The sequence below is a fragment of the Perognathus longimembris genome, chromosome 8, assembly GCF_023159225.1.
Source record: "Perognathus longimembris pacificus isolate PPM17 chromosome 8, ASM2315922v1, whole genome shotgun sequence".
In the NCBI taxonomy this organism is placed as follows: domain Eukaryota; kingdom Metazoa; phylum Chordata; class Mammalia; order Rodentia; family Heteromyidae; genus Perognathus; species Perognathus longimembris.
The window spans coordinates 57652396-57940753 of NC_063168.1; the positions used below are offsets into that span (position 1 = coordinate 57652396).

A 288358-nucleotide genomic window follows, 5' to 3' on the forward strand; every position below is an offset into this window, starting at 1 on the left:
TACTGAGTTGCTTAGCCTCATACCCAATGGTGCAAGCATGATCTGCAGCTCCGAGGCAGTCCTGTACTGGCAAGCTCTAAGGTAGGCAGGCTTGGTTGTCCTGTCATAGAGGAACATCCTCAGCCTGAGCAGCCTCCAGCATATCAATGTGCCAGCACAGAAGGAGAACTGAACTGGAGATCTAAGTGGAAGCCACAGCACTGAAGGAGCTGTGGTACCTTAGGTAAGTCACATCAAAGCTTGGGTCCTGACTGGGAATATGGCCTAGTGGCAAGAGTGCTTGCCTTGTATACATGAAGCCCTGGGTTCAATTCCCCAGCACCACATATACAGAAAATGGCCAGAAGTGGTGCTGTGGCTCAAGTGGCAGAGTACTAGCCTTGAGCAAAAATAAGCCAGGGACAGTGCTCAGGCCCTGAGTCCAAGGCCCAGGACTGGCCAAAAAAAAAAAAAAAAAAAAAAAGAAGAAGAGGCCTCCACCCAAAAAGCCTTATAAAAACAGAAACCTTAATTAGTCTTATACGGGCTGGGAATATGGTCTAGTGGCAAGAGTGCTTGCCTTCAAAGCTTGGGTCCTCTGTTGCCCCATGTGGTAAATGAGTGGGCTTGTCTGGGCTAGGTGGTCACTATGACCCCCTCCAGTTCTGATCATCTCTAGCTCAATCAGGAGGAGACCATGAAGGCCAACCGAAATTCTGAAGGGAATGTCCACCATCTTAGTTAGATTTCACTTGGGAGCTTTCTCTGACACTACTGTGTCATTTCAGCAATATCTTCTTCATCAGTATCATTATTTGAGTGTATTGGTGTTGTTTTCCTTGAGGTCCCCTCAATGTGAGTTAGAGGTAGTGTTTATCATCCCACCTCATGCTATCAGATCAATGGGCCTATAAATGTAAACATGTGGAATATACTCTAATGAATTCCTGCTACCCAGTCCGTTTGCACACCTGCACAGGGCTGGCATGAGCATGCTAAATTGAGTTCGGGGGGGGGGGGATTTCATTGAAAATCCAATAAAGAATCAACCAGTATCTTGGCCGTCATCACTCATAGGCACCGTGAGAAGTCGAGGTTGATTATATTTCAAGTTGATTTATACTTACTACCAGGTGGTGTGGTCCCTCTGGCTAAACCATCCATTAATGTCCTATCTCCACAGCTTCCCAGGAGTGCAAGGAGGAGTCAGCTGAGTCTGAACTGATCATCATTTGCTTTCATCTCGTGTCCAGTGGCTGATTCTTTCTCCTCCTTAGAGGACTGGAACTCTGTCTGCCCTCATTGAGGAGGATGCCTGTGACCCAAGGCCAGCCTTTGGCTGAGAGAAATTACTATTCTTACTATTCTTCAGGACCATGCACTAGCCATCTCTCTCTCTCTCTCTCTCTCTCTCTCTCTCTCTCTCTCTCTCTCTCTGTGTGTGTGTGTGTGTGCCAGTACATGAGTATAAACTCAGGGCCTGGGCACTGTTCCTTAGCATTTTTTTTTTTGCTCAAGCCTGAAGCTCTACCACTTCTACTTCTGGCCTCCTGAGTATCTAAGGTTGTAGGCATGAACTACCAGCATCCAGCAAGCCATCACTTTTGGAGATGGGAAAGTTTTTTCTTTTGTAGCCATCTGTTTTTGGTGGTAGTAATAATTACTATGGGTTTATTACGTTTGGTTGTCCTTCCATGAGTCCATATCCTTGTCATCTGCAGAGATGGTTCTCAACATATCCTTAACAATATGACTCTAGAGCTGGTGTTCTGTCCCCATGCCACATTTCCTTGGCTGTCTAACTTAAATGACCTCTCATATGCCACATGTCATCACACCCAGAATAATGGTCTATGTTCCACAGTCTACAGAGAGAATGCCCTAGCTATAAATTATTGGAGGTGAGGCTAAGTTTCAATTGTCTGGGGATGGGGTTAAGGTGTAGTTAATGAGCTTTCAAGAAAATAGAATGGAAGTGCATTGGCAGGATCCAGCTGAAAAGCACTGATTTTGTCATCAGAGGCTACTGTGGTCTTCTGCTGACTATCTCCAGATGATTGGATTTGGCACACCAAGAAATTTAAAATGCCTGTGTCTCTGAGACCTTCTTGCTTATGGCAAGTGTTAATCTGTTTAGTTGACCTGTGAACCATTAGCTTCATTTCAGATAAGGGCAGGAGTTTTATGTGAACCTCCTACAAGAATAAAAATACCCATGCTAAATGGTACAGTTAGTCAGTGGATGCTTGGAATGCCTGGTGTGTTTGAACTAGTACCATCTGTGTGTGACATTTCCACCAACTCAGAACCCAGGTTCAAAACCACATCAAAGGCCATTGTCCCAAATCCAGCCATTTTCCTCAGAGGTTACCACATCAGAGCTGTTGTACTTATCTGAATTATTATTACTACTACTATTATGATTATTATCTTTGAGACAGAGTCTTGCTTTGCATCCCAGGGTAGCTTTCAACTTGTGATTCTCCTGCCTCTACCACCCAAGTCACTAGGATTATGGCATGTACCACTGTGCCAGACTCACTCTTCCGTTTAATTTACAAACAATTCTACCAAATGTGGCTATTTATTCTCCAAGTCCATAGCAGATTAAAGGAAGCAGCTGAACAAGGGAACGAGACTGTCCACTGGCAACAGAGCTAAGGAGATCTGACAGCCTGACAGATGGGCCCTGCACCGAAGAATGGATCACTGTCGAAGTATTTTCGTGGAGGTAGAAAAGGATTTTACTTCGAAAAATACTCTTCATTTATTCTAAACGATGTGATGTTAAATGGTTTGACATAAAGTGCCAGATACATGAGGAATTGCTGATTTTATAAATGATGTAGTTATAGGTATTTTTTTTAAGTTGTTGTCATCTCTGAGACAGGCTCTCAACATGTAGCTCAAGTAGATTTCAAACTTACTATGCTTTTGCCTCAGCCTTCTGAGTTCTACATTAGAAGAGTCAGCCACCACACTTAGCTATTTGCAGTTTTTACGCAATTTTTATCCATTCATTTATTAGTGTCTTTATGTTCCTCCATTGTATTTGTTTTAATAAAATAGTCCTTGACTTAGTAGTCCATGACTAACAGACTTATAGGAAGGTGAGATCCCCTCTGACACTTCCATGACAACGTGCTGGTTATGTTTGGTGCAGATGGATCAATTTCCAAGTTAAGGAAGCCTGAGAGAGCCCCATCTGGCTTTCCAGGGTCGGCACTGCTCTCCAATGCCTGCCATGTGCGGCTTTCCCTCTTCAAGACTGTGCACCACTGGGGTAACTCAAAGGTCATCTGTGCTTTGCTGACATCCACTAATTACCTGCAAAGGTGAGCACCAGAGATCCATCTCCCCTTCCTCATCTCCCTTCTCTCCTCTGCTCTCCCTCATCTCCACTCCCTTATCTCCCCTCCTTCATCTCCCCTCTTTCATGTCCCTTCCCTTTTCTCTCCTTCCTATCTTCTGTCACTCCTGGAAGAGGCAAAGAGGTCTGGGACAGAATAGACTGGATAAGGGTGAAAGGCAGGGGCAGAGAGGAAAAGAGACATCAGCAGTTAAGAAAAGCCAAAAGCTTCCTATGATCATGCAATAGTAGGAAGTGCACAATCAAAGGGACAAAATGTCAGTCCTGGGGTGTTGAGGCAGGACAGGGCATTCAGAAGGTCAGGCTGTTCACAAGTCCATCCCAAGCAGACCAATCACTTCTTAATGGGCAAACTCTATGGAGGGAAAAATAACCATTATAAAAGAAAATGGCAAGCTGGGTGCCAGTGGCTCATGCCTGTAATCCTAGCTACTCAGGAGGCTGAGATCTGAGGATCACAGTTTGAAGCCAACCAGGGAAGGAAAATCTATGAGAATTTTATCTGCAATTAACCCCCAGAAGACCGGAAGTAGTGCTGTGGCTCAAAGTGGTAGAGCACTAGCCTTGAGTGAAAAAGCTTAGGGACAGTGCAGCAGGCCCTGAGTTCAAGCCCCACAATTGACCAAAAAAAAAAAAAAAAGCCCAAACCAATCAACCAAACAAGACAATAGGAGAGGGGATTAAATCCTCTATTATTTTTAATCCATTTTTCTTCTTTGCTTATTTCATGTTTACAAAAATACATATTCAGTCACCCAAAAGGAACTTCCAGATTTCAGATGGTGCTCTGAGCATGGCAAGTCAATAGCTAACTGTAAATAGCACTGCTTTGCCTGCTGTCACCATGCTGGGTTGGAGAAATGACTTTAGCCTCCAGGATTTTCAATCTGATGTTTCTCCCAATGAAATATATATATTTATAATAGGGAAAAGGAGGGAGTGAGCAGCATGAGCTGCATATAGGTAGAAGTGAGCCAGCTTGGCCTGATTCCACAGAGAAGTGGGCTGTGCATCCTGCTCGCAGGAGATCTCTGCCCTCGGGTCCTGGGTTAGCATATCTGCTTCAGTGTCCTGAGGTTAGAGATCTTCAACACCCAACAGGAATAAAAGTTAATAAAAGTTAGGAGTGGCTGGGAAGGAATATTCCAGCAGTATGAAATTAGACTTCAGTTTGTTCATTTGTAAAAGAGCACTGACAGCCCCAACATCACAGGGTCATTATGGAGATTAAATAATGTTAGTGCACTGCAGGCACCAGGAAATGAGGCTCTCCTGTGGTTGTTAATGATTACTATTATTTATTTTTACTTTTTGTCTTTGAGAGTGACCTCTCTTCTGGAACATTCAAGGATATGTATATATATTTCTTCTTCTTCCTCCATATCCCTTCCCTGAACATATTGTACCACTTTCTTGAAGATGGATTGAACTGGCCTGATACTCCTGGTGAGAAGGCATGGCAAGATGTGCAGTCTGGAACACAGTTACTCCCTGTGGACTTCTGCTCTATCCTGATGGGATACTGGTTATCCCCTAGAGTTGATGAACCCTAGAGTAGTGAGGCTACTCGGGAAGTGAGCATGCATCTATCTTATCCATTGGTCCATCAATCCAGCCATGCAAATGCTTATCCATCCATTGAAAATCAAACTCCTATAGTGGGTCAAATGCCATGCTAGGCACTGGTTTACTGAGCTCACTGTCCAAGGCAACCGATGATTGACAGGTAGTCTCCCATGGGGACACACAAAGCACCGCATGAACACAGAGGACAATCATTTAAGCTATCACGGGAGAATCAGAGTGGCTTCTTGGAAGATGCACTAAGCCATCTGAAGAGAGAAGGGAAGGGGGGCATGGTTCAAGTTGTAGACTGCCTGCTTAACAAGCATGAGACTTTGAGTTTAAACCTCAGTACTACAAAATAGATAAGTAAAAATAAGTGCAAGGAAACAGAACTCTTGCCTAGCAAGCATGAGGCCCTGAGTTCAACTTCCTGTATTGCTAAAGATTAAAATTCAATAGTAGAAAAATAAAGAGGCAAAGATGTCCTAGGCCAAGAGTGCTACCTATGGTAAAAGAGATCCTGAAGCCAATAGTACACTGGTGGTTGGAATACAAATGGCTCAGAGCAGCTGGGATTAACATTCTCATAAGAAAGAGCAATGTGGGTTCAGATGCTTGGGCAGCCAAGCCCTAACCCCTACAGGCCCTAACCTCAGGGACTGTACATCATCCAAGAACTCTGAGTCTGGCCAGGAGAAGCTAGTGCCTTTCCTCAGTACCTGCAGAGCCAGCAGGGGTGAGGTGAAGCAAATCCTGCCTTGCCCTGCAGGGACTTCTGGTCAAATGACTTAATTTTTCTGAATCTCTCAGCATCACCAGCAAAATGGTGACAAGGCTGACCGCATGTGGCTCTTGCAAAGCGTAGTTAAGATAACATAGGGAAAATGATGACATTTGACTTGGACATTTAGCAACTGAGCTCTGCTGGTTCCTTGAGAGGAAGGCTACACACACACACACACACACACACACACACACACACACACATGGTTGTGGCATGTGCAAAGGCTGATGCAAACACTAGATGGCACACTGTCCCTGTCCAAAGCCTTCAGAACATTGGATGTCAGCTTCAATGTCTGCAGGCAGCTTGGGAAATGCTGGCTAATTTAATTCCCTAATTTAGCCCCCAAAAGGCCAGCTTCAGCACCATAGTGAGTCTCTCTCCTTGCCTCGACTCCTTTTTTTTCCTCTCAGTTTCTTAGTGGATATACTGTACTTTGCACCCTGTGTTTGTTTCTGGGGGGAAAAAGCATTTATTTAAGCACACCTTTTGAATGCATTTTCTTGAGGAACACAGCAGTACCCATTCATTCATTCTCCTGTCTCTCCTAGAGTCTAGTTGGTTAGTAGATGAATATTTACTAATTTAAGGAAGGGAAGATTTTAAAGTGAATTCAAGTGAATCCTTTCGTTTGAAAAGCCAGTCTCTGTTTAGGTTGCAAACTCCAAATAGCAATATATAAGATTTGTTTAAGGAACCCATGATGTCACTTGAAAGAATCCCTCTGATGTTGAATGAGTCAGGTGTCAATTCCATGCCAGGCACCGAGTTCTGGCCAAGGGAGCAGTGCAAAGCCTTTACCTGTACCTCACTCTACCTGTTGACATTCTTGGGCATCACTGTAGATCCTTGGGTATCACAATTCCTCCTAGGGGGATTCTCAAGTTAGGTCAGGTTCTAGAGCCTTCTGCTTTCATGTTGCAAGTCAAAGTGGATGTTCTGGTCTAGTAGAAGGTAGATGGTTCTGTGCCAGGCCTACTTTAGGGTAAAGACTCATTACTGTGCCCTTGCCCCCTCACTTACCTATGGGGACCCAGGTGTTCATCAGTGGCATGGCCCACAACAGCATGTCCTGCAGACATGTGATGAACTGGAGGACCCCAGGAGACCCCTCTCCCCTCAGTTGTTCACTTGGCATTACACACAACTGGAATAGTGGGCCTGGATTAGACCTCACCATAGGCCTGGCTTGCGCACCCACATGGCTTCTTCTGTGTGGTTGTTGGTTCTCTGAATCGCTTGGATGGATGACAGAACTTTCTTGGACTCTGGTTTCTGGGTAGTGAGGAGTGTGCCCTGTCCTAGGTTTCATGCTAAGAGGACCACATTATTGTCAGGAGGCAGGTGTTCCTCTTCCTTCTCCACTCACCCTGCCACCACCCACTGCTGGAGCTGAGGAGCTCCTGGTGTGGCTGAGTGCTGGGACCTCATGCTAACTCCTACTGTATTGCAGACTAAAGACCAGGAAGGCAGCTTGTAGCCTGGCCTGGAAATGGCCCTTGAGATTATGGCTTGGGCCTATTCACGGAAGCAAGTCGTTGGTCCATGACCTATATGCATATGCTTCATAAAGAATTCATGTGACATGAGGCATCCATGAGGACTCAGGCTGTGTCTCCTTTGACATCACTGAGGTGCCTGTGGCCTTAGGAAAGCTACCTAGCCCCAGAGTTTTGGATTAACATCTGGGATGTTAACTCTTGCCACACAGGATGGGGGCAAAGAGGCTGTAAATGAGGTGTGTGGAAGACCTTTGAGAGTTGTAAGTGGGGTTCAGCCTTGGGAGTTAACTGTTCTGCTGGACAGGCCAAGTATAATGCTGGTTTCTTTGTAGTAACTGAGACACACAAATGGGGGGTGGCTAAAAAGTGGGTGTAGAAGCAGATGGCTTGTGAGACGTGTGAGACCTTGATAAAGAAAGTGAAGCAAGTGTGTGCGAACAAAGATAGCACAGGAGGAAGGAGCTGAGTCGGCACTGAATATTCATGAGTCACACTAAATATACATGAGGTGCAAGAAGCCCCAAGTATTCAGGATGCATCAGCCATACAGGAGATCCAGGAGGCACTCAATATTTAATAAGTCATTCTATGGCAATGCCATGGTGATTCCATCCCAGCCCCTAGAAATACAGATCAACACTCCTGGCCTTCAGTCTGGTGAGCTTATCTGTTGACACATTTGCCTGTCTTATGTCTTCAATGGAGCACATGGGTGTTTGGGCCCCCAACACTTTCCATCATTTGAGCTCCTTGACAAACCCCAGCCCAGGGCTTGGTGCCAACTACACACCAGCAGCAGGGCTAATGTGGCAGAGCCAGTGGCATCGTAGGACCTAGGACTTGGAGTTGGTCCTTCTATCTCTCTCATAATATGGTGTGTCCTCCATGCTGTCTCTTTCCTCTTGCTTCTGTGTTTTGAGTGAATTCTATTAGCCATGCCAATCTGAGCCATTTACCTAGGTCCATGAGCCCTTCTGTAGGGCAACTGGGACAGCTTGCTGGGAGTGGACTTGGGGGGATACCATTCCATCAAGACCATTTTCCCCAGGACCCTTGGAGTCGAATGGAGTCATGCAGGAACAGGAGAATTATGTACTGGCTTTGGAGTGGCTCCTGAGCTGTGGTTGTTGTGTTTGTGGGAGCTGAAGGGGGAGCACCATCATGCTGTTCCTCTAGTGAGGCCCCCTCAGCCCTACTCCTTGCTGCCCTGTGTCAAAGCCCAGCTTTGAGAGAGAAGACCGAGTGGTTCCTCAAACCACATGCCATGGTTTGATAGGGGCACAGCAGCTTCCTCCCATACTTCCAAAGACACAGGGGAGGTGAGCTCAGCAGCCACCAGCAAGCTCTTGTACATTTCCTCACAGCCTGATCCACATTCTAAGAGCACGCTCACCTTCCTGCGGCCCTGCAAAGTCATCTGTGAGGAATGAGTGCTCCTTCTAGCTAAGACACTTCGTGTCTTAGGCGCCATAATAGCAAAGACATTTGTTGTATAGTGCCAAGTATAGATGAGACCTTCCCCTTCCTCTTTCCCTCCCTCTCTCTTCCCCTCCTTCCTTTTCTTCTCCCTCCACTCCCTAACAGCCTCCCCTCCCGTTCCATTTCTTCCCTCCTGTCTCCTTCCCTCCCTTTCCCTTCCTCTTGGCTTCCTTTCCTCTTAGCTTCTATTTTTTTCTTCTCATTTCCTCTCCTTTTATCATATAGCTTTTGGCTTTTAAAATATAGGCATACAGGCACTGGGAAAGTTTCTACCATACAGAGATGAGAATCTTGTTTCTGTTATTTTCAAAAAATTTTATTATTGTTATTATAAAGGTGATGTGCAGAGGGGTTACATTTACACAAGACAGGTAATGAGTACATTTCTTTTTGAACAATGTCACTCCTTCCCTCACTCTCTCCCGGTTTTTCCCTCCCATCTCCACCTACAGGTTGTATAGTTCATTTTCCACATAGTGTCTAGTGAGTACCACTGCTGCATTTGTTCACCCTTTGTCCCCCCGCCCCATTTCTGTACAGTTTCTATTTTTAAGGAGATAGCAGCCTTGTGGGGAAATATACCAGCAAACCAGCCCAGCCCTGAGTACGGAACACAGGTGAGGTCCACAGATCTGCCTGGAGAGCCTTGGAAGACATCCGGGAGGACATGGTACTTGGTTTGAAAACTGAAAGCAGAGGTAGGGAAGAAAGGATGCTTGAGATGGAAGGCAGCACGGGGAAGTGCCAGAGCCTTCCACAGCAGCATTCATCAGGAGAGTGAGCGTGGTTGTAACAGGATCCAGAATGTGGGGAAGAAATCACTCTGGTAGCTTAGCAGAGGAAATGTTGGCAGGGAGAGAAGTGGAGAAAAGTTGGAGTAATATAAATGACTTGTTATAGGAAGTGGCACGTTCTCATAACTCACTCTGGAACCTTCTCTCAGGTGTTTCTTAGAACTTGAAGGGTCCTCACAGGTACCTTTACAGCCAAGGCCACTTTCAGTGCACTACCCTTCCCAGAACACCCTCAAAGACTCAGAGAAAACCCAGGCTGAGAGCTTGATGGGAAAGGGGCAGCCTGAGGACATGTGGGCACAAAGATGGCCTCCTTGACCCCAGCTGTCCTACCCTGGTGATTCATAATCAGGAATAGCCTGTGGGAGCAAGGAGAAGAAGGAGGAAGAGATCTACCAGCTGATTTCAAAGGTGCTCTTCAGCTCTAGCTGCCTCTCACACAGCTGGAAAGACAGTCTTGTTCCATCCACTTTGAAAGAAGAAATAAGAAAACACCACAACAGACTTAACCAAATAAGCCAACAGAACATTCAGTAAAGACTAGATGCTTTTACCCAGACTCATCAGAGGCAAGCCTAGGCCCTCTGGACAGGTATTTGCTATTGTGGCATCTTAATGCACATGGGGGCTGGGGGAAGGGCAACCTGGATGTTTCTTGTAGAAGAAATCATTGTGTTGGTAGGCATTAAAATGATGCCCAGTCAGGAAAGAGATATCATACAGGAAACTGAATGGAAAGGCTTTGAAACTACAACAGGGCCTTGGAGCTGGGACAGTTATAGGGAGAGAACTAGTCAATGTGATAGTAGAAATAAGAGGATCGCTCCTCTTCCTGCTGAGATAGACCCAGGAAGACCCCTCCAGTCCCCTCACCCTCAGTGAATCCACACCTTATTGGGGCGGGGGCACTGCTATGGCCCACTGAATGGCAGAGAAGTCAATGTGGTACATACCATAGAACTTGCTGGAACTTACTGGAATCTTTTCTCCCTTCCCTCTGGCACCAAAGGAAGCCATTCATAGGAAGATGTCTGAGCAGGGCTCACTAATGAAATGGCCCACTGTAAAAAGTGCAATTTCCTCACAGAAAATATTGAAAAGACATATATTCAGGGGCTGAGATTTAATAAAATTAATCATTTTTACTGCTTCATCGAAGACATTCTTAGATGAAATTGACTTTTTTCTTCTTTTTTTTTTTGCTGCAGGCATATGACAGTAAGGGACACGGTGGCTCATCACTGGGTCTGGTGCCACTGTCTTGGTTTCTGTTAAGGCACCCACACAACTTCATTCACTGTGGCCTTTGTACCATCAGCATGAATGTCAACACAGCAAGCAAGGTTAAAAGCATCTAAGATAATTTTGTGCCCACGGTCCCCTGGAAAGTATCTTGAAAACCCTAGGAGTTCACTTACTACCCTAAGAGGACTACTGAGTTAAATATGATGTGTCCAAACTCCTACACTAGGAAGTAATAGAATAAGAATTCAGACATTGCCCTGCTAGCCACATATTTTGGGATATATATATATATGTATATGTATATATATATATATATCTGTCACAGTCACCAATACAATGCATACTACTTCCTTATCTGAGTTCTTGGTAAGTTGAGAGTCCAAATGCCATTTTTGTTTCTGGTAGAGATCCCGTTGGGAGGTGTAGCATTAGGTCTGCTAACCAGCTGAGTTTATGAGCTTGATGTTAAGTCTAGTCAGCCATGCGCAGAGCACTGGTCTGCCAAGTGGCTGGAGGTGGGTAGGAGGGGCACTTCCCCAGAGAGACCTAGCAGAACTGGGGCCTGCTATTGCTGCTTACCCCAGCAGGTAACCAGTGCTGAGCATGGCTAGTTATTTCCAAGTCAGGTTTTTCCGATTTTTTTTTTCAGCAAACACTGTTGAAAATTCAGTCTTAGAACCAGAATTTCTGATGCTTCAGGCCCTCTCTTTCCATATTGGAAATGCTTTCCCTCTACTTTACCCAAGATCCCCATTGTACCCTGCCAAAATAGTCTCTGTAGACAATTTCCTATCATTTCTTAGATATCTTCTGCATCCTTTATCTTCCCTTTGCAACATCCTCCGCCATCAGTGAAAAGTAATCACATGCTTGTTTAGACAGCTCAAGCACACTGACTCCTGTAAATACTCCATCCTTACCAAAAGACAGTGGGAAGTCCGGGGGAGAACTGCAGGTCTCCAAAGGGCCACATTGGGAGCGGGACCTCACAGCTCTAGGCTCATCAGGTCTTGGAAAAGACCAATCTCTGGGAAACTTAGTCCCCACCAGTCCTGCTCATATGTCATGGGAATTAGAATGATCATCTAGTATCTGCCTCCTAAGAAAGAACACATGTGGTACCTGGAGAAGTAAACAAATCATTTGATGGCTAAGCAGCCGTACAGCATCAGGAGTGGGATAAGTCAGATCTGTCACAGAACAATCTTTTCTAGTGATTCAATATTTGTGTTGCCAGATGTGCCCTGGCCTTGTCCCCTGGATGGCTCTTCGAAAGCAGCAGCAAGCTCTGCTTTCTAAGACTTCACAGAAGCTGTCAGCTCTCAGTTACTATCATCCATCTGTCTGTGTGTGTCCTGACATCACCTCTTAGCAATGGCACTCTCAAAATGGGCCACATTATCACAGTTTGCAGATCATTTCATGTTTATTGCATCTATTTTTTGCTTGTTTGGTACTAAAAATTGAATTCAAGGTCTTAACACTTGCTAGGCAAGTACTCTACTACTTGTGTCATACCCCTAGTCCTTTTGCTTTTAGTTTGTCTTTCAGATAGGATCCCCCATCAACATTTTCCATGTTAGTTTCAAACCATGATTCTCCTATCCTCACCTCCCAAGAGGCTGGAGTCATAGTCATGTACTATCACACCCTTAGCCTCGAACCATAACTCTCCTATCTCTGTCTCCTGAGTAACTGGAATTACAGGCTTGCACCATACATGCTTGCTTTACTGGTTGGATTTTCGAGTGGTTACTTCTCAGTGGCTGTCTCCTGGTCATCCCCCACAGCACAATTTATTCCTGCAGAGATTTTCTTTCAGACAGTTAATCCTAATCCCAGTAGGCCTGATCAAAGAGCTTCTCACAACTGTCCTTCCCTTAAAATGCCACACTTGATTTCTCTTAATTTATACTGCCTGTCTTGACTATATAATCCATGGAGCTCATATAAATATCCTTTAAACCAAAACACCAGATTGTCTGCAGGGGTTTTAAGTACAGTCATTCCTTTGAATTTAAGAGTTTGGCATTTTGAAATTGAAACCCACTCGCTATAAACACTTTCTTTTAAAATATAGGCAAGCAGACAATTAAAGGTTGCTAATAGGCATTTAACAGCTAATCTTTAGAAGAAACAATACCTTAGTAATAAACCCTAGGTATATATCTTCTAGTCTGAATTCCCCACTTAACCTTTCATATTCGAGCAGTTTCCTTTGGGGAATATCTGTTTGTTCCTTCTGGCTGGCTTGGTATCTGAATTGTTTGTAAGCGTTTTCACTATAAAAGCCCCTTCATTAAACAAGTTGCCTTTTGATGGAGTCTGTGTGCTTAAAAACGCAAAAACAAAAACTAGAGGCTCCTAACTTAATTCTTGACTTGGTTTACAAGAGTTTGCTCAAAAGGGTTGGGGTATTTACATATTATGAGACTCCAGAATCTCTCTTTCTGTCTCTGTCTCTGTCTCTGTCTCTGTTCTCTCTCTGTGTGTGTGTGTGTGCGTGTGTATGTGTGTGTGTGTTACTAGCAGTGTTCTAAATCAGAATCACTTAAGGGGGTTTTAAATACAGCTTCCTGGTTCCCACCCATCGTCTTCTTCATTTGGACACATTTTACTTTCATAGCATGTCACATTTCTCAGATTTACTGATGATTTGGTGTTGGATTTGTTTTGGGATGACTGGTGCCTTGGATTTGCCAATGAGGTAACTTAAGTCACAAAAAGCTTCTTCTTTGCTCTATGCAAAGAATCATGTTTCAAAACTTACCAGACAACTTTTCTTGGTCAATTCTTGCTTCTTCCACCACCCTCCAGGATAGGCCTCAGTAACAGGTGTTGAGGGCATGCCAGCCATCTCTAAGGCCTCCATCAGATGGGCCCTGGTAATCGTCACCTCTTAGACAATTGACAAGCCACATCATTTCTTTGTTTGAATTTTTATTTTTTATTGTTATTATAAAAGTGATGTACAGAGAGGTTATAGTTACATAAATCAGGTAATGACTACATTTCTTTTTGGGCATTGTCACCCCTTCCTTTGATCTCTTCCAGTTTTTTCCTCCCCCCCACCCCGCCCCCTACAAGTTGTATAGCTTATTTTCAACATGGTGTCTAGTGAGTACCACTGCTGCATTTGTTCACCCCCAAATCAGTTTTATATTCCTCATCCTTCCTGCCAGTCTGCTCTCTCAGGCCCGCACCCAGTTTCCCACCCATGGAAATAGATATGCAAAGGCTACGTCTGACCAGGGCCACACGTATGTCTCAGGGAGAAGAGAGTGAAGTAATGAGCATTTGGTGCTTGCGAACATATATTAATTTTCGGGTCTTCATCTGTTTTGGTAGACAAATCACAAACATTTCAGTGAATAACTGCGTCTGTTATGCAAATTGGTTTCTGTCTGCTGGTCTGTTGAGAATAATCTTCCATAATTACAACAGTTATTTACTTATGGGCAAATCAGCTTTCTTACCGCCTTCTGCGTTTGCCAGAGGCCTCCACCTGCTGCTGTTGCCCCAGTGTCTGGGTGAGATGGTGAGCTCTGACTTGATGAGTCTGTGGTCTGAGCTGAGGGGCCCGGGAACAAGGGGGCATACAGTAACTTCAGTCAATGAGTGGGAATTAGATAACCCAGTGAGTGCTTCTCCACACAAAGGTATCTAGGACTTAGTCCTGAAGGGTTTTATAGTTAGTTGAGGAAGCAAGTCACGTGGAACAAATGGAAGATAATTAAGTCCTCCAAGGTGTAGTTCTTCTTAAAAATGTTGCTGGGAATATTCAGCCTGGAAGATTTAAGTGTGGCCTAAAGGATTCGGAAATGCCTTCTTGTAGAGGAGCTTGTCATGGCTTTATGAAGATGGGACACATTCCTAGAGAGCTTCAGATGGAAAGGCCTAGAACAGAAGCCAGAGGAAGGAGTTAGCATCACAAAGCCTGTCTGGGTATTGAATAGCAGCCTCTGTCCCCACAGTAGAGAGGGAGGTAGAGAAAACAGAGGCAAGGAGATTGCTTAAGAAGGCCAGGAAGGCTGAGAGACAACATTGGAAATGGCTTCAGAATCAGAAGACAGTGGAATCTGTAGAAATCTGGGTGAGTACCGTGCCCCCCCGCCCTTAGCTGTTGTGGGTCCTGTACTGTGTCTGCAGATTCAACAAGTTGGGGACTTAAAATCTTAAAAAGTTTTCACCTGTACTGAACATGGATAGACTATTTTTCTGGTCATTATTCCAAAAACAGTGTAGCCTAACAAGTATTTATATCACAGCACCTATTTATATCAAATTAGGTATTCTAAGTCATCTAGCAATGACAAAGTATATAGGAGGGAATGTGTAGGTTCTGTGCAAAATGATGCAATTTTATGCAAGGGACTTAATCATCCTTTGCTATCTGTGTGTGTGTGGGGGGGGGGGGGTCCTGGAACAATCCCCATGGATACTGAAAGATGGCTGTAATTGACACCTGACTCTAGGCTCTTGATCTATGTGTTGAGAGGATGAACCAGGTTAGAGATGTGGGTTGGGGGGAACATGACCATGTGTTATTTTCTGCCTCATTTTCTTCTTCCCTTCACAACATATAGTTTTCACATTGAAATTGGACCCTCTAAAAATATGACCCCATAGGGCAGGACAGATTTTGTTCTCTTTATTTTACAGATGAGGAAAACAAGACCAAGGAACAGTATGTCACCAGCCAATTTTTTGAGTTATAGGGGGCTCTCAGGAGGTGGTCTGTCATGTCATTTAGTCATTGTAATAATACTTGTGTAGAAAAGTAGACATAGGAGATTAATGCCTTGCTTTCGGTACTGTTCTTAGAGTCTGGTTACAATATGACTTTGTCTCCGAATGCCTTCTGTTCCAACACGAAATAATTCAGAGGTATTTCTCAGGTAAGGCTATGGGGAAACTACTAGATTATCAGCTGACCAGTCTTCTTCATTCTCTTGGCCACCACTTCAGTGGAAATGACCAGAAGTTTGAAAGCCTGAGGAACCCAAGGAATATTATATCACACAAAGAGGCTACTAAGAGATCAACTACAATTTGAATGGAATGCCAGTCCTTTCTGGGTCTGTGGAGGAAGTGGAGGGCAAGAAGAAAATAGGTAAATAACAGGAAGTAAAGCTATACTGTTTTCTCTGCATGGTAGACTTGTAATGTCAATAACATCGTGACCCAATCATACTTAAGCCTCATGCAGTGTTATGCAAGTAGAGACTTGTCAATTGTTCATACATACATTTATTGAGTATTTATTGAGCAGTGATTTGCAGGCCAAGGCATGCAAATCTGAGGACTCAGAGATGAGCTGACATAGTCCTTGCTCTCCATGATTCACAGTCTAGTCAAGGAAAGCCAGGAATTTCTGGAGCTAAAGTCAGTGAATTTCTCTGGCAAGGTTTGCAAATCTAAGAAGGGTTCATTGTCAAGAGTCGGGAAGCCTTCTCAGAGGAGGTGACGTTCACTCACTGTGAAAGTCACACGGGTTTCTGGCAATTACACATTTCTTTCTGAGGATATTTGCACTTGCTAGTTCTTCAGGAACAAATGTTCTTGCTCCTTTTGGCTGTCTACTCCTGTTCTTGGTCAGGGCTTGGTTTATATAGAGAATGCTTTCTCAAAGGGTCATCTCCTGATCCTCCTCCCCCAAATCCAAGTGATGATTGCTCTGTTATTTATACCTCATTTCTTTATATAAATATATATCTATTTATATATATGTGAAATTTCTTTTCTTTCTTTTATTATTATTATTTTTTTGCCAGTCCTGGAACTTGAACTCAGGGCTTGAGCACTGTCCCTGGTTTCTTTTTGCTCAAGGCTAGCACTCTGCCACTTGAGCCACAGTGCCACTTCTAGCTTTTTCTATATATGTGGTGCTGAGGAATCGAACCCATGGCTTCATGTATACAAGGCAAGCATTTTTTGCCACTAGGCCGTATTCCCAGCCCTCTTTCTTTCTTTCATTTCTTTTGGTGCCAGTCTGGGGCTTAAACTTATTTTGCTCAAGGGTGGTATCCTACCACTTGAGCCACAACTCTACTACCGGATTCTTTTGGCTTTTATGGCTTTTTTTTTGTTTTTGTTTTGTTTGGTTTTGTCTTCTTTTTTTAGTGGAGGTAAGAGTCTCAGAGACTTTCCTGTCCAGTCTGGTTTTGAACAGAGATCCAAAGATCTCAACCACTTGAGTAGCTAGGATTATATATGTGACCCACCAGCATCCAGCTTCTACATGAATTTTTAAATAACCGTTTACTTTCTCTACTAGTTTATAAACTCATCAAAGTAGGCTTTACTCTGTGTCTGACACACAGAGAGCACTGAATTCATACTGGTGGGATGCATGAGTAAAATTACACAAACAAGCAAAGTTAGAAACTCTCTGAATCTCAGTGTCTTCAAGTGGGATTTATGTATCTACTTCTTTATTTACTGATCCCTCAGACCTTTTATATGGTGAAAGGGACTTTGCAGGCATGATTAAGCAAAGGAGTTAGAGGTGGGAAAAGTCTTTGAGAGGTTTATCTGAGAGGATCAGATGTAGGTCACAAGTTTCCTCATTAGAGAATGGCAGATGATCAGAGGGACAAATGTACGATGAGCAAAGCTGACACTTGAAGGTGTTCGACAGTAAACTTTGAAAGTGAAGGAAGGAGCCTTCGATGAAGGGGCATTAAGTTGGGACAAGCAGGAAATGGATCTTCCTCTGAAGTCTTCCAAAGGACCCATCCTTAATGGCACCTTGATTTAGCTCCATAAAACTCATTTTGAATATTTAGCCTGCAGAACTGCGGGAGAAAACAGTTGTATTATCTTAAGCCTCTAAATGCGTTTTGTTACAGCAGCAATATGAAAGTAATACATGTTGGGAACAAATACGGTAACATGTGGGAAGACTTTGGAAAAGCACAAAGCCAGCAATCATGATTAGTTTATGCCGGCTCATCTCTTGTGTATTCTTTTTCTGCACAGTAAGTTCCAGATCCCTAATGAGGAGAGATGCTTGAAATAATAGCCTTACGCCCCAAGGAAGGATACTTTTTTCATGGTTTATAATTGCCATAGAGCTTGAAAATCTTCCAGGTCTTCTAGTTCTTAATTATGTTCTCATGCATATGCATCAATTACCCACATACTTGTACCTGGCTTGTTATTAAAAAGATAATTTATATATTATATAATGTCATGGTATATATATATATAATATATCCCTCTGAAGATATCCTATGAGATATCTCACCTCCATTGCAATTATCTGCTCAAGTTGAAACCTACTTGCCAATCTCCCCTGTACAATGGAGTTAAACCTCCACTTTTATCCGCTTCAGTCCTAGTGCCTATTTGTTCAACCTGGCAATTTTCTCCTTGTAACTCCCAGTGATTGCAGATTGGGTTTTCTGGGCTTCTACCTGCAATCCAGGAAAGAATCAGGAACTGTCTAGCCCAGGAGGTGATATAGAAATGGCAGTGTTGGGGAAAGAAAGAGTGTCCACACTTTTACTAGCTATTTTTCCATGTTAGATGTGGTTTTTGTCAAGTTTGTGCCCACTTAATTCTAGCAGTGTCTCAGAGAGTGGCAGAATACCAGCAAATCAATGACTCTGCCTATGAAAGCACATGAATTTCCCAAACACCCCTTCTGGTGACTCAATTCCCACATGGCTCCATTTACCAGCCTGGAACTTCCATTCCTCTCTGATCTCTGCCCCTCTCCTGCCAAGAGGGAAAATGAAGGTAGATCTTCATGGGCTCTTCCCTCACACGGACTCATGTCAACTGAAAGGTTTGTCCTCCGCTTTCCTACTGCTAGTTTGGACTTTAAAAGAAAATTTCCTTTGTGGGAGAAGAAATTGTTTCTTTGGAAACTGCACTTAACACACGAGCTGCATTGTTAGATACCTCTCTGTGGTAAGGTTCCTTATCAGCACAGTGGAATTTGTAACGCAAATGTGATGGTATCAGTGAGAGACTCCATGAATTCATTCGTAAAATGCTTGTCACTGCTCACTAAAAATATTTCTTCTTTCCCCAACCTCTCACTCCCATTTTCACACTTGAGAGGACGTATACACTCCCCGGTATGTTTCCTGTAAAGGAAGACATTGCAACTTCCACCAGCCAGGGAGTTAGCATCATTTGGTCTGGAGAGAAGCCTACAGTCCATATTTTTAGCAAGCCGTCTGGGTGCCATTGATGCCAACGGTTATCAGGTTGAATTCTTATGAGATTCTTCTATAAGGTGAGCTTGGACCACAGCATTTCAGAACATGAATTAATTTCATATTGCTGCTGTAACAAAATGTATTGGAGGGCTTAAGAGAATACAACTGTTTTCTCCTGAAGTTCTGTAGGCTGGGAGTTCAAAATGGATTTGATGGTGTGAAATCAAGGCAGTGGTGTCAAACCAGTGTGTACACACAATGGTTACATAGGTGATACCCAGTACACCTTGGCTTTGTTGAATGAGTACCTCTGTGTACTTTCAGCATTCCCTGGTTGAAGACTATGTATAAAATATACCAGTACAGTCACCTGCCCATCATCTGAGCATCTTCCTAAGGGACATCTAATGTTCCCATTCCCCATCCAACAGAACCATATCTCTGTGAGTCCAGTCCAAATGCCACTTTCTGGAAGAAACTTTCTCCAGTTTGAGCCAGCATGCTCATTTCTCCAACCAGCTTCACTTAATCATCATCCCCCCTTTCTTCTTTCTCTTTTTCTTTCTTCCCCCTCTCTTTCGTTCATTGGTCATGGGGCATATACTCAGGGCCTATGCACTCTCCCCAGGTCTTTTGCTCAAAACTAATGTGCTACCAATTTTGAGCCACAGTACCACTTCCAGTTTTCTGGTGATTAATTGGAGATAAGAGACTTCTTGCCTGGACTGACTTTGAACCTGGATCGTTAGATCCAGCCTCTAGAGTAACTATGATTACAGACATGAGCCACTAGCACCCGGCTTACTTAATTTCTTACGTACATACATTCACTCTTTCAGCAACTTGGCAGCTCTTGATGGTCTTCCTCTCATTTGACTCATATATGCTTTCTTCTCCCATTTCAGCTACAAACATTCCAGTCCCAGCTCTGTCATCTTGCTTGTATTTCCTTCACTAGATTCCATTTTTTTTTGATCTTTCAAAGACCATTCTTTTCAGAAAATTGCTTTCATCTTTGCATAGCTAAAGAGGGCCTTTGAACCTAGGAGTGTGCAAGCATCATCTCCTGTGACCTCTCCTCATCACACTGTCCTTTAAAGCCCTTCTAGGCCCAGCTTCCCTGTGCTGGTGGGGTTAAACCCAGAGTCTTTAACATGACCGCCAAAGCCCTGCTGGGTCTGCTCTTCCCCTTATATCTCTAGTCATAGTTCAATGAAAGTACCTTTCCTGGCCACTGGACCTTTACATAAGTTTCATTGTCCTAGCCAACTTTGTTTTCCACATTGTGTAAAAATCTCATTTCTTTAGCAAAATCTCCCTTGGGCCCTCAAGTCTCCATCACATTTCTTTGTTACATGGTCTCCAAGCTTTGTATTTCTCTCATTGACCTTTTCTTACTGTGTATGTATGTACATATATATATATATATATATACATTAATATGTGACATATATTATTATATATTATATATAATCAGCTATACAGGTACTTGACTAGTGTTAGTTTCCAGGAGAGCAAGGACTTGTCTGCTTTTGCTCACTCTGTGTGTCATTCACCTTATCCGGGAAGACTTGACATGCACCAGGTAGGTGCACATATATGGGGAAGGAATGAAGGAATGAAAGCATGGAGAGGGGTGTGTGGTGTTTACTTGGAGTTGAGGCCTGTGAACCCATCCAGAAAGCCCTTGGAGTCATTAAGCCTTGGGAATTGAAGTTAGGCAGTTGATCTCTAGTTCATGTGTCAGAATGGAATTTTACTTTTGTGTGTGGAAACTAATATATAACTTAACTTAGACTGATGGACCACTCTGATTAGTTGTGATAGGAAAATCTTCATTAAGTTGAAGTCCTTGGAATTCTGTGAGAAAGTAGGTTTGGCTGATTAAATGTCTCATAGAACAGAAGTAGGAAGACAAATGGTTTTCAGTGAACAAGAAAGTGGTGGCTGTGTGAAGGTAAAAGAAGTATGTGTGTGCGGGCTGGGAATATGACCTAGTGGCAAGAGTGCTTGCCTCATATACATGAAGCCCTGGGTTCGATTCCTCAGCACCACATATATAGAAAAGGCCAGAAGAGGTGCTGTGGTTCAAGTGGCAGAGTGCTAGCTTTGAGCAAAAAGAAGCCAGGGATAGTGGTCAGGCTGGCAAAAGAAAAAAGAAAAAGTGTGTGTGTGTGTGTGTGTGTGTGTGTGTGTGTGTGTGTGTGTTGGGGTGGTGCACAGGTGGGATGAAATCCAGGAGGCTCTGGATAGAGATCACATACCTCCCACCCAACCAGAGATATGGCTGTGGTAGGCAATAAAGGGGATATAAAGGACATATTTAGAGCAAGGGTGCTTGAAGGTAGAGAAAAATGTGGGAGGACAAGGCAGTATGCGTATTGAAGGCCAGCAGTGCACAGATACTGCAGGAAATATGTCTTGTAAGATTCTGATCATGGAAGTAGGGGTGCCTGTCCTGGACCTCCAGAGCCTCTTCTCAGACATTTGTCTAAATCTTAGAGTGAAGAGATTGTCCAACGCAGTCCTAACGTCTCAGTCAATTACCTGGTCTAGGGGAGGTTCCTGTGCCCAGGTGGGTAAACTGAGTCCCTTTCTTGAAACTCAGACTTGGAATATTGAGGGAGAGTTAATTTGTCAGAACTCAAGCCCAAGCCAGAGTCATAGGAGCTGAAATCATAGGAGTAGAAACCAGGAGTGAGAAGGTCTGCAGAGAGGAGACACACCACCAGTGGGAGGCCAAGAAGCAGAATAGCTGCTAGCTGCTTGGGCCCTGTGCTTTCCAGTCCCTTACATTCTGCTTCTGGGAGACCTGGCTGAGTCAAGTAACAGTGCGTTCTCTATTTTTTCAATAGCTTAAGTGGGTCTCTCTCTGTGTCTTTTATAGTCAAAAGAAATTCAAAAGGCAATCAGTGATTGAACAGGCAACAAGGAAAGTAGTTTCAACCTAAATTTGGGATATATTTGGAAGGGCAACTTTGCTAGAGGAAAGAGCCAAGAACATAGTCTTAGAAGAGATGAAGTAGAGGCTGGGCACAATGACTCATATTGGTTAATTCTGGCTACTTGGGTGGTAGAAATAGGAGAATGTAACCCAGACCCCCACCCTAAAATCAATGAACAAGTGGGGTGCAGTGGTTCAAATCTGCAATCCCAGGTATATAATAGGCATAGGTAGGAAGATAGTGGTCCAAAGCCAATGGAAGAAACAGAAACTATGAGCCCTTATCTAAGGCACACAAAAAAAGAGGCACTGGTTGCTTGGCTCAAGTGGTAGAATGCTTGCTCAAGTGTGAGGCCCTGCTCAAAAACCTGATATATATATATATATATATATATATATATATATATGAAAAAGATGAAAAAATAAGGAGAGAAGAAATGAGATGAGATATCTACTCACCTGTAATTAAGCTCTTGTAGTTATGTGTACCTTGGCATCTTAGTCACCTGCGAGGGAGGGAGCTGCTCCAGGCTGGTTACCTTCAGTGAAGCTGGTGCTGTGCCAGCCTTCCCAAGACTGACGTGCAGAATCTTCTCTGTCACCTTGGGAGACGGTGGAAGAAGTGATCAGCAGGGAACCGGCTGGCCCAGCATTGCCCTCATCCCAAGAAGAGCAACCTGGTCAAACAAAAGCCTCATAGATTTCTCCTCTACTCTACTCGTCTAGATTGCTTTTAAAGAAGTCAGTCCCTTACCAAGGCCCTTGTGAAATCACACTGGCTATGGTTCTCTGGATAGAGTCCCAGCCGCCAGCCATGTGCCCTCAGAGGTTCAAGAGCACAGCCTCAGCACTCTCTTCACCTACCTGCATGTTGTCAGCTGGTCAGTGAATATTTCCTGAGCATCTCTGGGTTGCTCATTTCTGTAGCAGGTGTTCTCTGTCTTTGGCTTACTTGTGTGAAGCAAACAGCTAATGGACTACTCCACGTGCTGTTCTGTTGGAAGGGTTCTTTTGAATGCTTTGGTGGGCATTGCCAGGGTAACCAGACCAGGAGTCTAGTAATTAATTAATGATGCCGTAACCATACCCAACCCTCCCTAAACAGAAGAGGAAACTGGCTGGAATAATTTTGATGGAGTATGGGTCAAAGAGAAACACATTTGAAGGGGTTATATACTATTTTATAGCTACTAGAAAGAAACAGGAAAAATATGTGTATGTGACTGTGTGTGAGGGGGAGTTCTGGATGAAAACAGTTCAATCTCATAACCAAGCAGAGGCTAGCAGCTCGTTGGATTGTTCTTGGGAGAGAATGAAAGCACTGCATTAAAAGTCTATCAAGGGCAAAGCTCCAGCTCATGGAAATGCTAATGAGGACTCCTGAGAAGATCCATGTAGAAAATTTGTGAAAGAAGATGCATGCATATTTGTTTTATATAATTGTTGATATGTGTGTGGAAGTTTATGTAATAACTGCCCTGGGGTGTTGTGAGATACCTCTGCTATCCATGTCATCAATTGTTCTTCTTTGCTTAAGCTAGTTTAAAGGTTTTAGGCCCCTCCCCTTCCCATCCTTGCCCTTCCCTTCACTTATTTCCTCTTCCAGTCCCTTCTCTTCATCCTTTCCCTTTCCTTCCTTCCCTTCCTTCCCTTTTCTTTCCCTTCTCCTTCCCTTCTCTTTTAATTTTGTTTCCTTTTTCTTTGGACAATGGAGCTGTGGTTTCATAAATCAAGAGCCAGAATTGGTTCCATCTTGGCTTCTGTTTATACAGCTCTTTCTTTGCTGATTCTAATGATTCTCTATGTAATCCTGGAAGATGATTTATTCCTGCCCTCCTGTCTCACTCTAGCTAAGAAACAAACCAATAAAATGGGATCTTTCTAGGATTTGTAAGGATGCCTGAGGCACAAATCTCTCAAACATCAACAAGAACTATAAGAAACATGATAGCTTGAGAGTATGTATGACTGCTGCTGGACTTGACTTTGAGGGATAACATTTTTTGAGTCCCTGGTGCCGGACATTTGACATTTATTATTTCCTAGAACTAAACTCCATTCTGAAGATGAGGAAACTGAATCAGAGAGGTTGTGTACTCCCCAAAGAATTGAGGGTTCCAAGCTACTGAAGATGAACTTGGCTAATGAAGTGGAAACAATATAAAAAGAATCGCGGGAGCTCATGGAAAAGCAGGGTTAAGCTTCTAGAGGTGATCCTGGCACCACACTGAAGAGCTTCTGTGATTAGCAGAGTGAAATCCTGGGCTCTAGCTGTAAGGGCGGCTGGGCAGGAAGTAGCTAACTTTCTCCCCCTTGATTGGAGGCTGCGTTACCTCTCAGCAAGGGGAGAATTTCAGGGATAGAAAGTGGTTCAGATGTAAGAAAATTCACATGCCCTCCAGAGTTGTAAACATGGACTTGTCCAGAGGGGTTAGCTAGTGGTTGTTCTCTTCATATTTCCTCTCATAGGGTTATTTATGTACAAGGAGACACTCATTTAAAAGGAGTCAAGTATTTTCATCACACGTACCATGCCATTAAGTAGTGGGGACTTAAGAGTATAAAAAGCCCGTTTTTAACTTCTGAGGTGATAGCTCAGTTCTCACAACCTGAACAACAGTGTGAGCTGGCTTACGATGACCTCTGTGCTACCGGCTTTGTATGCAATGTCTTCTTGTCTACAACCCAGTGAAGATGAGTCCCCAGTGCCACTTTTGGTCCAGATGGTGAATGGCTGCCTGTCTCCAAGTCACAGTCAATAAGTAGCAAATGCGAGGTAGAAGCCTGAGGTCCATCTTGTAACAACTGTCATTCCAAACTGGGGAAATGAGGACCCAGTAGCTTGAGAAACCTAAAACTGATAGTGGGGCTGGCACTGGATGCCAGTCTCTGACTTGGTCCCCTATGAAGTCCTCCACTGACCCCTCACTTAGTGTGGTCCTATCACCTGCCTTGACCAATGCTTGCTGGCTCTTCTTGCTTTTGTTGTTTTATATGCCATTTATTTGATCCTAGGGTTCTTTAACTTGTCTCTTTTAGCTCCTTTTTGAGCCACACTGATCACTTCAGCTGATTCTGAATAGAATGGTGTCATGAAGGCCAGAACACTCAGAGACACTCCCCCCCCCCCAATCGTGGGCAGGCTAGAGAGAATCAGGGCCTCAGCCAGCTGACCTCAAAATTCTGACTCTCCATGATATGCCCATCATTGGGGGGTGTGTGTGGTGCTCTGCATTTTAACTCCGTTCTGAGAGGCTTTTGGGTCTTATATCCGCAGACCAGTGCACTGAATGCTGGCTAGTTTTTTCCCTGAAGGACAAAGAGAGTTTTCCAGTGGTAATTAGAGGAAGGACTGCTCAATGAGCACTGTTAATGTCATTCTAGTGGGACTGTCAAGAGGGTCATGGGGGATGACTTCCAGCTGAAAATGTTTAGCAGGAAAGACAGTATTCTGAGAGAGGTTTTGAGTGGCTATGAGATGGGAGATGGGAAAAGAGATGGAGTGGAAGACAGACACATACACGCACACAGAACATGAGTAACCATGAGGAGAGAGAGAATAACTATGAGTCAGTGAGTAGAATTGGTCTTTTATTCTTGTTCTCTCCTAGCTTGCTCCACTGGCCCATGATCTGCTAGACTAATCTAGCTTTAGAGTTTATATCGGTCCTAATGTGCACATAGTTCACATCTAAGTTTAAACATTATTATTATTGTATTAGTATCAATGTCCATTTCCATCAGTTCTTATAGAAGAGATCCCATGCCTGTCTCTAACACACACACACACACACACACACACACACACACACACACACAGAGTCTCACCCCCACAGTATGTCCCTCACACACACTGTGTCTCTTACACATACACACACAACACACACCAGTAAAAAGTTCAGAGCCATTTGTTACACCCTGGAGACTGCTTTGTCTTTGAGAGCCCAGAAAGAAAAACCCATCAACCGTCAAGGATTTTAATTATTTATTTTTAATTACACAAGCAACGCATGAAAATGCTCTGGTAGTAAAAAAAACTCGCACAATACATACCAAATGAAAGTGTCCCCAGGTGAGGAATTTTAAATAGCTCTGGTCCTCACTCATCAACCCCCAGCTCTGCCATGAACCTGTTCTGGGGAAAGGAGTGAAAATGTGAGAGGTTATGGAATCACAGAGCACTCAGATAATGGGGGGAATTGGGTTTGCTTGGGAGCCTTTACAAGAGCATATTCTTTCTGTTTGAAAGTTGTTGACTATGTCAGAAATGTGCTCAAAGAACTTGCTGTGTTCTCCTAAAAGCGTGAGGGAGAGGAGCATGGCTCAGCCCCTTTCTGGAGCCTTACGCCTCTCTCTACACCATGCCACCTTCAGTCATGAAGGCAGGTATTCGCCATTCTGATGGTATCTGGCCATTGCAAGTGGGAGGATTTTTGTCAAACTCATCTCTCCCTCAACAACCTTCTAATAGTGAGTATTTCCCCTGATGACTCAATGAGCCCCTGTATATATTTGCTTTAGAGCCAAATGGAGATGGATAAAGAGTTTTAGAAAAGGAGTCAGAAATGCATTGCATGAAAGATCGAGATGGAAAGGATTGTCGAGACCATCGATTTAGTTTTCCACTTTACAGATGAAGACATCACACTCCAGAGAAGTTTAGTCTCATGCCACAAATCACACAGGCAGAAAAGGGAAAACACCCAGCCCAGTTACATTTTCCATTATACCACAGCTGGGATCTAAGTTGCCACTGTGAGATGCATAAAGGACCTAGGCAGGAGGCTAGTTAACTTATCACTTCTGTCTATATGAAGGCAGCACTGCTAAGAGAATCAGATGAAATAATGGATGTCAGATATCATGCAAATTTCCAGGAAATTTTCAAGTGTAAAAAAATGTTAAAATTGGAAAATCAAGTATTCCTAGTTATCTGTAGCAATGCTTCTTGAAGCATGATCATCACCCAACTGAATCAAACAAAATTCTGAGGAATCTCGCCCAAGGGACTTTTTTTCCACCTTGATAACTCATCAGAATAGGAGCCCCTTTCCTCAGCAGTGTTGGTAACATCTTACTTCCCTCTGTCTTGTTTTACCTGTGTGGGTTGTTTGTCTGATCAAATTTCAGAGACAGTGGGCATTTTCCCCACTGACTTCACTTATAGGCATTGAATTGACCAGTGGTTCTCAAACCTGAGTACCTGGATACAGTACTCATAACATTTCAGCAGGCAGAGGTGAGATGGAGGCCTTTGACTTCCAACAACAGAGTTAATTCCTATGTGCATCTAGGTCTGAGATTTAGTGTTTTGGACCATGCTGACAACAGAGATGAGGTCTGATTCCCAATGTAAGATCTACTCAACTTTGCATACAGAAAAAAAAGGAAGAGCTTTATTTTGAAGTGATATTCTGAATACCTTGCCTTGCGTGTCATTTCAAAATAGGGGGCCTGGTAAAAAATGAACACGTCCATAGGAGACTGAATGTATCAGAAGCATTTACTAATGAGTCAGAGCAATCATACATATATATATATATATATATATATCTCCATTCATTTTTACCTATAAAATACTTTATTTCTTGTGAGAAACTGGCACATTCTCTTGTAGAGGTGGCTGCGTTTTTGATAGGCACATTAAAAACAAGACTTTTACTCCTTTCTGATTATAAATGTATCAACAAGCTCAGGAATTTGGGATGAAAAGGTAAAAATGTTTTGTCAGCATCAGTGAATTGTGATCAAAATGAGTGATGTTTTTAATGAGAAATACTTGATGCACACTTACCAGACAAGCATGAAAGGAGAAACAGAAACGGGACCTCAGGAAACATAGAAATCCCCTCCCCTCAACCATCTTTATTATTAACCCTTTCTGGGGCCTTGTGTGTGCCATAAAAGAAGACCAGAACAAGCTTTCAGGCAGAGCCGGGTTGCTGCAGTAGAAATCAGCAGGACGTCTCCCTGGCATGCCATAAAGCAGCTCCCCCTGTTCTTATGTAATACGTCTTTGCAGCTTAAACCTTTAATTAACCAGAGATGTCATCAAGAAAAGTTTGCCAGGGAAGAGGATGCCTGGTTTAATTAAAAAGATCTTTAATAGTTATTAAGGAAATCAATTTGGAATTCAGGCCTGAGAGCGGTGATGGGAGAAGAAATCGCTCAGAGGAAGTTTCCCATCTCTGTAGCTAAATGGATTTTAACCCTGTGATCTGTACTGCCTTCGTTGTCCCCGGGGGCAGTGGTCCAAGGTATGGAGATGGATGCTTGTCACTCATCCCTTTTTGAAATTCTTTTTTTCAATCCCAGATCCAAGAGGCAGTTCTGTCTTATGCAATAAAAGCCTAACCTTTCTGGAATGCAGTTATCCGGCCAATCAAAAGAAATAGGAAACCTTTATAAATTGAAAATCTCCTACCTCATAAGTATAAGCGATTTCTTTTACCCAAAGAGATGCATTATTTCTCCCTGAGGATTTGGGCTGGGACTGTACATCAAGCTTCTTTCTATTACTGCTCAGACCAGTCCTTTTTTTCTTTTTCTTTTTTCTTCTTTTTTTGATCAAGCCAGAAAAAGGGATTTGGCTCTCCAGAGCACAACAGAAATATTATTTTCACTTGTCTCATGAAAATGATGACACAAAAGGTGAGATAGCCAGAGGATGAGCAAAATAAATTGTCTGCATGGAGAACACTGAAGAAGAGAAAAAGTCTTTTTATTTTTATTTATTTTTAAAACAGCAGTTTGCCAACAGGGGGATGACATTAATATCATTCTCTGATGCAGCCCAGTTGAGTTCAAATGCTAAAAGCACTTTTCAAATAATCTATGTTTAATTAATATTTGTGCTGCACTTAGGGAGGGAGATGGAAGGCAGGTGCAGAAGATGGCTCTAGCAATGCCTTTGCTGCTCTAATGTAGCCATTTCTCAGGTGGACTGAAGGGCTCAACTAAGGAGTCGTGAAAAAAACACACAAGATTGAAGAACTAGGCCTTTTGACACTTGAGTCTTTTTGTTCTGATTACCAGCTTATACTTTCTAGGATAACTGGGGAGAGGCATTCTATTTGTTTGTATTTCTCATAGTAAATTGCTCAGTGTCTGAGCTCACAATGTCTTTGTCGATTGTTTGGCCAATTAACTAGAAACTTCTGGGTTTAGTAGTTCCTCAAACTCCTATCTTGAGAAGTATCTCAGCTACCTATGAAGCCTGGGAAGAAGTCACTTTGGAAAGTGGTATGCATGTGGTAGGTGTGCATGGTAGGCATAGCATAAACATGGTATAACCCAAGTTTTACCATGAGCATGTGCATGCGTGTGTGTGTGTGTGTGCGTGCGTGTGTGTGTGTGTGTGTGTGTGTGTGTGTGTGTGTAAGTTCTTGGTCTTGAATTCAAGAAAGCCTGGAAATTGTCCTTTAGTGTTTTTGTTCAAGGCAGTGCTCTACCCATTGTCCTTTAGTATTTTCATTCAAGGTTAGTGCTTTACCACTTGACCCCATAGCTCTGCTGGTGGCAGCAGCACAGCTACTGCTTTGGCGGCCTCCTCCTCCTCCTCCTCCTCCTCTCCCTCCTCCTCCTCTCCCTCCTCCTCCTCTCCCTTCTCCTCCTTCTGGATTAACTGGAGATAAGCATCTCACAGACTTTCTTGCCTGGGCTAGCTTTGAACCTGGGTCTTCAGCTATCAGCCTTCTGAGTAGCTAGAATTACAGGTATGAACCACTGGTACCTGGCTTGATCATGTTATCTTGCTGTAGGCAGGCCATACAGTTTCTGAAAATACAAAATGAGGAGCATTGAACTAGGAAAATGGACCAAACTTTGTTTGCCTTAGGTGCGCATATCTGTCCTCAAGATAGGAGATGCTTTATTAGACCACTGTTGGTTGCATACTATTTGCAACCTGGTTAGAACCAGATTGAAGACCTGTTTAGTTTAGCCCACCTAATTTTTGTTTGGCAGAGGGAATGATGATTGAATTAGTTAACAATCCGGGAGTTTTCACATGATCATCTGCATTCCTACTTCTGTGGAGAATTTGGAAAGTTCTGGCAGCACTCCACCTCTGTTGGCCATGATCATTGAAGCTGGTTCCTTGCTAGTGCTCCTCAGACTACTTCCTACCTGCTGCTCCCTACTGTGGCCTCGACATGATGCCTGAAGATCACGTATGTTGTTGATGAGCCTACACTTTCTGCATCTCATTCATGCATGCTAGTTTTTGGCCCTTTTACGCATGTGGGCCCAAAGAGGTGGTTGGAAGGATGATTAGCGATGGAGGTCAGGAACTTCTTGCCCTCTGAAGGAACCTACTTTTGTGGGATATTTGAGTTGCTATATGGATAGAACATTTTTCTGGTGACTGGATAGGATCAGAACATCACTGACTGAGGGATGGGGCACAGTTACTCCCTTTCATAAAGCTAGCTTAATTTGTTCATATTGCTTCTTTGGATAAATGTCTTGCATATATGGTTTACTCAGAACAGTAAATAACAGTACTGTTTGAACATTTAGGGTATTTCAAACCTCAGCGCACACATAATAAACGGTAAAGACTCATATTTTTATTCATCTGAGAGAAGCAATCTTCCTTCTAAAAATTTAATCCTCCTGTTAGTGGCCATCTAATATACTGTTGAAAATAGGAAGTTCTTGGAAGTGAAGGGGATATTTTTATTAATTATGATAGAAACATCAGCAGTAACCAGGATTGTCTAAAGAAAGCTAAGGCAAGGAATTACCTTGCTCAGTCTGCAATATTCACTAGTGAGTGAATATAAAATGTGTCATTGGCTTCTAGAAGTTGTCTTGGTTTGTGGTTGTCCACTGTTGGGGCATGCTTGGTGTCTATGTTAAGTTTCTGGGAAGATTGGAGATTCTGTTTCCTTGTAGGCCTGCTTTGATCTTTTGCTCATACGGTCATGACGGAGCTACAAGGAAGGACTGTCTTTAGCTGTTAGAGGGGCTGCAGGGGGATGTTGGGCTTAGATGTCTGACATGTGGGACCTTGGGTGCAATATCTGTCATCAGGTATCTCCATTTTTCTGTTTGTGTTCTCCTCTTTCAGTGCCCCACCCCCTCCAGATACTTCAGGTTAAAGAATTTTCTTTGACTTTTTGCTAAGCTAATTGGGTCACTATAATTAGAACTTTGCATTTTTTATGGGAAGTTGGGGGGGGGGTAGGAGGGAGGGAGGGACCCAAGTCTCAGATCACCATCCGTGAAGATGAAACCAATTTCAACAACCAGCAAAGGCCTATCATCCTTGCAGTAGTAAGTTTTTACACTTGACATTTGGATGAGAAACAAAGTTTGGGAGCATTTCAAAATAATGTAAAAGCAGGCTTTTGAAATGCAAAGATGAAAATCCCTTTCAAGGAAGCAAATTATACCATGGTACACAAGAAAAAAAAGGTGGTGAGAAGCACTGAGGATAGGAGGAGGGTGGAAGGAGCTGTTTAATGGATAAAGATACAGAAAGGTGACTTTCACATCCTTTATGCCTTAGATAAAGCCACCTCTCTACTCAACAAAGATGAGAGGAAAAGTGGCCTGGCTTTATTCTTTTGACAAAGGTGCACCCATATGGCAGACAGAGGAGCTATGGGTTTGGTAATCGCAGATCCTGATTTGCTACTTAGCCTCAATGATTCTATCGCTCACTGTGTAAAGAAGTCCTTGCAGGAGATCTGGGACATGTGGCTTTGACAGGATCTACAGTGGCAAGAAAAGAGAGAGGATCATGGGGGACAGGGGAGCTCATATATTATTTATAGTCAAAGAACCTGAACAGAGCCCACTGCAGGGGATGCCCAAAGACAGACAGCTTTGAATTATCACTGCTGCTCTTTTTTTTTTTGGCTGTTGGGAAACCCTGCCGGGGCTGGGCCAGTGTTGTGTGCATCTCATCTCACTGTGCTGCCATCTGCCTGGCCACCTTTCCAGGTGGCCCAACACCTCCACAGAAAACTGCCTGGGCTCTGGAGGCTGGCGCCAAGGGCATCTCACAGGTGGTGACAGGTCTGATGGTGGGCAGATGGTAGGATACACATGTAGCCGTGCACATATGTGTGAACACACACATGCACATATGCGTGTGCACACACACAGACATGGCAGAGAGGAGGGACTTGGGGAATCTGATGGAAAAGGAACAAAGGCTGCAGCCTCTGCAGTGAGCTGAGTGAGAGTGACAGGGGGACAGCTAAAGGAAATGCAAAGCGAAGTGTGAAAACCCACAGCACAGGCGGCCGCCAGAGAGCATATGCATGGGACTTCACAGCTTCCTCCTCTTCCCAGCTTACATTTGCTCCATATGCTGCTTTACACAGCTTTCCGGGGCCATAATGGGTTTTATTCCATAGTTTTTATACTAACAGGAATGACTCACATCTGCTCCAGTACCCAATTTGCTCTCTAATATCCTCGGCTGTGAGGAGAGAACAGCTTACACACAATTTGCCAATGACAGGGGTGGTGTAGAGTCCTCATCCAGGGACAAGGAAGGGGAGTCCCCTCCCCAACATGTAAGATGTGGGAGGGTCTCCCTGAGAATATGATGTTGCCTCTGGGAAAACAGATCCAGAGAAATAAGGAACTTGCTCAAGAAAATCAAGGAGGGAGAGAGAGAGAGAGAGAGAGAGAGAGAGAGAGAGAGAGAGAGAGAGAGAGAGAGAGAGAGAGAGAGAGAGAGATCCATTTTCAGGTTCCAGGAGGGTTCTAATTCAGGACACCTATATTTTTCTCATTCCTGCCATGTTAAAAATCTTTTACTAGGTGCTTTTCCTTCCCCTATTGGCTGCGATGAGGAAAAAAAGTAACTTGGATTAACGGTCACAGATAGCTAATCGCCCACCGGGATCTACAGTGTGCTATGTTGTTTAAGCTGGTTATTGATGATTTTGAAATACCTTCTGAGCGTGGTGACCTCTGTATTCCAGGAGAGGCCCAGAGGGCTGGGCCCTGCACAGAGACTCACCTGGCTTCCAGATGGCTAAAAACTCACCTGAAATCTATTTCAATCCTAGTGACACTTACTGCTTTGACAACCCAGACTAATATGCCCTTTGGCTGGATCAGGTAATGACACTTAACAAAATTGGATTCCCTTAACGGCTTTCATAGACCCAGGGAACTCTTCCCCACCTGAATGGAGGACCAAATCATGATTCAAGCAAGCACCTTGGAAGGAAATGTATGCTCTCCCAGGCACTGTGGGCTTCACATGGAGCTGCTTTACCCCCCCGGGCCTCAGTTTCCCCATATGGTAAATCGAATGAGGAACCTCGGCAGCAGCAGGCAGTGTGGGGCTGCACCATCTCAAAAGCTTGGCGGTGGTGTTGTGTAACTGTCTGCCATCTGTTACTCAGAAGCAGCATCACAAAGCGCTGAGCAACGGACTCCGGTGCTGCAGCTCCTGCCTGGAGCTGACAGCAGCTCTGTGGCCTGCCTAGGGTCCCCTGCAGAGCCTGCTGCAGAACACTTGGTAGGCCCAGGCCTGCAGTTACAGGAGGAGTCTCTGGGAAGAGATCCAGGGAACTCAGCAGGCTGCAGCCGTGGACACTCTTGCGGCTACCCACCTCACCCCTTGACAGTTATCTCCCTGGGCCTTTGTGTGGCCGTTGTGGTAGCTGGGTAGCCTACCCAACCTTACAGTGGGTAGTGTTCTAATAAAGGCAAGAGTACCACCTTTCCCAGGGTTCTGTGTGGTGGTCTACAAGCCATTCTGAATCCCCAACTGGGTTGGCAAGCTTTTCCTGGCTGCTTGATTTCCATAGATGTTCTTGACCAAAATCTTCCCAGCTACTGTCTGTTCAAGGACTCCTCAGGGCTATGCGACAGGATTGCCCTGTGGCTAAAAAACAAAAACAAGGCAGCAAGTACTGGTGGGCTTTGTTTGGTTTCTCTGTTTCTGAGTACATGTGGTAGGGGCTCCATCTTACTGGAGGAGGAATTCTGAAGCTCTGACTTACACCTTTCTACCTGCAGGCAGGTGTGGGCTCTTCCTTTATACTGAGCTCTGTAAACAAAGAGGGTGGTGTCGGTGGCTGGAGTAGTCCATGCATCATTCTCAGGTCCTCCAATGAAAAATTACAGGGCTGTTACTGCTCCTGTTCCCCCAGGAAGAGCAAGGGTTTTTTTTTGTTTGTTTTTTTTTTTTTTGCCAGTCCTGGGCCTTGGACTCAGGGCCTGAGCACTGTCCCTGGCTTCTTCCTGCTCAAGGCTAGCACTCTGCCACTTGAGCTTCTGGCCGTTTTCTGTATATGTGGTGCTGGGGAATCGAACCTAGGGCCTCGTGTATCCGAGGCAGGCACTCTTGCCACTAGGCTATATGCCCAGCCCAAGAGCAAGGTTTTTGTTTCTTCTGAGTTTGTAACTAAGACTGGGACCTTGTAACATTTCAGTGTTCACAGCTGTTATGGTCCTATCCATGTTACAGATGAGGACCTTCAAGGGCTTACCTATGATTTGCACTTTGAGTTTGGCTGAACTGGTTAGTTACCTAGTGATAAGGTCTCTCTCTCTCTCTCTCTCTTTTTTTTTTGTTGCCAGTCCTGGGCCTTGAACTCAAGGCCTGAGCACTGTCTCTGGCTTCTTTTTGGTCATGGCTAGCACTCTGCCACTTGAGCCACAGCGCCACTTCTGGCCATTTTCTATATATGTGGTGCTGAGAAATCGAACCCAGGGTTTCATGTATATAAGGTAAGCACTCTTGCCACTAGGCCATATTCTCACCTATAGGGTGTCTTTATTCAGGTCTACTGAGGCCTATCTGGGGATGGCATTTCACAATTTTCTATCTCTAGCTCCAAGGGCTTAAAATCTGCAAGTAGGAAGAGGACACACTTCCCAAAGTAGTTGGGAAAGGGGCATCTGAAAGATAATCTACCGGACATGCCTCCCCCCTGCCAAGTAACCCTAGTTGTTCAATTCAACTTTGAATCCCCTTTCTGGTAGGCACAAATCCCTGATGCTTATAAGCACAAGAAAAACCCTTCAGGGAGATAATTGTGCCTTAATTTTTAAAAGGACATCTTTAAAGTTAAATTTAGACTAGCTCAGCGTTCCATTAAGCAGAAAAAAAAAAGTTGTTAGGCACCTGCACCACAGCCTAGAAATACCCCTGGGGAGTAGGCTGAACTTGACCTTGGACCGGAGTGGCCAGACAAGTAAACCTAGCTGTTCTGCTAGCCCTGCCAGGCCAGCAAAGGCTCCAGGAGGGCTGACCCCGGTGTGAGCGCCACGTGCAGCCCCCTGCAAGGAGCGGGAACTCCTCCCAGACAGTGCCCCGCCTGGCTGAAGCAGAGCCTTCGGCCCCAGCTCGCAACTGGAGTGGTGGGCTTCCTGGCGTGCGGTTCCCGCCCAGCTCCAACCCAGAGCGGCCCGGGAGCTGCGCCCCAGGCTGGGGGCGAGCGGCCCCGTTACGGCACAGGGCGCCTGGGTGGGTGGGCGGGCGTTGGTAGCGCCCGGTGGCCGATCGCTCCTGCCCGGTTTCCCTGGAGTCAGTCTGTCTGTCGGTCCCGCCCTCCCCCGTGCTCCCTCCCCTTCGTGCTCCTCTGGGGGTGCCAGGCTCTGCCTCCGATCGCGATCGCGCCCTCTCCTCGGCTCACCGCTCCAGTCAGGTTGCCTCTCGGTGGCGGCGGCGGCGGCGGCGGCGGCGTGGGGAGCATCTCAGCGGCCACCGCGGTCTTCTGGCTGGAGAGGGCTCCGTGCTTGGCTGCCCCTTGGGCGCCTCTTTCCCGCCGCATTTCGGGCGCCCCGAGCTTCCGACCCCCGGCTCGCTCGCTTCTCCACGAAGCGGGCGGGGGCGCCTGGCCGGAGGATCCGGCTACCCTGGACGCACTCCCGATTCCGGGACTAGCGCTCCTCCCGGGAAGGTGCTGCGGGCGACTCCTGCCCCGCCAGCCCTGACCACCGGGGGGTGCCCCAGGGACGCCGCTCCGCCCGGAGGCGGCAAAGGGGGGGACCATGAGGCGCCTGACTCGCCGCCTGGTGCTGCCGATCTTCGGGGTGTTCTGGATCACCGTGCTGCTGTTCTTTTGGGTCACCAAGAGGAAGTTGGAGGTGCCGCTGGGACCTGAAGTGCAGACCCCCAAGGTACGCGGCCGGGCGGGGCGCTGGGCGCGGGGCGCGGGGCAGTGGCTTAGTGGGAGGGACGGAAAGAGGGCGGGAGCGCATCCCGCATGCCGGGGTGCGTGTGGGCTCCCGGGAAGACAGGAAAAGAGGGGGTGGGGTGGGGTCTGGGTGCTGCGATCGAGCAGGTGCCCCGCTCCGGCTGCAGCCACCTCGAGGTGCTTCTGGAATGTCACCGGCCGCGGCGTCTCCGCACCCGCGGGGCGTGGGAGCGGCAGTGGGGTGTGGGCGGTGGGCACCAGCGCTCGCGGGCGGAGCGCGGCTCCCAACTTCAGCGCCGCGCCGGGGTCCCGCAGCCGAGGGGCGCTGCGCACCAGCCTCCCGGGACTTAGCGGACGGGCTGGGGTGGGGGGCGGGTGTCGGGGGCAATCCGCGAGCGGTCTGTGCTGACGTCCTCCCCGCAGCTGCCAGCCAGAGCCCGGGAGGCTGCAGGGCGCCCGCCTGCCACGCTAGCGCGTGCGGTGCTCTCGGGTCTCCATCCTCAGGGGGCCAGGCAGATGCCTCCTCGCCCCCCTACCATCCTGGCCTGTTGCCACTGGCTTTATAAGCTGTTCCCCAACCCCTGCGCTGCATAGGAAGTTGAGTGTGCCCCAACACACCACCGAGGAGCCTGACGCCTTGGTATTGGTGGGGAGTTGGGGAAATGGCAATCGAAGTGGCTTTTCCAACTCCTGCCCTGGCAGTGCATCCAAACAGATCAGGAAGCTTCTCATTCACGTTCACTCTTCAGATTCGGAGCCCCTGTTCCCCTCCACACACCTGGCTACCGGACTCGGAGGGACACCTCCGGGGGATTCGCAGGCAGACGGGCAATATTATGAAGTAGATCCAGAGCAGTCTTGTAGGGAAAGGCTGAAAGCCTCGGAGGAGCATGAAGCAGAGTGGTTGGAAAGGGGAGACAGAAATATGAGTGTGTGTCTGGGATTGGGGGGGGGGGAGGAGCGTGGTGTGTCTCCTTAGTACAGACAAGAGGGCCTACTGTGTGTCAGGTGCATAGTGGGTGTTTTTTTCATAGGCACTAGTGTGACTAGGGTGGTGATTATCCCTAAAGCAGGTTGAAAGTTTATAAGTAGTCTTAGGTCCACTCTGCTAGTTTGAACACCTATGCAGGTTTTCTCACCCTTATCAGGTTGCCTTCATGGATTCTCTTTGTCACTCGTGCTTTGGAATCTTGCTATGGCTCAGCTGATCTTTTTTTTTTTTTTTTTTTTTTGGCCAGTCCTGGGCCTTGGACTCAGGGCCTGAGCACTGTCCCTGGCTTCTTCCCGCTCAAGGCTAGCACTCTGCCACCTGAGCCACAGCGCCGCTTCTGGCCGTTTTCTGCATATGTGGTGCTGGGGAATCGAACCTAGGGCCTCGTGTATCCGAGGCAGGCACTCTTGCCACTAGGCTATATCCCCAGCCCGGCTCAGCTGATCTTAACAAGGTTTATTGGGCCTGTGTGTGTGTGTGTGTGTGTGTGTGTGTGTGTGTGTGTGCCAAGCACTGTGCTGGGTAATCAGTGCTAGCTGTTCCATGGGTGTGAAGATTGGCTCATCAGCAGTCAGGTAGAAAGACTTAGCAGAGCTGAGTTCTGCATGGCCAGGTTCACCAGTCCGAGGTCGGCCAGATAGTGGTGAACTGCAGATCCAGAGGATCCACAGTGCACAAGGTAGTTGTGAGAGTTTGGTGTGATTCCAGAACAAGACTTTCAGAGCCAGAGGGATGGGGCGGGGGGGATGAGGGTAGAGATAGTGTGGCGTTGGTGGAGGGGCTGAACAGAGAATCTAGGAGGCCAGATTGGTGACTTCAAATGGCATTTATAGCCCTGGGCCCTTATAGCCCTGGGCCCCACCCTGACCATGGATCTGAAGAGTTTTTTTTTTTTTTTCTTTCTCTCCATTTCCCTAGGTGTTTCTGCTTCTTGTGATGCAGTTAATGATGCCTGCAGGGATATGAACTTTCTTGTTTTGCATTGAACCTCATTAGCTTAAGCTTACTTATTCTTAGTTTACCCCAGGGATTTGGGACAAGGGCTCTGTTTCCTTCTGTGTGTACTTTGTCCTGCCTCCTTTCCCATCTCCTTTCATCCTGGCTTGTGCTCAACACACATTGATTGACGGCAAGTAATTGCTAGGTTTTGTGCTAGATTTGGGGGTGCTGTGGCCCCGTGTCTTGGCTGTGGTGTGTGTGTGTGTGTGTGTGTGTGTGTGTGTGTGTAAGTGTAGGAGGTTCTTGTAAGTTCCTGGCTGAGCCAGAATTATAAACAAATATGTGATCTCATATTAGGAGTCTATAACAGAGCTGTGTAGCCGCAGAAGACCTTTTACTCTTTGTCTTAACATCTTATACCCTCCCATTTGTATATTTTTATATAATCATGAATTCTAAAGAAGTTTGAAATCTTGACATCTCTTTTATTATTAGCTGGCCTTCTTTTGCTTTGTGTTTTTTTTTTTTTTTTTTTTTTTTTTTGCCAGTCCTGGGGCTTGGACTCAGGGCCTGAGCACTGTCCCTGGCTTCTTCTTGCTCAAGGCTAGCACTCTGCCACTTGAGCCACAGCGCCCCTTCTGGCCATTTTGTGTATATGTGGTGCTGGGGAATCGAACCCAGGGCCTCATGTATACGAGGCAAGCACTCTTGCCACTAGGCCATATCCCCAGCCCCTGTTTTTTGTTTTTTTTTTACCTGTATACATAGCCTTTATGTAAACATGCATGTATTGTGTGTATTCATGGATGTATTCTGCATCTGGAAGGTGCATTCCCACATGTACCTCAGTGTGTGTATGTGTGTGTGTGTGTGTGTGTATGTGTGTGTGTACCTGAGGAGAAAGAGACAAAGAGAGATCTCTTCATAACTCCAGTACAGTTTTATTTTCCATGACTTGTGTGAACAGGTTCTCTGACATATCCAAAGAAACACAGCTTTTACCGAGGTGACTGCATGTCAGAATCATCTGGGGAGCTTGATTAATATAAAGATTTGGGGGATGTTGTAGATTACAGTTGGTTCTGCCGGTTTGGGAGAAGGCCCTAAAATTAGTGTTTTTCAAGTGCTCTGTGTGATTCTGAAGCAGCCTGTTGCTGCATATCACTTGGGTGCTAAGCAAAGAATGCCAAGTCTGCTGGTGGTTTGTGGTTTGGTTGGCTCCATGTAAACATGGCCAAATGAATGTTTTCTTTTTTTCATTTTCAAATCTTTAAAATTAAAATATGTTAACTATACAAATGGGTTTCATTATATTTCCATCTTGCCTTACATGCATATAATATACTTTGGTCATATTCTCCCTCTATTACTCTTATCTCCTCCTCCTTCCTCTCATAATTTTAATGGGTTTCATTATGCTATTTTCATGCATCCAGATGATATACTGCAATCAGATTCATCACCCCATCACTCTTGCCTTTTACTCATTCCCTTCCTAGTAGGTCTCCTTACAAAGTCCCCCATTTACATTTATGTTATTTTTTTTAGGTCTAGATTCTATGACAGAAAAATGAATTATTTGTTTTTTTGAGTCTGTCTCATTTTGCTTAACATGATGATCTCCAGTTCCATCCGTTCTCCTGCAGATGACATTCTTGAGTGTGCTGTGGACCTAAGTTTGCACTCCTGTTAAGTACCAATCACTAGCGTGTGGTTAGGGTTTTACAAATTCAGACTCCACTTCACATATATTAGCTCACGCAGTCTTCACAACAGTCACATGAGGGAGACGCTACTTATGTATAGATGAGACAGAATAATTAAAACATTTGGTCCAAGATAACAAGGCTTTTCAAATGGTAGTGTCAGGACAAGAATGAAATGAGATCTTTCTGGGAACCCCCCACCCCATGGTAGTCTGGGTTGCTAAACTCCAACTGCCTAGGCCCTTTTGTGGTGGTGCAGCATGGGCTCCCCAGTGGATTTCTGGGGCTTCCTCACCTTTGTGCTCACCAAGCTCCAAAGGGGTGGGCATAATTGTGAAGGCAAGGAGACAGGCTTTGTGTCAGAAGGAACTCCTGCTCTGTCCTGGGAGGCCTTCACTGGGGCCAGGGGAGGATCCTCTGGCAGGATGTAGCACTGTGGTGGAGAAGCCTAGTGGCGAAGTGGCCACACGTTCAATGGTTACAGCAGCATTGTTTGAGAAATTCATTTGCCAATAAGAGATTGTTTCCATAACAAGTGGGCACTCAGATGGGACACTTGCTGATGGTAGGGAAAAGTGGGGCTTCCAGTGAGTTCAGTATGCTAGGTTTTCCTAGGAAGTGGCCTTGCAGCGTCACAGGGAAAGCCCTGGATATGCTGAAGTCTCCATGAAGTGTTCCTCCTGTTGAGGGTTTAAACCTCATGTGGTAGTGAAACTGGGTGATGTCTTTCTAGTTTATCATAAAGGGTCTTGCTGACACACCTGTATAACAAAAGAGATTATCAAGAGAAAGGCGAAACCAATTCTTTTGATTATAGTTTTACATGACCGGAGAGCCATCAGATTGAACACTGAAAGATCCAGAATGAACTATCTGTTTATATGCTAAGATTTGGTTGAGGATGGCCAGCTGTGTAGTAGTCTCATGGACATAAGGGTGTGATCTAAGGCTGATAAACAGAGTGGAAAAACTGGCTGGGCCTGCTAAGGTATTTATTTTAGCCTCTCTCTGTGCTGCATTTGTTTTCCTTCCTGATATAGAATAGGATCTTTTCTGGGAATGAAGGTCATATGATCTCCTATGAGATAAGGTAGGTCAGAGAATTACTTCAGGGTCAGCTGTAAGACACATTAGAGCACAGGGTAAGAGGTGGGGATGATGATTTGAGTAATGGCTTAGGGCTTTATGATTTGTTTTAGGGTAAAAGGAATTCTAGTTTCTGAAACCTACCATAGGAAAGAGAAATTCTAGCTTCTATGCCTTAGTGGGAAAAATGACAGGGCAGGAAAAGTTCGTACACAGACTTTGCTTCTGAGGTTTTTATTTGTTGTTATTATTTTAAAAAGTGTTAATCCTAGGGTTTAAATTCAAGTCATGGATGCTGTCCCTGAGATCTTTTTTTTTTTTTTTTTTGGTCAAGGCTCCTCTACCACTTGAGTCACTCTACTTCTGGCTTTTTAGTGGTCAATTGGAGATAAGAGTCTCATGGACTTTGCTGCCCTCACTGACTATAAACCATGATCCTTCTATCTCAGCTTCCTGAGTGGCTAGGATTATAGGCCTGATCCACTGGTGGCTGTCCTAGATATCAGAATGGTAGAAAGGGTCAGTTTATTTCCAACAACAAGAGAGGAAGACTTTCTTCAAGTCTCATTCATTCATTCATTCATTCAATCCAAATGTCCATGTGTGAGTACAAAGTTATCTTGATCAGTTCATCCCTTCTAACCCCGTGCACCCCACATTTTACCTGTAAGATCTTCTGAGAAGCTGGGAATGACGTGGCATTTGGGCTGCCCAATATTTAGGTTCTGTGAAGCAAACCATGTCCACAGGGGTCTAATACAGGGCTGTTCCTAGGCGCTCAGGCCTCACCTTGCTAGAAAAAGTCTCCATTTGCCTAGTGATGATGTTTCCACAGTGGGCCCAGTGTAACCTATGCCCCATCTGTCACAATTTCAGCCAAGTGGACAAGGCCCGGGCGTACTGCTGCCCTACTGGTTTAAGAAAATTAATTGGATTTTTTCCCCCTTAGTTTCAAGAAGGGCTGGTTCTATTAATAGAACAAGTAAAGATTTCTTTAAACTTGACTTTTTAATGTGAATTCGATTTTAATACTGGTTTCCCATCCCCAAATTATTCAGCAGGGCTCAAACTTCTAATTGAAATCATGTAACAAGTTTGAAGTTTTAATTCAAACTGTATTTTAGTGATTAAATACCCTATCACTTAGAAGGGTCTGAAAAAGGGTTTTTTTTCCCCTTTCTTTTCTCTCCTGTCATTTGTTTGCCATTTAGAAAATTATACAATAACTGACAGAATTTCTTTCTAAAGCGGCAAATTTGTCTCTTATTTCTAAGAATCTAAATTTAGTCCAAGGCTTAGGGCTTAGTAAAAGCAAAAGAGTTTTAGGCCCGAGGGTAATTTTTGAGGAAGGTATTAGAAATGTAAAGGCTTCCAGTAAAGTGCCTGGGGCCCATGTGCATAGATGCATTCTGTACTAGAAATAAAGCAAATGCTATTAGAAAATAGCTTGTCTTTCTGTACACTTGCATAAAACCAATGCCTTAAGTCTATGACACTGTTATTTTGTTTCCCATTTAGCAGATAATTTCTCCCATTTAAAAAGTTATGGATTTTAGAGAGAGAGATCTTATGAATCCAGCCTTGCTCGGTACAGTGCATGCATATTGGCCTCTGTCCAGGAGATGTTGACTCTGGCATCACCAGAAGCAGCTCATTACCAGATGTGTGTTTGTCCTATCATTTGCCCTGTGCAGAGAACTGAGCTGCTTTCCCTTCTCAAGGTGGATCCCTAGGGCAGGCCTCACAGGTGTTTTTGCCTCATAGCCTAGAACACTGCTGCTCCTGCAGCCAATAGGTTAGAACCTTAGGTATTTAGGAAATAGCAATTTTCATTTTCAGGCTGGTGGGATATTGCCCTGGGTCTTTTTTTGGTCCATGTTGGGTTATCCCAAGGCCCAGGGGCTCCTGTAGCATCCACTCATCTCATCCTCCATGCTGAATCTCTACCCATATCCCTGGGGATATATTCACTTTCTTTACCTACTCTTTCTCCCCGCATCTGGATCCTGTTTTGGTGACCAAGGTATCTCTGTTCTAGGGGAATCTCTTTGACTCTGTAGAGAGCCCCTGCTCTCACTAACTCTTGTTTTATAGCATGGGCTGGCACTTGTAAAAACCAAGACTAGGAATCTCTGTTTCACTTATTACAGTCCACAGAGTAACTGTCAGGGCTGTCAGTCTGTAGTGCGTAAGAGTGCTATTCTTCACTCATCAAAAGTCATTTATAAGTGGAGCAGGGACAGCATTGGCTGATGTCAGAAGCCTGGAAATTCTACATAGCCTCATTTAAACGCCATATGGTTGTCTGCTTTGCCACACTTCTCCATCCTGGATTTCGAAGAGTTCTGTCCCTTATCGGGGTCCTAGAAACCAATTTTGAAGAAATGTGTTGCTTGTGCCTTTGTTTGATTTCTAGTGTTTACAGTTTTGTCATTCTTTCAAAGTATCTCAAAATCCCCAATGTACTTTTGGGAGACAATCTGAATTAGAAAGCAGGGACAGATCTCGGGCTCTGCTTTTAGTGGGAGAATGTGAACCCTACCATGGCTTTTGTACATCTCACCCCAGGGACCTAGAATTGACAGCCTCGCCATCTGCTTGGGGAGGTGAGCCTGGATGTGCCTATGTCCTCCGCAGCTGGCTGCTGGCTCTCTCCAGCCTAAGTTATCCCATGCTGGGTGCTAAGCTTCCTCTCACTATGGCCCTCCGGCATTTTCTGCTCACCAGAGCCAAGAGGCTGACGCTGACCTTCCCTGTAGCTCTCTTAACATTGAAATCAAGTATGGCTTTCCTCTTTGGTTTATCTCATAGACCTGGTGGCTGGGGGCATCTCTTTCTTCCCTTGGCAGTGCCAGCAGTAACTCAAGCCTCTTCTTCTTGACTGTGAAATGGGAGTGGCACACTATAGCACTGAAGCTACTGTCCTTCCGCCTTTAGTCTGAGCCAGTTCAGGTTAGTGGTGAATAACTCTGAAGGGAGAGGACTTAGGACTATAAATAATTATACCACAGATACTTTGTTACTTATCTTTTAATTATTTTACTAGAATTGCTAGATTAACCAAAAAGTAAATCAGTCTGAGTCCTCAGATGTTGAGCTGATTAAGAAAGAATCCCTTTGGGATACTGAAGAATCCTCTCTCTCTCTCTCTCTCTCTCTCTCTCTCTCTCTCTCTCTCTCTCTCACACACACACACACACACACACACACACACACACAGGACATACCCTGGGGAGGTTTGCAGAAGCTCCTGAAATTTGCTGGCTTTGGTATTTCAGAATACATGGCCTGAAATGACCTTCTGGGGCAGCATCTTTGCATTTGGCAGCCATCGCCACCATCACAGGACCTAATGAGTGCTCAGAAGCTGCTGGGGACAGAGGAGATGGCAGTGGTGTGAGGAATATCGGTGCCACCCAGAGCATCCTTCTCCTCCTACCTTTCTATCTGCCCCTTCTCTTCTCACATGGGCACATTCTTCCTTTTTTAATTCTTCCTTATATCTTCTGCAAAGGGAGTGAGCCTATAGATCCCAGAGTTCCAGGTACTGGGCTGTGTGGCTCAGGAAAAAGACTGGGGACATAGTGGTGGTTCCCTGTTTCTTAGTAAGTTCTAAGGTCAGGAACAGCCAGCCACTTTGGTTACTGGAGATGGGGACTGCACGGGACACAAAGAGAGTTGTGTCTGCAGTAAGATGCTGCTTTGGGCCACTCTGAGTCATTCAGCTTTTTATCAGCATGACTCCTTATCACTGGAAATAAACAGGCATCTGATCCTCTGTCTCCTGGACAATGCTGATTTCAAGTACAAAACCTCTTCTGCATACCATTTCAGGAAGACTCGATTAGACACTTAAAAAATAATTAAATTCTCCTCATGTCACCTGGGTTAACTGTATGTAGTACAGAGATCTTTCAGGAAAACATAGAAGGGCACAACCTGCCCACATGTTTAAAGGCCTGGATGAAGAGAGCTGCCACCCTAGCTGCATTCTTCCAAAGAACCCTGCTATTCACACCCATTCTGTGTCTCATTTCAGGCTGGGAGAGAGCCAGAAACATGTATAGAGCTGGTGGGATTCCACCCATCCTGCCAGCCTCTCTCCAAAGAGGTTTATCTCATTTCTGTTCTCACAGAGCCTTGGACATGAGGGTTTTTCCCCCTCCTGATTGTTTGGCCTGAAGGTTTGTGTCACTTTTCCTACTCCTCTGAGAACACTCTAGACAGTCATGCACACCCCCTCCCTCCCTAGACTGGTCCAATCAATATTTATATGCCCATCACTTGCAGCTGCAACACGCAGGCATAATGGATGCCAAATCCCTTGATGACCATTGAAAAATTAGCGGGTGCCTGTATTTCAGGACCATTGTTTTCCAGAATCTCGGGGAGATCAGATCACATGGTGCACAGATTAATTAAGCTACCCAGATAATTGGCTATTAATAGATGGGCAATTGATGACTGCCAGCTGGGTGCCGAATTGACTAATGTCCTATGGTGGGCAGGTGGTCTTCATCAGCAGAGAAACTGGCTGAAAGACATGACTAATTAAAAGGACGAATCAGGAAAAGGCAGATAAGAGGTAGCTTTTTTCCCTTTCCCTTTCCTGTGATGCTTTACAGTTCACAATGCATTTCTATTCATAGATGCTTCATTTGATTCTTACTGTACCTCTGTGAGGGGGATGTTACAATTCTTCTCATCTTCTCAAGTGTAAGGAATCAGAGGTTTTAGGAGAGGACTTTGGTAAGCTCCTCTAGCCAGCCTATAGGCTGAAGCTCACTCGTTTGACTATAAAACATGTTCATTTTATTATGGCCACACTCAACTTCTTATTAGAATTTTTTCCCCCTGGAGCAAATGAAATAGATACTGTATGTGTGTGTTATATGAATATCTGCACATGGACAAAATGCTAGTGTTCTTGCGGAGAGATAATGCTCTACCTTTGAGAGAACGCCAGCATTGCTTTTCTATCCATAGAATGGAACTGAGGAAAGGATAAAGGGAAATGCAGAGCTGGTCTCTAGAGAGGTATGGAGTGCCAAAAAGACTTTGGGTTTTCTTCTAAAAGAGGCCAAATTCAACATACCCCTGGTTTCCTCTGGTATGGGAAGATGCTGGGGATGAAAATGCAATCCTTGTGTGAGAGGTGGAGAGTGGGCTGTCACACTGTGTACTCCTCCGCCTCCGATCCTGTTATGTTGGGAGCCTGTACACCCCAGCTACCTCCATCCCAGCCTGTGAGGTTGACCATAGGAAATGAGGTTCTGCTATCTATCATTCATAAAGGTGCTTCCATTCAGAACTCAACCGAGCTGTGGAATGAACACAGGAACTATGAGTTTGATTCCTTTTCTGATAATTGTCGTCCCTAAACAATCAGAAGCATTTCCTTTCTAAGAGGAAAAGGGTCATTTGTAATAATCTATGCCCCCCATTTGAAATTCAAGGGGGTGCAAGGGGAATGACTCCAGGAAAATGGCTTAGAGAGGCACCCAGCATCCCTTTAGCTCTTACCTGCTTGGCTGTAGAAGGCCCTTCTTGTGCCTGCTTTGAGGATTAGCCTGGTAGGCTGACTACATTAAACTGCTGTACTGTTTGTTGTGTCTGTTATAGCTGAATATGCAATTATACCTGTAATCTTGAAATGTCACTCCTGGACAAAAAACCCATAGAAATGCATAATCGATCACTTATGTGCATGCAAGTGTATACCCCTCAAATTGGAGCTGCCAAACTGTTAGGGGCAAGATAATATATATTTTAATTTTTTAATGTTTTATTATTGTTCTAAAGGTGATATACAGACAGGTTACAGTTACAGAAGTCAGGTAATGATTATTTTACTTTTTAGACAATATCACCCCTTCCCTTGCTCTCTCCCAGTTTTTCCCTCTAGGCCCCACCCACAAATTGTGTAGTTCATTTTCAACATAGTGTCTAGTGAATACCACTGCTACATTTGCTCACCCTTTTCCCCTGCATTTCTGTGTCTCTCTTACCTTCCCAAAGACAGATACATGAACAAATAGACAAAAAGAAAATATAAACAGTGCAAAAACCTCTTATTTCAATTTCCTGGAATTGATTTCAGTAAATATCATTTTATATGATCAGAGGAGAATATGTATTTTTACTTTTTTAAGGTTTGGTGGTTTGTATTGCAGCTATGCAACTACTCAATTCTATAGCTGCTGTGTGAAAGACAATATGTAAATGAGGGAGTATGACTGTGTTCAGTAATACTTTATTGAATTTCAAACTGAAATTTGAACTAACTTCTTTTTGCATTTTGTGAGATATTATTCTTCTATTTGTATTACCATCAAATATTTAGAAATGCAAAACCTATTCTTTGCATGTGGGATGCACTAAGTCAGATGGCAGGCCACATTCAGCCTGCAGACTTCGCTGTTTCCAAAGTCTTGGTCCTTTTTTATAGACAAGAAGATATTTAACAATTAGTTGTGCTACTGGTATGTTACTGACATGGTACTTCCAATCAAAACTCATGTTGAGGATTCAGTCTTTTATTTCTGGGTCAAAAATGAAGTATCGAGGAGTGAGATGGGACACTGGACAGGCATTCAGGACCCTAGAAATTGAGTAGGACATTGGCTGACATGAGTGCCCCATACTGTAACTGATCTGAAATCTATGCCTCTTATACGTAAAAGGTAGAGGCTTAACTGCAGAGAATGCAACCACATGGTATAAACTTCAGAATTGTAGAAAAAACAGATTTATCATTTTTGCATCTAGGGTGAAATGATAGAGAAGCAATACTGAGCCCCTAACAATCAATCACTAGGTCCTTTCTGCGTTAGTCATCTATTCTTCATGACAGTCCTGTGCGGAAGGCATCCAATCTTTGTCTTTCAAAAGAGCACCAAGGCTTCAGAATATTCGGTGACTTTCTCAAGGTCTGGCTGCTCACAAGCAAGCAGAGGAGGTAGATTCTAAACCAGATCTGACTGGCCTCAGAGCTCCCCTCTTCTTTACATTTTACCCTCTTTTCTGCATCACCTTGCTCACCCCAAGCTTCCTTCTTTCTCTCTACAGTCACACCAAATCTGGTCTCTTGAAAGTGAAGACTTGAGTGGTTTTTTTTTTTTTTTTCCCCTAGCAACCAACCTCTAGAGCCTACATTTGTTCTGCTTCCCAGAATTATATACATGTTGTTTGGATCAGAAACTGCTGAGTGGAATAGTTTTGTATCAGAACCCATCTCTTCCAGGATGAGTCATTTATAGCCATATTCAAGGGGAAAAAAAACACTTCACAATGTTTTTAGAGAGAAATATGTGTTTATTGCTATCTGGCATGTCCTTATGAACATGCCTCTGTTGTAGAAGGCTGGGAATGTTTCTGCTCCTAGACTTCAACGTTCAAAAAGGAAGTCTCTAAAGTATCATATTCCTCGGAGCGTTAAGGTGTTTCAAAAATGCCCGAAGACTGATTACAAACAGGAAAGTAAGGAATTAGTCAACAGATGCTCAAAATACAAAGGCCATAATGGATGACTAAAACCTCCCCAACATCACCCCTTAGAGACGAATCTTCCTGAATCTAGCTTAATAACACCAATTATTTGGTTGTTTGTGCTGAGGAGTTGAAAGCTATCATGTGCTGGTAAAATACTCAGCATGGAGCAGTAATTATAGATCAGCTGATAATAGAGAATGCATTGGTTTGCCTGCTAATTAGATTATTAACACTCAAAACAAATACCTGCTATTAACCATAAAGGCTGCATTTATGATATTGTCTACTTTTTAAACTTGTTCCTTTTAATAAGTGTGCTGTTTTCTTTCTGTGCCATGACTCCTCATTTCCCTATCGTATGGAATCTGATTATTTATTAAGCTGCCATTAAATTGTTTTCATTCATAGAAGGAAGTCAAGAGAGCTGGAATATGTTGAGTGTGGTATATTGGCCCTTGATGGAATGTAGTATGTCTTCTTTAGAGAGGAATTGGTTTACTCTGGGGCCAATTCAGCCTTTGCCAAGGGCTTGGAGTCTTTTTGAAGAGTGAGTGATCATTGGAGTTTGCCTATAAAACCCATGTTCTGTGAAACTACTAAAAAATGACCTAGTTTCTTTTTCTGGTAACATTTGAGGTTGGGCCCTTGTTATCTGGACATAGGGAGGAAGGAGTCAGCATTTGGGCCTGACAGATGCCTTCATTCCCCCACCTATTCTACCAAATAGGGCATCTTCCTACAAGTAGGTTGACTTCAGGTCCCCAGCAGTACAAGATGCCAACTGCTTCCATCCCATGGTAGCTTTGAGTACTGGAGGTAGGGTAATCGGAAGGGGCTCTTGGGAGTGCTAGAGGATTTCTGACCCTGCCTTCCATATATGGTACAAGTAACTGTCAGACATCCTGCATAAAATGTGACAAATGGAATTTATGGGTGGCTTTATTATATACTTGTAATCTATACAGGAGGAGAAGGTTCCCAGTAGAGAAAAGAGTATAACTGCCTTCTAGAAGTGCTAAGGAATTTTTCAGTGTTAAGTCATTCATTCTTTAAAACACTCCATCAAGTGGGCAGACTGAAATTTAGTGGCAGGATAGTCATAGCAGTTGCTTAAGGCTGATTCTTTCAGGATCCAATAGAGCCTGAGTTATATCCATGGTTAACTTTTCTCCTTTGAATATTATCTCTAGAGAATGTGTTAGTTGTCCTTAGTTTACTGAAAAGTGACTTGACATTCCAAAAGGTCCAGTAACTTTCCTCCTTTACATACCTTGTAAGTGGTGGAGTTGTCATATGATGCTGGAGCCCAGGTTGGGGTGCCATTGGGGCATTTGGCAAATAAAGATGAGTGAGCTCCTTGACAATGTGGGGAGATGGAGTAGGAAAATCTACTTTCAAGAGGCCAAAGGGTTACATGTGTCCATTCATCCAGCAAATCTTTGCTGTGTGTGAAGCCCAGTGTTGGCTGGGTCTGAAGATGCTGAGCAGTGTTCTGCTATTCTTGCCCAGGGCAAATTCCTAGGAAGTGTAGAGCTTTTTACTGGGCCCTGGCCAGGTTTGTCTCTAGAACTCTGTCTCCCTCTTGCACATAACCTGTACCACTCTATTGCTAGAAAGAGGGACCTGAGTCCTAGAGACAGCTATGTAATGGTAGAAGCGATACACAGGTCAGATAAAAGTCTTTTCTTTCTTTTGAGTCACAGTGGAATCTGAGGCTTAGGGGATGGAGAGAATCTTCTCTGTGGCTTCATGGGGATAAAAGTTGGAGACAATTGCTTTTGAATTTACTTGGAGTTGTTCTGCAAGGTTGGCTTTCTTTCCCCAATCACGTCACTTTTCTGTTAGCTCGCAAAACTGTGGTTGAAGTTTAATCTCATTCTTAAAGCTGTTTCACGAAAATAGGAACCTGTTATTCCACAGGGCCACTTATTAGGAGAAGAAGGATTTAGGACGGTCTTTTATAGTCATTTTAGAGATTTTTGAAGAAGCATTTACCAGGATCCACTTGTCCCCAAAGTGGCTGCTGTTTCAGAAACATAGAGTTAGTGCAAGGATAAAAGGAAGAGAAACCAGAGTCCGGAGGGGAAATAGGAAAGTGAGCAACCCACTTTCATTTAATCAATTAAGGATACCATTATAGGTTCTATACTGTTTTGGATACTCTAAAACAGGGATCAGTCTATGGACCAAATTTAGCCCTATTTTTTTTTCCAAAAGTGGCTCATTGGCTCAGGGGTATTGGTGTCACATGTAAATCTGTTAGAAATGCAGAATCTCAGGCCACTGAAGACCCACTGATTCAAAATCTCCTTTTAACATGATTCCTCAGTGGACCTGTGTGCAGTGAAATTTTGATAAGCCCTCTATTAAGTGACAAGCTTATCTGTAAGAAGAGAATGCTATTTCACAAAATGAGGCCTTGAAATAGTGGCCAGTTTTTAATTTTTTCTTTGCATTAAATGGACTCTAAGCTCCTGTTCTCCCTTTGGTGTAGAGATTCCTTTTTCTCCTTACAGCCTCACAAGGATTCAGAGCTTTCTCCATGCTAGGAAATATAGAAAGAAGCTTTCATTTCCCAAGCATCATAGTCATAGCTGTAACATCATTGACCAGGTCCCTTAGCAGTCTGCTGTTCTTGGGTTGCTCCTAGTGATGCTAGGCATCTCCTGGTTTAGAGGCTGACTAAGGGATACCACCAGCCACTTTCCTTAGGCCCTGCTACCCCCAGGGCCACCTACCACTCTCTGGACTGGCTAACTCCCCCTCTCTTTCCACTCTAAGAAATTCCCTCTTTCATTCTCAAAGGCCATCAACTGCATTTTCCCTCTCTCTCTGGGCCCTAGTTTCTTTCTGTAAACACAGGCTATCCCAAAAATGATAGTTGGGGGACTTCCTGGCATCTCTGCTGTCTGCTTTGGAATATCACTTCTCTGGGAGCCAGGGCATTTGGGCTTATCTGCTGAGGTTGGGGGTCCAGGCAGGGCAGGGAGGAGTGGTGGACGGGGTACAGTGAGAACAAATACAGACAGATATCCCCCTTGTACTACCGCTCATCTGCCATGTTGGATGCAGTTTAAGAGTTGTGTGACCAATGCAGTCTGGGACAGAACCTCCTTTAGGAGTTCTTCCTGCAGGTAGGAGGTCAGTTCTGTAGAATCTGGAGAGTGGGAGATTGTGTGGGTACAGGCAGGGCCCAGGGAGGTCCTCTGGAGGTGGAGGGACTCAGCCAGTATAACCAGAGATGGCGGAAACCAGGAATGAGCCAGATTGTGCCAGTGTGGAAATAAAGACATTTGCTTATGTTTGTTCTATAATGAGAGTGGGAAAGTAAACAGATTTCCTCAGTTGGAAGCATTATTCTCCACTCACTGGGTGGAAGGATTTTTAACTGCTCAGACTATGCCAGTTACTTTTAAAAGAGTAATTCAGTGAAATTTGCACTTGCCATTCCCTTTGTTCTTAACCTCCTGGCCTACAAGGGAATCACTGTGAAAGTTTTGTATTTCTCAACAAAGTTGACTGGCTTTTCTGGATTATCTGTTTTCATCTTTCATTCATGTACCTGTTCTTAGAGAAATGTCCTGTGGGAAGTTATCTTGCTTGTCTTCATTCCCTGTAGATGAGACCTTGGCAGAGCCATGGACAGAGGATCTTAGCACAGTCTGTTCTGGGAGGGAGTATGGGAGTTGAAAATGTCTGCATATGTGCACATTAGTTGGAGGAAATGAGATATGTGAACATCTTAGCTGGTATTTTTAGGGCCTGGAAAATTCCTTCTTCTCATGTACATCAGGTAGCCTGAGGGCTGGAGGATGTGCTGGTGTTACATGGTATGTGTGGGTAGATCCCATGGTGGCCCCTCTCCAAATTGTTGTCTTGGGAGGTGGGACGGGCAAAGGATTTGATGTAGCAGACATGGAAATCTACTCATAGGGTTCAAAGGCGTATAAAGAGTAGGATGCACTTTTTTGTTTTAAATGAAGACATCCGAGTGGGTGACTTCTATACGTACATCTGCACTATTTATACTCTCCTTGAGTGTTTCCTTCATTCTCTTCTGGGTAAGCTATGTATCACTCTGTCCATATATGCTTCTGCACTGTTCTCTGTGCACTGTGTGATCACTATGTAAGAATTTATAAATATTTACAGGTCTGTTTTGATTATCTTTTAAAAAAAAGTGAGAATCTGATCATGTATCATGTCATGTTTCTTTACGTTATTCTTTTCATTTAACTATACATATAAAAATCTTGTTAGTGCCAGGTACTGGTAGCTCATGCCTGTAATCCTAGCTACTCAGAAGGCTGAGATCTGGTGAAATTGTAGTTCAAAGACACCCCAGGCAAGATGATCCGTGAGACTCTTATCTCCAATTAACCACCAGAAAACCAGAAGTGGCACTGTGGCTCAAGTGGTAGATCACTAGCACTCTTGAGCTGAAGAGCTCAGGGACAGCACCCAGGCCCAGAGTTCAAGCCCCACACAACTGACAAAAAAAAAAAAAGCTTGTTAGTGAGCATGCTATTTTTAATAACAAAATAATATTCCACAGTATGGAAGTGACTTACTTTTATCCAATCACTTCATTTTTGTGGATATCTACTTTAGAGTTTATTTCTTATCACTACAGACAGTGCTACAAGAAATATCAGTGTACACACGTACTTATCTATTAGTGCTTTTACTTCTAGTTAGATTTTGAGATAGGTAGATAGATTTTGAGAAGTGGGCCTATTGAATAAAAGGGTTTGAAAATGTTATATTAATGGGTATTTTAAGATTGCTTTATAAAAGTGTATAATAATTTTACAATTGCTTTATAAAAGTGTATAATAAAAGTGTATAATAACATATCTATTGGAAAACTTTGAGAGAACTCTATCCACAGTATCCTCTTTGCTGTAAATTTTGTCACTTTTATTTTGGTAGTCTATCTGGAATTCAAATCCTATTACTACCTGAGTATGTTTAAAGATATTTATTGCTCTCAAGTATCTGCTTCTCCATGAAGTGTCTATTCATATAATTACTTTATTTTTTAAAATCAGTACTGGGGTTTTAACTCAAGGTCTTGTGCTTATTCTCAGCTGGTACTCTACCCACTTGAACCATGCCTCCTTTCTACTACCTGGGTTTGAGCCAACCTTCTTCCCTCCTTCCTTCCCTCCCTCCCTTCCTTCCTACTTCCTTTCCTTCCTTCCTTCCTTCACCAGGGTTTATACTCAGCCTGTTTGCTTAGCTGGCTTGTTCAACTTGTTGGCTTAGCTGGCCCTATCACTTGAGCCACACCTCCTGCCAAGATTTTTGCTGGTTCTTTTGGAGATAGACTCTCACAGACTTTTCTGTCTGAGCTGGCTTTGAATCATTATTTTCCAGATCTCAGCCTCTTGAGCCACTGGGGCCCTGCTAACTATATATCTCTAAAAATGTAGATAATGAATGTTCTTTTCTTTTCTTTTTTCTTTTTCTTTTTCTTTCTTTTTTTTTTTTTTTTGGCCAGTCCTGGGCCTTGGACTCAGGGCCTGAGCACTGTCCCTGGCTTCTTTTTTGCTCAAGGCTAGCACTCTGCCACTTGAGCCACAGCGCCACTTCTGGCCATTTTCTATATATGTGGTGCTGGTGAATCGAACCCATGGCTTCATGTATATGAGTCAAGCACTCTTGCCACTAGGCCATATCCCCAGCCCCAAATGTTCTATTGCGATTTAAAAGATCTTCCTATCTAGGCACTGGTGGCTCATGTCTGTAATCCTAGCTACCCAGGAGGCTAAGATTTGAGAATCATGGTTCAAAGCCAGCCCAGGCAGGAAAGTTCATGAGACTGTTATCTTCAACTAATCACCAGAAAAGTAGAAGTGGTACTGTGGCTCAAAGTGGTAGAGCCCTTGAGCAAAAGAGCTCAGAGAGAGCACCTAAGCCCTGAGTTCAAGCCCCCTGACCAACAGAAAAAAAACAAAGAAAAAAAATTCTTCCCTCTTAAGTTATATAGAAAACATTGGAAATTTCCTCTCCTACTTAATATTTTAAAAATTGTGTTGTAGTCCCTTCATTTATTTTTATGTCAAGTTTAAGTTAAGAGATTCAATTCTTTTTTCTTTTAAAGACACATTTGGATCAACATCATTAATTCCACAAACCATCATTTTCCCACTAACTACAACAATGTTCTTTGCCATGTATTTATTTCCTGTAAAATTAGGCTCTAGTTAAGGGAATTTCATTTTTTTCTCCCCACCTACTTGTCTCTTACCATAGTGATAAGCATGCTTTCTATCAGTTTTCTTTTTATATCAAGGGTTCTATTTTCTTAATTGGATTTCCTAGGTATAAAACCAATAATTGGGCTGTGTAGTTCCATGATAGAATACTTACCTACTATGCAAAAGGCCATGGGTTCCATCCCCAACCTTCTAAAAAAAAAAAAAACTACTGGATGCCAGTAGTTCATGCCTGTAATCCTACTTACTCAGGAGACTGAGATCTGAGGATTGCGAGTTGTGGCCAGCCGAGGAAGGCTTCCAGAAGACTCTTCACCTCTAATTAAGCACCAGACCAGCTGGGATTAGAGCTGTGGCTCAAGTGTCAGAGAGCTAGCTAGCCTTGAGCAAAAAAAAAAAAAAGGATAGTGTCCAGGCCCAGAGTTCAAGCCCCATGACCTACACACACAAGAAAAATCATATTACTATCAAAATGAGTTAAATTTATCTTAACTTTTTGAATGTTATCTTGCTATTTCGTTGTCTTATTTTGTAGATTTATAGTACTTTAGTGCCAGTTTGTTTGGTGCTTAGAAGTTAGTGATTTATACTTTGATAAATTGCATTTTAATTTTTACCTTATCTGATATGATAGTAATATGGTCTGTCCTGCTTTATTTACATTTGTATTGGTCTATTTAAATCTTCTTTAATATATATGCATGTGTATATATGTGTGTGTATACACACACACACAATTATACTGGAGTCCTTGTTGCTAGGCAGGCATCAACCACTTGTGACAGTCCATTAGCCTCTTTCAAGTTGGTTATTGTTGTTATTATTGTTGTTGTTGTTGTTGTTATTGCCGGTCCTGGGGCCAGAACTCTGGGCCTGGGTGCATCCCTGAGCTTCTTTTTGCTCAAGGCTAGTGCTCTTCCATTTGAGCCACGATGCTACTTTCAGCTTTTTTGAGTGGTTTATTGGAGATAAGAATTTCACGGACTTTCCTGTTCATACTGGCTTTGAATAGTGATCCTCAGATCTCAGCCTCCTGAGTAGCTAGGATACAGGTGTGAGCCACTGGCGCCCCGCCAAGTTGGTTATTTTTGAGTTAGTGTCTTGCTTTGTGCCCTGGCTGGCCTGGACGTTGACCTTCCTATTTGTGTTTCTCTGTGTTGCTGACAGGTTACCCTGCTCAGCTGTTGTTCTTCCCCCTTGACTTGGGATGATACTTGTGTGCTCCTATGTCCAGCAGTTGGTTGAGATGGTGCCTCAGTCCTAGATCCGGATTACAGACTTGAGCTACTGCATTCTTCTTTATAACTTTTTTTTGTTTTTAAATAAATATCTTATCAATAAATCTCTATCAACCAAATACCAATGTTCACTTTTCAGTCCAATCTGATAATGTTTGAATTTTAATAGGAACATCCAACTTGTGATAATTAGGAACAACATTGATCAAATATTTGCATTTGTTCTGTGGATTTATTTATTTTTTTACCATGCTCCATTTTATTACTTACATTGTGTTGACAAAAACATGATTTTAACTTCTCTGTCTGTGTTTGGAAATTTGGACATCTTATCATATTAGTTTATGTCAATTGTTAACATTCTTTTTTGGGATGTTCAGGTGCATTGTGATATCAAGGATGAACCCCTAACCCTGATATTTTACTTACTCATTTATTATCACATTTTAGGAAGACTAATGCTACTTACGTTTTCTTACAATGAAAGAAGATGGGCTTTTAGAAATCTTTAGCTCATCCTACTTTCTCATCCCTGATTTCTATGCTTTGCTGAAATCCTTTGACACTTGCAGAACTGAATGTTAAATTTCTCTTTTTCAAGTGTTTCTATTAACTTGTATTTCTTGTTTCCAGTTACTTTGTTGCTACCCAACTAGTTTTAACTGCAAGGTTGGTAATTCAGTTTCCTGTTTTCATCTCATCTATCCATGGATTTCTGTTTGAACTCATTCATTTATTTTGGTCAGATGGTGTTGTGTGAGTTATATTTTTCTATGAACTCTTCTTGTGTTGCTACAAATGTTCTACAAATAGCAAGGTGGATGCCACCAGGCTTGGGCTACCTGGCTGTCCATAGGTGATTTGCCATTGTCTCCTGGATCCCAATTTTGTGGATGTTTGGTACTCTTGGAGTCTAATTGCTTTTCTGTGGGAGGTTGTCTGTTCTCTGTGTGTGTGGGTGTAAGCCTTTTCCCATCCTTGATACCTGGCTCACACTGCTGGATGATGTCCTTTCCCATCACTCTTGAATAGAGCTCAGTTCCTCTTACAATCTTAACTCTTTCTTGAAGCCATGGAAACTTGCTACTTCCACTTGCCTAATTTCACCTATTTTTTTTTGTTTGTTCCTCTTTTTCTTTCTAGGATTATTGTTATTCACCAGTTAAGTCTCCAGAATTTGTTCTCCAAATATTCTTTATTTTGCCCCTGATCTTTATTTCTTTGTATGTTTGTTCTTGTGATATTTTTATTCCACTTGATCTTCTAAACTACTAATTTGGGTCTCTACAGCAACCATTCTTTTTATCAACTCATCTGCTGAGCTTTTTAGTTTGAAAATCATGCTTTTTAGTTGCAGAAAGGCTTTTTTGTGCTATAATTGAATATCATTAAATGCTGTTATTATTTTTTGTTTGAGTTGCCCTCTGTCTCTCCTCTAGCAGCTCTTGTTTCATCAACAGCTTCCCCTTCTAAGTGTTTTTACCCATTCATCTCTCTGGCTTCTAGTCTCCTTTGTAAGGATTTCCTTTGTCAACACCGTGGAGCTTAGGACCAGCTGTCAGCTGCCTTTAGGTGAGAACAACAGAGAGTGACGATGGGGTTGTCAGCTCAGCTTCATGGAGGACTGGCATCACTGATTGTCTGTTCCCCAAGACCCCCTGAGTTCTAAGCTTGAGAGGACTTAGAACAATGTGGCTTGCCTTGGCCTTCCCTGCGCACACAGGCAGGATGTCCTCTAGAAGGTTCCACTCCCCTGCAGGTCCTCCCAGGGGGCCATCCATTCTGGAACAAGCCATTCTCATCCTCCAGATTCAGGCATACCTGAAGTTGTTTCTGTGTCTGTTATCTGTGGTGGTTCTGCATGCCCCTCACTCAGTCCTGATGTGGACTTTTCCATCCAACCCTACAGAACTATAGAACCTGGGTCCCCTCTTAGATTCCACACCATGCCTGCCTGCTGGCCTCCACAGCTGCCAGGCTCAACAGAGCAGGAGCCAACTGCATCAGAGAACCCCAAGGGCACATTGCTTAGAAATGAATGCTTCAGTGATTTCCAAAATTTCCATGGAATTTTCAGAAGTATCCATATAAATACTCAGTTTTCTTTGTGAATGTTCAGTTTTCTTTGTAAAATGATTAAGGTCTGGAAAGAAAATGAGAAGGCAGAATCCTTTTCCATTTATTTTGGATCCTGCTACATGCTAACAGAGGGGGTTTTAGTTTTCATGTTGGAAGGATTTTAATTCATAGAAAAGTACTTCTGGAATTGTTAGGCTCAGATTATACTCTGTAGTGTCATATGGGAACTTCCATGTTTCATCTATCACAGAATAAGAGTTCCAGAAGCACTTGATAATGAACTGGAAAAAACAAAACAGGATTCTGATCAAGCTTAAGGATTAAAGGGAAGCATGTTGGGATGTTAAGAAGATTTGAAGTAAAATCGGGGACAGACGGAATGTTGTGAGCCAGTGAGGATGGCACAGGACTTTATTTCACAGAGGAAAGGAAGGCCAGCCACTCACAGAGTGCCCATGCACTCACATTCACTGGGGAATTTGTTAGCTGAGATGTCTGATGTCCTGTGAGGTGAGAAGAACTGGAACACATCTGGGTCATAAATGTTGACCTTTCTCTTTGAATATCATGACCTATGACAGTGATCTGTAACAACGACCAGCTCATGAAAGAAAAATTCTGGACATCCTCATTTTCTGAAATGTAAGGACCTGTTTCATGCTAACAGTGCCTGCTGCTGTCTTATTCATCTCCTGAGATCTTCCTCCAACATCATCAGGTAGCAGTTTTTCCACAGCTTAAAGGGTTTGTTTTAGGTCGGTCACGTGTCATTAAATAAAACTGAGGAACTTAATGTGCGGCCATCAGGTAGTTTGATGTAGATGTGGCTGGGTAGTTGGAAAGCACAGATTCCATCTAGGTGTGGCTGGGGCTGGGGCGGGGGGGGGGGGGGGGGGGGAGGGGAGGGGGTGGGAGGGAGATGCATTGCTTGGGAAAGCAGCTGTAGTTGGCTTGCTCTTTCGTTTTGGGGGTGCTGGGCTCATGGCTATCCTGGAGGAGCATTTTGGAGGACTTCTGCTGCCTGGGCAGGAGCAAGAAGCTGGGAGCGTAATGGCTGGCCTCCCCCACAGGCCATTTTTTTGTAGAATTGGACTGAGAGAGATCTTCCTTTCCTGATAGTAGAAGTTCCTATGGAACAAGTGGGTTCCAAATCAGTAAAGCAACTACCAAGAGTGATTGGAGGACCCAGCACCATCACAGACAGCCATAGCTCTTTGTATAACTGTCCTGTGGATCATAATGCATCTTATGACCTTTTTTTTTTTAAAAAAGAAAAAGGCAACTAAAACAATGAGAAAAAGCAGAATAAATTTCCCCTATTTGCTCATGGAGGATATGATCAAACTGAAGTTCACCATAAACACTTAAAAAAGAGTAGTACCTGATAAGGACCTTTGTCCTCTGGGGGGTGGAGGTAGGGCACGTTTTAAGCAAGTATCTCTTTACTTGTTTCGTCTCATTTCATTTTAAAAGGGAAAAAGTCTTTACAGTGCACTTTAGATGGTCACGGGTGATGAAGCCAGGATTCCCAGAGGGACTGGTTCAAGGATGCGCTTTTGTACAGTTTGAGCTAGTTTGCTGTCATTTAGTTTTGCCTTGATGGGTTGTAGTTTACAGTCCAACCTAAGAGTCAAGGCAAGGTATCCTTACTTCACCCAGCCTAATGAACAAATATTCAGTCCTCCTTGCCCTGTGGCTTTCTTGCTGTTGATAATGATTAAACGAAATTTCACAAATGTTTAGTGAATAACCCTGTGCCTGGAATTGGGGAAATAAAAGTGTAAGCCATACCCTTTGCCCTGGAGATAAATGCATTCTTGCTGGGAGGCTTACCCTGGGAGGTCCCTGTCCTGGTGTCCTTGGGTTTGCTAGTGTCGAATTCCTGGAGCTTCGTCCTGGATTACACAGGTTTTGTATCCTGTATGTTGTAAGGATCAACATGTGGGTGCCCCTACCCACATCTTGGGTGGTCCCTTGGGCTTTGCTATGGAAACAGAGCCAACTTCCTGTGTTTGGGACTAGAGTTCCACTGTTTAAAACCCTTTCGCCCGTGGAAACCTATGGGAATAGCAGCAGTTTGCCTAACTCTGTCTTGCAAAATGGGAAGATTAAAAACATGATTGGTCCCAGGGTCATGCTGAGATTTGGGGCTGTGGTTCAAGCTTCCACCTTTTTCCTTAACACTGGGGGGCAGAATGAATCCTATATTTGTAAATCTGACCTTTAAGAATTCTCTCTCTCTCTCTCTCTCTCTCTCTCTCTCTCTCTCTCTCTCTCTATCCTCTCTCTCCTCTCTCTCCTCTCTCTCCTCTCTCGTACTTGTTCTGGGAATTGAACTCAGGGCCTCTTACTCTCCCTTAGCTTTTTCACTCAAGGTTGGCATTCTACCACTTGAGTCACACTGCCGTTGGAGCTTTTTGCTGGAGATGAGACACTCACAGAATGTTTTCCTCAGGCTGGCTTTGAACCATGATCTTTAGATTCTGCTGAGTAGCTGGGATTACAGGCCTGAGCCACTGGCTGCCAGGAGTTCTTGCATGAATCCAATACCTAGATGGGAGTTGATAGAAGTCTTTTGGAGTCAGTTTTTTCCTGCTTAGCAAAAAAAAGGCCAATCAGTGTAACATTAATTCCTCTAATTTTTAGAACAGATGGTTTCTCAAGCACTCTGAGAAAAAGACAAACTGTGGTAATTACCACAGGGTTAGCAAGGACTGCAGTAAGCACCAAGTATGCCACACACACACCTCAGTTCTTTCCCATGGCTGCTCTTCTGGGAGGTCAAGTGAAGGGCATAGTGAGGGCTGAGGGGCTGTCACACCTGCTACTCTCTTCCCCACTCTCCAGTTACCCACTGTGCCAGGACATGTCCAGTGTTCATGCAAGCTGACACTATGCTTGCATTTCCTGCTGAGCTTTGGTTTTACTCCTTCGAGGTTGCCTTCTGGGTAAGAAAGGTCTTTCTTTCTTTCTTCCTTTCTGTGATTTTTTAAATCCTTGGACTATTTAATTCTCAAGATGCCTGTTGTTTGTAAGATACTTTCCTTGGAGACCCTTTCTATCTATAAGAAGGGCAAACTTTGAGTTGGTTACTAGCGAACAGTGCCTAGAAATAGTGGCTGGCAGGGATCTCTATGTCAGCATTTAGAGGGAACAGGTTTAAGAGGTAGGAAGAGGAGAAGGAAAGAGTTGGTGTGGCTATTTAGAAGCCTAGAATATCATTTCCAAAAAGAAAAAGAGTACAGAAATTAAACCAGTTTTTGAAAGATGGGGCTCAAAGACAAGGAAAGAATGGATTTGCTTTTAACGATTTCAAGTAGAATTGAGACTGTTCGTACGATTGTTGAAAATAAAATTGGTTAGAAAATGATGTCAGCAGAGAGTGGAGACCGTGAACCAGGAAAATAAATGAGCCTGAAATCACCTATTTTATAAATATTGTTTCTGGAGCTAAGAAAATTGAGATAGATTATTCTTTTTTTCTCTCTCCCAAGCCATGGGTGGAAGATGCCCTGAGTATCCCATTTGGATCTTGTGAAGAACATCTCATTCTTGCCCTCGTGCACTAAGTAGCTTCGTCTGCATTTAGACACACTCCATTTCCCTTTCAAGGACCACTATCAGCAGTAGCCAATTACAAACACACCTCATAACACATTATTGAGACACACAGCACGCAAATAAGCTGGAGAGATGTTTAATGATTGTACCACATTACGTCCATTACAATCTGTCCTCACTGCCATAGGACGGAGGGGCCAGTTCCTGTGTGAGCTTTTCTGTACCCATGTGTTCCTGTATATTTCATTCCCACTGTGTCTTAATTAGATATAACTCAAGCCAAACCAGTTTACACTTCTAAGAAAGGAGCAAGAGCATTGCTTCACATCCTGACATTCCCCCTTTAAGCCAGAGAACTCCTTGTCTTCCATTTTCTAAAAGTATCAGCACTATTAGCAGCCTGAATTCATCTGAGAACAAGGCTTGATACATTTTCCAGCTCAATGGGTGGCTTCCTTCTGTTATCTGTTTCTTGGGGAGAGGTAAAAGGTGGGCAATTTAGAGAAATGTTACGTAGGCAGTCAGTTCCTTCTACTCTTTTATCTGCGGGTTTGGTTTTGTACTGAGACTTTTCTGTGTTTTATTTGTTCTGCCATTTGTCATTGCTGCTGTTTTGAAGTAATGACTGCATTTGGTCACAAATAATAGCTGCATTCCAGGCCTGGGTGACACAGCTGCTGTCTGAAGAAGCACAAGACCTTTTGTTATGGTGTTAGTGGAATGAAATCTGGGACTGGCATAAGAGCCAAGTTCCCAGGAGGGTGGAGCAGGGGATAACCACTATCCTCACTTGGTGCACTTGGGAGCTTTAGAATCGATCCAATTCATTTGCTTTGTCCATGGTTGCACTGATATAAGGGAGGGGAAGTTATTGCCTTAGGAGTACTGGGCTGGTTATTGGCAGAACTTATCTAGAACCTCATTTCTTGGTTCTTTGTCCAAGCTCTATACAAATGCAAGCTGTGCTGCTTTTGCCTCAAAAAAATGCAGGAAGGAACAGGAGCTGCCCACAGGGATGCAGGAAGCTGGTTGGACTCTCCAGCCTTGACAGCCACCACCCAGCATGCAAATGATTAATGCTCCTATAGTCCTCATTCCCCCAAGGGCACTATTTCCTGGCTGCAGAGGCTTCTGTAAGAGGGCATTCAGTTTCAAAGGATTCTTTTATCAAAAGATTGGTTTTGATCCTCATTCTTTTAGAAAAACAGAATGCCTGATGCTTCTACTACTGTTGCCTTCCTTATGTTTTGCTTTTGTAGTTCTGGGTCCTCTTTGAAGGAGTAGCATAGTGATGAGACAACAAACCTGTGTGTTTGCCTGTAAGTCAGGCAGAAATGCTTTTTGGCTTGACGGGAAACTGGGTTAGGTCTACTTGAGGCTGTTTGTGTAGCTGATCTGGTAATGTGTCCAGCCTTTCAAACTTGGAAAAACTTACTGTTCACACTTCACTCATATGTTCCCCAGTCCTGGCAAGCAAATTGCTCTTGAAGAGTTTTTGTACCCATCTGCTGCTGCTATTAGTGAGGGTAACATTTGAAGCTGGTCTAGTGATGGTGGAGTCCTAGGATCTTCTTGACTTGCTATTGACCATCTATGTAGCCTGAAATTTTAAAGTTCACAGAGGGTCAGAGGCAGGAGTTTGGGCATGGTGTTTCCTGAATCACAGAGCTTGGCTGAGGGAGCCTGTGTTTGCTCACAGCCTGGCAGATGGTGCCAAGTAGTGGCAAGTTCCTACTACTACTTTTGCAGTCAGATTGTAAGGGGAATAAGACAGGGCCACTAGCAAATTGGTGTTTTGAAGAATCTGGTGTGTGTGTATGTGTGTGGCTGGGGAAGCAGTGGGTCTGAGGTGTGTAGTAAGATTCTAGTCCTGATGAACCAGCTGTGCTTGGCTGGTGGTACATGGAGGTCTAAATCCCCAGCCCTTGGGGAAACTGGAGAAATAGAATGAGAGACAGGGTGGTTGTAGCATGATCAGCACCACAGACAGCACTTGAGATTGGGAAGCTTAGGAAGCTTAGGCAAGCCAGAGAGCTAAGAGGCTTGGCCCCTTGTCTCTGCTTCTCTGATCTGTAGAAAGAGCTAGCAAAAACATCACTTCTTCTGCCCATAATGTAATGACGAGACTGAGACTCAATGGTGACTGGCTTGAGATGTGGTGACTCAGTAGACCAGGCAAACAAGCCCCCCAGAATACTGAGACTGTTGGCATAAAACATCCTTATTTGCTTTCTCGTTTTGGATTTTGTTACAAAAGTGACAAAGAGAACAACAGAGAAATCCTCTAAATGTCATGTGCAGTGGAATTAGTGGGTAAATATAATCTGTGGAATCTGAAACAAGTGTCAAGGTTGCCCAGAGAACACAAGGGGAAAGCAAGGGATATGAGATAGTGACTGGTGGGCCCCTGAGCTGGTATCAGTGAGTGCTAGTAGAATGTACATCCTGGAGGTGAAGGGAAGAGGTGACATTCCAAGGATCTACTTTCTTATTCCTTATCTGCAAACAGTGGGCAGGGATGAGGGTTGACAGAGCTGAAGGAAAGCACCTCTTTGGGCTCGTTGTTTCTTGTTTTTAAATGAGATAGGGTTTGCTATATAGCCCAGGCTGGTCTTGAACTTGTAATCTTCCTGCCTCTGGTTCCTGAAGGCTAATATTGTAAGTGAAGGCCATTGTGCCTAGCTTTTCTTGAGCCTCTGGGTATTAGCTTTCACCATAAAGTAAGTTTTTCTTGAATAATGAAACTCTGCCTGGTCCTCCCTTCCATCATAAGACCTTCCTACAAAGAGATAGTCCAAGAAAACCCACTTTATACCATAAACAGTAACAATTATGACTACTAGTAGAATAGAAATAATAATAATAATATGGGATAAAATGTCATAAAGAGCCATGAAAATTGCCACCAAATAAAGAACATTACTGAGGAAATATTCTTTTTTTCTTTTTGGCCAGTCCTGGGCCTTGGAACTCAGGGCCTGAGCACCATCCCTGGCTTCTTCCCGCTCAAGGCTAGCACTCTGCCACCTGAGCCACAGCGCCCCTTCTGGCCGTTTTCCATATATGTGGTGCTGGGGAATTGAACTGAGAGCTTCATGTGTAGGAGGCAAGCACTCTTGCCACTAGGCCATATTCCCAGCCCTGAGGAAATATTCTTAAGGAACAGATGAAAATTATAATCAAGAATCTAATGAGTTTAAAGAACTCAACAAAGCAGACATCTTTGTGCAGAAAGACCACAAAACAGAAACACCTGAGACATGAATATAAAGTTGGAATGATTGAAAGGGAAAGTAGACATTGTGGAAAGTAGAATGTGGAATATAGTCAATATAGGTGAGAAAGGCAAATGAATGTCATCAAAGTAAGGAAGAATTCATAGAAATTAGAGAGAAAAAAGACATAAAAGACAGGAAGTGAGGATCTAACATAAGCATAATTTAAGTCTTTGAGGGTACACACTAAAGGAAAATTTAAAATATTAATTTGGAGAGCTTTCATGAAAAGAAAATGACTTAAATCTAATAATTGAAAGAACACAACTTGGGTGGGAACATTCAGAAAAATTACCCCAAGCAGTTAGTACCAAGATAACCTTCAAAAGAGAAGAACCCCCTCCATTCCCATTCTGCCATCCTCATATAAGCAGACTGGAAGTGTGAGTGTGGAGAATGTGGCTAGAATGGCTAGGAGACTAGTTATAGGGGGCAAATAAGTCTATGTATACAACTAGTAAGTAAGTGTAGGAACATGTTTTTAGTATTTTAACAATGACTCATAAATGTGGAAAGATGGAACTTAGAATGATAGATTAGAATTCTAAGTATTGGTATGCATCCAACTATGTATTAGCTCTTCTGCTAAGGTAGCCTGGAGGCATCAAAAGGAAGAGTACATCTTTCGAAGTTAGATCTTGGTTTCTAAATACTCCCCTGCACCAGAATTTATCAGGGGCCCTCGGAGAAATGATGATGATTATTTTTTTAGGGATATGGCATAGGAAATGTGAAAGGAACCTGAAACACCTTCATATGACAGAGTCAGCTGGTGCTCAAGAAAAGTTAGAGATCTGTCAAAAATATTTAGGTGCTAGCCTGGAGGAATTTCTTCTGGCCCAATAGAGATAAGACAAACACAGAGGAAATCAGGGCATCACATTAGAAACCATTGAACAGGAGAGGAACTCTTGAGCCCATACTCTTGTAAGCAAATGAATAAATGCACAGATAAAGAGATAAGTAAGTGAGCCCAATGGGGAAATTTCCTTAACAATAGAATTACAGCTGATAAATGCAGAAGTCATGATGATGGATTGTCCATGGTAGTGGAAACTACTACTGGAAGGAGGTCTCAGTGGATGTGTTGTATGGGTTAGAGGTTTTGTAAGGAACAATATTCAATATTAGCACACAATATTCAAACAGCTTCTCACAAAATGGTAAGTAAATTAAGTAAAGACATGGTGAACTGTCAATGGCCAAGCCTGGCAGTCACCACCTTGACCAAATGACCAAGGTGGAGATCATTAGTGGTAGGAAGGACTGAGCGAGCAGACCCAAAGATGTCCTGTACAACAACAGAATGATAGCATTTCTGTTGCATTCCTGCCAAGAATGCATGGCTTGTGTCTGGTTCCGAAAAATCATCCAGTGGACATAAGGCTTACAGAATGAAGTGACTTTTTCTTTGAGACCTCTAAGGATTTGAGAAGCAGGGGAAGGCCAAGGTGCTATTCTAGATTAGAGAGACGGATGGCACTTGAGAGTTAAATGTAACAGGTGCTTGTGCACAGGATTCTGGACGGCAGGGGAAAGACTTATGACAGAACAGTTGAAAAAAATCGAACAGTGTCTGTACATTGTATCTGTGCTGTGTCAGCATTGAGTTTTTGACTGGGATGTCTGGTGATTATAAAGGAGAAGGGTCCTGGTCCTTATCCTTGGGAGGCATGCACTGGAAATGTATAGAGACCTGGGCATTGTGCATATATATATATATATATATATATATATATATATGTATGTATGTATCTATTTGTGTATGTCTCTTTTCTGTCAAAATGGAGAACACACAGTAAAATATCACCACCTAGGGAATTTGTGTGCAGAGAGAATAGAGTTTATACTTTCCTTGCAACTTTTATCTAAGTTTGAACTTCAGAATTAATAAGAAGCTACTGGAAAGCACAATAAATAAAAAGGAAGAATCCATTGGGAACCAAGGAAAACAGATGAAATCACTTAGGATGAGAAAAATATCTTGCTGGTCAGGCTTCCTCTGCAGCAATAGTCAATACCCAGATGAGAGTGAAACAGTATGTGCAAGACAAGAGGGGAAGGAGAGTGTGAAACCATGAGTTATGTCTACTGTAGCCTTTTCCAAACTATAAAGACAATTTTGGGCATGCAGTAACTCAGGGAATATTGTTCTCCTGAGCCCTTCCTGAGAAAACTAGCAGAGAATGAACTTGAGCCAACAGTTGAAGATAGAGGATGAGCACAGAATATTTTCAATGGTAAGATCAAGCAACAGGAAGACAAATAGGAGGATTAGAACAACAGAGGAGAATACCAGTGCTCTGTGCCCTGGTGCTACAAAAATGACATTAGTAATGAACAATGCAAATGGTATTGGGGAAAGGAGGTAGTTCTTACATACTTCATTGTATAAGAACAGGATGTCAAGGATGTAATTGAGAGCTGACTTAATTTAATATAAGCACAATTATATTTAACAATAAATGGTGAATATGTTGAAAGATAACCCCTGCTTTTGGTGGTACTGTCATTTGAACTCAGGACTTTATACATGCTAGACAGGTGCCCTGTCATTTGAGCCTCTTTTTCTTAATTTTTTGGTTTGTGAGGTTTTTTTTTTGTTTTTGCATTGGGCCAACTTAGACCACAGTCCTCATATTTATACCTCCTGCACACCTGAGATTATAGTTGTGAACTACCACCACACCTCACTTTGTTATTTTGAGATTTGGTCTCCCTAACCTTTTGTCCCAGCTGGCCTTGAACTTCCGATTTTCCAATCACTACATCTCATATCTGGAATTATAGTTGTAAGCCATCATACCTGGCCTGAGAAAGATAATCTTACTCTCTAAAATAAGGTTGTGGAAGAGAGACAGCATAGTCACAGCAGTGGTCTCCAGGGACTATATGATGTCATTCTTTTTCTTCTTACATGTGAGTGCCATTGCATGAACAGCTCTGTGAACTTTCAGAGTCCAGAGTGCTCACCATTACACAATGGAACCCACGTTCTGTGAACTTTCAAAACTGGCTCCCAGAGACATGCCTCTTTCTTGCCACATCTGAAACATGCCTTCACAATATCTTTGCAAAAAGAAAAATAGAGAGAAAGAAGAGAAAATATTCTAATTTTATGTTTGCTTATACTATAGACTTGATGTTAGGTCTAAAGGCAGCTAAAGAATACTATATAATGTGTAGTTATAAATATAAACACTAGAATACAATTACAAAGCTTCCTAGAAGAATCATGCAGGGGAACAATCACAGAAAATAAAAATAATGCCATAACCCCCATAAATCCTGTAAAATGAGAGCTAGGAACAGCTTGTTTGCCTTATTGCTAAATATAAGTGAATTTAACTTGCCTTTTAAAAGGGTTTACAGATTTGTATCACAAATCAATACCCAATTCGGTGTTGTTTATAGAGATCTCCCTAAAGGAAAGCTGTATAGGAAGGTTGAAGATAAAAGGAAGAGTAAAAGAACTTCAGGCAAACGCTTATCAGGTTAATAAAAAATAAATGTAGACATTAAAAGGAGTCATGAGCTTGCATCAGACAAAGTGGAATCCAGCTTAAAAGGCATTAAGTAAGATAAAGGAACTTCATAATGCCACAAGGTACATTTCACAATGAAAACAAAAACAGACAAATAAGAATTCATAGCAGCAATATTAAAAAGGCAAAATTTCAGGAGGTGGCAAAGAAATAAAAGGACACCAGTAACAGAGCACTTTCATTTACCTGTCTCAGTCTCCAGATAACTGGACAAAAGAAAAATAAATATTGAAGACCTAATTAACATAAGTAATAAAAAGAGATCTGATGGATAAATATCAACGCCTATAGATTAAATGAAGCAAATATATCTTTCAAGGTCCCACGAAGCATAGACAAATATTGACCATCTATTAGACCATCTATTAGGCAACAATGAAAACCTCAATAACTCCCAGAAGGCAGGGAAAATACAGAGAGTATTCTCTGATGACAGTGTCGTTGAACTAGACATTAATATGAAATCAGAAAATCAGAAGAATACTGAATTGAATGTGAAGTCAAAGCAAAACAAAGCCAAAACACCCAATGCTTGGCTCAAAGGGGAAAATGAAAACTGAAACCAAAGACTTTCTGGAAAATGACAATTAGTGAAAACATTAAGTGTCTGAACAGATGTGATATAACTGAAGCAATTCTCAGAGGGAAACTGATGGTGTTAAATATTTACATGAAGGAATGATAAAACATGAATTAATTATCTAAGTCAAGGAGTTCTAACAGAATAAAACAGAAAGCAGAAACAAGAGGTAGATAAAAATAGAAATCAATGGGTTGGGAAATCAAACAGTTGAAATAAGTTTTGGAGCTGTTTTTACTGGGGGCAGGGAAAGCAATGGATAAACTATGAGTTAATGTAATCAAGAAAAAAGTGAGAGCATGGGCAGATAATAAAAAGAATTGTGGGGAATGATATCATCAAGGAATTAAAGGAATTAAAGATTACTTTGCTTATCTCCATGAAACTATATTTGAAAACCGTGGGAACTGGACTGTTGTCCAAGAAAATGAAATTTGCCTAAATAAAAACTACTAGAGAATCTAAAATAAACAAGGCAGAAACTTAAAAGCAGAAAATTCAAACCATTGCACTTTGCTCCAAAGAAAAAAGTAACAGTCCAAAGGGTACTATGGGGAAAATCCTGTGACACTTTGAATAGGAAATTTTAGTATTGTTTAGAACACAGAGAAAGAAGGAAAGCAAGCACAACCATTACAAAAACCTAACCAAGTAAGCACAAACAGAAAACCAAAGAAAAACCCCAACTGTAATTGCCTCTTCAAAAATTGTTTAAAAATGAGAACAATTTTGGTAGTACATTTGAAGACTAATCTGTCAAGTTCAAGAGTTATTTGTGTAAAGCAGATGTGGTTGGACATTAGTGTCAGGAGAAAGAAACAGTAGTTTCATAGATGCTGAAAAGTTTTTTTGAGAAAGTGCAGCAACCACTTTTTAAAATTAAAAATATACTCAAGGAAACAGGAATAGTTAAGATTATATAGTTAAGATATTTTGCTATTTTATATATTTACATAAGTTTATCATGCTTAATCAGAATACTAAAGGAATTCTTACTAAAGAACAAGGACCTGCACTATTTGTCTATTATTCAACATACTACTAGTGATATTTGCCAATGCAATTAGGTAAGGCAAAACAATGAGCAAGGGGAAAGGATGAAGAGGTCATTGTTGCTCTGTGTACATGATGAGGTTTCATGGCTGGGAAATGTTAGAAAATTCATTTAAAATTACTTCATATAATGCAATAATCCCATAAAGTAGCAATATGTAAAAGTAAAATCAGTATATTTCTTATCTACACACATCAAATATACAAGGAGAGGAAGAAGCCCCCCCCCCGTTACAATGACACAACAATTGTAAAATAGCTAATAATAAAAAGCATAAAACATAGGCTGTATATGAGGATTAAAAAATACTACCAAGGAATATTAAAGGAACCTAGAGGAAATGGAAAGGTATGCAATATTCGTAGAAAAACAATGCTATGGTTCTATGTTAATTCAGTTTAATTTAAAATAGTGCCAGTGAACTTTTAAAAACTAGACAAAGCTTATTTTAAAACTTGAATAAAAAAAATGAGTAATTAGGTAATTCTGAAATGGTCCCACTAGATACCAGAACTTAGGATAATGTCTCATTTATTGAAACTGCTACAGGCAGATGCACAGATAGCAAAAAGGAACAGAGCAAACAATTAAATAATGATGCAAATGCATATGCATATGATCACTTAGCACTTGATAAAGGCAACATCTCAATGCACCAGAGGATAAGATGCACACTGTGGGATTGAATTCAAGATGAAAATAAACTTTTAAGTGTTAAAACTAAATTATATAAAGAGTAACATAGAAGAGGTGAATTTTATCAAAGTACATTATATTTATTTATAAAATTATAAACCCCTTTGTACAGTTAACCCTTTTGTACAGTTAATCTATGCTAGTAGAAAGGAAGAGAAACCAACAAGCAAATAAATCCAAAACTCCAAACCAAACCAACCCCCCTCCCCCCAAGAAACCCTTCCTGTGGAAATTTCAGGAAAAGAACAACACAGAGACCTTTCTAACCAAGACTTAAATCCAGAAACTTTATTTGACCAGATACATGTTGAGAAAATTAGGTCCATTAATGTTGAGAGGATTGAGAGCTGCTGATTTGTTCCTTTCATTATAGCTATCTTGTTAAAAAGCTGTGTCTTCCCAATTCTTGATCCAATATTCTAGTTTTCTATTTAGGGTTCATTTCTCTGTCTGTATTGTGATCTTGATTATTTTCCCTGTATAGCACATCTTTGAGGATTTTCTGTAAAGCTGGTTTGGTGGAGATACATTATTTTGGTTTTCCCTTACTGTGGAAGACTTTTATTTGACCTTCAGCTATGAATGAGAGTTTAGCTGGGTACAGTATTCTTGGTTGGTAGTTATTTTTATTTAGGGTTTGGTATACCTCCTTCCAGGCTCTCCTTGCTTTCATGGTCTCTGCTGAGAAGTCTGGGGTAATTCTGATTGTTTTTCCTTTATATGTGATTATTTACTTCTCCCTAACAGCTTTAAGGATTCTTTCCTTGGACTCTATTGATCCTGTTTTGATCACAATGTGTCGGTGGGATGTCCTATTCTGATCTGGTCGGTTTGGGGTTCTAAATGCTTCTTGTATCTGTATAGGCCTATCTTTCTGGATATTTGGGAAGTTCTCCGCTAGTATTCTGTTAAATAGGTTGCCTATTCCATTAACTTCTTTCTCTAGGTTTTCCTCAATACCTATTAGCCTTAAATAGTGAAAAGTAAGCTAAATAAACTAAAAAGAAAAATGATGGGTATACTCGAATGGTAGAGTAGTTGCTAGCAAGCACAAGGCTCTAGGTTCAGTCCCTAGTACTACATCTTCTAAATAAATTAAAGAAAATAAAATGGAAAGACAAATGACAAAAGACCAATTAATAAGTAAAGAGGTCCAAAGAGCCAATAAGTAAAATAATATACCCAGTAGAAATAAGACAGTATTACTAGGAAAATGTGAATGAGAAATATGGAATGGAAAAGAAATATGAATGTATCTAAATATGTTAAAGGATATGTTCAATCATCCTTATAAAATCAAATTAAAACTATATAGAAATAATACTTATTTACAGATTTTATCAGGTTGTACAATGAAAAGAATAAAAATAAAATACAAAACATTGTATATACTAAGCATCCTTTGTTCAAAAAAATAGGCAGGGTGTGGGGGTTGCAAAATTAGAATAAATATTTAAGCAATTCAAGGATATAGTAATGGTGTTGTAAATTGGGGATGAGAAATAGTAGATGAGAGTCTTTTCATTGTACATCCTTATTAAAAACCATGTGATTTATTTGTTTTAAAAATAAACTATTATAAAAATAGAATTGTGATTTATTTACAGATATATTTAGGTCAAGGTACATTATATGCATCTGTATAGGTACCCCTTGTTTCCACCTATAGAAAATGATTTAAATGCTTCTACTCCAACCACATGTAATTTGACCCAAACCTTTCCTACCCCTGATGAGCCACAAAGGACAGAGGGAGTCTAAGGAGTCCACTGTGAGTTTTTCAGGTAAGATCAGCATCATCTTGCGTCACTAACTTTTATTAGGCACTGGAGTGTTTGTTTGCAGAATGGCAGTGCATTTGCTGAGTGTGCTGTTCGCATCTCCCCTGATGATACCTATGGATCTGGATCAAGCATAAGATGCTTGTTTTGCAGGTTTTTAAAATAGAAACATACAATTTGATTGGTACTAGCTTGAGAATACTCAGTTTCCAATGAAAGCTTAATCCAGAGAAGCTCTGATCAGAGAAAGTATAAGACATAAAATGTTAGGGGTGGGATCCCTTTGATCAATTTGTGAACCTTTCTCATTTTCCCAGCAAGGAAGACCTTGCAGGAACTCACCTAGCTCTTTCTGAGCTCAAACTACAAGCTGGGTTTTTCCGATTCTGAGTTCTTTTCTATCTTGCCCATTTCTCTAGATAAACATATCTTGACTAGGTCAATGCTCTACTACTCTATGGACAAGATGACTTTAAGAGAGGCTCCACACTGGGTGGGGGTGAAGTTCCAACTGTGTTGAGACTGCAAATCACAGGAAGTTTGACCCCAAGGCCTTAAAACAAAAGATGATTTAGCTAATGTCATTACAAGGTCCAGGTAATGCCCTTGCTTGCTTGCTCTCTGCAACATAAACCCAATTTTATTTTCCCCTAGCCCATAATATTCTCAAGAAGTATGTCATTCAATGTCTTGGCTCATTCATTTGCTAGGTCTATGATATCAGAGACCTAGCTTTTCTAGGTATTCTTCCATGCCTGGAGCATGTACTATAAATATCTCTGGAAGAAATTACTCCTCCATGCTGGGAGTAGAGGGGTAGAGGATAGAAGAGGTACTTAGCTTGGTGGGGGTGGGGGCGGGAGTAGCAAGAGGATGTGTTCCCCGACGTGGGAGAATGACAATGGACTCTTGAAGCCAAAATAGAACTGTTGTCCAGTGTACCACCAAGACTTTGGAGGCAATCTACTTTAGATCTCTCCTTTGTTCTCTAAGAAGAAAACATCTTCTGTGTCCTATATCCCCTTCCGTTGGATTTGACTCAGGAGGACAGCAAGGAGCTTCCATAACTGTGATTAGTGTACCTCATCTCACCCAAGCAGGAGGCTGAAGAGCAGCTGGTTCTGTAGAGAGGCTTTCGCTCTCCCAGCTGGAGACTCATGCCTTGACTTTCCTCTGTGTACATTCAGGACTATATGATGGTGGGGAGTCTCTCAGCAGGGAGGGAAGGGTACAGATTTTGATGATCCTTCCAATGAAGCACAGCCAGAATGCTGGCTCTAGGAGTGCTGGGTTATTTTCAGAAACCAGCATCCACTCTTTCCATGCCTCTCTACTCAGGCTAGATTGTGATTTGGCTGATTGGTGGTAGTGGTAGCAGTGGTCTGTTGGTAGACACATTTTCTCTGTTTGGATATTTATTTCTATGGCCTTCAGAAAAGGTGCTTGTCACCAGGCATGTTTATCAGAAGACATTAATTAGAAACCAGGATGGTTACATGTTAACTGTATGATCTTAGACCAATCATTTAGGCTCTTATTTGTCACATTAGGCTTCTACAAAGTGGCGGTAATGGTCGTGTCTTTCCTGTATCTTCTTAGTATTGATGTGAGGATCAAATGACATGAAGCATGGACAATAGCTTTGAAGACTATAATGCGCTGGACAGAAGCTGATCCTTTAATGATTCCGTTTTATATCCCCATAAAGTTATAGATCTTAAAGATCTCCCTAGACAAAATTCCTCAATGTCAGGAGAGGAAACTAGAGGGCAGGGGACTTGACCAGGGCCATCTGTTTAGCGATTAGAGGAAATTTTTCTCTTGCCATTCTGAGATGGATGCTATGATGGGCAGAATAGAATAATGCCATTCCTCCCCCCATCCCCTGCCTCAAAAAAAAAAAACCTCCCACAATAATTATATGCATGTTCTAATTCCCAGAAACTGTAGCTGAGACCATATGATGAAGGGAAAGTAAGGTTGCTAACCAGCTGATGGAATTGGTTGCTAACCAGCTGATCTTAAAACAAGAGGATTATCCTGGGTTACCCAAGTGAGTCTATTATAGTCACAAGAGTCCTAAAGTGGGAAAAAAAGGGGAACTAAGAGGAGGTTGGAAGAATTTGATGAGAGAAGGACTTGGCCCATTTGTTGCTAGCTTTGGAGGTGGAAGAAAGGGGCCAGAATCCAAGGAATGAAGGCAACCTTCTAGAAGATGGGAGAGGGAAGCAACAAGGTACTCATGTAAAACCTCCAGTTCTTGATTTTAGCTTAGTGAGACTCATGCTGCACTTTTAACCTCTGATACTAAATTTGTGTTGTTTTACGCTATCAGACTTGTAGCAGTGGTTGGAAACGGATACAGGTACCATTTTCTTCATTTCACAGAAGAAAAAAACTAGGCACAGATGATAGACTCTTCTTAAGTCATATATTTCACAGCAACTTTGGGAACTTTTTCTGGGGGAAGGGAAGTGATATAATGTATGTGTTCAATAACTGTTCCTTAGAACATATCCTGAGAAAGATTAGCATATTAAAGAACTGGTCTTAGAAATAAAATCTTTTTAGTTACTTCTACCCTCTCCCCTAACGAGGGCCAAAGGCTTTAAAATTGCTTTTACCGGATCTGGTGAATAGGTGGGTTTTTTTAGGACCTGGAAACATCATGGGGCAAGTCAAGGTGGAGATCACTGTTGTATACATGGAAATGGAGCCTTTGGCATGTGCCTTTTCGGGGGATGATTTCCTGTGTCCCTGCTAGCATTAGCTCTGCAAGGAAGGGCTCAGTGCACACTGCGTGGTGTGTCAGACACTCAGTTTGTAGTTGTTCTCTTGTCAGGGCTGAGACATATTTGTTAGCCTAGCTGGAACAAGGTTGAAATTCATACACTCTGAGAGCTGGCTGGAATCCCACTATCCTGTGACAAATCTCTATGAAGACCAACTCATCTCTGTTGTTCTCTTTGGATTTTTGCCATGTTTCTTGCTTTTTCTGCTCTCATTTTTTGCCTTTGGTTGTGCATTTGGTACCTCTTTAGCTCAGTGCATTAGTTGCCCTGTTAGTGACACACCTAGAATGCTATGTGTTTACAGATTCTACTCCAAATGTGACCTTTTCTTGGTGGATCTTAGTGATCAGTTGCTATGCCCTGTTAGTGACACACCTAGAATGCTATGTGTTTACAGATTCTACTCCAAATGTGACCTTTTCTTGGTGGATCTTAGTGATCAGTTGCTAGCCTCATCCTGATATTGATGTGAGTAATCTTCCATGTGGCTCTGACCTGGCATCTGGGCAGTCTGGTTAGAGGAGTCACTATGCTGAGGTAGATGGCAGTAGAGATCTGCATGGATTCCTGTGTCCTTGAGGAGGCAATGAGGACAGAGACCAGTTGCATCTGCTTTATCTCCTTCCTCATCCTCCCTCTGGCCTTGCCCCTGCAGTGAGTCTCTGCAAGAGTTATATTACTTGGACAGAGGCAATCTGTGCTTTCTGATCTCAAGACCAGCCTCACATTATTTGGGAAAACTTAATGATGGGCTTTCATTTTCCATGGGCAAAAAGGAGAAAGTAGAACAGCTGAGAGGCATCTGGTGAATGGTGCAGTCTGGCCTGCAGAATCAACTACATCAAGAGTGGCCCAAGGCCATTTCCTGTTGGAGCAAAGGGACTGAAGGAGAACATCTGGCCATATATTTTCCATCTTCAGTTTCGATGGCTCTGATCACATAGAGAGCTGAGACTTCCAGAGGTGACCATGTTAAATCTTGAAGCTGGGGTAGATCTTACATCACCCCCCACCCCCAATGACCTTGATTCAATGGCTGCCAGCCAATCCCATACTCGAGAGGGCTGTCTCAAGTCCTGCTGAGGCTAGTTCATCCCTAACTCAGGAGAACTTGACAGCCATAGTGTTGATGATCACAAATGTTGTTTTTTTTTTTCAATAGGAGGCTGTGAGTCTGCAAACGTGTTTCTCAGGTCATTTGCATTCTACACCAGCTAGGTGCTACAGAAATAAAGTGATGTATACATGATAGATAATAATAAGAAATGTAGCACTTGTCATTTGTTTAACCGAGCTATTCATTACTCTTCACTACAGCGAGGCATGATAGATTCGTGTTATCCTCTTCCTAAAGAGGAGAGATAGAAGCATGGTGCGGCACTCACTGACAAGCCATGGCTGTGATCCTTTCATGCTCAGGAGCTATAGTCCCAGACTCCCCAGGCACTGCTTGTGGAGGGGGCTACACTTCCTCTATATGTTGGCTAATAGGATCTTGGACTTAGAGACTGATGCCACTGTCTAAGCTAGGAAGATTGGAGGCTACTTCTGCCATAATGACTCATTTAAGGTTCTTTGAGCCATAAGCAGGAGAATCCCACCTCAAGCTAGATTCTATAAACTGGGACTGTTTTGTCATCATCTCCAAACATCATCAAAGAACCCAAGCCCGGGAGGAGTTTGTGGCTGGGAACTACAAGGCTCTTGGGAGTCCCAGAAGAACCTTCCCTATCTCATCCTTATCCTCCTTGCATGTCTTCTCTTAAGTCTGTTCTGTTCCTTTACCTGGGGGGCAGAAATGTTATACTCCCAGCCATGCAGGGCACCTTAGTCTTCTCCCTCATTCTCCTCCAGAGCTTCCCTCAAGGTCTCAGGTAAGGGATCTCATTGGGCTCAGCCTCTCACAGGAGACCTCTGCCTTCGGGTTGTCTCTCCTTCCCTTCTTCCTGTGATACATCTCCGAGTCTAGCATGTTCTGGTTTGCTTTCTTTAACATATTCATCCCAACATATTGCCATCCAGACCTCCTTTGCTATAGACAGAATGTTCTCTCCCTTCTTGCTAAATTCATACATAGAAATCCTAACCCCCAATGTAGTGGGACTTGGAGGTGGGGCATTTGGGTGTATTTGGAGCATGGGGCCCTTAGGAATGGATTAGTTTCCTTATAAAAGAGGTTGCACGGAGCTCTCTCACCATTCTTCCATGTGGGTTTATACTAGAAAGAGGGCTCTCTCTGAGCCGAGGAAGGAGCCCTCACCACACAGAGAATCTGTTGGTACACTGATCTTAGACTTCATAGCCTCTAGAGTTGTGAGAAATTGGTTTCTGTTCTTTGCCAGCCTCCCTCCCCCATTCCCTTATTTATGTACTCTAGTCTAACAGATGTCTAGTATAAGATACATCTCTTAAAGAGGGATTCAGAGGATGAAATCTGATATATTCTACATCCCTGCCTAGGAAAGACCTTGGGGCAAGAAGAGAGATGGCTTCTATCAGGGGCCACCATTATTATTTTTCATTAACGAAACAGTAGTAAGTGGTTTTGGCTTTCTAGTTCATATGGTCCCCCGGTGTACTTCCTAGGCTCTGCAGACACCAAAGCCGCATATACAATATGTAAACAGGTGAGCATGGCAGCATTCCAATAGAGCTTCATTTATGGAGGCTGCAATTTGAATTTCATATAATTATTTTTGTGTGTCAAAATATTCTTCTTTTGATTTTTTTCAACCATTTAAAAAATGTTAAAACCATTCTTGGCTCACCTGTCATACAAAAAACAGGTGGTGGATGGGATTTGGGCTGTAGGCCATGGTTTGCTGACCTCCCTAGTCTGTCTTCTATAATTAAGGGCACTGAACACCTGTCCCAGCCCAAATGAATGCAGTTCCTTTCACCGTGCCTGACCCATTTCCACTGCTGAAGGTGGAAAACATTGCCCTCCACAGAGGAGGGAAGGGAGAGGTCAGAAGCTCTGTTTAAAATGTGAATGGTACTTTGGGGAGAGATAATGCAGCCTTTGAAACTTATATTTGAATTAGCACTGACTTACCTTTGTAAAACACTTGCCAGCTTATGAAAAAGCGAGTGTTTAGATTTCATCCTCCACAGCACCTGTGTGAGAGAGATACTTTGGTGTTCTTGAAAGGGTAATACCTAAGGACCCACAGTTTGGACCCCTCCTGGAGTCTTCCAGAAGTGTCAAATGCTCTGCCAGCCTATGCTGTTTGAGTGTACAATCATCTATTAGAGGTACACATTGCTTGAACTGCTGCTGGAGAAGAAATCCAGTGAATAAGATCACAAAACTCGAGGTTCAGCAAGCTCAGAACACTGTAGGAGAAATAGCTAAGGTTGTTGTTGTCTGTGTTTGGCTGGAAGAGGAAGAGTACTTCTGGTGGCTCAGAGGAGATCCTTCATTTAGCCTGGCCATAGACTTTCAAGCCTCTTGAGGGGTACTCAGAGGTGGAAATACAGATTTGACAATTCTAATGTCTGGAGATTTGACAATTCTAATGTCTGGAAATGATGGGAGCTTGAGTGGATGCAGGAATAGGCATCTTCACCGGCTTTATTTGTCTGCCTAGGTGGCCCTGTTGCCAGGTAATAGTGTTCTCTGGACCAGTCCTGGTTTCTCCATCTACAACTTTGGTGTGCAGTACAAGATCTTCTGAAACAATCAGCTCGGTCCCCAAGGTTCACTCGTCACCCTGACCCAGGCTGGCAGGCCCCTTGAGAGCAAGCCCCTCTGTGCTCTCTCAGGCATACATAATGCCCACAGAGTGGGAATGGAGAGAGTGCACACAATGCTTGTTATTTCTGGGACCCCTTGCATGAAATGCAGGCTGCCTAGCATCACCTGTCAGATGGAGTGCTTTTCATTTCATTAAAAATAAAACAGAAAAGCCCTTTGAGCAATGGCATTAAAAAACATCTGGAAAATAACCCTTCTGCTTTTCCAGGGAAGATGTCAGTATGTCCAAGGTAGAATGCATGAAAGAATGTGTTTGAAGCAGTCAGGAAAAGAAAATGGATCAGGCTTCAGTGAAGTTGGCATAAGAAGTGAGACAAAAATAACCCCAAACTAGAAAATATGTCTGTCTCCTGAAACAATAGTTTTGGTGGCTCACTCTTAACAGCTGGTCTTGCCTGATTTGTTTTGGTCCAAGTTGGCTATTCTAGAAGGAAAGAGGGATGGACAGTATTTTTTCTTCTAGTAAACAAGTAATCACTAGGCTTCCCTAGTATCTCCATCATGACGTCACTGGTACTGTGCGACACTCCAAAGAAGCACATGGCAAGGCCCGTATCTCTCAGGGCCATCAGGAAGGTAAGGATGCTTCATCCTTCATCAAACCATGAGAAGTGCTGATCAAACCCTGGATTGGGAGGTGATAGGAAAAGGTAGACAGCCTGGTAGATTGGAAGAATGAGGAGAGGCTTAGGAGATGGAGGGCTTAGAATTTAGATCAGTGGAGAAATTGGTAAGACATTTAAGGAAAAAGCAAATATCAGGTAACCAGACACCCCTTACCACAGTTAAAAGACAGTCTCCATGGAGGATGTTGCTTCGTTGTCTTCCTTGTTCATTGAGAAAATTGAGTCCATCTAGTCTGAGCTATTTATCCTTTTTTCAGCAAACCTTTAATCTTCTGGCATCTGTGCTGACTCCACCTGCCACTTACGATGGAGGGTGTACCCATTCTCTTAACTAAAACTAAGCCCTTCCTTCATCCTCATAATTTCACTCTTTTGTTCACTAAGGGGTATTGTTCTTCCTGGCCACCTTGCCCCCTCCAGACATCATTATCCTCTTTCATTCATTATGGCATTCCCCTTAGTTTTCAAATACACTCATCTCAGAAATAATCTTATCTGAGTACATGTTTCCCCCTGTTGGTCAGCTATAGCCACAATAAGGCTGCATAAATAATAGTCACTGTTTCTCAGTAGCATACAACAAGTAATTTTTTTTTGGCTGTGGTATATGGGTTAACTGAGATTCTGCATATCTACATGGGCACCCAATTGTGGGTTGTGAATATTACTCACCCTTGTTCATCCATGGCAAAAGGCATGACACAGGAGGGGAAGCTCAGTCAGGCAAGCAATCTCAACTCCTGTTTAAATCCTACTTATATATCCCATTGGCCAGATGGAGTCGCCTGGTCTGAGTGGGAAACTCACTCCTGAGGAGCTAGAAGATAGAGTACTTGCTGAGTAATAATCTCCTGTGTTCTTCCTTTTTGATCCTCTCCCCCTTTTTATTCTGTTTTACTTCTTTGAATGCATGGCCTTCATATGATACCTTTTTCCAATGTCTCTTCATGCCTCTCCAGTGGTTTTAGTCCCAAATACAACATCTAGTTCTCTCCTTTTTCTCTTATTATGGACAAGGTGCCTGGAGCAAGTGGCTTATAACCAACACCATACTAGAGACGGGGAAGTCCATGATTAAGGTACCAGGCGATTTGGTATCTGGTGAGATCCACTTCGTAGTGGACCTAGATAGCTGCCTTCTCAGTACAACCTCACATGCCAGAGGGCAGGAGACCTTTCTGGGCTCTCTTTTCCTTGCTCTCTCTCTCTCTCTCTCTCTCTCTCTCTCTCTCTCTCTCTCTCTCTCTCTCTGCCAGTCTTGAGGTTTGAACTCAGTGCCTGGGCTCTGACCCTGAGCTTCTATGCTCAAAGTTAGTACTCTACCACTTGAACAGCTCCAAGGGTGGCTTTTATTGATGGTTAATCAGAGATAAGAGTCTCATGGACTTTCTTGCCCAGTGTGACTTCAAACTATGATCCTCAGATCTCAGGCTCCTGAGTAGCTAAGGATTATAAGCATAAGTCACTGGCTCTCTTTTAACAGAGCACTGATGGCGTTCATGAGGGTTCTACTCTTATCATCCAATTGCCTCCACAAAGCCCCATCTCCAGATATCATCTACTGAGGATTGGGTTTTAACAAAGGAATTTGGAGGACTCAAGTATTCAGTATGGTGCATTATCTGTATTATCAAATCCAGTGCACATCTGGCTATTCTCATCTTACTTTCTCCACTACTTATTAGCATTGCACTTGACCAGCCCTTCCTTTCTCCTTGAATTCCTTTCACTTTTGGGTTTTATGACTCTACCAAGCCCTAGTTTTCCTTCTCCTTCCTCAGCTGTTGTTCCCTATTGACTTTCTGGTTTCTCTTCCTCTTTCCCAGCTCAGTTGCAATGTTTCTCAGAGATCCCTTTCTTTTCACTTCTTATTCTAGATTCTCCCACTTTTCATTGAGTTGGAAATCTCTTCTCTATGTTGATAACTCTAAAGTACATTTTCTTAGCATAGTTATCTCTGAATTTCAGTCTTCTCTCATTCAGCTATCTCAGCATTTCCACCTGGTTGTCACACATGTTCCTTACACTTGAGACATCCCAGTGGGATTGCTGTTTTTCCAAATACAATTTGTCTTCTTTATGTCCCTGTCTCTAACCATAAAGGTCCTTAAACAGGCCATTGGCATTGCCTCGGAGCCTTTGTTTTTTTCTGCCTTAAAGGTTATTTGCCTTCTCCTTACCCCATCCTCTTCCTCTAACATCTCTCAGGTCACATGATTAAGCATTACCACCTAAGAGAAGCCTCCCTTATCATTTAATCTAAAAAAGGCTACAACTCATTCAGCCTCATTTTTTATATTGGCATTTGTCATTTTTCCTTGTTTTTTTTTCCTTCTTCCAGTTATCTATCACAAGTAATCTTTTTGTTGTTGGTGTTCTCTTGAAATTTTCTCTCTCTCTGGAGATCTCTCCCACTGTTCTGAAGCTGGCCTGGGGGTGCCTAAAGTCCCTGGTGTTCACAGCACTGGGAAAGTAGGTCCTGGCTTGTCTTTCCAACTGCCTGGAAGATAAGGGAGTGGGGAATGGACACTTTGCGTCCAGTTCCTAGTTAGGCAGATTAGTCTGGCATGATTAGGTGTCATGGATGGTGTTACGGGGTTCGAGGGAGGGGATTTCCCCATCCCTCCAAGAGTCCACCACTCAGAGACAGTCTCAAGCAAAAAGATGGGTTTATTGAAGAAGCAAAAAGGGAACTGACAGGTCAGGGATGCAGCACAGACTTGGTAGCTGAAACTGCGACAGTGAAAAGCAGGCTGACCAGCCAGGGACATAGTGCAGACTCAGGAGCTCCCACCGTGACCCCTGAGCAGTCCTCAAGTTGGGGTTTATAAAGGTAAAAGTATAGCACAGATGTAGGGGGTTGATACAGGGGGTAGAGCAAGCAACAAATAAGTTAAGCAAGTCATTTACAGAAGCAGAATTTTGGGGTCAGGTTGACCAAATCTACTTCCCCTCACATTTCCTACCATGTTTCCCTAATCAAGATGGCATCAGCTGTACTCCCTATAACAGATGGGGAGGGGAGTGGGTTAGCCTATGTGTGGCTTACAGTTCCAGAAGGTAAGCAGATACTGGTTTTAACCATGCTCCCATGATAACATGCCCTGAATGGCAGATTCCTCTTTCAGTCCTGAGAGTTTCTAGAATCTTCTAGAATCAGTGCATGCTCCTATTCCATGTCCTGACTCATTTCCAAAGTTCCAGAGTTTCATATTTGGGCTCATTGACAACCAAGTGATCTCATAGGTGGTTATCTTTCTTCAGTGGCATACCTTTCTCAGGCTCAGCTCTAACTCTGTTTCTTCTTCAGTAAGATGGGTGCTAACAACGTGTACTTCATGGTTTGTGTTGCATATCGAATGAGAACCAGATCTGAAAAAGCACCTCACCCAGAGGATGGTCCCAGTGTTCCTTCAGTAGGTGTTACCCAGGCTGAGCTGGGAAAAATGTCTAATTCTGCCTCCTAATCCAGCACGTTCTCTTCTACTCAGCTCTATGGGATTGGCCTCTGGAAATCACATCCCATAGTCCATCCTGAATTCCTGAGGGGCTGTGTGGCTACTGTTTTTTTGTTTGTTTATTTGTTTTTTGACCAGCTGGGGTTGTACCAAGAGTTTCACTGTGGTAAGCTTTCCCAGCAGCACGCTGGAGTGAGCACAAGGTCCTGTGGCTGCTCTGTTCTCAGATGCCTCTTGGGGAAGGGTGGCCTGAGGAGCAGAGTCTGCCCAGCAGGGATGCACTGGGACAAGAATTCTTAGCCAGGCACGCCCATGGAGGCAGCAAAGCCCATCACATCCCTGCTTGCTGCTCAGTAAACTTGGATGCTATGTGGACAGCATGCCTACCCTGTGCCTGGCTTTCAGTGCATCACTGGGATGGGTTAGAACTGAGCAAAGGGGAGGAGATCAGCTGAGGCTTCCTGACCCCAGGCTCAGCAGACCTGTTTCCTTTCCATCCTCTTGTCCCCTGTCTGTTTTCTGTAACTGGAACTGATGGCAGTGAATGATTAGATTGGGCAGCTTGTTAAGGATTATCGATTCACTTCCTTCCTGTCATCATGTGCCTTGAAGAGAAAAGCCAGTCCATGATCTTGGTAGGAGAATGCTTGGCTTTATCTCTCCAGGGAGGTGGTACCTGAGCCTGCCTCTTTGGGCCTCTAATCCCCACTGCTGAAGGCACTCAGATCCACTTGCATGTTCTGTTCCACACTGTGACATGGTAGAGCTGGGCACAGGCAAAGGAGCAGGCAGCCATCTTGAGCCGCCCAGCTGTTTCTAGGTTTAACTCTGAAATCTTTGCTTCCTGTGAAACCCTTTGATCCTGGACATACTGGATCATTGTTTGTTCCAGTAGGAACACCATCATGGTTTCTTCTTCTACTTTTCCCTTTTCTTCTCCCTCTCTATGGTTTTCTTATTGTTGCTTCTCTTCCTTCTCCTGTTTTTCCTCCTCCTCTTCCTTCCTGTCCTTCTTCCTGTACATTCTCTTTCTTCTCTTCCTCATTGCCATTTTATAGGCAAAGATCTTTGCCACATATTTAAATCTTTATGGGGCAGGTAATAGCCTTACGGAAACCAAGACAGAGAGATTATCGTTAATTCACTTGGTTACCGGTGTGTGATTCTTTTTCCTTAACATTTCATGCATGTCTAAGGTCAGCCTACTACAGGATGTCCCTCTTCCCCTTGTTCTAGAAACTGGTTTTCTTCAGCCTCTGCTTTGTCTGAATCTCTGGTTTTTAGCCTCTTTTCCTCCCCTCCCTCCCTCCCTCCCTCCCTCCCTCCCTCCCTCCCTCCCTCCCTCCCTCCCTCTCTCCCTCCCTTTCTTCCTTCCTTCCTCCTCCTTCTTGCTTCTTTTGCAGAGATGAAGACCAAACTCAGGGCCTTCCACTTGCCAGTCAAGTTCTCTTACACTGAGATAAATCCCCAACCCCTCAGCCTCTTCTATGACTGAGACTCATTGGTTGTTAGAGTTCCTGGTGACTGAGGCCAGCCTGACATTTTCACTCCACAATTTCATAAGAGCCCGGATTGAACTCCTATCACTGATGCTTGGGCTTTACACCAGCTCCCTAATCCCCCAAGGCTGCAATGACCCCTGTGTGTTGCCTGCTTTCCCTTCTTTGGTACAGTCTCCATTATCACTCTTCCCTGCTCTGGGACCGTCTGTAGTCTCTTGACTGCCCAGGGTCTTGCCTGATTTCAGGTCTTGACATCTTTGGGGACATTGGCCAGACTCTTGTTAATTATGGTTGGTACTTGGCTAGCCTTTCACTTTGCCTACATTTGTAGTGAAGCCTTTGCTCCCTGCCCTGTGGATGCAATGTGGGAACACAACCTTTTTCCTACTAGTTTTAGCATCCAATATATAGGAATACCGCTGGGCCACTGAGAAGAACATCTTGTATTCCCAAGGCATGTATAAATGACTTTTAGATAGGGTGGACTCGATTAAAATCAAATTGATTCAAATCATGATTTGAATCGCTAGTCAGGGAGAGTCGATTAAATCAATACTTTCCCTTCAAAAATACATTCGTTTTTGATATAATTTTAACGCACAGACTTCAGAACTCTGACAGAGATAGATGTGGTTTTCATTTTTAGAAGTTACATACCATGCATTTTTAAGCTGTGATTTATTTTGACATTTCGTTGAATCAATTTTGCAGCCACGTCTGAGTCTTGAGTGATGACTTGGTTATTTTATTTACCAAAGCTAATCAAACAAATGTGTATAATTTTCCCAACAAAATAAGCATGTGCACTCTCGAATGTTTAACTATTTTTTGCTGTAAATGTAAAAATGTGTTTGGGCTGAGATAAATTAGACTGTTTCCGCCAGATCCAACGCAAGACTCTTGTAACAGTGTATTTTGGAGTTAACCCAGTCGTTCCCATCTCATGCTGCTTATATTTCCACATGAGAAAAGAAAGGAAGCTTTCCACTTGTGGCTTCCCAAACCATTTGCAAGTATAGACTGAATTATAGCAATCTCCTTTGGAAAACACTCCTGTTCCATGTGGAGAAGAAATAGCTATAATTATAAACCTGACGTTCTTTTTAATCATTGTTGCGAATCCAAGTGACTGACTTCATACCAGCTACTGGTATGACCTTCCAGAGCCCCTGTCAACATGCTGTGTGAAGAACTGAGCCATATAATTTTTGAAACACATTTTCTTCCCTGGGATCAGTTGCATTTTAAAAACAAAAGTTATTTTTGCAAAAGCCAAACATTTGCCATCAGGGTATTGTCTTAGAAGGGTAAGAGATTTCCCGTGATAGTAGCTGTAGGAGATGGGGAGGGATTCTTTATGCCCTGAGAGGTTGAAAGGACATATATGAGTTTATGGATTCACCTCTATTGTGTCTGAACCTGTTTCAGTGCTTCAATCCTATATAGCTTGCTCTGTTGGAACATGGCCATGTCTGTTCCTATTGGCTGGGGAGTTAAGGACCTGCGTCTTTCAAGCAGAAACAGGTGTCCCTGGCATTATCTCCTAGAACTTATAACATTAATGGCTGTTTCCCATTACTTCATGGGCTTCTCCATAATCCGAATCCAAATGTGAGGGTTGGAAAGAACACAGGGGGCTTTCAAAGTAATTCTTTAATGTAAAAATGAAGTGATGCATACTAATGACAAAGCACTGATAAGGACTCTCAGAATAAGATACTCCTTGCAAGAAAGCATTCTTGGACTAGGGCAGTTTCTTTCTTCTCTTTGCCAAGTAATTCTTACTTCTTCAGAACACTATTTCTCTGTCTACAAATGTATTGCTGGTGTTCATTTACAGCTGGCCTTGGCCGGCTCAGAGCCTCGACAAAGGCCATGCCATCGTTTTCCAACTGTGATGCCAGATACAGCGAATGAACACTGCCGGCACCCGGCCGGATTTGAGTTTGAGACAATGAATACTCTTTGTTTACGTGTATCTTGTGCTATATTGGAAATGTCTTAATTGTTTATCTGAATTCAAACTCTGCTAAAGTGCTGTGTGTTTTATCTGACAGCCCCGCTCGCTCTATTGTTCAGGCTTCTGTGTTTTCTTTGGTTTCCCACTTGGCACATTCCACTTTTTAAGGGGTTGTCCTCACCTGAGCAAATATTTTCATGGCATTTTGTACTTGTCTATGTCCTGTTTCATTGCAAAATGTTCCTCTTAATCCTCTTGGTTTTGCCCTGTGCCCTGTTCTCATTCATGCTGGTGGCTGCATTGCTTTGGATGTGGGAGGTCAGGAGCTTGCAGGTCTCCTGCCTGCCTAAGCCAACGCCATAATGCACCAGGCCCTAGGGGACCGCTGGAGGCAGGAGCAGTGCCCAGCCCTGATTGTCTTTGGTGGACTCCAAATGGCCTGACATTTAGGGGGTGACCACCAGAGGGAGCAGCTGCAATTGAGGGGTGACATCAACCTCATATTGACCAGAACAGGAGAGCTGCAGGTGCTGTGGGCATAGAGGTGAGCTTTGCAGGTGGATGGGAGGATGGAGTCTACCCAGATGCTCCTGTCCCTTGAGGCACAGCTTTCTATCTGAAAGAGACGTGCTTACTGCCCATTTGTCTTCATTTTGGATATGGAGCCTCAGCAATCACACTTGGCTCAAATGAGCTTGCATTCCAAAGCACTGCTTTGAAACTGCAGGTCTGATAGTATTCACTTACATGTTTCCTTCCTTCCTTCCTTCCTTCCTTCCTTCCTTCCTTCTTTCCTTCCTTCCTTCCTTCCTTCCTCTCTTTCTTTTTTCATTCTTTTCTCCATTTCCTTCCCTTCCCTTCCCTTCCCTTCCCTTCCCTTCCCTTCCCTTCCCTTCCCTTCCCTTCCCTCCCTCCCTTCTCTCTCTTCTTTTCTTTCTTCCTTCCTTTTTTTGGGAGGGGCAGTGCCCAGGTTTGAATTTAGGGCCTTGTGCTTGCTAAACAAGCACTCTACCACTAAAGTCATGATCTTAGCTCTCTCCCTCCCTCTTTCTTACTTTCCCTCCCCCCTTAGTCCTCCTCTCTTTCCCTTTCTCTCCCTCGTTCTGTTCCCCTACTCTTAGTTTTCAGCTAGGGTGTTATACATTTTGCTAGAGGCCAGCCCCAGACCACAGTTCTGCCTGTGCCTCCCACACAGCTAGGACCACAAGCGTGTACCACAATACCTGGTTTGTTTGTTGAGATGAGCATCTCACAAAGTTTTTGCTGGGCTGACCTCTAACCTCCAGTGTTCACCTCTTGCGTAGCTGGGATTACAGGTATAAGTCATTGGACCTATCTCTACATTTTATTTTCTAGAATTGATGACAGTCTGAGGCTGATCTGTGGACTTCTCCCATTCCATTTTGAACCCAATTCTAGCACCCTCAGTGACTTTCCTATTCTCTTGTCAAGGCTTGGAGCAGCAGTGTACTGACATAAGATCATCCAGCAAGTTCTCTGAGGGGCCTGAGTTTGCATTCCTGGGCTCCTGCTATCTAGGAGCCCTGCTTTGCTCTAATGTCTAAGGCTGGCTTCTGCTGGCTCAGGTCTCATCTTGCCTCTGTCTTTGGAGCCTGGACTGTTGCTGATGCTGACTGCTGTCCAGCCTGGATCTCACCAGGTGGTCTGGCTTCTGACTGTCAGATTCTACTGTGATTAGATGATGAGTCTCTAGGGCCAGAGCATCCCACAGAGCTGGTCCCCAAAACTCCTTCCAACCACTCAGCACCTGGCTGGCAGAACTGATTGGTTAGGTCCAACAGGTTGGGAGGAGAAGCATTAGGTGGGTCAAATCTACCCAGGACTGCTTTCATGCAGAATTCAGACTTCCACTCTTTATTCTGAGGCCACTTTGCTAGCTTTAATGCTGGACAAAAATTTCTGCTAACCTTTAAAACAATGGGGTTTTCTTATGAATTTGTGTTTCTTTAATAAGGGGAAAGGCTTGTTAAGGTTGGGGTGGGGCCTAAGCAGACGGATTTTGGATTGTCTAAAATTATCTAAGCTAATTAACATTTTCTAAGCCTTGCTTAGAACTCTGAAAGTTGTCCAAGAGGATCATTCTTATTGCCATTTTCTCTTTCTAATGAGCCTGAACTTTCCCTGCCAGAGCTTAAGCCCGAGACTTCTCGGCTGTTGTCCCTATTGACTAATGAACGTAATTGGTCCTGGGCTTTTTTCCAGCTTCTTCATTTCAGAGCCAGCACTGGCTCCACCGAAGCTAGTCCTTTCTCAAGATCACCATGCCCTCTCGCTTTTCTGAGCATTTGCACCTCTGGCTCAGAGCCGCATCCCCACACCTGCCTTCAGTGTTTTCTCCTGTAGCATTGGGCACTACTGCTTCATTTGCAACCCAGTTCCCATTTGCCCCTAGACACTGTGAGAAATCTTGATCTGGTGCCTCTGTGTGCTCATAATAGCCGGCTAACCTTGACTGTAACAGAAAAGCTACCTGTGTGCCATGGAAATAGGAAAGGATGTGTATAACCTACTAATTATGGGAGGAAACCCAAAGGTGATGGAATTGAGTGAGAAATGTGTATGTTTTTCTGGTGCCATGGGAAAAGGATGTTTAATTAGAGATGAGTCAGGAGGTAAATGAAGATTTCTGGAATTGCTGAGACTTCTGGGCATTCACAATGCCATTTTGGGATAATGCAACTGTTTTTATTATTATTTTAAATTTGATTTTTACCATGTAAGCTTTCATTTGATAAAGGATTTCTTAGACTTGGGAGTCTGGTAACAGGAATGGAAGAGGGAAAATATTTAGAAAGAGGAGAAAATATTTTCTTGAGGTTAAAGAGGAAGACAGATGGTAAAGCAGAGAGAGCGAGAGAGAGCAAGTGAGAGTGGGAGAGAGAGAGAGAGAGAAAGAGAGAGCACCTGATGGTAGGAGTTGAGTGGGAATGGCCAACAGTGGGGGAATGTGTTAGGTATATGTTATATTTCATAACCTCTGGAGGAATAGAGGTGAGAAGAAAAATTGGGAAGACCTGCAACTTATAATTAAAATGAGGTCATTTAAAGTCAGGTCATCCCGGGTTTGAATGCTCACTTTCACGACTTTGGACTCATCTGTAAGAATGGGTTTATACTGCTTATCATTGTGAGGATCAAGTGAGAGAATGTTTGTAAAGACTTAGCACCTTTTCACAGTATTCAATAAACAGAAGCCGAACTCTTTTTTTTTTTTTTTGGTCAGTCCAGGGCCTTGGACTCAAGGCCTGAGCACTGTCCCTGGCTTCCTTTTGCTCAAGGCTAGCACTCTGCCACTTGAGCCACAGCCCCACTTTCGGCCATTTTCTATATATGTGGTGCTGGGGAATCGAACCCAGGGCTTTGTGTATACGAGGCAAGCACTCTTGCCACTAGGCCATATCCCCAGCCCCAGAAGCTGAACTCTTTAGAAGGATTGTTATAAAGGTTGCTGCTAGGTAGGTGCTGGTTGTGCCTGCCTGTAATCCTAGCTATCCAGGAGACTGAGAGCAGGACTGCAGTTCAAGACCAGCGTGGGCAATCCTATCTCAGCCGGGCACGGGTGATTCATGCCTGTAATCCTAGATACACAGGAAGCTGAGATCTGAGGATCACGGTTCAAAAGCAGCCTGGGCAGGAAAAGTCTGTGAGACTCTTATCTCCAATTAACCACCAGCAAACTGGAAGTGGCGCTGTGGCTCAAGTGAGCTAAAGAGCTCTCAGGGACAGTGCCCAGGTCCAGAGTTCAGGCCCTGTTACTGACAAAAAAAAAAAAAAAAAAAAATCCTATCTCAAAAATCACTAACAAGAAACAGGGCTAGAAGCTAGCTCAAGTGGTAGAGTGCCAGTCTAGCAAATAGGAGGCTTTGAGTTCTAGCCCTGATACTGGCAAAAATAGGATTACTCTAAAATTTCTACAGTTTGTGCTGCTGCCATAGGAGATGAAGTGGTATTGTGCTTGGGATATGTGAAAGCTGATTGTGCATAACATTAGCTGGGATTTGTGACCATCTATCTGCAGAGGCCTTGCCTCCTGGGTCTTCTTAGCCAATTTCAACTTGACCTGTTGTCCCAGAGCCAAGACCACTTTTCATTTTTTAAAAACACTTCTGTTTGGATGATAAATCATATAGCTCCCTACCTGTGGTCCCAGTGTTTAAATCAGTAAGATACATTAGATCAGTAAGTCACATTATTTGGTTTCCAATGTTCTCATATAGCTTATAAGCTTTTTGAGCCACTGTGTTTTTTGTTTGTTTGTTTGTGTGTGTGTGTGTGTGTGCGTGCGCACGCACACACAGCTCCATCTGACACTCATTTTGCAACAGTGCTTCAATAGTGCTCATCATAGAGATGTTGGTGGCAACTTTCTAGAGTGGTCATCTTTTTAGGACCTGTCTCCTGCCACTGTTTGTAGGTGAATGGACCTTTCACAGGAAGGGGATCTCCTGGGCATGGTAGGCTGAGAGGACGAGTGGAGACAGGGAGTTCAGAGGAACAGAGTTGGTTCTGTGGTATGGAGCTGTGAATGGAACCTACAGGTGCATTTTTTGTCTGTCTCCTTTAGCCACATATCTCTGGGCCAATCACTGAACTCCTCTGACTTCTGTTTTTCTGAGATACCTGGTTAGAAGGATTGCATTGTGCTGAAGAAGTTCAGACAACATCATCTCAAAAACACCATGTTTGTGCGTAGTGATTACATTTGAGGTGCAGCAGCATGTGCTGAGAGAGCCTTACCTTGAATCTTCTTGAAGATTGAGTCTCCAAAAGGAACTCACAGATCAAGCAGGCCTTTCAGGAAATGTCCTCCACCTGGGCAGGTCACCGGTGTCATGGAACACATCACAGGTTCACACCAGGCCTAGTCAGATGTTGTCACAGGCTTTCACCTGTTGTAAGGACCCACACATTGTTCCAAACTCATTAACTGTCATCTAAATTGTCTACTTCTTCCTCTCCCTTTGAAGAATTTAGATTTCATTGGCTTTGGGGGGATCTTTATTTTTTCCTTCTGATCATGACCACCCTGTGCACAAGAGACATTTGTGTACTTTTTCTCCTGTTAACCTGTCTACAGGCAGCTTATTTCATATATTCAATCATAGAGCCCTCAAAGAATAGAAGGAAAGTTTCCCCAGCCTTGCAAAGACACAGGTATCCATAATAAGGCTCAATAATGGGAGAAATGTTGAGTGTTGGGCAGCTCTAAATTTGTATGGATACTCTTACGTACTTGCTCCTTGCCTCCCAGTTCTCTTCTCCAGCTCTTCCAGCAGTTCTTTGCACATAGTGGATTCCAGGGCTATTGGTATCTGGGTCTTCTGGAGTCGAGACAGCTCCTGATCAGGGATGAGGATTGTTGGGGTCATTCATTCAAGAAGTGTTTATTGAAGTGAGAGTCAGGCACAGTGGAATTCTCTGCTGAACAATTAGATCCATGCCTGGCTTGCCAGTCTTAAAGTTGTGGGAGTTGTTCTTAGGAAGCTTCTAAAAGATCTTTCTCCTAAGCACTGGTGGCTCATGCCTTCAGTCCTAGCTGTTCAGGAAACAGATCTGAGGATCATGGTTCGAAACTAGCCCAAGCAGACAAATCTGAGAGACTTATCTCCATTTAACCAGCAAGTTTGGAAGTAGTGTGCTAGCCTTGAGTGAAAAAGCCAAACAAGAGGGCAAAAACCTGAGTTCAAGTCCTGGAAAAAAAAAAATCTTTCTCAAGCATATGCTTGCCAGGGTGCGGAGCCCAGCATGGAGGAAGGGCCTTCTTCTATGGGCTGTGAATGTCTGTGTGCCTTGAGGTGAAATCATGTTATTCAAATGGAATATTTGTGTTTCAGTAATCAATTCAACATTGAAAGGAAAAGGAGCGCCTGCCAGTCCTGGTGGAGTAAATCATCCCGAAAGCATATGAGGAGCAACAGCCCCTAATAGCTCTTGTAAACACGCTGTCACTCTCAGGGCTGGGCAAGGGCCAGCAGAAGCGCTGACTCCTCTAGGTTTCTCAGAAGTGCTGTGATTTCCAGCTGTGACAGGCATTCTGCATCCACTGAGATACACTTTTCAAAGCCCTACACTCTGGGACCCAGAGAGTTTTCTGATTGTTTCCAGATCAATCAACAAACCTCTCCGGAGTGGATTTTAAGTGGGTGGAAGCTTCAGGATGCAGGAGACACATTTGCATGTGGAAAACAAGGTATGGGAAGAATCCCTGCTGTGGGCCTAGCTCTACAGTGTGCGGATCAGGAATGGTCTGTTCCCTGTACTGTCCTTATGAGTTCTGTTTTCCAGATGAGGAAGTTAAGGGAGGTGTAGAAGTCAGGTGACTTGTGAGTAGTCAGCCAATGCTAAAGCAGAAGGCATGGATGGCAATGAAAAAGCTTACTAAAAACCCCTCTTCCTTCTTCCCTGACCTCCTCCAGCAGTCTCACTGATGTTTCTTCTGCTTTTTGCTCACAGAGGCCAATGATGTTCTGAAATGTGGATCAGGTCAACCTCAGCTCATAACCCTCCAGTGGTTGTCACATTAGGATAGGATGCATAATCCTCACTAGGCTTCCAAGGCCAAGCCTGAGCTGGGCCTTACATCTCTCCCTGATTTCATCTTTTCCTGGTCTTTCCTTCATTCCCTCTGCTTTTGCCCATTGGCTGCGGGCTGGTCCTTGAGCCCAGCCTGTCTGAAGGTATTTGCTGTTGTCTTTCCAGGGTGTAGCAAATCTTGGACCTCACTTCACCTTATTCAGCGGTGCCTTCTCTTTAATGCTGTCTAGGAATATGAATTATTTTAAAGTCCATTAAAGAATTAAAAGGCAGGAAAGTGATTAAGGTAAACAGAGTAAGTTTATTTAGAAGTGAAAGGAAAGCTGTGAACTGAAAGCAGGGAGTCTCTCCATTTGGAGAGGGGCCCCAAAGAGGAGTCCAATGGAGTCTCCCCAAAGGTGTAGTATGGGGTGCCTCCCATATCTCCTCCCCTGAGCTTTGCTCTGATTGCTTGATGGCTTGTGCATGCACCACCCCTGTGGCTCTTTTCATTGGTTATACAGCTACCCAAGGCATTATGGGAAGAAGCATTTGAGCAGGATTTCAAAGTACTTGGGAACCAGAAGCACAGTAGTTGACTACATGTTATCTGCCATGTCTTAGGTCCTCCTCCTTTTATCCCTATCTTCCTAACATTTCCCCTTTCTTTACATTGAATCCTAAAATGATCACTTCACTGTAGATGACATGTAGCAAGTATTTATAAATGTTTTGAGCAGGTAGAATTCTTTACATTATCGAAAACTCTATTAATATTCTTGATTTTGCAGATGAGGATCCTTGCTCAGGGTCACACAGCTGGCTAGGGTTGGAGCTGGGGCTGTTGGGTTGCAGATAAGTACTCAAACACTCTTTCTGGATGACCACTTGCTGTTGTCACTCTCCTTGCAAAGACTGCCTGTTCCTCGCAGTTCCTAGCATCTCCCCTCAACTTGGTTGTTTTCTTACTTGGATCTTCACCCAGGTACCAGGGCTTAGCTGTTTAAGAGCAAACATCCATTTATCATTATGTGTGGAGGACATAGGGCTTGGAGGAAGCACAGATAGGCAATTAGCAAGCCATTCTCTCCTGGATTCTCTTGTTTCCCTATCTTACCTCCCATATTACCATATCACTTCTCCTTCTGCTCCTTGCTCACCCCTCTTTCCCTTCACTCCAGTATATGAGTGGCTAGTCTTACTTAGGATGGCACTATGGCCTTCTGTCCACTAGATGCCATCCTCAACAGTGCCTAAGTCAGCATGTTCGGTCCTAGGGCACTGTCCTGGCTGTGTGGCACTGGGCTCTTTGATCATGCCGAGCGCTTGTCGTCTTGAAGTGCTTAGTGAATTTTGAACAAGTGGCCTGCATTTTTCTTTTACACTGGGAAGCATCAATTCTATAATTAGAATCCACAAACCCACAGCAGGGTCTGAAGGGATAGAGAACAATCAGAGGAAGATAGAGAGAGCAAGAGGAAGGGAGGCTCAGGTAAGGAGAGGGTGCTTCTGAGCCGTTTGGAAACCTGTGGTAGAGAGGAGCCAGGTAATCAGGTGAGGCAGAGGCCAGTGTGGACAGGGTGCCAGAATCTATGGAGCCTGGACCACTTGGGGTCTAGCTGTGTGGTCCCTCTCTTTTGGGTGGCCAGGGAAGGTGCTAGACCAGCTATAGTGAAGGAGGTGATATTGCCTGACACTAGTTTCTGAATACCACCATTGAGATCAATTCCAAATTGCTCTCCTTGAAGTCACTGACTCTTCATTATCCTCTGGTATTCTCTGGACCTCATTCAAAAGTTAGCTGGAAAAGTCCCAGGAGAACACAGACTAATGATAGCTACATCTCTGGTTGACCCTGGTTCTATTTTCAGTTTTCCAAGTTCAAGGAAGACTTGGTAGCTGTCTGCTGATAATGATGAGTGGCCCTTGCTGTTTCTACAAGCACTTTAATGCCTGTGTCTCTCTGTGTCCATCCTGTACACACATAAGTTACTCACCTTACAAATTTGTGCCTTTTCCAACTGCACAGAGGATCTTTCGGATTGCCCCACCAACTCCATGATTTGGGCATTTACCAATACTGGATGGAGTGAACTGAAAAACAAAAAACAAAAAGCAACCAAAACTCAGACTTTGGGATGTAGGCTTTTGAATTAAAATTAGAAGTGTGGTTCACAGACTGCCCCGGTTTGTTTGGACTGCTCTGGCTCGTGGCTGTCAGCTGCCTCTTCTCTGGCACACTGATGAATTGCTGCTGCAGAGCTGTTTCTCAGACTGGTAGAAAATGGATGAGTCACAGGATTTTTGGAGCCTCATTGCAGGCTTGTTTGAGTTCAAGGTAAAATAGGCAGGGGGAAGAAGGTGGACTTCTTCATCAAGGGCTCCCCCAGGGGGTTGGGTGCCATTTCTAGCTTCCTTGCAGAGGCACATTGGGACCACAATGGTCCCTTTCATGACACCAAAACTACCCTCAGAGGTGTGTTTATGGGTTCTTTTCAGGAAGACTGGTGGGTAAAAGGAGACACAGAGAAGGAGGTACTGGGAGCAGCTGAGGACTGGACTTATGATGTCTGTTATAACTGGGAGCAGCTTGACCCTGGTTCTGCTTTCATTTTTTTCCCCAAGTTCAAGGAGTCTCAGGTAGCTCTCTGCTCATAGGGGCCCTTGCTGACTTTGTAACAGATACTTAAGGAGTAAGTGATGGCAGACACCTCAGAGAACCCCAGGAATGCTTTGGCCACTGAGCTTTAATTGTTTGTCCTCCCATGGGGAAGCAAAGTTCTCTTGGACTTCACTCAGGTGACCGACCTACAGCTTTCCTCTCGGAGCTTGCTTTGTGGGACCAGGAGGGAGGGATGCATGGGCTAACGGCGGCATCGCTGCTGGTAGATTAAGTTGTTCTCCTTTCCTTCACCTGGGTTTGGGCCAGCCTGGGTACATTTCTTTCCTCCCTGTCACTGTGCCCACTTCTCACGGAGCCAGAAATTCCATCACTACATGGGGCCAGGAGAGACAAATGACAGCTGTAACATATACCGAACAGGATTAGATAAAACCAAAGAGCAATTGCACCCAGCAGTGGACAGTCATTTAAGAGGAAATCCATCTCATCGCTGCCAGAGCTTCTCCAGGAGAAAAAGACATCTTCCTAGGACGAGTTTAGCTTTCCCTGCTAGGCGTGAGTCTCTGGGGATGAGCGTGCTATGTTCAGGGACACCTTCATAGATGGCCTCAGGACAGCATTTCCAAGGTCAGCGGTGAGAGGAGGACAGATTGCTTGTGTCCAGATCTTAACTCCATGGCCAGGCATTGAGTGCTGTGCTATCTGCTTATTTTGGGGGAGCTTGTACTGGGCCTTGAACTCAGGGTGTCAAGCTCTTACTTGGCTTTTCCCCTTATGCCTGACATTCCTCATATGAGCCACACCTCCACTTCCTGTTTTTTGTTGGCTAACTGGAGATGAGAGCCTCACCAATTTGTCTGCTCAAGCTGGCCACAGTTCGTAGATCTCAGCTTCCTGAGTAGCTAGAATTACGGGCATGAGCTACCAGGAGCTTGGCTAGAAAGGACATTTCATACTAAGGACATTTTCTGTCAAGAATAAGTAAGGGGGAGGAAGGAAAGCATTTGGTACAGAACTAGGATGCGATAAATGAGAAACCTGAAGATGAGAAGAACGATTTGGACTGGAGACAAATATTTCCTAATAAAACAACTCTTATCACCTTCCATGTGTGGCCTTGTAAATAACAATGAGAATGTTTAATGTTATTTCTGAGATATTGACCTTTTCCTGTCCCTCTCCAGGAAGGAAGATAAAGACAGTGCTTACTGTATTGTGTTGTTTAAAAATTGCTTTATTGATATATAAGTAATGTACTGTAAACTCCACCCATGTGAAATGGACAGAGAGGTGGTTTGAGTGTGTTCATGGGGTCCTGCAGCCATGACTATGATCTGATTGTACACCATGTTGATCCCTGTGGATGGAACTCCACAGCCATTAGCACTTCTCTAGTTTCCCCACCAGCTCCAGGCAGCTACGAATCTATTTCCTGTCTCCATGAATTTGTCCCTTTCTCCATGTTGTAGACTCAATCCGTACTGCACTTGTTTTCATTGGAAAATAATATTCCATTGTATGTCTATGCAGCTGTTCACCAGAGGATGAGCCTCTGGGGTTGTTTCCACTTTGTGGTGAGCATGCAGTGCCATTATTCTCTGTTGCCCTTGTCTGCTGGGGCCTGTGATGAGCTGCTGTGTTCAGGAATGGTGTTTTGGGTCCCTTAGAATTTAGGAGTTAGAACAGGGTAGTTCTCTACCTGTTGTTATTGTTCAGGACAATTTGGTGACAGACATCTCTTGGTATATAGTCTTCATCTCTTCTCAAAAGCATCCAGAACATGGTGCCCGTGTCCTGGCCAGAGCTTCCACTTTGGGGAGTGAACGTGGAGTGCTCTGGGTGGCCAGGCTTGAGGTCAGGATGAAGATCACAGAAACAGGGGAAGCGAAGGCCCCTGAGCTTTGTGTTGGGTGCAGGAAGGAGCTCAATGCCCACAGAAGGGTAGTAGATTCAGGAATCCTGGGGTTGTGCCTCCACCCTGGTCACAGGTCACAGGAGCAGCAACATTTTGCATATGTGTCCAGACTTCCTGGTTGGCCTCAGCCACTGGGTAACATTAAGCAGGTCCCTGTGCACTTCTAAGCCTTAGTCCCTGTCTGCAAAATGGGACAGGGCAGGCCCATCTCAGCACACTGAGAACCAGTGAGCTGATGGTAGCAAATGTAGAACCCGGATCTATAGGAGGGGCCATCTTCTGTGACCCAACCAGCTCTGACACCTTTGTTTTCCTTTGCCATAAGGACAGGCCCTCCTGTCCATGGGTAAACTGAAGCATAGAAAGCAGTCTTGGTAATAGAACCGACAGGGTCAAAACCAGGGATGCTGACCAGCTTCATGACAGAATCACCTGAGTATAGCCTAAGGGGAAAACAGCAGGGGAGTGCTGGCGTGCCATTTAGCAGGTCTGTCTCTGGTGATGGCAAGTCTTCCATACCCACCATGATATTCCAGGCCTCTCAGGGTCTTCTTTGGGTTACCTCTTTGTTGTCTCACTGAGAAACTGGTGTTCATTTCTAGAAAGGCTGTGAGGTTTGAAGGCAGGAAGTCAGTCATCCTTTTCCTGCCTCAGCCCCCCTCCCCCCACCACACACACACCTTAGCATAGACTGGTGGATCCAAAGGGAATTTCTTCATGTGTACCACCCCGACCTCTACCTCTCCAATGTGATACACCAAGGTCTCAAAGCCAAGGAGGCCTGGTGACTGGGTGGGGGCTGGGCTAGCAGAGGTGTCAGTCAACAGATAATATGGTCCCTGAGGGGTGATGAGGTGAGGATTAGGGGGGCAGAGGAAAGGAAACAGGGCTAGTGTTCATACTCCTAGTTCAGGTGGACCTGGCCAGGATTGGGGATGGGTTTTTCCACAGCAGGGGAGTGGCTTCTCATTCTCCTTTCTATTCTTTGAGGGTAGCCCTACCAGGAAGGAGGCTGATGCCTTAGGGTACCAAATCCTTTAGAGGTCCAGCCTGGCTGTCACTGCCCTGTATACCAGCAGCCTGGTATTCTAGCTGCTCTGTACAGAAACCAATATTTGCAGCTGGCTTTATGCCTCCACTGGGGTTCTGGGGGATGATGATGTTTGGGCCCAGGCATGCTTCTTGTCTAGTGCCTGTCAGCATTTCTAGGGGAAAGAGCTCTCATTAGAGGCTTCCCTGGGTGGCCCCCTCCCTGCTTGCTCAGCCCCAGTGACATAAATAAGCCCCTTGTTTCTCTTTCACAAGCAATCTGAGACCTTCAAGGTGGCAGAAAGCTGCCTCCCCACCTCTTCTTGCAACTGCAGGGGGTCCTGAGGCAGAGCTAGTGAGGAATGGCTGGCTGTCAAAGCCTAGCTCTGTATCTCTGGCTTCTGACAGGCTCTAGGAGTCTATAGGTAGGGAGATGCTCTGAATTCTTCCTGAGCCTCTCCCCATGGTGCTGCTGCCCTGGCTCCTGCAGGGCCTAGAGCAGCTCAGCAGAAAGCTGACAGGAGGTATGGAGCAGTGGGCCTGTGCAGAACAGGACTTTCACGTGGCAAGAATGGCAAGCAGGATCTTGGGAAGGGACCTGGGGGTGGGGAGGCATCTACTGTTACCTTATCTCTCCTAGTGAGTGGGTTTCTGAGGACTCTGGTCACTCGTCCTAGGTCACACAACCAGGAAAAAGGTAGAACAGGGGTTCAAATCCTGAAAACCTGATCACTGGTCACGGGAATCTGCTGCCTCCTCATGGGCTGAGTTCTCAGGGCATTTGTGGGGATGTTAGGTAAGTTCCAAAGCTCTGGCAGGTCAAAACTGGAATCTGCCTATCTATCCCCTAGCTTTTCATTTCCTAGACACCCAGGGAGGCTGCGTTGGCCATCTAGGATTTCATGGCCACCCTGGGGGGATTTGTAACGGTGTTTCTTGCAGTCTTGTTTGAGGCTTGAAGCTCCCTAGAATAATTTCAATGTGATGCTATCCATGGTGCTGCACTCAATTCACATGTAATTTATTCAGTAAGATGTGTGGGGGGGACTAACTCAGGATGAATCTGAGACTTGCAGGACCCTTGTTAAGCTGGCTGTACTGGCAGGGGTGCCGCCGCTTTGCCCACTCTGGTCTTTCTCACAGCCTCTTCCTGGTCCTCACCCACCCTGCCCTGCGTAGCACTATCTTGCTTGTCTGTGCATGCCAGGCCTGGCGCTGTGTGTTTTACTTATTGCCTTGATCTATCTTAATTCTTACCCCTCCCCTGAAAAGTGTGCTTCCTATGGAGACTGTCAGTGACTGACCTAAATTAATTGCAGTGACTTGGAGGGGAGTTGTTTAGATCAGCTGTAAGAGGGTGGTGAGAGGGAAGGAGAGGCTGGGGAAAGAGAACAAAGCATCAGATATCTCTGACCTCCAGGCCTTGGGGACTTAATAAGGCATCTCCTTGTAGTTAGAACAATAAAAGCAAAGAATGGATGATGTCAGGCTAGGGTGGGTATCTAGTCTTCACCGTCTGTGTGCCTCAGAAGGTAGAGAGGCTTCTGGGCTGATCCAAGTTCCTGGGAGCCTGGCTTCCAACCACTCTTATTTCCCCCACCTTCTGTCTTCTGAGCAGACCAGCCAGTCTGAAAGTGTGAACACTTAATCTGCCTGCAGTGGAGGAGGAGGCAAATCACTTTGAATGTGCTAACAGTTCCTCACCCTCTCCTTTCTCACCCTTGTTTATTCTGGAGATCGATAGAGAGGAAGGAAAAGTTATTCCTAGGAGAGAACCTGGCTAAGCAGTTCTGTTTTTTTTTTTAAAGTACACTGAGTCCTTCTTCCGTTGGTCCCCTGCCTTCCCTCATCTCATTTATTCAGTGCAGAGACATTTCTGAGAAGCATTAGTGTCTGAGGTATTAGATGGAGGAGCTCCGGCTGCCAGGTCCTGGTTGGAGATCTCCTGGGTTAGTCTTGGCTGGTGAGATCCAATGCCAGTCTGATAGTGACGAGGGGCCTTTGTGCTTAGATTTTCACATGTATACACCCAGGCTTGGTTGTTCTGTAAACTGCTTGAACAACTTGAGAGATTTGAATAACGACTCATTTTCAGATGTCTCTCCCTTGGAATTCTTGAGTTCAGTTTGGTTCCTAGATATGAATGAGCTACAAGTGGAGCTCTTCTGATTTGGGACATAGCTGGGGACAGCACTATGCTTTATTCTGTCCTCGGAACCACCATAGAATCTAAGACTCAGCCCGGTCTGGAAAACACAGGATAGTTGATCCCAGAGGCTGTGTCTAGAGTATAATGTTCTTAAAATTTGCCATCTTATCCTGGTCCTCTCTATTTTGTGCTATGAATAGGCTCCCTCAGGGAGCTAGGGAGAACTGTTTAGGTAGAGTTATTGTTTATGATTCACAATGTATCTTCACACAAAGTAGGAACATACCACGTACAGTAAGAAGACAGCAACAGATTTGTACACTGTTGATTTTCAGGCTCTGCTCCTACCAACTCTGTTTATGGCCATCTGTCTGGGGGAGAGAGCACCACTGCCCACCTGTCTAGAAGTGACATCTGTTCTGAGTTGTAATAGAGCCAGAGGTGATGACCCTTGATATTTCTCCTCCATTGCCCTCTGGTAAAAGAGACTCTTTCTCTACCAGGGATGATATCAGAATGGAATCTTCATTTGGGAAAGGCCTTTCTACTAGAGAGAGCCATTTTATTTTAGACACTGTAGTCAATGCTGGGCTCTGAGTAAATGTAAACTTTTTGCATATTTGTAGACTGTGCAGTGTGGTTGGTGACACTTGACATTTGGGGACAGGTAACAGAGTTTTAAGGTTTGGGGTTGGTTCTTAGAAAAGAGGTAAGCACAGTGGAGAGTGAGTTGTGATGACTTTATACTGAAGTGGCAGGGAATTGGGATTCAGGGATAAAAATAAAGGAAAGTTGTCTGGGCATAGTGACATATACTTGTAATCCCAGCTATTCTCTCTATTCAAGAGATAGTAAGAGTCCATCTGAACTAGTAAGTTAGCTACATGGTAGGTATAAATAAGAGGATTACTATCCAGGCAGGCCTCGGACAAAAGTGCAAGGCTGAATGTGAAAAATAACTGTAGCTAAAAGGCCTGAGGCATGGCTCAAGTGGTAGTACCTTGCTTAGTGTGCAGCACTGAGCTGAAGCATCAGTACCACCAAAAAAGAAGAAAGAGAAAGTAAAGGAAAGGCCATTCTACAAAGGAATAGAAGGAGCTAACATGTACAGGTGTTCTGGAGCTGCCTGTTTTCATACTGAAAGCTGCACAACAGTCTAGAGTACTTGGAGTGTTGGTTTTTTTGGGTAAAGAAGTTGGTGGTGAGATGGAGCTGAGAGTTTGGGGCACATGTGGAAAAAAGTCCATGAGCTATAGGACAAACAGTTATCTTTCCAGGAGGGGAAATCTATGGTGGCTGCCCAGGGTTAGGAAATCTCCCTGATGGTAATTGTTATTTACTGATTTGCTTGTTTATTTACTTACTTTTGGGCAAAGCCTCCAGGATATTCTGCCACCCCAGCTTTCTTAAGTGCTGGAATTACAGTTATGCACCATGTCACCAGGCTCCATGCATATTACAATGAGGATAAAGGAAGACTCAGTGGTCCTTGGAAATGACAGGAGTCCAGACTAAGATAGTGTTGTTTAACATGGGAGAGAGGAAGAGAGTGGGTGCCAGAGGAATTTGGAAATAGAGTCAGTAAGTCCACAGTTGCTTGTAATGGTTGAAAAAGAGAAATATTTCTGGTTTGGGAAACTGGATGACCAAGGCATGTACCATTGAATGTGCGGTTAAGTGAGAAAGAGCGCCTTGGGCAAGGAAGGTGGGGGTAAGACTGCAGATGTGTTGGCTCTAGGGCTCCCTGAATCACCCAGCTGGGACATCTGAGAGGGAGTTGAGCTCAGGTCAGAGACCTGGTCCGTGAATATTCACTGCCTGCCTGCGTGTGGATGGAGATGGCTTGAATGCTAGAAGAAAAATGTTCAAAAGGAAAGAGAAAGAATGATCAGAAGGAATGCAGAAATAGGCATTCGAGGCTTCTTGAAGAAAGCCTATGGATTCCCCCAGCACCCTCCAGCAGTCCTGTGGCAATAGGAGGGATCACCCAATCACACCCCAGACTCTCCTTAGAAAGTTGGGGCTGAATGGAGAGCAGGAAGGACACAGGACCCCAAGACACAGCCAGGTGCTTTGCAGAAGCAGCTGTCTCCAGGGCTCACACCGGCTTCCCTTGGAGAGAGATGACCTGCTGGGCCGCAAGCACTGGAACTAATTGAGAGAGCTGTTTAGCTTAAACACATCACCCCAGCTGTGCGGTGACTGGGCCCTAAGTGTCACGTTGACAGCAGCTGGCCCATTAAAGGTGCAGCTAGACTGGTGAGGCACAGTTCAGAGGAGCTGCTATTAACAGCATTTAATAGCAGGACTGTAGTTAATGGTTAGCAAATGTTTTATGAACAGGTTCCTCGTGCTCTGTGAAGGCTGATTCAATTTATTCAGAATGGATTTGCTTTCCCCTGTTAAGCTTAGAAGTGTATAATCGGCTCCTTCCCTCCATTGAAGGGCTTTCTCTCTACTAAGAGTGGGGCCTGTGTCACACTGGTCTTATTTAAGTAAATAGGGCTTGTTCGGAAGGAAGCTTTTGGTAGAGGGCTCTGTGCCTATCTGGGGTCTAAGTGCATTCTTGGCACAGTGGTGATAGGACTGACTGGCTTCTGATGGGTAGGCCTGGAAAAGGCTGAGTTGCCTTGAGAAATTCTGCATCGCATGGTAGAAGAGCCCTGATGTAGAACTGCCTTAGTTGTATCCTGGCTGGAACTCTGGCCTCCTTTCCATCCCTGGAAAAGCCTTTTAACCTTCCTGCCTCTGATCTCCTTACCTGTGAAATGCAGCTCATCACATCTGTCTTCTTCTTTGGGGCATTGTAGGAATTAATGAACATGAAGCATTTAAAGGGCTGGGAGGCGGGGGTTAGGGATGTTGTCTGTAATAAGCATTTAAAGATAGTCAGAAATTCCCACTGGAAGCTATTGTAGGGGCATTGTGATCTGCCATTGCCTTAGTCTTTTCAAAGCTGATATAATCCTATAAATGGAATTGTCTAAATAACAGAAACTTATTTCTTACAGTTCTGGAGGGTGGGAAGTTTAAGATCAAGGCAAGCAGGGGTCTGGGAAGAGCCCACATTCTGACTTATGCATGGCATCTAATTCCTGTATCTTTACAGGGTGAATGGGGCAAGGGGGTCTGTGTGGAGTCTGTATTATAAAGGCACTAATATTCATGAGTGTTCTGCCCTTATGATCTAATTACCCTGGAGTCACACCTCCTAGTACCATTACCTCAGGGGTTAGGGTTTCAGCATTGAAATATGGGAGGGTATAGACATTTAGACCACAGCAAGTGTTATCAGTCAGTCATGTGTTAAATTGCATTTCTAATAGTATTTACTCAGGACAAGCAACATTTTCAGATAGGTATATAGAACATCAGACCTGCTCAGAGCAGAAGCAGCCATGAACTACCATGCCCAGCACATTCTTGTAAGTATTTTCATGTTTTTTTTTCCTATCCTGTTACTAATTCAATGTTATAGCAGTTATTAGACCTGCCACGACATCTTGTTTAGTGCCTTAATAAAGAAATACTTTATATTACTATATCACAATATATATATATATTTTTTTGCCCATTGTGGGGCTTGAACTCCGGGCCTAGGCACTGTCTCTGAGCTCTTTTGCTCAAGGCTATCACTCTACCACTTGAGCCCTTGTGCCACTTCCAGGTTAATTGGATATAAGAGTTTCACAGTCTTTCCTACCTGGGCACAAGTTTTTAAATTATTTGGAAAAGCTATATCTCGATATTGTGTTTTCTTTGTAGTACTATGCATTTTGTTTTGTGCATTTATGATTGTTATTCCAACAAAGGTAGCATAGGCTTCTACATGTTACATATGCATGCACACATACACCAAAGGCTCAGAACCTGGGCTGGATTACCTAGGACTATACAGGAATGCTGACCCACCCTCACAGGTGCTGGCTTTTGATGGAGATACTGCAAGGGTTTGGCTCATAGAGCGTGGTCAGTAGCCCCCAACTCTGAGGTCAATGTCCCTTCCCAAGCTCTGGGAGTCTCCCAAGGATAGTCTTGTTTCCCTCTGCTCCTGACTTAATGTACCTGGATACCAATCCTTTCTTATGATTGAATAAAAAAAACCTAGTACACACGGGTAAACCAGAAGACTAGTACCTTTTATTCTCTGTGTCCTTATATTTTGTGAGCCCTTGTCACCTGCCTCCTCCATAGTCACCTGGGAAGGTTACTGAGATGCAGACTCCCACAACCTCACCCACACACCGGTGTGATCAGAATTCAAGGACCAGGGCCTGGGAATCTGCATGCCACACAGGCTTCTTGGGTGATTGGAATAGGCTGAGGTTTAACAGCCAGAATGACTGTTTAGAGGGCCAGTGTTCCCTGAGACTTGTAATTTGAACCTTAAGTTTAAAATTTTAATTGACTTTTCAGTAGTACATCTGATTTCTAAACCAAGCTACACTCTGGTTAGATTGAAAGGAGAGTCCTGGCAGAGTCCTGACATCCAGGTCTCTTCACACGCCTGTCTCCATAAATAGGGGTCCCCGTCAGGCTGTGGCTCTTGCTGCTCTCTCATGAAGGGGCCACTTTTCACAAAAGAACTAAAGCAGCTGGTCAATGTGTGAAGGTCTTCCCCTCACTGGAAGGCAGGGACCTGACAGCCACTGTTCAGTCCTCTTGGTGGCCATTCCAGAAGCCCATGCCACCGACTGCCAGCACAGAGCCTGTTTCCTTTGTGCCGAGCCTGCTCAAAGTATTCTCATCATTACAGGAGGCCCCAGTGCCCTGCCCTGCTTGGATCACTGACACACACACTGTGTCAGGGCCATGCCAGAACTCAGAGATCAGCTAATAATGGGCATAAGAGCCCTTTTGACCTTGGCAGCTGGAGTCTCCGCCGACCTGGGCTGTTCTGTTTTTGACCCTGAAACTCAGCATTCCAAAGGCCAGTCATTTGATCAAGTGAAATGACCAGGCTGGGGTCTTCTATGGCACCTTTAATTCAGACATTTAAAGTGCTGTCCAAAGGTCAGAGCTTCCAAAGAGATAAGTGCTTATGTCATTTATGGCTTTATTTATCTATTTTACATTTTAGAATAAATGAAAAGCAGTATTCTGGTGCCTCATTGATGGGTTTAACACTTGCCCAATTTTCATTAGCTCTTCTAAAGATCGTCAGTGTTAGAAAGATCATCCATTTGGTAGTAGTGAGCCTGAAGGTATACAGTATCTGTGCTGTGAATAATAATTTCAGCTTTCATTGAAATTATTCCTTTTCCAGGACATGATATCTTTCATGAGCCATAATTTCATGGTCCAGTCTTATCCTGTTTTGCTCAGTCTTACTCTCTTTTGCTCAGGCAGTTCAGTAGACTGCATACTTGTATTGTTTTTTTGTTGTTGTTGTTGTTTTTGGCCAGTCCTGGGCCTTGGACTCAGGGCCTGAGCACTGTCCCTGGCTTCTTTTTGCTCAAGGTTAGCACTCTGCCACTGAGCCACAGCGCCCCTTCTAGCCGTTTCTATATATGTGGTGCTGGGGAATTGAACCCAGGGCTTCATGTATACAAGGCAGGCACTCTTGCCACTAGGCCATATCCCCAGCCCTGCATACTTGTATTGTATGGGTTTCCTATTCTGGTCCATCTGTCCTTGAACTTCTCTCAGTGTGACTACCCAGAAAAGATTCCTGAGGCTTACTTTCTCCAGGAGGACTCTTTTCATGCTTTACATTTAACTCCATGACCTCCTCCTTGCAAGATTTTATCAATTAAATAAATGGCTCTGATGTCGTGGCTGCTATTATTTTTCTACTTTTAATAACCCAAATCTGTTTACTAATTAGAGTTTCTGAGTAGCATGGGAACTAGTAATACTGTGCTGATATCATTCCAGTCCAAAGCAAAGAGATGTGACATTTTATCTTTCCTATGGGGCCCTATCAAGGGTAAATAAACAAATGAAGCCTGTCAGGCTCTGGAATATTTTGAACCTAGCTCCAAATGCAGTGTTGTGACGTTCAAGGGTCCCTGGAGGTTGGGAGCCATTCTGTTCAGTCATTTTATACAGCATACTTGGGTGGAATGAACACGGTGCTCTGGCTGCTGGGGGCAGGGTAGGGATGACAGAGACAGATAAGAATTTGCTCTAAGCAGAGGACAGAGGAAGAAACAAGAAAAGGCCAGACACTGCTAAATGCCATAATAACAATAAGACAGGATGATGGGATGGGAAGTGACAGGGCTATGTTAGATCAGGCATGGAGGGAAAGCTTCTCTGAGGAGGGGACATTTCACATGAGAGTGGAATGACAAGAAGGAGGTAGCCACATCAAAATTATCTTTGGTCATTTTAACAGAATGGTCAGAATAAGGCTATATATATGTTCATGTGACTTCAGTCTTATATATCAAACCATTTGTAAGAAAATAATCAGCCAGTGAGCTCACCCCCGGGGTGGGAATCAAAATATTCTTCACTTTTCCTTGCTGTGGGCATTGGCTTGTCTCTCTTCATAAATAAGTGACCTCCTTGATGGCAGGGATTCTGACTTGCTCTTTTCAAAGCCACAGAGTCTAGTGCCATAACAGGCATATACTGGGCCTCACTGAGCCATGCTTAGCATAGAGGAAGCATGCAGAAAATTCACTGGGTGGAAGACTGAATGAATGGGGTGGATTTTCATTTTCCCTAGGCTTTTTGCACAACTCCATTGTAAGGTTCCTACCAAACAAGAACGGGGACTCAGAGGAGAATAAGAACAGGTAGGAAAAGCCAAGAGGACTCCTGGTAGACATGATTGGATCTGTTAGTCCCTTAAATACTATGGTCTAAAGAGTAACATGAGAAAAAACAGTCTTAGTATAATATTAATGCCATAATATACTTGCTAGAGAGCAGGGATCCCGGGATAGCTAAGAAGCCAGCCCAATCTGAAGTGTCGTGTCTTTTGGACTGAACTAATAAGAAACAGCAGTGCCTCATGGCATGGCTGGTAATGACTGGTTTCTTGTGGTTCTGGGACCATCCTGGGATTCAGGCCATAAATGGAGCAGAAGCCTCAGGGGAATGATGGGCCTCCTGGTGTGCCATGGTCCCCAGTTATACTTTTGGAAGCCTTTTACTTTTGTGTAGGTACCAGGGCCTGGATGTTGTCTCTTAGGTTTGTTTTGCTCAAGGCTGATGCTCTACCACTTGAGCCATAGCTCCACTTCTGGCTTTTTTTTTGGTGGATAGGTAGAGTTATGAGTCTCACAGACTTTCTTATTCAGGCTGACTTTGAACCATGGTTCTCAGATCCCAGTCTCCTGAATGGCTAGGATTACAGATTTGAGCCATTTTATTCAACGTGTAGGCCTTATTTTGACGAGTTGTCTTAGGTAAGACCTGAAGTACAGCTGAGCAAGCTAGGAGGACAGGTTAGAATTGATGGGAAAGACCAGGGCTCAAGGAGAGTCCCACTCACCTGAGCGGAGAGCTCCCCCAACTGCAGATGTGAATGGGCCCCTCAGCAAGTGCAAGGTTTGTCTTTGATCCACTGGGATGAAGTGGTCCCCTGCCCAGCTGCCAGGCCCATCCCTGGCCATGCTGGGGTATAGGCATTGGACCTGAGGGCAGGCAGATTACCTGATACTATCAGGTGGGTCAGGTTCCTGTGTCTCAAAGATAAGCATGCCTGTATATAAAATAGGAACACAGGCTGGGGTCAAGCGGGGACCAGTTAGGAACACCAGAGCTATGCCTCGATGGTGCTCTGGTGCTGGGTGAACTCTTGACTCAGTTTGGGGGTTGGGACTAGGCTGAGTAAGTGGCTTCCACCTTGAGGTACCAGGATGTCCTCAATCAGGGCCCGATGTAATTATGTCCACTACTCCCTTCCCCTGGAAGTAGGGAAGTGTGAACATATAAGATCCAGTTCTATTTGAGTGTCAGAGAAACAATGAATTTTTTTTTAATTCCATGTTCAACTATTGTATGAGATGTTTTTGTAGTTGATCTGAAATTCAAATTTAATTGAGTGTCTTGTATTTTTATTTGCTCAATCTGGCAACCTTAATTTGAAGTCAAAAGACGGAAGCTCCGAGAGAGGCCCCAGACTTCAAAAACATCTGTCTCCTGTCTGCCCTCTGCAGTCAAGGCTGGCTTTGGCTGGTGCTTCTCTTTGGCCGGCCTGAGCATGTGCAGCTGTTCTGGGCCAGCAACTGTGAGGTAGAGCGGGAGAGGTGAAGCTGTAGGTAAGACTAGGCTTTTCCAGGGAGCCAGCTACTGTTTTTTGCTCTCTGTCCCTAAAATGACACCCAAAGTATGGGTGGTATCAACCCAGCTTCCCCCTCTGTTGTTTGACCTCTGGGATTGGATCTGGTGACTCCCAGATGTGACCTTTGCATGCCACCCACCTATCTAGAAGGGTCACTAATGTCTCTGTCATTCTTGCTGTGCCAGTGAGACACTTCTGTTGTACACTGCTGGATCGCCCAACACACGCCAAGGATGTTTCCTTGGCAGGCGGCACATTTGTCCTCATCGTTGAGCAAACTGTCAGCCTGGGGCCTACACATCTGGGGATGAGAGATGGGAAGTTGAGTGATGTGTTGTTATTTTTTTGAGTTGAAAATGAAAGATGGTGAGGAGAATGTCCACTAAGCTGTTTTTGAAATCTTTGTCACTTACTGTCACTTGTGAGTGCAGGAGAAGACATCCCGTTAAGACAATCGATATGAAGTCTTTATTCCCGTGACTCTGTGATGAAGAGATGGCCTCGCCGGAGGCAGGTGTCACAGTCTCTGAACCACACAGGTGATGTCAACAGGGCAACAGATAAAGGAGAGCCCCTGGATCTCTAACTATGATTTTCTGGGCTTTTGCTTCTTTTATATTAGTTCAGATTCTTGGGAGAAACAGGACCAGGATAGGACAGGGATAATGGTTTATTTTGGGGCATAGATTCATATACTTGGGAGGGCCAGCAGGTCTGAAATCCAGGGCAGGCAGCAGGCTGGAGACCCAGGCAGAATTCTGTGTTCTATGTTTCAGGGGTGAGGTAGATTTTCTGTTGGGGCAACACCCAGTCTTTACTCTTAGGGTCTTTAGCGGATGGAGGAAGCCCACCTGTATTATGAAGAGTAATCTGTTTGACTCAAGCGCTGCCCAGTTGTACATAAACTTCACCATCATACTTTCTTGGGTTTCATCTTTATCTGCTGTCCCATTCCTCCCTGACAGTCTGGACAACATGCCTGCCTTGACTGAGAACACAGTCAAGGAGGGCATGGCTGCCCATATCCCTGTGCTGGGTAGGAGCAGGCTAGGGGGTTTCTTTTCTTTTTCTTTTTTTGAGAGTGAGCATAGTTTTATTTTCCCAGAATGAGTTAGACAAACAAAATGACCAAAACAAAATCACCATAGTATTAGTCTTTATGAGGAGGGCTTTAGTTCTCATGTATTTTTCCCCTCCTCCTCTCCCTCCTTTCTCTTTCTCTTTCTTCTTTTTCTTTCTCCCTCCCTCCCTCCCTCCCTCCCTTCCTTCCTTCCTTCCTTCCTTCCTTCCTTCCTTCCTTCCTTCCTTCCTTCCTTCCTTCCTTTTCTTTTCTTTTCTTTTCTTCCCTTTTCTTTTCTTTTCCTTTCTTTCCTTTTCTTTTATTGTTTGTTTGTCTTAGGGCTTCAACTCAGCACCTGGGCCCTGCCCCTGAGCTTTTTCACTTAAAGCTAGTGCTCTATGACTTTGAGCTACAGCACCACTTCTAGTGTTGTGGTGATTTACTGGAGTTGAGTCTCACAGAATTTCCTGCCCAGGCTGACTTTAAACCATGATCCTCAGACCTCAGCCTCCTAAAATAACTAGGATTAGAGATGTGAGCCACTGGCGCCTGGCCAAGGGTTTTCTACGTACTTCATTGCATTCCTTCCATCCAGTGGACTTCTTAGGAAGAAGCTGGCTTCATTGAGCGGCTACAGCATCCCTGGTCCCATACCTCAGCTTCAGTCTGTGGGAATGACTTTCCTGCTCTGCTTCTAATTGCTGTGTTTTCTTTTAGTTAATATCTGTCTGGATGGTAGCCTCTCTCTGGGCTGAGGTTGATATAAGGAAGGTCCCTTTGGGTATTGGGCTTATTCAGACTCCACCAGGCTTGACAGATATCACCCACAAGGCAGTGTCCCTCCCCCCTCCTCCCTCTCTCTTTCTTTCTTTCTTTCTTTCTTTACTTCTTTCTTCCTTCCTTCCTTCCTTCCTTCCTTCCTTCCTTCCTTCCTTCCTTCCTTCCTTCCTTTCTTCCTTCCTTCCTTTCTTTCTTTCTTTCTTTCTTTCTTTCTTTCTTTCTTTCTTTCTTTCTTTCTTTCTTTCTTTCTTTCTTTCTTTCTTCAGATAGAGTCTTGTGTTTTTTTCTTATTCTGGTCTCAAACTCGGATCCTATCTCTACCTCTTGAGTAGAGAGGATTACAGCAAGTACTAACTACCACAGCTGGCTTATTTTTTCAGATACAGTCTGGCTAACCTTTGTGCAAGTTGGCTATGAATTTTGATCTTCCTATTTCTACCTCCTAAGTAGTTGGTACTACAGCACATTCACTATTAAGCTCAGAATAATTTTAGGCCTATAGAGAAAAAGAAAGTAGGGTTTTCAAAAACACTCAACCAGGTTCCCCTAAGTTATTATCTTAAATTATTGTGAATTTGAGAAAAGTAAAATAAACACCAGGAGCTTCTCGCTGTCAGACCCAGTCCAGATGGGTTTTACTGTTTCCTGCTCATGTCAGGTTGCTGCTTAGGATTGGATGCAGGATCCCGTGCTGCATTTAGCCATCCTGAGCATTTCAGACAGTCCTTATGTGCCTAGCTCCTGCTCCCTCTCACGCCTCCCTTCTCAGTTCTCCCTTCTGCCCTTCCCAGCACTGGCTGACCAATTACTGACTGGGAGTTCCTGGTAAGAGCTGTTGATCTTTGTGCAGGGACCAAACTGGAGGTTCGGTTCCCACATGCATGCTGGGAAGAAAGCAGGCCCCTCAGCTGTTTGGTAAATATTTTACAGCACCTAATGGAATCAAGTTGTTTACTCTGCAGGAAATAGAAAGGCATTAGTTAAGGAAAGTAACAAGCTGGCTGGTTGCTGATGCTTCAGGTTTAGTGAGAGGCCTGGGAGCTTGAATGATTTCCACTTAAGGAGCTGGGATTCTGGCTACATCTTGAGCCTCTCAGGAGAGGTTTTCTTCTGGGTTTTCTTCGGGATAGGATTCTGGCCACTAAAGGCCTGAGGGACCAGGACAGAGGAATCAAATTCACTGTCACTGTAATATCCCCAAGGCAAATTTCATGCTCCAAGATTTCTCTCCTTTGCCTCTTCCTGTTCTGCCTGGACACATTTTGAGTCTGCTCCCTGTGGAATCCTGTGAACTGTGCTTATTAACAGGGCCCCTGATCTCTTAGGGCTATGGCTTGTGGTCTGTGACAGGAAGGGCGGTGTTCCATACTCAGCCCAGAGATGGTAAGACAGCCTGCCTAGTGTGGGCTGGAAAGGGAGCGAACTTCAAACCTGTGTGTCCATAAACTCAGTTCCCCTTCATTTGGGATTCTACTCAGACCTCTTGTTTTCGGATTCCCTTCTGACTTCACATTAAATTTTACTACAATGCGCAGCTTGTAAACGGCATCAAAACCATTTACGACAGGCTTTATATTCCTTGGTTTAAATAATCAACATTTTTATTTCACTCTTCCGCAAAATGAAACTCTTGGGGACAAAGTATGGAAGAAGTGGGGGAGGCAGGGCAGAAGGAACCGGAAGCCAGCCCAACAGGCAGCCACATGGCTGTGTGAGTTTGGTCCTTCCTTCTAGCCGTGGCTGTTTGCTGCCACTCCAGGACTTGGTCTGCTTTGACCCTTCTACTTCCTGGAGTCCTGGGGGTTTACTCTTTGTCTTCTCAGCCTGAGTGCCTCACATCTTTATACATATCTGTATGCATCTTTCCTCACCTTATGAGTTCTGAGACTCTCTACAAATTCTGGCTAGTGTGGTACCACGAGGCCCTGGGCGAGCAGCTATGCCCCTGGACATCCAGCAGCTGAGCCAGCTTCTGTGACCTGGAGCTTCAGGAGCCCTTGATTGGACCTTAGGGATTGATATGAATCTTGGTGCCACCCTTCTTGGTTGACTGAGCGATATTAGTTCCTGTTTTAAGCATTTAGACAGTGCATGTTTGCATGTGACGCCTGCACATTAAAATGAACTTAAGATGAGCTTCTGAGAAGGGGGAATTCAAGACAGATGATTTCCACACCCAGAGTAGAGTGGACAAGGTCTGCAAAGGAGGACTTGCAAAGAAAGTATGTGAAAAAAAATGTGTTACTCCATGAAAATCAACTGGATAAAATGCTTGTTTTAAGGATTTGAGGATAGAAAGGGATATTTCTCATGGCCTAATGTCTTCTCTTCATGAGGAAAGGCAAGCTGAACAGGATGGGAGGACGAAGAAAAGGAAGGAAGGAAGACCTGTGTTTAGCTACTTAGCGGAGACCTGAAGGATCATGGTTTGAAGCCAGCCCAGGCAGAAAAGTCTTCGAGACTCTATCTCCCAGTAATCAGCAAACAGTTGGGCTAGATGCATGGCTTAAGTGGTAGAGATGTGAGCAAGAAACCCATTGAGAGCATGAGGCCCTATGTTTAAGTCCCTAATACCAACACACACACACACACACACACACACACACACACACACACACACACACACACACGCACACAGTGGGCTGTGGGAGCATTGGCCAAAGCAGAGCTTCTGATGAGAATGAGCAGATCAGACCATGAGCTCTCTGAGGTTTGGACAAGCAGTTGACCTAGTCTGAAATCAAGAGAGTGATAACCGATGCCATAGAGTGAAGGAGTCCATGCAGAGATCTTGGCAGATAATGTGGACAGGGAAGAAAGGATAGCCTATGCTCTTTGTGGTTTTCTTAGCCTGGAGAAGCAATGGCCAATTCCATGGATGGATACAAATGTTGAGAAGACAGACAAGGCAGATGTGGGAGTGGGGAGGCTGTCTCAGGACCTGGCATGTCTGCAACTCTATATTGCTCTTAAATATCTTTCCCTTCATGGTTGGAGCCTCTGGGAAGAGGTCTACCTTGTCTTATAATCTAACTGCTATTAGGATTGTTAGTGAACAAAGAACCCACTCCCCATTTTGTCCTCTATGTTCCCTAGCCCAAAGCCATGGGCCACCAGGGTCTCAAGTCTATGGTTTCTGTTCTAGCAGAAAATACAAAAGGAATAGCATGGGATTTCTTTCTTCCTTCACCCTCTCTCACGGGGATGAAGTTATCCCTGACCCTGTGTGTCTCCCTCTTGGTCTGGGCAGATGATCTCATGGTCCTTACATGTTGGGTTGTTTTTCCTAGACTGTTAGGAGCTGGCTCTTGGGTGTTGGGAGGCATCTTACATGCTCAGCAGCTTACAATTAAGATGTTCTAAATCTGCCTGTTATGACCCCTAAGCTGGAGCCCCATGGGGCTGGCGCTTGGCTGTGGGCCAATGCTTCCCAGAATGGGTTGGTTACTGGCACTGAAAATCAGTCTAGAGATGGATGTGGATGAGCAGTGCTCACAGCAAGGCCCTGACTGTGTGATCCTCCCCTTCCTAGTTGATGGGGAAGAAGATGGTCCTGTCACAGCTTTGACCCCTTTTGAGGACGAGACTCACATGCAGAGATGATAGAAATGCAGAGCCTAGGGCCTGCTTACAGTTTTTCATACAGTTATGTCTAGGGTTTGGGCCAGGTACCTACTATTTTGCTAACGTTCTCCTGGATGGTCCTAACATACAACCAGTTTGGGAAACCTTGCCCAAAGCATCACCTCTTATAAAAACCAGGCTCTCATGAGTTCAGAAACTATGGGGGGGGGGGGCTAGGAACAATATGGGGCCTTCCGTCTCCCATGGTTTTGATTACACAGACATGTTGGCATAGACATGTAGTGTGCTTTAGATCTCAGAGGGCTGCATCCATATGAAGATCTGGTTCTGAAGCTAAATACTTACAGTCCAGTGAGTGCCCTGAAAAGGGAATCCTGGGCACTCGGACACTTTATTTTCCTACTTTCCTAGGAAGTAAGGAGGTGGAGAGCAGCAAGGAAAAGAAGGGGAAAGATTCTGGAATGAATCAGGATTTTTCTGGCAGGGTGACCAATTTCCCCAACCTGATCACATGGTAGTGTGAAAAGACCACCTCCGGTATTCTGTTCCTACTTTTCCTCCTTGTTTTGTTGGGGTGTGGCTAGGGAAGATGCTGCAACAAGGTGAGTTTCTCTGGCTCCAGCCTTCTGAGGTCAGGCCCTGCTGTGTGTTCCTTTCATCATCCACCTCTCCTCCTGGGAATGTTCACTCTCCAGCTGATCGCTGGTGCTGTGCAGATTCTGCAGAGAAGTGACTAATGGCATGAGATCCAGTCCCTTGCAAGGATACAGAATGACTTGATGGGATAGCATTTCAAACAAGCCTCTTCATGGCATCTAAACTTTGGCGAGTGGATCAGCTTCTCAGAGCCTTAGTTTCTCCATTTGCAAAGAGGATTGTGATTTCTGTCTTGCTTCCCTCATCAAAACATTTCAAAGGGGAAATGAGCCGACAGATGTGAGATTGTCTTGAAAATTCTGAAGCAAGCTGCATGTCTTGAAATGAGCGAGCTGGGTAGTGAAGAATGGTAGGAGCTGCAGGAAATTGAGACTTAGATTTCATTAGATAAAAATAAATACCAGAGGTTCAAATAACTCATGCTTACAGATAAAATTTGGCCTGTGGGCCAACAATCAAAAGGTATTGTTCAAAAGCCAGATAGTTATCATAACTTTCCATACTATAAACTGTAAGACAACAATGTGCTAAACAATGCCCAGAGAAATATTTTGTTCTGGTTGTATGTGTAGGGTCTCCTTAGAGAATGGGCTCAGGTCAGCCTGCCCAGAGTCAAAGCCTATTCTTGTATCTTAGTTCTTTTCTTCTTATTCTTGTGTACAATGTGGATCATGATAACACTTACCTTACTGGAATCCTGTAAGGATTAAATGAGATAATCCATGCAGAGTGATTAACCTTAAAACTTACGTTTATTATTATTATTAGTTTCTGCTTCATTCTGTGGAGGGATCAATGCAAAAATAATATCAGAATAGTAGTATCAGTATCCAATTAAAGGTATAGATAAAGAAGAGAATTTTAAAGGAAACAAAAAGGTCCCCAAATGTCTCAAATGGTTCCTGTTGCAAAAGCTTTGGGCTTTCTTACCACCCCAGGGAGCAGGGAAAATTGGCTGATTATAAACTTCTCATCAAACCTGTGAAGAATCATGGAAGTTCTACCTGGGTCTGTCTTTATCTTTCATCCAAGGAAAGAAATTAGAAAAGACTATCTTTATCATCCTGAACGTCCCAGATCACATATACTTCAGTAGTCCCATCCTGGCCTGCACCTTGTACCTGGCCCTTGCCTTTGAGTCATCTGATCATTTGTTTCTTCCCAGTGTGCCCATGGCTCCTGCTGGCCATTTGTGTGCCTTGTTTCATCTTGACACATTTCTGGATGTTTTAATTTCTGATGCCTGATGTATCTGTTACCCCATATGTCCAATTATCAAATAAACTTGGGGGCATCCTAGAAGAATCTTTTCTGGTTTGTGTACTCTTAATTTAGAATGTGAAGTATTAGTTCCTAGAGTGGAGACAGTACACACCTTTTTACCCTGCTCTAAGTTACATTCTAGATACAAAAGGACATTTAATAAATTAATGTCTTGATGGAGGGGATGGCGATGTCAACACATGATAATGAATGGGAATACAAGAAGAAAACATTGCTTACTATGAATGTGAGCCTTGGATTCTGGGAGGGGGTGGGTTGCTAGTCAATATGTGTGTTTTAAGAGAATGATGGTATGTTGAGTTTGCAAGCACGATTCAATGGCCAGATGAATTGAGTGGTGTGTTATTTCAGAGTTTAGTCTTTCCAAATATTTCTAGTAAGGTTAATGGGTCAAGACAAAAGGTCTGTTGTCACTACAACTTGAAACATTAAAAAAGGCTTGCTAATGGGAGCTTGCAGAAATAATTGCATGAAACATATTGGTCTTTGGGTGACTAAAGGGCCTTAATAACGTAAGCTGCTAGTTCTTTGCCATGTTGTTATGAAATTGAGTACATGAGGTTGGTGGTGAAGAACTTGACAATAGCATAATGGCATATGGTGTGGGTCTTTCTTGTGTTGGTTTCTGGATACAGAGAGCCACCTGGAACCTTACAAAGCCATTTTCTAGTTATCCCTTTCTTTTCCTTTTCTTTTTTTTTTTCTTTTTTTTTTTTTTTTTTTGTTGGCCAGTCCTGGGCCTTGGACTCAGGGCCTGAGCACTGTCCCTGGCTTCTTCCAGCTCAAGGCTAGCACTCTGCCACTTGAGCCACAGCGCCGCTTCTGGCCGTTTTCTGTATATGTGGTACTGGGGAATCAAACCTAGGGCCTCGTGTATCCGAGGCAGGCACTCTTGCCACTAGGCTATATCCCCAGCCCCCCTTTTCTTTTTTTGGTCAAGGGTCATGCTGTACCACTTTTGCCACACCTCTACTTCTGGCTTTTTGCTGGTTAATTGGAGATAAATGTACCTTGGATTTGTCTTCCCAAGCTGATTTTAACTGGGATCCTCAGATCTCAGCCTTCTGAGTAGCTATAATTACTGGTATGAGCCACCAGCACCTGGCTGGATGCCATTTTCTTGACTGGAGTCGTTGAGTTCCAGTTCCACCATCTTGCTGTCTATGTGTTTTGTTCTTATTCATTGACTCATTCCTACATTATTTATTGAACAGCTATTATGGGCCAGGTATAAAACAAATAAAAAACCCTAACAGCTTTTATTTTAGCAGGTAAGATGACTAATAAATAATCACCAAAATCAATAAAGTAAGTCAGAAGGAAATAAATGTTATGTTAAAAAGAAAAATGAGAGCCAGATTGGGAACTATTACAGAGGGGCAGGTAGCAGTGCAGCAGTGCACTGGATGAGAGGGGAAAAATGAGATTTGAGCAAAGACATTGAGATGAGGGAAACTTGAATATCTCTGGGAAAGTGTATCCCAGGAAGGAAGAAGAATTATTAAAGCAAAGGCTCCAAAGTAGGCATGTGATTGGAGTACCTGGAGAACAGAAAGGTGTAGTCGAATGGAATGGGCTAGGATGAGGTAGAAGGCAATGTAGGGGATGAAGTGAGTCAGATGGTAGTAGTTGCATCAAGTAGGCTTTCTAAGCCACGTAAAGGGCATTGGCTTGGATTCAGAAAGACAGAAACTCATGGATTTATTTTTTAATTAATTCATTGCTGTGCTGTGTGTGTGTGTGTGTGTGTGTGTGTGTGTGTGTGTGTGTGTGTGTGTGTGTGTGAGAGAGAGAGAGAGAGAGAGAGAGAGAGATTCTGGTTCAAGGGTCTTACCCTTGCTAGGTAGATGCTCTACCGTTACATTCATGCTCCCTCACTCCTTTTTGTTTTGCTTTAGTTATTTTTAATATAGGGTATTGTACTTTTCACCTGTGCTAGCTTCAACCAATTATTCTCCTACCTAGCTGGTATGCCACCATGCCTGGTCCCACTAGTGGATTTTAAGGAAAGGAGTGATCTCATCTGGCTGTTCTAACAAGGGCCATTCTTACTGCTGTGTTACAAGGAGAATTTAGGAGGGCAAATGTAGAAGCAGAGGCATTTAATAGGCCAAAGATGATGGGAGCTTGGAGTAGGTAGCAGGAGCTGTGGAGGTGCTGAGAAGGGTGGATGCTGGATCTGTTTGGAGTTGAAAGCTAGTGACACTTATGATGGATTGTGCAAGAAGTGGAAAGCAGAGGAAGGGAGGGAGAGAGACTCAAAGGTTTTTCATCTTGACAGATGGAGGGAGGGGGGTGGAACAGACCGTGAGTTGCGCGGGATCCCCCACTGCACAACTGCTTCCCCAACTCCATCCCAGGAAGAGAAGTGCGGGGCTGTGTGAGGACACTAGAGCCCTACTCTTTTGATCCTTTGATTTTTTTTTCAACAATTCAAACACTCTCCTTTCAGTATTGCCTTTAAGACCCATCAGATTCTTCATGATATCTACCTTGATTAATTTTACTGAGCTTAAGCCTCCTAGTTCATTCCGTATTCATGCACAGATATGCTTTACTTAACACAATAGATGAATTTTTGAAGAGAGAGGTGTAAGTCATCTTTTAAAAAATATTAGAGCCTATTTTATATTCACCAGGGGAGCTAACTATTTCAAGTATCTCATTATGAACTCTTTTGCGAGGTGAAGAATCCTTTGGTTAGATCACCATGGTCTCCATTAATTTATCTATTTTGAAAGATCAGGTTATAAATGTATAAGACAGTATAATCTTATGTCACATGTACCTGTACGTGGGGATCTACTGCACGTCTCACTGGAGTGGCCTGCTGGGACCTCAGGCTCAGCGTGCGTTCACTTGAACTCATCACTTTTCTCCAAAATCTGCTTTCTTTTGCACTTGATCACTTAGGGCTGAAACTTCAGATTCACCTCTGGAGATTTTCCTTCTTCATTCTTTCTCTACCTCCTTATTTCTTCACACTTGTATACCCTCATCTGCCTCATTCTCTCTGTGAATTATTTGGGTACTCAGAACATAGCAATGGACTTCATAACTCTCTTCCTTGGAATGACCTTACCTGTTTTGCTAGTGCATCATTCATTGATTCAAGTCCGTTCCCCAGAGTATGGTTCTATTCATGACTCTTCTCTGCTGAAAGGTCTGGAACTCATCACCTAACTCACAATCTATACCACGGAGAATGGTCACCCTGTCTGGGACCATTGCTTGCAGCTTACAATTTGTCCATTCATTCTCATGTACCATGGAGACCATCCCTGATGAAAGATTCACTGTACCCTACAGCCCCGAGTCTGAGCAGGAGAAAGCCCATCCCTTCACCAGTCCTGGACTACAAGTCTCTTTACCTCATTCTGTCCAAATCCTTTCCATCTTTCAAACCCCAAGCTGAGTGCTCCATAATTTAGAACCCTTCTTTTATTCCAGGCAGGATTGCCTCTCCTTCTATAGCACTGAATACAAATAATTTGTGTAGGCTATGTCTTATTATTCCTTCTCATAGCTTCCTCATCAACTTGTATGTTTCCTACCCAGTGGATTCTTATTTTTATCTTTTGCCTGGCACTGTGTGTCGTAAGTGCTTAATGTAAATAAGCTGGACAACCGTACAACTGCTGTTTTGCTCAGTTAATGTTTTATTGCTGACCCAGGCTACAATAAATGGTAAGGTTTGCAAAAATTTGGAACTTTCTGCCACCCCCCCCTTTTTTTTTTTAAATTACCAACCCTTCCCGCATATTTCCTGCATTGCTGTGTTTTGTGTGAATTCTGAATCCCCTATTAGCCCTTTTGTATTCAAGGTTGCAAGGCCCTGATGGTGGATACACAGAAAATTGGGAATGCATCCCAGATACTCTGGCCTCAGGTGTGTTTATTTATTCACTTATTTATATCCCATGTGGTGGATATGAATTTCAGGCCACAACAGTAGAGTGCAAAAAATGTCACATTTCTTTATTTCTCTAAATCAAATTTAAATGTTGCCAAGCTCCTACCTGCTGAGCTGGCAGGGAATTCAATCTGTCTTTGGAGAGCCCTTCCCTCTCCCCACTGGAGAATTATACAAAAGCCTCAAACATTCTCATCAGCCCTGAAGAGCTGGGAAAGGGCTATTTTGCAGTTCACATTGGTCATGTCCTAGTTCAGTGGTAAGGCCAATGATTCACTTGCTTCCATGTTGAGAGAATAGAGCTGAGATTGTTAGCATCAGCTGCCCCCTGAGACATCCCTGTAATCCCACAGCACTGGGAGAAGAACATGGCTTTTGCTTCTTGAAGTGCCTGCAGAAACCAGACCCTGCCGTAGCCATGGGGAACAATCTCAAAATTTCCTTCATCTCTGAATATCTGTTGGCCTTTGAGGATGAGGCAAGACTGTTTACTTAGTGTCCAGCAGCTTTAGCCACACAAACTTATACTGTCTCAGACACAAGAAGACAATTCTCTAGATGAGAAAGGGAAATAATATCTCTTGTTCATTTTATTCTCTTTCAGTGTCCTCTGCCTCCACCCCAATAAATACATAGCCCCCTCAAAACATTGCTGTCTAAATTTACTCATGTGCATCTCAAGAAAGTGATTTATCCCGAGTACACCTGTCATAAACTTGTGATAATATAACATTGAAAATAAATAATTTAGACCAGAAAAAATGTAGATAGTCATGACCAGGAAGGAAGGACCCACAATTCTATTAACTATAAGTATTATAGGTATAATTCTCGTTGGCTCTAAGCTTCCTGATAGCCAAAATGAAATGGGAAATAGGATTTTAAAACTCCCTTAGAAGCTTTCAGAAAGGGAGAAACAATCCATTTCTCAAGGGAAGGGAAGCTTTCCCCCATTAGCTGCTCCTGTGAGGCTTCTTTAGAATTTTTTTAAATTTATCCTCAAGACATTTAATTCAACATATCAATTCTTGAGTATAATGCATCTTGATCAGCATTACCATTTCCATCATTCTTCCCATTTCTCCCAATACCACTCATCCCCTCAAGTTTCCTGATTCCATTTTCACATGTGTACATTGAATATTATGACTGTATCACCACATTTCCTCTCTTCATTCATCTGGACCCCACTCCTAGATCCCCCACTGAACAACACGTTTCCGCTTCCTATTATTCATTTTGATAAACTGTGAGTTAGTAGTTCTCTTAAAGTGAATGAAAGCAAAAAATAAAATCTGCTACCACATTCTTAGAGTGTTGAATGCAGATATCTACTTCTTATAGCTTGCATCTCTTGATATCCACTTAGGAGGGCCACACATAAGATCACTGACCACAAACTGGTTTTATGATCTTTTCTCATTTTCAAACTCCTGAAGATGGGTAGATATTGCTGATATCATTCCTGTACCACTGTCTACATAGAATACAGAGGTATAAATGTTGACTAATGGTCATAAGCTAAGGGAAAGAAGCACATGGCCAGACTGGGTGAGTAAGTTCTGATCTGATGGTACCTTTGCTTCTGGATGTCTTTGGCCATCCTTTCTCCTACTGAAGTCTCATTGTGCACAGGACTTGGGCTTCCATATCCTTTACTGAATCACCAGTGCCAAGCACAGTGCCTTGTATTTTTCAGATGTTAAAGTAGCCATTGTTGAATTAACAAGCCTGTTTTCCCCCTTTTATTTTTTCTCTGTAACATGATTCTAAAACCCTCCTGTGTTTCAGAAATGATATGAAGCCAAACGAGGAGAGTTCTTCTCTTCCCTCCATGATAGTAGGACCAGGAATCTAGGCCTGAGTTTCCATCAATGGCTTGGAGGACATTGGAAGAAGAGCATATGACACTCTTAGTGAGGGCTATGAAAGCTAGTTGCATGCTGGAGATAGAATAAGAGGGTGTGTGTTATAAGGAGTACATGTGAGATTCATAAGCAAGAGGTTCATTTCAAGTCTCACCATGTGCCTTTACTGGGTATGAGTCATTAAGTTGTTTAGTTCATTCATCTGCAAAATGAGGAAAATGTTGTCTATCTTATTGGTTTTTATTTGAAATAAAAAGTATCTCTGCCATCTTAGAATTGCTTAAGGAATTGTGTTTTATTATCATTATTGTTGCTAGTCATAGTAGCAAGGGGCAAGCCTTTCAGTAGGGGAAACTGCATGGAAGAACTCTTAGTGATCAAAAAGAAAAAAATATATCAAGCCCCAGTGAGTAGAACACTTAGAAAATATAGTTATCACACACAAAAAGCAGTGCTCCATAAAAGTAATAAGAACAGGACTAAAATTGTCAACTCAACTTTTGTAGGACTCTAGAAATTAATCAAAGACTTTAAACATTCTGAGGAGCATTTGTTCAAGAAAAATGGCTAAGGTAAGAAGTTGGCTTCAAACCATAATCCTCCAAATCTCCAGATCCTAAGTAGCTAGAATTACAGGCTCCTGCCACCAGTGATCAGCTCTGTAGTATTCTTAAAAGGCAATAATTATAGTATTTGTGAAAAATCAGCATTTTAGCAACCACCAAAGGGGGGCAGATGGGGTTGGAGTTCCTACCAAAGCTTTATCTCTATAGAGTTAACACTGTGATTTGTCTTGGTTACTCTCTGGAAATTCTCCATTCTGAGTTTGTTTTTGTTTGACCAAACTCATAGCTTATTGAGTACCAAACAGCTTTCTTTTCTTTTTTTTTTTTTTTCTTTTTTTTTTTGCCAGTCCTGGGCCTTGGACTCAGGGCCTGAGCACTGTCCCTGGCTTCTTCCTGCTCAAGGCTAGCACTCTGCCACTTGAGCCACAGCGCCGCTTCTGGCCGTTTTCTGTATATGTGGTGCTGGGGAATCTAACCTAGGGCCTCGTGTATCCGAGGCAGGCACTCTTGCCGCTAGGCTATATCCCCAGCCCCCAAACAGCTTTCTTATCCTGACATTTGTCAAAAGAACAACAAGTGATAAGTACCTAACATAATTGTTCTTTGATTTAGTGATACTAGTTGGGTCAAATAAGAGGCAGGCCAAAATACTTAAGAGGAAAATCTGAATAATTAGGTCCATAGAGAGCCTGAAGAACGCTGGCATATTCCTGAGCATATAGAGAGCTATGCACACCTGTGAGAGGCTGTAATCCCCAGGCAAAATCTGAGAAGGCCCATATTTCTCAACTCTGGCAAATTTGAGGCTCTGCGTGAACAGAAGAAAAAAATAAGGTAGAGCTATAAACAGGTCGAGTGTTGAAGGCATGCAGTAACACCTAGACCAAGCCTTGCAGCGAAGACAGAGTCAGGACTTCAGTGGCTGCATGAATACACACTTTTATACAATTAGTGTAAGGAGGTTATAAACAAACAGCAGCATCAACAAACTCTTGGGAGGGAACCATTACACTGTATTATTTAAAGTACTCAATTTTCTGCTAACAATACTATGAGAAACGCCAAGGAAAACTTGATTTATAAATGGGGCAAGGAGTTCATAGGTACAGTCCCATGAAGAAAGCCAGAATCTGGTTTACTATATAAAATCTTTCAATATTCTTTTATAGAGATGTTCAAAGTATTAGAACCTGGTTCCTAGTTCAGTGGTAGAGTATGTACCTAGAATATGCAAGGCTCTGGATTCTATCCCTGGCAACACACAAGAAAAAATGTTCAAAGAAACAGAGGATAAAATGTCTAGAAAATTAAAAAAGAGAGTATGAGAATGTTGTCTTAGGGTTAGGAATGTGGCTTAGTGGTAGAGTGTTTCCCTAGCATGCACAAAGCCCTGAATTCGATTCCTCAGTACTACATAAACAGAAAAAGCCAGAAGCGGCACTATGGCTCAACTGGTAGAGCTCTAGCCTTGAGCAAAGTAAAGCTCAGGGACAGTGCCCAAGCTCGGAATACAAGCCCCAAGACTAGCAGAAAGAGAGAGAGAGAGAGAGAGAGAGAGAGAGAGAGAGAGAGAGAGAGAGAGAGAGAGAAGAGAAGAGAAAATGTTGTCTTACTAATTAGAGAATCCTAATACAGACATACAAATTTTTTTTAATTGAATATTCATGAGTTGAAAAATACAATAACAGAAATGAAAATTTCACCGAAGTTTTCAACTGGCTAAAATTAATGAATTTGAAAATAGATCAAATGAGATGATCTGATTCGAAGCATGGTATAAAATGAAGCTATCTAAAAATGGGTGAAGTACCAGAGGACCATGGGATCTTATCTAGCATAGCAACCTGTACATCATGGGAAGACCAGAAGGAGAAAAGAGAGAAAGAAAGGAAGGAAAAATATGTAAAGAAATAATATCCACTCGTTTCCAAAATTTATGAAAAACGTTAACTTACACATCCAAGAAGCTTAGAGGGCTCCAGATAGGAGAAATGGAGAAATCCACAATTAGATTTAGCATAGTCAAACTGTCTAAAGTCAGAGAGGTAATCTTAAATTAAAGGCAACAAGAGAAAAGAGACTTGTCACATACAAAGGACTCCCAAGAAAACTAACAGTTGAACTCCCATCAGAATCATCAGAGGATAGAAAACAGTGTTATCACATATTCAAACTACTAAAGGAAAAAAAAAACCTCATCTGAGAATTTTATATGCAGTAAGAGCTCTCGTTCAAAAACAAAGGAGAAATTAAAGACTGGAAAGAATGTTGCAGAAGAATTTCCCTGTATAAAATACTAAAGAGAATTTTTTAGATTCAAATGAAAAAACACTAGGCAGTAACTCAAATCCACATGGAGAAATAAAGAACAGTAGGAAAGTAAACTATATAGAGAAATATAAAAGATAATATAAATGCATTTCTATGACTTTTCTTTGTCTTACCTGACAGAAAAGACAACTACATAAGGTAATAATGATAAGCTTATAATGCATAAGTTATAATTTTTATGACATTTCCCTTCTCAAAGTTGGAGGAGGAAACAGAACTATATGGAAGGAAGATTTTTTATATACTATTGAAATTAAGCTGGCAGTAGTCCAAATTAGATTGTTATAAATTAATATTTTTGTTTTAATATCTAATTAAAATAATGAGAAAATTAATAAAAAATATAACAACAGAGAAATAAAAATGGCACAATAAAAATACCTACTTAACACAAAAGAAGGCCATGATAGAGAAACAAAGGAACAAAAATGCAAGACACATATAAAACAATACAATGGCAGACATAAATCTTTCTTCATCACTAAATGCATTAAATATAAATGGATTATACACCCCCAGTGAAAAAGCAGGGCTTGTAAATGAATATAAAAATAAATCAAAACTATATTCTGCTTTAAAAGACACACTTTAGATTAAAAATACAAAAGATTGAAAGTAAAAGGATGGTTTAGTATATAACAAGTACACCATAACTAAAGGAGAACTATACTAATACCAGACAAAATAGTCTTTAAGACAAAATTTTACTGAAGGCAAAGAATATTATATAGTGCTAAGAGGGTCAGTCTATCTAGAAGATATTACAAATAGAAAAATTGAAGGCAAAGAATATTATATAGTGCTAAGAGGGTCAGTCTATCTAGAAGATATTACAAATAGAAAAATTCATGTATTGAACGGTATAGCCCCCCAAATACATTAAAAGTGGTAGAATTGAAGAGAAATATAAACAATTCACTAATAATAAAGTCTTTAATACGTGAATTTCAATAATGGGTAGAAAAAGTAGACAGAAGATCAATGAGAAATCAGAAGAATTGAAGAACACTATAGATTAAGAAGGCCTAACAGACATCTGTAAAATATTCTTTTCAACAAGAGTAGGCAATGTGTGTTACAATATGATACTTGTTAAGGTATATGATAACCAAAATGAATTCCAAAGGATTGAAATCATATAAAATAGACATCTCAACAAAAATGGAATTAGACCTGAGTTCAGTAAAATTTGAAAGATTCACAAATATGTAGGAATTCAGCAACCTTCTTACAAAACTAATGGGCAAGAGAAGAAATCACTAGAGAAATTAGAAAATACTCATACATTGAAAGTTGGTTCCTCCCCTATGACCCAGCAGCCCCACTTTTGGGTATCTATCCAAAGACCACAAACAAAATCACAGTAATGCCACCAGCACAACAATGTTCATGGCAGCACAATTTGTCATAGCTAGAATCTGGAACCAACCCAGATGCCCCTCAGTAGACGAATGGATCAGGAAAATGTGGTACATATACACAATGGAATTTTATGCCTCTATCAGAAACAATGACATTGCCCCATTTGTAAGGAAATGGAAGGACTTGGAAAAAATTATACTAAGTGAAGTGAGCCAGACCCAAAGAAACATGGACTCTGTGGTCTCCCTTATTGGGAATAATTAGTACAGGTTTAGGCAATTCATAGCAGAGCATCACAAGAGCCCAATAGCTATACCCTTATGATCACATAAGATGATGCTAAGTGAAATGAACTTCATGTTATGGAAACGATTGTTATATCACAGTTGTAACTACTTTCAACGTCCCATCTGTATCTGTAGCTTCTATTATTGATGATGTTCTTGTATCTCCTTCCTGTGGTTGTACCTACACTATCTCTGTAATCTTATCTGAGTATATTGGAAACCGTGTATACTGGTATTAGAAGTAGGAAATTGAAAGGGAATACCAAAATTGAGAGACACAGGGTAAAAAAAGACAAACAACTACAAAAGCAATACTTGCAAAACTGTTTGGTGTAAGTGAACTGAACACCTGGGCGGGGGGGGGGGGGAAGGGAAAGGGGGAGGAGGGAAGGGGGGGATGAGGGACAAGGTAACAAACAGTACAAGAAATGTATCCAATGCCTAACGTATGAAACTGTAACCTTTCTGTACATCAGTTTGATAATAAAAATTTGAAAAAAAAAAAGTTGGTTCCTGGAATAACCACCAGTAGCTGGGGAGGACCCATCAGGTAGAGCTCGAAGGACCGTGAATGGAGCCATTCTTGAAGGGCTCTGGTACTAGGCTGCATTCTATTTGTTTAGCTCCTGGAAGAGCAACAGAAGAGAATAAGTATTCTAAAGGATTATCTGGTGGTAGTAATCCAGATGCTTTCTAAGTAGCTAAGGAATAAAATCAATACAGTTAGGCAGGATGTGAAAATCATACCCAGTAGTGGTTCTTTGAAAACAGTAGCCTAGTATCCTCCTAAGGGCAAAAAATTTGTTCCAAGTCACATGTGCCCTTTGATCAAGTTTCATCATGGCCACCCATTTGAGGCCAGGTTAGAACAGTGACTAAAAAGACTTGGGGCTACCTGTACCACAGGGCATACTGACTAGGCATCTGAGACTGTCAAGACTCGTGTCTTAGCTGGTCTCATGGTGTCAGACCAAAAATTAGGATGTCTACAATTTGGAGAAATTATAGTCACTTAGAGATGACCTAAGTGTCCTCTTGTGAAGGTGACAGAAATGCCACTTCTACTATGCCATAGGTAGAAGAGACCGTTGGTAATAATAGTTTCTGGCAAAATTTGTATTTCCTTTTTCCTGAATATTGGCTTTTGTTTCATTAGCCTTTTGAACAATTTCTTTTCCATTCCCTTTTTCATTTGATGTGTGTGTGTGTGTGTGTGTGTGTGTGTGTGTGTGTGTTGAGTCAGGGTCTTTCTATTCTGTCTATGGATCCCTGACCAACCTTGAACTCACCATCCTTCTGTCCCTATCTCTCGAATGCCGAGATTACAGGTGTGTGTCACCGTGTATGGCTATTTTGAACAATTGCATAAGCCTCTAAGTGCCTGATTAACATACCTGGAGTGGTTTCTGATTCAAATGATTTGATTTTCTTTTCTGCTCAACCTGATGCCTGGTTTCCAGGAGATAAGTGGATAGATATTGCCATGTCAGCCTGAATGTCTTACACTAGTAATTAGGAATGGCAACAGTCCCTGCACTTCTTGTTGGCTTTCTTCCTAGCACACCATTTAGGTACTAGAAACCCCACTGCTTCCTCTTTGCTTTTCTGAAAACTCAAAATGGCCTGACTCTTCCATAATTAATTATTTCTGATCCAGTTTCTACCATAATGAGGACTCTTGAGATGTCCTGGACTTGTCTCCTAAGGAAATTATCCATTCATTGAACTTTGTGAGCATAATTTTTATTTACATGGTAAATGTCTTTTAGGCCCTTGAGATATAAAAATCAAGAAGATACAAGCCCTTCCCCAACTCCGCATAGTAATTTTTTTTTGTAGTAATTATTGAGGATCAAACTTAGGACCTTGTGCTTACTAGATTGCTGCTCTACCATTTGAGCCATGCTTCTGTCATCATTTTTGCTGGTTGCTATCATTTGTTTTTCCTTTTGCTGGTACTGAGGTTTGAATTTGCTCAGCTTGCTTGCTTGGCTGGTTCTCTGCCACTTGTGCCACCAGTCCTGCTTTGTGCTGGTTATTTTGGAGAGAGAGTGTTGTGGACATTTCTGCCTGGATTGTATTCAAACTCAGCCTTTTGAATAGCTAGAAGTATAGTTGAGCATCATCACACCCAATTTTATTGGTTATTTTCAAGATAGGGGCTTATTTCCTGCCCAGATGTGTGCCTGCTCTGTGAGCTCTGATCTACCTGCTTTAGGCAGCCTGTCACTTAGGATCACAGACAAGCACCAAGTATCAGCTTTCTTCCTTGAATATGGGAGTCCTATAGATTTTTTCTGTCTGGGCTGGCCTAGAATCATAATACTCCAATCTTAGCCTCCCATGTAGTGTGCGGTGACAGACATGCAACCCTGTACCCAGCTGTGAGTTGAGAAGTGCTCTCTTGAACCTTTATTTTTGCATGGGCTGGCCTTGAACTGTGATCCTCACAATTTCAGGCTCCAAGTAGCTAGGTTGAAAGATGTGAATCACTGGTTCCTTTCACATTCCTGAAGTCACAAAAGAAATCACCAGATAATTTCCTGTGATGTTCCACCCAGAGTAGTACAAAATGTATTTTAGGATACACGTGAAGCTGCTATAATGAAGACACAAAATAGTATAGTTGCTAAACCAAGATGAGAGTTTCTGCTTCTCTCTAAACAGCTTTCAGGTGGCCCAGGGTGAGTAGCACTTTGCAACATGAGGCCATGTGGACAATTCGGGGCTTGTTCCTCCTCTAAGCCTTATATGTTCTTCTTGTGTACATGGGTAAGGCTGACCACTAAGCATCACATCCATGTCCTGGCCTATATGAAGGGGAAAGACAACCACGACTATTTTAAAGATTGTGACCTGTGTGTCATACAAATAACTTCCATGTGTTCCCTGTGTGTGAAGGTAAAGAAACAGTCATGAGCTGGGCAGTCATGCCAAGTTCAAACTCAAGGGTTACCACTGCCAAAAAGCTGAAGTGGAAAAAAACTTGATGAAGTGATCATTGGTCTCCCTCTGAGAAGGGAGCTACTACCTCTCCATGGGGGATGGGCTCTGAGAGTCCAGGCATCTGGTGCTGGTGGGGAGGCCAGTCCATGGGAAAATGATGGTGGCAGAGGCCATGGAGATGCCATGAAATGCAGAGAAGTTGCCTTTTTGATAATACTTATGGAGGAGGAAGAACAGGGTCTATGTGAACAGGCAGTCTAGCTATTCCTGACTTGGGCTTTTGAATTTGTTAGCTTTAAATGAAAGTCATAAAGTCATAGAGCCTGTCTCTCTCTGTCTGCCCCCCACCCCTCTTTTGCAAATGATCGAATAGATCCAGAGAGTGCAAGGAAGGTTCTGACTTGGGTTGACACCACTGTTGAGTTCTTGAATGGAGATAGGAACCCAGCCTCTCCTCTGGGCCATTCTCTACCCTTTGGACACTTGGTGGTTTTGTTGATTGTGCAATTTGATGATGGTGACTTTGAGAGAGGTTAGGGTGCTTACTAAATATCCTTGCTTCTCACCCTTAGCCTTAGGTCCTGGAAAGCTGTATTATATTCACATTTCCTTGGTTTTGAACATGAAGCCATTCTCAGTGGCTGCTATTTAGCATGTGAGCCGTCCTTTCGTTCTCCTCACCTTCTCTTCCCCACCAGATAGAGTGGCAATGAAATACCACCTTGGCTGAGTTGGGAAATTTGTCATTTTTACATCTCCACATCCTAGTGTCTTCTGCTCCCAGTGACAAATAAATCCCTGGGTTGATGGCTGGCCCCAGCCATTCATTAAGCAAATAAAGCCCCAGTGTGGGAGTCAGAGGCTCATAAATAATCCTGGGTGTTTTATCCCCCCTCGCCTGCTGCCTTCCGAGCTTTGCATATTTATAATAAAGGAGCCGTATTTCTGACATTGACTATTATGTGTGGGAGCGCGTGGTGGAGAAGGGCAGCCATGGTGGCTCTGTTAGAACAGAGCGAGCCCACTGACTGTGCCCCAGTGAAGGCATGTGGCTACAAGTCCAGAATGGTGGTGTGGTCCTCCACTGGGACCAGGTCAGTGGCTCTGTCTTGTCAGGACAGAGCTTGTCTGATTGCCTGGGGAGCTCTTTGCTGGTGCCCAGGCTTGGTGGGCAGCAGAGGAGGAAATGGGGGCGGGTATCATCCTAGGGCTAGAGTATCATCACCAGCCATCCTACAGAAAGGGAGTGGAGGGAATAGGTGGGAAACTCTCTGTACCTGCCAATCGGTGCAAGTTCAAGAGTGAGGCGATTAATCTTCCTGTTTTTAGGATCAGGGGAAGAGAAGCTAAAGTCTTCTCTAGAACAAGAAGGATGAGAATTATTAAGGACATTTAAGATTAAAATGAGGTTAGGGTTATAAGCATACATGCATTATATACCTCACCACGTGTGTTCATTAGCAGTGGACAAAGAAACCCTCTTCTACCTGCTGAGGTACTCCAATGCAGCCTTTTCACCCTCGCCATGCACATGTGCACATGCCTGCACATGCACAACCATTTGTGTGCATGCCACAGAGAGCACACCTTGACCCCCTTTGCCTGTCATATCCCCTAAGTAGCAGTTGTTGCCCAAAGCCTTCCGGAGGCAAACACATTGTGTAACCCACACAAGTGCACTGCTGCAGATGTGAGCCAAATTGAGATTCCTATTCCATCATATAGGGTGGAGACGTGAAACTGTAATAAGCAGAAACACAAATAATGCCCAACGAATACAACGTGCCAGTCCTAATAGGAATGTGTGGGCCATACTAATGTGGCCCACTGCTCTCCGTGTACCAGATTATTTTCCTCTACTTGCCGAGGATGCTGACCTCACATATGACAGCTTTTGCTGGTGCCAAGGCCCTGCCAGGTAAAGGTTTGGTCCCTGGCTGGGTCCCCTTTGGCTTCCCAGAGCAGTAAGAGGCTGAGGACAGGTATTAATGCCTGGCTGGGGATATGGCCTAGTGGTGAGAGAGCTTGCCTCGTATACAGGTATTAATGCCTGTTTATAATGACTAGATGAGAGTAGCACAGGTATCCTGATTTTTCAGCATGCGTGAATGACAGTGTGTGTGTGTGTGTGTGTGTGTGTGTGTGTGTGTGTGTATTTATGGATTATGATGCACCAGTGTATTGTATTTTGAAAGGCTTGAGACAGGAGAAAGCACTACAAGTCAAAAGAAAGTTTTGCTCATAAAATGTTGGTCTCCAGTGTGTTTGTAGAAGTATGTACTTGTGTGATTACAAGGCAGAATGTATTTCTTAGTCTAGGTTGCACTCAAAACAGTGCACAGCACTAGGGAGACAAAGGCAGAAAGTACTTGGAGCTTGGTGTAGAGTCCTGGTTTGAATCCCAGCTATTGTGCTTATGTCCTTCAGCCCTTATTCATGTGCTAGGTGCAGACAAAGTACCCTTGTTTGCATATGGGTATGATAGAAATGACCTGCTTTGGTGGGTGGCATGGAGAATGTTAGAGGTGGGGGAAACTTGTTGATTAGCTAGGCTTGGGGATTAGCTAGGTGAGGGATTGAAGGGCAGAGATTAGAAAAGGCTGTCCCAGAGCCCTTGGTACATTAGAGACAGAGGCAGGACTAGACCCCACTGTGATGGAGTGGGAGGTCGGGGGAGATGTCAGTCTCCCTTCTGGTAAGGAATGGGCACCTGAGACTCAGGAACTTCCTTTCAAGTTGTTGTCTTCACAAGGTATCAGGATGACCCTGTGTCACCCACTCTGGGACTCAGGTATCTCTAAGCCAGGGCCAAGCAGGCAGCCACTTCACCTACTATAGGCTATGCACCACTGTCTGTCTGGGGAGAGGAGACAAGTTACTCTGCATCCAACTGGAAGCAACAGGAGGTGTAAGGAAGCCAGAAAGTAATTCTCCTTGGAATCCAGCCAAGGCATCCTCATGCCAAGATTAGCAAGGATAATACAACAGCTATAATAGAGGGAGGAAAAGACTTCTACAAGACCTGGGAGACCTGGAAAGTAATAAGAAGTAAAAGAGGATGCATGATGGACATTCTGACCTTTGAAAAAGCCAGTGCCTCTTCCTGTAAGAAATGTCCTCCTGAAAAGGTCTGTGATTCCGCTGGGGTCTCCAGCCTGCCTAGAATGCTCTGTGCTTCCAAAGACAAACTCACTGCCGTGGTCTCTGTCACGTGTCATCTCCATTAGACAGGGGCGCCCAGTCTTTGCTCAAACACCAATTAGCTGTGCAGATTTTCATGAGTATAATAGTTCAATCAGAAGACCTTGAATAAAGATTTACACTTGAATCAGTTGCAGATTACCCTCTATATTGGGTTGTGGTCTTTTGAACACCAGACTGAGGTTCCCTAAAGAGAGAGCTCTCTTCAAGACTGTAACCCAGAAACCACACCTTTATCACCAGCCTTCAGACTCGTGATTTGCAAAGTCACTTCCTATCCAAGTTTGTTTTTTGTTTTTTGTTTTTTTTGGCCAGTCCTGGGGCTTGGACTCAGGGCCTGAGCACTGTCCCTGGCTTCTTTTTTTTGCTCAAGGCTAGCACTCTGCCACTTGAGCCACAGCGCCACTTCTGGCCATTTTCTGTATATGTGGTGCTGGGGAATCGAACCCAGGGCCTCATGTATATGAGGCAGGCACTCTTGCCACTAGGCCATATCCCCAGCCCCTATCCAAGTTTTTACCCAGCCCATGTGATAGCATGAGCTTAAGATAAGTCTCAGTGTCTTTCTTTCTGTCTCTGGTAGAGACCTGGTAGAGTTCAGGTCAGAGATGTTGGATTGGGCTCAGGTGACAGTTATGTCACTTGGGATATATTTCAAGGAAGAATCCACAGGGTTTACTAACAGAAGAGATGTAGAGAATGAGTCAGAGAGAGGAGTCCACATATGCACCCATGTTTAAGGCTCTTATTCACATAGGAAAGCTTGGGAGGATCAAGTGAGAGGGTAGCCTTCGACTTCCATACTCAAGCTCAGGGTACTTTTTAGATCTTAGCATAGAGACACAGGGAGAGCAATCTCAATGAGAGATTGAAAGCAAAGCTGTAAATCTTGAATCACCTCCATGTCTAAATCCACGTGATTAGACAAGGCCCATGGATACAGAGCGTGGTGGACACAGTAGAGGACTAGACTTCTCCAGGAGGCCACTGAGAAGGGACAACCAGAGCAGTAGGAGGGAAATCAAGTGACAGTAGTTTCCCAGCGATGAAGGAGGATGGAGGACTGGGAGGGTTGGAGTTACTGTGTAGATGCTACTGCTGGACCACACTTGATGGGAATTGAGATGCTTTGATCAAATGTGAGCATGCCAAACTCATGGATGACTCCTCTAGTGGCCATTTCAGTGGGTCAGAGTGCCAGAAAGGAAGGGTTGAGAAAGTGAAAACAATATTCTCTTTCTCTGAAGGGAAGTTGAGAAAGGGGTAGCTTTTGGAGAGGGCTATAGTGGCGCAGGGAGGGAGTATTAAGGAGAGGAAAGACAAATGAATGTGTACACTAATGGGGATGACTGGCAGAGAAGGTAAGTTTGAGGATGTAAGAGAAAGTGAGCATAATTATAGGAAAGAATTGGTAGAGGAGATAAGAGGAGAAGGCTCAAAATAATACAATTGATAGTTAAGGCCATTTCCTCTGACCTTAACCTACCCCACTAATATTAGTTTTCATTTACCTGAACTTTCCTCCAGGTAAAATTAAAGTAGCATTCCTTATACGTACTTCATCTTTCCACCTATATAGCTTTACTGGGCCAGACCGTTTTAGCTAAGCTAGAGAACATTTCTCCCACATCTCAGTCAGAGGAAAGGTGAGCTACTCTTTCAGGCTGCCTCAAGGGCATGCTGCATGATGTGTCCCTGGACAGCTCTCCTAAAAGTGGTCTCTCTTGATGGTGGTGCCTAGTGGCTGCACTTAACCCTGAGTGATAAGCTCTTCAATCTGCAGGCAGAGTGCTTGCCTGTAACGGCAGCACAGCAGAACTGCCAGTGGACATGGAATATGAGAAAGGATTCGGTAACCCATGAACTTTTCTGGAATTTTGACATTAGTAAAGCTAATGAACTACTGGGCTACTGTGATCTTCTGCTATGACTATCCTTGATATGTACTAATTATTCCCTATGAGGGAGACCATAGAGTCCATGTTTCATTGGGTCTGGCTCACTTCACTTAATATGAATTTTTTCCAAGTCCTTTCATTTTCTTATTTTGTGTGTGTGTGCAAATAAAGTTTTATTGGAATACAGCCACAATCATTGTTTACATGTAGTCTACAGCTACTTTTGCAGCACACAACTGTGCCGAGTAGTTGCTGAAGAGATCCCATAGCCCCTGAAACATAATACATTTATTATTTTTACAGATAAAGTTTGCTAGTCCCATCTTAGATCATCTATACAGGCTTAAATATGGGTTTTTTAAATAATTACTTATTTATTGTCAAAGTGAAGTACAGAGGGGTTACAGTTTCATACGTAAGGCAGTGGGTACATTTCTTGTACAATTTGTTACCTCCTCCCTCATCTCCCCACCTCCCCCCTCAATTTCCTTATGAATGGGGCAGTGCCATTCTTTCGGATAGAGGCATAGAATTCCATTGTATAGACGCAAAGATCACAATAGCCCAATAGCTATACCTGTATGAACACATAAGATGATGCTAAGTGAAATGAACTTCAAGTTATGGAAACAAGTGGTATATCATTGTTGTAATTATTTTCAACATGCCATGTGAAACCATACCCTGTCTTTTTTTTTTTCCTCTTGTATTCCTTTCTTGAAGTTTTACCCCTGTTATCACCGTATCTGATCTTAGTACCCTGGATACTGTATATATGTGTATTGGAACTAGGGTAGGGAAAGGGAATACCAAAATCAAGAGACAAAGGATAAAAAGACAAACCATTGCAAAAGCAATACTTACAAAACCATTTGGTGTAAACCAACTGTACAACTCATGGGGGGAGAGGCAAATGGGAAGGGGGAAGGTGGGGGGAAAATGAGAGAGGAGGCAACAAGTTGAATAAGAAATATACTCACTGCCTTACATATGAAACTGTAGCCCCTCTGTACTTCACTTTGACAATGAAGAAGAAAAGAAAAAAGAAAGAAAAGCTAAAGAACCTCTCTTCATCTCACTAGCCTCATAACTCTTGTGTTTTCATATTGCTTTTACTTAGAAGATGGGAGGGATACCATGATTACTACCCTGAAAGATCCTGCTTCCTTCACCAGACATTACTCCCCTCTTTCCTATCAGGCCGAGAGCCTTGGAAGTATCTCCATACATAGAAAGACATAGATTTACAAAAGTATTACCTAAACCATTAAAATCAAAGTTAAATAAAGTAAAATTGTCATAATTTTTACATGGACTTAAACCATGGTGACTCTGTGAGGGATGATGTTGTAATTCTGGGGTCAGTACCTGCTGATTAAAACTGCTGTTATTCCAGAACTGGGAGGAGAGATTGCAGGCCTGAGAACTGGGCCAAAATCTGTTGTAATCAACATAAAGGGAAGCTGACACCCAAGCCAGGTACAGAGATGGAACTCAGCATCTCACCATCCCCCTGAGGGCGTAGGGGTGTCAAGACCATTATTGGGGGGAGGGGGTGTTGCAGTGTCTACTAGAAAAATAGAAATCAGTTTTTTTTTATTTGCCTACCTGTCATTATTTCTACCAAATAAAGCAAGTTGGTGCTAAAGAGGAGCTCTCTTCTTCCCTCTTTCCCTCCCTTTCCTGACCCATACCTCCTACCCATTCACATGAAAATATTTCAGTCCAAAATGAATGGATAACTGAGATGCTAAGGAACATTCCACAACCACAGGAAAGGATGACTCTTCTTGTTAGTCCAGCTATTTCTGATACTTCTCTCTGCAGGGTCTCCACTGCCTAGCCAACTTGTCTTGTTGTATTAGCCCAGATATCCCTGTACAGTAGATTTATAGCCTTAGCTTAGTGATGAGGAGTAGTGATCTCTGGAAAAGTGTAAGAGCCCTCCCAAGGCTACACAGCCTGGAAGAAACCCCACAGACATTTAATTTCAAGCCTCTCTACTTCAGTTCTGGGTCTAGTGCTCCTTCTACTCCAACAGGATCAGTAAACTTACTCCTTAAAGGACTACATAGGACTACTACTTGAGGCTTTGCTAGATGGTCAGCAGAGTGTTTGTAAGCACGCTCTTCTATTGTTGCATAGCAGGTGAGTGGGGAGGAGACTCAGACCTTCTTCAAAACTTGCTGCGCTTTTTCAACCACAGTTGCACAAGGCCGTGGGATCACCCTTCCACTCCTTCAAAATGCCTGTCTGTACAGTGCCTGCTAGTTTTTCCATCTCTTATCTGAGTCTCTCTTGGATCCCGGATGTGCATTTGTGCTTCAAGCCCATTGTCAGGTGATTAAGAGCCCAGCTATATATTTCTGACAGCAGTGGCTGGCAGAAGGGCCCGCACAGCTGAGATAAGCCAGCCTGTGCTGGGGACGGGGGCTGGCCACGTTGGGATGCGGGTTTCGTTCCTAGAGAGGAGTAATAAGCATGTAATTGGCTTTTCAGAAATGTGCAAGCCGCTACAAAGCCTATTTCTCTTGCTCACCCTAATTTCGTCAGAGCAGCCTAGGCTGGCTCACCAAGAGCTAGGTGGGCTGGGTAGATCTGCATTAGTGACTAGCTTGTTCTAAATGAACTCTAATAGCTGTGAGGTTGGACAAGGCAGGAGATAGGTGGATACCATCAGTAGCATACTGCCTTCCCTGAGGGGCAGAAGGATGGTTTGTGGAAGCAATTGGTAGGCCCACTAAGAAAGATAAGGAAAAGAACATTAGATGGTTTCCATGCTTTGGAACTATAGATAAGTCCATCCTTGTATCATCTCAGAGGCCACCTTGAACTTGTGGTATAGGTGGCCACTGCCTATCCCCAGCTCTGTGCACCCAAAGGGTGCTGTATTGGGTATAGTGGCTTGATTAGGTATAGTGGCTTGCTTTTTTTTTTTTTTGCCAGTCCTGGGCCTTGAACTCAGGGCCTGAGCACTGTCCCTGGCTTCTTTTTGCTCAAGGCTAACACTTTGACACTTGAGCCACAGCGCCACTTCTGGCTATTTTCTATATATGTGGTGCTGAGGAATCGAACCCAGGGCTTCATGTATACGAGGCTAGCACTCTTGCCACTAGGCCATATTCCCAGCCCCAGGTATAGTGGCTTCCTGCCTGTAGAGGCTGGGGCAGGAAAATGTGAGTTATAGGCTAGCCTGGGTTATATACCAAGTCTCCTTCTGAAAAATGAAAACATTAATAAGAAAATGAGTGAGTGAGCACAGGTTTCCCACAATGACAGCGTGCTGAGTTAGTATGGGGAGTCAGGTGTCAAACTCTAGGCTATGCTTGATGTCCCAACTTCTTTCTCTCTGTTCCCGGCGGCAGGGGGGTGGGGGGGGGACACTGACCCATGTGAAAACTGTAGCCATGTTTTTGATGAAACACTTACAGAAACAGTAGCTTCCACTTTAAGTTGGTGTAAGGTTTCACTGCCTTTTAATGAACACGATTAAAGCATAAGGTTTTAGAGATGGAATCTGTTTCTGGGTTGTGGCTGATGATACTCTTTGCAGCACGCATCTATATGACATGTCTGTCCCCAAGTCGCGGATGACTGGTGCTGGTCTTTTCAGCAAAGATGTGCCCATAGAGTGGATGGAGTCACTTGTGTCCCACCCTACTTTACTTCTGGCAACAACAGCAAGCCTTTGTATTTATAGACAGCTGGTAGATCTCAAGGCCTGTGACAGGCACCCCTTTTCTTCATTCCTACTGTGACTACATTCTTACATTCCTGCAGCTCGGATGTCGTTATTCCCTTTTATCAGAGGGACAAGCTGAGGCTCCTGGCAGGCCTTTTTGGGGTCACAAAGAAAGATGAGGCTAGAAGCCATTGTTCTCAGGAGGTTGCAGGCTTCAGAAGGAAGCCACAGACTGAATGCCTCTGGGCAGAGAGCAATGGCCACTTAACCTCTGTTAGAAGCCCTTGAAGGGGAGGGGGGAGGGGCTGCACCATGGTGACTTTCAGGGCAAGCCATTATCCACTGCAGGCTCCTTGAGAGCAAGACTGGATTGTGCAGTTATGGTGGACCCAGGTCTTGACTAGCCCAGCCTCTACAGGGTATAGAGAGCTTCAGTGAGTGGCCGTTCAGTGAGAGAATAACTGGCTGGGTGTGGTGGCATTTAGGAGGATGAGGCAAGAGGATCTCCTTTGTGAAGCTAGTCTGGGTGATATAGCAAAGACTTCATTTAGAACAAACAACAACAAAAACCTCATAGAATCAGTATGCATGATGAGCGATCTCCAATCCCCCCATGATGACAATGTGACAGGGATGGTGAGTTAAGTGTCAGACACTAAGCTCTGCAGTTCCAGAAAGAAGAGTGCTTTATAAGTGAACATTAATTAAATCCTACTTGGGAAAAAAACAACTCTGCAATCAACACCTTCTCACCCCACATGGGGTCTAAATGAACATGATGGCATTTCATGTGGTACTGCTCAGCGGCTGGGCAGTTCTGCCTTCTTGGGAGCTTCCTGTCCTCGGGCGCCTGCCCGCATCACTGAGACATCAGGGTGGTGATTTAGGACACCTACATTTGAAGCCTGACTGCCTTGTACCAGCCTGCGGCCTTGGGGACATACTTAATCTTTCCTCCCTCATGGAGTTATTCTGGGGATTATATGAGATGATATCCAATAAAGCGTTAAGCACAGTACCTGATGGAGGTACCATCTCCTGTCTGCCACCCTTGTGGGGGGCTGGGGTCACCCAGTCATTCTCTTCCTTGCATGGCCACTTAGTGGACATGTCTTTGTGCCTGCAGGGCTGAGCTAAGGTGGGAGGTGGTAGGGATTCAGCACCTGACTACTCAACAGTCTGGAGGCCTACGTGCCAAGTAAAATTAGCTGTGCTTTCTTCTTGCCCCCATGAAAGAACCTTATTTACTCCTGCCTCACTCCTGCCCATTCAGTCACCTTCACTTTAGTGGGTGTCATTTGTCAAATATCCTAAAACAAAACAAGAAAACAATAAAAATGTATCCACCTCTTCTTGGCCCCTTAGTAGGAGAGAGTAATAGATGGTAGCTATACCTCTCAGGGCTTCCAGAGCCATCTCTTCCTTGTACCTGACATCAAATCTGCCATGTCTGGCTTCTTAGTGTCTGGCTACTTGCTCCCCAAGGATTTTTTCCTTCTACACCCTTTTCTTCTCTTGAAGATCACCTCTCCTGGGGCTGGGAAATGCTGAATGGTTGGCCTTGACCTCAGTGAGGAAATGAGTGCTGTACAGCCCTCAAGGCCAAGGGCCTGTGGCGAGAGTAATTTTACCCTTGTCGCTATAACTACAGATGCCCTTATTACTCACACGCATGTCTCACCCTTGTTTAACAACATATTAAACCATTAGTCTCCATGCCAGGGAGTTCAGCTAGTTCATAGTGGCAAAAGCTGATCATTAAATCCCTTTTCCCTGCTTAATCGCTTTTAAATTGGTTGCCTTTTAATTCTATCAAGTGCCCTCTTTCTCAGCTGTTCACAGTGCCCTGTGCAGTTCAGGTCCAGCCCAGATGATGGACAGTAGGCTTCCTGAGTCTTGCAGAGAGGTATCTACAGGCAGTAAGATCGAGGGCAGAGGCTTGCGAGGATCCTCTCCTTGCAGAGTGGAAGGGGACTGATTTTTCTTCCCCTTCCCCTTCCTTCATCTTCCGTAACTGGAGCAGAGGAGTCTAATCTTAAACACTTCACTTCACCATTCCGAGAATCCGGGTCCACTGTAGGTAAAAATAAAAATCCTATGTTTTCAGTAGGAAATTTAAATTATTTATGAAAATGGGGCAGTAGAGTATATGCATTATTTACAGTGACTTCAAATGGTTCTACTAGAGTTTGGAAAATTCATATTGCCAGTGCTTGTTAGCAATGCCTGTAGTATGCAGAGGGACGGAAGATGGCAGGTGAATGCTGGGCGTCCAAAGGGGGATGTGGTCTAGCCTGCAGTGGGCCAGGCACAGTTCATGTCTCATGAAGACCATAGGATGGAGGGAGATCAGAGTCATAGGAACCTTTGTAAAATAGCAGGGGCAGAATTGATTTGTGAAATCCAAGTGGTATTCACAGATAGAGCATGGGACCAACCAACCCATGGTTCAAATGAGAAGGCTGCTGAAGCTGGCTTTATTGGCTCACCCATGACATGGTCTTCACGCTAATTACCTTATAGGGTTGCTCTGAAGATTCAGTGAATTATAAGGGTACTGCACATAGCAATGAGCCTGGCATAGAGTAGTTATGATCATTAATACCTAGCGGCAGTTACTATGTGGCAAACTCTAAGTGGCCCTTTGAATTTCAAGTCAGAGTCCATAACATCTGAGGGTGAATTAACATGAATTCTCCCAGGAATAAGGTAATGAGGTGAGCAAGACAGGGCAGATGCTATGCAAAGATGTGGATTTGGCTGAAGATAAGCTTTGGCCTGCTCCTAAGGACATCCCTGGAGCAAAAATTTACTGGCATTTGGACCTGCTCATTCCCAGAATTGGAATGTAACTTCCCAAGAGAAGCAGATCTTGGTCAGTAGAGGGCGGGTCTCTTTAGAAGGGGGCAAATGTGGACAGTTAGCTGTGGGCACTCCCAGCAGCTGGGATGATTATGCAGGGTCTATGGAAGGGATCTGTGTTAGGCCACAGCAATGCCCACTGCAGTTTACTCCTTCATTCAGAATAATCCATTGTCCAACCAGCTTCTCTTGGATTCTGGTTAGTCATGGTTTCTAGGAGAGTGAGGTATTACAGATTCATTTTTTTATCTCCTTAAAATTGCTGTTGGAGGCTGGGTGCTGGTATCTCATGCCTGTAATCCTAGCTACTGAGGCCGAGATCTAAGGATCTCAGTTCAAAGCCAGCCCAGGCAGGAAAGTTTGTGAGACTCCAATTAACCACCAGAAAAACGAAAGTGGCACTGTGGCTCAAAGTGGTAGAGCACTGTCCTCGAGCTGAAGAGCTCAGGGACAGCTCCCAGGCCCAGAGTTCAAGCCACACAACCATTAAAAAAAAATGCTGTTGGAGCCCTAACCTCTATTGTGACTATATTAGGGACTATGACCTGTAAGATGGTGGATAATTGCTATAATCTAGTCTGACTGGCATTTTTGCAGGAAGCGATCAGAAAGAATTGAGAGATATGTCAGGGATGTGTACATAACAGAGATGAGATCAAGTAAAGACACAGGGAGAAGAGTCACAGATGTGAGCCAAGGAGAGTGGCCTCCAGTAAAGCCACTCCTGCCCATATTCTGATCTTTTAGCCTACAGAATTGTGAGACAATAAGTTTCTGTTTTCTAAGTCCTCATGTCTGGTGGGATTTTGTGACGGCCTCTCTAGGATGCCGATACAGGAGGGCAATAGAACATTCTTGGTCTTGCTCTGAAGATGTTCTGAGGTGGTAGTGGATTCTCACCATCTCAACCTAGGTTTTCCCTCTTTCCCTATGCCACTGTCTGGGCTGAGCAGATTGCCTGGTGGAGGGATTTCTGAGGCCTTCGTTCTCACTTTAGACTCTCTTGTTGCATTGAATTATTATGTCTCCTTTGTTTCTTCGCATCTGTGACCCCTTCTTCCTCTTTCCTTGTCTTTCATGACCTTAGCATTCTGAAGGTGTTATTTTGTAGATTGTCTCTCTATTTGCGTTGTCTGCTGTTTCCTCTTACTAAACAATGCAGTTGTATTTTTGGTAAAAAAAAAAAATACTGGATTGAAGTTGTGCCCTTCTCAGTACATCATTTTATGGATACATGATATCGAAATGTCTTATTACAGGCGAAGTTAACCTTGAACGCTGGACTGAGGTAGTGTCTTTCAAGTGTCTTCAACTGTAAAATTACTAATTTCCCACTTTGCAATTAATAAATATCTTGGGGGATGTACTTAGGGACTAGGCAAGTATCCTGAGTCTTTGTAGGCTTTAGCCTGCTAATTTGAGGGTGATGGATGTAACCTTTTCTGGGACTCTTTTAGAAGGCGGTGTTGCCTTCTCTCTGCAGCTCCCTTTCTGTGCATAGATTTCACAGGGTCGGGGGGGGGGATGGAGAGGGGGCTGCTCACTCTCAGCTCTCACTGACAATTGACAATGAATGGTTGAATTCTGTCATAGCCAACAAGCTTTAGTCCTTGCTTGCCTCATTTGCGTTTCCTCACCTGCTGATTTGCAGGTCAGCCTCTTGTCATTTTCCATGTTTCCTTTTTTTTATCTGGTTTGCTTGTTAATTTAATTATGACAGCAAAAACTCACCTAGGGGACAGCCTTCTGAGTAGGATTACAGGCACATGCTACTAGTGCTCAGCTTTTGACTTTGTGTGTGTGTGTGTGTGTGTGTGTGTGTGTGTGAGAGAGAGAGAGAGAATTTTTATGCATAATTTAAAATGTATCCTTAAGTAGGTGTATAAAGAGATTTCTAGTCAACATTTCAGTTTTATGCATACCATGCATCTTGATTAATGCCACCCCTTTCATCATTCTCCCCCACATCTCCTGACCCCACCCATCCCTTTAATTAACCATGTTTCATTTTTACATATATACATTGAGTATTATGACTGCATTCATCCACCCTTCTTCGATACTGGAGTTTAAACTCAGGACCTTGCACTTCCTAGGCAGGCACTCTACCATCTGAGCCATACCCCCACTCTGTTGGGTTCTCTACTTCATTCCTGGTTTTGTTTGTTTGTTTGTTTGTTTGTTTTTGCCCTGAATGATATTTTAATTGACTAGGTGATATCATCTAACAGATTCTTCTGAATGTTCTCAGAGATGCTGCTATAGCTTGGATTTTAAGTGTTAATTCAAAGGCTTAATCTCAGCCCACAGCACTGTTGAGAGAGAGGTGGTGAAAATCTGCAAGAGATAAGAGTTGGTGGAAGGAAGTTGAGTCATTGGGCATATACCTGTGGCATGAGTAAGACCATAGCTCCCTGTTTCTCTTCCTTTTCCTTGCTAGCCACTATGAGGTGAGCAGCTTTCCTCTACCTTGTACTCCTTGCCTGGAATGTCTGAAACTATGGGCCCAATTAAAATTTTCCTCCTTGTAAGTTGAGGCTCTCAGATTTTTGATACAGTGAGGAAATCTGACTGAAACAGGTGCTCCTTAAAAGGTAAGTGTCTCTCACCTTCCACACTTGAGCATCATCTCTGCAGGTTAAAATGCACCAGAGCCACATGTAGGGTCTGCCCTTATAGATGTTGTTTGTTGTTTTCTGGGTCTCATAGTCAGAAAGTTTGAAGTCAGACAAACTTTTCCTCTTTTGCAGGTGATTTGTTAGTTCCGCCTAGATGCATCATGATTTCTTTATGGAATTTCAAGGTTCAGTACCCCAAACTAGGAAATGTCTTTTATGTCTATTGCTTCATATCAGTTTTTCATGGGAGGTGGCTTGTTCTATTAATGCACACATTCAATTCTTTACAAGCTTTAAAAAGCAAATAAAATAATACCATTTTGTGTGTCATCCATTTCTCTGCTTGAGGTTCATCATCTTTCCAGTGTTAGAACATGTTTACTATTTTGCTGTATTTTTTTCCCTTGCTTTAATCACCTAAGTCTTTCTCCTCTTCAGTGACTTATACAAGGTTCCATTGCCCGTGTGTGGCAGAGCAGGATTGGGACCTTTTAGTTGGTACCAGTAATTAGATTTCCTGCTGTGTCTGCACTGTGTCTTGCAGCTTTTACACTTATTTATTGGTTTTCTAAAACTGTCTTGTGGTTCTCTGTTTTTTAATTCTTTATTTCGTTGCTTTGTGTTATCATCTAATGTTTTTGTTCTTATTTTATTACATCCATGTTCTTAAATTGTTATATAACATGAAATATGTTTGGGTCATTTTCTCACTTCCAAACTGGGGGTTTTGTTTTTTGTGTGGTGGCTATTTTATTTTAATTTATTCACACTATACTTACTGCATTCCTTGTTTGCTTATTAGCTTTTGGGGCCCTATCTTTCACGGCATGTTTACATTATCATCATCATACAATCTGTTTTCACTTTTCCTCACTTAATGATCCTGGTTTGGGATGAATCCATTCTTGACTCTTTTCCCACCATATCTGAGCTTGTTTATTTTCCCTGTGAAGGACCTGGAGAACTGGCAGTTCTGTAGTTGTCCACTTTTCTTAACTAAGGTGGGGAGAAGAGAAGAGCCGCCCTGAAAGCGTGGGTAGTCCCCATTAAACTGTTCAGCCTCTCTACTGGGTACTTGTGATCCAGAGAGAAGATCCCACAATGGCCACCAAGGCATATAAGTTTGGAGGAAGAGGCCCAGTCAATAGTCAATTCCTTATGTGTCACAACCTAAGAAGAGGGCTACGGAGTCTAGAGTTGCTTGGCCAACTTCTCCCATGTTGAAATAATGATGGTAACAGTATTGTGTAAAGATACCAGTATGTGGGGCAGCAGGATTAAGCCAGATAAGACCCAAAGTCTGGGGAAGAGCTTTCAAACCATGGTAAAGTACTTGGCGGCCTTTCTTCCAGAGATGTGATCCTGATATAGCTTAAACAAATCAGTTTGGCCGCAATGTGTTATGAAAAATTAATTTAAGTCTAAAGATTATAAAGCCCCACAATTTATATGTTGGTCAGCTCTGCAAAGAGGACAGAGCGATACTTTGTAGTGGGGCCTAACCCACCAAGGAATGGAGAAGTTCCTAAACAAATTGACATCCCTATACTTCTTTACCCCTGACCCACCTCAAACACATCCATATTTTTGACAATAGCCCCTTCTAGGAATGTGTTCTAGAATCTAGCTGTCAGCCCGGGTTGAAATGCCAGGTATAGGGGATCACTCTCAAAGTTGCTGTTTTTTTTTTTTTTTTTCAAGCACAGAGAAGAGACCAATTATAAGGGTCTCTATGCACAGCAGGCCTTGTTAATGTGCTCAGCATGGTGAGGGCAGAAGCTGGCAGTGCTGGAGAACCAGCTTTGGCCCCCTAAGGGTTAGCCTGGAGGGGAGCAGAGAGACCATGATTGATTTCTTTGCTATAAGCTGGACATCCCCGTGTAAGCTTATCTTTTCAGAGAGACACGCTCCAGTCTGTCCTGGACTTGACAATCCATCTCTTATGGGCTCCTGTGGCTTCAGGATGGCACTGGATTCTTGGTACTATAAGTAGAGTTGTGTAGCTGGGACTTGAAGTACATTCCTCTGAGAAGGAGGACTATGGCTTTCATTGTATTGAGAGGGGGATAGATAATCCTCAAAACAGTTAAAAATGCCTGATAGGTAGAGAAACTGACTGGAGACCAAGTAGGCAGATTCACCCTTTGACATGAGGTAGTGACAGCTCAATCTAAAAGAAAGGTCCTGGCGCCTTCTGGGACTCCTCGCTGCCTTGCCAGTGAGCTCACCCTCCTATCCTGTGGATACACAGTATGCTCTTTGCTTTGCTAGCAAGTTAAGTTGCAGCCTAATTTTTTTTGAATGCTGAAAGCATGCATGGAGCAGCACAGTGCAGTGTTTGACTTACCAATCCAATCCATTAGATTTGTGAACTTGTATCACAATGTTGTGGAATAGGTAGATGAGACTCTCTTGGATGGGAGAGAAGGGAAGTCATTCGCTCAGATTCAGACAGTCACTGGACAAGAGATGTAGGCTAGTTTTTTTGAAGATCCACTTTGTCTTCTGTCTGTCACTCTCCCCTTGTGTGTTCTTTTGTATCAGTCTAGTTCAGCTTTGAGGCCTGGGCCAAGAATCATCTCCTTGGTCCAATTCCTTCCTTCCTTCCTTCCTTCCTTGCTTCCTTCCTTCCTTCCTTGCTTCCTTCCTTCCTTCCTTCCTTCCTTCCTTCCTTCCTTCCTTCCTTCTTTCCTTCCTTCCTTCCTTCCTTCTTTCCTTCCTTCTTTCCTTCTTTCATTCCTTCCCTCTTCTTTCCTTCCTTCCTTTCATTCTTTCTTTCTTTCTGTGCTGGTCCTGGGGCATGAACTCAGGTCCTGGCCACTGTCCCTGAGCTTTTATTCTGAAGACTAGCACTCTACCACTTTGACCATAGCTCCATTTCTGGCCTTTTGCTGGTTAATTGGAAATAAGGGTCTCACAGACTTTCCTGCCTGGGCTAGTTTGAACCACAGTCTTCAGATCTCAGCCTCCTGAGTAGCCAGGATTACAAGCATGAGCCCCTGTCACCTGGCTTGAGCTTCTTTGGATGGACCCCTGTCCTTTCTGGTCTTCCCTTTCTTTCTTTTTTTTTTTTTGGCCAGTCCTGGGCCTTGGACTCAGGGCCTGAGCACTGTCCCTGGCTTCTTGCCGCTCAAGGCTAGCACTCTGCCACTTGAGCCACAGCGCCGCTTCTGGCCGTTTTCTGTATATGTGGTGCTGGGGAATCGAACCTAGGGCCTCGTGTATCCGAGGCAGGCACTCTTGCCACTAGGCTATATCCCCAGCCCCTGGTCTTCCCTTTCTGAACACAGGACCATTGCAAAATCTTTGTAGGTCGGTACACATGGTCCTCATGCTGCTGCTTTCTTGCTGGCCACTCTTGGGTACTTATTTATTCTTTCCTAGCCTCTTTGCTATGTGTGACAAGGGGTTAATAATTATATTCAAATACTGGGGCTTTTAGGAGGACATAATGGGCATTATCGTCACCAGATATTTGAGGAAGTACGGTGAACCAGTGATGAACAAGATTCAGGTGTTTCTGCTTTTAAGGCCATAGCCTCATTAGGGAGGGTGGCAAGTAGAGCTCCCAGTGTAGGTCTTGACTGCCTTGTCCTATGGAAGACATTGGCAAGATTCTAGAAGCGAATAGGAAGGGCGTGTTCAGCCTTGAAGATTCATGAAAAGTCTTCTGAAAGGTAGAGCTTTTCTTTCAGATTTGATGGATGAATAGGAATTAGTCATACAAAGAATATTCCAGGCAGAGTGCCCAACAGACAATGAGACCTGAGATGGGAGAGCTGATCTTACTTTACAAATGGCAGCAAGGCCAATGCATCTGGGGCATAATGAATTAAGAAGGAGGGAGAGGGATGAGACTGGAGAGTTTGATGGCCCAAATCATGTAGGGTCTGGTTGGGGGAGGGCAGGGAGAAGAGGGAGTATGTCATCCTGAGTACACAGGAAGTCAGAATTAAAGTGACAGAATCAGATGACATTTTTGAGAAGGTGACTTTGGAAAATGGATTGCAGAGACCTAGAGTGGAAGTGTTGAGTCAAGTTGGGCTGATTATAACATGCTACAACAGTTAAGGTGTTTGGGTATGGTTGCAGAGTGAATGAATGAGTGAATTCCAGTGCAGCAATTACTGGTGAGCCTTTGAGTTGAGGTACTTACAGCCCAGGGCATTGGTTTTATCCTAAGCTAGGCTACATACAAGCCTCCTAAGAACTGATGGGTCTTGTCTAGCAGGGTCCTTGGGGAGCCAATTCTCATGCTAGTCAGACACCCTGGACTGAGCAATGCTGAATGGTCTTTCTGGCTACCCTGTAAGAGCCGCCTCCCCCCAGCAGGTCGTGGGAATCCCTGTCGTCTTCCCTCCCCAAACCATGTCGAGTGCACTGTAATCACACAATTATGATGCCATTAAAATGTCACATTTGAAGAAATCCATATAAACAGAGCATTAACAACTGCCTGAAAATTGTAGTCTTTACCACTAATGACCTACTTTCTCTACATACCGTGCCCTCCCGCCACCTCCATTCTGCTGCCTCTTTCCCCAGCTTTGATTTCCAAGGCAGGCAAGAAGCTGCAGTCTGCTTTTCTGCCTGAAGAGCCTTAATGGTTAGTGCACTGTGAAAGGTTCTGGAATGAAGCCAGGACAGTGGGAGCCCAGTATTGGGTGGCTGAGAGTAGGAGACCAGCTAGTGCCACATCTAAGCAGATTGGAGGTACTGGAAGAAAGGTCCTTGGATCGGAGTTGGTCCTGGGGAAATTGAAGAGAGTTGATGGATTGAAAACATGGGAGGGTCAAATTCATTTGAGGATCTAGACTTCCTTACCTTGGGAGGATGAAATGGGACCTGAGTCATAGTGATCACACTTACTAAACAGCAAAATATCAGAATGGCAATGCCCTGCTCACAGGTTGTAGACCAGAGAACTTTGTAAGACTTCTGCTGTGAATTCTAGGTGAGGATGGAGGTAGGCAGAAAGGTAAGAGGACGATGAGGATTTTGAGACTTTTAAACTCATGTTTCTGAATATTGCTCTGGAAATGCTGTTCAGCTATGTCTTCAGAATCTAATTTTAATGCATGACAGAAACAGATTACTTAAAGGAATCTTGTAGTGAGTACTTTTTATAAAGTAAGACATAAACTAGAACAGCTCAGGCGAAGTGATTAATTGCTTGCCAATGTATCTGAGTAGCAAATCTAGACCACATACAATACCTGTTTGGATTAAAGTAAGGGTGTGCCTCATTCTGAAAAGGGAAGAGGTACCTGTGGTAGAGGAAAAGAAATTGAATCAGAGTTTGGGGACATTTCTAATGTTCCCCTAGCAATAACATCCTTGTGGCGTCAGGAGGGACGTGCAAAAGAGATCCTGCCTCAGTGGCTCTGGACAAAGACTAGTGATGATGAGCATGTTGTATGCAGAGCAATTGTTGGTGCTTCGCAAGGTGAGGGTCATGTCCCTGTGTATGGTGTCAGTATAAGCAAGAGGATCATAAATCTCCTTTTGACAGTTCATATGAGATGTCATACAAGAGGTTTTCACTGTGTTGTGGGACAGTGTTTGGGACAGGCTCCTAAAGAATTCCTCCCTAGTGTTTAGCCTACTGCCATTATCACTTGCCATGTCATCTGCAACACTTACATTTGCCCTTGGCAGAGGCTGGCACCCCATCCTCCCCCCCACCCCTCAGCAAGCGTGTATCTGAAAAGTGCAGGTCTGCTTCTGATATAAAAAGAGCCCCTTTTATGAAAAGCCAGCCGGCAGCCCTCCTGGAGTCCCATGAGATAAAGTCATTTCAAAGTCATTCGCTCTCACCCCACACCTACATATTCAATGGCTGACCTAGTTTTGAGGGAGCCAGAGGGCATGTGGATGTCACCTTATTTATGGAGCAAATAGAAAATGTGCTAAGCTTGGCCCTTGCTGCACACAGTATCTAGAGAGATCTATCTTCCACCTCCAAGGTACAAGAGAGAGGGGAACACATTCTGTTCTGCCCAGAGCTGGAGGATTTTTGCCATTGTCATTTTTGGGAAATGAGTGACAAGGGAACATTTAACTCTAAAACTCTCTTTCTAGCTGAATTCAGGTTGTACCCTTGATCAATTTTAGCCTGTGCTCTGGAGAGGTATTTGGCTGAAGTATAGAACCCAGCTGCTGGCCAGTACCTCCATTTTCCACTTTCCTTGGCATGTCCCAAGGCAGACAAGGGGTTAGAAACTTCTCCATGGCTCTGTCAGGTCCTGATCAGTGATGTACATCTATTGGTTTGTGTTTAATCCCAGCATCTCCACTTACTTTCTGTATGACCTTGGCTAGATCACATTAGCTCAACTTGTTTGCACTAAACTGAGTAAATAGTGATGTAATAGCCCCTCGCTAAGGCTTACTTGTGGTATTGAAGGTGTGGTATTTCTGGATAGAAACTGGTATATAGTAAGTGCTACACAAGGAGTATTTGCTACAATAGTCAGCATCATTGTTGTGGACCATTGTGTCCAGAGTGAAAATTTGTCACTTCTTCAAACCGTTCATTTTTGCCTGGCTCTCCATAACATCCAATCATGATTTGTCCCAAGAAAGAAATTTTCTTTGCCACAGAAGAACTTAGAGGGATATTGAGGAAATGGCAAGCCTCACTAGCCATGTTCTTTGTGTATTCTACAGCTAGCCTGGCTACTTCCTTGCAAAGCACCCTTTGGGGTTGGCAAGTCCAGAGGATGAGAAGGAGCTAGGTTGTGAGCAGACAGCTTTGAGTCGAGGCTCTTTAGCTTTCTGGAAGTGCAGGGTCTTTGGCAGGTGCAAAATTCTATGATAGTGCCCTATCGCAACTCAGAATTGCCTAACATAGCTCCATCTCCACATACATAAAAAGAGAGCACAGAGCTTAATTTCTAGCTCTCTAAGTGGATAATAACCTTATGTATTATGGCCCTTAAAATGGTTTCTTGTCTTATCATGTGCATGGTACTCTGCTCAGACACATAGCTGAGGTGAGAATTTGGGGTAGCATAGAGCTTGCAAGGCCCTGGAGACATTAGCATTGATAATGACTGATCCCTACAGCTGGACAGGGAAGTGAGCCATCCTGTTGCCTCGCAGATGCTGTCAGAGACCCCATATCTGCCACCGGGAAGGAAGAAGCAGCTCAACATAAATTGGCTGAATGTAAATTGCATTTTTTCTCCATTAGCATTCAGCCTCCAGAAGAAATAATAGTAACCACAGCCATGTCGACAATAATAATACGTTACATATGCATTATGTCTTACCAAGCAATTTTTCATATCTTATCTCACTTCTGAGATGAGATTTGGGCCAGTAAACCCAGCTGGGGGAAAGGATTAGTTTTACCCTTGGGATGAAGTGAGAAACTGGCTGTAAAAGGTTGAAAAAGGAGATGTTTTCAGGATAACCTTGGCCCCAAATGTAAAATACTAAGCACAGCCATGCTCAGTGCTTTCTAGACTGACAAGATCATCCCTGGGCTGTGCTTGCTCTTATTTTCCCATTTCTTCCCTCTACCCTGCCCCCAGCACTCTTTCTTGCATTTATGTCTGGAGAAGTCTAGTTTAAATGAACAAGGAGGCCCTTGAAAGAGAAAAGAATTCATGAAGCATAATGCTTATTCTGATCACCTTTTTATTTGTTTGATTTTGGTTTTTGTTTTGTGTGTGTGTGTGTGTGTGTGTGTGTGTGTGTGTGTGTATGGTTGTTTTTTTGGGTTTTTTTTTTTGTCTTTTTTAAAAAAAAAGCCAGTTTCCTATTATATCATTGCTCTCACAATCTGGTGGTCTGCAGGCCAAATTTATCCTATTGGCATGTTTTGCCTTGCCCAGAAGGAGGTTTAAGGCAAAGTCACTAGGCAGGTATTACGCTGTACCTATGACATTTGTACTCACATTTCCATTCTCAGTGACCCCAGGTCTGATCACTTGTGACCCCTGCCAGATACCTTCATTCAGTAGGGCCCCTTGAAAATTGTTTGGCTCCATAGCTAAATTGTTTGGCTCTTGCAGCTAAAGAGCATTCGGATGCTGCTTTAAGCTATTTCTTGGTCCTGTACAGTAAGCTTAGGAGGGAGAGAGAGATCTGGTTGTTGAAGAGAGAGCTCTTTTCTCACTGAGAAATCCAAATCTCATTCTTCCTCCCATGGCCTTCTAGAAGTGGTTCTCCATAGAATAGCTCTGATCATGAAGTCCCACCTCTGTCCTGCTAGAGGCCACTATGGAAAGATCTCTTCTCCCCTTCCTCCCAGCTGTCCCTGGGAGGTAGCTGCAACACTATGCTTGCAGACCTGCCCTTAATCTAATGAGGTGGCTCTGTGCCCAACCCAGGTGGATTATGTGTCCCAGAGACAGCGTGCTTCAGTGTCTATCTCTAGCTAACTAAATCTGATTCTTCCACTATATCTCATCTTGGATGCTGGTTCCTGTTCTTGGTCTATAGTCTCCTCCAGCAATCTCTTAGATATGAGCAGACCTACTCTCTTGTGCCACTATGCCTTCTACAACCCCCTTTTCTCCTGAGCCGCATGTAGAAAACTGGCTCCCTTCTGCCCTTGATCTCTTGCCGTTTGGTTACCAGAGCTAAAGGACACAGAGGCTTCTCAAATCCCAGCCACCAGCTTACTGCCCCAGTCTCTGAACACAATGAGAAGGGATGCGCAAAGAAATAAATGGTGTGGGTAAAGCCAACTCCCTTAGTCTTATATTCACCAATAGTTGGGATGTATTCTTCAGGCAAGTGACGCATGGTTGGAGATGCTTATCTACATTAGAGAGTTTAGGGTTTAGTTTGGGGTGAGGTTTATAGGTCTTGGGGAGAAAGAAGAAAGACCCATCAACATCAGCCCTCATTCATCCCAGTACGTGCCAGGAGCTGGTCCTCCTCCCTTCATCATGCTGATTTCCACTTCTCTGGCACCTCCTCTCTCATGCTCATTAGTAGGCAAATTAATCTCCATATAAGGTCCACATGGTGGAAGTTTTTTTTTTTTTTTTTAATTCCAGAAACAAAAAACTGGGCTTTTGTCCATTTAGCTAATCATATTATATTTCACAGTTGGAGTTTTCAGGCAATTATAATAATTACTGGAAGTTTTCTTCTTCCCAAAGCTGGAAGCTTCCCCCAAAGTTGCATTTGCATGTGGTGTGCAGTTTATATGTGGGCGGTGAGTGCATTTATGGGGAAGTGAGGCTAGGCAGTGCCTAAGTGAGACCAAAGTCAAATGGACAAAAAGTTTGTTGTAGAGAGGAATCCAAGATGGCTGAGTGTCAAGATTCTCTCCTCTGGGAGCTAGAGATACCACACAGGAGCACATCTGTGCTCTGGCACCTAGCTATTCAGGCAGGAGGGAGATGAGGAAAATGGGCAAAGGAAAGGCGGGGGTAGAACAGAAGAATAAACTCATCCCTGTTGAGTTATATGCTTTCTCATTTTGTCTGAGAAATAGCCCTTTCCTCCTCCATTATATGTCCATTCTATCTATCAAACTCCGTAAGGAATGACGCTCCTATAATTAATACTAACCATTAAACTACAACATTGAAGGAGCAATTGCCTAATTCTGAGGAAAATTTAAATTTATGACCAGCACCCGTGATAAAATGAATACTAAAGAGAAGGAGAGAAAACCCTGCGGAAGATAAATAGAAAGCCAAGTGGGATATTGACTTGATCCTTCTCCAGTGCAGGGTAATTTGGCTTCTAAAGTGAGTTAGATCATAATAAATTAAATTTAGATTTCTGCACATCAGTTAAATAACTCCCAAGACAGAATTCCAGTGAGAAGAAGAGGTGATAATACATAGAGGAAATATTAAAATGAAGATCTGATCTAATAATCCATAATTGATGTGCTGTCCCTTGGTGAGGGAAAAGGATTTTCTAGGTCTTTCTTTTGTTGTGAACCCAGATGATTGAGGGCTGGCCTGCCCCTCCTTTACTGGAAATGGTGTTACCCATTGGGGGAAGTGTGTTACCAATAGTCATTTCTTTACCAAAGCAAATCCCTGCACTACCACCTCCACTTGTGTGCTAGGGCCATGATCAGAAAAGGAGAATGTTGAACTTGTCTTCGTTGGCTACCCTTAAAAATTAAGGTCATTCCTGCAGGCAGGATAAGAAAGAAACACAGGAAGATGCAGATATTTTTGTTTTTTCCCTTTTTCTGCCAGTACTGGGGATGGAACTTGGGGCCTTGGTACTTATTCCTTAGCTTTTTTCACACACAAGGCTGGTACTCTTCCACTCTAGTCATACCTCTACTTCTGGCCTTTGGTTAATTGGAGACAAGAGTATTTTGGATTTATCTTCCCTGGCTGGCTTTTGAATGGAAATCCTTAGATCTCAGCCTCCAATGTAGCTAGGATTACAGGCATGAACCACCAGTGCCTAGCTTACTTTTGTGACTAACTGGCAGGAGGAAGAAAGAACTGAGGCTGGAATGGAATATCTGGTAATAAAGAATATAGAATTGAAAGTCAAATCTCCTGGAAGAGTGTCTTAGTGGTGAACTTGCTATGACCTTGAGGAAGCTCCTTTGCTTCCCCAGCCTCAATTTTCTCATCTGTGAAATGAGAGCACTATAACTGTATATTTCATCAGGCTCATGACAATGACATTGGTCATGACATTGACAATGGTCAATACAAAGCATTTTCAAGTGGAAATGCTTTGCAGGTTCTAAGCCTTTCTCTTTGACCTGGGTTGTATTGACTTTCAGCCCATACTTTTCATTTCTAAAAGTTCTGTTTGGTTCTTTATCATATCCATCTGGTCATTTGTTTTGTCTTTCATCCTTGCTAATATTTATTCCCTACTTAAAGTGTTTTATCTCTAGTTAAAACTCCCATATCTGACTCCTAGGAGGATTTCAATTTATTTATAGTTTTTAGTGATTCTTGCCTATTCTGAATTGTTACCTTGTATACCTGGCAGGTTTTTGTTGTGATTGTATCTTTGGAGGAACTTTAGTGAGAATCCCAGGGTGTTAGTTGGAGATACTGCTCTCCAAATATGACTTACACTTGAGGTGAATATAAAACCCATCTAGATCCCTTTGTCCCCTTCTTGGCTTAATTGAATCAGACATGAATACAGTTAATACAGTTTCCAGTTAGTCTTTTCCAGTCTAAGTTTAACTTCTCAATGACCTTTACCCTCAGGGAAGCTTCACATTTTGTCTTTGCTTAGCATACCTAGGAGCAGATAGATGATTCCAGTTAATGGGAAGTAGAACCCCTCCACAGAGATACAATGGGTTTGGAGAGAGACAGTCTTTCACTGAAGGGGGGAATGAAGAGTTAAAAGTAAACCCCATTTTCAGGCAGCCCCCGTTTTGTTGTCTGAGCAAACCCAGGGCAAGCTTATTAGGGCCCAGCCAGTCAAGAACTCTAACTGCCTGGGAATGCTTAACTCTAACCGCCCCTAGAATGCCTCGAACCCTGAGCCAATCAGATTTGTACCCGTAATCTTGCTTGCTTGAACACCTGATTGCTGTAACTTTGGTTTTTGGCCTTTATAAGCTCTGTGTAATCGCAGCTTGGGGCTGCCTCCTAACCTCCGCTGTGTCAGTGGGTAGAACAAGGCCCCGAGCCGCGGCTTGCTTGAATCAAGTCTTGCCTTGCTTTTGCATTTCGGAACGTCTGAGTCTCGGTGGCCTTCTTGGCGGTCGTTTCGCGACTTGGCATAACATCACCTGTGAAAATAAAATATGGTACAAGCTTCAGGCATGCCCACCAGCATAAGTCACAAGAGCAGCTGCCTACGAACCCTTGATGTAGAAGTTGGCCTTCCTAGTGGGAAATTTCCTGGCTGAATCCCATGCTGACCCCATTTTTGAGTTGGACAAGAAGAGCTTAGCCCTTCGATACACATCTTAGCCTCCTTGTTGTTCCTGTCTGTGGGGAGTGAGAGGCTCTACAGGAAGATTAAACCAGCAGATCCATTATTTACTTTCCAGTGAGCTAGAGTTAGCCTCCTATCAAAACTTTCTAAGCTAATCCATCCAACAAATAGGGGTTTGGGAGGAGTCTGTGACAATCTCTGTTCATGCACAACTATAAAATGTTAGTGTTGTTATCTTAAACACACCTTCACTGTTATACAGTGCATTCTGTTTTCACAGGAGCAAAACCCAGCTCCTCATGCAGGCTGTATCCCCTCAAGAGGTCTCAGTGTAGCAAGATATGATCTGCACACTTGACACCCTGTGGGAGAGTACTTCTACAGATGCCTCCCACTGACAGTTTGTATGACTTCTCTTGCCAGCTTGGCTGTTGAGAATCCTAGCTGAGTTTTCACTGTATCTCCTCCTGAAAGCAGTTCCTACCAGATAGGCCAAGGATGCTCAACTATCTTATAGTGACAAGAACCAGGCTGACCAAATTCAAGCCTTTTGCACTCCTGACTCTGTTTTGGTGTGAGTAGAGAGTAGAGGGCTGGGATGATAGGTTACAGGCCCTCACAGAATCCTTTTTTTTTTTTTTTGTTATGGGTTCCTGACCCTTTACCTGCTTCTCCAGCAGTTGAGATGTTTGCCAACAGAAACCCACTTTCATAAATCAGGTGAGATAATCAAGGTCACTCTCCGACTAGTCTCTTTGTGGAGTTTTCATCGCTCTACTCCATCTCACATTTGTGACAAAAGACAGTTTCCCCATGATCTGCTTCCTAAGACCCGCGCTTTCCTCTATCAGGTCCTTGTTTCAACCCACATCCAGATTGTGCTGTTCCTTGAATAGCCCCTGCCTCCCTATGATGGTTTATTTAATATGTCAACTTGACTTGGCCCTGGGGTGCTCAGACATTTGGTTGGGCATTGAGCATTATTCTTGGTGCATTATCCTTGCTGTGGTATGTCATTGAGGAGGGTATTTGTGGATAAGATTATCATGTGGATGGGAAGATTAAGTAAGGCAGATGATCCTCCTCTTCTTGGTGGACCCATTTAGTCCACTAAAGCTGGAAGAAAACAAGTTGATACTAGGAGGGAGCTCCTCCTGCCGTACTACCTTTGACCTAGACATTGCTTTTGCCATACCCTTGGACTAAAACTGAAATGTTAGCTCTTTCTGGATTTCCAGCTTAGCTACCACAGATCTTTGTCAGTCTCCATAATCATGTGAGCCAATTTTGCATATATTTTTAAATAATCTCTCTCTAAGATTAACTCCCTGTCTCTCAGTCACTGTATCTCTCTGTGTCTGTCTTTCTCTGTCGCCCTTACTTTAAATAGCCCTAATTAATATGCTGCCATTATCTGGCTTTTAATGCATACCTATTTCTTCCACAGTTATCATTTAAGCAAAGCAAAGTCCCTACCCATTCTTCAAGATCTAACTCATTGGACCCGCCTCTAGTAACTGTTCTGTTTCACTCTTCTGTGCTTTCAACATTGTCTTTGAGATTATGTGACTGAGCTCACCTTGTGGTATGGCATGGCATAAGTGTGTCCAGCAGGTCTGTCTTCCACATTACGATCCCTTCCAGGTCAGGGACTATCATTTACACCTCCCTCCTCTCTAGCTCAGAGCACCGCAGGACTCACAATTTATTTAGAGAATTGCAGTGAATTAAATTGGCAATGAGCCCGTGGGAGACAGTTCCATGGCCCATCCCACCAGGATGGCATGTCAGGGTCACCCCAGGGTGATGTTGCAAGCAGAGGTGACAGCTGCTAGGCTGTGACATTGTACAGGACAGGATTGGAGGCTCTGAAACACCCCCACCTAAGTTCCCCCAAGCATGTTCTGTAGCGGCAGTATCGCAGGACGTTAATAAAATCAATTATTGGATAAAAATCACTGGTTTCCAGAGATTCATTTTGTGTTATTAGCAGGAGAATGCTGTTCGAAAGCAGATAACAAAAAGGGAAAGAGAGAGATCAATTACCAGATAAGATCACGAGGTGTCTGAGATGAACGTGCCGAGTGGTGTGGCCCATCTCACCTGCCATGGGGCCCCAGCACCTGCTTTGCTGTCTGCTGAGCCGGCCCTGGGCCTTCCTGCTCAGATGCCATGAGCTCAGGACATAGATCCTGCCCTGAGATGAGATGGGGGCTCTACTCCCTTCAGATGAGGCAGCATGAGACTCTTGCATAATGCATGGAACACAGGAATAAGTATGGCATGCTTGGTAACAGTCTTGGGTTGGAGGAAGCAAGAACTGGGGTTTCTGATGGGGTCACACCTTTCCCGTGGCAAAGGAGGAAAGAGTGATGGTCCTGGAGTGTCTGCTCTGTGACTGCCATTGTCCTGGCTGTTCTCCAATTTCCCTGGAGAGATTTTCTTCTAGAGTGAGGATACTACATTTCAAGTCCCAGTCCTGCTTCCTCCTAATTGTAAATGTGGACAGAGCTTACCTATGAAGACTGTTTTCTCACTTGTCCAGTGGGAATATGAGCAATTTTGTGACAATTATGTGATAGGAGTTAAGGTCCTCGAACAGTGCCTGCTATGTAGCACTCAATGAATGTCATTGGCCATTATTGACATTGTTCTGATGGGATTGTTAATGTTCTGTCTCTGTCCTCATCTTCGAGCCTGACATTACCAGAATAAGTCTGTCTCTGGGCACTGTAGGTGGATGGAAGTGAGTGTCAGGCAGGTAGCCATTCTCATAGACTTCTCATTTGTGTTCCACAGCCTTCTGATGCTGACTGGGATGACCTGTGGGAGCAGTTTGATGAGCGGAGGTATCTGAACGCCAAGAAGTGGCGAGTTGGTGATGATCCATACAAGCTGTATGCTTTCAACCAGAGGGAGAGTGAGCGCATCTCCAGCAACCGGGCAGTTCCGGACACTCGCCATAAAAGGTACCTCCTTCTCCTCCTTTCAAACTACTACCCTCCACCTCTCCTTGCTGTCAGGCTGGATCAATAGTAGGTTTGATCTGGGGGAGCATTGTATGTAACGCCCAGTGCCTAGAACTGGGTCAGGCTAGCTACTTGCCACCAGTTGGATACTAAAGAAAGACTGATAAGGTAATTTACCATTTGTGATACTGCTTATCACTGCAAGCCATCGCAAAGTTCCCAATTGCCTTCTAGAGACTGGAGAGGATAGAGGTGCACCTGAGAGAGAACAGCTTCCCCCCACACCCTGTGGCCAACAGAGATGACACTTACTGCGAACTTGGAAGTGCTTAGCTCCAGATGACAGATTCTCACAGCCTGCCTGGCTTTCAAAGTGGGTGATGGAAGGGTGGGAACACCCTGGCAAAGTCATCTTGGTGTCTCTTCTGGTAGAGGAGACTTCCTGTGGCAGCTGGTGGAAAGAGAAGCTTAGGGACCTCTTCACTTGCTGTTGGTTCTGCTGTCTACCTGTCCACCACCCTCTTGGACAGGCCATTTCTTCAGTTGATGGCAGAGATCAGGCCTGGCACTATGTTAGGAGCTTTATTTCCCACTTGTTGTTTTTTCCTTTTTAAAGGAGGCTTTGTGAAGATGTTTTGTCTAATCACTAGTCATTCCTAAGTGATAGCAGCCTTTATGCTTACTGGTGAAGCCTGGATGGACAGATTGATCTCAACTCCAGACCTTCACTTATGGCCTCTGTGCTTCTCTTTCTCTATTTGTTTGGGTCTGATGGGTTTGTAAATGCTCTGTCTATGGCCCCATGTCAAGCCAAAACAAGCCTGGTCTCTGTGACTGGGCACTGATAGAGGGATGGGGTTTAGTACAAGGGAGTAAGGATTTTCATGACCTGTGAGGGTCATTATGTTAAGTGGTTCTTAAGTTGGTAATATGTGAAGGCATGTAGACTCAGTTTCCAATTCGGCTTTACAACTCTGAATGATTGTAGTATGGATCCAGTGCAAGTACTCAGCTGGTTCTCATTAATCATTATTCCCTAAAGAGCTAGAATCTTGGTTTCCCCATGAATATAGCAAAGGCATGGAAGGATGATATTATGGCTTCTAGCCCTGACTATGAATTTACCTCTGCTGTAAAGGTAGCACATCCTTTCATCAGCAGCAATGTCTGGCATCCCCCAATGCCAGAGACTAGGACATGTGGTCCTTCCTACTCCTTTCTATTGACCTGAAAGATTATTAAAGTCAAAATCCTATTTAAATTTATATTAATAGTCCTATTTAAATTGCCTAGTCCTTATCCTACTCCTTGGCCATCTGAGAGAATTTTATGTACATATCAGAAACTACACATAGGAGAGTAGGCAAGAGGGAATAGACATGAGCCTAGATGCCTGAGCCCCCAGGAAGGCACAGAGGTACCTCCTACCCAAGGAAGTTGCTGGTATATTCAAGTGAGAGCCCCCACCCAGGGGCATTTGCAGAAAGGAGACTCCAGGAAGTCTCTGTCTCATCTATAGAAAGGAGACACCAAGAAGTCACTGAGCATGGGGCTGGGGATATGGCCTAGTGGCAAGAGTGCCTGCCTCATATACATGAGGCCCTGGGTTCAATTCCCCAGCACCACATATACAGAAAATGGCCAGAAGTGGCGCTGTGGCTCAAGTGGCAGAGTGCTGGCCTTGAGCAAAAAAAAAAAAGCCAGGGACAGTGCTCAGGCCCAGAGTCCAAGCCCCAGGACTGGCCAAAAAAAAAAAAAAAAAAAAAAAAGAAGTCACTGAGCTAGCAGGCACTAGGGGATACAGAATGGGACTAGTTTCCACACTCTTCTCTGCTATGTGAGGCAAAAGTCAAAGTCTGAGGAGGGTAGACTGGTGCTAGTAGGTGACAACAAATTGAGCCTGTCCCTAAAGAGCCAAGCTCAGTCAGCCCCCAGGCTCTGCACATTCCCAGTGGGCTCCGTCTGTGAAGGGGTTGTGATAGAAATGCTGAGAAGATTGAGACAGAATTTGCACATCATTTGGGAAGACCAAAAAGGAAAGCATATCTACCATATGTCTGCTTCTCAGTAGCAATCTTGCCCTGCAGGAACTAGGATTGTGCCACTCAGAAGTTTGTGGTTCTTAGTCTGAATGATCAGGAAGATGAAAGGTCAGGAGATAGAATCAGGGCAAATGCCTAGGTCCAGAAGTCAAATGGGCAGTTGTGAGCTACCATGTCACATTCATAGTCCCAAGCTACCACAGCAAGAGACTCTGATTGGATCAGCCAGCCCTAGGCAGAGTTTGGTAAAGTGCTTCCCCCCTGCTTTTGTCGCCCTTATGCTTAATAGGAATTTCAGAAGCTGCCAAGGAAGCAATGGGCCAGGGCCCTTCTAGCTAGAGGAGTTCTCATTAGTTTCTCAGGGAAGCCATGGCTCTGAACTTGAACTCACCAGTTAAATCCCCTAATCCTTCTGTCATTCCTCCTGATGTATTTTGACTTCATTTGGAGGTGGGACCTGCACTTTGCCTTCAGGGACCAATAGAGCCCTCGCATTCATTTTGGGGCCTCCTCATCTCGGTTCTGACTAGCTGTGGATGCTATCCCAGACATTCTGGAGACTAGGGATTCTTACTAGCAACACTGTTGACATTTGGGGCTGAAGGATACTTTATTGTACATAGGGAGATTTCAGCAGCATCTCTGACATCTACTTACTAGATACCAGTAATACACCCTACCCATCCCCCTCTACCAAGTGGCAGCAATCAAAACCGTCCCCAGACATTGCCTTCTGTCTCCTAGAGGACAAAACTGTAGTGAGGGACACTGTTGTAAATGTGGCCTTGCTGTTTTACCTAAGTTCTCAAAAACAGAAACGGATATGCATGACCAGCCTCATCACCAGCAGTAGGATGTACCAAACTTCCTCTACAAAGCACATCAAGAGGATGGCCAGTGTCTGAACATAGGCTCAAAGATCGGACTGTCCTGTGTCTCACTGTGCGTCTGGAAAACTGAATGAACTTAGTAACTTGCTCAGCTTCCCCACACCTCAGTTTCCTCTTTGGAAAAACAGAAGTAAAAATAACAGTGATGATCCTGTTTGGTTTCTCTAAGGGTCAAATAAATTCATGCACAAATTCTTGAGTAACTGCTTCATAGGAAATATTCAAACATTTTTAGTTGTGCTTTGATGACATGGTTTGTGGGCAGGCAGATGCTGCAGAACCTGGAATGGAAGGGTCTTCTAGAAAACCAGAGATACTCAGACCTGAGGTACAACCCTACCCCAAACTAAGGAAGGACCATTATCCAACAACCAGGAAGAGGAAGGCAGATTACCATGTTAGGCATGGTGGTGGGGGCAGGGAAGAAGGGAAGACAGAATGAGTGGGTTTCAGAGGAATGTGAGTGGAATCAAACAATCTGGAGTGTTGCTCCTGAGCACTGGCCTTAGTAGTTCTCAATTCAAGCTTCTATTAAAAGAAGCACTTGGGAGTCTTCTTAAAATACTAATCCAGACTGCAGTCAGCAGAAGTGTTGCCATTCTAAGCTCCCCAAATAACTTTAGTGAGTGGTAAGGGTTGATACCCACAGCTCTAGGTACATGCTTCTCCAGCTTTAGTAGGCAAACAAAAGATGTAATCAAGATAGGATTCTTTAAAAAAGATTCTTTTCCTTCCTTCCGTTTTCTTTCCTTCCCTTCCCTTCCCTTCCTTCCCTTCCCTTCCTTCCTTCCTTCCTTCCTTTCTTCCTTCCTTCCTTCCTTCCTTCCTTCCTTCCTTCCTTCCTTCCTTCCTTCCTTCCTTCTTTTTCTTTCTCCTTCTTCTCTCCCTTCCTCCCTCCCTCCCTTCCCCCCTTTCTCCCTCCCCCCTCCCTCCCTCCCTTCCTTCCTTCCTTCCTTCTTTCCGGGTACTGGAGTTTGAATTCAGGGCCTCATGCTGTCTTGGATTTTTCAATTAACAGCCATACTTCCACTTCTGGATTTCTTTGGTAAACTGGAGATAAGCATCTCATGACCTTTTCAGCCCTGGCTGGCTTTAAACCATGAGTCTCAAGAGCTCAGCTGCCTGAGTAGCTAGATCCCTAGCTACTATAGAGTTGAGTCACCAGAGCCCTACTGAGACTCTCCCTTTCTAACAAGCTTCCAGGTGATACCAATGGCACTGGTTCATGGATCGCATTGAATAGCAAGGGTTCAGAACAATGGTTCTCAAAGTCTGGTTCCCCCAATTAGCGGAGAAGCAGCATCAGCATCTTGGAAACTTGCTAGAAATGTACATTCTTAGACTTCACCCAGAAATTTCTGGGGATGGAGACCAGTGACCTGGCTTGGTAAGCAAAGGTTATGCCAAGATCTGCTTATTTGGAAAGCACAGAGCCTCGTCTTGCTTTTATGGCTTTCCCTTATAGCCCAGATGAAATCCATGAGTGAATTGGTTCAATAGGAAGGCTAGGAGTTGCACCAGAAAGCAGGAAGCCCTGGACCTTTTTCCTTCTATCTTGTTGACACAACTTGTCTCTGACCCTGTGAGATTGGCCTCTGGTTCCCTTATTCCTCTCCTTCTTCTCCTGGCTCTTTCATGCACGGGTGCATGTTCTACCATTCCCTGGAAATCATATCATCTTCACAATGAAGTTTCTACTACAGAGCCCTTTTGTTGCCTGTGGCCATTTGCCTTCCCTTGGCTCCTGGCTCCTTCATGAGATCCATGCTTATGGATACCAACATTGCTCTCAATGGGCCACTTTGAGTTCCTATCATCCCTTGAGGCTAAGGTCTTATTAGTTATAATGTAAGCTTCACACTAGGATGAAGAGCAAGTTAAGCACCTACTACAGTGTTTGGTATGTAACAAAAGTTCAGTGACGTGAACAACCAGAGAGAGTCAGATTGAAAATGACATTGGCTGCTCTCATCCACCTGCCTTACGTGTAGAAAGGAAAGGAGAAGCTGAGCTCTTTTCTTGTTTTCATTATCTTCCCACCCTCAGGGACCTAATCTGAGGAATGGAGAAAGCAGACAGTTAAAGGAAAAGGCTTTTTCCCTTAAAGAGTTCTCATTACTGAAAAGAGAAGAGTGAAGAAACAGCACGTGGGAGGGGTCTGAGCTTATTAAATTTGCTTCCAATTTTCTTACCACAGTAATTGGATTCTGATTTATAGGATGCGTTTGGACAGCGACTGAAAAAGAGAACTATTAGCTGAGCATTAGAGCAAGAGCTGCCAAGGAGGTGGTGTTGAGGCGAATTGCTTAGGAATCTGAAGATGCCTCGTGACAGAGTGGAGGGAGGAAGGCTGTAAGAGTCTTCACCCAGCAGCCACTGTGCTGGTCGGATTGCCACATGTATGGGCAATATCCTATCATTCGGCGGTAAGAGAAGTTTCAGAGAACTCTAGAGACCTCGTTGCTCTGTAGGAAATGAAGCAGAGTAACCTTTTCTCTTGGTTCTATGTCCCATGAAGCCCATGGCATATTATGAGAAGTAGTCAGATGCACCTGGAGCTCAGGGTTGAAGAAGCAAGTAGCAATCCCAGATAAGACTGTGCCAAGGTGAAGATTCTCTCCCAGGGTGTGCATCCACTTCATCTGATTTTTCACAGTCTTGGGGCTACAGCCTGCTATATAGCCTTAGACATGCATATCTCTGCTCAGGCCAGGTGACACAGTGGGTATGAGAACAAGAGCAGGATTTATTACATCCTGGTTCACCTCTCAGCCTCATTGTCTCTTCTACATAACCTCACTGCTTTATCATTCTGAGACCTTCTGCAGTTATGGATCTGTGTGTCCTTTTTCAGTTGGTCTTCATGGTCCAGCTAAGAACACATATCCTGCCCATCTCAACAGAACAGAACAAAGGGCATTCCAGTTCCTACTTCCACCCCCCCCACCCCCCCCACCCCAAATCCTGTTAGGTCTGTTAACACTGATGAAAGTATCAGTTTCAGTTCACTTTCCAGGTCCTGTGGGGTCATGAGGATGAATAAGATGAGCCTTTATCATACAGGTAGTAACAGGTAGTGGTATACCATATATAACTTTAATGTAAGGAAGAGGAAATGTGTAGCTGGAAGGAGTCCTAGATTTCCTAAAAGAGCTGTGCTGTTCATGAAGCAATGACTAGTCCAATAAACAGTCCTTGTTTTCCAGTGGACCTACCTTTACTCTGTTGTCACATGTTTTGGTGACAAGAGCTGGGTTTGCTATCATTCCAGGAGCACATAAAATATCTGGCAGACAGGAAGCCATAAAATGAAGACACACCCCTCAAACAGGAAGGAAATATTTTTGATAGAGCAATGAATATTTCTGCTGTGGCCTAGCAATGCCAATTATGGGATTACTTGGATTGCAAAGGAGCAGGTGGCAGGGTGGGCTGCACCGAGTTAGCGCTTTGGAAGCTTCATTAGGTCAGACATTCCCTGGCCTGGCTGGTTCTGATTGCTCCCCTCCACATATTCTCCCCCGCCCCCCCTTAGTTCAGCCCAGTGCTAAATGGTTCGAACAGTGGGGCGCCCATTGCTGGCCTGGAGGGAAAATTCCACACTTCGATACATCTCACCAGGAAGACATTTTTCCTTTGCTCCTTTCCATCCTGGGAAATGAAGGGGCAGTGGCCCAGCCTCTGAACGCATTTCTCCCTCCTTATATTTACTCGGTTGGAATGGCTGCCAAAGATCATCATCATTTCTCTCCTTGTGCTCGTCACTTAGCAGTAATAGGATAAAAATCTTTACGGCTGGAACGGCTAAGCGTAAAAAATGTTCATATTCCCTCAGAGTCAAGGCTATTCTACCAACTCAGCACAGCTTTAGTGATTCCACATCAAGGCCAAGGGAAGGGGAGGGAAAACCCATCACAGACACTTAGCTTTTGCAAACAAGCTATCCCCATCTGCTACTTTCTGGTCCCTCTTGTGTGCCATTTTTCAACACATGATGTGAGTCCATTGACAGTTGCTCTGAGTAGCTTCACTGGGGCACATCTCAGAGTTCAGATTGCTGTGGGAGGAGCCTCAGAACATCAGGAAGTGTCTTTACAGCTGAACTATGTCTTAGAGTTAATGCACAGACTTTTTGTGTTGTATTGAGGCTCCTGCCCTGTCCCAGGATTCAATGAGACTATTTCTATTTTGGCCATGTAGCAAATCAAGGGAGATATAAACATTCTGTGAAAAAGACAAACCAGTATTAGGTTAGCCTATGCAACAGAAGGCATTTCCTTCTGGATGGAAAGAAGAGGCTTCTTGAAGGAAATGGCATTTGGACTGGAATCTGGAGATACACACATAACTTTAGGATTGTACCCTGTGGTAGAAACTCCATGTTAGGATAGGAACATAAGAAAGTAACAGGCGGTAGAAAAATCACAGCATTTTATAGGAATCAGTCTTGTTTACTTAGAGTAGGACAATGGTGGGGGAGACATAGGCAAGAACATTTCTAGAAGGGAAACTTGATTTGGTGTCATGTTTAGCCCAGTCTTCACTTTAGGATATGGAAAACTAATGCAGTAACACTGGAATGTTCTCATTCTCATTCTGCCTTTGCCCCCATTGTCATGGAAACTTGAGAGATGTCCTGAAGACACTTCCCTGGTGAGTACCACATCGTGAGAACTCATAGGAGGAGAGGGGGACAAAGTGTATGGAGCGAAGGGAGGCCAGGGAGCAGTGATGAGCCTTCCCTAGCCCAGACTGATTGAACTAGTTAGTTCCAGGAGAGAGCATGCTATGGGAGCCGGCATGGGAAGCCAGCATCCTCAGGATGGGTAGTAGGATCATTCTGGGGAGTCTCTTCCTAAGTGAGGTGGAAGAGATCAGAAGTTGAACATTGGTATAGGAAAGAAAAGAACTAGGAAGGAATTGGGAAAGGGGTCTTTCTTTGAACTACTCAATTTCAGACTAAGACCAGTGTGGGCTTCCAAGATTTGAGCACAAAAGCAAGACTACAGAGTAAACACACACCTAGGTAAAGAGACAAAGAGATTAAAGGGGTTGGTCAAAGTTCACACTGCTTATCAGTGCTTGGTTCTGAGGCTCAAAATCAAGTTTTCATATCATTATTATTATACTATATATAATATATATTGTGTATGCATACATATATTATTCTCCATGAGCATAAAACCTCTTCTAGGCTCAAATTTACTGAAAGAGAGAGAGACACAGAGACACACAGAGAGAGGCAGAGACAGACAGACAGAGAGGAAAGAGGGCGAAAGATAGGGACAGCACAAGAGAGAGTGAGAGCACCTGTGTTTAACTTGTACTTTGGATAGAGGAGAAGAAGTAAAGTGTAAGGTTTCTGAGTTTCCCAATTAAGATCATTTCATAACTATATTTTAGCTTTGCCTGGGAACATAAAAAAGAATATACTTGAATCATCTAGTGAAACGAAGAAAGCCATCTGGTATTCTGTCAACTAGCCCACCTCTTAACAGGTAGATTCCTTGTTTCAGTAACACCTGTGGGGAATATAGCATCATATTTTTTTACTCTGGATTATCTTTTTAAATTAAATTTTATTATTATAAAGGTGATGTACAAAGGGGTTATAGTTACATAAATCAGGTAAAGAGTACATTTCTTTTTGCACAATGTCACCCCTTCCCTCACTCTCCCCAAAATTATCTTTTTTAAAAAAATTGGGTTTTGGTGGTGCACTTTGAAATGGCAGGAGGTTGGTTGAGGAGAATTGGAAGCCTATCTTCTGACATGTTCTCTTTAGTGCCCTGGGAGGTGTGTGTGTGTGTGTGTGTGTGTGTGTGTGTGTGTGTGTGTGTGTGTGTGTGTGTAAAATTCAGCATTGTTGAGCTTGGCTTCCAGTCTTACCTCTTTCATGGACTGCATTGCATTGAGTTTCTTTTAGGCATTCCCTGGGTTCTGAAATCTTCCTGAAGACACAAATTTGCTCTAAGACCTCATCTCTCTTCTACTTTTCTTATATTAAAGCATAATACACCTACAGAATATACACACGTTGACATGTGAAGCTTGCAGAATTTCTCCAAAAAGAACACACTCATGTTCCTAATGTTTCTATGTGTCATGAATTTTTCCCCAAAGAATACATGCATGCTTCTTGTTCTAGATTAAAGAAAAGACATTATTATTAGTTGTCCGATTTCACCCTTGTGTCTCTGCTCCACGGGCACGTCCCCTTTCCATAACTACAACTGTCCTGGCTTTGAATACCATAAATTAATGTTGCTTGTTTTTGAACTTTATAGAAATGGAATGACTCATTATGCAGTCATTCGGTTTTTCTCAAAATTATATGTGTGTAATTCAGCCACATTTGGGGAGGTACAATTTGTTCTTTCTGATTTCCATGTGGTATCCTTTTGTATGAAAACATTATAATTTATATATCTATTCAATTATTAATTCTCATTTTGGGTTTTTATAGTTTGAGGTTCTTATGAATAGATGATATCAATCTATGATTTATATTATCTTGTCTTCTGGTGAGCATACATATGCATTTCTTTTCTTTTCCCTCAGTACTAAGATTTAAACTCTGGGCCTTATGTTGGTAGGCAGAAACTCTGCCACTTAAGTCAAATCTTAATTCTTTTTTGCTTTATTTATTTTTCAGTTTGGGCTTGTGTTTATGCCCAACACTATCCTTGGACTATGATCTTCCTCCCTACGCTTTCTGTGAAGCAGAGTTTATACGTTTGTGCCACCCCACCAGGCATATGAATTTCTTTCGGCGTATTACTTGGAACTTTTTATAAATACCGTTACACAAGAAGATTGTGGTAGAGCTCACCTGTGCTGTCTTTGTTATCTGCCAATTGCTGGTGTTTGTCTTTGCTTCCCAGCCTTTCTGGAGGCTGAGTGGTGCTATCTTATTGTGTTTTCCATTTGCCTGTTCCTGATGATTAGTGAAGATGAGCACCTCCCCATGACTATATTGGCCAGTTGGAAAGCTACTGACATGTTTTGCCCTTTCTCCATTTGCCTGTGCCCTTTGTCTAAGAACCAAATACAGAGCCTGATTCTAAGTCTTTGCTTAGAAGCCTTTTTCTCTTTTGGTTATTTATCTATTTCTTTGGCAGTTTGCCAACAATCTGAGGCAAAGTAATAAAATCGAGAAAAATAACTCGGCTAAGCATCAGAAGACGACCTGTGTCCTTTCTAAGAAAACACCCCCAACTCCTTGAGTTCCTTGGGTGTCCATTTCTATACATGTAAGATGAGAGAAGTCAGTCAGAGATGGTTATTAGGGTCATTTCCAGCTCTAACTGTAAGAATGTGCGGGAACTAGCTTAGGAGTGGAATCAGGTTGGAAGCTATTTCCAGAAACATGATGCCCTTCTGATCGGCAGCATCTCCCTCCCCCAAGATCCTGGATTAATCTTTCCTTTCATACATTCCCCTTTCTAATAGGGCTCAAGGGCCTTGCAGAACCATTAGCAGGCCTTTTTTTTTTTTTTTAATTGCTACCCTGTCCATTTCCTCAAACCAGCCCTCCCCACCTGTCATGTATTCCATGTGGTGGAGGTTACCAGACCCCTCCCAGACTGATACATGAGCTTTGGCTATGTCCCCATGTCTTTTCACTTACTGGAAAGCCCATCAGGTCCCTTGGCTCCTGGAGCTGGCATAGATCACGAGTGATAACTCGATGCCACACAGTGGTCACCACCCACATTTTTCAGTCAAGAATAAAGAGTTAGAACACTTCGATTTTTTCCCCCTTTCAAACCCAGAGCATTGTCATGTGCTATTGCCTCCCCCCCACCCCCAGTGTTTCAAAGAACTACGATCAGCTTGCATGATTTAAGGTATGTGCATCTAATGCCAAGAAGAAACAGGGCTAGAAGAATTGGCTTGAAGAAATCCTGAGCCTCTCATGATGGGGACCAGAGTACCTGCAGCAATTCTTAAATAAAAAGATAAACTGCAGTAACTCTATATCCTAGCTCTAAATCCTAGTTCTATAGTTCTGTAAGCTTTAAATAAAATGTCTCTACCACTTACTAACTGGCCATTAGGTGAGTTACTCAAACTCCCCAAGACTCCATTTCTTTATCTTTAAAATGGGAATAATTATGATGCCTAGAAAAGGGTGAAATAATTTCATGTCAAATGCTGAACATACGTTTTAACCTCCTTAAGTGCTTGGGGACTGCTAGCTATGTGTGGGGGAAGTGAAATTCTTCCTAGCATCAGGGCCAGCATTAGCATAAGCCCAGTGACCTTTCCATGTTCTGCAGCGATGGCTAAAAAGCACCTCAGGGAAGTAGAGCAAAAATGGGACAGGTGTGGAGCAAGAGAAAGGGATGATGGGTAACATGAGCTCGGAGAGGTTCTGGCCCAGGCCGGCTCCCTACCTCTTAACTGGACTGCTGTGGCTCATACACATTGGGCTGAGCTAAACGCAGGGGTGAATGCATGGAAGGTGTGCATCAGGGAAGTCCTCAGAGAGTTCAGGGCCAGCTCCAGCTCCCCCTCATCCTTCCATGCCTGAGTGTTGCCTTTGCCTGAATGTCATGTTCCCTTTAAAAACTGGGAAGCAAAGAAAGTGATGAGGCTGTTGCAACACTTTGTCTGGTGAAGTTTGTATTTGAAAGATGCTGGGGAGAGAAGCCAAGGCCAGCAGAAGGTATGATGTAGGGCCTGGGGCCAGCAAAATGTGTTTGACAAGAGATGAAAAGAGCAGGAGAGGAGATGACAGCTGTGGGTGGAAGAAGCTGTGGAAAGGAGCCCTGATCCCACCATGGTGGCAGACAGTGGGATGGCACAGGGAGCGCCACGTGAGGACTTAGGATAGGAGGCTGGAAAACCAGCAAGAAAGTATTTTGCACAATCAGGAAGAGGGCTCTGCTAGGAGCCCTGGACCACTGGGCCATTTGGACCCCTTGAGACTAGCATGGGGGCAACATTTTATAAATGCCTCTGGCAGTTTTCCTTGAGGTCACAAGAGAAAAGCCTTATGTTGATTGAAGCTTTATCATAGTCACACTGTTCTCACCTTAATACTTTGACCTTGCAATAAGTCTGAGGCTGGCAGAGCAGCTGTGTTGTGTTACTTCTCCTGCTCTCTCTACTCCCATCTCTCCATGCTTCATCATATTCTATTCACAGTTCCTTTACTCCTTGCCCGAATCTCTCTGAGCTTGCCTTGGCCACTTCTCCAGATACTTCTCCTGAGCTCTGCTCCCTCCCAAGCCAGTCCCATCCATCCCACTCACCCTTGACCCTAGCCTAGAGCTATACCATCTTTCTCTCTCACCCACGTTTTTAGTCTGCTTCTTAAGCTATCTCTTGGGCTCTGCGCTCTGTACCAGACCGTGCAGCTGTTCCTCACCTGTGTAACTGCAGCAACCTCTACTTTCATCTTGCTTGGCTTAGGGCTGTGCTGTTCCATGCTTTTACCTCCAAGGCTGATAGATTTCCAAGTGTAGCTCTCAGCTGACAGCCTTTCCCTGACACCTTTCCTGGGCTGTCAGCTCACAGCCCTGCAAGGCTCCAATCTGCATCCTAAAGGCAGGCCAGGACTTGTTCACAGGGCTCACTGCCTATGTTGGAAGGCCTGGCCATTTTATTTTCTGTTGCTCTCTTTTCTGCTTAAGACACTCCTTTTTCTTTGAGAAATTTGGATAGAAGATCCCCTCTGGGAAGACATTTGCTCCACTGGGCTGAGTTCAACACCTTCCTGAACTCATATGCTCACTGCTAAACTCATCACCTATCTACTGCAAACCCCAGTTTAATTGCTTGACATGGGGCAAGGATACTGACTTCTCTTTGTGTTTCCAGAGCTCAACACAGTGCCTGGCACTCAGATTCTATTCATCAGTGTCAGTCCCATGAGTAGGGACTCAAAGTCTGCTTTGTGTACACATTCTTGAACTCTCTTCTAAAAGCATCCCACTCTGACAGTGGAGGCATAGGAATGAATCCTCAGAGCAGAGTGGGAAGAATCAAATCATGGGAAATTTAAAGCCACCTTTACTCCATAAAGACTTCTCTTGTTTGTCCATAAATCCAGGACTATAATCGGCAAACTCTTATTGATCATACTGTTCCCCTGACATGTAGTAGGCACCTTATATATGTTCTCTTGGTTACGCCTCACAGACTGCCTGTGATCCTGGGTTTAGAGATGAAGAAGTTGACTCTGGTAGATAGAGTAACTTGCTCAAAGGATTATGAAGAATTAGGAACACAGCTGTGCCTACAAGAAGGCTGTCTCCCCAAGAAGATGGACAACCATATGGATAGAGGCAGCAGATGTGCGTAGAGGTGTGACTTGAGCTGAACCAAGCTCAGCAGTTAGATCTCAGGTCCCTGCAGAAGGGAGGATGGCTCCAGTTTTTCTCCAGGTACCTTTAATGATCATTTAGACAGCTGCAGCATGGGCTTGGAATGTCCAGGCATAGGAGGATGCAGAATCCTCTGGCTACATTAGACCTCAGGAAATGACCACTAACTAAGCCACTGTGCCCCAGGGTCACTTGGCTTTTCCAGAAAATTTTGGTCACTTGACCTGATGCCCCCTTGAAAGTGAATGGGATGCTGAGATTGGATAGAAGTCAGAGAGGGCAGTTTATTCTCTGGGGAAAAATTGGTAGTTCTCTGGAGACTGCAAGGATGGTGCCATGTCCTACCTATATCAGTTGCTACCAATACCACACAAATGGCAGGTGAGTGTGTGTGTGTGTGTGTGTGTGTGTGCATGCACATATACATGCATGTATGGGTGTGCAAGTAAACAGTTCTCCAAAGGCACAAGCAGAACCTCTTGATAGATTCAGCACCTCGCTGGGCCCATCAAGTGTGGGGGTGGGCCAGGACTTATTTTTATAATGTTTCCTGAAAAAGATTCTTCAGTGTCTGGAAGCAGGGCTCCTTCATATCTTATTTTAGCCCGGCTTGAATCACAGCATACAATAGTAATAATAGATAACACTTATTGAATCTTCACTCTGTCTTAGTTATTCTTTCCCGAGCTCTAAATCCGTACAATGATTCTCGAGGTAGGTGTTGCCATTCCTCCTCTCTCACTATAGAGGAGATTTTGAGGTCATTCAGAGTCTGGGGATAAAACCAGATGCTCTGGCACTCAGTTCACCAGCTCCATCACAAGCTCTACCACAAGGCGGTCTTTAGGACCACCTGGATTCACTCACTCATAAATCTTCTTTTACTGGCCTTTTTCCCCATCCTGCCTTGAAGGGTGCATGCCCAACAGTTCTTGAAAGCTTGATAGTTACAGGTTGTGTCCACACTTGCTAAAGAATGAGCTCTCCTCTTGCTGTTCCAATACATCATCTCATGATGTTCGCTGAGCTTTCAAGCAAGAAGCTGAGAGGACTGACACTCTACTCCCTCCTTTTACCTGAAGGGAGAAACTTCCTCACATAGAAGCACCTTAGATCCAGGCCTGAGCCTATGATTCCAGGGAGTGGGCAGCTCAGATGTGGTCTGCTTGAAGGTCAAAAGCCACACACTTCTTTCTCTAGGGACTCTTAAATGTGTGTTCACGGAAAGGCCCAAAGAAGGGGTGAAAGCAAAGGCTCCTACACCTTCCCACTCCTGATTCAACCCTTCTCCAAAATCTGCCTTTGTCACCTCCTTTTGCTCTTACTTTTGTGCCCCTAAATCTGGCCCAACCCCAGCTCTGCCATATAGCTTCCCAGTGATTCCCTCTGCTTGCAGCCTCTTCCCATTTTCACAACAATCCATACACATTACTGTCCCCATAGGACTCTCGCCTACCTTTCAATGCCATTACTAGTCAACCTTAGCCAATACCCCAGAGGTTAGAATGACCATTTCTGCCTGAACATCAGCAGCACTAAGAGCAGAGTGAAGGCTAATAATTGCAGATGAAAGGGCACGAGCTGGCTCGTCTTTCATGTTAATATTTATGTTGTTCACCCTTGGCATCTCATCTTATGGGGAGAAAAGGCACATCAGGATTTAGCAGAACAAACATTTGACAGATACCAATTGGTAAATTAGTGCAAGTCTGATCACTGGAGCTGAGGGGGAGAGGGAACAATGAAGGAGATTTTCTTTAAAGCTGAATTTTGTGATTGGAAAAGGTTATTAATTATTCTAGATTATTCTTTTCTGGCATTTAAATTTTCTTTCTTTTAAGAAATGATGGGATTTTAAAAAAGTATATTATTTTCTACAAAATAAGATGCTGCAAACCTTAATAATGATCTTTATTGTATCTTACTCATACAAAAGGAGCCAACACCTGGAAATCATTGTCTCATACTTACAATGAAATATTAAATTGGATTAGATTTAAATTTTAAGTTCAGTAATCAGAACAAATTATTTCTACTTTCTGTTTTAGTGTTCTGTACCTTTTGTCTTTTATATAAGCTTATCTGATCTGTGGAAGGGAAAGGGAATCACAGAAACTGCAGGACAAAGGATGAACTAATGCAACATAGATACTCACTAGACAATATGTCAGAAATGAACTTTACATCTTGGGGGCAAGGGAAGTGGGGGGTGGGAAGGGAGAGAAAATGAGGGAGGGGTAACAATATTTAAAAAGAATTGTACTCATTACCTTACTTTTGTAACTGTAACACCCTTGTTTATCATCTTTAGAATAAATTTTTAAAAATCAAGTTCAGGGCTGGGGATATAGCCTAGTGGCAAGAGTGCCTGCCTCGGATACACGAGGCCCTAGGTTCGATTCCCCAGCACCACATATACAGAAAATGGCCAGAAGCGGCGCTGTGGCTCTAGTGGCAGAGTGCTAGCCTTGAGCGGGAAGAAGCCAGGGACAGTGCTCAGGCCCTGAGTCCAAGGCCCAGGACTGGCCAAAAAAAAATCAAGTTCAGTAATCCCTTAGAACAATGACGTCCAATAGAGCTACATATGTACTTTAAAGAGTTTTAGGATTCATGTGTAAACAGAAAAAGTAAAAGAATAGAGTGAAGCTCTGTGTGATGGTTTATGTCTGTAATCCTAGCTACTTGGAAAGCTGAGATTGGGAAGATCATGGTTTGAGGCCAGCCTGCAAAAAAATATGATGAGATTCCTTCTCTTTCATCTCTATTTCATCTCTATCACCCAAGTTATGGTAACGAGGATAACTAGGAGGGCTGATACTGAGCCTAACCCAGGCAAAAAGAAAATCCTATTTGAAAAATAACCAGAACAGAAAGGCTGGAGGTGTGGCTTAGGAAGAGCACCTGCCTAGTAAGTGCGTAGCTTGCTACACACAAGAACACAAGAAGCAAACACAAGAACCACACAAAGAAGAATATGCTCCAACATATTATCATTTCGATAGCCAGTCAATGTAAAAACACACCACTGAAATATTTTTCATCCTTTTGAACACAAAGTCTTTGAAATATTGTGTGCATTTCACATTCGCAGCCTATCTTCAGACTAGGGATGTTTTTGCATGCTCAGTAGATGCATGTGTGCAATGGCTACCATATTAGGTGGTGCCTTCTGGAAGATCCCACTGGGCCACAGTGGGATTCAGTTTCCCTACTCTTGCTGAAGGAAATTTTGTTCATCTTTTCTGGGTATTAGGTAAACAGGAACATCCTGACCTTTGAAACCTGGGTGATAGAAAAAGCTTAAGGGTTCTCTATAGATTCCAGATGTTTTCTCAGAACTTCAGGCCGGGGCTCTCTGCTTGCTTCACTATGGCTCCATATTCCAGCTTCAGGGCTCTTCTTCAGTTTGCTTCATTTTTGACCTTGTCCCTCAATCTCTATAGCTCCCTAGTGCTACTGCCATTCATAGTTTGGCAAAGGACATTTTCTGCTCCAGCTTTGGCCCTGTGAAAACTTCACCTGCTTTTACCTTACTTACCCATGCACTCATTCTTCAGACATTTAGTTACCCTGCTAGGTACTGAGGTGACAGCCATAAATACCTGTTTTCATTTTAGCAGCAGAGAGTAGGGGTGAACACATGGTTCTAGAAAGGTACATTGGAAAAGCCTCAGGAGATGGAGACATGCTTCATAAGAGAGGTAACTTTCAATACAAGGTTAGAAGAGGAAAAATAAATACCAGGCCTCAGAAGATAGAAGAGTACAGGCCACCAAAAATGGTAGGCCATGATGATGAGCACTTAGATTGCAATGAAAAGTGCACAAAATGCAGTTTTAGAAAGATCAGTGTAGCTGCAGCATGCATGATAGATTTGAAAGGGATAAAGCTAGTTAGGAAGTTAATGTAATCATTTAGAAAAGACAGGATGAGAATGTAGAGAAGCAGCCAGATGGGGAGATAAGAAAGACAAATTGACATGACTAGGTTTAATGGAATTGGGCATTGGGGAGAAGAGAGAGAGGCAGGGTTAGAGAATACCTCTTGAGCTTGAGTACATGGTAGTTGGTGACCTTAGAAATATGATGGTCTAAGTTGATGCATAGATAAAGACAATGTTCATAGGAACATCCTGAGGTTCTCATCAGGAAGCAGGTGAGGGCTAGGTAAAAACAAGTGGCAATAGAAACCTTAGAGGCAAGTGAGATGCTCCAGAGAGGAGGAAGATTGAGAAGATGGCCTGGCAGATAGGGGCAAGTCTTTAATAAGTCTTAGGGGCTGGGAATATGGCCTAGTGGTTGAGCGCTTGCCTCATATACATGAAGCCCTGGGTTCGATTCCTCAGCACCACATATATAGAAAAGGCCAGAAGTGGCTCTGTGACTCAAGTGGCAGAGTGCTAGCCCTGAGCAAAAAGAAGCCAGGGAGAGTCCAAGCCCCAGGACTGGCCAAAAAATAATTAAATAAAGAAAATAAAGAAAAGGTCTTAATATTTATGATGAAAAAAGGAATAGTAATGCCGAGAAGAAACAGCCTATGAAGAGGATAGCCACTCCAGAGTGACATTACTAAGGCTCAGATAAAATAATTAAGCACTTAGTAAAATACAGAAAGTCAGAGCCAGTGTCCATGCCTGTAATCCTGGATACTGAGGAGGTTGTGATCGGAAGATAGCGATTTGAAACCAATCCTGAGCAGAAAACTCAATGAGACTCATCTCCACTAGCCATGAGCAAGGAAGCCAAGCCAGAATGTTAGGAACCAAGTTCAGTCAAGCGTGGGATAGGACATTCAATGACAAATAAGATAAAAGCTTCAAAGTTTGTTTGTTTGTTTGTTTTTTAGATTTTGCCTCATAGAAACAGCAGAGACCTTGGTGGGGTGTATTCTGTAGGGAATGAATGGTAAAAAGAAACTTGAAGGTAGAGATGGCCAGTGACCTTATGTAGATTAGGGCCTGAGGCCTGTCTGTGCTTTCTGATAGGGCTCCCTAAGTCTGAGTTCCTTAAAGGAACTGAGTGAGTTCAGTTGTTAAGAAGCAAGAGAGCCTAGCTCTGCTACCAGAGGATGTCCTTGGGTAGATCAGTTCACTATTCTGGGCCTCAGTTTCCCCATCCATTAAAATTAGAAACAGATGGAGCTAGTGTTTTTTAAACAGATGTCCTACAAAATTCTGTTTGGTATGATATGTGGTATACTTTACCAAGTGTATTTCTCATTAGAGTTCCCATTATGTATGAAAGATGTGAAGGGAAAAAAGAAATGCCAGGCTGTGGATGGGGCAGGTTTGGAGGTATAAGCCTGATAAATTAGCAGGACTCTCGGAGCTTTTATCAAGGACATCTGCATTGGTGAATCACCAGCAAAATGGTAATCTAGTATTTATCCACTATTTCTCATTTGCCTAACTTACTTGACCCTTGTCTATTTACTAATCATAGCATAGACATCTGGTAGTACTGTCCAAAAACTCACAGTGAAGGGAGTTCACTTAACTAGGTCATCTTCATAATCCTTTCTGGTTCAGTATTGTTATAGCCCAGGAGTTTGCTTAGAGCGAAAGAGAGAAATGCCTTCCAGATGTTGGTGGCTCAAAATAGAGATCGAATTTTTAAGGGAGTCTGGACAGTTGGCTTTATATCATACAGCCTCCTCTTTCCTCAGTTGGCTTCCCAGTTTGTCAGGGCAGACCCCATGGGATACTCTTACATTGCCAGGAAAGAGGAATTGAAGAGCTGATTTCTGAGATCATCATCTTGAGCTGCAGCCAGCAATTAGTTAGGCAATGCAAGTGCCCTAGAAGTATCAAGATGTAGGTTTTCTGAGAAATTTGATACTAGTGGAAACCGCTATGAAACCAAGGAAGTGTCCTCCAAGGATCAAGCAATAAACAGCTGACCCTGAGCTGCCTGGACAGCAAGACACAACCACCAATACGGGAATAGTTGACTGCAAAATAATGCATATGTTGGTCTTAGTATGCCTGAGTACTGTAACACCAGATGCCTTGCCAAATGGCCTTGTGCCCAAGAAAGGTAGGAATATCTGTGATAATACAAGGAATACCCCTTTTTAATTTTTTTTAAACTGGGCATTTGTAGCAGAATTTAGCCTCAAAGTAGTAGGATATGCATTGTGTGAAATGAACTAAATTCTGTCCTATGTATGTGGTAGGGTGCTATTTATATACCATCCTTGAGAGAATTAAGAAAACAGTGACTTCTCTCTACACGTAAGAACCAAGGCATCCTTTCCCTGGCATCATCATGTGACTACAACCAGCAGAGCATGGATGAAGGATCCCAGGGGGCTCAGAGAACATAGTATAGCAGGGGATGAAGGGGACTAAGATGCAATTCTATGGCTCTTTGCTCTAATTACAAGGTATTTGCCTTCCACCCAAGAGAGCTGGACTTGTTGTTTTTTCCCCCTAGGTAGCTAAAGGTGCTTGTCTTTTCTTTCTTACTCTGTTGAGGTTAACACGTTAGTACAACATGTAGTGGCTTAAAATAGTTATCATCTCAGTCTCTGTGAGTTAGGAATCATAGGATGGCTTAGATGAGCCCTCTACTTCAGGGTTCATCCGGACAGTGTTCTCAAGGAGTCAGGTAGGGCGGTTGTCATCTCAGAGCTTGAGTGGGGAAGTTAGTCATCAAATTCAGCTCACATTCAAGGAAGGGAATTACATAAAAGGTGTGGGTTGAGGGCTATGTTGGAAAGGTGTCCACCACAGAGCCCAACCACACTACTAAGCATTCTACCTCTCTGTGCTGGCCTACTTTTTCCCTTCTGAGTATACTGGAATTTAATAACATGTTAGACAATTAAATTGTGGCATTATAGTTGCATAGCAAAGCTCCACAGCACTTTGAATATCTTTTATGAGACATGGGATTTCTATAACACTGAGTGAGGATGGCTATTGAGCCAAGAAGCAAGAGCGGTAGATGTTTATGCGGATGAACAAATTAATCTGCATGTGAAATCCCAGTGAAATTGACATGAAATAAAAATTTCATGCCTTACAGTGTATCAGTGTTGCCCATGAAATGAGATTAAAAGGAATTTCTGATTTTACACTTGTCATACTTTTTATGCTGTTTGCGTTTTTCTCTTCTGAAGAATTGGGTATGAACCTAGAGGTCAGCTTTAGAGTTGGTGTTTTATATTTTCTGTTCATCTTCTTTTCCTCCAGAGAGCAGGTTTCCTTGCACAGAACGGAGCTGGGAGTGTATTAGATGGTCTCAGATCTAAAAATGAAATCTGATTTGAAAAACCAGTAGCAAGCTTCCTTCCTCCTGTCCCAAGAGAAGTAACACTCAGGAAAGGTCACTGGGCCAAAAGCTTTCCTCACCATCCCTCTTCCTTGTGAATATCATCATTGGGTTGGGTGCTGGTGGAAAGGAAGGAAAAGGGAAAACGGTGTTGTGAGTGAGGCTATTTGACAGAATGACAAACAGAAGTGAGGGAGGGAGGATGTTCTCTACCCCACCTACATAGACTGCTACCCCATTGAGGATACACAGCTCTTTCTCAGCAAGTCAGTCCTACCCTATGTGATGTCTGAAGCCTCTTTTTCCCTTTGCTTCTCTGGCTATGGAGTTTGGGAAACGGAGTGTGCAGATACAACTTATTCGTTTCTTCAGCCTGGGTCTGACCTCTGCAGTGTAACAAGAAGTTCAGGAACTGGAAGGGAATCCTAGTTGTTGTGCAGGAACATAGATGCCCATGAACTATCACTTCCAGGGCCTTGTGAAGCAATATACAGGAGCCCCTATTAGCATATCCCCCATCTTTCTGCTGCCACTTAAGATGGCAGCCTATCTTTCCCTCAAGGTAGGTCACTTCAGCTTCTGGTTGCTATTTGGTTTTCTTTTTGGATGAAACTATTACTCAGACTTGGTATCTGATGCTTTTGCTCATTGGTTAGTTCTCTCTCACCACCTGAGCCATGCCATTGAACCCAGATTCTAGTTTCTAGAGCTCAGTAAAAACTGCTGCTTCAAGTGGGGATTCAAGTGTGAGTGCATAGATACCACAGTGCCCAGGATTACAGACTAGACCTGAGTAGTAGTCTTATCACATAGCTTGTATCACATAGCTTGTGACAAGAACTCAGGGACCCAGTAAGGTTGGGGTTCTAATTGAACCTTTGCTAGCTGCAGTGAGTGAGTTAGTTGGAGAGACTAAGTAACTTAGTTGGACTTAGCTCGTCTCCTTAGTAGTTGTATTAGTTACTTTTCTTGTTGCTGTGACCCAGTGTCTGACAGAAACAACTTGAAGAGAGGAAGGGAAGCAGAGAAGCTTACATAATGGTAGACAGGAAGCAGAGAGAGAATGGACCCAGTATAACCTTCAAAGAAATGCTCCCATGACCTATTTCCCCCAGATAGGCTCTACCTCTAGAAGTTTCACGAATCCCCACCCTCCCTAAGCTGTACCTCTTGCTAGGGATCAAGTATTTAACACATAAGCCCATGGGGGACATTTTATAATGTTCCTAACACTGGTCTGATATAAGCCTTTATTAGTTGAATGCTCCTTACAGTGCCTGACAGTAAGGTCTCCATCAGTGGTCATTTAAAAATATATTGTAAGATGGATATGATCACCATCATAAACCAGGGAACTCAAGCTTAGAGCAGGGAAATCAAGCACCCAAGGTTCATCCTGAGAGTTATCCAGCCAAGCTTTTGTACTTGTGTCAGCTTTCCTGTTCAGTAACTGTCCTCGATCACCCCTCGAGGACATCAAAGTCCCCTTCAAAGCTGGGAGTCCTTGTTACTTCTGGAGTAGCCACAGTGGTACCCCTTTATACCAACATCTTAGTAATAATAAACATTCTTTCCTCTCTGCTTCAAAGTTAGTAGGGTTGCCTCTCTATCATCTCCTCTGTTTTTTTATGCTGGAGAATAAAAATCTGAATGTTTAGAATTGATGACCAAGACTTTTCTTCTATGGAGGCAGCATGAAGCAAGAGGAAGACCACATGTCCCTCAGTTAGAAGACTCAGATCCCAGCCCCAGTCCCAGTAGGCAAGCTGCAGAACTGCCAGGAGCGCCTGTTGCTCACCGACAGACAAAATGGGGATGGCTGTGATAATCATCATCCGTCCATTTATAGGTTGCTGCAGTAGTTTATGAGCCTGTGGGAGAAAATGGAAGGCAGTGTGTACATCACTATACTACTGCTATACAGTAAACATGGCAGCCGTGTTCACTGAGCATGTTCCTGAGGTACCCACGTTGTCACATACCAGGGTTTTAAAGATAGTGAACTATGGGAAGAGTCAAGAGGGGTTCACTTCTCCTTATACCCTGAGGGTTATAGTCTCATAATGTCTCCAGCCAGTTAGTGACACTGAACACCACCAAGGTTGAGGGAGTGTACTTCGAGCCTCAGCTGAACTCAGAAAGTTACGAGTTTTCACTCAATCTTTCCAAAAAGCAAAGAATAACAAGCTGCAGAAACCACCAGACATTGACTCAGATAAACATACTATTCAGAAGCTGCTGTGGCCACCAGGACTCCCCACCGCCTCCCCTCCCCCCAAGTCTGTTTTCTCCTACAGTAAATGCCCTGCTTCCAGGACATAGGCTGGGTGTCCCACCCCCACACTGCCTTTCCTGCTCACTGGCTCTTCTCTCTGGTCAACCCTCTGAGTCTAATAAATTATCAACATGCTTTCTCCTCCATCTGCTGGCGCCAGACCTCCATGTGGGCTGCCTTCTCCATTCCCCCCATGCCCCTGAGAGAGCTCATGGTTTGATTAATCTTTCAGGCCCCTCCCACGGAAAGCCCACTGTCTGCACCCACTCTTTGGGCATCAAGTTCTAAGGATTTTTCTTGGCCTGGGGACCTTGAGACTAGCCTCTAATGTTTATCCCTGAGTGAGCCGCAGATGAGGCCTTGAACTGCAGGTGACTTGTGTGTGGGACTCAGAGGCCAGTGGGCTCTGCCAACACCAGTGCTTTGGGACCAGGAAAGCATGGCTCTGCCGCCTTCCCTTACATGCTAGGGTATCGCATGGCTCTCTGGCCAGCCTCTGGGTAGGACTTGGGGCCTTCTCCTGGAGGCACAGGTGGCTAGAGGGCTCAGACAGCAGATGTCTGTTGTTTGTCCAATTCTGCCTCTCAGCTCCAAAGTCCCTTCCTTCCCTTATCCCATGAACTTGTGATTCTGTGCATAGCACAGAGGCTGGTTCAACTCTCTGATTGTGATAACAATTCTGGCTTCTATTTACTGAGCGACTATTTAACACAAGGTATTTTCTGTGCCTTATCAGCAATCTTAACTGCAAGCCTGGGAAAAAAGGACGTTTTCCCCTCGTTGTACAGGCCACAGATCGAGGCTCAGAGAAAGTAAATGACAAGGGCACACGACTAATTCTTGGCACAGTTAAAGGTCCCTTTAACTAGAATTGATGCTGCATTTTTTTTTTTTTTAGCTCTCTTCATCCTCCTGCCTGTCATAGTCCCTTATTCACTGTTAGGACTGGGTAAAACCATTTATCACAGATGCCCTTCTGGCCCACACCAGATCCAGCTCTGCCAAACAGGGCTTATCTGCAGATTTGGACTGATGTTAGAAATTTTTTTAAAAGTCTCTGCTTGCCAAGCATGTTACTATACAATATATTAATAATCTAGGAGGAAATATCTACAATTCCTAGGTGAAGAAACTCAGGCTGAGTCAAGTCAAAGTCATGGGTGACACAGGGACATAGTTGAACCTCAGTGGCAAAATGGTATTTTGAACATTCTGTTCAAATTCTCCATGGCTGACTGTCGGCTACAGCAGGGCTTCTGCTTGTCCATGCTGTGAGAGCTTTAGCAAGAGAGCTTGGGGAAAGCTCACAGATGAGCTCACAGCAGCTGGAGAGATGGGCTAGTTATTCCAGGCCCCATGCTGGGTAGGTTGTATTCAGAGCCCCAGACCAGGAATCTCTAGTCTGACTGTCTGTCGGTTTGTCTGTCTGTCTGTCCATCTGTCCCTTGCTACTTCACCCCATGAGATTCAGCTCTTATCCTCCAAGCATCTCTCTTTACTACTCAGGGTGTTACACTTCTGCCTAATTGTGTGTGTGTATGCTTCTGTGTCACTGCACTGATACACGTGCCTCCCTAGATGGCATCTCCAAAGCGAGAGAAGTGACTTTTGTCCCTCCAAAAGCTCTCTGAGATGTCAGGTTCTGAATAACTTACATCATAAAATCTGGCTGGACTTGAGGTCTCACTAGCCCCTGTTGCAGGGTTGGTGGGGGGTAGGGAGGTGGGTTAGGGGAGTGAGGGAGTAGAGGGAAGATGGGAGCCAGCCTCAAGTTAATACTCAGGGCCTGACTCCTCCAAGGCTTTCTAGAACATCTCCTTCCATGGCAGGGGGTGCAGCAGCCAGGGCAAGCTTGGCCACTGGCTGTGTCCCAGTTCCAGCAGTGGCAACCTTCTAGTTCTCTGTGCTCAGTCTCTTTCTTCTTCCTGTCTCTGAGGGTACAAGGAAGTTCTGTCGAGCTCATTGATTTGTTATATTCCTTTCCTAAGACGGATAATTACCCAACCCTGTCCCTGACGTCTGGCTCAGGCCTGTTGCTGCTGAGCATGCTTATTGATCTACTCACAGCCTGGGCTTCTCCAAGCCCCTCCAGGCCCTGAAGGACCCTACCGTTCACCAACCAATGGCCCAACTCCCATTGTCCTGCTCCTTCCCCACTGCTTCTAGGGCTGTGTCCAAATGCAGGCAAATCCAAGGCTTCTTCTCACTGGGGGTTGTTTTAAAACAGATTGCTTTCCTGGACATAATAGTTTCTAATGCACAACAAATCAGCTCTGATTAGACAGAATAGCTTAATCATGGATTGTCTTCACCATGTCTGTGGGGCAGGAATTGGGAGCATCTTGGCTAGGCCTCACTGGCCTACCATCCCTTGTTACCTTGAAGTCAAAAGACTGCTGTGACTCCTGTCGTCTTGAAGGTGGATGGGTCCACTTCTCCAGTGGTGTCAAGGTGGGCAGGTGGCCTCTGCGTCTCTCCATCAGGATGACAATGCAAGGCTGCTTGAGGTTCCTCACAGCATGGCAGCAGGCATTGCTCCATGTGGCCAAGGAAGAGGCTGTGAGGCTTTTATAGTTTGAATGTGGAAGCCATACGCTGTCACTTCCATCATGTACTGGTCATGTGGCCTACCGTGATTCAAAGAGGAAGTGGGTCATAAGGCATGAAGACCAGATAGTGGAAATCCTGGAAGCCATCTGCCCCTTTTAAAGCATAAAAGATTGAGTCTTTTGCTGACCTGGGAATATATTTCCTGACTTTCCTTCTCCCTTTCTCCATGAATGGATATTTGGCACACTTAGACCTGTTCTTAGGAATGCAGAGATGGATGAAGCCATGAGTCTCACCTTGGAGGAGCTCAATCAAACTGGAGAGACAGCTTCTTCCTGAGAAGTGCTAGAAAGGAGATACATACAGAATTATAGGAGCACAAAGGAAGGTCACTATCTATTAGGATCTATGGCAATATTTTCACAGGAGAAGAGACATTTTCTCTGAGACTTGAAGCATGACTAGGAACTTTCCAAATAGGGAGAGAAGGGAAGACATTACATGAACAATGGCAGAGAGCTGTGACAGAATATGAATCTGTGATTGTGAGAAGTCCAGAAGGTCATGACAGGGACCTGGGCATTACACATCAGGATCCACTGAGGACTTTAGTCCAGAGGAGAGTCTGGCCGAGCCATGTGGTGGGCAAGACAGGACTGTCGGGAAGACTGGAATGGAGGCTGCCATAATAGCCCTGAGGAAGAGGAAAGACTTCCTGAGCTGGGGGCATGGGGACACAGGAGTGGGGGGAGGGGGGCTTAGGAGGCAGGACTAGCAGGATGTGGAGAGAAAATGTCTCCTGATGGACACAGAGGCCTGCAAACCACAACTTACCTGTCTCCCATCTCTTCTCGGCCTGAGCACAGCAGCTCCACTTTCTGCAAGTAGGTTCTCTGCACTTGCACTGTGAGCCTGGCTTTGCTCTGCTAGAAGAATCACCAGGCTGCAGGGGATACCCAGCCTGCTGGGCTGGGACTGGGGATCTTGAGTGTTTCAGGTGCCAGACTTTTTTTTGAGAATCAAGTGAAAACTAAACAATCTTCCCAGAAAAAAAGAAAATATACATTTGCACAGATGGTTTACAAACAATTTTAGAGAGTTCATTCTCCTTGCAGCCCATCTCTAGGGGCTCTGGACCCCAAATTAAAATCCCAAGAAGAAATGAGAAACCAAGGGCAAATGTCGGATGCCTCAAACATCTGTTATTAAGTTCCCTTCTTTATGCTTCCACCCCTGCCCATAATTGGGCCACCCTGAGATAACGGGAAGCAGAAGGAAGTGTTTATCCGCTGATGGCCCTGGTGGCACTAGCCTCACTTGGTAGGTTTATTTCTACTATTATAGTAATTTTCGGACTACAGGCTACAATTTCCACTTGCAGCAAAGGTATTAAATTGAAATTACCCTAGATGTAATTGTCATACCAAATAAACCCAAACACTTAGAAGTGAATGCTTTCTCAAGGTGAGGTTTCATTGCTAACACTGGTGTTTCAGGGCTCTGCCTCTTTAAACACGATGGATTTAAGCGTATGAGGTAGAGAAGGTCAGGGGACAGTATGTTGTGGTCAGTTGAAACTTGTGTTCAAGAACACAGCGTGGGGAAGCTTCATCTCTGGTCACAACATAGACAAGGAAAGTAGAAAGACACAGGCTTAGGGGCAAAGCCCAAGCCTTGGAGTTGGGTCTCTGCAGCTGTTGGGTACCACTGAACACTAACTCAGTCACACATGAAATAGAACATTTAAGAACTCAGTATGGCTCCAAACCCAAGTTACTCCCTGGTGGAAGGGATTCAAGTTGTTATTCTCATTATGGCCAAGTGAGGGCTTAAGGCCTTACCCAGTGCTAAGCAGGTGGGGAGACACTGCAAGCATTAAGCACCTATCTTTGGCTACTCTGTTGCCCAGGGTCCTAGCCCCTCAGATCTGCTTTGTTTCCAGAGGTTTTACTAATCTTCCACCCTTCCTTCCCAGATGCACACTTCTGATGTACTGTACGGACCTTCCACCCACCAGTATCATCATCACCTTCCACAACGAGGCCCGGTCCACCCTGCTCAGAACTATCCGCAGGTAAGGCAGGCTTTTTTTGTTGGAGGGCCAGCACTGGCCTGGCACCAAATGAGCATTTGTCTGCTCACTAGAAACCAGACCTTTGATGAGAACCAACACTCGTGACTTTATGCTGGGCACTACTCTGTATCTGTCACTCTTCACACTCCAGTGAAGGGAGGCCATCGACCTCTTTGTAAGAAGAAAGGCAGTCCCATATTAGGAGGCTTGTAGAAGTTTAGAGAGAATAAACAGCAGAATCTTCCCTGAGCCCTTGCCCTTCACCCTGTGCTAGGCCACTTGAGAGGTGGTCATTGGTTTGGATCATCCACATGAACTGGTGTCCCGCAGATGATGTTGGTGTTAGGGCTGAGAATTGACTCTTCTCTCCTCCCTGAAGAAGTCATACAACTTCACAGACCATGTCTGGGTATATCTGGGTTTTCTTGGCCACAACTGAAGGAGGAATGAAGCCCCAGGAAGGCTGTGTGTGTGCCCCATTCCCAGAATTATCCTGAGATTGGGACTTGGGTCAACTAAGGGCGACCCATCCCTGCATCCTACCTCTAGGTAGTCTGCCGGCCACATGGCCAGGGCAATGGTGGTGCATATCAGAAGAGCCATGCATAAGCTTTCTTGGCATTATTGCTTTTTTGGCATCTACCTTTAGCTCCAGCTCCATTTATCCATGGGCCTCTTCCTCTATCCTCAGTGCATAATCTCTTTGTGTTCATGCCTTAAGGGGTCTGTCTTGCTAGGTATGATCTGTGGCCCCCATAGGTTTTCCATGTGCACAAATTGCTATGTCAACTCCAGCTAGGATTGTCCCCAGAACACAGAGTGAGCCCCCAGGAGACCTGGCTTTCTATCTCAGATTCAAATGACCATTGGGGCTTTTAGCTTGCCTTTCCCTACATCAGGCCTCCTTCTCTCCTTAGGTTTACCTTCCCTCTCTATGTCAGCTGCCCCGGTTCCCTTTTTCCTTCAGCGTTCCAGAAGCATCTACATTATAGTTGGCAGGAAAGGCAGTCCTGGTTTTCAGTAAGGCCCTGCTCATCTGCAGCAGGCCCGAACTCCTATCTCAGCTGGGGAAGTAGGCAAGCCATTGATTGCATTGCTATGTCTACTTTTCAAGCAAGTTAAGTTTTAAGTCATGTGGCTAAGAAAGAGGGATTCTAGTCCTTGCACTGACTCAAGGTTCATCTTCTCCACATCATGGACTGGGCCAAGCTTACTTCCAGTGCTGGCACTCAGATCAGTAAGGGAGATGAGGGACTGGTGTTGCACTACTTCCTGTGGTAGAGCCAGTGAAGTGCTCATGGAGGCCTCCTGTGTGTCCCTGTGACACACAGCCCGTTAGAGCCCGTCCCTTCTGCTGGAAAGCACATGGGATGGTTGCCTGGAGCCACTGAGAAGAAATTAGATTAAATGTGGGTCAGGAGTATGTCAAGGCCAGTAAACCTTTTATTATATCCATTGGATAAGCCATGCATCTCTCTTGTTCCATGTCCTGTGTCTTATGGTATGGAGAAGTTCCAGGTAGAAGGAAGCAAGCTCAACAGCAGGCTTGCCCCCTAAGGATACACTGAGCCTCACTCTTCTTAGTACCTAATAATAAATGCCCACTCGCAGGGTCACTGTCACCCATGGAAACATAGGGAGGCACTTTCTCAGGCATGCTAGGCGGCAGCCATATCTGCTGCCCACATGTCCTTAGCTGCTTCTCCTCCTTTGCCAGCCACCTCTCAGATCCCAAATTCTCCCCACAGACGCTTGATTCAAATGTGATTTCCCAGCAAGCCAACATCTCTTGACGGGAAAATATACCCAGTCACCGTCAAGTGTCACTGTCGAGTAATAAAGTGCTTTGCTGACTTGTAAACCTGAGTAGATAGGTGGAGAGAGAACTGGGTAAAAGAGTGGCTGATATGTCCAGGTGTCCTCTCCTTACTGAAGAGAGATGAGCCAGGTCTCAGCCATGCTGCCATCATTACCTGCTGGGTACCAGGTCATGTACATGAACCAAACCCAAGGCTGCCTGTGCCTTCCCTGTTTCCTTGGTGATGGCTTCACTGTATCTGCCAGAGGTATCCATAGGAAACCATTAGCATCCCAGAAAGGCTCCTATTCAGCTGGCCTCTGCTTCTAGGACTTGAGCCTCCCCCCAGCCACCAGCAGGGCCTATCAGCATTCAAGTACTTATTAACTTCCCCATGATTCAGTTTACTAGTCAAGGAGATGGGAGTACAATTGTACTTAGCACACATACATGCTGGTGATTCCACTGAAGGAGAACTGCCCTGCTTAGCTTTGTGGCTAGTGTGCTCTCCATAGCAGAAGCTTTGGGGGATACTTAAGTGCACCTAACATGAAATCAGAATCCAGGATCCAGTCCCTGCCTTAACCATGTGGCCTTGGCAGATAACCTCATGTCTATTTTCAACTCTTGTCACAGTTTTTATTATTATTTTTGTTTATGTGGTACTGAGGAATCAAACCCAGGACCTCATGCATGCTAGGTAAGCACTGTACCACTAAGCCACATTCTCAGCTCTTGTCACAGTTTTTTTTACAATCAACTTTTCCCTCAGAAATGTCCTGGGCCTTTTATAGAAGCATTATAATATAGTGTGGGGCTCCCAGCTTCCCCTCTCCCAGGAGCACTTGAGCTACTGGCCTCTGCCTCTACCTCTTCAGTTCTAAGACATTTCTCCTGTTTCCACTGCTCCTCCAACTCTTTATAACAGTAACAATGACACTTAGCAATACTATTAATATGTTTACTCATCCTCAGCTTCATGGTCTACAGAGCATATCCCATCTCTCATTTCAGGCAGAGCTCATGCCGAGCCTGTGAAGCAGGTGGTGCGTGTGATGGGGGGTGCTACACTGGAGAGTACATTGGGGCTGGAGAGTCAGCACAGGCTGTCTGACTTCTCAGGGGAGGCGGCTCAGCTCCTCTATCTACTGGCCCAGTGAAGGGCTGTCTCCAGGGCCTTACACTCTGGGAGGAGGGTTAGGGATATCCACAGCATCAGACTTTTCAGAAGCTACCATGCAATGCCAGACCATTTGGCTGAGGAAACCATGAACCATTTTCTGCTCTTGGGAGCTGCAGATGTAAGTCAGGCCCCAGCTCAATCCAAGGGTGAGGCACAAGAACTAAACAGGGCCCTTAATAGACAGGTGCTTATATTATCAGTGCACTGGGTGGAAAGGAATTTAATGGGTGGAGATAAGATTACTTCTAGAAACTTCTGTCTTTAGGCTCTATATCTCCCTTCTACCATTGATCATACAATACACAAAAGTACTTCCTAGACCTGAAAAAATTTTAAGTCAGGCCTAGAGAGACAAAGGTTCTACGTTTTCCCCTCATATGTGGAAGCTAGAATTAGTTTATAAACATGTAAGTAAATACATTGGGTGGTACTCAAGTGTATATACATGTATTAACCAAATAAGGTAGATTCAAGGGAGAACTAAATGTAATTCCTTCAAAAGGCAAAGTTTACAAAATGAACACAAGGAAATGGATACCTGAAAGGGGTAGGATGGGCTCAAGGAGGGAAGGGCAGGTGAATCAAGAGGGGAAGTGAGGAATATGCAGTCAATAATTTAGTGTATATCCTACAAAATTAAGAATAGCAAACGTTGGGAGGGATGGGTGAGAATGTTGAAAGGGGTGACATTGATTAAGATGCATCGTATTCATAAACTGCCTTATTAAATGGCAATTCCTTTGTACACTACTTAAAAACAGTAAAAAAAAATTTTAGAAAGCACTTTCTATGTTGCTTTTGGCATTGATGAAAGGAAGTTCTTTCCTCTTTAACTTTCTAGAATTCTGGGATAGCTTTATCAACAAGTCTCTAATGGGATAATGATTGAGGAACTGAAGAAGATTTAGACATGTTCTCTTCCTCTCTCCTCACCATGCTAGTTCTGGCCTTGGCCATCTTGTGACCTCTGACCCTCCCTGCCCAGTCCCTTTAGCTTGCTAGGCTCTTAGTTAGCTAGGGAGCTGGGCTAAAAATGTTCACCTGGGGTTTCACAGCCCAGAAAGAGGCCAAATGAGGTAGAAGACATAGAAGGAAAGAGACTCACAGCCCTGACACATTGGGGACTTTCTTACTTGAGGTATAGTATGTCTTGACAGTGTTACATCGAGTCCTCTGTCTAAGTGACACCATGGCTGTCTCCTTCCCCTTGTGCCATCCTTCAGCCCTTCACCTCCCATGGGGGCTCAGGAGCATGCACTGTCTATCACTTTACATCCTGACTCTTCCCACTGTTGCTTATATGTAATCCCTTCCATCTGGGGTAAGGAAAGGAACATTCTCAGGTGAAGGTGATTAAGCATTCCGAGTCTGGGGCCAGATTTTCCCAGCTTGGCCTGTGACAACTGTGTGACCCTAAGCAAGCTGCTTAGCCTCTCTGTCCATGAGAGACAATTAGTGACTCCCTGTCATGACTGGAGAAGACCAAGTACAGATAGATGCATTCGCCTTCTCTAGAGGAGCAAAACCAATTGTGTGTGTGTGTGTGTGTGTGTGTGTGTGTGTGTGTGTGTGTGTGTGTGTGTGTTTAGTAGATTTATTTTCAAGATCCAGGACTGGTGGATATAGTCTCACAATGGCCAAAGCTGGAGAGCCATAGAAATCAGTAACTTTCCAAGCCAAGAAGCAGAAATTTTCAGAGATCAATGATGAAGACTAGAGATCTAGAAACGCCCTGGGGAGCGGCTGGTGTGAGCCTATATTCAAAAACTGAAGAAGCTGGAGTCTGACATTCATCAACTATAGCAGCAGCAGCAGTAGCAGAGAGAGAGAGAGAGAGAGAGAGAGAGAGAGAGAGAGAGAGAGAGAGATCTGCACTACAGAAAAGTTGAACTTACATGCACTGAAGGATTTCCTCTTCTGCCTTTTGTTCCATCTGGGCCACCAGCCTATTGGACAGTGCTATGCACATTCAGGATAGGTCTTCTCTCTTCAGTTTGATGACCCAAGTGTCAATCATCTTTGGAAACACCCTTACAGACAAACTCAGAAGAGTGCTTTATTCATTTCTTGGGCTTTCTCAATCTAGTCAAGTTAATGATCAAGATGAACCATCACAATTGGTAAATCACAGAACAGTGCTTGGAACATTGGCAGCCTGCCCAGGTAGCAACAGGTGTGTCTGTGAGTCTCTGGTCCTGAGAGATAGCACTGAAAGAGAGCAGTGTTCCAGAACAGTGGCTCTCCAGCACAAGCATGTGTCAGAATCTCCTGGAAGGCTTGGTAGAACATGGTTTCTTGGGCTCCAGCCCCAGAGATTCTCAGCAAGTCTGAAATGGGATCCAACAATTTGCATTTCTAACAAGTCCTCAGATGATGGTGATGCTGTGGCTCAGAGATCAGACTTTGAATCATGGCTGAGTGATGCCTACTGCTGTTTGTCACTTCAATAGTCTTAGCAAGGACCACATAGCAAGAGCAGCTTCCAGGTGCCAGGTCCAGTGTTAAGCCATCCTCATGCAATTGGGGAAACTGTGGTACTTGAAGCTCAGTACTGACTGGAACACTCCTGCTGGTGAATGGAAGCTGCACACATATGTACTTGAATCCACATCTGTCTCACTCCAGAACAACTGAAGTCAACAGTCAACAGCCTTGGGGTGGGGGGCGGTCTTCATTCAACTGGTATTTATGGAACGTTTGATAAAACCTGCCTGCCTACAGCACTGTGTAGTTCACGAGGCAATTTCAAGTACATTTCCTCGTTTCATACACACACAAAAGCCTGTGAAGTAGGTCAAGTATTAATATCTCCTGATTTTACAAGGGAAAGGTAATTACAGAAGGAGTGGAGGCTGGGAGCAGAGTAGTGCCTGGTGCAGGACTACATAGCTAGTCAATGACAGAACCCACCTAGGCTGTGAGGCCCACACACCCTGCAGAGCCCCCCAAAAACCTCCCGGGGCTCCATGTGGCTCTCACAGTCAGGGTGTCAAATATTGTGAGGTATCTGCATAGACGCCCCTATATAGCTACATGTAGGAAACTCTATTCCAGAACAATCCTAGGGAGTGTGGCTATTTTGCCAGTGATGAGGAGTACTTGCTTCCATGATAATGCCAGGTGAGAAGGGGCAACTGGATTGGGGTTGGGTTGAAGTGAAGTCCAGCCTGCTCTCGGTTGGGCTCTGGAGGAAAGGAAGGAATACCTCTGCTGTCAAGATGCTGAGAGGAGCTGGAGCCTGAGACAGTGAAAACAAGGGAAAGAGACTGTAGTAGCCCAGGTTTGCATTTGGGAAGGAGGACATGTGTATTCAGAAGGGAGGGCAGATCAGGTTCCCTGAGCTAGACTTGACCTCCTTTTCCAGCTGCCCCATGTGCCCTAGAGCTCATGCCCACTTCAGCCTGGAGCCACTTTTAGGGAGACCCTGCGATCACTTCAATTGCTCTGATTAGAGGAGCAAAAACAAGCCAGGTGTTACCAGGAAATGGTCTAATTAGCGCTTACTGCTGACAATTTCTTTCTTTCTTTCTTTCTTTTTTACATTTTAAACCCTGGACATTTTTTTTATTCACTAATCATCTCTCGGTTCAACCAGTGCAGAGCTGCACACGATTTACCTTTTGATGTTCACAGAAGAGAACTCTTGAATTTCAAAGAGCCGGCAGGGATTTGGGGAAATCGAATGCAGAAGCTAGAGCCGTAATCAAACCTCATTAGAGGTTATTCTTCAAGTAGGGTTTTTTTTTCCCTCGGTCTGCCTGGCTCTCCCCTCCCATCCTGATTAGAAGGCTGGTAGCTGGGTTTACTGTTTTCTTTGGGACAATCATAGTGAGCTACCGCCACCCACCACCTCCTGGTGGAGGCTGCAGCCTCCTTCCCTTCCTTGTCTCCCACTTCCCCACAGACAGTGACAGTAAACTCGGAGCTTTGTAATGGGATTTCTCTCTCCGACCTTAACACTAGTTGTCATGGTGAGAATTAAGCCTTCATCAACAAAGGTAGTTCCAGGAAAATTCCCTTCCAGGAGCGTCTACATGCTGCATAGAAAAAGGTCTACACTGGGAACCGGGCACAGGATGGGTCTGAGCAGAGGGACATTCACAACGCCTCTCCCAATACCCATCCTGAACCCCTCCTCCGACTTTTACTGGAATCTGGGTATCCCATAGGGCTGGTGTGCACCAGAGCTGTTTTAGAGAAACTATGAGGTTGGGGGTATGCAGGAAAAGTGGGGTACAGCCATCCCAGGGAGGCCTGAGATCCAGAGTTAGTTCTGAATCCAGCTTGTGCCCCTTGAGTAGAGATTCAAAGCAAGGAGGGGGTACCTGAAATCAGTTCAATTAAAAACTCATTTATGACACACAAAATAGTAAAACTGCTACCATTTATCATCACCTAGTGCTGAACATGATGCTAAATGCCTAAGACACATTTTCTCCTTGAATTCTCTCAGTAGCCCCCTGAATTGGCTACTAAACTCATTATCCCTCTTTTTCATGTGGGGTAGGTGCTGCACAGAGCAGTGCAGCAACTTGGCCAAGATGATACAGCTTGGAGTGAACCACAAATTCTCCTGCACGCATTCTTTTCTTCCCAGTGGCCAGCACATAGTAGGCATGCGCCAAATATCCCTCCAAGCATTGGTTCTGGGCTAGACACTGAGAGTACCAGAAAAACTTGACAAGGAATATTGCTCAAGGATGCTGGCTTCTAGAGAGAGTGGTAGGTGGAAGATTGCCTAAAACCAACTGCTTGGGTCAGGAAATGATCAAAGGCCATAGAAAGCTTTGGACACAAGCCAAGGGATCCCAGAGGAGGAAGCAATTAATTCTCACTAAGCAGATTGGAAAGCTGTTAGCAAGGAAGTGACATTTGAACTGGTCCTTGTGGGCAGTGTAGGACCATTTCAAGCAGCTGGAGAAGAGCCTCTTCATTGTGAATGAGCAGGAGATGTTCAGATAACAGTTCTGGGCTGGGAGGCGATGGGAAATGTGGGCTGGCTTCAGCTGGTGGGAAGTTGTGAGGTGTAGGCAGTCAGGAGGCACTGTGGGGTTTCCTCACTGGATTTGTGGGCAGTAGTGAGGGAAGTCACACCCATTAGGTGTGTGTTTGTGTCCGAAAGCTCACTGGGCAGGTATGTGGAGGATGCTGCAGTAAATAAGTCAAAATAAGGTGAACCAAAATTAGACCCATAGAGTCCCAGCACTCCGGAGACAGAGGCAGGTGGATTTCAAGTTAAAGATGGTTCAACAGGACGTAGGTATAGGGGGAAAAAGTAGTTTGAGTGACACTTCCAGTTAGGACTGCCCATCTTGCTCTCTTATTGGATGCTGATTGGATGTGGGGTTTCAGATAAGGGAGGCTTGGTGGAGCTAAGGGCTGGATGGGTGGCTCAGTAGGTGGCAAAAAAACCTGCAAAGATGGAGAAGGGGGTGCCGTCATTTTCCTACTGGCTCACAGATGAGCCACGTGACTGGACAAGTTGTGTAGTTCTGAGTGCTCACTGCTGTGGACACAGTGATGGCTGTTTAAAACAAATGCTTACATTTTTGCCACTGGAAGACATCATGATTTTTTTTTCCTCCCACAGTGTATTAAACCGCACTCCCATGCATCTGATCCAGGAAATCATATTAGTGGATGACTTCAGCAATGACCGTAAGTAATGTCACTGACTGGCAATTTAGGCTCAAACATCTGATCCCAGACAGAGAGGAGTATGTCGATTTGGTAGAGATGAAGGAAGACAGAGAGGTTGGTAACAGGCATGGAAACATTGAATCTATGCCTGGGCTCAGAAAGGAGATAGAGTGGATGCTTGACAGACAATTTCTTGGGTCCTCTGTTGTCAGTTTATGAGGGCTCAATGAGCTAAGTGTGTAGATCCTTCCTTGATGTGTGTATGTAGGCTTGTGTGATTGTGCATCCACATAGGTATACAAGTACATGAGCACACAGGGCCTGTGTTTGTAGATGGGAGTATGCACACATGTAGATGTGCATATAACATGTAGGTGTTTGCCCATACATGTGTGTGGGGATTTACATGTAACATGTGAATGTGCACATACATATGTTTATGTGTATATGGGTGCAGAATGAACATATATATGGGCCACCATCCTCTAACTTACATTCCTAGGCAGAGGAGAAGATCAGTACTGGAACCAAAGCCCAGAATCTGTATTCATCACCAGAGTTCCAATTCTCTTTTCTTTTGCTAGTACTGGGATTTGAACTCAGGTCCTCATAGTTGCTCAGTTTGCTTGCTTGCTCAGGCTATACTATTTGAGTACTCTAATACTGCCAGCCCAGCTTTTACTTATTACTTTGGAGATGGAATCTTACAGACTTTTCAGCCTGGGCTGTCTTTGAGCCATGAATCTCCAGATTGAGGCCTCTTGATTATTTAGAATAATAGATTCCTAATTCTTATGTTGCCTTAATCTGCCAGTCTACAGTGAGGCTCCCTCTCTCTTTCATTCCTTGGAAGGACCAGGTGAGCTGTGTCTTTGAGATCCCTGTGGGATATCCTGTCACCTGACCACAAGATAGCGAGAAGCTGCCTTCATACCTTCCAACATGTCCTCTTAACCATCCTATCAAAGATCCTGGCTCCCACCCAATCCTCACCTAAGTTTTCCAAGAAAACCATGCCAGAGTTCCCATACATCTATGTGTTAAATCTGAAAGATAATAGTTATAGAAGCATTGGAAGTGCTGATACCTCCTCAGGGAGACATTATCCCAGAGGCCTGGGTGCAGTCCTATGCAGTCCACAGTACCCAGGCACAACCTGGTGGTAAAACAGTGGAAATTGGTGGAGCTCTAGGGATAGTTCCGGGTCTCTGGAGAATGGAGCCCATCCCCACTAGCATAGATGCTGAGTGCAAGTCACCGGAAGTCATTCTCACACTGCTATTCCAACCCTGGGATCCCACATCTATAAGTCTCAGGGAATAATGCAGATGTGTGTTTTACACAAAACCCCAAATACTAAGAGCTAGACTCTTATTTTGAGAAATCAGTGTTCTTCTGTCCTTTTCTTAGTGAGGAAGATTATAGAATTGGTGGACACCTGCCCTGTTGAGAGGGTTGGAGCCTGGCACTGAGACAGGAGAAAGGAACATAGATAGATTCACTTCTGGGCAGCAGAACCTATTGGGCAGTGCCTGGACTCAGGAACCAGCCTTCCTGGGCTCAGATCCTAGACCTGACTTTCACTTACTGGCCATGTGCCTCAAGCAAACCATTAACCTTGTAGTGTCAGCTTCCATGCCTATAAAATGGAGATGAGTATCAGTGTATGTTACAGACATTGTATTGTTCATAGGGATTAAATATATTAAGATGCTTGGAGTGCTCAGAACATGACCTGGCTCAGGAAAGCCCAGAAAGTCTCTTCTGTTACTCCTTAGAGTCTAGAGTCCAGCAGAGCGGCCAAGGTCAGTTAACAAAGTAAAACCAATATGATGAGGCTAAGCTAGAAAGTTCAGAGCCAGAAAACTGATGAGCTAAAGAAGGCTAGTCAAGTGCCCAGGAGGGGTCTTTCACCCACCCTGGCCCATCGTGAAGGCTGGAGACTGTCCTTTCTTCGTCAGCTGTGTGGGCTGGAGAATGTCCTATGACCAGCTCTATGATCCACCAGGTGATATCTTCACAAAGTGGGCCTTTGGGACCAGAAAGCAAGGCCTAAAGCCATCTGTTCACTTTGGCTTTCCAGCAGCCTTGACCAGACTCTCTGAAGTGAACAGGATGTTGATCTCATCTTTCAACAGTCTGTATCAAGGCAGCCATGTCCCCAAATGGCCAGGCAAAGAATTCACTGCTAAAATGTTTTTAACTGAATATACAGGTGCTACTGTATATTAACCTACTTGGAAGAGACCCAGCAGAGGCTACTTTGTCATGACAGAGGGATCTTATCAACCCCTTCCATAGCCCAGGAGCCCTGTGGAGTCAAGGTAGCAATGGCAAACAGGGCTGCCTTACCCACTGCTGTGGCTCACCTGTATATAGAGTGGGCCCTTGCTTAGCATAACATTTCTCTTTGCAGCCGATGACTGCAAACAGCTCATGAAGCTACCCAAAGTGAAGTGCTTACGGAACAGTGTACGGCAAGGTAGGTTGGGGTGTGGGACAGGGTACAGGACTGAGTGAGGTGGGTTTGTGGGGTGGCTGTGTGGATATTCAGGGGACATGCTGGGTAGCTCCTCTGTGGTCTTACCAGATGAGGGAGAAGACAATGGCTATCGCCTAGTCATATGTCCTTGATGCAGGTCTGGTCCGATCCCGGATACGAGGTGCTGATGTTGCCCAAGGAAGCACGTTGACATTCCTGGACAGCCACTGCGAGGTGAACAGAGATTGGCTTCAGCCCCTGCTGCACAGGGTCAAAGAGGTGAGTAGGATTGAGATGCCCAGCTGGATGGATCTCTGCCCCAACTTCCTCTTAAATCCCCAATTCTACTGAGAGCAATGTGGGACTAACTGCAGTTCTAATTTATAGATGAAGGAACTGAACAGTGGCCTGACTAAGGTTACACAGCGTTCACTGGTCGAGCAAAGACCATGGTATGTGTTGTTGGTCTTATCACACTGTCACTCATAACAAGCTTGCAGTTGGGGCTGCCAATGAGTCATATTTGATACGTTCAGCTTCCTAGGTAAGAAAGGACAGTACCTACATTAGTACCTTCTGTAGGAAGGAGGCAGCAGAAATAGCTAGGCTTTGTCAACGAGGTCTTGAGGCCTGTGTCTTCCTTTCACCCTTACCCAAAGGCCCTGTGCCAAGCTAGCACTCTGGATTCTAAGAGACTGGAAGTTCTTGCCTCTGTCTAACCATAAATGACCCTGTAATTCTATATGCTTCTTCTCTCCATGACTCAGCTATACCTGTGGAAAGTGAAAAAAGAAAAAGATTTAAATTTTTCCTTTCTCCTTTTGCAAAGATGTCCACCTCACCCCCTCAAGTGGACAGAATACACAGCATGCTGTAGATATCAGAATCAATGATTTGTGTTTGTGCTGCTCATCAGTCTTTGGTCTGCGATGTAGGAGTCTGGCATTTGTCACAAACCCATTTCACAGATGAAGAAACAGTCTTGGCCCGATATTCCTTAGCAGGACATCCAGCACCAGGACCTTGATGATACCTGAGCCACATCTTCCCTGGGCTCGGATTTCATGATGCTTTCTTCTTATTCTCTGTGGTAGCTGTTTGACTTCTCCCTGCATATTTTAGTTGTCAAAGTAGGAGCACATTGGGTGTGTAACTGCTCAGGAGAGAACTGGGAAGTCCCTCTGCCTGTTCATCCCAAGCTATGACCTGCATGCATTGACAGAGGCATTGACAGATAATCAATTTCACTGGGGACCGCTTTCCCTGAGGTAACAAGGACTTATATTCCTAGAGTTATTCTGAAAGGTCCTCTCTTTGATATAAAATAGGTGGAAAGGCCTGGATTGAAAAACACGAAGATGTGAAGAGGCCATTCGGTTGAGGAGCTTCTTCTGGCACCAAAGGTGCTCTAGATGCATCCATCCACTGCACTCTGCTCCTCAGCCTCAGAGCTTTCCACCATTGCATTCTGACATGGCTGGGCTGCTCCTCGTCCCTCAGCATGCCCTCGACATTGCCCTGGCCCTATCTCTGATCCATTCCTTTCCCCTTGACTACCTTCTCCATTGCCACAATCCCTCCAGCTTCAAGTTTTCTCCCAGTTCCCCACATCTAGGAAGCCTTTTCTGACCGCAAGGACAGCTGAGATCATTTCACGTGGTAATTGCTCACTTAGCCTATCATTTCCTCTTCTGAGCTTAGAAGTCTGTCTCTCCTATCAGATGACTTGAGTAGGTGTTCAGTGTTTCTATTTAACACTGGTTGATTCTTTGTGTCTTGGCCCTGCACTGGTTTGGAAGTGAACTTTAGAAAAGTGACAACTGGAAAACTCCAGTAGTCAAGTAGTACTTTGTGAGGAAGAACTATGTGATCATCTCATGGTGATGTGGGATATCTGCTCCCTAGATGGGACCTTTAATCTCTAGGGAAGTCATTCTGTCTCTGAGTTGTTGATTGGAACCTACGGCCAGCAATGTCCCCCTGCCACCATTCATGCCTGAACCTGAAAAGAATCTGAAGTATATAAATGGCAACTGAGGTTAAGGTAGTAGAACAGAAGGAAGGTTAGAGAATCCACTGTAGTTACCAAGGGAGAGAGGGAGAAAATGGAGACAGTGATTTTATACCAAAGAGATAATGTTTTCTTTAGTTAAACCAAAGTCAAAGGGAAAACAAGGAGTGTGGTATAAGAGGAGTCCTTTTGGTCAGGAAGCAAATTTTCTATTGCAAAAGTAACCCACAGGCATTAGAGACATTTTAGAAAACAGGGAACTGTAGAATGAAGACCTATCAACCTAATTTGACCATTGAAGATGTCTACTGTCTTTAGGATCATTTTCTCTTGTAGAAAGTGTCTTTTTACAAAGTCACAATCATGCTGTACTTATACAGTTTTGTATTTTGCTTTTTTTTCTCCTTACACAGAGCATTTTCTATGTGGTCTCTAAAGTAACTTACCGCTTACGAGAATGGCAGATGTGTTGTGGTGTACCAAGATTGCTCTGGAAGCTCATCTCCAAAAAAGAAATGAAGGGCTGAGAACCAGGACAGGGGTCGGGGCTAGTATTGTTATCCCTCTTTGCTCTGCTTCACTCACCTGGCTCTTTCCCTTGTTCCTGGCTTGCTGGCCATAGTCTAGAGCTGTACAAGGCTGGGCTGAATATGGCCAGGCCTCTTTGGGAATAGCCATCACAGCTGTGGATTTGGTCCTCTTGGCCTCTGCCCTTAGAATGATGTCCGTGTGTGTGTGTGTGTGTGTGTGTGTGTGTGTGTGTGTGTGTGTGTTGTAAAATACAACAAAATTTACCATTAAATTATTTCATAGAAGGTAATTCAACAACCTTAGTATGTTCCCAGGATTATGAAACCCTCCTCACACTGTAATTGTAAAAAGGTCTTTTTTTTTTTTTTGCCAGTTGTGGGGCTTGAACTCAGGGCCTGGGCCTTGTCCCTAAGCCTCATTGTGCTCAAGACTAGCCCTCTACTACTTGAGCCACAGTACCTGTTTTTGAGTGGTTAATTCGAGATAAGAGTCTCACAAGGAATTTCATGCCTGGGCTGGCTTTGAACCACAATCCTCAGATCTTAGCCTCCTGAGTAGCTAGGATTATAGAAGTGAGCCACCAGCAACTGGCTTATAAGACAATCTTAACCCCACAATCTAAGGGAAACTTTGTTTGCGTTAATAGTCATTCCTTAATCCCTGGTACCCATATAATTGGAATCATGACATGTGTCCTTTTGAGCCTAGCTCCTTTCATTAAACATACTTTTAAACTTTGTGAACATTGTAGCACATATCCATATGTCTTTTCATGATGGAGTAATATTTCAGAGTATGCATAAACCTCATTTTGCTTATCCATTCATCCATAAATGGACAATTAGGCTGTTTTTACCTTTCTGTTATGAGGAATAATGTTAACTATAAATATTCATATACAAGTTTGTGTCTTTTAGCACCTGTTTTCAATTCCTTGGAGTAAGGACCAAGGTGTAGAATTACTAGATAACACAAGAATTTGGTATGTAGACGTATTAAGAAAATCTCACTCTCTTGGTTCAGCCATAATGGGCTCACATGGCTCTGAGCTCATCTCAAAAACCTCTCTGAATGACACTGTTATTTTAGCTCCTACAGCTAGCCACACCCCAGGTGAGCAAAACCTTCACCTTACTCCCAAGTAGGAGTGCTGCTTGCCTATCTCTTACCAAATGCTTCTTCTCTATGAGTCATTCAGCCACAAGGCTAAGCTCAGCCTCCCAAGTACAACTCCTTAATTCCTACTGCTATCAAAGCTAAAACTTTCATTGCAAAGCAATTAGGCAGATACCAGAGCTGGATCTGCTTGTATCCTGCACTGAGCTGCAGAGGTTCCTTAGGGCCCTTGCTGCCTTGGGGGCTGTGGAACCATCCAGCTGAGGTGACCCTCGAGGGCAGGAAGTGTGGGTTCATGTCAGCCTATGTTTCCATGTGTCTCTGTGTGTCTTGTGTCAGCATAGAACAGGCACCCAGCTTGTGAGGGAAGGTGAAAGTTTTAAGCTGTAATTGGAGTTGGGGGTTTTCAAAAATAGAACAGGATAAGAAAGAGGCTGTGTTTGAGCTGTCCTAAGCTATCCTCAGCTGGTGTCTGCCACTTTGAAAGCTTTCCCAATTTCCTTTCTCCTCCCTCCAATTACATGATGATACTAGAAACATACACCAAGATGTTGTTATTTTAAACATAAGACTTTGTTCCCCCTCCTTATCTACATATTTCTTCAGTAGGAAAAAGATTTTGAGAAGTCTTGATATTTTTGTTTTCTATTCTTTATTTTTTGCAGGTCTTGGGCCTTGAGCTCTGAGCCTGGTGCCCTTCCTGAGCTTCTTTTGCTCAAGGCTAGCACACTACCACTTGAGCCACAGTGCCACTCAAAGCTTTTTTGAGGAGTTTATTGGAAATATAAGTCTTATGGACTTTCCTGCCCTGGCTCACTTTGAACTGTGATTCTCAGATCTCAGCCTCCTGAGTAGCTAGGATTACAGGTGTGAGCCACCAGTGCTCAGATAGATAGATATCTTGATTTTTAACCTTCAGTACATTTGTATAAATAATATCTTATATAGTCTTCAGTACTTTTGTACATGCTTTCCTCTTTTTTCTCCTCTTGGGAACTCTTATCGATGAAAACAAGTGGGGGAGGCTCATCGAACATGTCCATTTGCTAAAGGTCACGTGTGGTTCTAGATGGTAGAACCAGAATGGGAATACAAGTGTCCTGTTTATGCCCCATAGCATCACCTCTTTGATGAGGACTCCCTTCTGCTCCCTGTATCCCCCTCTAGACCAGCTTGGAGGACCCTAGACTGTGTGTTTACTCCATCCCACATTGAGATTGTCTACTACCTGTTTTAGATTGAGAAGTCTCACTCATCTTTGTGCAGCTGTGGCTCATAAAGCATAGTAGGTGCTCAGGAATGCTAGTGAGTGCAAAGAGGAGCGCCTCTAGAAGTTGCTGATGGCTGATTCACAATGTAAATTTAATTATGTGAATCAGTGACAACAGTGGTGATTGATGGCCCCTGCCTGATGCACTTAGCCTCTGGGATTGCTTCTGATAAGGGACAAGAGGGCAAGGAGGTAGGTGGCTTGGATTTACATGATGGAGGAATAAAGACGGAGTAGAGTAGCAATGATCTGCCAGGGATTCTACCAGCTGCCTGCTTGAGCCTATGTGTAGGCCTGGCTTTCAAGTTACAGCCTTCTGTCACACAGCAAAGGCCTCTCTCTGCTGGGTCTGGTATTTGTATTGAGAGTCCCTCCCTCCATCTGTGAGCCTCCAGCAGGAGAGGCCACTGTGCACAGCTGTAATATCCTTGCCTACCTTCCGCCAGCTATGACACAATGTCCTCAGAGGGACTTCATTGTCACCATCTCTTAGCCAGTGCCATTGAACACCTGCTGCCCACTAGGCTGTGTGTGAGGCATGGCTGAGGGACACAATAGTGGAGCTGACACTAATGCCCCCCCCCCCCCCCGTCACAAAGCCAGGGCATGTCCTGGCTTTGGTGGCTCATTTATAACAGCTCCTGTAGCTTCTTTGCAAGGTCATGGCTCCACATAGTCCTCTTCCCTGCCCAGTCTCCATGACTCTGAGCCAAGCAGATGGTAAGAGCTGAGCTGTGACAGGAGTCTGAGGAGAGGAGCTGGAGAGAGGGTACTCCATGTTTGTCATAGCCTTGGGGCAGCGCCCGTGGTGGTTGCTGTGTAGCCTACGGCTGGAGTGAGCAGTCAGCCCTTTAGTTTACATTTTGGTGTTCAGATATGATGGAGAGATTCTTTTTAAAATGAAAACAAAACTAGTTTTAGAATCCATAAGACCATTCTGGAGCCCAATAATTTGCTAGAAAGACCCCCCAAAAATCATCCAAGTGGATACCGTCATGGCCATGTTGATTACAATACAAGGATAGAGGTTAAAATTTGAGGCAGGAAGAAGTGCCCAGGGAAGGTTCCAGGCACAAGCTCTCAGTTATCATCTCCGGGGGGGGGGGGGGGAGGGGGGAGGGGGGATTACAGACAATACTTGCTTCACCCAGACAAACCATGGGGCAGCACCTGGGGCATTGGAGCCTTGGGGGGGTGGGGGTTCTGCAAAACAGGAAAGCTCATCCACATCCTATTAGCCAAGGCTTTTGTGTGGGGTCAGCCACATAAACACTAATGACCTCCCTTATGGGTCTCCAGGTCCTAGCAGAGGTCATATTGGTACCTGCATGGGCCAAAGTCCTGCTATAATCATGCTAGAATAGATTCAGCCATGGCCCATGGCTCCCAAGTAAGCAAGGACTCTCTGCTAGACCACACATTTCCAGGCACTAGAGGCAGCCCCTAGTATCAGGGTATGGGCCAGACATGTCTTTACTTCACAAAGATCACAGAAGGAATTAGTATAGTGGCAGAGCACCCCAGACTCAGCAGCAAGCAAAGACAAAATGAGGACTTGGTCAGTCTTATGCTGAACCACTAAGGACATTTTAGAAATCAAATGACGAGTGCATCTTTGAGATGTGTGTGTGTGTGTATGTGTGTTTGTGCATTTGCCCGTGTGCATTTGCACGTGTGCACGTGTGTACACGTGTGTGTGCATGTGCAGTGTATATCCACAAATAGACATACAATGACAGTGGCCCAAGGTAGGCCCCAGAGGGACGGTGGCAGCTGGGCAGGTGCAGCGCTGATGGTGAATGAAGCATCTGTGACATCCCAGTGGTGGAAGCAATGCATTGGCAATGAGCATTGCTTTCCACCTGGGCCAATTGGTTTTCAGAGGCACCTTGTTACTGTCAGAGTGAGTTGAATGTGGGAGGCTGAGGGCCAAATTAAGTCTGTGAACTCAGAATCAGGCACTCAGTGGGTCTGGAGCTTAAAATAAGAAGACAACCTTATTTGGAGAAAAGATTGAACCAGGAAATTAAATAGTTTCAAGGAAAAGCAGAAGTTTCTGCCTGAGTTGACCCAAGGATGGAGGGTAACAGAAGACTGAAAAGTGACCCTGCCATTTCCCTGTGTCCTGTTTCCTCCACTATGCTGCTGAGTTCCCAGCGAGCTACCTAGGAGTCTCTGTGCTCACAACCTATCTGCATTATCTGTGGTCCTGGTTTCCTGCCACAAAAACCACTTGTGAGGGTACTCACTCAGGATTGGGAAACTTGGAAAAAAAATGTGTACAGTGTCCCCCTGTCCCCTAGCCAAGAACTGAGGACTTTAGCTTGTACCGTTTGAAAATACTCCCTGGATGATTTTCATGGCCATAGACAGAGTGGCCTCTGGGGAAGTAGAAAGTGCTGAGGCTGGAATGCAGGATGAGAGGCTGTTTATTTCAATCGACAGAATAATTGTACATATTCATGGGATACTCTCTGACATTTCGATACATGTATATGATGAGTAATGATCAAATCAGAGTAATTAGCATTTCTGTCACCTCAAACATTTATCATTTCTTTGTGTTGGGAACATTCACAAGTCTTTCTTCTAGCTATTTTGAAATATGTGATAAGTGACCATGGGCTGTATTGTCTTTATTGTGCTATAGAATATTAGTATTTACGCCCCCCTTCTATCTTGGTAACTGTTATCCCCCTCCCTCTCCTCCCTCCCTGCTACACATCCTAGCCTCTGTTGACCTCTTTTCTGCTTAGATAAATGCCACATGTTCTCACTCCCATGAGGAAGCAGGTTTCCATGGCCATGGTTGCCATGCTAAGGAATTTATACCTTATCTTAGAAGTGATCAAAGTTTTTGGCAGCTGAGTGACGCAATCAGATTTGCAACTCTAAAAGTCCACTTTGGCAGCCTTATGTAGAATGGGAGGAAGAGAAGAGGATGAGTGGGATGGGGTGGGGTTTAGGGGCCCATTGCCATTGTCCTGGCATGAGGGGATGAAGGAGAAGCAGGGTGAATTGATAGAGCCCTTTTAGAGCCAGAACCAGCAGACTCTGAGCAGTTTAATGGACAGGTCAAAGCCTCTTAATTCAGTTCTGGGGAGGGGAACAGATGATGATATATCAAGGTTAGTAGGGAATTTAGGGAAAGGACATGGGTTTTGGGAGACGATGAAGCCATTGTTGGAAGGCTGAGTGAATGCACATGGGGGTGTCTTATTGAGCTGGAAAGTAGGAGGAACATTGGAGCTGGAATTATAGATATGTGTCCTCAGGGTACAGGAATCAGTTGATTCAGGATTCATGGGCCAAGAAGCAAGTATTTGGAAACTGAGAAATTCCTACTGTGGGTTCCAGGCTTTGCTTTTAAGAACTTCAGTCTGGAATCGCCTTGGCAGCTGATTATACTCCCCATCAAATAGTGAGGGGCTTCCAGTGTCCCTTCTTCTTTCTCCATGTGTAGTATTCCCTACCTAGTTTCTGCAATGCTTCCATTGTTCTCACATGGGCTCGGTGGTCAGCGGTTGAGAGCAGGCTTTTGGCACATTAAGCCTTAAAACCAGAAAGGTCAGAGTCCTCCATTTCAGTAGATAACGAAATTGATACCCAGAAACTAACATGTTTTTCTTTACAACCCTACCAGCCTTAGGCCCTGTCACACTCCCTGACTCCCAGACAGGTTTCCCACAAAAGGACTACAAAGTCTTCTGTTTTTCAGGACTACACTAAGGTGGTGTGCCCTGTGATTGATATCATTAACCTGGACACCTTCAACTACATCGAGTCTGCCTCGGAGCTCAGAGGGGGTGAGTGAGGGCTTCCTTCTCCTCATCCTTGCCTCAAATGGGGAGAGTAGGGAATATTCTCTTAAAGTTGAGTCCAGGACTTCCAGCCCTACATCTCCTTACAGAACTCAGTCCATCTTGTATGTAAGGGTACATACAAGAACACAAAAGGATGGGTCAGAGGAATGACAGGATATCCCAGACCCTGAGCTCTGTTTTAAGACAAGGCTCACCCCAGGGCCTAAGAGTGTGGCAAAATAAAGAGTTCCACCAGATGCATGAAGTCTGATATGTTCTGCCAAGTTGGCATTGACATGCTCTCTCTTAGAGGCTCTCCTCAGGTTTGTGCCTAAGGTCCAACACCACTCTCAACTGAAAATCAACTTCTAGATGATTTGAATTGTCTGCAAGCTTATAGGAAATCTCTTGACACTCAGCATCTGATGGACATGCACTGTAACTGTCCATCTTGGGCCCTATACCTGAGCTCTTTTCCTCTATCTTGTTCCCTAACTCTACCCAAGTAAGCTGTAGAAGTATCTCTGCTGCTGATTAGGCCAGGGGAATATGAACTTCTCAATCAGCGGCTTCCCTGGGAACCAAAGTGTGTCCATGAGCTTTTAGAGAAGGCACAGAGTAAAACAGATTCTACAGAAACCTTGAGAAGCCAAATCAACCACACTGATGCTATGTTTTAGGGTTTGACTGGAGTCTTCACTTCCGATGGGAACAGCTCTCCCCAGAGCAGAAGGCTCGACGCCTAGACCCCACTGAGCCCATCAGGTGAGTAGGAAGAATGGATTAGAGTAGAGAAGTAGACTCTATACCACTGGTCACTCCTGTTATTCTGTGGTATAGGGAAGGTTCACAATAAATACTTAATGATTGGCAGACAATAAGAGAATCCTGTGCTAGGCTATCTCTACTTCTTAGGTTGCTATATCTTTTAGGTGATTCCTATACCCATAGGGACCCATGGGGATATCTATGGGGATAGAGGGATAGAGACCTATCCTATGAGGACCACTCCTATGGGGAGGGGTATCAAGCATTGTCTACCTTCCCAGGGGCCATGATAGTCATATAATTCCTTCTAACAATGAAGAGCTTGAGATGGTTTTGTTTGGGTCCCTAGTAAGGGAAAAGGTGGCCCCTATAGCCAAGATCCCTCAGATCTTGGATGTCAGGATTAAGCCATGGTCACTGCTATTTTTAACCAGCACACCTGTACCCTATGTAAAAACATGGCAGTATGAAATCTGGGCTGCTTGTGCTATGCTGTGGTGGTACTCCACATACTTTCTTCACTTTCTTCAGGCCTCATTATGATACACAGTTCTTGCTAGCAAGCTGTCCATCTGGACTTCAGAGTCCATCAGAGGGTTTGGCCTATAACAGAGTTGAATCTGTGGTCTTACCATCAAGACTAGATGGTCTTGAGGTCTCGCTTGGGATTGATGGCAAACTCCAAGCTAATATAAGTGCCTCAGGTGGCAGGTGGATAACACGAACTTAAAGAACTAAAGAGGAGGCCACTGGAGTGTGATTTCTCTATCTAGAGAAATCTGGTGTCTGGGGACACCAGACCAGTCAAAGTCATCATTGTCACTTCAAATGACATTGGTCATTGGGTTGACTTGTCTTAAGCATTCTTTTTATACAAATTTTGGTCATATTGGATTAGGGCCCATCTCAATGACCCCACTTTAACTTAGTTGCCTTGATAAAGATCCTGTCTCCAAATAAGTCCTTATTCTGAGGTACCTAGAATTACAACTCGAACATACCTCTTTTTTTTTTCCTTTGTGGAGGAGATATAATTCAACACTTAATAGAGGGATAAAGAAAAATAACATGGGTGGGGAGCCTGGCTCAGGAGATGGATGTGCTGATGACAAATGCTATCTAAGCCCTTCTCTGCCTAGTCAGTGGCCCACTGCACCTTCTTCTTATACTATCAATACCCAGAGAACCCCACTGGGCAGGGCCTAAGGAGGTCAGTAAGCATTCATGGGAACAGTACCATTGTCTATCTTCAAGGTCAGGAGATTTACAAGTGGAGGATCATACTCTGGATCAATCTTTGTTTTAAGTTAATGGAAAGTACATTGGCCTTCCTGAAGAAGATCAGAGAAACTGGTCTGAGTTTTCGACACCCAGGATAGAAGCGTTTGAGAACATCTCTTTCTATAACTCATCTCCTATTTCCTTCCAAACACACAGGACTCCAATCATAGCTGGTGGACTCTTCGTGATAGACAAAGCCTGGTTTGATTACTTGGGGAAGTATGACACAGACATGGACATCTGGGGTGGGGAGAATTTCGGTAAGTACCCATCTTGTACATTCAGAACTATACTATATATACCATTCAGTATACCTGGGGGCTGGGGAGGCTATCTCTGTAACTTCAGGCCCAACACCAAGCTGAATGGTCACACATATTGGGCAAGAGGACCTGGGAGATTTGAGTGAGTCATTCCTTTGGGGGAAGGCTGGACAGGGCATCAGAGCAATGGTTGTAGGAAGGAGGTCATAATGAGAGAATTTCTCCGTGAGGCAGTTTGGATGCTGAGGACCAGGGAAACACCCAGGTAGATTGTTGGGGAGAAAGTGAGATGCAAAATCTGATAGGACCAAAAGGGTCAGGTGCAAACTTGAATTGGGAGCAATGCACTTGGGCATTTGAAATTGGAAGACGTCTAAGAAGGAAGAGAATGAGGAATAGGAGTGACATTAACCTCCATTCACGTTCCTTGACTACTCTGAGGATAGCTCATGCACCGGGTACATGAGGAGAGTCTGGGTTTATCACTACAGAAATTGGTGGGTTATCTTGGCTACGTCTCTTAGTGAGAAAGGAAGGAGTAAGGTAGAGGGGCTGATTACACTGCACATATCTGGCCACAGTGATGCGTGGCTGGAGTTTGCAGGCAATCAACGGTAAGAAAGCCTTGTTCCATCCAGCTAGAAATACCCTCATTTCCCTTAACGATTCAAAGAGTGACTTCAGGATAAGTGTTCTACCTCTTGATATTGCTGTGAAAATCCAGTGAAGTAAGCATGTGGCATGATATGGACCAAGTGTGAGTCTATGATAATTTTGTCACTGAGTGTCTCCAGCCCTTAGTGTATGTAGTGCCTGCCATGTAAGAGGACCACAGAAACAGCTGGCCAAACAAATCAGAGTACAGTAAGAGAGAGAATCCCTAAAAGGAGCCTTCCTTTCCCAAAGCACTGGGACAGTGTTGGCATGGGCTCTGGGAGGAGGGTACAAGCCAAAAGAGTGATCCATGGGGTTGTCTTGGCATTTAGTAATAATGCCAGGCATTGTCCACTGCCATTGTCTCCTATCCCAGCCCCTAGAGTGGTTTATGGCTTTCTTCCCCAGTCACTAAGAATTATTTCCCGGAAATTTATGGCTTCTGGCCTGACCCACAGCATCTGTTCTCCCAAACTGGGCAGGGTAGAGACATCCATCAAAAAACTTGGTTTCCTGCCAGGCAGGGGCCAGGCTGGAAGCCCAGCAAATGAAGCAGAAAACCCCAACACCCACTCACCAAGTTGACCCTCCTGAGACCCAGACTGTGAAGGCCTTATGCATTATGATAAGGTTCGTTGTTGTGCTGGTGTGGGGCTCAAGGGCACGTTTGCCTGCACTAGCCTTGGAGACCATGGAGCCAGGTCGTATTCTCAAAAGGGCGGGGATTTCTCTAACTAGGAGGAACTGAGAGCGGACTGTATATCCTGACCTCAAGCACGTGCCTCCCTGCATTTTTGTGCCCGTATTGGGGCTTGAACTCACAGCTTGGACATTGTCCTTTAGCTCTTTTTTGCTCAAGGCTAACACTCTACAACTTGAGCCACAGCTTCACTTTGGGCTTTTTTAAATTTTTTTTTTTTTTTTTTTTTTTTTTTTTTTTTTTTTTGGCCAGTCCTGGGCTTTGGACTCAGGGCCTGAGCACTGTCCCTGGCTTGTTTTTGCTCAAAGCTAGCATTCTGCCACTTGAGCCACAGCGCCACTTCTGGCCATTTTCTGTATATGTGGTGCTGGGGAATTGAACCTAGGACCTCCTGTATATGAGGCAAGCACTCTTGCCACTAGGCCATATCCCCAGCCCTAAATTTTTTTTAATTTATTTATTTCTTTATTATCAAAGTGACATGCAGAGGGGTTACAGTTTCATATGTAAGGGAGTGAATATATTTCTTATCCAACTTGTTACTTCCTCCCTCATTTTCCCCCACCTTCTGCCCTTCCCATTTCCCTCCTCCCCCATGAATTGTACAGTTGGTTTACACCAAATAGTTTTATAAGTATTGCTGTTGCATTGGTTTGTATTTTTATCCTTTGTCTCTCAATTTTGATATTCCCCTTCCCTTCCCTAGTTCCAATACACATATATACAATATCCAGAGAACCAAAATCAGTTACAGTGACATCAGGGGTAAAACCATAGGAAAGAAAGACCAAAGAAAAAGGCATAATTTCACATGATATGTTGAAAATAACAACAGCAATGATAAACCACTTGTTTTTATAACTTGGAGTTCATTTTGTTTAGCATCATCTTATGTGTTCATATATACATAGCTATTGAGCTATTGTGATCTTCTGCTAGGATTATCCTAGATGTGTGCTAATTATTCCCAATGAGAGAAACCATAGAGTCTATGTTTCTTTGGTTCTGGATCACTTCACTTAACATGATTTTTTCCAAATCCTTCCATTTCCTTATGAGTGGGTCAATGCCATTCTTTCTGATAGAGGCATAGAATTCCACTGTGCATATATGTCCCACCATCAAGAGATCCACTCATATACTGAAGGGCATCTGGGCTGGTTTCATATTTTATCCCAACATCATTCTTTAATGAAATAGAGGAAGCAATCCAAAAATTCTTATGGAACAAACAACAACAACAACAAAAATCCTGAATAGTAAAAACAATCCTAAGCAGGAAGAACAGTGCTAGAAGACTGCCAATACCAAACTTCAAGCTGTATTACAAAGCTATAGTAATAAAAACAGCCTGGTATTAACACAAGAACAATCCTGAGGACCAATGGAATAAAACTGAAAACTCAGAAATGAACCCACAGACTATGGCTACTTTTTGATAAAGGAGCTAAAAATATAGGATGGAAGAAATACAGACTCTCCAACAAATGGTGCTGACAAAACTGGTTCAACACCTGTAGCAAACTAAAACTAGATCCTTATATATCACCCTGCACCAGAATCAATTCCAAATGGATCAAAGACCTGGAGGTAAAATCAGATACCCTGAAAACAATGCAGGAAGGAATAGGAGAAACACTCGGGCTCCTTGGCATAGGACGAAACTTTCTTATTAAAGACCCAGAACACAACAAATCCAAGATTGGACAAATGGAATTGTATCCAACTGCAGATCTTTTGCATGGCAAAGGACATAGCTTGCAAGACAAATAGAAAGCCCACAGATTGGGAGAAGATCTTTACTGGCCATACAACAGACAAAGGCCTTATATCTAAAATATATGTAGAACTTGGGCTTTTTCTTTTTATAATTAATTGGACTTAAGAGTCTCAGAGACTTCTCTGCCTGGGCTGACTTGAAACAAGGATCCTCAGATCTCAGTCTCCTGAGTAGCTAGGATTATAAGCATGAGCCACTGGAGCCTAGCATCAAGTCCTCTTTACTGAGTTCTGGCCTTTCCTCCCATCAGCAAATGAATGTTCCCTGTAGTCATTCTGATAGACAGCAGTCATCCTGTCTCTGTCCCAGTGCTCCTCATAATGATGCAATCCCTCTTTCACAGTTCACCACATTCTGAGTTGAGAGGGTTTTGTGAGTGTGTGTGTGTGTGTGTGTGTGTGTGTGTGTGTGTGATTGTTAGAACATTCTTCTGAGTTGCAGCCCTTCTCCCTGCAGCTTGCCTGCTGGGTATTGTTCTGCCCTCCTGAACTACACAAGGTGAGGACGATCCTGTTTCCACATGGCAGTCACATTTGCATGCAGGCAGCATGTCATTCCCAGCGATGGCACATTTTGCTCCAGCTTCCCAGCACCTTTCCTTTATAGCAATGTTAACACACATCTGCTCAAATCAAGAAGCAATCTCATCTAGCTGCTTTCTGAGTCGCTTGGCATTAACAAGGGATGATGTGAATAGAAAAGTTGAGAAAGGGTCCCCAGGAGGTATAGAGAAGAAATTTTATAATCCACCACAAAAAAAAATTTAAACTACACACAAAAAAGCACACAGCAGACAACGATCACAGGAAACACTTTGTTTCCTTGTACCCCAACATTCCACTATGTGATAGCCAGCTAGCAGCACTTTGAAAGCCAGGGTGGATTTCTGGATTTCTTTTTTCTTTTTAGCATTTTAGATGTCAGCAGAATGCAGTGCTTTTCCGAGGGTGGATGCATCATGTGGATAGGGTAGCATCTGCAGGAGCCTCTGAGTAATGAAGGTGGGAATTTACAAGTGGATCTGTGTGATGATGGAGAGTGGGATGGAATCTGGGTGCAACGCTTCCATTGGTGCCAGGGCTGAAGGAAGCTACCCATTAGAGCAAAGGGATCTTGGCTCAGGGTTGTTGCAGGAGATGCTTCCCTGTCTTCCCAACTAACAAGTCTTTAAAGGTCCTCTTCCCTCAGTATCTCTCACAGTATCCTCTTCTCTTTATCCTTGTCAATCTTCTAAGTATCCTCCACCTGTTCTTTTCCCATCATGCCTGTCCTCCCACTCCTGCCAGTATTCTTCTTACACTGCAAGCCTGTCAAGCCAGTTCCACAGTGGCTCCCACCTGTCCTAAGGACACACTTCTCCTTGACTTCATCTCCTACCCATTCCACCCTCTAGCTTTCAGTCCTCCAGCTGACAGAACTGCCAGCACTTTGCAGTGACCAGACCTTCCTACTCCACCAAAGACTGATTCTCCTGCAAAGGGTGGCTTCCCTGGAACTGTGACACCTTCCCTACCCTCCCTTTTTCTCTCATCTTCTCCCTCCTTCCCTCTGTGCCTTCAGCGGCAGATTCTCTTTGCCTGTAATTGTGCTGTGCGCTCTTATATATTTATCTGTTTAATTATCTGTATCTAACACCCTTCCTCGTCTCTTGCTTAGCCTGGAACTCCTTAAAAGCAAGAACATTCACACAACTTCTCACTTATGCAGCCAAGAACAATTGGGTAGTCTAGAAGCTGCTCACTACAGTGTATTTAAAAAGCAAGTGATTGAATGGGCAAGAAATTCAATATGTGAAAAAGTAATCCAGTTGTCCCTCCACATCTTGGAGTATTGATTTCAGGACAGTGCCTTGTATAAATTGGCATAATATTTATAGATAACCTATGCACAAACTCTTATATGCCAAGTCATCTGTCAATTATAATTATAATTAATATAATGTGAATGTTACATAAAAGCAGAGGTTATACTATATGATTTAGGTGAAATGACAAGGAAATATGTGTTCAAAGCCTATATATATATATGTATGTATATATATGTATATGTATATATATATGTATATATATGTTCAAGTTGGGCATTTTCCCCCAGTATTTTTGTATATAACATAAGCCATGGTTGGTTGAATGCATGGATGAGAAACCCATGTATATGGACAATGGAGACAGCATTTAAAAAGGTCTTATTATATTACAAGGTATCTTGCTTAAGGTCATGCTTAAGAGTTCTATTTGATCATAAAAGCTCTAGATGTGTTTATATATGTAAGTTGACTATTTCACGGCACAGAAGCACATGAGAATATTAGCCAAGGCAACCATGACTGTGTTCAGTCACGAGCCACCCTTACTCTACACCATCTTGTTTTCACTTGTTGGTTAGAAGCATTGCAGGCCATGTCTTCGCCACCATATTGGTACCTATACTCACTCAAGCCCCCGACCCATCATTCCATCTTAGGGCTAAAACTCAGGTCCTGGGTGCTATCCCTGAGCTTCTTTTGTTCAAGGCTAGCACTTTATCAATTCAGCTACAGTTCCACTTGAGCTTTGTTTTTTATTAGTAGTTTAGTGGAGACAAGAGTCTCACCCAAGTTGGCTTCAAACCACAATTCTCAGATCTCAGCCTCCTCAGTTGCTGTGATTACAGGCATGAGAGACTGGAGGCAAGCTTCACCAGGTGTTTCTAAGATGAGCTGCATAGTTTTGGTAATTATATCTACAGTTTTGGATATGATCAGGCTTTAGGGAAATGTGACTTTTAGACTTTTTTTTAGAGTTAATTTGCATTAAGGATGCTTAAACTCCAATTTACATACCATGAGATGAATATAATGTGTCTCCTTACTCTGAGGCTAAACTTTACTTTTAGCTTTTAGTCTTCAGAGATATGAGGACTCCATTGCCCAATAAGAAGTGTGTGTGTGTGTGTGTGTGTGTGTGTGTGTGTGTGTGTGTGGTAGAGAGTGGTGGAGGTAGATAGGACCACATTTCTAACAAAAGAGTGCTTGGCACACATATAAGAGAGAATATGGGATTTCTGAATTTAGAATGAGGATTTCCAAAGCACAGCAGGCACAAAAGACAAGGCTGTAAAGAGAGACGAGGTATAGCCCAAAAAGGATTCTTCACCACCCACCATCCCCAGAATGTAGGCTGGGATGCCAGGCTATTCCAGACTAGGGGATGTGTGTATTATAGGAAGAGCACAGGCTGTGCAATCATCCAGGAGTAACTTTGAATCCCATGGTCATCACCAAGTACCCTTGGAAAACTTATTTCACCTCACTCTTAAAACTCTCAAAATGGTCCAACTCTATCACATAGAGATAATTATCCCTGTGGTAGGGAAAGCAACCCCACAAACACATGCACACCCTATTCCCTGCATCCTAGCAAATGATCCATCATATGACAGAAAGGACTTAGTAGAAGTGATGTGATCACTAAGCAATGCCGTGAAAGTAGGAGAAGATGCAGGTGGGTCCAGTCTTAGCACAGGAGCCCTTAGAAGTAGAGAACAGATATGAAAACAAGAGGTTTCTTCTTTGTCATTGTTTCTATTTTCTTTCATTTGTTTGCTTATCTGTCTTTGGGAGGATAAGGGGAGGGGCACAGAAATAGAGGGACAAAGGGTGAACAAATGCAGCCACTAGACACCATGTTGAAAACAACTGTACATACAACTTGTGGGTGAGGACTGGAGAGAAAAACTGGGAGAGAGGGAGGGAAGGGGGTGATATTATTGTCCAAAAATAAATGTACTCTTTACCTGACTTATGTAACTATAACCCCTATATATATCACCTTTATGATAACAATAAAAATATAAATTAAGAAAAAAGAAGTCCAGGACATTTCATGCTAGAAGCAACAGAGAAGTATCACAGTCAGAGCGATTTGAAGCTCCAGAGGGACTTGAGCAGCCATTGCTAATTTGAAGATAGAGAAACAACCAGAGGTAACTGAGTGGGGTCCTAGGCCAAAGACCAGCAAGAAAAGGGATTGTTGGTCCTATAGCCTCAAGGAGCAGAGCCCTACAAATAACCTGAATGAGCTTGGAGCTGAGTCTTCTTCAGAGCCTCCAGAAAGGAGGAAAATCCTGCTGATGCCTTGATTTGGGCTTTTGTGAGACCCTGAGCAGAGAAGCCAACTACCATGTCCAGTGAAATGTCCCCTTTCCTGTGGGTGGAGAGTAGGCTAAACCAGTCTACTGCTCCTTCCATTGTTTGAGCTATTCTGCTAAAGCCCAGTGCCCAGATGTGATATCATGAGGCCACCCTTTCTCCTGCATTTTCCCAGGTATAATGAAGTTCCTTCAGAGAAGGTACTGGCTGTGCGTTTTCTATTAGGAATATGGAAAGATATGGGGTTCTATCTTGGTATTTGTAGTCGTGTGGCCATTGGTAATCATGATGTATCTGTGGTTAATGCTTGTCCAGAAGCTGGGACCTGGGTGGGCCTTGGCTGTCCCAGATATAGGATAAATGCAGTTCTTCTCCAAGTTTCAAGACCAGTCTTTTGTGGGCCAGCAATATAAGATTATGTATGATCAAGTTCATGCATTCGTTAAAGAATAATAAACAGAATCCCAGCCTGTGTTGTGCTGCTATATCAGAATGGTGTGGGCTGGATGATATACAAAGAACGGAGACATTTCTTTAGAAGAGCTTTCTATTATTTTCAAGTCGGGAGGATCACCTTTGGTGATAGTCATCTTGTTGCATTATTCCATGGCAAAAGGTGGAAGGAATCAAGAGAATGTGTTGCAGGTTGGATCATGGGAAGTGGTGAAAACTTGTTCTTCTGTTAGTAATCCACTCCTCTGATAACTAACCCCATCCTGAGGTAGCAGGATTAGTCCATTTATAGGAGCAGAGACTTCAGGTTTCTTAGAAGATCCTACTTTCTGAGCCAGGTATGTGTGGTAGAGATCAGGATGATTATGATTCAAGGCAAGCTGGGAAAAAGTTAATGAGATACCATCTCAACAAATAAACTGGGAATAGGTAATGGCATGTGCCTATTTTCCCAGTTACTCTGGAAGCATAGGTAGGAGAATCAAGGTTCATGACTAGCCACTGGCATAAATAATAGAGCAAATAGGGCTAGAAGTGGTTCAAGTGGTAGAACACTTGCCTAGCAAGCACAAGACACTGAGTTCAAGTCCTAGTATTACCAAAAAGTGCCCCACATAAACCTCAGGTCTCATCACTTCTGCTCTGAGGATTAAGATTCTAACAACCTTTTGGAGACATTCCACTCATGTCACAGACCTTGCTTCCTGTCCCAGTAAGCCTTGGGAACTTATAAATTACTGGAAGGTAAAATCCCTATTACACAAATGTATCTGTGAACTTATGAATAACAGTGGCCAAATGAGTCTGTGTCATGCCTGCCACTGTCCCCTCTTTTCCCTTTGTCCTCAATAGGTAGAAACTGGGACAGAGGCAGAATGGGTAATGCCATACTGCCTACACATATACATATGTGTAGATAATATAAAGCTTGATGTACAACAGGTCCCATTGTGTGATGTGCTTCCCATGTGTAATGATCCCCTTTGCCTTTGTTAAAAACCAAGTTACTATATGAAGTTAGATCTGTGAGAATCACTGACAGCAGGGCTGTGCAAATACCCATGAACCGCTATAATGGGGGAGAGCAAACCCCCCCTCCCCTGCCCTCTACACATGAGTTTGTCAGGTGAGTGTTGGTTCTGATGAAGGGTTAAGGGCCTGGGAAGGCTGGAGAAAATAGTGGATGGGTTGATGAGATGGAAGGAAAAAGACTGGAATGGAGGGCAGAAGGGCAATTTGCTCTCAAATATTAATCTGAAGTTCAAAGATAGCGAGACCGTAACAGTGCCCTAGTGAGAATGGAGAATTACACATGTCCCTGCCTGGAATGCAAAGTCGATCTGGGCCTGCATGGCATTCATTCATCCCCAGAGGGAGGTGATGTGGGTGCTGAGTCGGTGAGGACTCTTCCGTGAAGAGGCTATGGGAGCTCAACCCTCCAGAACAAGGCTCTTAAAGGTACCACTGCTTCCAGCCATCGAAATTCTGGCCAAGTCCCTTGTTGAGACTTTAGGATCAAAAGACTGTTCTAGAAGATTTCAGCAGAACAGCCAACCAGAAGGCCAAGCTCCCTAGCCTGAGTGGACACACACCCTTATCCTGAATCCCATGGTATAGAACATAGCAGGATTATCATATATATCCAAGGTTTTAAATGTTCTACCGTGCCATGCCTTCCAGTCATTGCACTAACTTGAAACCCCCAAGCTTAGACTGTGTCTTGACTGGAAGGGACCCAGGAAAGCCCACGTGCCTCCTGAAACTTCAGTTATAATGACCTGGACTCATGAGTAGAGCAACGAGATTCAGCCCAGGCTGTGGACTCCTCTGGATGGAGAGGAACAAAGAGAACTAAGATGAGCATTTTGTATGACCAAATGAGTGAGTTGATAAGTAGACATGTGGCAGCTAGTTAGGTGTTTGTTACTTGTGTTCCTTTTTTTTTTTTAAGTGCCTTGAAATTAGTGTTATATCTATGGCTGCATTGGCCAGTGACAGTATTCATTATTGAGGCAGGATTATGGCAGAACTTTGGATTTTGGACTTGAGGATATGTGTATCAGTTCCCAACTACTTGCTATCAGTTGCTCTAACAGAGCATCTTGCTTATACATTGGGAACAAAACAAAAGCATCAAGAACCACTAAGTAAGGTTGGTAGAGGATGAATAACCAAGCCTGACTAATGTTTGAGGAATTATGATAGTCTGCATTTTCACACTAACAAGCACAGGAAAACAAGGAAGAAGAATGGGCTTTAACTAGGAAATAAGGCAGGGCTGCAGGAGGAAACCAAGCATCAAAGAGGTGCTGGATGGGTCAGTGGCAGGGTCGTGAAGCATCAGCCAGCCCTGGAAGGGGCATTGCATCCTGGAGTAGAGCTGAGGCTGGTGGGATGGAGGTGAGTTCTCTGCATCATTCCATGAACACTGAGTCACATTGGGAAGCTGTGTCCAGAGGACACTCAGAGACAGAGTTTGGGATGAAGAAGAAAAGGTGGAAAAGGACCAGAGCCAGGTGATGATGCAGTCCAAGGTGGGGAAAGGTGCATTACTGTGGCCTAGGAGACGGCCACTGGACTCAGAGGGAATCAAAAAGGCTGCCCAGAGGGAGCACAGCAAGAGAAATAGTTTATGGGTTGGGGAGAATAGAGGTAGGGTTGGATATATTTGCTTTGCAAATAAGGCAGGGGGGACATATGTCTCATTTGAATACATGGAGAGGAACACATCTGAATACATAGACTTTAGGGTAGCAGAAACACGTGCATATCTTTAGAGAAAAGCTGGCATACAACATGTAGGTCATATCTAGTAAGCAAGGCCATCATCTGTCGTGTTGGAAGATTAAGAAGGGTTTTGTTTGGAGGAAGTGAAGAAAACCCTACTTGGAGTCTCTGCAGAGGAATGGGTGGGTGTTTACAGGAGTGAAGAAGACTTCCTGAGGCACACATGGACTGATGGGATTTTCCACCAAGACCTCATGTCCTTGATTGTGATGTGGGTATCCAACAATGGCTCATGAAACACCAAGCCTCAGAACCTACACCATAGACAGTGCCAACAGCCACATGCTAACTGCTCTATGTTGGGGACTGTTACTGGGGATAGTCAAAATTGTAGGTAAGTCCCCAAGTTCAGGTATATCCTTTGTACTGCAAAAGACAGAAAGGAGAAGGAAGCTGGCTGTAAGTGGTCTAAGAAGTTAGAAGTACACACAGGTGGGCGATGCACATCAGTATTTGAGTTTGCAGGAGACTGACTTCAGAAGGGGATCCCAGTTGACGTGCTGCTGAGCGTCTGATTGCACTTCAAGTACACACAGTCATTCTCAAAATTCTATTTCATTTGATGCAAACGCCAGTCCTACAGAGTATTTTTATGATCTTTGTTTGACATACAAGGAAATTGAGCCTCAGCAATCTAAGGCAGGTTGCCCAGGGATGCAGCTAGTAGGTTATTGTAGATTCGGGTATGCAAAGCCAAGTTCTCCATGATTCTTCTACTGGAGGCAAGCTGCACTCTGTGTAGGAAAGCACCTGGGCTGCTGGCAGAGACAGGGACAGAGAAGGTGATGAAGTAGGCTGGTGCTGCCTTAACTGCAGCTCAGTGATCTCAACAGGAAGACATGGAGGAAGCAGAAGGGGATTAGTGAGAGCAAGTAAGGGAGGAGCAGGAGGAAGAATTCAAGCTTAGCTACCTGCTTGGAGAGCTAGAAAGATCAGGAAGTGAAAGGGAAGCAGACGAGAAAGGCCCCAAGGTGAAACTCAGGCTGCGGGAGGGTGCTGGGCAGTCAGTCATGCAGTGGAAGGCCCTGGAGTACCTGCATCTTTGAGTCTTGTCCCAGGACACCTGGCCTGCTTCTCCATGCCCCCCACAGGCAGTCGCCTATAGGCATGAATATTATTCCCATCTAGCCTGTGTCCTTTACACTTGAGCATCACTGCAGAAGCCTGGACCAGGGAGGAATTCCCACAGATTGGGAGCTGCCTTTTCTAGAGTGACATAAAGTATAGAGGGTGGCTGACTCTGCATGCATTTAGCAAGGGAGGGGTTATTAATAGAGAATTTTGAAGCAATAATATCTAACAATCATCTGCTTTCTTAAAAAATGTCATTATGCATGGCAGTTCTAAGCAATGGCAATGATAAACTGTTTCCCTTTATGGATCCTCCCTGCCCTCCAACCTGCCCTAGAATGCTACAGCTTCTTCGGGGTTAAACCTGGGGTAAAAGCCCTGCCTAGAGCCTTCCCTGAGAAGTCCCAGAGCCCACCCCCCACTCTGGGGTCCCCACAGCAGCAGAAAGAAATGGAAGTAGGGGAGGATGAAACTCCTACCACATTTTGTAGCTTCCGGCATTTTCTTCAGCTCTAGTTACTGTTCACCTCCCCCCCCCCCACCCACACACACACATGCACGCACCTCCCCACCCCCAACTCCTGGACTATGTTTCAATGGTCGGCTCTTATCCCAGTAGTAGCATTGGAAGCTAGGTGTGGAAGGCATTTTCCATACCTTGTCCAAGTGCCTTCTGCAGATCTAATCCTCTCTGTTACATCTTACCATGTAGTTTAGCTTGTGTTGATTCTTCTCATGATAGATTTCCAGTCCCTGGCTTGATTCGTGCTCCTGTATTCTCAAAAGGAATTCCTTTTCTTCCATCCTCTAATTGCTTGGGATCACAGGAAGTGAGTTTAATCCACCTTTTACACAGAATCCTTTTGCAGCTCCCAAAACAACTCCATTGCTGCCCTCATGGCTTCCTTTCTTCAGGCAAAATCATCCAGGCAGGGCCCCATTATTCTGGCTGCTCCATGTGTTGCAGAAGCCAGTGTGCTTCCCGTTGACTGTGTGTTAGCCCACACCCCTTGGGAAGTGTTAGAACTGCCATGCCAGGTCAGTGGAGTCTGTTCTTAGCCAGCCACAGAGGCCTAGGCCTGGTTCCTCAAAACCATCTTCATGGCATGAAGCAGTAATGCGAGGGGTGTGATTGTCTTGCAGAAATCTCCTTCCGTGTGTGGATGTGTGGGGGCAGCCTGGAGATTATTCCTTGCAGCCGCGTAGGCCATGTCTTCCGGAAGAAGCACCCCTACGTTTTCCCAGATGGAAATGCCAACACATACATAAAGTGAGTGTGTGTGGGCTCTGTGCCTGTGGCTAAATGTCATGGATACCATTCAATATCAGGGCTGGGGCTTCCCTAATGCTTCAGAGCAAATATCTGATGGAAAACAGAGTGATGAAGGGAAAAAATAGATGTAAGGACCCTGGAGGAAGATTCCAAGAACCAAGTTGGCCAGAGGCAAGTTGGTCACCATAGTCTGCTTTTTTTACTTCAAGTGGCCAGAAGCAAATGGATGTACCTGATCCTTTTCTCTCTATTTCTTTAAGAACCCCAGAAGTTACGTTTCTGGTATAATATTTCTGATCTTTTTGACATGAAACCTTGGGGAAAGCTTTGTTTTTATTACTAAAACACTGCCTTTGGAGATTGGGTAGGACTTGGTATTCTGGGAATAATAATTGCTTTATCGTGGTGATCCTACCTCATGATGCTGCCATCTTTGCACATGTACACAGTGTATTTCAATTGTCCTCCTGGACAGCCTGCTCCTGACATTTCTTTTCTCCCCAGGAACACCAAGCGGACAGCTGAAGTGTGGATGGATGAATACAAACAATATTACTATGCTGCCCGGCCTTTTGCCCTGGAGAGGCCATTTGGGAAGTAAGTGTGCCTATAGGTTGAGAAAGGCAGAGAGGCAACAAGGGCCCATGCACAAAGACCTATCATCCCAGCTAGTCTTTGGAGCCACAAAACTCTCCAGCCTGGAGAGTTTATCCCTTAAAACTCCACCCCATCCTGGGTGTGCAGGGCTTCTTGCAACTCTTTGCAGAGCTCTTCTGTCTATGGACCACCAAGAAGTTAAACTGGCCCTTGCATCTTCTCACTTCTTTTGTAGTATGATGGGTTATGGGACTGGTCCCTAAGCCAGAGTTCCTTCCGGTACTTGTTAGCCACTCGAGCCCAAGTTCCCCTCTATCCTCAGAGGAACGCTGTGTGTTCAGAGGATTCCTCCAGGAATACTCAAGCTTTGTGGGCAAAGAGAACAAGGAAAGGGATATTGACTTATTAAGAGCTGGATACCATTACACGAGATATCTTGTTACCTCTCCCAAACTCTGAGAAGTGGACTTAGTTTACTTTTTTGACAAAGAGAAGGTGATACTGGCCCTAGACCACACTGCTGTAAGAGGAGGAGGGGAGACTCAAACATACCTTGCATTTCCTAGCCCAGAGTTGATTCGAGAAAAATAGTGACTTCATTTATAATTTGTGCCCTTTCAGGGGAACCATGGCTTTTTGTCTTGCTAATGTCATCCACTAGTCACTGGGAGGAGGTTAACCAAGTGTATTTTTTCTTTTTCTTTTTTTCTTTTTTTGCCAGTTCTGGGGCCTGGACTCAGGGCCTGTCCCTGGTTTCTTTTTGCTCGAGGTTAGCACTCTACCACTTGAGCCACAGCACCACTTCTGGCCTTTTCTGTTTCTGTGGTGCTGAGGAATTGAACCCAGGGCTTCATGCATGCTAGGCAAGCACTAAGCACTAAGCACTAAGCCACCTTCCCAGCCCAGACCGAGTGTATTTTTACAGTCTGAAATTCTAAGAGCACATTTTCACACAGAAGCTTAAATCAGAACCAACCAAAATGACTTGTGCCTCTGACATCACAATGCCAGGCTGCCCTGTAGTTCTCGAATCCCACCCTTCCTGATGCATGGCTCCTTGTCCTCATCAAAACTTATGCCCCACCAGCCACGTTCCTCCAACCAACTTCCCTTCTTCACCCACAACCCTCTTCAGTTGCTACCCTTGCTTAAAGACAGATTTCAAAAGGTCTTGTCCTTAAATCTTCTGATTAGTACCCTCCTCTGTCTGCAAGGTTTTCTTCATCCCTGGATGAACCTGACTTTGGGTTTTCCTTCCCTGTTCACTTCTGCTCACCAGTACTAGGAAATAATAACCTAGTGGCTCAGTGAGGCTGTGATATGCCCGCTTGCCCTGCTGCCTTTCCTAGTAGCACATCCCTTCTATCTTCAGGAAATGTTCTTCATTTGCCCATCTCTGAGCCAGAGTCCAAGCCTACTCCTTCCTTTCTCTTGTGCAAATGACAACTGCTTTCCAGATGAAAAACATCCATTTCCCAAGACAAGCCAGCCCATTAGCTTGGCCGCATCCTTCTGGGTCTTTTCGGTCTCAGGGGACAGGTGTGCTTCCTGTGGTTGCTGGCCAGCTCTCCAGCAGCAATCTGGATGCACCATTCATACCTGAGCTCATTCATAAATCAACTTTGAACCATTTGCCGCTGTCTGGATTTATCTCCTGCCTCCTGGTGCAGGGCCTCTCAAAGTTTAATGTGCACACAGATCTCCAGGGGATCGAGTGAAGATATGGTCTGTGTTTCTAATAAGCTCCCTTGTGATACTGGCTTGAAGACCCACTTTGAAGAGCATGGCGGATGGTTCGCAAACTAGTCTGCACTGTAGAATTATCTAGAGAGTTTGGAAGACCTGAATCCTGGGCTCCCTTTTGCCCAGGAATGACTTATGTATTCCGGGGAGTGGTCTGGACTGGAGAATGGGTAAAGGGTGATTTTTTTTTCTCCATACCCTTTATATGCTTGTGTTCCCCTAGGGCCTGTCATAAGCCCTCATCTTAGTACACATTCTCCCTGGCACAAATCACCACATCTATGCTGCCTATGTATACACACACACACACACACACACAAACACACACACACACACACACACACACACACACACACCTTTCTCCTCACATCTCCTTTCTCTTCCTGCTCCTTCTCCCCCACATTCATAGATCTCTCTGTCTCTCTTTCTTCTTTCCTCCTCTTTCTCCTTTTTGTGATAGTATGGATTGAATCCAGGGCCTTCTGAATACTGGGCAAGTGTGTTCTATCACTTATGCCATATATCAGACATTTTGTTTGTGTTTTGTTCTGTGAAGCAGTCTTGCTGCTGTCTTCCTGTCTTGCTGCTGGCCTTGAACTCTCCATCCTCCTGCCTCCACCTTCTGAATAGCTGAGAACTAGTCTATACCATCACTTACAACTTCACAGCTCCTAAGACCTCTCTTCCTATCACTTACATTTAAGTATTATCTGGACACCTCTAACAGAGCGTCCACACACACCTCCAGCTCAACAAGTCCTAGACTAAAGTTATGACATTTGATCCTAAAACTGTCTGCTCCTCATCCCCATGAACAGTCTTCCTTGCTTTCGCTTCACATTGACATTCACATGTGCATCTGTTTTACGGCCCTGCAGCATTGCTATCTGGCAGAACTTTTTTCACTTCATATGCACTGATGTCTCTGTTCTCTCCACGCCATGATGCTCAGTAGCAGGGCTATGCCTCATCCACCTTCTGGTCTGATGATATCTACTCTTCTTTTCAGATCCCAGTATCGGCCACCATTACCACCTTGAGCACCACAGACTTCTCAAGGGTGGACCTCTGAGATGTCCCTGTGACCTCCACAGTCCTTCTGCGTTACCTGGGCTATGATACTTGTTTCACTGTCTCATACAATTGCACAAGAGCTTTCCTTCCTATTCCATACGGGGTGATGCCTGACATATACAGGAGTATCCCAGGAACAAATACATGGCTAGACCCCTGTACCAGACCAGGAAGAGGATTCTCTGAGGCAGGGGGCAGTGGGAAGTGGTCTAGCAAATGCAAAATCCCAAGAGAGATTGTGAGTACATTGGCCTAGATCCCTAGCAGTGAATCCTGAATAACACACTGGAAGTTCTTGCAGCTTTTTTAAAAATATAAAGTTAAAATCTAAAGTTTGTCATTGCTGCAGCATTGTGAGATGTTGTGAGGTGTTGCCATACCTCTGTCTGGAGTTAGAGAAATCTGCTAGCTCATTACCCCAGCACTGCCCAGAGACACATGGGTGCAATGCATGGATGTCTATCGCTTCTAGTGCTCCCCAGCCTGAGCCTCTGTTACTGGTTCTGCCTCAGACTGCTGTTTTGTCTTTGTGTCCCCTCCCTGCCCCCATCACCCACAGCATCAAGAACAGACTGGACCTGAGGAGGAGCCTGCCCTGCCAGACCTTCAAGTGGTATCTGGAGAATGTCTACCCAGAACTCAGGTATCCCTGTCCATTGGAGCCCTGGCTGGCCACCAGGGGAGGCCCTCAGCTGGCTTGGTCTGGGGGAGACATAGCCAGCCACATGCTGGATCGGATTTTTATGTCTAGGGAAGAGTTAGAAGACTAGTTGGCTCTCCATTTCCCTGAAACCAGAAGGGAAGTTACATTGACTCAGCAGCATGAGGGACTGCAAGTAGCTAGTTACAGTATTTCTCAATGGCTGAAGCTTGAGCTCCAGGAAGTGTCCCGAGAGCATGGACTTGCTAACATGGGCTCCGTTCCAGGGATCTGTCCATCATGTGGCTCCTGAGTGCTTGCTACTTCCTCCTGACAGTGTCTTTCCCTTTTGTGAACAGTGCCAAGCTTTGTGACAGGGAGATGGCCCTGCCATTTTCAGAATAACCCCCCACCCCCCTTACCTCTCCAGCTGCCGGTGAGGTCTCATCTCTCCTGGTGGCTTTCTTCAGGGTCCCCTCAGATTCCTCCATCCAGAAGGGCAACATCCGGCAGAGGCAGAAGTGTCTTGAGTCTCAAAAGCAGAACAATGAAGAGCTCCCAAGCCTCAGGCTGAGCCCCTGCATTAAAAGCAACGAAGCAAAGTCCCAGGTAAAGTCATCCTGCAGGGCTACAGCACCACATGCCACAGAGGAGAGTGGCAATGCAGGCACTGAGGGCTGTTATGCTAAGGTCTGCAGGAAGGCAGAGCTCTTCTCTGGTATGAGCCACCCCTTCACTCTGCTTTGGGAGAATGCTGGGTTTGTGTAGTGACCATGTGACTGCAGGTTGTTAGAAGATCACTGAGAGATGAGAAGAGGTTCAACAGACAGGACCAAGGTGACCTGAGCTCCCTGCTGCCTACTGGGGAAGCAGGTGGGATGGGGCAGAATTAGATCCCACTTCTGGTTGCCCATGGCCCAAAGCTCAGCATCAGGATTGGGCTACATTTCCCAGGGTTTTGAAAGTGTTCAACCTATTTTAGATAGAGAGAAATCCATATAATAGTTTTACACATGTCACACATGTGTGAGTTATTCATCTCTTCCATGCATCATGTGTGTGTAAGTGCATGTGTTATATATAGTCTTCTTATGAGACTATATGGAGGCCTTTGCTTTATGGAGTCTACACCAGGCTAGGGCCATGTGTAGTGTAGTACTGGCTTCCAGCCTCTGTCTCTTCCTTTTCGTCAAACCCCACAGTCCTGTCTTTCTACACCCCAACCTTTGCTGCTACTACTGGATACTGTCAGGGTCCTGTCCCCCAAGCCCTGCTCTGTGATACCTTACCTACATCCTCACCACTTGCCTACCTCTTGGCCTTTCCAGAGGGCACAACATCTGCCCCTGAACCCCTTCTCATTGCGTCCACCCCTCCAGACTCTGGGAGGCCACATCAGGAAGGTCACACAGAAGTCCCATTCGTCTCGCAACCATTTTATGGCTGATTTCAGAGATTTTTTCATGCAAGTTTAGTCACGGGAGAGGATTTCTGATCCAGGAGTTCCACTTGAAGGTTGTAAATGTTAAAACCCTAGACTAGCTCCACCTTGACAGGAGAGAGCTGCCAAGAGAGTCTTCTTTGTGGCCAATTTCCAAAGATAACCCTGTAAAGAGACAACACTTGTATTTACACCTCAAGGTCTGAGATGGGGCAGGCCAGGGAGTCCTCTCCCTAATGTTCACGGGAACTGAGGCAGAATGTGAATGGAGACCCTTGCATTGTGGATTCCATATCAGCAAGGGCCACGTGTAGGCCTAGAACTGACTTCCAGCCTGTGTCTGCTACCTGTTTCATCTCACCCTTGGTTCTGCTCCATACTGTGACTCTCCGGCCTGCATATCTAAGCTTGGTCACTCCCCTCTAAAAGGTCACTTTGGACCTTGAACTGCAAAATTGGCCTCAGTTTATTTTCCCTTTCCCCCTCTGACTATGGCTCTGATGAGGATTAAATGGGCTATGAAAGTTGAACGCCTAGAACTAGCCTAGCCTGAGACAGTCCCTTTCATACTGGGCTTATGTTGACTGCAACAAGCCCAGCAAGGCTGCCTTCTGTTTGCTTTTTGGTTCAGTTTATGTTCTCCACATAGAAGTGTGTGTGTGTGTGTGTGTGTGTGTGTGTGTACATCAATCACAGGCAGTACTTTTACAAATGGAGCCATCAGTAGAGGGCCCAGCATATGCCAAGCCAGGCCAGACCTGCTTGAGCAACGGGCTGCTGCCTGCCTCCAGACCATTTCTGACTCCAGATTTGTTTAATAAACCCATTCATCACCAGCCCCTCTGAGAAGTCTGACAGGAACAGAATGGGACTTAGAGCAGCTCTCTTTGCTTCCCTACCGTACCTTCTCCAGTCTTTGTTGTGTTTTTTTTCTCTCTCTCCTCTCCTCCCCTCTTGCAGATGTGGCTAGAGGTCAGCCTTCTGCTGGGAGATTCTGAGGACAAATGACTGCAACACCAGCAAAGCAGCAGCTGGTGAATCCACTTGTGTAAGGGCTCCCATGGCAGGCTCCTGAGAGGGCGTGGTTTCCTCAGACTCCAAGCCAGGAGTGTGCCATCCAGCTAGTCAACCCCTTCCAAGGGTATTTCTGGATGTGACGTCTCAGATGTCAGGAGAATTCATCCTCAGCACTTCTAGACCCCTAGGATATTCAAACAGAAGAAATGCCAGATCGGCTTTCCAAAACTGGGATGTTTTAAATGTTTGTGTTTAATCCCTTAATACTTTCAACAACAAAAAAATGCAGTGCTGTTGTATTGTGGTTGTCTTAAGATAATGACAGGATTTATTTTTAAATGCTAATTCCTGCTTCCCTGTGGGCTGTAAGCAGGTAATGGAATGGAGGATCAGATTCATCTGTCCCCATCACTGACTGGCCTCATTTTCAGAGGATGACAGAAGGCTAACTTTGAGACCAGTTGTCCAGTGGCCTGGAAAAATGGCTTCCTGGCAGCTCTGTCCATGGACCTGGACTTCTCCTTCTCTCTTCTCCCTACAGACCAAGGAATATTTTAGGCTTAAGTATAAGACCCCACCCTTCTAGATCATATTTCTTTCAGGTGTCTAGGACTCTGGAATTCCCCCAGACAATAGTCTGGTCTGATTTCAGGATCTGCATAGATCTCATGCCTGGATTTAGCCTTTCAGATAGATTGTGACACAAATGCACATTCCTAGACACAAAGGAGACCATTTAGAGGAGAGTGACCATACACTGGTATGAAGACTGAGTGGAGAGAAGGAGAAGACACAGGCAGGGCTGTGTGTGTTCTTGTAGCTTGGATTGGAATCTGTGGTGCACTGACTTCTTTTCAACCTCTTGCCCTTGTCAGATGCTGACCACCTTTGCCATTCATAGGAGTTGTCACTAGAAACTGATCACAGAGGAGAGTCTCTTGCCAGCTATTTGCTATTGAAGTATAGGTGATGTATAGTTTTAATATTTATAACCTTGAAGAGGAAACTCAGGGACATGAGCCTTCTCCCATGACTAAAAGTACCTAAACAAACTCCAGCACTAGCCAGGACTTGGCTGGCATCAACAGTGGCAGAGTTTGTAGAGACAGCTGGTGTGTGGAAGGGGCACTTACTTGCATATGATCTTGAATAACCTCAATGAGCCTTGCAGGTCATCTGTAAAGTGGGAATAATAGGAATATCTCCTTAATGAGATCTTAGGAAGATCAAGTTAGTCAATCAGTGGCAAGCTTTCAGAACAATGTCAGACACAAAAGTCTCAGTAAATGTCAGCATCATTAGCCACCCCTGCATTCTTTCCCCCTTTGGATTGCCTTATACTTGAAGGAGGAGAATAATGGGTATAATGATAATGATCACAGGTCGAGGGAAGAACTTCTTGATATCTCCCAAGGAATCTACTTTATAGCTTTGTATTACAGAAAAGTTCAAACATATGTAAATGTAGAAGTAGATGGACGAGTGTGAAGAAAATAATATTTATATATATCCCATCATCTGGCTACAAGAATTGTCAGCTCTGACAGCCTTGTGCCATCTGTAATCTAGCTACTCCGCAAGGAGTACTTTCTAATTCAGATCATCTTGCAACACTCACAGTTGTAAAGGGACATGGAGTTTTCAGGCAGGAGCCACCTTTAAGGGACCACGGCTCTCATTTTTGCTAGTGACCTCATCCTCGGATGAGAAAGTAGAGGACATTTCCAGATCAGAGAGGCAGTGGTTATAATCAAGCAAGTGGAGATCAACTCAAGGTGAAGATGGTTATGTGGTTAGTACAGCACAGAGACCTGAGCCTATATGAGGGGAGGAGGAACAATCCAGGTCCCAGAAAGCCATTAGAGATAAGCAGACCATGGAGATCAAGGTAAGTCCTGAGCCAGGAAGCAGTTAATGAAGGTGAAGAGTGAAAGGCAAATGAATACCATGTCAGCTTTGGGAACGAGTTGTCCTCTGGCAAAAGCTCTCTACCAAGGTCCTATTTTTATTCACGGGCCTGGCCGAGAGGCTGAGGATCTCCTAATCCATAGGGATACGATAGAGAAGAAATCCAATTCTTACTAAGACAGAGTCCTCTCTAGCTTCCCTTGGTCTGGAAAGGATCCAATTCGAGAATCATCTTTTCCTCATGGTAAGGGAAAATGGCAGGCATTACCCTGTGTTACAACCTCTGTGGTTCACATTTAGATAGCCCATGTGCCAGCACTTGCTTCCTAAACAGTGGTCACTCTGTGGTCTCTGGCACTTTGGAAGAAATAAGTGAGATCCACTCCTGATAATGAACTATCAGAGTGCCTGGCTCTTTATGTTGTCAGATTTTTTTTTTCTTGTCTATCTGTTGTGTCAGCTTCCTTCCTCCAGAAGGTCAGGGGCTAAGATATCTATTATACTTGGCACATCAAGTTGTGTAGGTATATGGTGTGTGTGTGTGTGTGTGTGTGTGTGTGTGTGGTGTCCTCTTAAAATAACTTCTTGCTCTCATAACATCCTTCTTTCCTTCAAACTCTTCTTCCTTCCACTCCATTGGAGTGTTTCCTTATTTTTTTTTGTCACTCAGTCTGCCTTTTATCATAACCCTCATGGCCTTAAGACACTGACTTGAACTCCATTCAAAGAAAGGGTGAAATTCTGAAGTCATCTTGGGGAGAGAGCTTCCAGGGGGCTGCTTGACATGTCACATGTGAGAACAGCCATTCGTTAAGATGTGGTCTCTAAACACAGATACTGGAGAACACATAACTCCATTGGGATGTTGTACAGACTGCTGTCCAGAGCTCTGAATTGATTAATGCTTTCCAGTGGCTTTCTACATGACCTAGGCTCAATCCCCATCATGAAGTATGGGGACAGATTTTCATGGGGATGTGACCTCTCGGTGTGACCTTGTTGATGACCAGTACCTATTAAAACTCTGGAACTTCTTAGCAGGCTGTACTGATTATCTCACATAGACATGGTGGTATTCTGTGCACAGTGGCTTCCTTGCTCCTGAGTTAACCTTCCTGGTTCCCCAGGTATGGGCTTTCACATACACCCAGCAGATCATCCAGGAGGAACTGTGTCTGTCAGTTGTCACCCTGTTTCCTGGTGCTCCAGTGGTTCTTACTCTGTGCAAGAATGGAGATAACAGGCAGGTGAGTACCCAGCAGGTTCAAGGGGTATGGCTGCCTTCCATACTATGATTGGCAAGTCTACATCTCACAGCCAGGCAAAGAATGGGTCTGTTGGCAGAGGAAGGGTTAATAAGAAAGAAGCCCTCCTAGACGGGAGGAGGCAGCAGTGGTCTTGGTGACCCCACTAGTCAGCTGGTATATGAAAGCTTGCCAATCTCATTTGGCCACACCAGTTGACCGATCTGCTTCTGTCATGGCTCCAATTCACAAGGATCTCAGGGCCACAACAGTGAATGAGAGTCAACTCTTTGCCTTCAGGGCCTGTCCCTCTTTCCATCCCCCCCCCAAAAAAAAAAATTCATAGTATTATAGCTGTGTCCTGTTCCCCAGTACTCTAGCAGAACTTGGTTTCCTGCTCATTTGCTACTGATGTGAGAGGCTGAAGTTCAGTCTGTTTTATAGCTCCCTGGCCATGTGAACCATAGCAGATTACTGGACCTCTCTGAGCTTCCTTTTCCTCTTGTATAGTGGAGTTGATGCTACTCTGAGTAGCTATGTAGAGCAATTGGTAGTAATGGTTTCTATGAAGTTTAGAGCTTCATACACAATCAAGGGTGGCCCCCAATACTTGTCCATCCCTCTTTCTTGGTCATGTGAGGGAAAATCCAGGCAACAGTGCATTAGGCATGTGGTGCTTGAAGAAGGCCTGCCTGTCCTCCGGTCACCATTGCTGATCCTTCACCACTTCATAACTGAGAAGACACTAGACTCCCTTCATATGCTATGGCCTATTGTGAGAAAAACTTGCCTCCTGGTGATTTTTTTTCTTTAGCTTTTAAAATATTCAGCTTAAACAAAGGTCTAAACTTCATGGTGGAAGCCCTTTGAACAATTAACAGACAAGTTCACAAAATGAATATCACAAAACTGAAACTTCTTTTGAGTTGGGGTGGGGTTGAGGTAAGGGAGCTGATGAATGGAAAAGGGAACAATGGATGAATGAATACAGTCATAATACTAAATATGCATATGTGAAAAAGGAAACAGGAAAGAACAGGTGGGAGTGAGAGGGAGAATGTATACCTAAATGGACATGTTAAAGTGTAACTTACCTTGTACACTATTTGTAGATAAAAATTAAATTAAAAAAATACATGGCTGAGCAATTAGTGACAATATTTCTCTATGAGATCATGGGATCTAATCTTTCGCTGATCTTTGACATGTACTGTGGCCCAAATGCTGCTGGAGCAACTTAAATTACAGTAGGACATGGAACATACCCAGAGATACCTCTGGCTCATCCTTTCTCCTCTTCATCTCCTCAGCAATGGACCAGGACCGGGGCCCGGATTGAGCACATAGCATCCCACCTCTGCCTAGACACAGATATGTTTGGTGACAGCACTGAGGATGGCAAGGAAGTCGTCATCAACCCTTGTGAATCTTCACTCATGAGCCAGCACTGGGACATTGTGAACTCATGAGCACCCCATCTGGACTCAGCATGGGGGTGGTGCTTCCCCAGACCAAAACAGACTGGAAGCCAGGCTAAGAACAGCCTGGGACTGCACCGGATACCTTGGACTGGAGGTGGAGCAAAGCCTCCTCCCCTCCCAGAGGGGAGTGGCTGCCTCAGGGAAGATGGAAGAACAGGTCACCAGCCAGTGGGACCGAGCAAGAAACCCACATTTTTTTCATTGTTGTGAAGTTCCAGTCCTGGCCATGTCTTGCCCTCATTGGTCCCTAGAGTCAGAGATCCAATGGGATGTATTGGTTGTTTCCTTTCCTCAAGTGGAGGCCAGAGAGAAAAGGAGTCCTTTTCTATCATCAGGTCAGGACTCACGTGAGAGATGACCAAATAGAAGGGGCTTCCAGAACAAATAAAGTTAACCTTAGATGTTGTCTTTGGGTACTTCATGCTGTGTCTTCTTATGTTGGCTCAGAGATAAGCTCAGTTCTCCATTGAAAGCGGGCAGGACAGAACATAAGGATAGAGAGACTTGTGCTCTTAGGCTACCATCAACTATCTCTGTGATGACTATACATACACATATAAATATACACATACATATATGTATACACATAGGTACATGTATATATGCACATGTGCATAGTGTATATACATATGTATGTACATATGTATGTACATACATATGTATATACATTAGATTGAACTGAGCTCAGTCCTTACACTTGCTAAGCAAGTACTTGGCCAGTTGAGTCATATCCCAATCCTATCTTAAAAGAGGTATAAGTCTCTTCTTTGGACCACAGCTTCCTGTTATGGCACCTGGTCACCTGGGTGAGTGGAACTGGATCTGTGGTGTTTACTGATACATATCTGCCTCACTCTAAAGGCTCTAGGTTTCCTATGAAAATCCCCAATTTGATGGAGTTGACATGAGATCCAGTCTCCTTGGTTAATTCTGGTGCCCTCTGTAGTTAATACAATCATAAAGCCTGTGGCAACATGGGTGCCATCTGGTCTTCCATTAGCGTAAGAGTTTCTTATTCCAAAGATTCTCCAATGTACTGCTGTGCTCTGGAAATTGGTTATGGTGGTATCCCTTTCTTATTAACTAGAGCTTAGGAGAAGAAATAAGTCATATTGTGTAAAACATTTCTACAATATGCTCATACTTTTTTTCCTGCCCAGGTAGTCCACTACAGGGGCATAACAAATTACCCCCCAAATTTAGCAGCTTAAAGCAACTCAAATTTATTGTTCCAGTTTCTGTGGGTCAGAGGTCCAGATTCAGCTGTGATTGAAGAACTGGTTGAGTCTGCAGTCAGCTCCACTGGGGCTAAGTCTGTTCCAGGCTCTCTCAGTGTTTGTTGGCAGGACTTGGCCCCTCACAGGCCATTGGCCAGAGGCTGCCCTCAGATCTTACTTTGTGGGCCTCCCCCATATAGCATCTTACTTCTCCATAGCAGGTAAGCCAAGGAGACAAGAGTATCAGCAAGATGGGAGTCACAGTCTCTTATGTCTGAATCTCACAAGACCCATCACAATGCTTTTGTCATCTTCTATTCTGCAGAAGCAGTCACCAGGTTCAACAAGTGCTCAAGGAGAGAGGATCATTCAGGAGAGTAAAGAGTAGTAGTGATCATGGGGAGCTGTTAGTATACATCTGCCCAGTGGGTATTAGATCCTGAGCAGAAGGGCTCTCAGTAATAAGACATTGAAGGTCATTATAAAACCCATTGCTGTATTTCCATTATAGACTTGGAAAGGAAAGGGTTGTGCATATACCCAAAATCTCCTCTAGTGGTTGTGTTTGCTTATGCAATACTTGTATCCCCTTGTCTAGTTAGGACTAGGCATCTGGGTTAAGGCTGCTTCACCCTGGGAAATGCAGAGGAGGCCATGAAGACGAAACCAACTGTAGAAGAAATGCTGACATTTCTCAAGGTATGTGTTCACAGAGGCCAAGGCAGGTCTACAGGGAAGAGGTAATTTCCAGCAACCTGTCCCCCAAGTAGATGAAACAGGCACCACACTAGAATAATAAAAGCTGATCTGAGAGTTGCCTTCTGCCTACTTTTCACCTCTGCATTTGTGCCAATCTTTTAGTTCTCTGGTGGCTTACAAAGTATCTCTTGCCTTTCACAATCCTAAGACCTGGGCCAGACACAACAAACTCAGAGTGGGCTGTTTTCATGAACAGATTATTGACCAAACCATGCCTTGTCCAAGATGAAGTGACTACCTACATGCTACTTCCCCCATAAAATTACCAAATTCCGGTGGTATCTGAATCTCAGACACCCAGGAGGATGAGGGAGAGAAATGGAAAGCTCTTCCTCAGTAGGATAAATACTTCTTATCCAACTACATTCCATGTGGCAGAAGAGCAAAGGCTCAGTTCTCACTGACCTCCCTCTTACAAGAAGACCTTGGAGACGCTAGTGAAGTGTCCCATTGAAGGGTGTGGAGGGAAACCTGCAAGTGGAGATACAATGGCTCTCAGGGAGCTGCATGCAAGGTATGCATCTTAAGGCCTCCTTCATGGGAAATGGAAATTTAAAATTGGTGATGCAAATAGGAATCACCACATCTGTGTAGTGATTTGCAGCACATTGTCCACCATCTTCAGGATGAGGTAGCTAAGGAGAGAGTGGGTTGTGATTTAACAGTGAGCATAGCAGCCATTTCAGACTTTCACCAATTCTTGGGGAGACCCCTGGCCTGTGTGTGCACAATGGAGCAAATGTGGTCTCAGGCATTTTGGTGAATTACATTAGAGTCCTTGGTCTTCTCTGAGGATTTGAGTTGAGTATGAGATGTTGGTAGTCTGCAATGGCTCACTTAGTAGGTCATCTATAACTAAGAGTGAAAATGGAAGTGTGCCAAATGACAACAGCCTGTGGAAAAAAAATGAAGACTTCTAATCTAAAGATTAAAAGTCTGTAAAATTTAGGCCTTACATTATGTTAGGAGATTTATCCCCTTAGAGCAGCCTTACCACTCAAGATCATATCTGGCTAGTGAGAACAATGTGAACTTCTTTCTGAGTGTCTTACTGTGCTGTGCAAATTACATGCTACATATAAATATGTGTGTGTGTGTGTGTATGTATGTGTGACAGCCCTCCATATCCACTCTATATCTGCAAATTCAATGAACTGCAGATTGGACATATACAGAAAGAAATGCACACATACTGAACATACATAGGCTTTTTTCTTGTCATTATCTCCTGAACAATACAGTATTGAAACTACTTATATAGCATTTGCTTTATACTGGGTATTTTAAATAATCTAAAGGTGATTTAAAGTACATGGAAGAATATGCCTGTGTTATATGCCAATACTACAGAACGTTGTGCAAGGCACTAGAGTAGCCAAAGATTTGGGGATTCATGGGAAGGTGCAGGAACCCATCCCTCATGGACTCCGAGTGACTGACTGTACACTCGCATTAACTGAGAAGAGAAGCAGGAAATCCAAGTGCTGTTGTGTTTAGATTAGAACTAGGGGCAAGATGATGTTGAGGGAATAGAGATAGTTGACAGGTTTTGGGGGGGATAAATCTGGGCTTTATACAAAGGTGATAGATCCTGGTACCATGGTAAATATGAAACTTACTCTCTTGGCAGCTGGTTCCCTTTTGTTCTTTGTAAACCCCCCCCCGCCCCCGTGCTACCCCCTTCCTAAGCTCATCAGTGGGAGTTTTCTCCTCTGGGCATCATGAGTAGTCTGGTTGTGAAGGCATGCCCCAGGGGAGGCTTATGCTTGCCTCTGCTTGCCTCTGCTAGGATCCTGTTGGATTGCTTTGATTTCAGGCCAATTTGGGCATTGATTTCTCTGTTGGTGGTTTTCACACTATGAGAGATGAGAATTTGGACCTTGCTTCTGTGCTTGGCACAAGTTTGGATTGCTTTTATTGCACCCCCAATTTTAGTCGTGCTTCCATACCATTGTCATTCCCTCAGCTGGTAGGTGGGGCTTGTCTATCTCTTCCAGGCACCAAATAATATGGAAGGTCTCATTTCCAGTCCCGACTACCTACCCATGAGGCCATGAATCTATTTGCTCCTGCCTATTTGTGAATCCCCAGTCTTGCTGACATGTTTCTGCTTTGAGTCCCCTCCAGCTCTCGCTCAGCACTCTCACTTTAAATTTCTTCTTGTTTTTGGAATCTGGAATCTCTCTCTTCTTCCATTCAAATGCAGCTGTGATTTCAAATTGTCTTATCCAATATTTATATGTGGGGGGAGGGGGGCTTCCTATGTTGGCTCAGAATTCCTTAGGGCTGTAATTAGCTGTCAGCCCCGTCTTACCCACTGGCTGGAGGACCTTATCTTATTGTAGACACTCAATAAATTTCTGTGAATGAGTGAGAGAATGAGCCTGTGATTCTTTAGTACCACATCCTAATTACCTTCTGGCTAGTTATCAGATGCTAGAGTTTTAAAAAGACAACTAAGGCAGAAATGGAAGACCAAGAAGACAAATTTATAACAATAAAATCTTGTTATAATACACATAGATTCAAAGATCATGCATATTTAACTTCCTAATGACATAGTTTAATACTGAAAATGCTAACTGGAAAGAACTATCAGTAATGGAAATCTTTAATACTGCAAGGGAGCCTGGCCAGAGAGAGAGAGAGAGAGAGAGAATGAGAAAGAGAATATGTGTGCTCATAAACTCAGAATGGTGTTAGAAGAGTGGGTGGGCTTTTATCTATGAGCATCTTGGGTACAGCCACCTGAATCATGCCTGGCTTCCAAAGGGTGACCCATGGTGAAGTGCATTGCTTCTCCACTCCTGAAGCTGAGCTCCTGCCCTGTTCCTGCTATCTATTCTTTCAGCACCTGGGACAGTCCCCCGGATGTAGAAGTACAGGGAAAGACTGAAGGTTACAGGAGGGGCCTGTCAGCTTGTCAGCCATGTGAAGTCCCACGTGGCAGGTGGGAGCCTGTTCACCCTTGTCACACAGAGACAAGTGTCTGCACTCCGGCATGGGCTATGGTCCTTGGCAGCCCAACTCGGATTAGCCAACTCTGAAGCTCCGAGCACTTTTCCATTTGCCATGGAGCCGACTAATTTAATGAAGCCGTCACAGTGCAAACCTCGGGGCTTATTGGAAAAGGGCTCGAGCACAACATTATTTCACAGCAGTAGATTGCATCATTTTCATTTTGCAGCTTTCCAATGGGAAATAATAAAACAAAATTACAAACATAATGAAGAAAGAAAGAAGGAAAGAATAAAGCACTGGTTTGAGATGCATCCTCGGTGCTATGGCAGGGCTAGATCCCTTACTCACCTGAGACAGTAAATATAACCTGGCTTCACACTGCAGGAGAAAGCAGCCCAGGATGGCTGCACCTGCGACTGAAGATAAGAGACCGCAATAACTCACTGTCCAGCCTCAGCGAGGAGCCATGGGCGTCTCTGAAAATACACTGCTACCTTGTGTTTCCAGAAATTGCAGTCTTCCAGAAGCACATTGTGGCCTGCGCCAACCACGGTGCTGGGGTCGAGAGCTACTGTCAAAGGGGGCACCTTCCTTCTTTCGAAAGACAAAACGATGTCATTAATAGGATTTAGCCCATCCCTGGATAGAGGAAACAAAGCAGGTCCTGCCTTTATCCATCCTGCAGGGTGCTTTCAGAGTGATCTGACAGCCAGAAGCTAAATAGCAGTCAACAGAGGGACAAAGCTTTTGCCAAACACTGTTCTCATTAATTGCACTGAGTTATACAGATGTGGGGAGATGACAGAGCTCTGCTGGGCCTTCTATTCTCCTCTGTGGGCTTGTCCTGTAGCCATTGAGGTGCCCCAGGCCTGACCTCCCAGCAAAAGGACAACTCCTTTCTTCCTCCTGGCTCCAGATTCCTCCCTGACTTCGACTGAAAATAGCCCCTCCCTCCTGTGATAGTGGAGTGTGAGACCATTTGAAACCAGTACCCTCCCAACTCCCCTGGGTGGGCATCCAAGGTTGCCGAACTCCCTTCTCTCTTCTAAGATGCCTCCTCCGCTGCCAGCCTATCTCCCCTTCCCTGGGTGGCATCCATCTCTTTGCCACCTTGGCTCAATGCAAAGATGCTTGGGGGGTCATCTTCCCTTTTACTCTTTTGTAAGATAATGTAGGTTCATATCCTAGCTCCTCTGGGTTTTCACTGTGTAACTAGGGAAAGATTATTTGACTTCTCTGAGTTCAATTATCTTCCCATTAAAGACCCAGAAATCATATTTGTCTCATGATGTTATTGTGTGAGTGAATGAAAAGATTTATATGAAGTTCTTGCCCAGAGCTGGACATATATTAGGTCCTCTAAAACTCTTGTCATCCTTTAAGTTTATTGTGATGATTAAGCATTGGATCCTAAAACTGAGGGCAGGGCCTGTGTGTACTGAAGGCTGACCCCTTAGGTCAGCCCATGCAGAGTGCTATAATAGAGATACCATAGATGGGGTGATTTAAACAACACTTCTCTTTTCTTTCTCTTTGCCAGTACTGGGATTTGAACTTGGGGTTTCATGGTTGCTTAGCTTACTTGCTTATGGTTGGTGCTCTACCACTTGATCCACACTTCCAGCCCAACTTTTTGCTAGTTATTTTGAAAATAGAGTCTTATAACCTTTTTTGCCCAGCGTAGCTTCAAACCTCAATCCTCTGGACTTCAGCCTTCTGAGTAGCTAGGATTATAGGCATGAGCTGTGAGCACCCAGCTTAGATATTTCTTACCATTTTCAGGGTTGGCATATCCATGATCAAGGTCTTGTGTGTGATGAGAGCCCACTTCCTGGTTCATAGACAACATCCTCCTATGCCTTCCCTTGGCAGAAAAAAGGGTAAGAGATTTATTTTGGGTCACTTTTAGAAGGTTACTAATCCTGCTCATTTGGGCTCTATCCTTGTAATCTAATATTGCTCACAGTCCCACCCTGCCACTGTTATACTGAGGGCTAGGATTTCAACATTCAAGGTTCGGCTGGATAGAAACATTCAGTTCATTGTACCCCTCAATCATATGGGTCCCTTAAAGGTCAGACTGGGGTTTGAAACTCTCCTGTGGGATTACGTAGGGCCATAGAGAAGGCTCAGACCCAGAGTAGGGAAGCCGAGAAGGGAAGTGAGGGTCAAGGAGGAAAGTATGAAACCTCATGGTTTTCCTAACATGTACCTCTGCTGTCTCCCCACCCTCTATTTCCATGTCTACTCCCTCATGGGGTATTGGGTTATGAGGAGGTGAACCCTTTGGGGCTCAGGTGTCACAGGAGAAGAGGCCAAGACAGATATGGAAGGAACTCCATACAATGGCTTAGTTAAACGCCTCCTGGCCCAGCACCCTCAGAGAGGCACTTTCATCTCCACAGAAGTCAGTCTTCACCCCACACCTAGACACTCCCAGCTCTGAGTTCTACCCTCTGTGAGAAATCTCTGCTCTGGTACGTGAGTTTCCATCTTCTGTCTGCATCCTTCCTCTCTTTGTTCCTCTGCAGTCCTGGGCTGGCACCATCTCCACTTCAGAGCTGCCCCTAAATGCTACCTCAACACTGAATTCAGCCTGCGGACCAGTGCCCACTGTCCCCCAGTCCTCCATTTTTGCTTCCTGAAGGGGTCATTTGCCCAAGCGTGAGATCTAAGTCATTTCATGGGACAGAATCCTTAGGTCCACTGTTATTGGCCATAAAATGCTCTGAGCAGAGTGAGACTGGAAGCAGCACAGGCAAACAGGTCAAAGGCGTAAGTAAGGCAGAGTGTTCTGAGGTGGAAAGGAGGAAAGGAAGCCACATGAGATGACAGTGTGAGTCCTTGAGTTCAAGCACCTGTACCAGCACACACACACACACACAACAAATAAATCAGCAGAGCAGTATATTATAACCACTAGAATGCTTCTTTGTGACCTGCATTGGTCTAAGCATTAATGGAATTCAAATCTTTCATGGAATCTGGGGATATAAAGTAACAGCTCACCCCCTATCCATCTTCTAGGGAGTTGTTTGAGGGCTAGAAAAATAACTTACCCAAAAGTCCTATAATTTGAACCACATGTAAGAGCCAAATCCAAGAATCCCTCTCCTTCAGTTCTAGGTCCAAAACCCCTAAGAATCCACTGCTCACATGAAGGACAGAGTAACAAATACTTGTATTCATACCAGAAAGAAAATTCTAGAAATGCAGTCAAGTTCCCTGTGCTCCAGAATGGCTGACTTTCAAAATTGAGTTATTCTCTCTCTGTAACAACTGGCTATCCACACTGACCCCCAGCTTTATTCCTTCATTGGCCATTTGTTAGGTAGGGGAGGACAAAACATTTAGTGAGCTAATATGATGCGTCAAAACCACGCATATGTGCTCTGCATTCACTATTTTACTCGTCACAAACAGCATTTCATACCGGACAGGTATAAATGCCACAGTTTTATAGATGACATATTTGATTCTCAGAGAAGTTAAATAACTGGTCAAGGTTGCCCAAGTGATAAATAGCAAAGCAGGCACTGCATCTCAGTGACCAAGCCTCCAACACGCATGGCAGTCAGCCTCCCTCCCACCAGATATATATGTAAATCACTCCACAATAAATATTTAGTAGGTGCCTGTTCTATGCCAGAGCCTAGACATCAGTCCTTGCCTTCAAGGACAAGCAGAGGAGAGAATCTGATTTCATTTTAAAGGAAGTATGGAGAAGTGTCAGGGTGCTTGGTAATACCACTGATAGAGCAGAGCTTGCTTGGGTACAGGGAGAGAAGGGGTGAGGAATGATGAGCAGAGAATGAGGTGGTTTCATTGTGAGGCTGCCAAGGAAAAAGGAATTGGGCTCAGGTCTACACAGGGGTGCCCACATCTCCTCCCCAACCCTGTCTCTAAGGCCCAGTTAGTCCTTCCTGTATGATCAATAAGATGGTCTCTTCATGGACTACAGACTGTTCTGAAGATGGAGAAGAAAGTTGTACCTTGAACTCTCCTCCAAGAACTTCTTCGGCCCCCCAAAGCAGGAGAAAGTAGCTTGGTGTCCCCTTGTGTTCCCACGACACCTTCTGTCCTCATGGAATGCTTTGTGTCTACACACCCTGACATTCTGTGTCTTCCAGCATCCTCTGCATTCCCCATCTTCATTCCCCATCCATCTGGTTTACATGTCTTTCCCCTGGCCCCACTTGTGCATGAGCCCCTCAGAGAACTCGACCTACCCTCCAGTCACCTGGGCCTGGTTGTCATAGGTGCTCAAACTGCACCATCCTAAGTGGATCCAACCAGCTTGTCCAGGGAAAATGGATCCTTTATCTACTACTTCCCCATCTAACCCCAGACCACTTGTCTGAAAGAGGTCCTTGGACTTCGACAGCATAAAAAGTCTACCATGCGTTCTGACTACCCATAACTCCTTCTGTTGGCTCAGTAAACTGTTGAGTACCTCTCTGCCTCAGCCTGTGGATGGACTCTGGTTGCTTCTGCATTTCCTCTAGGGAAAGTGGAAGTGCAAATCCAACAGGAAGGATCCTGGTGGCAGGGACATCAGAGGAGAGAGCTATGGCCTGCAGAGTTTACCTGGATTCCCTGAGTAGAGCTAACCTCATCAGAAGAGCAAGATAATAGGCTAGCATCCAGAGGGAAGACCGATGACCACCCTTCCCTGCACAGCTGGTTTGGGACATTCAGACCCAATCAGCGTAAGAGTAACAGCAGACCAAAGGGGAGCCAGGCTTCTATGTTTGAATCACAACCACAGGAAGTATTTCAGATTCCAGGGGCAAAAGCTACAGAGCCAGGAGTTTGAGCTGAACATTAAATCCCTGCATCTCTGCCTCTGCTTGACCAATTCCTTCTGATTTCAACAGCTCAATTTGATTGCCTTGCCTTCTGTATTTCTATTACAAAACAAAAGGAAGGTATAGAGTACTGACACATGAACAGAATCATAGAAAACGTTTTTTGAGTCCAGCCCCAATTTCTTGGCAGGCCTGTGCCGGTCACTATAGCCACTTGATTCCATTTGAAACACCTTCAGAAATAATCATTCTTCATTTGATCAAACCAGGTCAAACACGGTGATGTTGCAGATAGGGTTATGATGGCCACCATGAGATGAGAGCCTCAAGCCAAACTTCTAAACGCCCTTGCAGGAGGACAGGGCTAACTTGGTCTATAAAACAGGAAATTGGGGCTGGGGATATGGCCTAGTGGCAAGAGCGCTTGCCTCATATACAAGAAGCCCAGCACCACATACACAGAAAATGGCCAGAAGTGGCGCTGTGGCTCAAGTGGCAGAATGCTAGCCTTGAGCAAAAAGAAGCCAGGGACAGTGCTCAGGCCCTGAGTCCAAGGCCCAGGACTGGCAAAAAAAAAAAAAAAAAAAAAAAAAAAACCCAGGAAATTGCTCAGAGCCATACAGTAGCTGGTTCAGGGACACATAGTAAGAAAGAGGAAGGCACGGTGGAAATCCACTCATTTCCAGCTCCCTGGGCTTGTTCTCTTACCTTTCCTTCAAGGAAGTTTCACTTTTATAGAATTTAATCAAGAAAAATTTTAAATTATACTGATATTTCTTAGAGTATCAATTTAGGACATTTTTCTATCGACTTCATGCCATAGCAAATAAGGACTTAGTTGTTCTATACTGCTACACACATTTCTCTCCCTTCATTCCTGTAGCATATTTATAACATAATTCATGGCAAAATCAATAACCAGCATTTACATGCTGAGGCAGATAGCATGTTATAACTAAACTGGGCTTTTTTTTGGTATAATCTTGTGTTTTTTCCTGGTTAATAATTGCCTCATTTTTTTCCATTGCCCTGGTTTTCTGAGAATTTTTCACATTTTAACCTCAAATTTCCAGTATATTATAATAACATTTTCCATAATCTCAAACAAAGCATCTTTCTGCTGAGAGTCCTCACTTAAGGGGATCTCTGTTCAAATGTTTCAGTGTCAATAGCTCTCTTTAATTTCCAAATTCCCAGTTGGAAAACCTTATATCCTACATTTTTAGCGTTATTTCTTACATTGCCTCTTTGTTTATTAGATGATTGAGTTCCTTTTCTATGTTCTTATGGAGTTGTCTAGCTTTCTTTCTTGGTTTGCTTGTTTGCTGTGTTCTGTCTTTCAGCTTTGAAAACATTTGAAATTTCTAGTCACCTAAGAGCATCAGGCTAAATTTCAGAGTGACTCTGAAGCAGCTAGAGATTTTGTGTACAAGGGCAAGGCATACCATCTGTGAGCTGAACAACAGAGTCCTCAGAGCTGGTTTGGCATTTCCGTTTGGAGGGTCCCCGATATCTATACTGTAGCGATTTGGTTTTGTTCTCTTTGGTTCCCATAGAGAACTATTTCCACCCTCAAAATGTATGCTAAGCTTGGCTTTCTGGACATAGGACTGCAGAAGAAAGTTGAAGCCACCACATTTCAACAAGCAAAACTTTTATGACAGAAAAGAAATGAATACATCTGATAACCCCAACCCTTGAGCCTGGTGCCCTTCTCTTATCCACAGACCCTCAAGGGATGAGACTTAGTCACTTTTTTTCATCACTGTAACCAAATAGTCAAGACAAACAATTTAAAAGGTAACTTGTTTGGGCTCCAAGTATCAAGTAATTCGTTCATGGGTGGCTTGCTCCATTGTTTCTGAACAATGGTGAGACAGAATGGCATGGAAGAATACCACCGCTCACATGGTCCTCAAGAAGCAGAAAGAGAGAGAGAAAAGAGGACAAGGTATTTGTTCCTAGGACATAATCCCAGTGGCCTACTTCCTCCAGCTAGGCTCCATCTCCTGCTTTACATCACCTCTCAAAATAGCCCCACTAGCTGGTGAGCAAGCCTTCAACACATGAGCCCATGGAGGACATTTCATATTCATATCCTCTCAGAATCTCATATTCCTCCTACAACATAAGTGAGTGCCAAGAATGGGATGATATCAATAGGAAATGATAGTCAAATCCTTCCTGAAGCCTATGTCCTCTCACACAGGCATTGTCATTCTTGAGATTGAGTGAGGAGGCAAATCTGATACAGCACATTTGACAAGAGAACTGAGGTCTCTGCTACTCACTCCGTTTCCACCCGGCACTTTCTTAAGAAAATGGCTGTCTTCCTTCTTGTTTCTATGTAAACTGACCTTGGTTTTTTGAACTTCAGGTGGTATTTGCCCTTCTTTGTAAAGTGTCCTTTCACCAAGTGATTTTTTTCCCACACAAATATATCTTGGTAACTCTCCCTCTTGGTATGCCTTCATTAAGTCTCTAATCAGGACCACAGCCATCATAGTACCTCTGCTGGTCATCACCCGCCAAGCATACACACCCCCTGGAGCCAGAAAGTCCAGAATCCCTTCCCACTTAGGTTTTCAAAATTTTGTGGCTGGAGTCTGGGAATTTATTATTCGAGAACATTGGGTAATTCTGGTGATCTGCTAGGCTTTCCAGACCTATTGTCTGAACATGAACCTCTGCTATCCTGGGTCACATGTTCTTACCCATTTGTTCCTGCCTTGACTGGACAGAGCCTAAACCCCAGACCTTGGGCTCTGAATCATCATGTATCCAAGTTCCTCTCAACCAGACTCTTCTCTGTCCTCGCAATGGCCTCCCCTCTCAGGCTAGCTTCATGGACTTTCTGCCCTTTTGCCCCCTCCCCCCCACACACACTTTTTTAAGTATAGGTGAAGTGTTACCAGACCTAAATTCCAAGTAGGTTCAGGGACAGGAAAGGCTTTTTTTTCTTGCCACTCCTAGGGCTTGAACTCGGGGCTTGGGCACTGTCCCTGACCTTCTTTTGCTCAAGGCTAGCACTCTACTACTTGACCCATAGCACCACGTCCAGCTTTTTCTATTTATGTGATACTGAGGAATCAAACCCAGGGCTTCATAAATGCTAGGAAGCACTCTGCCACTAAGCCACATTCCCAGCCCCCTTTCTGCCCTTTTGAAGGCTCACATCCTATCTATCTCCTGAGTTATCACCCACCCAAGTCTTGATATGAGCCCCACGCTACATAGACCTTCTGGTACTCTTTGGGTCTCAGATCTAGTAAGTGAAATGAATTCTATTGCATGCAACATTTGGGCTAAGGAAAGATGTAGATGAGGTACTTTGAGCAATGAAATAATGACTTCAGGTGGTCAACTCAGGGATGTTCACACTGAAACAACATCTCAGTGGACCTTTTAGTCATGGATACTTTTGTATATTCATGGAGAATGGGAAGTTTAACCTAGGAATCTCTCCTGAACCATGAGGAGAATGTCCACCTCTCCTGCTATTGCATTACAGGTACTACCATTATTATGTCTCCTCATCAGATCCCTACTAGATGAACAACCACAGATCCTAATTTGCCCTTATAATTTGCAACTACTCAACAGTCCTGAAAAGCAGGCATGCCTATTCCCATTTTAGAGATGCAGAAAACAAGGTACAGAGGAGAATGTTTCTCTCAAGATCTTTAAGTGTAAACAAGGAAGAGTAGCAAGCCAGTCCCTGGACTGGATTCTTTTCTCTTCACAGGGTGCCCCTGCTGTTACCCTCAAAGAGAAGAACGCAGCTCCTTCCTCTGAAGAGAGCAGTGTCCTTGCAGAGAGATGGCTGCAGATAGGATTCAAACCAAGTCCTTCTGTGTCTCCCCACTCAGCCAGAGGTACAGAGACCATCAGGCTTCTCCCTCACAGGTGACTTTTATTTAGGTAGATGAAGTATGGTAAGTCCTGGCATTGATATCTCCATGGCCAGGAGACTTAAGCAGAAAGCAAGCTGGCCTGGTCAGGCTGCAAGCTCATTACTTTCCACTCTTCATTGTCATCCCTACCATCCTAGCTTTCTGAGACATTTGCTCAGAGAGTAAAAATACAATTTGATGTAGTATCAGATTGGAATTCTTTTGTAAAACTTATTAAGTGTGTTTTGAATTAGTCAAGCAAGGAAGTATTTGATCTTTGTTCTAATGAAAGCCCTTTTTAACACTTAAAATATGCAAAACAACTATATGTTGGCATTTCAAATCCCAATATTTGGAATATGTACTGACTGCGATGGTACACAGCCTTCTAAGTACATCATACATAAAAATCTAGGTTGACAGAAGAGTTAGAGGAGATTACTTATTTGATGATAACAATGTCCTTGTATAGGAATTGCTACAGCTTATCAATTCGAATTTAGGTGAAGCCCAGCCACTTTCTGGTACCACCTCTTTGTCCTCCTTTCCATCTCTGTTAAATGGAGATAATAGAGTCAGTTGTTTAACAGGCACCTCCAGATTGCCTTGAGAATCTAATGAGGGAGGGAAGGTAAGCTGTGAGGTGCGTAAAAAAGGTTAAGCTAGCCTTAGTGAGGGAAGTGGAGGGTGGGATGTGAGGGAAGAAGACCCTTCCAGAGGTGGTAACCTCAGGTTGTGGGAATACTACCCCACCCACCCACCTTGTCAAGTTTGTGTAAGGTCTACTGTTGGTCCCACCGCGATGGAATATGAGCTGTTCCCAGTTCCATTATCCTGCAGTTAGTTTCACCCTGCAGCCCTGCAATTCAGTTAAACACAGCAGCTCCTGAGTACATTTTAATTTCTGATCATTAGTTACAAGATTTTCTTGTTAATTCTGATTCAGCAGATTTTGCCTAGACAGCTCTATTTTCCCCCCCATTATTTTGGTCTCTCAGCACAGAGCCTATTCAGACAGACAATAAATCCAGGGGCAGACCTCCCTCCTGGGAATGAATCATCTACCCCCTCTAAAAGGATACAGCCTGGGAGGTGGCAGCAGGAGGGGTGTCTTCCTCCTAGGCGTTTTTTCAAGTGATTCAGGATCTTCAGGTAACTTCATCAGGAGATAACAAGATTCCCTCAGAACTCAGCCACAGGCAAATAGAGGTGGGGAGGAGGGCACAACTCAGGACAATTCTGCAAAAAAAAGTGCCTGGTTTATGCCTTTTATTAGATCACAAGTATTATGCAATGGAATTTGCTTTAGATTTATGTAACCTTGGAGGCACCAACAGAATTTTGTAATCAGAAAGATAGTTTTGAGGTCTTCACACTATCCTCCTCTTCTTCCTTCTTCATGCCTAGGTACTTGCCTCTGGCCAGTGGCAAGAGGAGATTTATTGCTCTCTCTAGCCTGGGAGGCAGCCCTCCTCCCAACCTTGAACCTAGTAAACTTGATGAGCTCAGCCACACTAAGCTGTTTTTTCTGGTTGTAGCAGCCCTCCCAGAGACCAGAGGCCTTGTTGGGCATGGTTTGTAAGAAGTAATACTGGGGCTGGGAATGTGGCTTACTGGTAGAGTGCTTGCCTAGCACACATGAAGTCCTAGGTTCAGTTCCTCAGTACCACATAAACAGAAAAGGCCAGAAGTGGCGCTGTGGCTCAAGTGGTAAAGTGCTAGCCCTGAGCAAAAGAAGCTCAGGAACAGTGCCCCAGGCCCTGAGTTCAAGCCCTAGTACTGGCAAAAACAAAACAAAAAAAACCCCGTAATTCTCATGGAATATTGATCATGTGTTCTTGAGACTCTTTGGAGCCTTTTTTGGTGTGTGTTAATCCATTTTATTGCCATGGAAGTTTCATAAGATAGATATAAAAATTATCCCTGTTTTATAGACATGGAAACTAAGCCACAGAAAGGTTAAACAGTTTTTTGTAGTCACTTATATAGTAAGTGGCAGAGCTGAGATTTGGTCCTTAGTTCTAGAGTCCATGTGGGAGTATCCTGGCACAGTACCAAGAGAGTTCAATGGAAAGGTCCTGGGTAAAGCCTATGACTAAAAAGGAGCTGATGCTGCATAAACAGATCTAGCTGGGTGGCTGAAAAGAAATCCAGGCTAGTGGATTCTAATTCAGGGCAGGACACAGAGTCCAGGCAAGCCATCTGGAGGCTAACACTGGGTAGAAGGATGCCTAGAAACACCCAGTAGTTCAAGATTCAGGTCCGTGGTACCACCAAGCTCTAATCACTGGTAAATGAAGTGCCAGACTTTGAAGTCAGGCCCCATTTTACCATGTGAACCCCATTTTAGAATTGAACCCTGAGACAATCAGATTTGTACCTATGTTCTAATCTTGCTTGCTTGCACACCTGATTGTTGTTACTTTGTTCTTTGCCTTTATAAGCCCTGTGTAATCACAGCTCAAGGCTCCCTCCTAACCTCCGCTGTGTCGGTGGGTAGGACGAGGCCCGAGTTGCAGCTCGCTTAAATAAAGCCTTGCCTTGCTTTTGCATTTCGGAATGTCTGAGTCTCGGTGGTCTTCTTGGTGGTGGTCTTGCAACTTGGCACAACATTTGGGGGCTCATCTGGGATGGCCCCAGAGACCCCCGAGACCCCAGACTCCGAAGGTAAGAAAGTAGGGCTGTTCATTCTGTGTGTCTGTGTCTGTGTGATTTGTAGTTTTCTTTTCTGTTTAGTCCAGCCGCTTGAATCTGAACCTGTAGGAGTGAAGGACCAGCCGGAGTGGGCACGCTTGTATGGGCAGTCCTGGAGGACTTGGGGAACACCTCAACCCCTCCACAGGGGGCTCAGGCTTCCCACTATCAACCTGAACCTTCAGGACTGGACTGGGAGGCCCTTCTAACGGGCGTCCATCTAGTCCACTCTATATTTGGGGTTGTCTGGTCCGCTCCTACACAGGAACGGGAGAGAGAGAGCCTCAAGACTGTGTGGTCTGCCCCCTCACAGGGGCAGGAGAGACTCAGTGAGACTGTGTGGTCTGCCCCCTCACAGGGACAGGAGAGACACAGTGAGACTGTGTGGTCTGCCCCCCTCACAGGGGCAGGAGAGACACAGTGAGACTGTGTGGTCTGCCTCCTCACAGGGGCAGGAGAGACACAGTCAAACCTGTAAGCCACGGCTCCCTAAGTCTGTCTATAAGTGTTGTATGGTCTTTGTGCCTGTGATTATTTTTGTGTGTTTCTTTCTTGCTCTGTGCCTGACTGACAAACGGATGATGGGGAATGTTCCTTCCACTCCCCTGGACTTGACTTTAGCTCACTGGAAAGATGTACAGGTGACAGCCCACAATCAGTCAATCAGAATGTCCGCAAGAAAGAACTCTAGGGGGACCCCCACCCAGCCTTCTTAAGCAGAAAACTGTTTGGTGTGCTAAAATGTTTTACTAAGACTAAAAATGTTTTACTAAAACTATCAAGCCCTGGAAAATGAGGCTGGAGAATGCTAAAATCATTTGTTAAAGGTTTCTGTCTTAAAATGTATGGCCGATGCTTATTCTGTGTGCTTTTAAGATCTTTTGAAAATGTATGTGTGTGTGCATGTGAGTGTGAACATGTTCAAGACTGCGGTATGATGCAAAACTGTTTGTTTAAATTCAAAGGGTCATCAAGTTTGGGCATTACCAAATGCTTTAAAGGATTTCTCAGGGTTCTTTAATTAAAATTTAAAAAATCAGAGCTAAGTGTCAGAAATTTGGATTTAAAAAAAGGATATATATGTATATATATATGTGTGTGTGTATACTAAACTAATGGGGATAGAAGTAAACTCTCATTAACTCTATGTATGTAGGAAGAAATGGCAAAATGGGCCAATGTTTCTCACTAATATATTGGAAAGCTGAATGGATAAGTATTTCTAATTGTAATTCTTGCATTAAGGAAAAATTCAAAGGTCTTCATGCCATGCAGTAACTGGGACTGAAGGAAAAAAAAAAAAGAGGCTCTTTTGAAACAAGCAGCCCATAGGCAAAGGGCGGCATCTGGTTTCAGAATGCCTGTGAGCTTCAGTTTTTCCGATGCAGATAAAAGCTAAAGTGTTGTTAGTGTTAAAAAGGCTTTGGAAATCAAGAATACATTTCTAGATAAGAAATTTGGAAGTAAAATTGTCCTAAATAATTATTGCAAAGTGAGAAAAGGAGAATTATGGCTACCAAAATTTTTAATTGCCATTCCAGCTTCTTTGTAGGTTTTTTGTAAGTTTCCAGCAGGCCCACAGAGAAGCACAGGTAATTCTTACAAGTTTGTCAAGATCTAATACTGGCCCTTAATAAGTTCCAGGTAAGAGAGCATGCTTAAAAACTACTTCTGTGTGGACCACCTTGTTACTTATAATTGGAGTAAAGTGGCCTCTTGTAAGACTCACTGATCTGAAATCTGCGGTTCAAAGCCAGCCCGGGCAGAGAAAGGTCCCTGTGAGAGACTTGTCTCTAAGCAGCCAGCAGAGTTCTGGGAACGGAGTTGTGTGGAGCTCAAAGTGGTAGGGTGCTAGCCTTAAGCTGGAGAGCTGGGGGACAGCGCTCAGGCCCTGAGTCCAAGTCCAGTGGAAAGTCACTCCTCCTGGGACAAAAGTGATGGAGCATCCAGAGGCAGTAAGCCGCTGCTTGGATGGCAGAGATGGTGTCAGATCCTAGAGTCACTCCTGTTTGGCCTTTCAAAAGTTAATCAAAGCCGGGAAGTCCTAGAAGAATAGTTCATAAGCATGCCTTTCCAATGCCCATGTCTGTCTACTGGGCAGTAACTTGCCAGTCATCTGTGATAGTGGTTAGTAAGGGTAAGTTTGTCAAATGAGAGGATAGATTAAAATCTCAACCCCCCGCATTTACTCAAAGCTCTGACTGGCAGTGAGAATTTTAAGCCGATACATCTGTTTAGGAAAGAAAGCTTGTAGACCTGAGATTGTGTCCTTATTGAGGTCTGTTAAAGGCCTGTCAGCTTGCCAATGCCCCCAATCAACAGATTACTAGAGGAGCTCGCCTCTGTGGCAATAGGCCAGGCGTGTATTGGGAAGTAGATTTCACAGAAATTACAAATATTTGCTAGTTTTTGTAGACACCTTTTCATGATGGGTTGAAGCCTATCCAACAAAGCATGAGACTGTGAATGTAGTGGCTAAGAAGATCCTGGAAGAAATCCTACCCAGGTATGGCTTCCCATCCACCATTGGGTCGGACAATGGACCAGCCTTCGTCTCAAAAGTAAGTCAGGGAATAGTCGCCGCACTGGGGACGGATTGGAAATTGCATTGCGCTTATAGACCCCAGAGTTCAGGACAGGTAGAGAAAATGAATTGGACTCTAAAAGAAACCTTAACTAAACTGGCCTTAGAGACTGGCGCAGACTGGGTGTCACACCTTCCTTTTGCTCTGCTTAGAGTAAGAAATTCTCCCTATCAGCTTGGCTTTACTCCTTTTGAAATAATATACGGTACGCCCCGCCCATTATCCCTAGCCTTCAGACCGAATTGCTTGCTGATTTGGATGATGCTGAATTTTTGTGTAAACTCGATTATTTGCAGCTCGTGCACAAGAATGTGACCCCAACTTAAGGCATTATATGATTCTGCTTCTGTCCCTACCCCCCATTTATTCAGACCAGGGGACTGAAATCCTTAGAACCACGGTGGAAGGAACCCTAGACAGCATCGCCACTTGGGTTCATTGCTTCCACGCCAGGCCAGCTGACCCCTTTGCCCTGGACGACAACTACCGTGGTGGAACATGGGAGGTCTCCAAGCACCCAACTCAGCCGCTTCGCCTTCGCCTCAAGAAAAGAAAGTTAGACTGAATATTGTTATAATTTTCTTTTTGCCTTCTTTCCTTACTACCCTGACTAGTGTTGATGTTATTTTGGCAGCTCACTCCAAAGTGAGGTGACCCCCTTATTTTAGGTAGTTTTGGGCTTGCTCAGGAATACCGGTATAGCCACCCAACCCTAAGAGCACAGCTGAGAAGTTTATGTATTATTTTGTTGCTTACATTTGGATACTAAACACTATACAGCTAATGGTAAGTCTGTATAGCTAAAAGTTAATTTTCAGTTTGCAGTAATCCTGCAGTCCCTTGGTAAAGTAGACTAAGGTTATAGGTTCCTGGCTAGGTAAAGTCAACACCCCTGAGTCAGCCTGAAGAAGTTACAGAAGATGGATGATCTTCACCCATCAGCCCCCCTTTAAAACCGAGGGACCAGAGTTGTTTTGGGGAAGATGAGGCAGGATAAACTAGAGGCATGCAAAACAGAGGTACAGAGACTATTCTTGTAAGAAATGGTGACAGGCCCTTTGGTTACTACATTGGGCCCTACTGGCCCATGCCTTACCTCTATATCATCCCCTAGACATGCAAGCCATTGAAATGGACAGAATGGAGCCATGATTGGCTCCCAAGGTACCAAAAAGAAAAAGGGAGAAATGAAGTGCCAGACTTTGAAGTCAGGCCCCATTTTACCACGTGAACCCCATTTTAGAATTGAACCCTGAGCCAATCAGATTTGTACCTGTGTTCTAATCTTGCTTGCTTGCACACCTGATTGTTGTTACTTTGTTCTTTGCCTTTATAAGTCCTGTGTAATCACAGCTCAAGGCTCCCTCCTAACCTCCGCTGTGTCGGTGGGTAGGACGAGGCCCGAGTTGCAGCTCGCTTAAATAAAGCCTTGCCTTGCTTTTGCATTTCGGAATGTCTGAGTCTCGGTGGTCTTCTTGGTGGTGGTCTTGCGACTTGGCACAACAGTAAAGGTGGGCTTGAGACTAGGAGCCAAGAGTAAATTACCACTCCCTACTTCCCAACATGTACAAAAACTGGCTCTAAATTATCAATGACATGGATATAAAAAAGCAAAAGCTCTTAAAAGAAAACATAGGAATAAGTCTTCATAATCTCAGATTTGATGATTTATTTGATATGACACCAACAACATAGATTAAAAAACAGATAAATTGGACTTCCTCAAGACTTAAAACTTTTGGCATCAACTGATGCTATTAAGAAAATGAAATACAAAGAATTGAGAACATATTTATAAGCCTTATATGCGATAAAGCTTTAGTATCCAGAACATAGAAAGAACTCTTACAGATCAACAACAGTAACAAAAAAAGATGACAAACAGCCCAATTTAAAACTAAATTAAATATTTTCCAAAGAAGATAGAGGAGTAGCTAATAAGCACATGAAAAGAAGCTCAGTGCTTCACTGATCATTGGTCATTAGAAAAATGCCAATCAAAGCTACAAGGAGGTTCCACTCACTAGGACTGCTATGGAAACCTATAATAATAAGCATGAGTAATTAATAGCAAAGTTATGGAGAAATTAGAATCTTTATACCACGCTGGTAGAATGTAAAATGGTTCCGCTTCTTTAAAATGTTTTTGGTACTGTGGAGGAAAGGGGATTGGTTCTCAAAAAGTTAAAAAGATATCCTTTGACCCAACAACTCATTGGTATAAGTGGAAAAGAACTACTTAAACAAATACAACACATGCTATTTATATCACTACTACTCACGATAGCTGAAAGGTGGGGGGGGGGGCGAAGTCCAAATCCAAATATCTATTAACAAATGAATGGAGAAGTGGATTGTGACATAGTTATACAATGGAGTATTGCTTAGAAATAAAATAAAGGGCTGATACAGGATACATGTGGATGAGCCTTGAAACTATTAGGAAAGAAGCTAGTCACAAGAGGTCTTATATTATGCAATTCCATTTAGATGAAGTGTTTAGAACTGGTTAATTTATTTTTTTACAAAAAGCAAATTGGTGGCTTCTAGGAGCCAGGGGAGGGGGAAATGGAAAGTATCTGCTTAGTGGGTATGGAATTTTCTTTATAGGAAATGAAAATGTGATGAAACAAGATGGTGTCTTAATTGTCCCTCCAAGGTCCTGTATTTAGGGCCTTTGTCACCTGCCTGTGGTGCTCCTGGGAGATAATAATGGGTGGAGCCTGATGAAAGGAAGGTATGTTATTGGGAGAGTGTCCTTGAAAAGGCCTTAGTATCTCAGCTCCTTCCTCTTTCTCTTGTCACAGCCACATGAAATCAATAGGCCTCTTCAATCACATTAGTCCTACCATGATGTGTGGAGCCACTATAATCCCAGAGCTAGAGGCAAGGGCTAGAAATCTCAAAAATGGTGAGCCAAGGCAAACCTTTTCTCTCTTTATTTTGATTTCTCTTGAAAACAGAAAGCTGACTAACACAATGATAGAGATGGTAGCTATAGAACATTACGAATGTACTAAAGGCCACTGAATTGCTCAGTTACGATGGTTAATCTTATGCTGTATAAATTGTACCTCAGTCTGACAAAAGAAAAAAAAAAGTATAAAGTAGGATCTTAGACCAACCATGGAATCAAACAGGAGGATTGATGGGCTCCCAGGAACATAAACACGGGTATAAACCATCTGGGGGCCAAGTATTCTATACATGGCAGCAACCCTGTTATTTAGTGCTTGGGTAGCTTGGTGCTAACCTCAGGATCTAATTCCCAGAATTCCCTGGGAATGTTACAGGGAAGGAGCACACAGGGGAAGTGGACTGAGTCCATCTGGAAACAGAGAAACCTTAAGATCTCCTTTCCACGTGAGGAGTTTACTAGTAGTTGCTTCATGCCCATATCCCAGGGAGGAAAATGGAAATAACAGGAGGACACAATGCAGCTTCCTACAATTCAGGCATTTCTGGCTTTCTTTCTCTCTCTCTAAAGTTGTTGTATAATGCTGGAGGCTTAGACCCATGCGTTTCTCTGATAATGAATCTCAAACACAAAGAATCCAGAGAGAGGGGAGGGGAAGGAGGGAATGTTCTGTTGTTGTTTAGAAAATGAACAAAACAGCTGGAGGTAAAGCTTTTGTTACAGGCTGCCATCTCTGATTCATGCGTCTTTATAATCCAGACTGCGGTTTGAGCAAGCCAGGAAGAGCGATTATTACCTCTCACGCGGCACCCACCAGCATGGGGTTTATTGGAAGTAGACGGCCATTTAGCACTGTCAGGAGTGTGCTTCTGATCCTGTGACACAGGACGCTGCCTGGGCCAGGGCCACCTTTCCTGCTCCAAGGCCTACAGAGATGTGTTCAGATGGTCCAAGGGTCAGCTGAGGAGTTTGGGGGGTCTCCCTAGAACTCTTGGCTTCTAGCAATGACTTCTAGCATACATAGAGGCCTGGGCCTAGACTGCCCAGAGGCAAACTTGGAAGAGAGCGATTTAGGGACTTCCAGCTTCTCTCTTCACCATCAGTTGGGAGAAGCAGGAAAAAGAGGTATTTGAAACAAGAGGCCTTTGCCTCCCTTCTCCCAAATTCCCTCCCCCCTCCAACTTCTTCTAAGACTACTCCTGCCCATTTTTCCTAGCCTACCCTTACCATTCCCTCTGAATTCTCTATCCAAACTCTAGTGACCAGACAGGCTGAATGGCTGCTTATTTGTGGGTCCTGTAAATGCTCCCAGTGGCTCTATATGGGCTCCCTGCCCCCCCCCCCACTGCCCTATTTGTATTTGCTCCTTCTTAACCAGACAGCCTCTCCCATCCTCTGACTAATCCAATCCAGTTTGTACATCTCTTGAAAGATCTTCCTATTCTATTCACCTTACACTTATTTATCTATAGATTGGCCTCCGTCTCCATTTCTGAGCTCCATGGGTCCGTGTGGAGTCATCCCACCCCAACACAGGCCCTTGGCACGTGTGGGACAACATATAGGTGGATAGCTGGAAGAATTCTCCTAACCTGAGCCAGGTAGAACGATCTTGAGGATTTTTTTCTGAGCCCTTGGGGGGTCCCTGTGTTAACCCATTGTAGCTCATTTGAGAGAAAACATGGCTGTCAAGAATCATCTAGAAAGTGTGTGAGGAGAGAGTTTGGGCCAGGCCTCACTTCTCTGGAGAGGATCCCAGTTCTCCAGTGTCATCACAGGGAGCAGAGCCAAACAGAAACAACAAATGAATCCTTTCTAGCCAAACTGAGACCAGTCAATCCTGGGCACTCTTGAGACTTCAGGATAGATGCCACTAGAGAAGGAGAAAGGGCCTGGAGTGTACGGGGCATGAGCAGGCCAGACATCAAAAGTGCCTACGGCCTCTCACAACTTCCAGCCAGCAAGAAGACAACAAACAGGACTGTGAGCCGAGGGGATAGGAACAAGACTTGCACCTGTTAAGGCCCTAACAAGAGCTGACCCTCTTAATGGAGTTTTCTCTCAACACAGATGATAGGAGTCCACTTACAAAGACCCAAAATAGATAATACATCCTCCTCATGAGCTGAGCATCCCAGCAGGCCAGGGAGGGAAGCCCCCAAAGATGAATCCCATGACTCGGCACTGAGCCCAGGCAGACCCCCCGATAAGGGAGGGCATGTTGCTCTTACCCCTGAGTCTAAGCTGTAGACTGCCATGTGTCAGACTTCTGTCATTGCCCACCCCTGAGAACTTGCTTTCCTTGATCCCCTTTCTCCAACCATGAAGTGCAAGACACAAGGCAGGAAAAGAGAGAATCCAACCAGCAAACGAGGAAAGCAAGAGAAAGACAGGGACAATAGGAAAGTATCTTGTCAGGGGTAGGCTTTGGGAATGTTAAGACACAGGTAATTACAGATGAAATCAGGTGCTGGTAGCTCACACCTGTAATCCTAGCCATGCGGGAGGCTGAGATCTGAATATCACAGTTTGAAGCCAGCTCAGGAAGGGAAGTCCATGAGACTCTTACCTCTAACTAACCACCAAAAAGCTGGAAGTGGAGTTGTGACTTCAGTGGTTGAGTGCCAGTTTTGAGTGAAAAAGTCAAGTAAGAGCACAAGGTCCTGAGTTCAAGTCGCAGTATCAGCACACACTCAAAAAAATTACAGATACGAAAATGATTAATGAGATTTGGAAAGGGTCTTTGCCTGTGAGCTGTCCTACACAGGAGTTCTATATTACCTTCTAAGCCTCTCATATCCCTTCCTCCCTGCCTTCTTCTCTCCTGACTCTTCTCCTTCTCCCAATTAAAAAAAATAGATTCTGTATTTCTTGTGTTCAGCACCCTTAATATTAGATCTGAAAACAATTTGCAATCAGCTGCACTAATTAATCTAATTGAACTTAATTTCCCTATCTTGGTGTTAGGGGTGAGCAAACTCCATATGCTGACTTATGTAAAGCAATATGCAAATTTTGTATCTTGGGCTCAGATCCCTGCAAATGTGTTTGATTATTTTTTTAAAAAAAGGTTACTCTGAGGCCCTATATAAATGAACTGCTCACCGTGGTTTCTGACCTGAAACCTGTGTCTGCCATTAGTTCAGACAATAATGTCACCTTGTTGTGTGTCACTGGAGCCTTGAGCTTTGTTCCTGTCTCAGGTTGTACTGCTGGGAAGTGGATAATAGGTTTTCTACTTTACCTCTTTTCTTGGGGTGAAGGGAGGAGGGCAGTGCAGGGGGGAGGTACTAGGGTTTGAACTCAGGGCCTCACATTTGCAAGGTAAGGCTCTGCCATGCCCCCAACTTCTAGTACTTAATTGGCTGGCCTCCTCCTCTAGCTATCCTCTCTGGACCACTATTAAGATAGGGGCCAACCCTTAAGTGTGCAAAGAGCAAGTCTGATTAGCCCCTTGATGAGGAGGCTTCTCTTGGGATGGTAGTGAACAGTGTGTGGCTAACAGTTCCACATTCTTCCAGCAGAGGGCAGCTTGAAGTTTGTTAGAGTAGGGGAGAAGAAAAGGGGACAGGAAGAAACCCAACCAAACAAAGATAAATGAAAATGTAGGAAAAACAGGGTGTCACTCACCTGAAATGGTAGTGGAACAGAGGGACATGAACCATAATCAGCCACAGGCAGAGTCTAGGGGTCCCTTGCATAGTTCTGCATCCAAGGGCCACCAGCAAAACACCGAGAAGACAGAAACCTAGGCACAAAGTTGTGACTGAAAATGGATAGTGTCTCAGCACTTCTGCTCAGATAAACCCCAATATCTTACTTTACAATCAAATACCTGAAGGTAGAAGAGGAGAATTACATGGGATAAAGAGCAAATAAAATTGACCACTCATCAAAAATGGTTGAAATTGGATCATGGGCTCACTAGGGCCTGCTATACTTTGCTGTTTCCCTATATGTTTGTATTTTTAAATTAAGAATTCTGTGTCCTAATGCTGAACTTTGATCTCAAAATGGGTTTTTTGCTTCTCACTGAGTGAGGAGTTGATAGAGGAAATGAAGCACAAAAAAAAAAAAAAAAAAAAAGGAGACCATCTCATCACTTCCTGTCATACCGGACCAATGTGAAGACTACACTCTCCCACCTGCCTGGACAACATAGGAGCAGTATTGCCCCTGTCTTGGGCTGGTCCTTGGGCTCCCTGAGTCCACATGTTTGGCTATGGGAAGAACAATAGTCTGAGAAGCAAGTTCTGGACAATTGAATTGTGATGAAATGGACCAGGAGTTTGGGAGACAGATTGAAAAAGAAGGCAGGTAAAGGAAGAAGACCCAATGGGAGTGGAAGAGTCAGTATTTTTTCAAGGCAGAAAAAGAAGGGGGGAGGTTTTGACTTAGGGTAGGGACTATGGATATAAGGGAGGAAGATACAGATCCAAAAAAAATTAACCAAAGACAATCCGTAGGGTAAAGACAATTCATTAGTGGGAAAGATTCCTGGATGGGCAACCAGGTGGCTTGAGTGACTGCATTCATGGCACATCCCTGAATTGAGGAGAAGGAGGCAGTGGAGGGGAAAAGCGAATATTTGTTCCTGAACAAATTTCATTTCAAGCAAAGCACCCACAATCCTGGCTACTCAGGAGGCTGAGATCTGAGGATTGTGGTTCAAAGCCAGCCCAGGTAGGATATTCTATAAGTCTCTTATCTCCAATTAACTACCAGAAGTGGAGCTGTGGCTCAAGTGGTAAAGCACTAGCCTTGTGCAAAAAAGCTCAGGGTCAGCACCCAGGTCCTAAGATTAAGCCCCAGGACTGGGATACACAAGACAATTTCACTTCCAAGACAACAGGAATCAACTGGAGTTTTCCGAGGAGCCTCAGAAAGGGTGAGAGCTGGAGAGAAAGTTGAGAAGCCCCAGTCTCAAAGTGCCAGAGCAAGGATGGAGACAGTGAGGGGAGAGGAAGGAATTCCAGGGAAGCCTAGCATTTGTGGAAGCAGGAAGAGGAAACAAGAGACAGGAGCCAAGGTGAAGAAGCAACAAAAGGCCACAAAAATGCAGCAATCCATGAAAGAATGAGTTAAAATATAAAGCAGAAAGTAAGAGGAACAATTTATTTGGAAGAAGGAGAACTGCAGAGATGGAAGCCATAGAGGAAAGAATTCTGATAAATGCATTTGTTTAATGATGTCAGTGCAATAATTTGAAGAATCCATGTTAAGTGTATTTCCTTTGCTCCCTTCCCCCACCATTATATAATACTGAAGAAACCATTTTTAAAAAAAAATAAAAGCTATTTCCTAGCTTAGATCTGTTATGCGTGAAATCTATCTTGCTCTTGAAATACAACTTTCCCTCCGGTGTATTAAATGTACTTGAAACATTATTCAAAAGTGTTCAAGAACAATGAACAACTTTCCAGTTTAGCCTGAGATAGGAAGAAGAGTTTATTAATAAGAATAAATCCAGTTGTGAAGAGAGAAGATAAGCAGTGATTGGTTAAAGACTATTGAAAGGGTCATCAAAGGTACATCCAGGCCTACCCTCCATTGTATTGCATAGGACTTCATTGTGATAAAAAAAAAAAAAATCTTGCCGTTCATTCGACATTTCATCAGCCAGAATTTGCTGAGGGAAGATTCTGTGCTAGACACCTGCTGATCATCTACCTTGATACCCTTGTGCTCAACATAAAAGCTGGCACAGTTCTCAACCAGAGCTGTCCGTGGAAATGTGGGGAGATGAAATTGTTACCTGGCCAAGGTTCTGACTTGGTTCACACCCAGTGTGCTCTGGAAAAGTGAAGTCTAATTAAAATTGAACAAATGAAAGGATCTTTGAATACCACCAAAGGAGCTCACTGGCTTCAAGGAAGCCAACGGAAAATGGTGCTGTACAAAGAAGTTCACACCTTCTTGGAGATTGTCCCCCTTTCTGATCCCTTAGTTTTCAATGGATGAGTTCCATGAGCTTAGTAGTCAGATTTTTCCTGAGCTGGCTGTAGTCTTTAGATATTTCTGATACCACATCCTCAGCCTTGAGCAGGTTCTCTTTAAATTCAGGCAAATTTCATCATAACACCACTTGTGTATTTTAGGGGAATCCTATGGCATGTGGACTGACTGGCCCAGTACCAGGATGCCTGGGCATAATCAGGCTGCTGTGTTCATCCATGGCCCTGGTGTTTTGGGCTCTCTGCTCTCTTCAGGCCTTTCCTACTTATCTCAAGCTTCCACTTTTCTCATCCTGCAAAGACTTCAAAGTACCTAGTAGGTCAGACAATGGAGGAAAATAAAAAAGGAGCTGGTGTTCCAGGCTTCTAGTCTTTTCCCAGCACCCCAGAGACCAGCTTTACCCAGAGCATCACATTTGGGGTTCAGAAAAGCATGGAAGCCTTGTGGCTGGGATTGCTCCTCCAGGGGTCCCAGTCTTAGCTCCATGTGCCTTGTTGAAATATACTTGCAAAGAAAGACAAATTCAGATGTTGGTATTATGGTTATTGAGCTCCTTCTGTAAACCAGACTTTCTGGAAGGCACATTTATTTGTGTGCAAATGTTTGACATTGTGAGAAAGAATCCAAGTTATACTTTACTAGCAGTTTTCTATTAAGCTGGTATTTGTGTATATTAAACCCATAACCTGTATTTGTTTTCTATTTCTACAACATTTCTGCATGGTAGACCACCTGAAATGTGGCAGTAAATTTTGGTTAAGCAGTTCCTATTTATTATTGCTCCAGAGAGAAAATCCAAACTCTAATAGTTAGAGGCATCCAGCTTCAATTTCCCCGAGTTTTTTCCTCTCCTCTATCTATAGAGTGCTGCCACCTCCAGCCACATTCAAACGCTTCCCATGGTGGAAATGTGCAGCACCCACAGACAAGAATCCTTCTCCTCTGTTCATTTTGGGGTAGATCAGAACAAGGAACAACTCAGATTCAACATTTGTGGACCTCCTCCTGCGCACTACCCACTGTACTAGGCACTTTATTCTTCCTACTGCCCAGTACTGTTTTGAAGTTGGGGAAGGGATTGGTGTTGTATCTCAGTGGTAGGACACTTGCCTAGCATAGTCATGAGTTTGATCCTCAGTGCCACAAATAGAAATTTTGGCAAAGGTGATTCTTATCAGTCGACTATAATATGGAAGATCAACGTTTAAAAACTCAGGTCTCATCAGGCATTGGGCGTTCATGCTTATAATCCTAACTACTCAGCAGGCTGGTGAGGTCTGAGAGTCCTGGTTCAAAGCTAGCCAAGGCAGGCAAGTCTGAGAGACTCTGATCTCCAATTAACCAGAAAAAAACCTGGAAGTAAAGTTGTGGCTTAAGTGGTGGAGCACCAGCCTTGAGTAAAAAAGCCAAGTGAGAGCTCAGAGTCCTAAGTTCAAGCCCCACTATTAGCTCAAGAAAGAGAGAGAGGAGAAAGAGCTCAAGAATGATGAAAGAATGGAGGATATAAAATAGACAATTCACAAAAGGAAAACATACCAGTGATATTAACAAGCACAAAATTCAGTAAGCCCTAAATTCAAAGCTCAGTACTCCCCAAATAAATATGCAAATGTCTAAGAAATGATGATCAGGACATATTATAAACAAATTATACCAACTATCTTGAGGATATAGATAAAATAGATCCATCCTTTGAAAAGCATAACCGACTCAATGGAAACAGAGGGAATAAAAAATCTGAGTGGTTCTATGTCTATTAAAGATGTTAATATGTTTAACCCATGCTTCCAGTCTTCATTTTGCTTTCATTATTTTGTTTTGTTTTGTTTTGTTTTGCCAGTCCTGGGGCTTGGACTCAGGGCCTGAGCACTGTCCCTGGCTTCTTTTTGCTCAAGGCTAGCACTCTGCCACTTGAGCCACAGTGCCACTTCTGGCCATTTTCTGTATATGTGGTGCTGGGGAATTGAACCCAGGGCCTCATGTATACGAGGCAAGCACTCTTGCCACTAGGCCATATCCCCATCCCACATTATTTTTTAATAGGTCTTGAATTATTTCTTCAGACCAGCTTCCAACCAGGAGTCTCTGACCTGTGCCTTTCTGTCATTGGTACTACAGGTATGAACCACTATGCTTGGCCCCTAAAGACATTGTATTTATATTAAACATTCCCACAAAGAAACATTTAAATATGAATGGTTCCACTCTTAAATTTGATCAAAAGTAAGGAATACATAGTGCCAATCTTACACTAATGGATTTGGAAAATAGAGGAGGAAGAAAGATGTTCCATCACTCACCATAGTTTATAAAGTTGTGCTAATAGTGACTGCTAGAAAAATCAGGCAAAGCCTTTACAAGACAATGACTCTAGGAAATGGAATAAGTGGATAAGAAATGGTTAAGTTGGTGGGTATTAAATAAAGCTATATAGACATATGCACATGCATTCACATATGGAAATGGTATAGACATACAAAACCTGCAAAGGAATGCGCTATGTTTGTTGTGAGTCTGACCATACCTATCTTTGGGTTGTGGTATTATATACTAATTTTATTTTCTTTGCTCGCTTCTATTCCAATTTTTCTATAGAAGCATGATTTATTATGACCTTGGCTGCTCAATTTGTGTGCCAAATGTATCAGCTAATCTTCTATGTTCAACAACTACAGGCTTGAATAAAATTGACAAAAGGTCTCCACCTTTGTCAAGCATTTCTATGAGGAGAGACAGGCAACCAACATGCTGAAGGTCATTATTACACATTGTAAACAGTAGTTAGCATTGTTGAAGAAGGCATATGCTAGAGAACAAAAAAATGCCTGGGGGGAAAATAATATGAGGGGAATTGGGAAGGCAAAGCAATTGAATTCAACATTTGAACAGGACAGGGAGGATTGGCTTCCTGCAGAAGCCAACAATTGAAAATGAGGGTATGAGTCACTGGACCCGTGACAATGAGTGGTCCAGACAGCGGGCACAGCATGACAAGGGTGCTGAGCCTCAGAGCAGGACAGGGAGGCTGAAGAAGATGAGCCTTGGTAGAACAGGAACAGAGATCTGGTCTTGGGTGCCCTTTGAGGCCCTGGTAGGTTTTGGTCTCTATGCTTTCTGAATCACGAAGCTATTAAAGGATGGAAGGCTCACTCTAAAGAGGTGGGAAAGAAGCAGCAGGCCAGTTAGGAGGACTTTGTCACAACTTCCGTACACACATAGAGTTGCATTTCCGTTTTTTAATCAGGAAATTAAAACTCAACAGAATTGGGGCGTGGAGGCACATGGTAATAAGTGACTGAGCTGAGATTTGTTTCTAGACTCCGGTCTCCTTTGGCCTCAGAAGGAAAGCCAGGCTGAGTCACAGTGAAGGCTCCTTGGTTGTCAGTGCCCTCACACTTGGGGAGCTGTTCCCTCACATCCCCACACTTGCCTTAGGCAGACCCCAATCCCTTCCTCCCAACTCTTCTCTCCCACCATCAGCCTGAAGAACCGAGGTAATCACTATCTGTAGCAGAGTTGGAAGCACCATTGTACATCCCAAGGTTAATTTTAAGTATTTTCTAAACTCTTGAACCAGCCTGGAGATACAAGTGCTAAGTATCATAGTGCAGGATGGAGAAACTGAGGCACTCTTCGATCAAGGAAGTCCCTTCATAGCCAAGGTCACATAGTACCTTAGGCATGGAGCCTTCACGCTTTCTCTTGCTTTTGTCCAACTAGCATCTGTTGCCTCCTGGCCTGGACATTAAGTAGTAAACCCAGGCTGCTCTCAGAGTCCAGTGTCTCCATCCTCAATGGGGTGCCTGGGACCTTTGGTGGGGTGAGCCGCTGCAGCAATCCAGCAGAGCCATGGTGAGTAATTGCTATTTCCTCGCACAACATTCATCAGGAGACAAACCCTGGCATTTATCTAGCAGTAAGTGATCGTTATCTGGTGGCAATGTTCTTCCCACTGACAGTATCTTCTAAATAAGGGTCAGCCATCCAGCGCTCTGACGGCAGCTGATTTGTCCCTGTGGGATGAAAAACCACATGGAAGCCTCAGGCAGATGGGGGCTGCTGACAAGGGGTGGCAGGGAGAGGGAAGGTGGTTAGGAAAGAGGAGTTTCCACCACTGAGCCACACAAACTGGCTCGAGCTTTGATTCTGACAAATTTGTCGAATGAGTGGGGGAAAGATGGAAAACTGTTCCAGGGAATACCCTCATGTCCAGCCTAGCAAACCCGCACATGTGAATGTACCAAAGCATTCTGCAGTTGGTCTGGGTGGCTCATGTTCTTTAAGGCCTGTCTTCCTTTCCTCGGATTAGAATCTGGAGTGGATTTGAGTCAAGGAGCTCAGAATAAATAGCCACCAAGGTGGGTATGAGGGCTTACTAATTAGTGGGTTCTGGACCACAGGCAAGTTTCTCACCTTTTCTGAACCTTGATTGTCCCATCCATAGATGAGAATAGTGGCAATCTAAGAGCACCAGTTTGAGGATTAATGGAGTTAATAATATATAGCAAAACCCTTTTGGCCACAGACCATTCTACGCAGGTAAGTTACCATTTGTCTTGTTCAGGTCTGAGGCTGGCTGTTGATCTTGATGATTGTGTCATCTCTGCCCTATCTCTCCTGTTGTCTTACTCACTTAGAGATTGGCATTCTTCAGATTACTTGACCTCTTTGGGTCCTAGATTGAAAGATGTAGTCTTGGTAATGACTCCATTAGTTAATAGAGTCCTATATGTTTCTAGTCTCCTGGGGAATCAAGAGGAATATATGCCTTAGCCTGTGCTCTCCTGGGGCTCACAAGGGTCACACATGACCCTGTGCTAAATAGAAAACAAGATATAGGGTGAGCAGCACTGTTGTGGGGACGTAGTTATTGGGGGAGCCTGTCTTGTGCTGCTGAGCTGTGCTAGACAGAACCACATCATGCTTCTGAGTAGAGTATGTGCTCATTTTACAGACAAAATCCTAAATCTTGAAGAGGCTGAATGCTTGACCCAGGATAAGATAGTGATGGAAGCTGCATGTACTCATTCCCAAGCCAATGGCTCTCCTCCCTGTCCAATCTAGAGTGTGACCTGGTGTTTTAACCTGTTGCCAAGGGAGAAGTGGAAACCCTTGGCTCTCAAATTAGGCATCTGAGGCTCTGCCTAGAGGCTTTGATGCTACCAGATCCAGGAGCCCTCACCAGAAATACACGGATGTTTAAAACCCAGGGGGAAATGAAAATCAACATCTCACTTATGAGAATGGCTGTTGCCCAAGAAAGTGAGAGAAGTGACAGAGTGAGAAGAGAAGGTGAGGGAGGGGAAGAGAGAGGAAAAAGAGGGAGAGGGGGAAAGAGGAAAGGGAGGAGAAAAGGAAGAAAAAGGAGAGAGAAAGGAAGGAGGAAAGAAAGTGAAAGGAAGGAAAGGAAGAGAAGAGGGCAAACAAGGGAAGAGAAGAGACAGGAAGGGAAGATAAGAGAAAGAAAAGAAAGGGAAAGGAAATAAAGAAAAGGCAAGGATAGGAAAAAAGGAGAGCTAAGGATGGTTGTTGAGAAATCAGAAATCTCACACATTGCTGATAAGAATGTAAAGTGGTATAGCCCTAAAGGGAAATATTTTGGGATTTCTTTAATGTATACAGTTACCACATGCTCCAGCCATTCCACATATATGCAAAAGAATTAAAAACAAAAACTTGAACAAAGATATGTATAGTCGGTTCCTGGTAGTGCCTGGACAAGCAATCCAAGTGTCTATCCATGGTTGAATGATAAGCAGAATTTGGCATAATCGTGCAATGGATTTATTCAGCCTTGAAAAAAGAAAGGTAATTCTGCCATATTGTACCTTATGGATGGATGTTAAGGATATGCTAAGTAAGCCAGAAACAAGAGCACCGAGAATATCAAATTCCATGCATGTGATGTCCTGTGAAGTCATGGAGTCATCAAACTCACAGAGATGGAAAGGAGAATGGCGTGCACAAGCCTTGAGGAAAGTGAGCACAGACTGCAAGGCATCCCTTTCCCCAGAGACTGTAGAATCCTAGTGTTTGTTAGGAAGTCATTAACAGCTTGTGTGCAGGGATGTGGGAGGGCTCAGAAGACACTCAGACATTCAGGTGACCAGAAGCAGCTCAGCAGTGCTAATGTAAATCAACAGCAAAGGAAGATTGGATTTTAAAAGCTCAGTTCCCAGGCATCTTGACTCGGAACCGTTCTAGTGCCAATGCAGACAACCTTGTATCCTTATTCAACGGACATTAAAATAATAATAATAAACCACAGTGGAATTTGACTATGGGTCCTTTAAGTCATTCAATGATGCACATTTATGCCACATGTTTCCTGGGCTTTTAAAAGCCAATGTTCTGTGCTGCTGTTCCCCCCCGGCTGTATAGATAATTGTAAAACAAACTCCATATTCCACTGACACCCTTTCTAATTACATCTCACCTTCATTCAGCTATTAAAGTGATAGATGGTGGCAATTACATCGAACCCCACTGAAAACTCTCTATCTGTGACGCGCAGGGTTGGGAAAATGAGTTATTTATCCGGAAGCTGAGAATTGAGGCAGCCAGGCTGTGCAAAGGAAAGAGAAGCCCTGTGTGGTCACAGCAACTTCAGGGGTCCCCAGGAGCAATGCCAGGAAGGAGAGGGCAGACCCCTTGGGTCAACTTTTCTACTAGCTTCCATGTAGACTATCATCAGGTCTTACAAGATGACTTCAAACCAGTTTGGACATATTTCAAAGAGAACCCCCAACAACCGAATGGCTCTCATCCACTTCACACTGGAACAGACAAGAAAACCTCAGAATGTAAACCAGGGGAAAAGAAGACATGGGAGTGAAGTGACCATCTGTGGATGGCCCAAGATGAATGAGACTGGAGACACATACACAGCCCAAGGGAGATGAGTTGGTTAGTGAAGATGACAGAACACTTACTCTGACTGGTCTGAATAACTAGGGCATTTGCTGGTTTGCATACCTGGAGAGGAAGACTGCTGACTGAAGGGCTCAGTGGTATATCCTACATCCCAGGTTCTTTCCTTTCCTCCCCTCTGCTGATCATAGTATCAGTCTTACTCCAATCTGATTACTAGAGGATGCCATGACTGATCTCCATAATCATGTTCATTTCGAGCAGGAGAGCAAAGATTATCTTCCCCTAACCCTTGGAAGAATGAGGAATGATCTTAGAAGACTACAAAAAGATATCTCCAGTCCCATCTCACTGGCTGGCCTTGGGTCATACAACCATTCTGAACCTGCCATGGTGCTGAGGAGGGTAAAGTTGCTCTGGCTTGGTTAGATATAACCCTGATTCACCTTCTGATGGGCTCTCCTAGTGGGATGGTGGCAATAGCCACTTTACCGACACTGGGCAGCACAACGGTGGGATTAACATTTGATAAGATCGTTGCCAACAATGTTCACTATAGGAAAAAAAACAAGGACCAATCAATAGGAACAGATCTGATTAATCAAAAGAAGAGCATCTCCACCACTGGATAGCAGAAATGCTGCATCCATCCTACAGTTGCTCCTTTGGATGTCAACAGAAGACAAAGATAATTAATCACTCATTACCACTGACCCTAGACACCGATTCAGAACCCTCCTTAACATAGTCTTCTAAGCTGTCAGTAACCAATTAGAGACAGTCCTCAAGACCCTCATAACTGCCTGCTGTTCTAACAGCTAGTTGTGCCTAGAGATAGAATGAGTAGACGTGGGACTCTCTGTCATTGGCAATGTCCAAGACCAGGCTACATAAAGTATGTACAGAAATGCTGTCATAGGGAGTCAGTGGCAGATGAAGGTTAGGACCTAAATGTCCCTAAGATTCTATAGTTGTACATGGCATAGAAAGGAAGTAGGGTGTCAGAACAGATTTTGGATTGGCAGTAAAGGAAGTTCTGAAAGCCCTTGCTTTCTCTCCATGGTCCTGACATAGCAGAGTCCTTATATGGACTGGCAGATATGTGTTACTCTCTAGGGTAGCACTTCTAGTAACAAAGTATCAGTACCTTTATCTATGCTTTAATTTGTGCAAACTATCCTTTTAGTTTCAACTTTTGATTCTCATTTGAAAGACAAGCATAAAAGATAGGGACCGTAGTCCATGGCACGTAGTAAGATTCATAGTCAAGTTCATAGTCATGTATGAACCTGGCAAGTTGGTTGCAGCTTCTTCTTGTTTTGCCCAAAGCTCTTACAGCTGAGATGATGATAGGGCTGACATGGTAACGCAGGTCTTTTCTCCAGCTTACAATCCTTCTCTGGAATCATGAGTTATGGAGCTAAGACATCCTCACCTAAACATGCATGCACAAAATAGAGAAGGGCCAGCCCAGCCATGGTGTCTGAAATGGGCCCTCTGACACCATGCTGACTGTTGCTGGAAGCCTGAGTATTAGAGATCCGATTATGGATAGATCATCTATTCTGCCTGGGCTTCATATCCTTCATCTACCTCCTTGCAGGCATCTTTGGAGTAGGAGATGCTCATGTGGCTAAGATACAATAAAGATAAGATGAAAGATGGAGGTTTCTCTTCCAGCTCTACCTCTCAGGTAGACACTCTTGGCTCTCCTAAGTAGGATGTGAGCTCTGTGATTGCTTCTCTCCATTGTTTCTTGGAGCTGAGTCCTCCTCACTGGCCAGGGATTAGGGCCACCTCTATTGGTATGGTCACAGCTCCTGGACACACCACTTCTGTCTCCCTGCTCTGACTTGTTTCTAAGCCATCTTCAACTGGTAATGATGTATAGAAGACCAGTAGAGTATGCCGGTAGAACCAAAAGCAATGCTCTGAAAGTTCTTTATCCCCAGTGGCTTCTGACAACCAATCTGCCCATTAAGCATCTGTCCGTGCTCCACCCAGCAGAAAGCATGCAGAGCACATTACCTGGAAGGTTCCTGATGGCAACACTGAGACCTAGTAGTGTGCTTCATCAGCACCTAGGGGTACAGCTGCAAATTTGGTAAACCCTGTGTTTGCCCTCTGTAATGTACAGTTCAGCCCTAAGTTAGTAGATACCTGAAAATTCACATGTAGACTGAATGCTTAAGCTCAATTGTGTAGAACAGAGCAATCAACCGTGGCCTATCATTGCTTCACAGATCAAATTACACAGGGTAGAGAGCTGAGACTGGAGCACGGATCTTTTGCCTACCAGAATGGACCGGAGACAAGAGGACATAGTCTCTGAAGTCCTTCTGTGCTCAGATTCTGAACAAGCAAGTTAATCTCAAGGTCAGTGTTATCCAGTATATCTTGAAGTATATGATGAAATATACTTTACCTGCATTGCCCAACTCAGTAGGCATCAGTCAGCTGAGCACTTGGGATTTGTCTAATGCCCCTTGAGAGCCAAAGTTGTTGCACATGGCCTAGTGCAACTCTAGCACCTTCCTTTCCACAAGGCTCCACACATCCACCTCTGCCCTGCTCTGACAGTGCAAGTGCAGTGGAAGTTTGTAGCCAGGGGTGGCACTTCCTGACACTTCCTATATCCCCTGGCAAAGCCCATCAGATACCCCCAAAAGTGAGACTCACTCTTCGTGAGCTCTGCTCCTTTTCACAGAAGGGGGAATGAAAGCAAAATTGAAAGAGTTGAAGCAGAAAGGCTATTGATTTTTAATCCTTTTTTTTTATCATCTAGGAATTTCAAGGTGTATTTCTCATGTCATTCCAGTCCTCCCATGGGATCTGTGAGAGCCTGACCTGTCAGGCCTAGAAAGCACAGAGTGATGTGAATTAAATGAAATTTAAAGAAATCCTTTCGAGACAAAATCATTTTTTTCCTCAGTGAAATGTTTGGATCTTTAATAACTATTATTTTCTTTTGGGTTCTTGCCTGGCTATTTTTCTGGAGTAGATTAATCCCTTAATCCATTAACCAATGATTTCTTTTCCAGACCTTTATTCTCCAAGCTTTTTTTTTGGGGGGGGGGGAAGGGAGGAGGAACAGGGGGTAAAAAAAAAAAATAGAGCCATGGCATGTTTGGACTAGAAGAGAGCTTGGTCAAGTTCCGATTCATAGGACACACTAGGATGAAAAGGCACTGGCTTATCCAAACCCATGCCAACTCTTAGTGTGTGTGTTCTTCATATCCATAAGTGTAGCCACTACCATATTCTTGGGGTGGGGGGCACAAATTCTCCCCATTTTACACATGAATAGGTAGCTGAGCTGGAGTCTGCACCCGTGTCAGCCCAGGTCCACTATTGGAAATATTTCTCTGCATCCTAAGCTTTCCAATCATTTCATAGACAGAGAAACAGAGGCCCAGAGAATGATAACAAGGGTAGTACCCAGAGCCTGACTTCAGTCTCGGCCTCACATCTGCTCTATTCAGCTCTGTGCTTGAACCTCAGATTTACAGTCCTGTACCTGACTTGTTCATAGTCACACCCTACTTCCCAGGAAAACAATACATTCTTTCCCATGAATGAGTAAACATGTCTTCATTTTCACTTGTCATTCAATTCTCCTTCTGCAAGTTAGTCTCAATCTTTCCTCACTCACTCCCACTCAGTCAATGGAAGGATCAGAGCAATGTCAACAATTATATTTCCTCTATATTTTCAGAATTGAGCTACCCACCCTGTTTTCCCATCATAAATATATATATATCGTTCCTCTATACCAACAGAGCTATTTTGGTATTAAACACAAAGATGTTTATTTCTGCAAATATACCTTACAGTTAATAGTAAAAACCACCTGCAAGGTCAACCACAATAGAAACATTGACAGGAAAGCACTTATATAGATTAGAATAAAGACCTAAAATGGGCACAAGGGCTTCTCATCATGGATTGGGTAGAAGAGAGTAGATTCTGTTTCCCTAAAGTTCAGGGGGCAAGATAATGGTAATGTAAATTCATCCACTTTGCATTCATTTGTAAAGTGTTGGGTATTTGCCACTTTGTCTTTGATAGGAGCTGGTAGAATAAACACATAAAGGACTTGGGTGTCAGAAATGAAGCATGTAAAGCCTGGTTGGGTCTCTGGGGCTTCAATGTGCCAATCTGTGAAATGGGAAGTTTCTGTCCATTGCATGGCTCATTATTTTTACCTGGGAGCTGGTTACATTCCTTCTCTGTGTCTCTCTAGGGTTTCTTGGGTGAGGGAACAGTACCATGAGGGGCTTTCCTCAAAGCATGGAAGGAAAGGCAGCTTCCTTGATACATTTTGCAAGAAAGGGGGTGAAATGCTGCTCCCTTTGGGGTTGCTGGCCCATGAAGCCAGTCCTTAGTTGGGTCTGCCATGTTTCTGCCCTGGGGTCCTGATGCATTTGTCGCTTCTCTCGAATCAGAACTGAGAAGTGGGCACAAGAGCAATGTCCATGGTAACCATCCAAATCCAGGCTTCTCATCCTTTAGGAACCATGTGAGGACCATTTCCAGATCTGGTCAACAAACAAGATAATGCCTGCTTCTGAAGGAGATGATTGTCACTCAATGCTCTTATGATTGTTTGGTTCAGCTGGGTATGTTAGTGGAAAGAATTGTGAATGACTTCAGCTTTGTGTTTGAACACTCAGCCTCCAATTTGACCCCCAGGGCCAGGTGGATGGATCTAGATCAGCCTCTGTGTATCTGAGATCATTCTTCAAGTTTTCTGACCTTAGAATTCTGTGAAATGGAGAGGAGAGCACTGTCCAGTCTCAAAACACTGAAGCCATTCTCTCAACTGAAATCGTATCTGCAACTCAACTAAATAGAAAACAAGTAGTTACTTCTGATGGACTTGGTAAAAATGATTTCTAACTAATAGCAAAGTCTTAGCAAGTCAATCAGTGACAATAATAAAATTGTTCTAATGAAAAATGATTAAGTTGGGAAGGATGTGTGGGTGGGAAGAGAGAGAGGTTGACACCAAAACAGAGTTAGACAGAATAAATTCTAATATTTCACAGCACAGTGAGGTGACTATAGTTCACAATAACATATATTTTATGATGATCTGAGAGACAGGAGCTCAACATCTCCAAACATAAAGGAGATGGAATACTAATTGCCTTCAGTACACCCGCATACACATCCTAACACATCACATTTATCCTATAACGATGTACAATTATGACATTTAATAACAATGATTAAGTCAAGGATCAGGGAGAACATCTGTGTTTTTGTATCAGCTTCAGTGTCTGACATATCTGCATTGTTTAGGCTCTGATGTATTAATACAGTAAGATTTCAGCACTCGGCGAATGCTTCAAACATGTTAACTCATTTAGCTCTGAGAACTCTGTGAAGTAATAGTAACAGTATGAAACAGAAGCCCAGATGCCCAGATAAAGTAGCCCAAAGTCACACAGCAAGCTAGTGATTGGCAGACCCAGGGTTCAAACTTAGGTAGCATAGCTCCATAGTCTATGTTCTGAAAAAGTAGCTTCTTTTACTGCTCCTAATTACATCCTTGTATGTGTATGTACACAGATACACACTAACACATACATATTCATGTACATAGGCATACACATGTATATAATTACTAGTTATAACTTTTATATTGTCTCTCTGTCAAGATAGGATTATTTATTGATTAAAGCTGGAAAGGGAGAAGAAATTCTGGTTCAATTCTAAATTAAAAAAAAAATAAAATAAAAAATATTCTAACTCTAAAAGTACCTTTGTTCAGGTTCAGGGCAACAGTTTGCAAATTTCTAGCCTAGAACACCAGGAATATCTTGAAGAGCCAATCAGGCTGTCAAAACCCATGTGCAGAGAACTCTGAGGAGGAGGAGTAGACACGAAAACACTGGCTGGCATTTTACCAAATGGAAATCTCTAGTCTCTGGCACTACCAATATTCCCCATTACAAATCTCCCAGCTGGTAAACAGAAGGATGCCACTGACATTTAATTGAAATGTCAGCACATTTAGAAAGATCCCTGATGAAACTGCCAACTTAAAGTTATCGCTGATGACTTAAGCTAAATGGAAACAGAAAATCACCACTAACACTCCCCACCCACACATGCACGTGGAGAGAAGGCAGACTTTCAGCTGTCCAAGGGGGGAAAAATTTACAGAGAGCCTTTAAATGGACTTGTATTTTAGCTATGAAAAACTATGGGGCCATTGGAAAACACTTGTGAAAGTAATCAGGTCTGTGACAGGCCAATGGCTATGTAAATCAATTCAACAAGCATGCATTGATTAAATTGCCTTCAGATAGCAATATTACCTTGCATTTATCTGCATAGCATCGGGCAGATAAGGCTGGCAAACATGACTGATTATCCATCACTCCCGGCATCCCCAGTCTTATGCCATTGTGATTTTGTGACACCATCCCTTTTGACACTACAAATGACTCATCTTGGCCGGTGGGTCATGACATAAGCAAGGGATGGAAGAGCAGCCTGTGGAATATGGCAACCACCCATACGACAGAGCCAAGGCATCATTGCTCTAGCCAAGGCCCTCCTAGATCAGCAACAGCACCGTCTCCCAGTCATATCCACAGAATTCTACAGTGGAGCCATCCACGTGCAAGCAGAAAGGGCGAGCTTAGCCACATCAGCCGGACCCACATGCATGAGCTAATTCAATTCATTCTCTCATTTTTGTTAAGCCTAATGTGGCAGCAGATATCTTATGAATAGACCTGTCTTCCGTGACCTACTAGAACCCCCTTCTAGGGAAGGGATGCATGACAGGGGCTATTTCCTGCATTTCATAGAGGAAACTGCACTATGGTTCATGCAGGTTAAGTGGACCGCAGCTGCCTCTTGTGATGACAGTCTCTCTCCTGCTTGAGTCATGCAGCCTCTCTGAAATACTTAGAAAACAGCATTAACCTGGAGGCCAAATCCGTTTTTCTCTTTGAGATCAGAGGCAGCTTTTATAGGTTGAAAGCACAGAGGGAGGGAAGTCTTAGAAGTCCTTGGGCCTTAAAGGCAAGAGCATCCCAGCCTCTCACCCTGGGACCCCTCCCTCCTGCTCGAGTTCTGCTCTGCTTTGAGAGATAGGCTCTCCAGACCACGTTAGATATGGTTTCTCTCACCAGCTCTCTGCGGCTGATTCTGCTCACAGGCATTCTTCAAAAGCTTCATGGAGTCCCTGGCAGGTAGGAAAACCACTGAGAAGTTATGAGAAAAGGATTAAAAATAGTTTTTTTTTAATCTTGCAATAACCCACTTGAAAATAAAATCTTCTCTAGTTCTCACTCCCCCTACCTGTCCCTGCCATCCCACTAAAGCCCAAACTCCTGATTTTTTCTTATCTGGAAGAGCCTTCTATTTCAGTATCACCATTTTACCTTTTGCAGGACGTCCTCCCTAACAGGTGCCTTTTGGAGTTTCACTCTTACTCTCATTTTCCTCTCACTCCTCCACCTGTGCAGAATTTTCTCCTTGTTCCTCACCTGATGAGCCCCTGTGTGTTCCTGTAAGGTCACCCCTACTTTTCTTTTAAGCATTGAATTTCTGCAGCTTGTGTTGGTTCCTTCATACTGATTGTGACTGTCTCTTGTAACTGGCCTGCCGCTCCCTCTTGCCCTAAGGCCCACAGGCCCTGTTTAGCTCCTCTTTGAATTTCTGCATCTCCCCAGCCCCCTCCTCACCCCTGACTCCACAAACTTTGGAACAGAGACTTAGAAGCTTAATGGTGTTTGTAGATAAGCAACACTGAAAGGAGGCATTAGACTCCCAGAGGTTCCTCAAAAAGGTAGAAACACCTCTTTGGTTTTCAGTGACTTATACTAAACAGCAGGGGACATAAGAGAAATGGTAGTTGATCTAGAGTCAAAAAAAGCCAATCTCACCATAGGAATCTCTAGTCTAAGTCTGAGGAGACAGTGGCTTGGAATGGAGATGAACTCTGAAGGCCAGGGTAAGGAAACCAGTGGAAGAGTTGATTGGTAGAGGGATGGAAACAGAATTTGCATAGGCCAGGACAGAAGCAAAAGGCTCAGAGCTAGCTCTATTTATTTTCCATAAAGATGGAGGATACACACTAGGCAAGGTGTTGTCAGGGCTGCCTTTGTTGACTCTGTTTTCTTGGAGTGTCATGCTCCAAATTCATGAACATGGCGACTTGCTCTGTGTAAGAGTGGGGAGGGGCTGGGTGAGGGAAGCTGTGTTAGAGTTCCCCCAGCACAGGCATTGGGGGGGGGGAGAAGAGGGGGGAAGGGTTCATAATGGGAGAATGAGAGGTGTAGGTTGTCCTAGTAGGACTTTGGGGAGTTGCTGTGACTCTTTGGGTCCAATACTGATTTAACCAATGTCTTCCCTTGGAAGTTACAGGGGCCTTCCATAAGGACCTTGCAATAACCCACTTGAAATGTTCTTCTTTCCCTTTTTAAATAGGTACATTAAAATCTAATCATTTACAGATTTATGTATGCTTATACATGCCATGGGCTGGGTTTTTTTTCCCCATTTTCTTTATTAAAAGGGCAGTATTATTATCAGGGTCTTAAACTCAGAGCCTCTCCCTCTTATTTGCTTTTTTCCATGTAAGACTGGACCTCTATCACTTGAGCCACAGCCTTCCTTCTGGTTTTTTGTTTTTTTTTTCTTCTCTGCTCATGCTTAGGCAGGCTTTGAACTGAAAACATCAGATCCCAGTCTTCTGAATAACTAAGATTACAGGTGTAAGCCACCAGCACCCACATAAAGGCAGATGATATTATCCACAGCTTTCTCTTCTCATTCATTATCATCTATGGAATTAGCATTCAATATCTGATAGTTCTTTAATATATCCTTTTTATGTTCACATAATATTCTGTAGTATAAACATTCTATTGACTTGGGGCTACCATAATATATCAGTAACCAATAGGACAGCAATATGTATGTGTGCTTTAGTCTGTATAATTTTGTTTTTTGGAATTTCAAGCATTTTCTTATTTCTTTATTTTTTGTCTACATCTTTAGAAACTTCTGCTTTCTTTATATGGGGGAGAGTAACAGAAGTAGGACCACCAGTTCACAGGAAGCATGTTCTTTGAGTATTGGTCAGTGTTTTTACTTGCTTCTGCAACACTGTAACTTCATCATCCTCCAAGCCAGCAATGTGGGAGAGCAGCCCAACAGCAGCAGATAGGATAGTTTTTGTTTTCTGCTAGTCTAGTGGATGCAAAAAGATCTCTCATTGTTATTTTAATTTGGATTGTTATGACTGTCAGCTAAGTGAGCCTATCTTGCCCCATTTGCATATGCCCTTCTATGAATTGTCTTTTGGTATAATTTGCTCTATTTGTTGTGACTTACTCTATTTATCAATTTACAATTTCTCTGCACAGAAGAGAGATTAACCCTTTACTGTCCGAACCAGATATTTTTATATCATTTTTTAAGATGCATACACTGAACTTCCGAGTTTATGGTTTACCTACCATAAAATTTACCTTTAAAGTGTACCATTCATGGCTGTTAATGTATCCACAAAGCTTTGCCATCATTACCATCATCTAATTCTATAATCTAGTAATCACCTTGAAGTAACCCAATGCACATTAGTAGTCATTCTTTGTTTTCCCTTTCTCTCAATTCCCAGAAGCCACAAATATACTTTCTGCCTGTTTGGATTGCCTGTTCTTGGTGTTTCATAGAAATAAATCATGTAATCTTGTGTGTTTAATTCATTCACTTAGCATGGTGTTTTTACAGATTGCCCATACTGCAGCATGTATCAAAACTTTATTCTTATTTTTGGCTGCATAATATTCCATTGTATTATGACCATTTGCTTTTCCATTTACCAGTTGATGGACATTGGTGTATCTACTTGCCAACACTTCTACTGGTGGCTTATTGTGACAGCTTCTACTGTGAATACTCCATCCATGTTTGTGTGCAAATATGTTTCCAATTCTCCTGGCCAAACACCTAGATGAGAATTGCTGGACTGTACATTGAATCTTTGTCTAACATTTGAGGAACTAACTTAATTATTTTCCAAAGCAGCTATGCCAGACCCACCAGCAAGGTCTGAGGGCTTAGATTCCCCTGATGGTCTTTGTCCACCTTTTTAAAGCTAGCTTCCTTATTGGATATGAAGTAGTATCTCTTCTGGATTTAATGTACATTTTCCCTAATAACTAATGATACTAAATGTAATTATTGTCCATTTGTATAAGTTATTTAGAAAGATATTGGTTCAAATCTTTGTTCATTTTATTTTACTGCATTTATTTTGATAACAGGGATTGAACCACAGGCCTCCTGTATGCTAACCATATGCTCTGCTACTGAGCAATATCCCTTAGTCATTGCCCAGATTGTCTCTTTCTTGATGGACTGTAACAGTCCTTTGTATATTATGGACACTAAACCTACATATCATTGCAAATAGTTTTCTCATTCTGTGTGCAGAGCCTCCTGCTTGCCAAGCAGGTGCTCTTCCTGTTAAGCCATATCTCCAACCTGCTTGATGGCTCTCTTTCAAAAATCAAAATTTCATTTTGATGAAGTCTTATATACCTAGCTTTCCAATTGATCAGTTGTGCTTGTGGTGTCTAGTGCAAAATGTTACTATTTAATCCAGGATCTGAAGAGTTACACCTATATTTTCTTCTAATTATAATCTTACCTTTTACATTTGGGCCTTTCATCCAATGCGATTTAACGTTTACATGTGGTATGAGATGGGGTTGCAGCTTTATTCTTCTGCATGTGTATATCCAGTTATCTCTGCATCCTTTACTCCATAGGCTATTCTTTCCATACTTTATTGTCTTGATGTCCTTGTGGAAAATTAGTTGACCAAAAGTGGCAGAGATTCTCTCTGAACTTTCAATTCAGACTTATTGAATGAAAGTGGTATAAACAGACATCCTTGTCATATTGCTGACATTACAGAAAAAGTTACAGGCTTTCTCCTTTAAGTATGATACTAAAGGGGGGTCCTTTGTAGATGCCACTTGTCAAATTGAGAAGAAGACTCCTTCTATTATTAATTTGCTATGTTTTTTTAATCAGGGGAGTATATTGGATTTTTTTGGAGTATTTTTCACTGCATCTTTGGAGATGGTCATGTAGGGTTTTGTGCCTTATTCTATTAATATTATAGTACATAGCTAGATTTTGTTAAACTAACCAATGCATTCTTAGGATAATTATGACTTAGTTGTGTCCGTTTCTTCATTTCTTACATGGATATCAGTAGGATGTGTCTGGGTGAAATTAATTCATTTCCTTTTGTTTAACTTTCTGCTGTGATGCAATTCTAGTGTATATCCATGTCTCCTTTTGTATTTTTAATCTTGTCTAATTTTCTTCTTTCTTTCTTTTACCTTAATAAGTCTTAAAAGAGGTTCATATATTTTATTGGTTTTCTCAAATCATCAGAGTTTTGGATTCATTCATACCTTCTAACCTTTTATATTTCCCTTTCACTGATTTCAAAGAGGAAATTAAAAGGAAAATTGCTTAGTACCTCATCAGTCAATGAAAAATATAACAACCCAGGCAAAATAATATTGGACACTGTAAAAGAGTAGTTAATTATTAAAGAGACACAATGTAAATCTTTTTAAGAATCCAAAGCTTATTTTAAGTTAGAGAAAGCAAAAGCAGTGAAATAAGCAAATCAGGAACAATGACTCAATAAAGGGGAAAGTTGAAACCAAAGATATTTTGAAATCCCAAGTCTTCCTTCCTTATGTCTTTTCACTCGCTGCCAAGTGAAGACCAAGAGCTTCACAGAGAGCATGAGACCACCTGTGTTCTGTTGTTTGCTTTTCAGTTCGATCAGCTGACATGCTACCACTGACCTTATATTCTACAAATGACAAATTGCTTGTCTTTCTCAAAATATATTCATTGTCTTTATTTTAATCTTGTGTTATCCTCTCACTTTGGAATGAATCTCACATACTTCTACCTGGAATGTTTCTTTTACCCTCTCAAACCTCAATGCTATTTTCTTAGAGGACGTTTCTCTACCAGATAGAAAAAAGAATCACCTTCCGCTTGCTATGTTAACCTTTATAAAGTCCCACACTTGTCTGTATCTCAATGGCAAAGATCTTAAAAGTAGACACTATCTTTTTAATCTCTATAATGATTTCTAACTAAGTGCCCTGAAAGTATAAAGAGCTCAAAATGAAGAGATTGAGGATTAGTGAATATAGTCATAACATTCAATGTACATATGTAAAAATGGAAGTAGGTAACGGGATAGATGGGTTGGGAAAAATAGGGGAGAATGATGGAAGGGGTGATATCGGATCAAGATGAATTGTACTCATAAATAGATATGTTGAAGTGAGACCCCTTTGTACAATTATTTGATGATAATTCTTTAAAAGAACAAAAGAAAAATAGATCTAAAGGTAAGAGGTAAAATATATTTTGAATAAATGAATGAGTGAATCCTATGTCTTTCCTAGACTTCCTAGACTTTCTTTCCTGGAATACTACTTCAGAATGTTTTAATGTACTTTCCCCGCTTTCTAGATGTTCGGTTCTTGATGGTCTTAAACATCTTTGGGATCTTTGGGACCTACCCTATCAATAAAATGGTTTAGCTCAAAGTCTCTAACAGCCTCCCAAAGGTGACTTATTAATGAATCCTCTTTCTTTCCCTGGTTTTGGTCAGCTTTCAGGCAGTTTTCCCCCATGTAATCCCTTTTATCTTCTTATTTGGACATCATTCTCTCCAAGTGCTCACTCTACGTTTCTTCACTTTCCCCTTCTATATACGGCTTGCACTAGTGTAGCTTGGTCATCTCATTCTTTTACTGAGCAAGCATTCCTACAGCTTCAAGGCAAACTTTTAGCTTGAAGATTCTCTAGTCACTAGCTCTAGTCCAAACTTACCATATGAATCCTCCCACATTTCTAACAACTAACTTATTACTCGTTCCACAGACCCCTTAAATTCACTTATATTCTTTTCCCTTAACCCCCATTTCTGTCCGTCTTCCTTATCTCCAATATGGTGTGGAATATTTCCAAATCATTTGATCTGTAATCAGTATCATCATCCTTACCTCTCTCTTTTGCTCATTGCTCTTGTCACCAAGTCTTGTTCGTGCCTCTGAAATGCCTCTCAAATTTCTCCCCTCGCTTTCATTCCCACAGATACAGCCCTGCATCCATTTTCATTATCCTTTTCCTTAGATTACAGTAATAACATTTAATTGCCTTCTCAGCATCCAGTCCTTGTCTATTTCACGTCTTCTTAACTTAGTTTTAGTTCTAAAACATAAATATGGAAGTGTCCCCACACCCTGAAAACCATATCTGTCATCTCCCTGTTACCTAAAACACACACACACACACACACACACACACACACACACACACACGCTACAAATACAGCACAAGCACATTTCTTTTACCTTAATTAGGCCTTCTAAGAAATGTATCCGTTTTGTTGGGTTCCTATTGGAAATACTCTCTATAATATGTGTGAGTTTGCCTGGTGTCAAGTTCATGTCCAGTTTTTCCTCAGCATGCACCTCTTGCCTTAGGCACACAAATGTTTCTATTTCTAAGTCCACTTCCATGAGACCAGAGGCTTGACTGCAAATTCTATGAGCTCAGAGGCTCTGTTTTACTGACTGCTGTAGCCCTATTGCAACCCCCTAGTCCCCTAGTCCCACCCCAGCCATGCCAGGGTGAGTGAGTACTTTTCCATTCTCCTTTGCCTCAGCTGGTTCCTTTACCTGGGGTGCACTTCTCCTGGCTTTATGGTGGTGAATGTCAGTTCCTCATCCTCTAAGAGCTAGCTCAAATATCAATCTCCATGAAGGCTGACCTACAGCAATTTTCCTTCTCTGTATACCTCAAACATTTTCTTCAAAATGCCAGGCTAGCATTTACTTCCTTGTACACTGGTTATTTGAATATGTGTGTCTTTCTTCACTTAATCTGAATTCTCTGGGAAGAGAGTAAGAAATGAGAATGCATCTTACTCACCTCTAGTTTCAAGCCCAGAACATCACAGTGAGTCAGTAGGTTCTTAATACTTGAGATGGAAGAAAATGGGGTCAGATTTTACCTTATTTTTTTAATCTTTAAATAATTCTACAAATGGGTTTCAATTGAGTATGTCAGTTTATGAGTATAGTGAGCCTTGCTCCATGGTGTAAGTCTACTCTACAGAGCACTGTTTCTGCTGTCTCCAGTTGGCCTGCTGAATCCTAGAACCATGGAATGTCAGAACAAAAGAGGGAAACTGAGGTACACCAGTTGAAATGATTAATCCAAGGCCATTTGGTGGGGATAGAAGCCAGCACTAGGACTATTTGAGCTGACACTTTTAGTTTAGTATTTTTCTACTTTAGCCTCTGTTTGTAGATCCCTCTTTGCTTTGTCTTCACTCAACAACCTCCCTGTATGAAGAGAATGTTTCAGGTAGTATTAGGAAATGCAAGAATCATTAAGTTTATGTATGCTTGTGTGCATGTGTGTGTATATACATGTGTGTTTATTTGTTTTTCTTTCTTTCTTACCCTACCCCACCACCCTCTGTGCAGGGTCATTGACCTCTGGCAATGAGTAGTCTATGAATTTGAAAGAAATTATAAGAAGAAAAATTATGATTCCTGGCTCTTCCCAAGTCATTTGCCTTCTAGAAAATGCCCTATATGGGCTGGGAATATGGCCTAGTTGTAGAGTGTTAGACTCACATACATGAAGCCCTGGGTTCGATTCCTCAGCACCACATATACAGAAAAAGCCAAAAGTGGCGCTGTGGCCCAAGTGATAGAGTGCTAGCCTTGAGCAAAAAGAAGCCAGGGACAGTGCTCAGACCCTCCTGAGTTAAGCCCCAGGACTGGCAAAAAGAAAAAAGAAAAAGAAAATTCCCAATTCCTACTCAAGTTAATCTATGACACACACAACCACAAGGGAGTCGAAGGATCCAAAGTCAGCTTTGAAATGTCACTGTCAGCAGACTCGTAGATCCAGACACAGGATGGCAAATGCTGAACCCATGTGCCTCAGTCTCAGTCCATCATCTTGGCAGACAATAACCTTATGGCAGCCTATGGCCTCTGTCCTGCCCTGGCCCCCTGGGGCTTAGACAAGTAGCAAAGCTTAGCTCAAAGATTGTCAAGTGTCAGCCATTCTCCAATATCAAATTAAAACAACAACAACAACGAAATCTGCTTTACTCTCAATAGACATGGTTTTATTGTAATTGCCTGGATTTGAATAGCATGCCATAACCATCCCCCTAAATTGGACTTCTTTAGATTTATTAAGCTATTTATTGAATGGTGGGTAATAAACATTCAGGATTAACAGCTCTGCAACTACTCTGCACCAGTTACATAGTGAGTTGCTAAACTCCCATAAAATAATTATGAATCAGTTACCATGCTGACAAACCGCAATTGTCAAAAGTTCAATGCAGACTCAGGGCCTTATTTAAAAGTTTGCTATTGTTTGCAGCTTTGAATCTCGTTTTCCTGTCTGCTGGCTCTCCTTTTCTTTCTACTTTCTCTACATTCTCTCTGTTGTCTTCCCCTCTCTTGTTCTTCATTTATAATACATAAAAGTAGCAGAGTATGAAGGAGAAGACACTAAGGTGAGACCAGATAGGTGAGCTCTGGAGAGACCTCTGCAATTCCAGAGACATCAGCCAAATCATGCCCTGAGCCACGAAGATGCCAAGCATCCAGGACACAAAAGGCTTTTGATGCCTTCCACTTCCTTCCCCTTTCCTGCTCTACCTGCATCCAGATCTTGACTGGTCCTGCAGCCCAGTTGTCTCTATGCATCCCCTCCTGGCTCGTATTTGACAACTCAGGGGGTTGTCAAGGCTCTCTGTGACTTGGTCTACCACCTTCCCCCTTTAACACCAATCATACCATCTTATCTAGGATCCCAGGGTGCTCTAGATTTCCATTCAGATCAAATGAAAATATATGTATGTATGCATGTATGTACGTATGTATGTATGTACGTATGTATGTATGTATGTATGTATGTATGTATGTATGTGTGGGTGGATGGATATTGTGCTGGTACTGGGGCTTGAACTGAGGACCTGGGCATTGTCCCTGAGCATTTTTGTTCAAGGCTAGTGCTCTATCACTTGAGTCACATTGCCATTTCTTGCTCTTTCTGGTGGTTAATTGAAGCTAAGAGTCTCATGGACTTTCCTGCCTGGTCTGGCTTTGAACTGCAACCTCCCGAGTAGCTAAGGTTACAGGCATGAGCCACCAGTGTCCAGCTTGAAAATATTTTTAAATTGTGGCAAAATATGCACAACCTTAGCCCTGCTATGTTAGACATTACTAAAGGAAGATTCAGTTAGCATTTTTAAGAAGGTTCACATTCTTGTGCACATCATTTCCTTTCATACTTAAGATTCTTTTCATCTTTCAAAACTGAAGCCGAATGTGCATTGAATGTTATCTCTCTGTTTCCCTCACTCCCTATTACTGTCAGTCGCTGTTCTGCCTTCTATCTCTGGTTTTGCCTTCCCTACAAAGTGGAATCATACAAGATTTGCCGCACATGACTTGCTTATTCAGTTAACAAAATGTCCTCAAGGTTTATCCATTTAGAACTACGTGTTAGAAGATTCTTTCTTTCTAAGACATATATGTATATGTTTATAGGTATATAATTAATTAATGATTTATTGATTAATTAATAATTGATTAATAAATGTATCCATTACAATTTTTTATACAAAATTATCTTTCATTTGTAGATTACAAATACCACATATTATTGATCCATCCATTCATATGTAGTCAGTCCTATGCCATTGGCTTACTATGAATAGTCTCATTATGAACAGATGTACAGATATCTATTTGAGGCTGTGATTTGAATATTTTTGATGAATACAAATAAGTATGATTTGTGTAATCTGGTCTAATTTTTATTTGATTTTTTAAAAAATAATTGTAATTTTTTTCCACAGCTTACAAATTTAAAACAAATTAATAATACTCAAATTTAAATATTTGAATTAACAACTAACCATTATATCAACTTAATATTTTAATTGATTTTTTTAATTATAAGGATAATATATGTACTTCATGGGCAGTTTAAAATAAATATGGAAAAGTTGGTAGAACAAAGTAAATTACTCAGACTACCACCAATCAATCAGAGATAACTTGTGTTGACACTGTGGAATATTTCTGTCCAACATTCCTTCTCTTTATAGCATTATATTCATAGTTTATGTGAGTTAATTTTTGTTTCCCAAACAGAACTATTTAACTTGTACTGCCTATACAATCTAGATTTTTTTTACTCTATATTGTACTGTGACTATTTCTTGGTGTGGTTAAATGTTGTACATATATGTAAATCACCATACAAAGTTCTGATATCTAAATGCACTGTTACAGAATACAGTTAAATTGGATTAATAAAAGTATCCACTACAATTTATTCTCCTACAAAATTACCTTTCTTTTGTAGAAAAGTTGAGTGATAATTGTAAGAATATAAAATTAATCAAATACGTGAATGTGTCAAAACCTTTGAGTTTTCTAAAACTCAAAGCATCTGCCCAGAAATCATATTTCTTGTTTGATTTAAAAAAACAAAACATTCATTGTGACCTTGAAGAAATAGGTAATGAAAACAAACAGTGGGGAAATAATCTACCATTCTGATGGCTAAGGACAATTATAAGGTTTAATTTTCAAGTCCTAGCTGCTCCTTGGTTTTCCTTTTCTCTTTTTTAAAATAATTGTTACAAACCTATATGTGCATGTGTCTAATAGCTATCAAGTTCTACATTCATTTGTCATATGTCAATCTTTTTTTTTTTCCCCAGTTGGCCATGGGGCTTGAACTCTGGACCAGGACATTGTCTCTGAGCTCTTCAGCTCAAGGCTAGCATGCTGCCACTTGAGCCACAGCACCACTTCTGGTTTTCTGGTGGTTACTTGGAGATAACAATCTCACAGACTTTCCTGCCCAGGCTGGCTTTGAACCAAGATCCTCAGATCTCAGCCTACTGAGTAGCTAGGATTATAGGCAGGAGCCACTTGCACCTGGCTACATATGTCAATCTTGATAAGACTGTGACAACTTCTTCTTATTTCCCTGAGGGCACATACAATAATTTTTTTAAACTTTTTTCTTTATTGTCAAAGTGTGGTACAGAGGGGTTACAGATTCATATGTAAGGCAGTGAGTACATTTCTTGTTTAACTTGTTACCTCCTCCCTCATTTTTCCCCTACCTCCCCCTCCCTCTTCCTTTCTCCCCCCAACAGTTGTGCTGTTGATTTACACCAAATCGTTTTTTAAGTATTGCATTGGGAATGGTTTGTCTTTTTGTCCTTTGTCTCTCAATTTTGATATTCCCTTTCCCTTCCCCAGTTCTAATACCTGTATAAACAGTATCCAGGAAATTCGGATGAGATATAATGGTAGTGGGGATACAACCACAGGAAGGGAATACAAGAGAAACAAAACTAAACAAAACAAACAGACAAGAAAAAAATAAAAAAGGTACGGTTTCACATGGCATGTTGATAATAATCACAACAGTGGTATAACTCTTGTCTCCGTAACATGGAGTTCATTTCACTTGGCATCATCTTGTGTGATCTTATGGGTGTAGCTATTGGGGTATTTTGATCTTCTACCATGCCTAGCCTAAACATGTACTAGCTATTCCTTATGAGGGACACCATAGAGTTTAGCACATACAATAATTTATTTATCTCCTGACACTGACTCATTTCTGTCCCATTACTCAGGAGGTTTTAGACCTCCTAAAATGTCCTCCCCTTCTTTGATGGACCACCTGTCTCTTCTGGAATCACTGCCTGTATGTTTGTCCTCCCTGGTTGATTCCATTTCATATTAACTCATCCAAACATATCGTAATCCAGTTAGCCTTTAAATACAGACATGAACAGAGACACATTGTAAACTAGAAGAAACAAGTTTCATGACAAATGCACAAATATCACCCAGTCTTACATTCCTGAAATGCAACCTCCCTTTACATCTGTGATCTTCCAAACCCAGGTTCTCATCGACAGATGATCCTTAAGGGATTGGACTGGAGAACAATCCCCAAATACTTGGACTCTCCTCAAAAGATGGACGTAGAATATTTTGAGATAAGCCTACATGTTAATCAGGATTGTATCTTACTATCTGCATATTTTCTCTGTAGAGCCCAGAAGATTACAAAACACTTTTTTTTTTTTGCCAGTCATGGGGCTTGAACTCAGGGCCTGAGCACTGTCCCTGGCTTCTTTTTGCTCAAGGCTAGCGCTCTACCACTTGAGCCACAGCACCACTTCTGGCCTTTTCTATATATGTGGTGCCAAGGAAATCAAATCCAAGGCTTCGTGTATACGAGGCAAGCACTCTACCAGTAGGTCATATTCACAGCCCCAAAACACCTTTTAAAAGAAATTTCAGAAATAAAACTTTGCCCCCAGGGAAATCTAAACATTATACAGTAACTCCACCGTAACGTAACAGAGGCCATCTGAAAACTGCCTCCAAATTCAACTTAGCAAAGTCTTATGAAATCTTCTCCAGTAAAATAAAATGCTACAGTTTCCTTTAAAGGGGCTTTATGTGCGAAAGATCGAAGGTCTTTGGGTCATCAGTTTAAACTTTTTCCTTTGAATCCTATTTCTGGATCTGAACCATTGTAGAATCTTCATTCTCACATAAAATTTTGAAACTAAGAGGACATACCTTCCGTCCCATAATCGTACCAAATCTATGTCAATAATCATAGGTAACAGCTTTAAATGACTCAGTCCCTGATGGTTTAAGATCACACTGTTTTCAGACACAGCTATAATCAATCTGGTAACACAAGCTAGGAGTATTTACTTCAGTGATGATGGCCTCAAGAGAAAGCAAATATTTGCTTATCAGTTAAGTGTTTCTCAGGAATAGGGTAGACTTTCCTTTATGGTTCTGGCTATTTATGTCTTGATGAGTCATGATAAGAATTTCGATTCATATTAGATAATGAATTCTTGAGAACAGGATTTTAGGATTTTACCTCTTTTTTGTTTATGTTATTTTGTAACTTAGAAAAATAAAATACTGCACTTAGTAACCACAGGGATGGGAATGGGGTAGATAGGACAGGACAGGGCATCAAACACAATTTCTTGGTATTGGGTTTTGATGATATATCCCAGGTGGCTATGTGCCCTGGGCAGGCAAAACTCTGCCGATCATCTTCAACTCCCAAGGCTAGAGTTGGATGAACCTCTATATCCCTGGGCCTGGACTTTCTAAGTTGAAATCCTGATTTCCTTTGGATTCCTCGTTGTGTGTCTAGGGTAGAAGAGAAGAAGGGAAAAATCTTACGTGGAAGCACGAATTCATAAAATTAGATTTTAAAAATTCCATCGGCAAATCATCCTTGCCATTACCATCATTATTGTTTTTGTGGACATATACATATTATAAAGTGACTGCAGGACCTCATTAAGTGGACGATTTGTCTTTTCGGTGACTGGCTTATTCCACTTAGCGTAATGTCTCAAGTTTCATCCATGTTTCAGCATATGTCAAAATTTACTTCCTTTTCAAGATTAATATTCCATTGTTATGTGTAGATGACGTTTCAGTCATCCATCCATCCATCCATCCAGTCATCCATCTATGACTGCTAACATTTTGTTGACATAGACTATATTGATCTGTACATATCTGAATCCTTCCAGTTCTTTTTGGTATATACACAGAAGTAGATGGTATTTTCTTTCTTTCTCTCCTTTCCTTCCTTCCTTCTTTCCTTTTTGCTTTTCTTTCCTTCCTTCCCTCCTTCTTTCCTCTCTTCTTCCCTCCATTCCCTCCCTTCCCTTTCCTCCCTTTCCCTCCCTCCTTCCCTCCCCCCTCCTACTACTCTTTTTTCTTGCTTGCTTTCTTACTCTCTTTCCTCTCTCTCTCTCTCTCTCTCTCTCTCTCTCAATTTCTTCCTTTCCTTTATCACTTTCTCCCTTCACTACTTCCTCCTTCCCCCCATTCCATTCTCCATTCCTGTTTTCCCCTTCTCACTTCCCCTTTCACCCTTCCTCCTTCCTCTCCCTTCTAGCCATTCTTACTCATTTAAGGAAGTAACATAGTGTTTTCCTTAGTGGCTGTCCTATTTTACATGCCTGTCAGCAGGGAAAAATGTTCCACTTTCTTCAATTCCTGTGGATGCTTGCTTTTTTCTGTTATTTTGCATGTGTGCTTCAAAATAATTATCCTCCAAGTATGATTTAGTGTCTCAGCATAGTTTGAGCTTGCATTTCTCCAGTATCTCCATATGTTAAGTATCCTTTCCTGTGTTTATTGGTCATTTGCTTACTTTTTTTGGAGAAATATCTCTACAGTCTTTGCCCGTATTTTTAAGCAAAAAACTCATTAAAAAATTCATTAATTTTTTATTTGGGCTTCCAATTAAGAGTTAAAGAAACCACTCTACTGACTGAAAAAAAAAAAGAAAAATCATATTTTAAAACCTCTAACCTATTTCATGCCCTTCAGGAAATTCTGCTCTTTCTACATGTGCCTCTTCACAAAGATATACTTTCATGTTCCAAATTTCTTTTCAATCATCA

The 288358-nt window shown here is 43.8% G+C and overlaps 1 protein-coding gene and 2 long non-coding RNA genes across 3 annotated transcripts; 2 read left to right on the plus strand and 1 right to left on the minus strand.

Moving 5' to 3' along the window:
- Nucleotides 1–35512: 35512 nt before the first annotated feature.
- On the plus strand, nt 35513–232488 carry Galnt14 (polypeptide N-acetylgalactosaminyltransferase 14). Its single transcript, XM_048353185.1, has 15 exons — nt 35513–35937; nt 158334–158503; nt 185844–185942; nt 194514–194581; nt 196980–197045; nt 197203–197324; nt 205692–205779; nt 206457–206541; nt 207982–208085; nt 220806–220932; nt 221440–221532; nt 224909–224992; nt 225460–225598; nt 230483–230602; nt 231910–232488. Exons 1-15 carry the CDS (start codon nt 35809–35811, stop codon nt 232066–232068), a joined length of 1653 nt encoding a protein of 550 aa, XP_048209142.1. The 5' UTR covers nt 35513–35808; the 3' UTR covers nt 232069–232488.
- LOC125356592 lies at nt 108556–136382 on the minus strand. Its single transcript, XR_007211935.1, has 4 exons — nt 136229–136382; nt 126416–126422; nt 117336–117341; nt 108556–108567 (listed from the first exon to the last, which is right to left on the minus strand). It is a non-coding gene; the product is annotated as an uncharacterized LOC125356592 (long non-coding RNA).
- On the plus strand, nt 175061–176290 carry LOC125356591. Its single transcript, XR_007211934.1, has 2 exons — nt 175061–176037; nt 176253–176290. It is a non-coding gene; the product is annotated as an uncharacterized LOC125356591 (long non-coding RNA).
- Nucleotides 232489–288358: the final 55870 nt, after the last annotated feature.

Excerpts from the sequence above, each read along its gene's own strand:
- Galnt14 (XM_048353185.1), top strand. The coding sequence starts at position 35,809 with ATGAGGCGCCTGACTCGCCGCCTGGTGCTGCCGATCTTCGGGGTGTTC. Across the intron at positions 185,943-194,513 it reads CTGCTCAGAACTATCCGCAG|TGTATTAAACCGCACTCCCA; the intron begins GTAAGGCAGGCT and ends TTCCTCCCACAG. Across the intron at positions 224,993-225,459 it reads AATGTCTACCCAGAACTCAG|GGTCCCCTCAGATTCCTCCA; the intron begins GTATCCCTGTCC and ends GGCTTTCTTCAG.